At 49.6% G+C, this 258,756-nt stretch overlaps 14 protein-coding genes, 1 long non-coding RNA gene and 1 other non-coding gene across 25 annotated transcripts; 5 read left to right on the forward strand and 11 right to left on the reverse strand.

Annotated features, from left to right (window-relative positions):
• Positions 1-4,639: 4,639 nt before the first annotated feature.
• On the reverse strand, positions 4,640-15,434 carry LOC137150488 (solute carrier family 22 member 6-B-like). The gene is made up of 10 exons (XM_067544446.1): positions 15,033-15,434; positions 14,647-14,750; positions 14,110-14,264; positions 12,603-12,771; positions 11,464-11,587; positions 9,989-10,104; positions 9,382-9,596; positions 7,641-7,749; positions 7,135-7,338; positions 4,640-4,901 (listed from the first exon to the last, which is right to left on the reverse strand). The coding sequence occupies exons 1-10, from the start codon at positions 15,432-15,434 to the stop codon at positions 4,811-4,813; spliced, it is 1,689 nt and encodes a 562-aa protein (XP_067400547.1). The 3' UTR covers positions 4,640-4,810.
• A 4,449-nt stretch (positions 15,435-19,883) lies between these two features.
• On the reverse strand, positions 19,884-34,216 carry LOC137150215 (solute carrier family 22 member 6-A-like). Its single transcript, XM_067543986.1, has 10 exons — positions 33,391-34,216; positions 32,028-32,131; positions 31,364-31,518; positions 30,670-30,838; positions 30,029-30,152; positions 27,390-27,505; positions 26,081-26,295; positions 23,828-23,936; positions 22,773-22,976; positions 19,884-22,128 (listed from the first exon to the last, which is right to left on the reverse strand). The coding sequence occupies exons 1-10, from the start codon at positions 33,790-33,792 to the stop codon at positions 22,044-22,046; spliced, it is 1,683 nt and encodes a 560-aa protein (XP_067400087.1). The 5' UTR covers positions 33,793-34,216; the 3' UTR covers positions 19,884-22,043.
• Positions 34,217-39,503: 5,287 nt separating this feature from the next.
• Positions 39,504-53,689, reverse strand: LOC137150216 (solute carrier family 22 member 6-A-like). The gene is made up of 10 exons (XM_067543987.1): positions 52,832-53,689; positions 51,336-51,439; positions 49,676-49,830; positions 48,590-48,758; positions 46,147-46,270; positions 45,404-45,519; positions 44,063-44,277; positions 43,056-43,164; positions 41,724-41,927; positions 39,504-41,444 (listed from the first exon to the last, which is right to left on the reverse strand). The coding sequence occupies exons 1-10, from the start codon at positions 53,231-53,233 to the stop codon at positions 41,360-41,362; spliced, it is 1,683 nt and encodes a 560-aa protein (XP_067400088.1). The 5' UTR covers positions 53,234-53,689; the 3' UTR covers positions 39,504-41,359.
• A 5,151-nt stretch (positions 53,690-58,840) lies between these two features.
• LOC137150217 (solute carrier family 22 member 6-A-like) lies at positions 58,841-70,254 on the reverse strand. The gene is made up of 10 exons (XM_067543989.1): positions 69,004-70,254; positions 66,024-66,127; positions 65,215-65,369; positions 63,828-63,996; positions 63,267-63,390; positions 62,413-62,528; positions 61,759-61,973; positions 61,019-61,127; positions 60,524-60,727; positions 58,841-59,809 (listed from the first exon to the last, which is right to left on the reverse strand). Exons 1-10 carry the CDS (start codon positions 69,403-69,405, stop codon positions 59,725-59,727), a joined length of 1,683 nt encoding a protein of 560 aa, XP_067400090.1. The 5' UTR covers positions 69,406-70,254; the 3' UTR covers positions 58,841-59,724.
• Positions 70,255-75,911: 5,657 nt separating this feature from the next.
• Positions 75,912-85,353, forward strand: LGALS12 (galectin 12). 3 transcript variants are annotated; one of them, XM_067543990.1, is made up of 9 exons: positions 75,912-76,094; positions 77,870-77,958; positions 78,619-78,829; positions 79,693-79,812; positions 80,173-80,211; positions 81,834-81,860; positions 82,399-82,487; positions 82,991-83,153; positions 83,994-85,353. In XM_067543990.1, the coding sequence occupies exons 1-9, from the start codon at positions 76,041-76,043 to the stop codon at positions 84,138-84,140; spliced, it is 939 nt and encodes a 312-aa protein (XP_067400091.1). In that variant the 5' UTR covers positions 75,912-76,040; the 3' UTR covers positions 84,141-85,353. The 3 variants fall into 3 exon arrangements, with proteins under 3 accessions (XP_067400091.1, XP_067400092.1, XP_067400093.1); XM_067543991.1 differs by lacking the exon at positions 80,173-80,211; XM_067543992.1 differs by lacking the exon at positions 79,693-79,812.
• Positions 85,354-88,714: 3,361 nt separating this feature from the next.
• On the forward strand, positions 88,715-124,594 carry LOC137150223 (uncharacterized). Of its 2 annotated transcripts, none has more exons than XR_010918935.1 (3): positions 88,715-89,340; positions 91,930-92,216; positions 120,015-124,594. It is a non-coding gene; the product is annotated as an uncharacterized lncRNA (long non-coding RNA). The 2 variants fall into 2 exon arrangements; XR_010918936.1 differs by lacking the exon at positions 120,015-124,594 and adding an exon at positions 109,935-110,255.
• LOC137150444 (phospholipase A and acyltransferase 3-like) lies at positions 112,308-115,197 on the reverse strand. Its single transcript, XM_067544404.1, has 4 exons — positions 115,135-115,197; positions 113,989-114,091; positions 113,173-113,441; positions 112,308-112,406 (listed from the first exon to the last, which is right to left on the reverse strand). The coding sequence occupies exons 1-4, from the start codon at positions 115,195-115,197 to the stop codon at positions 112,308-112,310; spliced, it is 534 nt and encodes a 177-aa protein (XP_067400505.1).
• On the reverse strand, positions 118,963-125,481 carry LOC137150219 (phospholipase A and acyltransferase 2-like). Of its 3 annotated transcripts, none has more exons than XM_067543995.1 (4): positions 125,364-125,481; positions 121,611-121,713; positions 119,892-120,101; positions 118,963-119,267 (listed from the first exon to the last, which is right to left on the reverse strand). In XM_067543995.1, exons 1-4 carry the CDS (start codon positions 125,385-125,387, stop codon positions 119,251-119,253), a joined length of 354 nt encoding a protein of 117 aa, XP_067400096.1. In that variant the 5' UTR covers positions 125,388-125,481; the 3' UTR covers positions 118,963-119,250. The 3 variants fall into 3 exon arrangements, with proteins under 3 accessions (XP_067400096.1, XP_067400095.1, XP_067400094.1); XM_067543994.1 differs by having other exon boundaries at positions 119,883-120,101; XM_067543993.1 differs by having other exon boundaries at positions 119,833-120,101.
• A 7,151-nt stretch (positions 125,482-132,632) lies between these two features.
• LOC137150220 (phospholipase A and acyltransferase 3-like) lies at positions 132,633-137,239 on the reverse strand. The gene is made up of 4 exons (XM_067543996.1): positions 137,173-137,239; positions 134,902-135,004; positions 133,979-134,247; positions 132,633-132,876 (listed from the first exon to the last, which is right to left on the reverse strand). Exons 1-4 carry the CDS (start codon positions 137,185-137,187, stop codon positions 132,775-132,777), a joined length of 489 nt encoding a protein of 162 aa, XP_067400097.1. The 5' UTR covers positions 137,188-137,239; the 3' UTR covers positions 132,633-132,774.
• A 3,029-nt stretch (positions 137,240-140,268) lies between these two features.
• On the forward strand, positions 140,269-140,459 carry LOC137150550 (U2 spliceosomal RNA). Its single transcript, XR_010919022.1, has one exon. It is a non-coding gene; the product is annotated as a U2 spliceosomal RNA (small nuclear RNA).
• Positions 140,460-143,262: 2,803 nt separating this feature from the next.
• LOC137150225 (phospholipase A and acyltransferase 3-like) lies at positions 143,263-149,437 on the reverse strand. Of its 2 annotated transcripts, XM_067543998.1 has the most exons (6): positions 149,191-149,437; positions 148,559-148,684; positions 147,143-147,267; positions 145,467-145,569; positions 144,807-145,075; positions 143,263-144,122 (listed from the first exon to the last, which is right to left on the reverse strand). In XM_067543998.1, exons 2-6 carry the CDS (start codon positions 148,659-148,661, stop codon positions 144,021-144,023), a joined length of 702 nt encoding a protein of 233 aa, XP_067400099.1. In that variant the 5' UTR covers positions 148,662-148,684; positions 149,191-149,437; the 3' UTR covers positions 143,263-144,020. The 2 variants fall into 2 exon arrangements, with proteins under 2 accessions (XP_067400099.1, XP_067400100.1); XM_067543999.1 differs by lacking the exon at positions 147,143-147,267 and having other exon boundaries at positions 149,191-149,433.
• A 1,619-nt stretch (positions 149,438-151,056) lies between these two features.
• ATL3 (atlastin GTPase 3) lies at positions 151,057-173,439 on the reverse strand. The gene is made up of 13 exons (XM_067543997.1): positions 173,338-173,439; positions 165,704-165,921; positions 165,446-165,589; positions 164,744-164,848; positions 164,055-164,105; positions 162,267-162,323; positions 160,393-160,485; positions 159,553-159,691; positions 157,946-158,073; positions 156,611-156,667; positions 155,929-156,000; positions 154,507-154,938; positions 151,057-154,008 (listed from the first exon to the last, which is right to left on the reverse strand). The coding sequence occupies exons 2-13, from the start codon at positions 165,908-165,910 to the stop codon at positions 153,922-153,924; spliced, it is 1,572 nt and encodes a 523-aa protein (XP_067400098.1). The 5' UTR covers positions 165,911-165,921; positions 173,338-173,439; the 3' UTR covers positions 151,057-153,921.
• A 210-nt stretch (positions 173,440-173,649) lies between these two features.
• On the forward strand, positions 173,650-215,583 carry RTN3 (reticulon 3). Of its 3 annotated transcripts, XM_067544002.1 has the most exons (10): positions 178,479-178,849; positions 189,578-189,628; positions 196,104-196,109; positions 197,856-200,138; positions 209,030-209,237; positions 210,734-210,872; positions 211,347-211,416; positions 212,054-212,100; positions 212,483-212,541; positions 213,534-215,583. In XM_067544002.1, exons 1-10 carry the CDS (start codon positions 178,720-178,722, stop codon positions 213,577-213,579), a joined length of 3,039 nt encoding a protein of 1,012 aa, XP_067400103.1. In that variant the 5' UTR covers positions 178,479-178,719; the 3' UTR covers positions 213,580-215,583. The 3 variants fall into 3 exon arrangements, with proteins under 3 accessions (XP_067400102.1, XP_067400103.1, XP_067400101.1); XM_067544001.1 differs by lacking the exons at positions 178,479-178,849; positions 189,578-189,628; positions 196,104-196,109; positions 197,856-200,138 and adding an exon at positions 173,650-173,927; XM_067544000.1 differs by lacking the exons at positions 189,578-189,628; positions 196,104-196,109; positions 197,856-200,138 and having other exon boundaries at positions 178,496-178,849.
• Positions 215,584-220,085: 4,502 nt separating this feature from the next.
• On the reverse strand, positions 220,086-227,678 carry ZFTA (zinc finger translocation associated). Its single transcript, XM_067544003.1, has 5 exons — positions 227,477-227,678; positions 226,057-226,521; positions 224,784-225,179; positions 224,024-224,458; positions 220,086-223,027 (listed from the first exon to the last, which is right to left on the reverse strand). The coding sequence occupies exons 1-5, from the start codon at positions 227,541-227,543 to the stop codon at positions 222,486-222,488; spliced, it is 1,905 nt and encodes a 634-aa protein (XP_067400104.1). The 5' UTR covers positions 227,544-227,678; the 3' UTR covers positions 220,086-222,485.
• SPINDOC (spindlin interactor and repressor of chromatin binding) lies at positions 227,654-234,842 on the forward strand. The gene is made up of 8 exons (XM_067544006.1): positions 227,654-227,757; positions 230,992-231,178; positions 231,321-231,581; positions 231,845-231,958; positions 232,064-232,210; positions 232,372-232,491; positions 232,868-233,011; positions 233,270-234,842. Exons 2-8 carry the CDS (start codon positions 231,010-231,012, stop codon positions 233,713-233,715), a joined length of 1,401 nt encoding a protein of 466 aa, XP_067400107.1. The 5' UTR covers positions 227,654-227,757; positions 230,992-231,009; the 3' UTR covers positions 233,716-234,842.
• A 374-nt stretch (positions 234,843-235,216) lies between these two features.
• On the reverse strand, positions 235,217-245,344 carry LOC137150228 (dual specificity protein phosphatase 10-like). Of its 2 annotated transcripts, none has more exons than XM_067544004.1 (4): positions 245,254-245,344; positions 239,927-241,104; positions 237,993-238,325; positions 235,217-237,538 (listed from the first exon to the last, which is right to left on the reverse strand). In XM_067544004.1, the coding sequence occupies exons 2-4, from the start codon at positions 241,089-241,091 to the stop codon at positions 237,267-237,269; spliced, it is 1,770 nt and encodes a 589-aa protein (XP_067400105.1). In that variant the 5' UTR covers positions 241,092-241,104; positions 245,254-245,344; the 3' UTR covers positions 235,217-237,266. The 2 variants fall into 2 exon arrangements, with proteins under 2 accessions (XP_067400105.1, XP_067400106.1); XM_067544005.1 differs by lacking the exon at positions 245,254-245,344 and adding an exon at positions 241,840-241,875.
• Between the last annotated feature and the right edge of the window lie 13,412 nt (positions 245,345-258,756).

Genomic DNA, 258,756 nt, shown 5'->3' on the forward strand with positions numbered 1-258,756 from the left:
TGGAAACTCTGTGGGTGGGGGTGGGGGGGGGGGGAGTGGGTTTTTCTTTTTAGCCTTTGGAAACTGATTGGGTTAAATGAATGCTTGTGTGGGTTATGTAAGCTGTAATCATCTTACTTGGGTTAAAGTTCTACCCTTTAAGGATTAGCTTGAAGGGAAAGGGAGACAAAAATCTACTGATTCAGTAAATGTGGGACAAAGAGCAGTGTTAAGAAGGCATTAGGCCTTCAGTACACAAGGGCACCAAGCCTGCTTTGCACTGGTGGATTATTATTGGCATTACAGTAGCACCTAGAGATTCCAACTTAGACTATTGTTCCATTGTGTCAGGCTTTGCACAGACCCTAGCTGAGACCAGGGTCCCATTCTGCCAAGCACTGCACAGATCCCAACTTAGATAATGGCCCCCATTGTGCTGGGTGCTGCACAGACCCCAGCTGAGATCCAGGCCCACTGTGCTAGATGCTGTACAGATCCTGAATGAGAACAGGGCCTCATTGTGCTAGGTGCTGAAAAGATGACTCATGGGACCAACTCCCAAGCTGGAGTAAATCGGCACGGCCCCACTGAAGACAATGGCGTTACGCCAGTTTATGTCAGCTCTATATGCACTTCATTGAAGCTGGCTGGCGATGGAGGAAAGCTGGTGTCTACGTGGAGGCAAATTGCTGGATAAAGACAGGGTGGAAACAGCGCATAAATCCATAGGGGAGAAGGGAGGGCAAAGAGAATGGCTGTAGGGAAAGGTTAAGAAAGTGCCTGGAGTGCTGGCTTAGGGAAAGCAGACCAGGCTTCTATCCCTGGTCCTGATGAATGACTTTTGGCAATTCACTTCTTTTCATTTTCTGTTCAAACTGAGGCAGGGGCTGTCTCATTATGTGTCTGCTCTTACTTAGATTGGAAGCTCTTTGGAGCAGGAACCATCTATTTGTTCTGTGCTTGTCAAAGGCATAACACAACACATAACATAATAAATAATAATGTTGCAACCCTGATTTTGGTTGTGTCTTCTAGGCATTACTGTAACGCACCCAATACTTAAGAGTAATAAAAACAGTCATGGGTAACAACATCAGGTGAATGTAAAAGCCAGTCCAGCAAGTAGATATCCTTTGATGTGGTCAGCTATCTCCAAGAGATGTTGGTTTCTGGGACAAAATTCACCCAGAGCTATTGCCAGGGAGCTGGTGAGCTGTGAATGCAGTTTTTTCCCTTAAGCATGATTGTCTTACTCTTACCTTTTCCTCGTGTAATTATGATGAGTAGTACAGCAGTGCCAAAAGACCCCAACTGCGACCAGGGCCCCATGGTGCCAGGTGCTGCACAGACCCTGACCAAGAGTGAGACCCTGTTGCTACAGGCCAACTACACAGACCTCCATTGTGCTAGACCCTGACCAAGATCAGGACCCCCATTGTGCCAGTGTTGCACAGACCCTGACCAGGATCAGGGCCTTGTTACATCATATGCTGCACAAATCTCAGTTGACACCACCTGAGATCCAGGCCCTCTCATGCTGAATGCTGCACGGATCCTGACTGAGATCAAGATCCAATGTGCCAGGCCCACATAATAAGAGACAGTTCTTGGTCTGAAGAGCTTGCAATTTAAATAAACAAAGGAAGGTTTATTAGCCCTTTTTTACAGATGGGGAAACTGAGGTGCTAAGTCCCAGAGTTTTAAAGGTATCTAGGTGTTGCTCCATTCAGCGTTTCAAGTGACTTAAATGGTTTAGTCTCGTTTTCAAAAGTAAGTTAGGTGCTCAAGAGCCGAAGTCTCAGTGAAAGTCAAGGGTACTTGGGGCTTCTAAGTGTTTGAGTCACTTTTAAAAATGGGACAACTTCCTATCCAACTTAGGGGCTTTTGTTACCCTATATGACTTATCCAAGGTCACACAGGGCATCTTTGTGGGAGGAGGGAATTGAACCTCCAAAAGTCCCACTCCAGGGCCATAACTGAAACACCAGTCATTTTTCTTGCCTTGTAGTACTTTCTTTGGTGGAGGCAGCTGTTGTCTCTTTTCTTATGCTATGACTGTAAGTTCTCTGTGGCAAGGAATGTCCTCATTTATTCCACATTCCTAGTACAATGGGGCCCTGATCTCTGATTGAGGCCTCACGTTGTTATGATACTAATAGTGCAGTGGGATAAGTGCGTGGGATGCAATTGACGTGAGTAAAGTGGTTGGGAAGTTCCCCTGGTTAGGCCATAAACCAGGGATTTGGGAGTTGTGATTCAATTCCCTGTTTTTCCCCTAAAAGTCAAAATTTTCTCCTGGAACCACCCCCATTTCGGACCCGCTCTAGCAATGATGCCAGCACAGGTATTTTTTTAAAGGACATTTTTTTAGACGCAACATGGTCTAGTGACTAGGACATTCAACAAGTGAGTCAGGCCACCAGGGTGCTAGTCCCAGCTCTGCCATTGGCCTGCTGTGTGACCTTGGGTGAGCCATTTCCTCTTTCTGTACCTTGGTTTCTTCTCCCACCATTTGTTGGTTTAGATTGTGAGCTCCTTGGGGCAATGGCTGGCCCTAGCTCTGTGTATGTGCAGTGCCTAGCACAATGGGGCTCTTATTCTTGTTACGGCCTTTGAGTTCTCATGTAATATGAATAACTTTGTCTCATATATGACCCTAAAACAACATTGCCATGAAAAAGTCCTGGCTGGGGGCACTGAAAGCACGGCCACCTTGACTTTGAGTGACATCTGTATTTCAAGAGGGTGGGGCTTATTTGTGGGTGTGGTTTGACTGTGGACAGGGCTAAACACTACCTTTTTGAACCTGCATTTGTTCTGATCCTGCCTTCTCCTATGGGTCTGATGCAAATTGCTAGCCTAGGAAGCTTGAGTCTAGAATATGCATGAACTACTGTATGATAAACTCTCTCACTGCACAGCAGCATGGCACTGGACTATGACAATTGTTCTACCATCCCTAGCACTCCTTTGTGTAGAACCTCCTCTTACAGGTATGTTTTTATTCCTATTACAGTAGCAATTAGAAGTCATGATCCCACTGTGTAGGGTGCTGTCCCTGCCCTGAAGAGCTTGTAATCTAAATATACAAAGTGTGGGAGGGGAAACTGAGGCACGGAGTGGGTAAGTGACTTGCAAAATGTAGTGTCCAGGAATAGGGCAGTCTCCCTTTAATTAGTCTATGATCTCTCTAAAGGCTTTCACTGTGTTCTGTGTTTTCAACGCCATTCAGAGCAGTGGTACCTATGTAGCTAGGCTTCGAATGGCTGCATTTACTAAATAGTAGAGCTGGGTGAAAACTTTCTGTGGGAAATCGCCAATTTGTCAAAAATGAAACTTTTCACAGAAAGGTATCTGTTTTGACCAAACTTTTGCTGAGAGGGTTTCTCGGGTCCAGGATGGATTTTATGATCAAAATGAGAGAATGAGCGAGACCCAACCCAGAATAGCCTGGTGGCCAGGTGCTCACCTGTGATGAAGAGTCAGGTTCAAGTCCCTGCAGAGAGTAAGGAGCACTGACTCACTAGCCTGGTTGTTAGGATACTTGGTGTTGCCAGTTGTGTAGTGCTTGTCAGTTGTTGGCTGCGTGTGTGTGCCCCCCGTGTAGGTGGTGTCCCAGTTCTGCGCAGGTAACCAAAACGGCACTTCACGATCAAATGAATCAACACAACCACGGATCTGCTGAGCAACGAAGGCACCTGGCCAGGCTTATTGCACTTGAAGCACAATGAGAAGCGACCTATAGAATAGCTACCGGTACACTTCAAATACTAGTGCTCCATTACAATGGACTAGCACAATTAACGGCAGGACTCTCCGTTATCCCCTAGGCCGGACAACGTCATTCCCTCTGACACCCTCTTTTATAGACTGTTACAGACAAGTTTCGTTCTGCCCCTTTGACGCAGGTAGTTGCCACCCTCTTGACATAGTCTGATACCACCCCTTACCTTGCACTGGATGGTTTGGGTAAAACATCTCTATTTGTCATATTAAAAGACGTTTCTATCCATTAAAATGTCATTTTCGGGGGTCAGGTGGCCCTTGTTATCTCTTAGGTCCTAGTACCTTCTGTCTCTGATATATAGTTTTAGACTTTAGTAACATTTTGGAAATATATGTGTTTGCAGTATCAGCTTTCTTCTTGCCAGTTTCTGTGAGGTCGTAAGTTCACAGCCTGACTCCTGCTAACTTTGGTTTGGCCAATCTTTCAGCTTAGGCGTTATGCCTTGGCCTATTATGCTAGGTTTCAGGCCTCATGCTCTTATTTTCTACTACACTTGGTTGGGGTGTGGAAGAACAAGGTTTAGGTTGCTGCTTTGTCTGAGCTATTGGCTATTCTGAGGTAGAGTTCTCTGTTTTCATGAAACATTTTGAGAGGTCTCAGTTTTGCTCTGATGTGGAACAAAAATTATAAAACCTCTGAAATTACCGTGCTAAACAGAATTCTTGTTTTCTGGCTAGTCCTATTACACAGTTATTTAGGACTTGTGTGGTTTGTTCACACTGGTTTTGCTGTGGGAAGAGTAATAGACACAAATCCAATGTCAATGGTTGAGCCAGGAAGAGAATCCAGGTTGTCCGACTCCTAGCCCAAAGCTGTGTCCACTATCACACTGCCGCCTCATGTTAGCAGCCATGGCTTTTTTTGAAGGCACAGTTGGCTTTATTAGCTTTTCTGAAAGTGGGTACAAAAGACTGACATAACATCCCATGAATACCCCTTCTACAAAAGCAATCTCTGACCGTGAGCTGGTAAAACATGCAGGCATGTCTCATTTTTATTCTGACTAATTAGTATCAGGATGTAGAATCTGTTTAGTTTCTCTTCTTAAATGATTTCCTTGAGTGGTTCCAATCTGGAGACTTTCACTGGGATCTTGTCTTCCCATCCTACATCTCTACTCGTTCTGGACCTTCTCCTATAAGGGAATAAGAAGAGACCACATTATTATATAACAACGCTGCATATCTGTAGCTCTTTTCATCACAGCACGTTACAGCCCTTTATAAATAGAGATTAGCTAAGCCGCGCAATAGCTCTGTGAATTACACTATCCCCATTTTACCCTCCTTCCCCTCCCCACATAAGGCAGTGTGGACTCAGGTATGGGTTCTCAGCCTAGAGGCCGTGGCACTGTGGCACCCAAGAGAGTAAAGAACAGGTGTCAGGGTAAGATCACCTTCTTCTTCTCATGTAGGAGTCAGAGTCTTGGCTTGGGGAAGGGAATGATTGTCACATCCTATGAATATTTTTGAGATTTTGAAAAACGTTCCTGTCGCAAACTGGAATGAAGTCAAAATCTCAAAAATTGTCACGACTCAAGAACACAGAAAAAATTTCATTTTGAATCAATGAAAATGTTTCATTTCAATAATTTTTAAACATTTTGTTTTGTTTTTGATCAATTTATTTAATTGTTGTTACAATTAGCTTAAATTTCTGAGCAAAAAGTCATTTCAGACTAGAAAACCACCTTTTTTTTTGTTTTGAAAAAGTCAGGGCCCAGTTGCGCCGGGCGCCGCGCAGACTCCGTCACGGTCAGGGCCCCGTCGTGCAGGGCCCTGTTGCGCTGGGCGCCCCGTGGACCCCGGCGCAGCCAGGGCCCCGTCGCGCCGGCCACTGCGCAGACCCCGGCGCGGCCAGGGCCCTGTCAGGCCGGCCGCTGCGCAGAACCCGGCGTGGTCAGAGCCCCGTCGCGCTGGGCGCCCCGCAGACCCCAGCGCAGCCAGGGCCCCGTCGCAGACCCCGTCGAGGCCAGGGCCCCGTCGCAGACCCCGTTGCGGCCAGGGCCCCGTCGCGGATCCCATCGCGGCTAGGGCCCCGTCAGTCCGTGCGCCGCACAGACCCCGTCAAGGCCAGGGCCCCGTCACGACGGGAGCCTCGCAGACCCCCTCGTGGACCCCGTCGCGCCAGGCACCACGCAGATCCCGTTGCGGCCAGGGCCCCGTAAAAGACCCCGTCGCGGCCAGGGCCCCGTCGCGCCAGGAACCGCGCAGACCCCGTCGCGGCCAGGGCCCCATCGCGGATCCCGTCACGGCCAGGGCCCCATCGCAGGTGGCGTTGTGGCCAGGGTTCCGTCGCAGATCCCGTCGCGGCCAGGGCCCCGTCACAGACCCTGTCGTGGCCAGGGCCCCGTTGCGCCAGGTGCCGCGCAGACTCCGTTGCGGCCAGAGCACCGTCGCGCCGGGTGCTGCACAGACCCCGTCGCGGCCAGGGCCCCGTCGTGGATCCCGTCGTGGCCAGGGCCCCGTAAAAGACCCCGTTGAGGCCAGGGCCCCGTCGCGGATCCCATCGCGGCCAGGGCCCCGTTGCGCCAGGCACCGCGCAGACTCCGTCGAGGCCAGGGCCCTGTCGCAGACCCCGTTGCGGCCAGGGCCCCGTCGCGGATCCCATCGCTGCTAGGGCCCCGTCAGTCCGTGCGCCGCACAGACCCCGTCGCGGCCAGGGTCCCGTCACAGACCCCGTCGCGGCCAGGGCCCCGTTGCGCCAGGCACCGCGCAGACTCCGTCGCGGCCAGGGCCCCGTCGCAGATCCCGTCACGGCCAGAGCCCCGTCACAGACCCCGTCGCGGCCAGGGCCCCGTCGCACCAGGCGCCATGCAGACTCCGTCGAGGCCAGGGCCCCATCGCGACGGGAGCTGCGCAGACCCCCTCGCAGACCCAGTCACGCCCGGCGCCACACAGACCCTGTCACAGACCCCGTCGCGGCCAGGGCCCCGTCGCAGATCCCGTCACGGCCAGAGCCCCGTCACAGACCCCATCGCGGCCAGGGCCCTGTCACAGACCCTGTTGCGGCCAGGGCCCCGTCGCGCCGGGCGCCGCGCAGACTCCTTCGCGGCCAGGGCCCCGCCGTGCAGACTCCGTCGCAGACCCCGTCACAACCAGGGCCCCGTCGTGCCAGGCGCCGCGCAGACCCCATCGCGGCCAGGACCCCATCGCGCCTGTCGCTGCACAGACTCATACTAAGAGATAGACCCTGAAGTGCTTAGTATCTTACTAGGCAAGGGGTGGAAGGGGAAACACAGGCATCGAGAGAGCTCAAGCTGGTGGAGCTAGAAATAGAACCCAGATCTCTGAGCCCCCGCCCCTTGTTTTAGCCATTTGGCCATACTTCTCCACTAGCTGTCATTAATAGCCACAGAAATTACTCACTGCCTCTTGACGTCTTCTATGGTGTCTGGCAATGGCACGTTACGGGTCTCAGGCAGGAAGCACGTGGCAATGCCGGATACGATAGAGGCAGCTCCATAGATGATCAACGGCAGGGACGGCAAGTACTCGCTGGTCATTCTCACAAGTGGGGCCACGATGCCGCCTACCCGAGCCAGGGTGTTCACAAATCCCATCCCGGTCTGTCTGCCATGGTGGGGAGAGAAGAGTCAGGCTATCTATCTATCTAATCTAACTGCCTGCAGTATCCTCCTATCAGAAAGCAGTAGAACAAGGTATCCTGATTCATGCAGTCTGGCCTTATCCAGTACATTAGTTTGGCTTTGCATCTCCTAACAGCTGTAGGAAACCCAGTGGCTCAGCTGACCAGAGAACTTGTTGTCATTCTGTCATTGCCATCTTCTTGAGGTTAATTATGCAGGGTGCAAACTGCAACACAGCACAGCAGCCCAGGCAGGACTCCTGAAGGAGCGTTTGCTTCTACCTACCTAATCACCGTGGGGTAAAGCTCTCCCGTATAGAGGAAGGCACAGTTGAATGAGGCAGCCAGGCAGCCTTTTCCAAACACAGCTAACAGAGTGCGTAGGGTCTGCAGATCTAGGGGGAAGGAAATGATGACATCAGCAGATGCTGCTGGGGCTCAGCTCTTTGCACAATGTAGACGTACAAACACAGTCCTTAATCTCTGTCCCCCCCAGACTCTGTAAAAAGAGCTCAGGAATTACAACAGGTGGAATGTTTTTGGTCGAAAAGTAACTTCCAAGAGAAATGTCTTTTAATTGAAAATTCATTTTTATTTTGTTTTTTTTTTTAATGGCCAGACTACATCTCCCAGGATGCACCATGACCTCCCCTTGTCATTTATTATTTGTATTATCATAGTGCCTAGTAGCCCCAGTAATGGGCCAGGAAAGAGACAGTCCCTGTCCCAAAGAGCTGGCAATCTAAGTATAAGACAAGAGATAACAGATGGATAGACAGATAAGTACATAAGAACGGCCATATTGGGTCAGACCAATGGTGCATCTAGTCCAGTATCCTGTCTTCCAACAGTACATTAATGCCAGATATTTCAGAGGGAATGAACAGAACAGGGTAAATATCAAGTGATCCATCCCGTCGTCAACTTCTGGCAGATAGAGGCTTAGGACACCCAGAGCATGGGGTTGTGTTCCTGACTTCTGGGCTGATAGCCATTGGTGAACTTATCTAATTTTTTTAACCAAGTTATAGTTTTGGTCTTCATAATATCCCCTGGCAATGAGTTCCACAGGTTGACTGTGCATTGTGTGAAGTAGTACTTTCTTTTGTTTGTTTCAAATCTGCTGCCTATTGATTTCATTGGGTGGCCCTTGGTTTATGGTTGGGTATCACAAGGAAACAATGAGACACTACTGGTCAGCAGATAGGCTGTGACCTCAGCACACCAGCAGCCTACCTGTTGTCAAGCTTTTAGTAGGCCTCAGGGCAGAGGGAGTTTTAAGGAGGGTTTTGAAGGAGGATAGTATGTTAATTTTGCAGATCATAGAAGAATCATAGAAGATTAGGGTTGGAAAGGACCTCAGAAAGTCATCTAGTCTAACCCCTTGCTCAAAGCAGCTGTTTAGGGGAAACTTTTCCCAAGCATGAGGGGCTGCATGGGGGAAAACACAAAGGTGCTTGTTTGAAAATGTAACAAGTGGGTGACAGAGGCTGACGTCGTGGACTGATTGGAGGTGGAAGTCAATCTTTCAATACTGAGTTAGAGATGATAGGGCAGGAGGGGATAGGTCGTGAAGGGTCTTGAGAGTGAAGACAGGTAGCTTATATTTGATATGATAGAGAAGAGGAGATCAGTGCAGGGAGGCAAAGAGAAGGAAAGTGATGAGTCATGGCAGTTGCATGGCATTATGGGAGACGTAGCCCCGCTAAGGACCTCAGAATTTCCAAATTAAAATTTTGGGGGGAGGGGCTTTGGATATTCATTTTTTATTGAAAAATTGAAATTTTCTGTGTTGAGACTGGTGCTTTTCACATAAAATTTAATTTAGTCAAACCCCCAATTTTCTGTTGAAAAACAATTTAGATGAAAAAATTTCCAACCACCTTTAATATACAGACATCTCTTTTATAGAAAGCACTCTCATAACGTTACTCTTGCTGCATCTTGCATATATGCTAATTGCTTATATGCTAATACGTGCTGATTAAAATCAGATCATGCAAATCAATAATGCACCAGGATCTCACCTTGCGGCACAAATATATTGGACAGAATTGCAAGCCCTGCTAGAATAAGAGCAGATGCCTGGGTGACTCTCCGGCCAATGAAACTGATCATGAAGAAACCGATCAGTTTTGCAGGGATGTCGACAGCTCCATATATCACCTGAATGAGGTAGATGCTGACCCCAAAATTCTGCAGGTCCATGGCCAACCCATAATAGGCAAAGCTGGTGGAGAACCTGTCATTGACAGCACAAAAATGCATGGTACTGTAGAAATAGTCTGCAGGGTGCAGTATTGCCTGTTGCCACTGAGAGTGCTGTAATACTCTGCAGCCTGGTACTTGGGAGACCTGAGTTCACTTCTCTGCTCTGTCACAGACTCCCTTGTATGACCTTGGGCAAGTCACTTAGTGTATCTATGCTTCAGTTCCCCTTCTGTAAAAATGGGGGCAATAATCCTACCTTTGTTTAGATTGTAAACTCTTAAAGACCTGTCTCGTCTTACTGTACAGCACCGAACACAACAGTGTTCAGATCTCAGCTGATTGTACCATCAAAACAAAAGCCCCTGGTTTATTTTCTGCCCTCCACCATCCTTGCTCCCTCTTCATCTAAATGAACCCACCTACCAGACAAAGCACAGGCAGCAGGATATCCTGCGTATAGATGGTGTGCGCACCAGATCGACAGCTGTGTGGGTGGATTTGACTGAGGACATTTCTTTCTGCAGGCTGGCTCTCAAGACCTGTGGGGAAGAGAAGCAGGAGAGTTTGTCTTCCCCATACCCTTGGTTATTTAAAAAAAAAAATCCTTACATTTGTAACTTGAGGTGTTCTTGTTACTCATGTAAACCTTTGGGGTCTGAAGCTAGTGCAATAACTGACTGCTGCCATTGGTGGAGCTGCAGTCTGGAGGCAGTATCCCTGACTACCACTGGGGGATGCAGGTAGCAGAGGGAGGAGGCATAGAACAGGAAATGCAAGCGTTTCAACTCATAGGGCTGCAAGGAGCCCTGTGCTATTACTTGTTTTGGGCACTGTGCAAGGTACTGAATGCCTCCTATGGATTGGAAGAGCACCTGCTATGAGGTCTCTCAGCACTTTAGATTTCGGATGCTAGAATTCCCATTGCAACATCCTTCTTAGCAACCTACATTTCCACACAGCAATTCATGTGCTAGATTTATAAGAGGATCATCCTGTCATTAGACCTGGCTGTCTCTTTTACTGGAATCATTAAGGCCTGGATATGTTTGTATTTAGGTTCTTGATTGCTATTGTTTTACGACAGCTATAGCTGGACTTTGGGACTTGATTTTTGGGCGTGGGAAATAAAAGATTTATTACTCCCTTGGCAACAAATGTTTGTGTGTCCCTGTTTAGAGCTGGGAAAAATGTTTTGACTGAAACTTTTTTTTTCAGTGACAAATGCAGATTTGGTGACACCAAAACGATTTGCAAATTTGTGTAGATTTCACTGAATTTTCGGAAAATAAAAAAACCTCCCTCCCCCCCAAAAAACCCCCAAAACAACACCCCACCAAATTGAAACATTTTGTTTTGACTTTTTTAATTAATTTTTGGGGGGTTTATTTGAAACAAATTTTTGTTTTGAAATTTCCTTTAATTTTATATACTTTTTTGGAGGGTAAATGTTAAAAAATGCTCAAAATAAGACGTCATTTCACATTGAATGAAAATTTGGCCTGAACTAAATATTTTTCCAGCTTTCGATTTGCCCAAAATATTGAAAAAATTCATTTTCAATTTGACCTGAAACAATTTTTCTCACAAGTTTTTGGAATTGCCAGTGACTAAAAGAATGCATTATTTGCCCAGCTTTTTCCCTCTTTGTGTGTGTGTCCTTTCTGCGGAGGATGTGTGTGGGTTCCCTCTATAATGTGTGTATGTGTGTAAAAGAGAGAGTGTCCCCTTTCTGGAGTGTGTGTGTGTGTGTGTAAGTCCCCTCGTTGGAGAAGGGGTGTCTGAGTTCATTCTATGGTGTGTGAGTGTGTATGTCCTCTCTCTGGCAATCACAGGGTGAGAGGTGCCCACATAAACTCCATGTATTACAGCCTCCCATTTTAGCCCATTCAATTCCTCACCTCTACACTGAGTTTGTCCCCTTCTTCCTTTCGCCCATTTATTCGTGCCACTTTCTGCAACTCCTGTAATGCCTGGTTCAGTTTGCCGGCCATTGCAAGCCAGCGGGCCGACTCCGTGAACCACCTGTTTAGAAACAGAAGGGCACATAGTAGCCAGCTTCCCTGCCACCCTGATTTAGTGCAGGGCAGAACTCTAGGGTGATCCCATGTGGTGACACTGGGCAGTGCAGGGTGGAGAACCCAGGGAAACCCCAGGGCTGCGTGTGTCCAGCAGCTTAATAAAGAATTGCCTGTGTGTTCATTACAACAGGGTCTTTCCCACCGTGAGAAACACTAAACTATTGAAAAGACTCAGGACACCTGGGGCTCCCAACCTATGTATGACAGAGCAAGAGTATGTTGCAGTTCAGGTAGAGTGACCAGATATCCTGATATTAGAGGCTTTGGCTTATATACACACAACTATACTGTTCCCCCTGCTCCAGAAAAAAAAGTGTCCTGATTTTTCACATCATCTGGACACCCTAAGTTCAGGGCACATTTCGAAACCCCTCCGTCTCCATGTGCTTAGAAAATAGATGCAGTGTTTGGCTAAAGCAGCAAGTTGAGAAGCAGTATGGTCTAATCTCATGGATAGAGTACAGCGCTAGGAGGCAGGACATCTGGGTTCTATTCTTGGTCTTGTGGTTAGGACAATAGCCTGGGACTTGGGAAACCTGGGTTCATTTCCCTGCTCTACCACCGACACCCCATGTGACCTTGGGCAAGTCATTCCCTCATTCTGTGCATCAGAGCCTCAGTCTGTAAAATGTGAATAATAACCCTTCCCTTTTCTATTTAGTCTGTGAGCTCTTTGGGACAAGGACTGTCCCTCGGTGTGTGTCTAAGCCACACCCAGCACAATGGGGCCCTGACCTCAGCTGAGACCTTCAAATGCTACCATAGTATTAAAAATAACAATCAGGGCAGTCTTAGATTGTGGCCTCCATTGTTCTAGGTGCTGGACAGAAACACAGTGAGAGACAGTTCTGGTGTCCAAGAGCTCTCAGTGTAGATAGCTTTCAGAACCCCTGTCCCCCACAGGGGATAACAGGGATGTCATCACCCTGGCAGGATTTACAGGTGAGAAGGACACTTACCAGCCATAGAAGAAGAAGATGAAATAGGGCACCGAAACAGCCAGCTGCAGCCAGCGCCAATCCGGGATGGCATAGGCCACCCCAGCCAGAATGAACTGCCCGATGCTGTAGCTAAATCCTGTCACCATGCCAACTGCTGCCCGGAGTTTGGTGGGAGTCCACTCCATAGCTGGGTGAGGAGATAAAAGCAGGAGGAGAGTCAAAGTCCAGAGAACCTCAGTCCCAGCTTTCAAAGCCGCCAGGGCACCTAAATCCACCCCAAACAAGTGGCCAGATTTTTAAGTGGAACTTAAGCAGAACTGGGAGAATAATGGATTTTTTGTTTTGGTGGAAACTCCAAAAAAGAAAAGGGGGTGGGGAGAGGAACCGGAAAAAAACATTTATTTTGGGCCAACCAGAAAATACATAGTCTTAATTTTTGGCAAATTTTTGGCAAACCAAAGAGTTGAAAAAGGTTTCATTTTGGGTTTAATGAACTGTTTTGTTTTGATTGTCAGCATTTGTGTAATGTTTTGGAATTTAAAAAAATATAATCAAGGACATTTTGAAATGAAAAGTCATTTTGAACCAAAGAATTAAAACGTTTCCACTTTTTTTCATTTACTTTCAACGTGAATAATTTGGCAGAACCAACACAAATTTGTGAAATATTTTGGATGTTGTGAAATCTGCATGTTTTATGGAAAACAGTTTCAGCCAAAAAATATCACCCAACTCTAAACTGAATCTCTTTGCGAGAGGGAGTGTCTTTTAGTTTTACGTTTAAACAGACTCTAGCCCAATGGGATCGTAGTCTATGGCTGGGGCTCCTAGGCATGGCCACCATGCCGTTTAGATTGTAAGCTCTTTGAGGGGTGAATAGTGCCTCATCTAGCATCTCTGTCACATGCATTATTTTGTAATTCTCATTCTCCTCAACATCCCCTTTACCTTAACGTAGCAAGATTCTGTTATGCTGGGGGATTGGAGCTGGTGGACATAACTGCCACTTTTCATTCAGGATAGATGTAAGAAACAATCAAGCTCCTTTTATGGAACCAGATATCTGAAATGATAGGAGCCACCACCCAAAACACAAGCACATGGCAAGACTTGAGTAGATGCTGAATCATATGGTCCTCGGGGGTTCCCTGGACATTGATTTAGCAAACGCAAGGGCTGGAACATGGACTGGTGCAGTGTGTCTGTCTTTGTGTGTGAGAAAAGCAGCAATAACAGAAAAGGTACAAAGAAGCCCAAGACACAGCCAGAGAAGCCCTGGTAGTGTGACCCTGAGAAAACACTAAGAAAGAGAGCTTTTGGGGCGGAGTGCTGGCTGGAAAAAGGCTTGGTACAGTGAACAAAGAAATTGCCTCCAGCTGTTTCCTGTTGTGAATAGGGAAACAAGACTTTGTAATAAAACAGGATTGCACCAAAGAAATAGCTGGCTCCATCATCAATTTCTCCTCCTAATGGAAACATCGTGCAAGACCCCAAAGACTTGCTACTTGCTTGGGTCAGTACTTACAGAGGGACACACAATTGAGGTTGATCCCTGACAGAGCCATTCCAGCCAGGAAGCGGAAAATGCAGTACATAGTAAAGTTAGATGAGAAAGCAGCACACGAGCTGGTGACGGCCATTTGCAGACAGGACCAGATCAAAAGCGACTTCCGTCCAAACCTGTGTCAGAGAAAACCAAGATTAGCTGCTAACAGGCAGACTGGGCTAGTGGCTAGAGCATTGAGTTATCAATATGTGGGACCTGTATGACCCTCATCACTAAGGTAGGGCAGCGCTATAATCCCCATTGTATAGATGCGGAACCCAGATGTAGAGAGAGTAAGTGACTTGCACAAGGTCATACAGGAAGTCTGTGGCAGAGGAGGGGCTTGAACCCAGGTTTCCCCAAGTTCTAGGTAAGTGCCCTCATCACTGGGCAAACTTTCCTCTCTGATTACAAGTGCTGGTAAAGACAGCTGGAAGCTGTTAGAACTGGGCCACTACCCCTAGGTCATTCATCTCCTGCACACTACATAAGTGAAGTGACAGACAGATGTCTTACTTGTCAGAGAGACTTCCAAACACAACCGCTCCCACCAGGACTCCCGCCATATAGATCGACTGAGCCATCTGTTTCAGTGTCCGTGAGCGACACACCAGATCCCACTGCAAGTGGGAGAGAAAACACTATCTCAGTGAGAAATAGTGAGAATGGGGCCCCCAAACTCAGACAAGGTTTGTGAAGAGCCTAGCAAAATGTGACCCTGATCTTGCTCAGGGTCTGTGAAATACCCAGCATGATGAGGTTCGGATGTACTAGGCCAGATCCTTTTTGGCAGATATCAGTGTAGCTCTGTTGATTTCAATCAAACTATGCTGGTTTTCACCAGGTGGCAATCTGGCTCAGTCTAGTCACTAGCCAGTCATTGCCAGGACAATCTTTCTTACCTCAGTGCTGATGGTGGAGGTGAAAACACTCCTGTCATATATCCATCCATCCACACAGGGCTCTGTGTCCATCTCAGTTCCATTGGTTGTGGCATTTGGGTCCAGGAGGAACTGCCACTGGGTGGTGATGAATCGGAGACACTTTTCTGGCTGCTGGTTCACATCCATGGGGATGGAGATCCTGAGGAGCTCCTGGCAACTCAGGAGGTCTGTGAAGTTGTCATCACAAGTGTAGTTAGCAACAACGGCAATATGGCAGTGGTGCCCAGGCGTAGCAGCTGTAAAGTTCTGCAGGATGTTGTGGCTGGCCATCAGTAATATTGGCAGGACCAGTAACGTTACATGGATAATTTGGAAATGGCCCATGCTGCCGACCTGCTCTAAAAGTTCTGCAAAAGTCATGTTACCTGAGACCAGAAGACTCTGGCACCTTGAATGTGCTTGCTTTGCGAAATATACGCACACCTAAAACAACGTGCAGATCTAAACAGAGGAATGCAGCTGTTGTCTACTCACAGATGCACGCAGCTTTGTATTTGTTTGCTTAGACATCTGCCGCCAGACTTGTGAAATGCTGCAATTTATTCTGGAAAGACAAAAAGAGTTGCAATGCTCAAAGTGAATTCCTACAGCCAAGCGGCCGATTTGGCTGCATTAAGTATCTGCTGATTAAATAAGCAGCTAATCAGAATACTGATGCAATTAAACCAGATGCAAAAATTCTAAGTTGTTCCATGCACAACTAATCCACAGTCTCTTTTGGCTACTAGACAATTCCAAGTTGATTGTGAATCCCAGAAGCCAGATGGAATGCGTGGACTCAGAGCAGCCTGAAAGGCCTTAGCTTTAGGAGTGTGGGTCTCTGGAAGCAGAGGTGTTGCCTCAGCCGAGGGGCGGGGGTGACCGAACAAGAATGTGAACAAGGTTTCAACCGAAGAAATATTGCTCATTTATTCATTCATTAGAAAAGAACAAAGTACATAGACATAACTAATACAAACACAAAATCAGAAAAAGATACAAAGGCCTAGTACTCTACCATGCATGTATTCATTTCTTATGGTGCACAATTCTATTACCTATTTCCTTATGCTTACAGACAGATGGTCGCTTGTAAACGCCTTGTTACCTTATACAGACAGATGGTCATTTGTACAATTTCATTACTTATTGCCTCATGTTTACAGATAGATGGTCATTTGTAAACTGTGTTTACAGACAGATGGTTGCTTGCAAACTCTCTCTTATAGGACACAATTCTATTACTTACTATCTCGTGCTTACAGACAAATGATTGTTTGTAAAATCCTAGTTACTCTTCACAGACAGATAGACAGACAGATGTTCGTTTGTTATCTTAAAGCAAGTGTACTTTCATACATTACCAAAAACACTTCTCTCCTTAAGCCCCTTGGGCCGAGTCGACTCTGATAAGTGTTAGCCATCTCTTGGATGCTGCTGGTTCATAGAAGGGCTCAGTCCAGCTACCAAGGATCCCAGTGGGCTGCAGTCCAAAATGCAACTGACTTTCTGGGTTTAAGTACCCACAGACTGATCACCAAACTGATTAGCTTGATCAGTATGTATCCAACCAGTGAACAGTGTCACTTTTGCTATCAGTATGTAACCAACCAGTGAATAGTGTCACTTTTGCTATCAGTATGTGACCAACCAGTGAACATTTCTGCTGAGTCATCCTGACTTGTAGGCACTTTCAAGTGTTACTTAGCCGGGTGTAGTCAGCTCTGGTCAGCTTTTGTTTTTATGTCTGCCCTCTATTTGTGCTGTGCTAGCGCCCAGACAGCCCTTATCAGGTCCTTCCAGCCCTTTTCCCAAGCTATATACTTTACTATTGTATCTTAAAGCACAAAACCCATTAACTATTCTTTCTATATTCTACGGAATGGTTTGGTTTGGGAATGCTGTGTTGAGTTGAGCTCCCTGTCAAGAAGCAGACTGTTTGGGGTGCTGTTGTCCTTTCAGTTAATCTTCTGTTGGGATTGAGATGTTTAATTAAGCAAAGTTCCCCTTGGTTTGGAGGGCAAAAAGAAAACTCTTTTAAGAGAAATTTTGGAGTAAACATGTCAAGGGAGAGCCAGGTAAAATATGCCCTTAAGTCTGAGTTTTCCATCCCTCACATATTTTGCATTGTGGAGCAATCTTGTTGTGTAGATGGTCAACATTTTGGAATTCCACGTAGCTCAGCAGGAGTTTCCATGTATCCACAGTGCAGACGGACGGGATATAGAATTGAATGCAGCTGTCAATGAAAGACATGGGGCTATGCTGATTTACACCACCTACCCTATCTATACAAGTGTACATCTGGAGTCACTCCCCTTCAAGCATCTATTTTACAAAATCAGGGAGATTCAATGAGTCAGATCTTCAGCTAGTGTAAATTGACATACCTCCACTAACTTCAGTGCTGCTTTACACTAGCTGAGGATCTGACTCATATACATCTGTGTAAATCTGGAGTCACTGCACTTCCAGCCCCTATTTTACTAAATCAGGGAGAGCCAATGAGCCAGATCCTCAGCTAGTGTAAACTGGCACAAATCCACAATGGATCTGAGAATCTGACCTCATACAATTAAAATATAAACCTTGGTAAAATAGACTTACCTGCTTCCTATGTTGGCGCCAAGCAATGTCTTTAAAAGGCTACAGCTGCTTTTCTTTCTGAGTCAACAGATCATGCTCTCGCCATGCTCTGTCCAGAAATATAGCTGGACTAGTGGAGACCAGGCTCTGACATTAACACATTGAGGACAAAGGAGGTGAGACTTGCTCAACTTCTCTCATTAGAACTTGCAACCTCTTTGTCTTTGGTTCAATGACGGCATCAAAAGCTCAGCAGGCAAACCTTGAGGGCCCCTTTAATGACCCAGTTAGGAGAACCCCCACTTAGCAAATTAAGAAACAAGAGCTAACGTGATCCCACCATGTGGCCAGGACCTGGTGCGGAACATTGTGATTGCAGAATGTAAACACAGTGCCTTCCCTGCAGTGCCTGGTATGAGGATGCTTGCGGGTAGAACAAAAATTATGCCAGGAGAACAGATGTGGGATGAACCTTCTCGAGCCAGGGGCTTGTTTCTGAACAAGAAGAAATTAGAAACCTTCTAACAAGGCAAAACAGGCTTCAGGCAAGCTAACCTCGAGTCTTATCAGAACATTGTAATAATGCTTGGGATGGGCTCAGCTGGGTAGTGCACCGCCAAGGGATTCAAGAGAACTAGGTTCTGCCTCCAGCTCTGACCTATTGGGTGACTTTGGGCAAATCATTTAATCTTGCTGTGCCTCAGTTTCCCCATCTGTAAAAAGGGCACAATTATGCTGATCTTCCTATTAGATCTCCTTAACATTTTTCAGTCAATGGCTTTTTCTTCCTAATGGACGATAGCCTTTTTGACAAAATAGAAATTTTCACTAAACTTTTTCATTTTTTAAAGGAAAAAAATTCTATGTATTTATGGACAAGCTATGGAGAGATAAATAGATCTACATGAAAATAATGTTACAGTGTTAACGGGTTTGAAAGTAAGCTTAGTACATTTGCCCTCTTCCCCACTGCAAACTGAGAAGAATGAATGTGAACTCTGCTGGACAGGAAACAGACAAGATTTTCACACTGGAACAGGCAATTCTGGGCTGCTGACATGAAAATAATGAGGGGACAGGCTATGCTGGCAGTCTCTGTAGTGCTGCCAGCATGTGGGGGTCCTGCAGCGATCTGCTTGGCTCAGGTGAGCCACTGAGGCATCAGCTGGGCTGTCGGAGCTGGCTGCTTGCATAAACTGAACATTCCAGTGAAGAGCCAGATCTTCAGCTGCTGTAATTCAGAATCACTCCCTTAAAGTTGAGGAAACGATGCCAGTTTACACCAGCTGGGGATCTGGCCCCACTGCAGCTTGTATATCCCTAAACCACTTTGTCCCATTTCATTCTCCTTTTCTGTTCTTCCCATTGGGCCATATTCAGAGGTGCTGTGGAAGGTGCTGTAAGTTACACAGAGCTTAAAATTCTCTCCGAGTATTTCCTGGAGCCCTGGGCTGAAGGCTTCAGCCCCGTGGGAGACCCCGGAGTTGAGGCTTGAGACCCCGGGGTTGAGGCTTCTGCCCCGCAAACAGTGCCGGGGTTCTCACGGGTTTGAAAGTATTTACCGGAGTTCTGCACTGCATGGCTCTGGCTGAGTTTAAGCCCTGAAGTTACAAAAAATTAGTGTCTCTTCTTGATAGTGCAGAAGTTGCATCCAGTATATGTGACGTGATAAGGCACTGTCTGTTCTCATGGTTAGAGCAGGGAAGCTGGGGGTCAGGACTCCTGGTTTGTATTCCCTGCTCTAGATGGGAGTGTGGCGGCTGGTGGTTAGAGAGTGGGGGGTGGCCTGGGAGGAAGGACTCCTGGATTCTGTTCTAGGCTCTTGCTGGAGTTGTGAAGTATAAAGATTGGAGCAGCGTGTGTGCTGGGATTTAGGACTCCTCATTTCTATTCTCAGCTCTAGATGGGAGAGTGGAGTCTAGTGGTTAGTACAGGAGGCTAGGGTTATTTTCCCATTTCTGTCATGGATTCACCTTGAGATCTTGCAGTAAATAACTTTGTGCCTCATCCCTGAAAATAGGAGGATGATAATCCTGACCTGTTTGTGGAGTGCTTTGAGATCCTTTGATAAGGGGAGCTGTATCTTTGCAAGTTATCATTATTTTAATAGGAGGTTTTGCTTTACTCTTCTCTCCTGCAGTCCAAGTTGCAATGACCAAAACCAAGGTCCCTTTTCAGAATACAAGATTGGGCTTCTGAAATTGTGCAGCATTTTCACTGCAAGAAAATACATTAAACTGCCACATAAACTCCTTTATTTAGCTCAGTATTTTACAATAATATTCCTTTGTTACAATATACAGATCCTGTCCTGCATTTTTTAACCTTTTGTCAAAAATTTGCACTTTTCTCACATACAATCCTTTTTCCTTCATTTTTGGTTTAACATATAAGTTTATTTATGGGTTGGGGTAAGCCTAGTTGAAGCTGGTGGGTGTAACAACCATCTTTCATTCCGGATATGTGTAAAAAACAATGGAGCTCCTTTATGGAACCAGGAAGCCATGATCCAAAACGCAGGCATTATGATCAGCTTTGAGTAGGAGCTGAATCATGTGGCCCTAAGAGTTTCCCTGTGGACTGATACAGCAACACAAGACTAGGGCATTATTTGGTAGAGCTGTGTCTGCGTGTGAAAGAGAAGCAGCAGAAAGCCAAAGAAACAGCCACAGAAACTCTGATAGTCACTCTCAGAAAAAGTGGAGTGAGAGTTTTTGGGCCAAGTGCTGGCTGGAAAGACATATGGAACTGTGAGCAAATAAACTACCTTCAGGTGTTTGATTCCTGCTGTATTTTAGGAAACAGGGCTTACTACATACTTCATTAATAAGCAGGATTGCATAAAAGAAATATCTAACTTCATCAATTTCTTTTCCTAATGGAAACAACCAGCAGAACCCTCAAAATTGCCTAACAGCTTGGGTCACGAAAGGATAACAGTTTCATTATTAACAAGCAGCACAAAGTCTTGTAGAAAAGCCAATTTATGTTCACAGAATCCTAGAGGGGCCAGATCCACAACTGGTGTAAATCAGTACAGCTCCATTGGCTTCAACAGATCTATGTTGATTGGCACCAGCTAAGGATCTGGTCATAGAGGTTAGAGCTGGAACACACCTCACCCAGCTGTCTGAAGGTGCAAGATATGGGCATTTGCCAATTATTATTAATTATTATTTGTATTATGGTAGCACCTATTGAACAACTGAGACTGGAACTCCGTTGTGCCACGCAAGCATATAGAAAGAAAGAGTAACTTGATTGCTCTGTGCTTAAGTTTCCCTATTTGGAAAATGGAGATGATAATCCTTCCCTTGTCTGTTTAGACTGCAAGCTTTTTGGGGCATAGGCTCTCTCTCGTTAGCTGTTTATGCAGCACTTGGCACAATGGGGTCCTGTTCTCAGTGGGGGCCCCTAGACACAACTGAAATAGAAATAGTGATGGCAAAGCAAGGGTACCTTATGAAATAGAAGAAGGTAGTTACAATTGTGCAGAGTTGGAGAAATGAATGGTTAACAGAAAAAAGTGGGATGCAACCATTTAATAAGAATCTCACCAGTTAATCACTCTGCAGAAATATCTGCCCTGAGAAGTTTGAGATGTGCCTGTTTTTAACTCATGTGCATAGATTCTGTTTTCTGCTCCTATCATGAGGCAAAATGTTCACTATTCCTGGGTGCAAAGTATTGTCTGGTGGGTTAGAGCTGAGAGCCAGAACTCCTGGGTTCTCCTCTGGAAGGAGAGAGGGGTCCAGTGGCTAAAGGAGGGGGGGACTAGAATTCAGGACTCTTGGGAAATGAGGTCTAGTGGTTAGAGGTGGGGGAGGGCATGTAAAACTAGGACTCCTGGGTTCTTTTCCTAACTATGCCACAAGCTTTTTTGTGTGATGTAGAGCGGGTTGCTTTTCCTGTTTGTGCTTCAGGTTACAATTCTAACATCACTTCCCTAGCTTATGAAATAATGGGCTAGATCCTCAATGGTCTAGATGGTGTAAATCAGCAGAGATTCACTGACTTCAGCTGAGGCCTGGCTTTTAATCAATGAACAATGGAGCCTTTTCAAAGAGGCACTGTATAACAAAACCTCTTGATGTGCGTACTACACTCAGACAACTCTGTCTCTGAACATTAGACCAGATCACTAGCCTCTTCCCATATACATACAATTCAATGCAAGGTTTGACTACACAGGCAGTGCCAGACCATGACCCATATTTGCAAGGCTGCTGGGCAGAGTGTGTTGGATTCCTGATGTGAGTTATTTGGGGTGTTGAACTATAGGGAGATGCTATGCAGACCAGTTGGCACGTGTTCCTCCTGTGCTTTCTAGTCAGTCACTCTATATAAATGCTTCCAGCAGGAATAGAGCAATAAAAGCTAAAAATGTTTTTCATTTTTCTCTCCTTAGCTGATTTGTTTGGCTGAATCTGGCTTTGTGGCATTTAGAAGGACCTTCATTTGTAGCTCATCCTCAGTCATACGCCTTGATCTTAATAATAATAATAAAAAAAAGAAAATAAATAAATACAAGTGTTTGCAGAGTCATCAAGAGAAGTGATTAATTTAAAACAGATGCTCAAAGCTAAAGCAAATTTTTGTTTTTTTTAAAAACCTTCCAGGAGGTTTGTTTTTATTTATTTTTACAAAACCCAAAACTAAAAAGTTTAATTTTTTCCCAAGATTTTCAATGGTTTTATTTTTGACAAAACCCAAATATGTTCATTTCTCTTGAAATTTTCCACTTTTCTCTTTGGAACCCCAAAGTGAAATATTTTAATTTCTTTCTGTATAGTTCCATTTATTTTTGATGAAACGGGACTGAAAGAAATTCATTTTAATTTTTTTTTAACAAAACCAAATGATTTTTTTTTCATTTTCCTGGGATGTTTTGGTGAAACTAGAACCAATTTTTCCCCTTCCCCCTCCCTTCCTCCCACTTTCAGTGGCAAGAGAGAAACAGGGAGACACATTGACTAAATTGAAGGTGGACAAATGAGAAATGTTTATAAAAACGATGAATAATGTTGAGAACAGTGAAATATCTGTTTCTTTTTGGAACACAGATCGAAAACAACTTCAAGGTTTTCGAGCAATGTCTTTTTTATTCTGGTTAATTACACAGATGCCACTTACCGTCTTTCCACTTTGTCTATGGTCTCAAGTAGTGGCATGTGCCGTGTCTCGGGCAGTAGGCAAGTGGTGATGCCGGAGATGACAGGGGCAGCCCCATAGATAATCAGGGGCAGGGTCGGGAAGAATTCACCAGTCAGCTGAACAAGTGAAGCCATGATGCTGCCAACACGAGCCATGGTGCCTCCTAGTCCCATGCCAGTCTGCCTGCAACAGCCGTCAAAAATACCCATCTGAGCTTGGGATATTGGGCCAGAGCCCCAGCCGGTGTAAATGGGCCATAGCACCGAAGTCAATGGAGTGACACATTAGATTTGGACCTGAACCATTGACTCCAGAGGAACTATGGCCCATTTACATCAGCTGGGCATCTGACCCCATTGACTCTAATGCAACAATGCTGAGTTACATCTGCTGTGGATTTGAACCATTGATTCTAATGGAACTATGGCCAATTTACACCGGTTGGGAAGCTGGTCCCAGTTACTCCAGTGGAGCTACGGTCGATTTAAACCAGCTGGGAATCTGGCCTTATTGACTCCACTGGAGTAATGCTGATTTACACCAGCTGGAGATTTGGTCTCATTGACTCCAAGGAGCAATACCAATTTACTCAAGCTGCGGATCTGTCCCTTTAAGTGTGTATTTCCGAGGGGATTTCCCCCATAAGGAGAAGATTTGGTCTGAGCGTAGGACTCAGGAATGACTGAAGTGGAGGCTATAATGAAAATTCTGATTCACTTCTCACTTAAACTGGTGTAACTCTACTGACATAGCTAGATAAAAGAGTAAGGAAAACGAGAGAGCGAGAGGGAAAAGAGTATATATATGACAGATAGATCTCTATCTCTGAGGACTCAAGAGGCATGTAGGGCTTGTACGAGCCCATGCAGAGGGATAGATTTCACTCTGAGAGCACAAGTCAGCCCTGTGATGTCTGAGTTGACTCCACTTTACAAATCGCCACATGCATGAGTCCCATGGAGCACAGCCAAGGTTGCAGTTTGCTGACAGGGCTCCCTAGGCAGCAGTGGAGTCTGGTGCTGCCTTCTAGATACCTGATCACCGTTGGGAACAGCTCTCCGGAAAATATATAGGCGCAATTAAATGATGCAGCCAAAGATCCCTTTCCAATCACAGCGAAGACCATGCGCAGGGTCTGTAGTTCTGAAGAGAGGGAAAGATAGGGCATTTTGGCCCAAATCAGGAGTAACTTAGTTATTACATACAGTGTTGTAGCCATGTCAGTCCCAGGATATTAGAGAGACAAAGTGGGTGAGCTAATATATTTTATTGGACCAACTTCTGCTCATCTCTCTCACCAACAGAAGTTGGTCCAATGAAGTATATTGCCTCACCCAGACCTCATCTCTCAGTTATTACAGGAATTCTTATAACAGACCAGTGAGTCTCATGAGCAGTAATAAGGAGGTGAGATGACCTCTGCATATGGCATTGGTGGGGCCACCCTAAACAAGGTAGGGTGATCCAGTGGGCTTGGAGTCAGGACACCTGGATTCTGTTCTCAGCTCTGTTGTGTGACCTTATGCAAGTCACTTCACCTCTCTCAGTTTCTGTTTGCCCTCCCAACTTTTGTCTCACTGGGCTATTTAGATTGTAAGCTCTTTGTAAGTCCATGCCCCAATGTGTCTGTACAGCCCATACCACAAGAGGGCCCTGGTCTCATTTGGGGCCTCTAGGCATCACTGTAATACAAATAATTATCATAATAACACAAGCCTGGACCCGCAGCTGCTGAAGACCATGGAGCGAGGCTGATTGATGCCAGCTGAAAATCTGCTTCACTGTGTTCACTTCTAGTCCACACTTTAAAAAGCAGTTGGAAAATTGGAAAATTGGAAAGAGAATTGATTCGAAGTCTGGAAAACCTGTCTTATAGTGAGAGACTTAAGGAGCTCCAGCTATTTAGCTTATCCCAGTAAAAGTTCTTGGGTGACTTGATCATGGTCTATAAATACCTACACAGCAAGATGATTTCTGGTGCAGAGGGCTCTTCAATCTACCAGACAAGGTCAGAATGACATCCAGTGGCTGGAAGTTGATGCTAGACAAATTCCAACTCACATTTTTAACAGGGAGAGATTAATCACTGGAAGAACTGATCTAGGGATCTGGTGGATTCTCTATCACTTGGAATCTTTAAATTAAGAATGTTTAGCTTTCTAAAAGCAACTCCATAGCTCAACCATCAAATATGGGCTTGATGCAAGAATTACTAGTGGGGTTCTCTGGCCTGTGTTATGCAGGAGGTCAGACTAGATTATGATAATACTATTTAACTCTTACATAGTTCTTTGCATCAGTAAATCTCAAAGCTCTTTACAAAGGAGTTCAGTGTCATTACCTCCATTTTACAGATGGGGAAACTGAGGTACAGAGAGTGGTGGTGACTTGCTCAAGGTCACCCCATGCACCAGTGGCATAGCCATGAACAGAATCCAAGTCTTCAGAGTCCCAGTCTAGTGCTCTGTTCACTAGACCACACTGCCTTCCCATTTTGGCTTTCGATCTGTGGGTCAAATCCTCAGCTGGTATAAACTGGGAAGAACAGCAAATGCATAAACTCCTATGTGTTGTCCAGCCAACTAGAATGGACAAAGAACCACACTGTGTGGTGTGGGATATATTGCAGTTAAACTGTACTGATTTATATCAGCGAAGGATCCGGCCCATTGTTCCATCGTTAAGTAAATGCTCTGATGCTTGGACATTTTCATAGTTTCATGGAGTTTAAGGCCAGAAGGGACCATTAGATCATCTGGTCTGATCTCCTGTATGTCACAAGCCATTAAATTTCACTCCTTTACCATGCTATGTTGAACCCAACAATTTCAGTTAAATCAAAGCATTTTAGTCCTCAGGAAACTAAACTGTCATGTGCCCCAGGCCATGAACAAGAGAGACTGAGGGGCCACCAATGCCCAAAGCCCTTGAAATAATAGAGTATTGATTAGGCTGAGATAGGCCCAGATGATCCTAGTAGGTGACACCCCCCAACACACACTACACTGCAAAGGAAGGAGAAAAACTCTTAAGCCAATCCCTAAGCCAATGTGACCTGGGGGAAAATTCCTTCCTGACCACAAATCTGGTGATTAGTTGGACCCCCAATCATGTGATCAAGACACACCAACCAGACATCTAAGACGGGATTTTTGTACAATCTCACAGCACTGGTCCACCCTGTTTGTGCCCTATCTAGCTGTGGGAGATTTGTACAAGAGTCCCTTAAGAATCTGAACCCTTGATAATTCCTTATTCCATCCTGTAATGAGCAAATCCTCTCTCACCTGGCAGCACAAAGATATTAGCTAGGATGCACAGTCCAGCCAGGATCAAGGAAAAGGCCTGGGAGAAACGACGTCCAATGAAAGCGATGGTGAGGAATGAGATGAACTTGGCTGGGAAATCAACTGCTCCAAAGATCAGCTGGGTCAAGTAGATATTGACATTGAAGTTCTGCAGGTCCATGGCTAAGCCGTAATAGGCAAAGCTGGTGGAGAACCTGGAATGGATGGTGCAGGGCTAGAACCATGGATTAGAACTGGTCAGAAAATGGGGGGGTTCAGAAATTTTTTGATGAAAATGAAAAAATAATGTTATCTACATTTTCCACTGGAAATTTGTAGTGAAGATTTGAATGCCAAAATATTTTGGCCGAAACATTAAATATTTCTGTTCAGATATGCTGCTGTGATGTCTCATGGGAGCTGTAGTTTGGGTTTCTCATGCTTCCATTCTCTTCTATGGGCCAAACTCTCAGGTTGGACTACATCTCCTACGATGCACTATCATCCTCCCTTTTGAAAGGGGGAGGCAGTGCATCATGGAAGTCCCTGACTGTGGTGCATCATGGGAGATGTAGTCCAGCCAGGGAGCTGGGCCCATAGAGGACAACAGGGACACGAAGCACCCAAACTACAATCCTCATGAGGCACTGCAGTAGCATATCAGAATTTAAATACTGAAATATTTTGGGTTTTGAGTGTTTAGTTTTTTCAATGAAACACTGAAAATTTTTGCAAGAAGCAGACACTTTTTGCAAAAATATTTGTTTAATCAAAACTCCAATTTTCTGCTGAAAAACAGTTTTAATAGAAAATATTTGACCAGGCCTAATGTTAATACATATAGGTAAATCTTTACTGCTCCTTGTATTTGGTAGCACTTAGATAACTGCATTTCATCTATAGACCTTCTTATCTTCATTGTCCAGGTGGGGTTCAGAAGTGTTTTGTCTATGGATGCAGAGGGTGTATGGTTTAGAGCACCAGCCTGGAGGTCAGGACACTTTGGTTCCCTTCCCAGATCTGCCACTGACCTGCTGTGTGATCTTTGGTAAGTCTCTTCCCTGCTTTCATTCTCCTCTCACCACTTTGTCTATTTAAACGGTGAGCTCTTGAGGCAGCAATAGTCTCTCACTGTGTCTGTGCAGCACCTGGCACATTGGGAACCCTGAACTCAGTGGGGGTCTGTGGAGTGCCCAACATGGTGGGGGCCCCAGTCTTGGCTGGGTGCTGTGCTTATTTATACCAGCGGAAGAGCTGGCTCCTATGGCCTCAATATCTTTGCCTTAGCAAAATGAAAGAGCCCACTTGCCATATAAAGGAGACGCCACAGGAGATTTTGCACATGACAGGTGTCTGTACCAGGTCCATGATGGTATGCCTAGATTTGGCTGAGGACAGTTCCTTCTGCATATTGGATTTCAAGACCTAGATGGAGAAGAGAGTGTGCTGCAAATAGTACCCGTGAGAACAAAGCAAAGCCATTGTGTATGACGTTCCCAGCACTGCTCAAATAAGGCTGACCCAGACTGAAGATTTGGATTCCTCTAACTATAGAGCCAGATCCTCAGCTGGTGTAATTGGCATAACACCATTGTCTTCCTGGAGCTATGCCCATTTACACCAGCTGGCTATCTGGCCACACTAACTCTAATGGAGCAACAGTCAGTTTACACCATCTGGGGATCTGGCCCCATTGACTACAGTGGAGCAATGGCAGATTTACATCTATTGGGGATCAGGCCCTATTCATTCCAGTGGAGCAACCACAGATTTACACCAACTGGGGATCTGGCCCAGTAATTTCATGCCCACTTCCCTGCTGACAATTCTGCTGTCCACTGATTGATAGTTTAGGAACACAGGTACTCCCTGACTGAATCAGAGCAGTGGGTTCTTCCAGCCCGGTATCCAGTCTCTGACAATTGCCAGAACTAAGTGCTTCAGAGGAAGGTGAAAGAAACCTTGTAGTTATGGTATAACCTGTCCCCAGAGATACTGTCTTCCTAACCCTCACTAATTAGAGGTCAGTGTATGCCCTATAGCATTCAGATTGACAGGAAGGATGGTCTAGTGGTTTGGGTATTAGCCTAGAATTTAGATGACATGAGTTTAATTTCCTGCTGTACCACAGATTTCCTGTATGACCTGGGCAAGTCACTTAGCCTCTCCATGACTCGGTTCCCCATCTGTGCAATGGTTATAATAGTGCTCCCCTGCTTCATGGGAGAGCTGTGAGGATAAATACTTTAAAGACTGTGAGGTGCTCATGAGGTGATAGGTGTTTAATAGTTTATATCCCTTCCAAAACTCTTGCTTATTTTTATTTGCTTGATCCTTCCTTTTGATATTCTCTTTATCCATATACATGTCTGATCCTTTCCTGAATCCTGCTATATTTGTATCTTGTAGCAGTGAATTCCAAAGGAAATTATTTGGGGAAAAGTATTTGCCCTTATCAGTTTTAAATGTGCAGCCTTTCCATTTCAGCAACCAGTCTTGCCAACCCCATATCTTTGAAAATCATGGTTTACCCCCACCACAAAAAAATCCTGAGATTGGCTTAAAAATCACAAGATTTTAAATATATAATAAATGTTGGGTTATTTTTATTTGTTTTTATTTGTCCACAACTATGAGTACTAGAAAGCTCCTTTTTTAAAAATAAAAGCCAAGATTGTCACAGAATGACCTCTCTCCAGGAGCTCAGGGCATCAAATATCACAAGACCCACAATAAAATCACAAATGTTGACGACACTGCATCACCTTATTCTTCCATTCTGGGAACAAATGTTCCCAGTCTACCTTCTCCATCCCAGTCAATGTTCTGCATCTGTCTATCTGTCTGTCTGTCTATCATGTTCCTTCTTATTTTCCTCCTCTCCACACTAAATGATCCCAGTGAGAGCTGATTGAAACTTGGAACATCCATTCTGTGTGAAGTTCTGACATTCTGAAATTTCCTTTCATCCTGAATTGGATCAAAAAGTCAAAATTTCTACTGGAACAGAATTTTTAAAAAATCTATTAGGGAAATATAGAAACAATCTTATCAAAAGAAAACATATTCATAAAGTATTTGACTTCATCATTTTGACTTTTATATGTATTATATGAGGCAGACACCCAGCATGGAAAATTTTAGCTTGAACAGTTATTGTTTGGTAAAGTCATAGGCAGCTGAAAACAGGGTCTTATAATGGGAGTTGTCAGGCAACCTTAATAATAAATTGTGCTAGCAGCCCTACCTATATTATTATATTATATATTTATTTATTAGAAAAATGAAGTGCTTTGACCTTAAAAAACATTTTGATCATTTTTCTATGAAAATCTTGACACCATTAGTAGGTTCCCGTTAAAGGTTTCCATTTCATCAAATCAGCATTGTCTGATGGATTGCTGTTCTGTTAGAACATTTTCACCAGCTGTAGTCCCAATCTATTGCTATGAATCTGGCCAGGCTCGGATTCAATCTCTTGATCCATATCTTTGTCCATTCAATTTTTGCCACATCACTTTATGCAATGAGGTGACCAGAACAGCATATATTAGCTTCAAAATTCATGCTGCAACTTTGTAGAAGCCCATCACCATGTGTTGGACCCAGGGTCTGGATCAGTCTAGTTTGTGGTGGTATATCATTGGAACGCCTCTTCCAAGATGCCTTCCTGATCTGCATAAACTTTGCTTTTGTCCTCTTTTCAAGTAAGTTTCTAGCGATTATGTTTGCAAAGATCTTGAAAACATGACCTGGGTGCAAATGCCTGCCTGAATTCGTAGAGCGCCTGAAACGATAGCTTGGAGAGATGAGAACAATCGTTCTAAGGACTTATGGGCAGAGCTTATTTTGTGAAAAGGTCATGGACCTTTTTCTCTCCCATTTTAACCCCAGTTTGTATCACCTGGTTTGTCTATGGGACCACAAGGGCCTCTATGGATTCTTTACCTCAGTGCTGAGCTTGGCTCCTTCTTCCATTTTGCCATTGATCCTGGCAACCTTTCTCAGCCCTTTCACGGCCTGTTCTGGTTTTCCTGATATCGCCATCCAGCGGGCAGACTCTACAAACAACCTGCCAACAAGACGAAGCAAAGACAATAGCCTTGATTCTCAGTTACACTCTTCTCTCTTAGGGCTGGAAATAGAATCCAGGAATCCTGACTCCCAGCCCCCATGCCTGCTCTAACCCACTAGAGTCAACTCCCTTGGTTCTTGAAGGGAAGTGGTGTCTATCAGTTAGAGGAGACAAGAGGAAGTGGTACAGGACTCCTGGTTTCTATTCCCGGGTATGGAAAGGAAGTGGTATCTAGTTGTTACAGCAGGTGAGAGTAGCGGGGCTGGGTGTGAGGACTCTTGGTTTCTATTCATGGGTCTGGAAGGAGAGTGGGGGACTATATGGTTAGAATGATGGGACACAGGACTCCTGGGTTCTTTGGGAGCAAAGTGGTATCTAGTGGTTAGAGCAGGGTAGTAACTGGGAGTTAGCAAGACAACAAGGGGACTTAAATGGTCCAAGAGGTGCATTATGCACTTAGGAAGGGAGAAAAGAGCTACTGGAAATAACTCAAGCTATTGATGTATATACATACCAGGAGTAAAGAAAGAAGACAAAGAAAGGCAGGGAGATGGTAAGCTGTAGCCAGCGCCAGTCCTGGATAGCGTAGGCCACCCCAGCCAGAATGAATTGCCCAGTAGTGTAGGAGTATCCATTGATGGTGCCCACAACTGCCCGAACATTGGTTGGGATCCACTCCATGCCTTGGTAGAGGAAATACATGTATCTGACCTGCTGGGTCAGTATGTAGTGCAGGTCTCCTCCTCAGTCTGTGCCTAGTACGAGCTAACGAGGGAACATTAGCTCAGGCTATAGCAGTTTATACGTTTTAGCTCTGGAGGTGGCTGGTTCTGATTCCAGAGTCTCTCACACACAAACACACGTCAGGATTCCGGGGTTCCATTCCCAGCTCTGGATGGTTACAACAGGAGCTAGGCCAGGAGTCAGGACTCCTGGGTTCCATCACTGGGTCTAGTTAGGGGAACATGTTCTGTGGGTTAGAGTAGGTGGAGAGGGCTGAGTGTCAGGACTCCCAGCTCTGGGCAGGCTAACATGGTGCACACTCTTGTGTTGGGCCCACTACACAGGGTGAATGTTGTTCCATCCTGGTTCTGTCAGGGGGGCGTATGGTGTTCTCAGAGGCACCTTTATAAGATTGGCGGGAGAGGAACTTTCCTCTGCTCCTGAGTCTGTCATAGGACTCATTCAGACCTGAAGTGTCTACTTACATAGTGTTGCAGAAATGAGTGAGATTCCAGATATGGCCAGGCCGGTGAGGATGCGGAAGACGCAGTAGGTGATGAAGTTGGGGGAGAAAGCAGCACAGGTGCCTGTCACTGCCATTTGCAGGTAGCACCAGATCAGGAGGGCTTTCCGGCCATACCTTCAGCACAGAGAACTGAGTTAATAGGGGAGAGGATCAGGAAGCTGGTCCAGAGCAGGTAATTTGGAGGCTGGCATGATAGTACCACATGGCACCAATTACTCCTGCTCTGGTGATCTCAGCCACCCCTAAGCACTGTTTGCAGTGGACACTGCTTGAACCAAAATTCAGGGTTAGGAATGAATTTGAATGCATGACGTTATCCCAGTGCACTTCTGCCAATGCCTCTCAAGCCCAAACCACAGCCCCCTTGCTGTTCCAGCCATGGCTCCCCTCCCAACCTGATGCCTCTCAACCTGAACCATGTTCTCTCTGCCAATGCATATTGATTTTGACCTGTGGCATTCCCAGCAATCCCTCCCGAGGGCCCTTACACAGTCCTGACTAGCAGGTGATATATACATAAATAACCATTGTGACACATTTTTCAAGCTGGGGTTTGTGTGGCTCCAGCTCACACTAGCAGCATGACAGCGTGTGGAGCTAGTGTCACAGCATCACCATCTCACCTGTCCGTGAGGACTCCAAACACAGCTGACCCCACAAGCACGCCAGCCATGTAGAGCGACTGAGCAATCTGCCGGAGTGTCCTGGACTCACACACCAAATCCCACTGCACATGGGGAAGAAAACAGTGATCCAGTGACAGCAGGAAGATTTCAGGGTACACATTGTCTGAGCTGGAACTTTTTGGCAGTGCCCGGGGTGGTGGGAGGGGAGGTTGGGCATGCTGTAGTCTCGTCTGTAGAGAGGATACTTAGATCCGCAGGGTCTCAGTGTTTCACTCCAGGCAGACAGAGTTGGGAAGAGTTGGCTTTAACCCACTTTTGTGCTTCCATTCTGGACCCTGGTTAACCCCTGGTGTATGTGTAGAGCAGCCTTGGGGCTGATCCAACTCCCATTCTTCCTCCTGATGCCCTGGGAAGCAGAGCTTTGTGCAATCAGGCTATGCCTCCTAAGCTGGGAGTGGAGCATTTTTAGTGGCCTCCTGCACAGGGCTGGGTTGTCAAGGGCTATTAACACCCTCCACTTTGCACAGCCAGCACAGCTGAGAGGGGCCCAATTGACACTGAAAATCTGATCACTAGAAATGAGGGTCTAAAGTGGACACCCATAAGTAAAGCTGGCGTATGGCAAACCCATAGGATCAAGTGAGTGTATGGGGGAATGGGGAGATCTATCCTGGTCAGCCAGCAAAGCTATTATAGTCTGAACAGTGGGTGTGGTTTCCCCCTGTCCTGTACATTGTAGAGTTGCCACCCATCCAGGTTTTCCCAGGGTCATCCCTTTTTTGAGGTAGCCCTGGGAAATCTGTCAGAGTACTCGATGCATCCTGCCAGTTCTATGGGCTCACAATCATCTCAGATGTCCCCCCCTTTTTTTTGTACCTCAGAGGTGGCAATCCTACTACCTTGTGTGGTCAGTTATACCTGTGTCAAGGGGGAAAACAGTCTGCCAGATCACAACAGCAAGAGATTTGGTGGAGGGACTGTCTCTCTCTCTGTATGTATATATAGAGCCTAGTGCAACATGACAGTCTATCTATCAAGCTGTTATGTTGTATTACCTTAGAACATAAAGACCCCAACTGAGATCAATGTCCCATTGTGCCAGGGGCTGCCCAGACCCTGACCGGATCAGGGCCCCAGTGTGCTATACCCACATATTTAGAGAGAGTCCCTGCCCCAAAGAGCTTACTTTTCAAATAGACAAAGTGTGGGAGAGGAAACAGAGGGAACTGATTTGCCCACAGTAGATGAGCTGGGAATAAAACCTCAGTCGTCTCCTCGTTGCTCAGTCCCTAGGCACTGAGCCACACTGCCTCTGTAGGGCAGCACTGCCTGGGCTATAGCAGAGTCTGGTCTCTCTCACCTCAGTTATGATGGTGTAGGTGAACAAGCTCTTGTCATAGGTCCACCCATCCACACAGGGCTCTGTGTCCAGCTCTGTGGTGTTGGTGATTGTGGCATTTGGGTTTAGGAGCTGCCACTGGGTGGTGACAAACCGCTGGCACTTCTCTGGCCTCTGGCTTCTGTCCATGGGAATGGAGATCCGGAGAAGATCTTCAGCGGATAGGCTGGCAGTGACATTGGCATGATGTGTGTAGTTGGCTGTGATGCGCACTTGGCAGTGATGCTCTGGGATCCCAGCGGTGAAGTTCTGCAGGAGGTTATGGCTGGCCAGCATTAAGAGTGGGGTGGCCAAGAGTGCCACATTCATGACTTGGAAGCGTCCCATGCCTCCAATGCGGTCCAGAAGTTCGGCAAAACTCATGGCTCTCGAGTGGTGCTGGGTCGATCCAAAAAAAAAATCACAGTGATGGGTGAGAAGAATATACTCTCCCTTATGCTAGCAGAATGTTTCAGTAATTTTGCCAAAAAATAACTGCTAAGTAGTACTGAATCACACCGTAAAATGGAAGTGTGGCCACTTGGGATGCTTATACTGAACTTCTGGAAGGTTTGTGCTTTTCAGCAAATAGTCCCTTAATACCACAGGCTAACTCACTGAAGGTGTTAAGTTGGCTTAATAACTTTGCAGGTTGCCAGGTGCCTTAAGTGTCTGTTGTTTTTCCTTTTGTAGAAATTCCAGTTTAACTGGTCCCAGTTTGCAGTGGTAAACCATTCAGACCCAAGTCAATGAGAAGACACTTGTTCCAGGAACACTAGATAAGGATGGTTTTCTGCTGGGATTGATTCCCTACTCATCCCCCAGGTTATACACTCTTGCAGGCTGATTCATTGTTATATAAAGGCTTGATGTGCTCAGCCAGTTAAAGATTTACTTTGCTTATTTAAGTCAGATAGGAAGATGCTTGAGATGATATGGCACAAAGGTCAGTGCTGGCAAAGGGACAAGTCTGCAGAGCATAGCGAATAATAATGATGACCCCTGGTTAGTATATTAGTGTTCTAGGATGAGGGTAGCATGCAATCTACACTGAAATCTGACCTGGATTCTGTATCAGTTGGTGCTGATGTAAAGCTGGAATATTTGCTGGAGGGAGATTTTCAAAAGCGCTTTAAGGAAGCACCCAGGTCCTTTTGATTTTCAGTCCTTAGGGGAGGAAATATCTCTTCCACACAAGACGTAATTAGAGTGTGGAAGTCGGTGCCATAAGAAGCATTTGAAAGTTCCACCCTACCTCAAGTGTATGGGCCAGATCCCCACTGGTGTAAATTGACTTTGGTAGAGCTACATACATTTATGCCAGCTGGAGGTCTAATGCATCAGACTCACCCTCTGATCATTCTTGGCTTTGTTTTCTACAGTAACAGTTTCATGTTATTCACAGAATCATAAATTTTAAGGCCAGGAAGGCCCACTGTGATCATCCAGTCTGCCCTCCAGTATAACACAGGCCATAGAACTTGATTAGTTCCTGCTTGCACTAAAGTGTGTCTTTTAGAAAAACATCCAGGCATGATTTAAAATTGCCATTGATGGAGAATCCACCACAGCCCCTGGTAAGTTGTTCCAATGGTTAACTACTCTCACTGTTAAAAAAGACGTGCCTTATATGTAAACCAAAGTGCCTTATTTCTAATCTAAAGTCCATTGTGGATGGAACAGATGCATTGATTTCTGAGACTGAATCCCAGACGGTTTTTGGCCTGTAAAGCAGTTCTAGGTGATCTCTTGTTCAGTGAACACCACGTGTGTTTGGAGTCCATGTTTCATTGAAGATGGGCTGTGCCTTTCTCATGGTCCCCTAAATGAGCTGTCATTGTGAGAAAACAAGAATTGCCAGACTGGGTCAGACCTAGGGTCAGTTTAATCCGATATCCTGTCTGTGACAGTGGCCAGCACCGGATGTTTTGAAGGAAGATGTGAGAATGCCAGAGCAGTCAGATGTAGGATAATCTGACCCCATCAAAGTCTCCTCCTGATTTTGAATAGTTAAAGGTGGGCTTACACCCTGAAGCACGAGGTTTAATATTCCTTCCCTTAGCAATAATTATGGCAACTTTAGATACTCTTGATATACATATAAATGTTCAGTCCTTCTTTGAGCCTTGCTATGTTCTTGGCCTCCATGACTTCCTGTGCCATTGAGTTTTATGTGCTAATTATGCCAGGGCTTGCAAACAGCTAGTTCACACCCATACCCTCTCCTGACATGTCTCTGTAAGAAGGTACTATCATGTTCTCCAGAACCTCAGCTTGGATTAAAAAAATTAGTATATTTCCAGTAGTGCAGGTTGAGGACCAGAATTTTCATTCCATGGGAAATACTGATTTTTTTTAAAAAAAATCCACTTTGAATTGGAACAAAAAGGCAAAACTTTGAAATTTCCTGCAAAATAACAATTCAGAAACATTTCAGTTTGGAACCATCAGAATGTTTAGTTTTGATACGAATGTAGGTCATAGGACTGGAAGAAACCACCTGGGACATTGAGTACAGCCTCAGCTCTTGCAGGCAACCCAGTTATATAGTCCCGATCATAAATTTATCAAGCTCCATCTTAAAACTAGTTGGCTTGTTTGCCCCCCCTCCACTCCGCCCCTCTTCTGTTCGGCGGCTGTTCCAGAACCTCCCTCCTTCGATGTTTAGAAACCTTCTTCTCATTTCCAGCCTCAGCTTATTCCTGGCCAGTTTATCCCCATTTATTCTTATGCCAAAATTGACCTTTATCTTCAACAGCTCTTCTCCTTCCCTGGTGTTTACCTCCCCCCACCCCCAATGTATATAATGAGAGCAATCAGATCCCCTCTTACCTTTCATTTTTCTAGGCTAAATGCGCCCAGCTCCTTTAGTCTCTACTCATAAGATCGATTCTCCACTCTTCTGATCAACCTAGTAGACTTTCTGTGCAGCTGTTCCAGTTTGAAATCATCTTTCTTTAAAATCAGTATCAAAATGCTGCATTTTGATAGTGCTGAAGTGAAATGTTTTGACTTTACCATTTTGATTCATGTTGTTTTGATTTGTATATTATATTAAAATATTCAATATAATATACTTTATATAGTTATGATATTAAATACTTTTATATTAGATGTCTACATTGTAATATTTTAATATCATGTAAAAGTTTAAATGAAATTAATCAAAACCTTTTGATTTTTACCATTTGAAAATTTCATCGAAATCAACATGTTCCCACAAAACATTTAAATGTTGGAAAAACTGCATTTTTCAATGGAAAACTATTGTGTTAGTAATGTTTCCATCATCACTAGTCTCCAGCTGTTATGGTGTCAAAGAAAAACTCAAGTACGTGAGCCAAATGTAACCAACTCAAAGATGAGTTGCCAGAGAGCCTGGAACCACAGGTTTGAACTGCCCCCATTCATCTCAGCAATGGGTTAACTCAGATGCTTGGTGGATGATAATTTAAACGGTCTTTCAGACTCAACAGAAGGAGCAATCAAGCCCCTTTATGTGGTAAAAAAACAGCTGCAGGCAATGAGGCTTCCACCCAAGACACTAAACCACATGGCCAGGCCAGCATTAACCCAGGCAGATGAATAGGGCTCTCCCTGGTTGCAAACACAGGGCTAGGTTGTGCATGTTGGAGGTAGGAAGCCAAGAGAATTAGTTCTGAATGTGACCCAGGAAGGAAACAGAGAGACAAGGGAGGGCTTCTTGGGCACAGAGCTTGCTGGAGTGGCAGACACAGGGATTCCGGAGCAAGGAAACTGCCTGCTGCTGTTAGTGTTCAGGGAAACAGGACCTTGTGAATAAACAAGATTTCACCAAAGAATTGACTTGACTCATATCATCCATTCCTCAAACTAACAGAAACAACCCTGCAGGGCCCTGAATATTGGACTAACTGCTCGGGCCAAAAGAGCAACAACAAAGAAGGGGAGAGCAAGACTCTTGGCTCCCATAATCATTCAAACAAGCTGCACTTTACTACAGCTGAATGCAAGGTGACACATCTAGGAGCAAGGAAGGCAGGCTTCCCCTACAGAATGGGGCCCTGTGTCCAGGAAAGCAGTGGCAACTCTGAAAAGGAACTAGGGGTGGACAAAACAACTCAGCATGAGCGCCCAGTTCAATGCAAGTACAAAAATGGCTGTTGTGATCCTTGACTGTATAAATAGGGGAACATTGAAGAGGATCAAGGGGATGATTTTACCTCTGTATATGGAATTGGTGAGACGAATACTAGAATGGTGCCTCCAGTTCTGGGGGGTGCTTTTTAAAAAGGATGTTGAAAAATTGGAGAGGGTACAGAAACAAGCCAGAGAAATGATTCAAGGGCTCAAGAAAATGCCTGACAGTGAGAGACTTGAGAAGATTAGGCTGTTTAAATCAAGAGGTGAGTCAATTACAGTGTAAAGCACATTCATGGGGGGAAAACACCAGGGACTAAAGGGATGCTGGGGATGCCTTCCAGGTGGAGTTTAAACCTAGCAGAGAAAGGCAGAACAAGAACCAAAGGCTGGAAGCTGAAGCCAGACCAGTTCCAGGTAAAAATGAGACACCGGTGTTTCACAGTGAGGGTGCTTCACCATTCGAACAAACTCTTAAGGGATGGGGTGGATTTTCCAGCTCTTGAGTCTTCAAACCAAGGCTGGATGCCTTCCTATAAGTGCTGGGGTATCTGGGTGATGTTCTCTGACCTGTGATAGACAGGAGAGTGAGACAAGATGATCTGAGGGTCCCTTCTAGCCTTAAAAGGTATGAAACGATGAAAATGAGTTGTTGTCTGAGGAGCCTTACTTGGGTCTCCTGGTCTTGCTGCAGCAGTTGATCATTTGCTTGTTGTGTTGGATAAAGGTCAGATGCTGATGACTGGATCTGTTAGGCCTTTTACAGTCTTAGTCACAAGGCATTGTTAACTCAGTGGCTCACACTGGCAGCCACACGCCTCTCAACTCCCTATTGGGCCCAGAGGACATTTCTGGGAAAGCAGTCATCCATTCATGTGGAATGACATGGGGTTATTTTCTGTGGTCTGTGGGGGAAGGGGGGCTGTGAGTTGGGATTCCTGGCTTCTATTCCTGGCTCTGGAAGGGGAGCACGGTCTAGTGGCTTAGAGCAGGCAGCAGGACTCCTGGGTTCTAGCCCTCGCTCGGGAGGTTTGTGGGGTCTAGTGGGTTAGAGCAAGTAGGGCTGGGAATCAGGACTTGTGAGTTCTGTTCTTGGCTCTGGGAGGGGCGTAGGTGTCTAGTGGTTAGAGCATGGGGATTGGGAGTCAGGGCTACTGGGTTTTATTCTCAGATGTGGCTGGGGAGAAGGGTCCAATGAGTAGAGTGGGGGGGACTGGGAGTCAGGATTCTTGGGTTCTATTGCCAACTGTGGGAATAGAGTGAAGTGGGGTCTGGTGAGTTAGCACAGGGGAACTCAGAGTCACGACTCTTGGATTCTGTTTCCATCTCTACAAGAGGTTTATGATCTAGCAGTGGGAATGGGAGGGACTGAGTGTCTGGATTTCTGGGTTTTATTCCCTAGTTGCGGAGAGAATAGTGTAATCCAGAGATTAGATTAGGGCAGGAGATTGGAAACTGAGTCTCGAAAGTTTATGACTACAAATATTAAATTTGTTAGTCTTTAAAGTGTCACAGAACTCTCGTTGTCTTTACTGGGAGGAGTGTTATTTTGTGGTTAGAGTAGTAGTAGAGTATTGATAGCTGAGAGTCTTGGGTTCTGTTCCCAACTCTGCAGAGTGGGGTCTAGTGCTGAAAGTGAGGGGGGAACTGGGAGTCAGGACTCCGGGGTTTTATCTGTCTTTCCCACTGACTTTCCATCCATAACCTTGTGCATGTTGCTCTGTGCATTACTTTGTTATTTCATAACACAGGTACAATAATATTCATCTACCTCCCACACAGGTGATTTGTTAAGCAATATGCGAAAAGCCCTTTGAGAGCACAGAGAAGGGCAGAGGAATTATTGTCTGGGATTGCTGTGTTCCCTCCAGCATCCGACAGGTCAAAGATGTAACCAGAATCAGTGTTTGTATTTGAACTGTGAGCCAGGCTTCCAAAGAATGCAGAACGCTCCCTTCAAGAAGAACACAGCCAAATGCAACAGAAACTGTTTATTTGCAAGAGCATCTCACATAGGTATTTTCTTTGTACAGTGAATAGATGCTTTCGTCCGTGTTCCAGGTAGAGTTTAAACCATGCAGGGATCAGGATATTTCTGCAGAGGATCCGTATTTTGATCCCATTAACTCCGGATTTTTTTTTTTAATGTGAAAATGTGCATTTTATTAATACAAAGCAGGAGTATAAGGAGAAAGATTCTCAAATCCAACAGTCAGTTGAGTTAGGGTCTGTCAATGCTGCAGTCATAGGCTGTGATTATGACTCAAGCAGACTAATTTTAATCTAGCTACCTTGGGTCCCAGAACAGTGAAGTTGCAGCAGCGCACGCTTGAGCAGGGGTTAGCCCTGCAAATAATGACCCAGGGTTCCAGGCAGGCTTGTACAGTCGGTGCTGAAGTACTTCTCTCTCTGGTACCTGAGCTAGTGAGATTAAAGGTAGCTCAGGTATGTCTGCTCAGGTCCAGTTACACCCTCAGGACTCCTGGATTTAGTTACCAGTTCTGGGAGAGTCTAGACTCAAGATCCAAAGGGGGACTTGACGTCTATATGGATAACAGGAATATCAATACAAAGAACAGTTTTAGAAGGGATATGAAACCTCATGCTTCAAGCCTTAAATCAATCTGTGACTACTAGAGCTGTGTGAAATTTTTCAACTGAAACTGTTTTGCGTGAAGAATGCAGATTTGATGACACTGAAACAATTCATGATTTCATGCTGGTTTGGCTGACTTGTTCATTTCAGGGGGAAAAATCCCCCCAAAACTAAATGTTTTGATTTTTCAATTTGAAATAACTTTGTTTAGAAATTTCCTTCAATTGTTATGTTATAAAAATACTAAAAAGCTTAAAAGCAGTTTGCAATCAAAGCAAAATGTTTAGTTTGAAACAAATTTTTTACACTTTTTGATTTGCCAAAAATTTCCTTTTCAGCCAAAGCATTTTTTCCCCTTGATTTTTCAAAAGTGACAGTGAGCTGAAAAATCTGTTGTTTGCCCAGCTTTCATGCTTGTTTGAGATCAAGATAAGACTTGGTGGGGAGATTATCCCATATCTGCCCACTGCAGGGTTCTCACACCTTCCTCTGAGGCATCTATTGTTGACCGCTGTCAGAGAGACTACAGGATCTTGGCTGTGATCCAGTCCAGCAGCTCCTATATTCTTTCACCTTTTCTGTTCATATTCTTACAGAATTCCCTTTAGAATTGCCATCTGACTGTCCTGCAGTACTGGGCCAGTCCTCAACTACATGGATTAACACCTGCTGAGAATCTGGCCTGACAGTGTTTGCTGAGTTGTTGGGTAACATGTGTTGGAACCCAGCAGAGTGCTATACTGGATTTTGAACTGCATGGAGAAGCTATATAGAGTAATTGATTTGTGTCCCCCACCTTGTACGCCAGCAGTCTCTGTGGTACAAATTCCTACTGTTCTCAGAGAAAAAGTGCTATGATTTGGGGGTCAATATACTGTTCGAAGAAGCTGATTCCCTGCATTAATTTTCCTGCAAAATTCAACTCCTATGGAGTTGTTACCGATACTTGCCTAATACTTCTGGCATGATTAAAACAGTAAGAGAGATAGGGAGATGTCTTCAAATGTGCCTCAGACCCCTTTTCAGAAGTGATTTAGAGCCACATTTTCAAAAGTATTTAGGTGCCAAGAGATTCAGTGCCTAATGGAATTTTCAAAAGCACCCAGGTAGGTGCGGTGCCTAATTCTCATGGGATGGCTACATCATTGTTGAAAATCAAACATAAACTCTTGGGCACTTAGGCACTTTTCAAAATTTTACCCATAGGCTCTACAACGGTTGCTTGTTTTTCTTTCCTTAACTGGCTTCCTTGGCTGGGTCTGGCAGGGTGGATTTCAGAAGGATCTTCATTTGTTGTTCTTCATCGCTCAGATGCCTGGATCTTAATGAAAAAGAATATCAATAAATATTAACATTTATACAAGCATCAAGAGATATACTTGGCTTAAAACAGATGCTCAGAGCTAATGGGGCCATATTTCAGTTGGTGTAAATCAGCCATAGGTACATTGGAGTCAAGGTGATCTCTCTATCTATCTATCTATTATGCATATCATTTTTTCCTCGCTCTTTCTCTCTCAATGGATACTTGTCGATATCACAAAGCCCGCACATGGTGCATCATGGCTACAGTTCCTGCCCTCCAATAGATTCTACTAACCGTCTCTCCACTTCCTCTATGGTCTCAGGCAATGGGACGTTGAGCGTCTCTGGCAGGAAGGCAGCTGCAATGCCGGAGATGATTGGGGCAACTCCATAAATAATCAGTGGCAGGGAGGGAAAGTATTCCCCCAACATCTTTGCCAATGGGGCAGTGATGCTGCCCAGGCGCGCCATGGTGTTGCTCAAACCCATGCCGGTCTGCCTGTGAATTTGAAATCATAACAAACAGAGCTATTAGCATAAGCCAAAGTGATGAGAAAAATCTGGGCTAAGGAGCTCACAGGCAATGAGCCAAACAGTACCCCTCAGCCAGGCCATGTGGATTAATAGAGTGACTAGGGAGTCAGGACACCTGGGTTCTCTTCCTGACTCTGCCACTGACCCACTGTGTGACCTTGGGCATCACTTCCTCTCTCAGTGCATTTCTTTCCCCTCCCACCCTCAGACTGTTTTGTCTAATATGATTGTGAAAAGCAGAGACTGCTCTCCCTATATGTCTGCGCAGCACCTGGCACAATGGGGGCCCTGACCTCAGTTGGGGTCTGTGCAGCAGTTAGAGCCATGGGGCTCTGCTGTGGTCTCTAGGTGCTAACTTAACAAATGGGGACTTTCCCTGGGGGCAGGTTACCTCATAAGTGCAGAGTTTCTTGCAGCTGAGACTGGGCTAGCTAGATCTTTCATCTGATATGGCAGTTCCTATGTTCCTAGAAGGGCGATTTTGGGTGCCTAGATCGAGATGCCTGAAAGGGCCCTGATTTTTCAGATGGCACATCTTCAGCAATTGCAGAGAACCAGGCCCAGTTGGGGTGTCTTAACATGGGCATCCCCTAAAATTCAAGGCACCCAAAAATCATTCGTAGAGTTGGTTGGGAAATTGTTTTCCTGTCCTATGATAATTTTTGACATTTCAAATATTTTTCACATTCTGAATCAGGATGAAATGTTGAAATTTCAAAAAATGTTGTGGATACAATATAAAAAAATTTGGTTTGGGTCCATCACATCACTTCATTTTGATTTTGACCATTATGAATTAGTACAAGTATTTTAACTAGAATTAGTTTACATTATCCAAAACACAAAGTTGTTTCCCACCAGAAAAATGGAATTTTTAATTTTGAAAATATAATTTCTAATCTTTTTTTCCAACCAGTCCCTTCCCATGAAAAGGGCTGGCTTTGATGAATCAGCTTTTTCCAGCAGAAAAATAAATTTTGATAAAAAACTCCCAACCAATTCTAATCACTAGCCACTTGGCCCTGGTCTTTGACTGTTCCATTGGGCTCCAAAGTGACATTTGAGTTGCACTCTTCGAGTTTTTTCTACATACCTAATGACTGTGGGGTACAGCTCACTCGTGTAGAGGTAGACACAGTTAAAGGAGGCAGCAAGACAGCCTTTTCCAAAGACAGCCAGAACTGTGCGCAGGGTCTGCAGATCTGGGGAAAAGAACATAATGGAGGAGGGTTAAGTACCCAGAAAAAGGCTGAAATGCTCAAGAAGGGTCAGGAGCCAATGGGATGTATCCTCAGCTACTGTAAGTCAGCTGTAGTTCCACTGGTGCCGATGGAGCCAGATCCCCAGTTGGTGTAATTCAGTATAGCTGCCCTAGAGTCAATGGGGCCAGATCCCTAGCTTCTTCATTAAAGCCGAAAAGGGCAAGAAATCAGTGGTGTTGGGCTAATTTACACCATCTGAGGATCTGTGCCTCAGTTTGCCATCTAGAAAGAAGAATGATATTCCTTTCTGTGTCTTGTCTGTTTAGATTGTGAGCTCTTTGGGGCAGGGCCTGTCTCTCACTTTAGGTCTGTGCAGTGACCGGCACAATGTGGCCCTGATCTCATCTGGGGTCTGTGCAGCACCTAGCACAATGCTGGCCTGGTCTTGCTCGTGGTCTGTGCAGTGCCTAGCACAATAATCAAATACTAACAACCATCCACCCAGCTTTGCTTGTGAACCTGTGTCTCAGTCACCCTCACAGACCATGATCATCCACTTTGCAACGATCTTGCAAGAGGCCAGCCCGGTTCAGGCTGAATATGTCTCTAGGGGTTGCTTCATGGGGAAGTGCCATGGCAACTGGTGTCATAAACAAGTGTCACCTGCTTCAATCTCTGGTAGCAGCAAATGGTTCTGCACCCTGCAGTACATCAGCCACAGAACATAGCTATGACACTATTGGTGGACTTCAGCCCCATTAGCCCTTACAGACTAGTTCCCCTAGCTCTTCTCCCTCCCGTGAGCTGACCATATCAGCCAGGCTTCAGACCTTTGGTATGACAAAAGCTTGAACATTTCTGGATCTAACTCTGAAAATCCAGGACACCAAGTAACCACCTTGTGGGACAAAGATGTTGGCTAGGATAGAGAGTCCAGCCAGGATGAGGGTAAGGGCCTGTGTGAACCGGCGCCCGATGAAGCTGATTGTGAGCACTGAGATGAACTTGGCTGGGAAATCAACAGCTCCAAAGATCAGCTGGATCAAGTAGATATTGACACCGAAATTCTGCAAGTCCATGGCCAATCCATAATAGGCAAAGCTGGTGGAGAACCTGGGATGGAACAGACAGATAGTGTTGCACAGAGAGTCCTTACTACTGAGTTTATTTGTTACAAGCATGTTCCCTTTCAACAGTAGGCCCTGGGAACGTGTTTAATGACTGGAGTCAGGACTCCTGGGTTCTCTTCACTGCTTTGGGTGGCAGTGCAGTCTAGTGAGTAGACTGCACTGGGTTCTGTTCATGGCTGTGGGAGGGGTTATGGTCTAGTGAGTTAGATTGCAGAGCAGCTGGGAGCAAGGACTCTTGGGTAGTATTCTCAGTTCTGGAAGAGGAGTGGGGCCTAGAGGTTCGAGCAAGAGGGGACTTTGCTCTGTTGTTAGCTCTCAGAGGGGAGTGGGGTCCAATGGCTGGGACAGGACAGACTAAGAGCCAAGGACTCCTGGGTTCTTTTCCCAGCTCTGCACATGGAATGTGCCCTCGTAATTAGAATAGGTGACTAGTGCCTCGTGATGGTTTTCTCTTTAGCTGCAGCAGGCTGACTCCCACGTGGGATTTACTAAAGTTTAGCTAAAACATACTGAATTGTGAACTAGTGGGATATTCAATCGAGGTGACTGACTGTCATGCCAAAAGCCCTAGTTGTCACTGACATGCCATGGGTTGAAGTGGAGCATCAATGGGACTTAGTAGAGCTGAGCAAAATTTTTCATCTAAAACTTTTTTCAGCACAAAATGCAGATTCAGCAACACCAAAATGCTTAGGGAATTCATGTCCGTTTTGCTGAATTGTTTCAATTAAAAAAAAATGACTCAAAAACAAAACCAAAAAAATATAAAAGTTTTGAGTTTTTGGTTCAAAATGATTCTTTGTCTCAACATTTTCTTTAATTTTATTTTAAAAAACATCTTAAAATATTTGAAAACAAAGCAAAATGTTTCATTTGGTTTTCTCAACTTTTTGATTAGTCAAAAATTAAGGAAAAAAATCATTCCCTGTTCAACCCAAATTTTTTTTTTTTCTGATTTTTCGAAATTGCCAGCAGGTCAAAAAATCCATTATTTGCCCCGTTCTAATGCTTTAGACTGTCAGCAAATTGCAGTGCTTGGTTTATTGATGCAGGCTGCTTTTTATCATTGTTTCAGCTTCCTCTTTGTGCGATCACAAGAACCGACTCACCAGACAAAGCAGAGGCAGCAGGAGATCCGGCGCATGACAGGTGTCCGCACTAAGTCGACGATGGTATAACTGTTCTTTACACAGGCTATTTCTTTCTGCATGTTGGATCTCAAGACCTGGGGAGAGAAGAGAGTTATGGATAACAGGGCTTGGTGCATGCATGATAGGAAAGGCCTGGAAACAGAGTAGGGGAATGGGAGGAAATGAGTTTCTGGATCATCCAGTAGTGCCAAAATTCTTGTCTCAGAGCAGGCTTCAGTGCAGAGAAAATAATATGTACATCTAGGAATAGATGGATGGATGGATAGATGGAAGGGTGTGCAAGGGGATGGATGGATGGATGGATAGAGAGGTGTGGGGGGGATGACAGATAGATGGGTATGCACAGGGATGAACAGATCGATTATGTGTATGAATGTATGTTTATAAAAAGATAAGTGTTTATGTCTAGAGGTGGATACATAGATGGATGGATGGATAGTTATGTATGTATGGCTATAGGTAGATAGATCGATAGAAGATATCTTGTACATATGGGGATCCTACTGTATGAGAGACAAGTCAGACCATGGCAAGAACACCAATGCTCACGAAACACTACAGCCAAATGTACTGCTGGTGTACATCTGCAGAGTCCACACAACATGAGTGTAGCCATGCCAATTTATACCTGTTTGTCCCACATGCCTATAGACCCCTAGGAGTCTGTGGAAGCTCTCAGCCTCTCTGAGATCCAGTCTTACTTCTATGTTGAGTTTGTCTCCTTCTTCCTTCTTCCGGTTTATCTTGGCCACTCTCTTGAGCTCCTTCACTGCCTGGTCAGGTCTGCCGGCTATCACCAGCCAGCGGGCGGACTCCGCAAACCACCTGGGAAGCAGAAGATATGAAAAGACACCTGCACAGAACACATGCATTGCTCTCATTGAACCGGGATCAGCGCCACTGGGGCATGGTGCAGTGCTTCTACACTAGGGGTAGTGCCCAAAGCCAATGCTGGCATTGCAGAGTGCAGTGACAGAGGCAGCAGGGAGCATGTGGAATAGCCACAGTGGAACCTGTATCCTCTTCTCTGTCTCTTCCCCCTGCTACCTGCAGCCTTCTGGTGAAAGCCAGGTGTTACTACAACCTGAAGCTCCATTCTCACCAGGAGACTGTCCGGTGGCAGCAGGTGGCACTGCACCCTGCTATGCATCAGAAAGGAAAGCTGCTTAGGGTGATAGCAGAGACCTGGCTTCAATTCCCTGCTCCCCAGCAGACTTCCTGTGCGATAGTTTAGTCTGTCTTTGTGTCTGAATCCCCTCATCTGTAAAAGAGGATAATAGCACTGCTCTCCCTCAGAAAGGTGTTGTGGATACAACTGGTCAGGCCTTTCCTGATGAAATATTTTTCCATTGAAAAATGCTGATTTGTTCAAACTGAAACTGTTTGCAGGAAAAGGTTGGTTGCAATGAATCTCTTGATTTAACAAAAAATGGGAAAAGGATCAAAATTTGACCTTTGTCAAAATTAAAAGTTCAACAATTTTGTTTCCAAATTTTTGTTCATTTACAGGAAAAAGAAGAAGAGCAATAAACAATAAAAAAGCCCCAGATCAAAAAGAAAAGTTTCCAAATTATCAAAAGGAAACATTTTGATTGACCTGACCTGAATATTTTTTCAGATTATCAATTCACAAAAGTTTTCCTGTCTTTGACTTTTTGGCCAGATTCAGGATGGGAACATTTTTCAAAATCTCAAAAATTCTCATGTTTTTGCCACCCAGCTCTAACTGGGATGATAAATACATTAAACATTGTGATGTGCCTACATATGATGGTGATGGATGCCCGATAAATATTGAAGATGGGTAAATCCTTCACATTACCTAGCAGTGACATTATGGGTAGATTAGAGCCTTATTTGGTTTCATTTGAAATCTTTCAAAATATTTAAAATATTTTCCAACAAAATGAAAGTTTTCATTTTATTTCCATTTTGAAAGGGGTCTTTATATTTCCTCTCTTTTGTTTCCTTTTGCCTTCTTTTTTCCTCTGGAAAATAGGGGAAAGTGAAAAAAATAACCCCAAAAATTGAAATGAAAACTTTTTATAAAAAAAATTGACAAATTTAGAAAGAAATGGTTATTTTTCAGCAAAACACTCCCCAAAATCCTGAAAACTAAAATGAAATTTTTTCTTTCACTGAAAATTTTTGAAGAAAATAATTTTTTGGGGGGTGAGGGGAAGCCATTTTTCTTGGAAAATAAATTTAAGACCTAAAATCTTCAACCATCTCTATTTATCTATTATCCTCTTAGTCTCACCATTTCTCGGGTTTGCTGAAACAATTCCAGGTATGAAACTCCAAAGCTTTCACTGCTGTTTGTTCATTATTATTTATTATTTGGATTACCGTAATGCCCAGATGGCCCAATCATGAGGCAGGGCCCCATTGTGCCAGGTGCTGAACAAAAAGACAGTCACTGCCCCAAACATTTTATAATCTAAGGACAAGACAAGCAACAACAGGTGGATACAAACAGATAGGGGAGCACAAGGAAACAGTTAGACTATATTGGTCAGCATTATAGGCAATTGTCTCTGCACACCAGCAGCCTGACCGAGGTCAAGTTTTTTTGTAGGCCTCACAGCAAAGGAGAGTTTGAAGAAGGATTTGAAGAAGGACAATGAAGTAGTTTTGCAGATGTTTACAGGGGAGCTCCTCCCCAGTGCAAGGGGCAACATGGGAGAAAGCACAAAAGTGCTTGTTTGAAAATTTAGCAAGTGGGTGATGGAGGCAGGTATCATAGGCCAATCAGAGTTGGAAGTCCACATTGTGCTCGTGAATGACAAATGAGATATGTACAGTGGAATAGGCTATGAACAGCTTTGTGAAGATGAGTAGTTTATGTGTGATGTGATGAAGAATGGGGAGCCAGTGGAGGGCTGCAAAGAGAGAGGTGACATGGACAAAGCACTGAGATAGGGAAATGATCTTTGCAGGAATGTTTTGAATGGATGTAAGTGGAGCAAGACTGATTTGCCAGAAGAGAGTGATGCAGTAATTGAGATGCAAGACAATGATAACCCAAGATAAGAAATTTGTTTGTTCTATTTGCTTAAAGTTTGTCTCATTCCTGCATCCAGTGAGAAGAGCAGAATTGAAGGGGGGGAATAGGTCAGAAAGGATCAGGATGAGTTAACCTACCAGGAGGAGATGAAAAAGATGAAAAAGGGCAAAGACACCACAAGCTGCAGCCAGCGCCAGTTGGGGATGGCATAAGCCACCCCAGCCAGAAGAAACTGCCCGATGGTGTAGCAATATCCATACATAGTGCCCACAATGGCCCGTGTGCTGGTGGGTGTCCATTCCACAGCTGGGGAGAGACACACACAAAGGGAAAATAATCTCTCTGTCCTTAGGCTGATGCCCTCCAGTGGTGAGAGCAAGCAGGAGTGGAGGCAGCAGGAAGCATGTACAAACAGCTCTTTGAGGCTGAGATGAACCTGCATTTTCTGTGCCTCCTTCCCCTGCTACCTGCATCCCACCTAGCAGCAGCAGGCAGTACTGCACTCTGCTGGAGGCGCTCCATTCCTCCTCCCCATGGCAGCAGCCAGTCTGTGCCCTGCAGCAGCTCCAGCCCCCTGTTGGCAGCAAGCAGTACTGTACCCTGCAGGGCTACAGTAGCACCAGTCCCCCAGTGGCAGCAGGCGGTACTGCCCTCTGCAAAGTTGCAAACACTCCAGAAGACCCCCCAGTGGCAGCTCTAGCATCCCACAGTGGCACACTTATGCACCCTGAAGTACATCAGCCACAATACACAGCTATTATGTAATAGATTAGGCTGAGTTCCGTTAGCCTCTGATAACCAGCTGTCCCTGGGTCCTCCAGCTCCTGCACTCTGGCTCTACTGAAGCACATGGAGAGGGATTGTTGCAGAGAACTCAGTTCTCATTTAGGTACCACATTTTTAGAAGAGGACAGGGCCAGTTTTCGTAGTGCACAATACCCATTGAAGCACCTAAATAACGTGCTCAGGTCTTTGTCAACTGTAGCAATTAGTGTCCTAATGGGAACTGCTGAGTGCTTTGGTAAATCTAAGTTGGAATAGGAGCCAGGACCTTTGGAAATCTAGCTCCTGATTTTTGGTGCTGAGACCTTGGATATCCCACCAGTGCTGTGTGTGCTTCTGGTCTCTCTGTGCTCCCACCACAGAGTAATTCATCAGCTGCTGCGACAAGGCACCTCATTCTATCCCCAGTAACCAGCTTGTCAGGCCCCAGACACACTTACACAGAGAGACGCCGTTCAGCACGATGCCTGAGAAGGCCATTCCAGTCAGGAAGCGGAAGATGCAGTAGGCAGTGAAGGTGGGTGAGAAGGCAGAGCAGGTGCCCGTGACGGCCATCTGCAAGTAGCACCAAATCAAGAGTGACCTGCGGCCAAACCTGAGCCAAAAAGAACCAAGAGAACAGGTGAGGGAAACCCAGGAAATTGAGGCAAGTGTGTTCAGAGTAGGAGTTAACCCTGGTGCAAGGAACTCCTGCTGCCATTAGCTGGTATGGCTTCCTGGCTAGAGGAGTAGGCAGAGGCAGGAGGCCCCAGTTCTAATATCAGCTCTGTGGCATGTGACAAAAAGTTATTGATGGAAATACTTCATGACAGTCATGCTGTAGCTGCAAATGATGAGGCCTACAGGGCTAGATAACCCTACTTGGCAGCAGGGAGGTCCCCACAGATAAGGTGTACCTATCTTCTTGGCAGAGGTGGGTAGGCTCCTCACACTCCTGCTGCCCCTGAGCAAGTGAGTTTTGGACATAGTGCCCCATAGAAATGTGAGAGGACAATTAGGCCCAGCAGTGCTCTGATTCATAGATTACAAGGCCGGAAGGAACCACTATGTTCTTCTAGACTGACCTCTGTATAACGATGGCCCTGATTTAATTCCTAGGTGAACTACAGCAGATCTGTTAGAAAAATATCCAATCTTCATTTTAAAATCTCCAGTGATGGAGAATCCACCACAGCCCTTGGGCCATTGTTCCAATGATTAATTCCTTTAGCTGTTACAAATTTGCACTTTATTTCCAGTCTGAATTTGTCTAGCTTCAATTTCCAGCCACTGGATCTTGTTAGACCTTTGTCTGCTAGATTGAAGAGTTCTCTGTCATCGGATTTCTGTTCCCCTTGTAGGTACCTATATAGAGATCCCTGTGTTTTTCGCAAATGTGAAATAATATGAAATAAAACAAAAAAAACTCATCCTGCAGTGGCAGCTCCTGTCTGGTGGGGCTCGGCCTGGCTCCCCACTCTGAACAGGGTTGCGCCTGGCCAATCCTGTGCAGCACTGCGACCCCGTGTTCCAGGTCACAACACTCAGAGTGGAGAGCTGGGCCCAGTTCCACCGGACAGGAGCTGCTTCTGTGGGTAAGTGCAGGGCAGACTTGGTCTGCAACCGCCTCAGGGTGTCCTACACCTGTGGCAAGACTCGCCTTCCCCAGAGCCTCCTAACACCAGGTGGCAGGACTCAGCCCCCTTCCAGGGCCGCCTACCCCACTCCACGGACAGGACCTAATCCCTCTGTATGGATAAAATGAACAAAACAAAAACAACAAGAAATTCCCAAAACATAGAACAAATAATTATAAAAAGAATTCACAGGGCTCCATCTATAAACTGTGATCAAGTCATCCCTTAACCTTTGCTTTGTAGATTGAGCTACTGGAGTCTCTCAATGTAAGACACATTTTCCAAGCCTTTAATCATTCTCTGACTCCTTTCCAGCCTACCAACATCCTTCTGGAATTGTGGACACCAGAACTGGACACAGCATTCCAGTAGCAGTTACATCAGTGCCAAATACAGAAATAACATAACTTCTCTCCTTCTGCTTGAGATTTCTGATTCCCTCAGGGATTAGCCTTGCTCAGATTCATAATGACCTTGCCCTCACCTGTCTGACAGGCCTCCAAAGACGATGCCTCCCACCAGGATCCCAGCCATGTAGATCGACTGAGCCATCTGCTTCAGCCGCCGGGAGTCACACACCAGGTCCCACTGTAAGGGGAAGAGAAAACGAAGCTCGGTTCCAGGAGGAGACCTTCTGTTTAAGGTGCCAGACTGGGGCTCAGAAGAGCTGGGTTCAATTCCTGGCTCAGTCGGTGTCTTACACTGAGGTTTTCGAACCACTGATGGCATTTCAACAGCCAGTTCCCATTGTGATCAGTACAGTTACTTTTAATTTATTCGTTAAAAGTCCAACACAATTTACATTTAATGGGAAATGTAATCTGCAGGGCATCGCAGCCTTAACCTCTCTGAGCCTCAATGTCTATCGCCTGTAACATGAGGGAGAATCATCCTTCCTTTGTCTGTTTAGACTGTAAATGTTTTGGGTCTCTAGCTCTGTATCTGTGCAGCACCCAGCACAGTTGGGCCCCCGTCTCAGTTGTGGTCCATGCAGCACCCTGCACAATCTCAAATGGGGTCTGTGCAGTGACTGGCATGATAGGGCCCTGATTGGAGCTGATGTCCATGCAGTGCCCAGCACAAGGGTTCCCCAGTCTCAGCTTGGGTCTGTGCAGGATCCGGCATAGAGCATCCCTGAACTCAGCTGGGGTCTGTGCAGTGCCCACCACAATGGATCCTAGATGTTATGTAGGATAAAATGTAATGATCCCATATGAAGTAGATGGTCTTGAGAGGAGTGAGAGTTCAAGAGACCTGGATCTCTATTCCTGGTTCTGACACTGACTTGCTGTGACTTGGGGCAAGTCTAGCTGCCTCACTGTGCCTCAGTTTTCCCCCAGCCGTGAGATGGGCTGGTAAGGTTTAGTCACTATTTTAAAGCCCTTTGAGATCTAGGGGAGAGCATGGCTAACTCTTATCATGGTGCATGCTTCCTTTATTGTGGACTAGTGGATTATGTCCAGTTTAATTGAGAGGAAACTGACTGCAAAATGGACTGGGGAATTCCCACCCCAAGCAATGTAACCACAGCTTTCTCGTACTGATACACTGAAAGAATCCAGACTCTGTGATGTGTAAAGGACTGTGTCCTGCTTTCCTTTACACCTATGCAATGGCAGCCACTTGAAACTGCATGGATTGAAGTGACATTCTGGCCCCTCTGGCAACTAAGAACAGCACATGGCCCTGGATGAAATTCTGCACTGATTTAGGCTCCATGAAACCAATCTGATGTCAGTGGACATGCAGGGGATGTAGGTTGGTTCAAATTTTAAGGTCAGATACTCGGGAGAAGGGGGTTGATAGATTCTGTGATCTCCTGTGCACATAGGACAGTGAAACTTAGTTGCAAATATTCATGGAACAGGAATGATTCTGACAAAAATATTTTCAACTATCCACCCCATTTTCCTCCCCATGGTTTAAGCATCCTTTTCCAACCTAGTTACCCGCACTGCAGCAGCTCTTGCTCTCACGTACCTCTGTAACGATGGTGCTGGTGAAAATGCTCTTGTCGTACACCCACCCATCAGTGCAGGGTTCAGTCTCCATCTCGGTTATGTTTGTGACTGTGGCATTGGGGTCTAGGAGCTGCCACTGGGTAGTGATAAAACGGTGGCACTTCTTTGGCTGCTGGTTGCTGTCCATGGGGATGGAGACTCTGAGGAGGTCCCTGGCACCAAGCTTTCCGGTGAGGTTAGTGTAAGGAGTGTCGTTGATGTTGATATGGACATGGCAGTGGTGCTCAGAGGTGGCAGCAGTAAAGTTCTGCAAGAGGTTATGACTGGCCATCATGAAAACTGGGATCGCCAGTAGAATGATGTAGATGATTTGGAAGCGACCCATACCCCCGACATGGTCTAAGAGCTCAACAAAACTCATGGCACCAGGTTGGGAGATTCAGCACAAAACGTCTGGGTTAAGCAAAAATAAGAAACAATGGGACTCAAATAATCAACGTTACCTGAATAGGTCGATTACTTGTAAAATTAAACGTTGCAAGATCAAAATATCTACAAAGAAAGACGTTAATTTGCATCCAATTTGTGGTCCACTTCAGAAACTCAAAGATAGCCATAAAGTGCAGCACTTCTTAGAAAAAGTCAGGTGTTGGCAAATAGTGTCAGCAGATTCTTGAGGTTGTAGTCTCCAAAGAAGGCGCATTGAGTTATATTCTCCCTAATTGATGTCGCTTCCTCTTTGTTGCAAAAATTCCCATGCAATCATTCCTAGTTTGCTGTCAGCTGTGTGAAAATGCCACACATCTCTTCCATGAACTCTAGACATATAAGGGGATGGTTTTGTCAGGCTTGATTCCACATTGATCCTTGCATTTTACCCTCTGGAAAAGCAGGTGAGGTTTAGCTATTTCTCGGAGGGTTATATAAGATCTTAAGCAGGTCACTTGGTTAAAGTTTTACTTTGATTTGCATGGATTAAGTCAAAAAAAGAGAAAATCTGAAAGAAATGTGCTAGATACAGCACCAAATGCTTCAAGTGCAGAGGTGACAAACTCATTGACCCAAACTGATAATCCAGATTGCCTTTGGGTGAGTATATTATTCATGCCACAGGGCTAGAAATTAACTTTAACTAAGAAGGATCCAGATTTAGCTGTCACTATTCTTAAAATACCACCTGGATATACCCAGCTGAGACTGGGGCCCTATTGTGTCAGGGATTGTACAGCCACAACAGTTTACAGTCTAAATAGATGAGACAGACCAAAGGGAGAAATGTAATTAGTGCTGGTCTGAAAATTTTTAACAAAAGGGTTTTCCAGGAAACGTTTTGCAGGAAAGTGCCATTTTTGACAATTTCTTGACTCTAAAATCTTTTAAGAAAAAAGTTTTGAAGATGAAAAATTGGAGATGATAAATTTCAGTTTTTCAGTGTACAATGACTTTTTGTTTAGAAATGTGAGCTAATTGTAGTAAAAAAAAATGTTTTGAAAACTACAAAATGGCTGAAATAGAAACAAAATGGTTCAATTGACCAAACCAAATTTTCTTTCTTTTTTTTCTTCTTTTTTTTTTTTAATTTTGAAAATTTTGGAGATTTCAACTTTTCATTCTGATTCTAGGCTGGAATTTTGTTTGGAATCTCAAAGAATTTTCTCTGGATGGAAAACCTGCCCTGCACTATTTTTATCTTCCTTTTACACATGGGAAAACTGAGGCACAGGGCAAGACAAAATCACTTGCCCAAGTGTCTGCAACACAACTCGGGATAGAGCCTTGAATTTGTGAGTCCTTATCCCATGCATTAACTCTGAGGCCATTGCTCCTCCCAAGGCTTTTCTTGTTGTGGTGTGTTGTTTTAATGCCTGATGAATGGCTTGGTATGTCCGGTACTGCCAGAGTCAGCTGTGATCATCTTGATTGGCTTAGTGAAGGTGTCAGTTGCTTATTATATGCTGCCACTCATGCCTTGCAGCTGAAGTGCTAAGGGTCTCAATCAAGCAATTTTGGGGGGTTTAATGAAGGATAGTATCTGAGTAAAAAAGAAATGAGATATGATCCTAAGACTGTTCTATTATTGGTTATGGTTTGTTTTGTTTCCAGGTACCAATGACTGGCATAGATAGATAGATAGATAGATAGATATGGGGATAGATGGATGGACAGATATTTCTTTTAGGTCATGTCTTATCTTTTCTGAGGGAGGGAAAAGCTGAGGAGCTTAGCAAAAGTGGGGGAGTTCTGTTCTGGGGGGGCGAGCAGGGCAGTGAGAGCTCGCATAGCAGGTCTGTGCCCCGCCCCACCGCTCTGTGAGGGCCCCTGTGACCCAGGCAGGCTCAGAGGCAGCTCTGCTATCTGCACTGCAGAACCAGTGGTGGTTGCACCCTGTCAGGGGGAGGGAAGTAGGAGCAGAGGCTGCTGCAAGAGCAGCTACCCAATATCACCTCAGGGGCTGGCAGGAGGCTCAGTGTCTTCTATGTCCCCAAAGATTCTCCCCGCTGCCTGTGTACAGGGGCTGAGCCTGGATGCAGGATTCAGCTTGTGATGTGGGATGGAGCTGGAGGCCATGTGGTTGGGTGCAGCGTTGCCAGCTCTCAGAAACTGCTGGATTTCAGCAGGAGCTGGAGCCAGTCTCCAGATGACAGAGAAGGTGTCAGCTTGCTTGTGAATGTCACCCTTGCCAAGCCCCCTCTGATTGACTGCCTGCCCCACTGCCCAACCTTCCGGGGAAGAGCAGCCAATCACAGCTGCTGCAGGATGTGGGCTGGCCCCTCTCCACCTCCTTCCTCCCCCCAAACGAGGGCCCAGCCCTTCCCACCTCTCTCCTCCTGCAAACCAGGGTTTGGCCTCTTTCTCCATCCTCCTCCTCCTCCCCCCTTCGACCTCCCCACAAACCAGGGCTTGACCCCCACCTCCTTCCCTCCCTCCCCACTGCAAACCAGGGCCTGGCCCCTTTTTCCCTCCTCCTCCTCCCCCACTGCAGATGAGGACCTGTCCCCTCCTTTCCTCCTTCTCCCCCTTCTGCAAATCAGGGCCCATCCCCTCCTCACCCCACCCCCACAAACCAGGGTCTCGCCCCTCTCTCCCTCCTCCCCAAGTCCCTATTTCTACCACTCTCTCTCGTTTCTGGGTGTTTCCCCGGAAGTGCTGACCAATGCTGCGAGGCTTGCAGGAGGAGTGGTACAACTGATACCCTGGGGCTTGCAGGAGGAGTGGTTTAAGGTACAACTGATACCCTGGAGCCCACCTCATTGCTGAGGGCAGAGGCATTGGGATTGCTGGGAGTAACCAGTGTCCGGGGCTGGATTTCGCAGGGGAACGATTCAAATGGACCCGGAGACTGAGGTGCACCTATTCATACCCTGCAAAGTGATGTTAGGGCTGCATCACCTGAAGAACAATTTGTGAGGAATGGAGAACAATTGGAGGCTCTCCTGCCCCTCCCCCCTCCTTTCTCCTTCTAGCAACATCTGGCTTGGAAGGGGGTTGGGGTGGGGGGGAACCTCACTGCAGCTGCCCCCTTCTAGGCCTTGGGGAGTGGGGTGAAGAATCCCTACTTGGAGCTGCAGGAGCAGCAGAGATGGGCTGGGGTTTGGGTCAGTGCATAATTCATTGGCTGGGCTGGGGAAGAGGCAGATGTGGGACTCGGGGTACAGCTGAGAAGGAAACGGTTTTCCCCACCCCTCATGAGCTTTCACAATTTTGCCATTTTTTTCCTGTCCTGCATTGGGACGAAAAATCATAATGGCAGAAAAGTTTGCAGACCAATAATCCTAAAAAAAAATTCCAGCTGGGTGACTCAAAAAGTGCCTTCAATTTCCATCTTTTCCATCATTTCTTTTCAGTAGAAATAAACTAAACATTCAAAACAGCCATTTAGAAACTGAAAACAAAACATTTAATTTTGAAAAGGGGATATGTGGAAAAGTTTGGCATTCCTCCCTCCCTTTGCTCCCACCCATCTGTAAAACTAGGATAATGATCCTCTGTAAAGTGCTTTGAGAACTATGGATGAAAAGCCTAGGCAAGAACTAGGGATTACTAATAGTGGCCATCAAGTGAGTCTTTTTTTTTTTTTCTTCACACTGTCCTTTATTGGTTCGGAGGCATTTGCTGATTGTTAAATGGAAAAATCCCAATGTAATAATCTAACTGAAATCAATTTACAAAAGCTTAGTACACTTCTATATAACCAAACAACAACAATTTAACAGGCTCCCTTTCTCAGAGATCTTTATTTACAAATCAGATTCAAGTGTAGTTTTAAGGTATATTAAAACCAAAGACAATCACAGACTTCACTAAAGCTGATGGGTGTGCCAACCCTCCTGTTTCAGTCAGTTCCATGGAAGGACCAATTAAGCCTGTTTTACGTAGTAGAGAGCAAGCAACAAAGAATGAAGAGACCACCTCTGGGAGCTCAGAGCTAAGCCCTGCCTGCTGAGAGGTTTTCCTGGTTGCAGACACAGGGGCTAGGAAGGAAGTTGGTTTTGCAGCAGTGTGTACTGGAGGCAGAAAGCCAACCAGAAGCAGTTGGGGGAGTCTGAGAGGACACAGAGAGGCAGGGCTTCTTGAGTACAAAGCAGGCTGGTGGGGCAGACATGGGAATTTCTGAGCAGGAAAACTGCCAGCTGTTGTGAGTTTCTCTTGGAAACAGGACTGTGTGTGCATTCTTTGTGAATAAACTAGATTATATCATGAGCTCCCGGTGCGATGCTGGGCCTAAAGGGCCAATGGGATCTTGGTTGTTTAAACAGGGGAGTAGTGAGTAGGAGCAGGGAGATTTTACCTCTGTATACAGCATTGATGAGACCCACAGTGGAATACTGCATCCAATTCTAGTGCGCACATTCTTACAAGGACGTTGAAAAATTGGTGAGGGTGCAGCCAGGAGCCAGAGAAATTGTTGGAGGGCTGGAGAAAATGCCTGAGTGTGAGAGACCTGGAGAGCTCATTTTGTTTAGCTACTCAAAAAAAAAAAAAAAAAAGAGAGAGAGAGAGAGACTGAGAGGTGACTTGATAACAGTGTACAAGGATCTTCGTGGGGAGGAAACCCCAGATACTAAAGGGCTCTTTAACCTCATGGAGAGAGGCAGAACAAGAACCAATGGCTGGAAGTTAAAACCAGACACATTCCAATTAGAGGCAACAATGTTTCCTGCGGGTGATTAGCCATTGGGACAAACTCCCAAGGGCAGTGGTGGATTCTCCATCTCTTGATGTCTCCAAATCCAGACTGGCTGCCTTGCTGAAAGATGCATTAGTCAAACACAAGTTATTGGGCTCCATACAGGGAATTAGACTAGATGATATGACGGGCCCTTCTGGATTCAAACTCTGTGAATCTATGAAAAAATCCACCAGGAACATACCTGTCCATGTCATCGATTTCTCCTCCTGATGGAAACAACCATACAAGGCCCTGAATATTGGCAAACCACTTGGGCCAAAGGGACAGCACTAGAGAGAGAGCTTCACGTCCCAGCTATCCATCCATGGAGCTTTCTCACCACACAGCCTCACAATAAGGAAAGTGTTTGCAATTAACAGCTATGGGGCTTGAGCGTTATGGGTACCTAGAGACAAAGGGAATGGATCAGACATGGAGGAGGCAGCTGGAAGGAGCCAGCTGAACCACTGATGCCCAGTGTCATGTGGCCTAGTGGACTAAGCATTGGCCTGGGGCTTAGAAAACCTGACTCCTAATCCTGGCTCTGCTGCTGGGTGATCTTGGGCCAGTCATTTTCCCGCTCTGTGCCTCAGTTTCCCTACCTTTAAAACAGGGATAATGATACTCCCCTCTTTTGTCAAGCACTTTGAGATCTGCTAATAAAAAAGCACTATCTAAGTGCTACATATTATTATTATTACTGCTTGAGCTAGAAGGGCAGCTCAGCCAGCTGTTGCAGTTGCTAGGGCCAACCACTGGGGGCTCACATGCACCATTGCATGTATTTCCCCCCATATCTGTTGCATCTCACTGGACCAGCCCTTTTCTCAGAGGTTAAATAATCACAAGACATTGTGCTGTGAAATGACTGTGTGTTTATTACAGGGCCATGCCTGCTCCCCAATATACAAAGGCTTGTTTTCTTTAGTCCGTAGACTGGAACATAAGCTTTGGGCCAGATTCATCCCTGCTGTATTTCTAGTGGGGTCTGTAATTTTTATCCCCCTCTTGTGACAGGCAGGTGTAGTGTAGCCTCTGAGAACAGCAGGGAGCACTTGCAGAAAACTCTGTACTCTAGGCTATAGTATCCCACTGTAGCCTACATCTTCCATTCTATGCCTCCTCCCTCTTCTATCTGCAGCCCCCCAATAGCAGTCAGGGGCACTGCGCCATCAGGACATGCCCCAGTGTCAGCAAGCCGTGCTGCTATACATCAGCCACTTAACACAGTAACGATATCAGTGTCATAATCGGAGTTACATTTGCCCCTGATTCCATGCCCTGTGCAGCAGTTGTGTGGTTATTGGGCATCAAGGAGTGTATGGTTCAGAGTTTGTTTCTGCCTCCTTTCAAAGCAGCGAGGGAATGGGTTGCATGACAGAAAACTGATGATAAAGGGCGTGGAGATAAAGGAGATAAAGGGCATGGTTGTACTCCTTGGCATGCTTAGAGCTTTGGTTAGTTCTGTGGAGGGCTGCGTGTTCCTGAGAACTTTAAATCAGCCTGCACATTCCTTTCCCAGTAGGTTTCTTTCTTGCAACCCCTTCCCGCAAGCTGCGGTGCAGATTTAACCCCTTTCCCCCTGAATCCTTGTGTGCAAAATCTTGCCCTGTGTGTGGTTCTCGAAGGACAAGGTGTTAACTGTGAGAGTAGTGTGTAACTGGATGGATGAATATTTTGAATTGAGCTGCTGCCGCCCCTCCACCCCAGTGGATCCAGAAGGCATCTGGTTCCGAGGGCCATCAGCAGGTCTCTTTGAGCAGAACTTTCTCCTGGTTCTGAAGGAGAATATTCTCTTTAGTGTCTTCACCCTTCTTGTTTCGAGACCTTTGATAAAGGGTGGGGGGGAACACAGCAATGAAGCAGAGAGACAAAACAGGCATCAGTTATTTTCCAGCCAGTTTGAATACTAACATGAGGCTCAGACATTAGTCATCAGGGCTGAAATTCAGTAGAGGAACAATACAAGGATACTGTATCACTGAACAGCTCCATGATCTAGTGGTTGGTGCTGTGGAGCAGGACTCAGAAGATGCTGAGTTCTATTCCTAACTCTGCTATTGACCTCCTGTGACATTGGGCAAGTCTTATCTTGCTTCTGTTCCCTCCACTCATTGTTCATTCAGACTGTCAGATCTCTAGGACAAATCTGTCTCACTGTGTGTCTATGCAGTGCCCAGCACAGTGGGGGCCCTGGTCTGAGGTGGGGTCTGTGCAGTGCCTGGCACAATGGGGGCCTGGATAGCTTGCTCTCTCTCAACATACATGCTCACTCTCTTTTCGCTCACTGGAATCAGTCAATGGATAGAGGACATCAGGAAACCATTTGTACAGCACCTAGCACAAGAGGGTCCTGGGCCATGACTGGAGCACCTGGGTGCTAGTCATACAAATAATAACTCTCTGCCCAGTTGTGATTTGCCGTGCTGGCTGGATGGGGACAGGGATGATCCTAAGCACTAGCTGAGTGTTTTGGCCTTTGGAACCCAAGCCCTGTCAGAGTGAGACCAGAACGGAAGGGAGACCTCCCACGAGACCAACCTGTTCTCCACCTCCTCAATGGTGTCTGGCAGCGGTTGGTTGAGAGTCTCCGGGAGGAAGGTGGCTGCGATGCCGGAGATGATTGGGGCGGTGCCGTAGACGATTGGCGGCAGGAAGGAGAAGTATTCATCCAACATCTTGGCCAAGGGAGCCACAATACCTCCTACCCTGGCCATGGTGCTGCCAAAGCCCAGTCCGGTCTGCCTGGCATTGCAGGGAAATAAGAGGGAAGGATTAGCTCAGCACTGGGATGGCAGACCTGCTGGGAATGCTAAGCAGTGACTCAGCAGGACGTGCTCTCCGTTCACAACCAGTGCTGACCCCAATGACCCAGCATGGCAGTCGGGGGCGCTGTGCTGCAGGGGTCACTAGGGTGCTACTCTCCCCTCTCAGTCAGTCTGACTTCAATGCTGCAGTGCCATGGTAGGGGGCGCTGTGCTGCGGGGAGCAGGGTGCAGGGCTCAGTAGGGGTCAGCTGGAAATACAGCGTCTTACCTGATCGGTGTGGGGTAGAGCTCGGTTGTGTATAGAAACACACAGTTGAAGGTGGCCGAAAGACATCCCTTCCCAATCACAGCCAGTGACGTGCGCACTATCTGCAGCTCTGCAAAGAGGGGACAAGGAGAAACCAGGGCTAGAACCCTGCTCCAAACTCTGAGCTCTCCCTTGCCTACCCATTCTGCAGCCCAGCCCTGTGATCTCAACAGCATCTTTTCTCTGCCCTGTTTCTCCTAGCACATCCCAAACCCTGCTCTGTCTTCCTTCGGCACATCTCCAAGACCTGGCCTTTCCCCTCTCTCCCATGGGTAGGAATCTCCTTCATCTCTCATCTTGATTCTTTTATCCTCATCCCCTCTGACCTCACTCATGCCTACCTCAGGTCTACTCAGATAGATAGATAGATGGGTGTATATGGAGATAGATGGGCGGTTATGTATGTGGATGGAGGGATGGATGGCTGTGTACGTGGTGAATGGATAAATAGGCGGTTACCTATGTAGATGGATAGGCAGTTATGTATGTGGATGGAGGGATGGATGGCTGTGTACGTGGTGAATGGATAAATAGGCGGTTACCTATGTAGATGGATAGGCAGTTGTGTATGTGGATGGATAAATCGAGAGAGATGCATATTGAGGGAGTCAATTACTCTTTGTTTGAGTTAGTTTAGACTCATGGACATTTCTGGGTGGTTATGTGCTAACATTGTTGTATGTGGACTGGACCAAACCCACCTCTGGACACAAAGATGTTGATAATGATGACAAGCCCAGCCAGGAAGAGGGAGGCTGAGAGCGTGACCCTGCGCCCAATGTATGACATGGAGATGGTGACCACCACTTTGGCCGGGAAGTCGACAGCTCCAAAAATCAACTGGATCAGGTAGATGTTGACACCAAAGTTCTGCAGGTCCATGGCCAGCCCATAATAGGAGAAACTGGTAGAGAACCTGCCATTAACCATCGAGAGGGAGGCAAAGGAATGAGTGAGAGCCCTGTTGAGTGTGCAGCCCGGTGAGATTCAGCTTCAAGCCTAGTCACAACATAAGCCCAGTGTAGGTGGGACTTGAGTGCTGTCTAGGCCCTTGTGCCAGCCCTGTGAATAGGAACCTAAAATGCACCAACTTAGAGAGAAAACCCCGCAGACCTGATAAAAATATGACAGACTGGAATATGAGACAGCTAGATAGACACATTAGGTAGGCAGACAGATCTATGTATGTCTAGGGACGGATTGAAGCATGAATGAATAACCCTCAGGCAGACAGATGTCCAAAATCTGTGGGTTATCTATGCTGAGAAATGGACTAAGGTTATCGATACTGGATCTGCCAAACCTAATTTGGACCCAGATTTAGGATTGGGGCCGAAGGAAAGGAGCGCTCTTACCACACAACTGAGAGGCAGCAGAATATCCGGCATATGGCGGGTGTGCGCACCAGGTCCACAACAGTGTAAGAGGACTTCACCGTTGACAGTTCCTTCTGCATTTGGGATTTTAGGATCTAGTAGGAAACAAAAGGGTCCATCGGGAAGCACGTGACAGCCCCACAGGTTCAGCTGTGATGACCCAGGACCTGCCAATGGCTCCTTGCTCCAGCAAATAGTAGCTAGTCATTCCTTACTGAGGCAAACTTCCATGGATCTCAAGTTTTGGTTCAACAAGACCTACTTGTGATTGGATAGTGTCCATAGTGTATTGACCATACAGGCCTGCTGTTACTGATACTATTAATTACCAGCATTATGGTAGCACTGAGAGGCCACAACTGAGATCAGGGCTCAGTTACAAGGCTCTTCCTCTCCCCCTGCTATTCAAACCCTACCCTCTACCACCCACTCTGCCAGTGCCCCTCAATCCTGACCCACAGCCCCTGCCGCTATCCCAGCCCTGGGTCTCCTCTGAACCCAGACTGCCAGTCATGTGAAATGACATGCTGGTTTTATAACATGGACAAATATCCGCAGGGGATTACGTTAATTTCACTTTGGAGCAAGGGAGGAAGCCAGGGCTCTGGAACTAAATGTGCCAGTTCTGTGCTGAAATCAGGCCTTATTCAATCTCCTTTGCCTAGTGTTAGAAATCTAGTGGGACAGGCCCTAGTTCTATGTTCTCTGACAAATTAAAAGGTTAAATGGCCAGATCCTCAGCTGGTGTAAATGAATGACTCCAGTGGAGTTGTGTCCATTTAGACCATCTGAGGATCAAGCCCTTCTTTATAAACTCCATCGGGTCTCTTTACCTCTGTGGTAATCTTCTCCCCTTCTTCCCATTTCCCATTCACTCTGGCGACCCTTTGGAGCACCTTCACTGCTGTGTCAGCTTTACCTGACAGAACTAGCCAGCGGGCAGATTCTGCGAACCACCTGTTGAAAAAGGATAGTCAAATGTTTGTGCTGCAGAACCAAGGTCAATGATGTGATCCACAACTTGGATGGGGTCCTCAAAGCAGGATCAGCTGAAGTGTAATGCAGCACAGGACTATTATCCCTGTATTACAGATGGGGAAACTGAGGGACAGACAGGAGCAGGAACTTGCCCAAAGAGTCAGCAGTAGAGTTAGGAACAGAACCCAAGCGTCCTGTGCTCCATTCTCTTGTGCTGGGCATGGAAACCCAAATGCCTGCCTCCTATTTCCCTGTTGTAGCTCCACTTCTCTGAGAACTGAGAGTAGAACCCAGGAGTCCTGACTCCCAGCTCCCTGTTAGAACCACTAGACACCACCCCCACCCTGTCTGCTAACAGCCACAAGGAAGGAGGACAGCACTTGTGCCTAGAAGGAGAGATCTCCAGAGCCTCATACCAGGAATAGATGAGGAAGAGGAAGAAAGGCAAAGACACGGTCATCTGAAGCCAGCGCCAGTCTGGGATGCCATATGCCAAGCCCGCCAGCAAGATCTGGCCCAGGGTGTAGACAAATCCTGTGATGGCAATGGTGATGGTGCGGAACTGGGTGGGGATCCACTCCACAACTGCAAGGAAAGGAATCTTGTTTAATCTGCACATGGGCAGTGACCAGGATACTGCTGGCCCTGACTCTCTACAGACCCAATGGCACCAAGTGATACTGCACTCTGCCGGGCTGCAGCAGAGAAGAGGCAGCAGGGGAATGTGCAAACAGCCCTGTACTTTGAGCTGAAATGGCCACTCGGGGCAGCATCTCCTGCCATGAGGGGAGCGGCTCCATGGTGGCTTCGCTCAGCTCCCTCAATTCCTCCAGCTCCAGCCAGGACCAGGACTACGACTACTTGAGCGACTGGCGCGGCCGCTTCAAGAAGCTGGCTGACATGTACGGCGGGGATGAGGAGGACTAGGGGGAGCGACCAGGTGCCACTGCCTCTGCCTGCCTGCAGAACAGCTTCTGTCGGAAGTGCCTGCAGAACAGCTTCTGTCGGCAGGCCGGAGCCTGGGTGGCTGAACTCACTGACCTGACGCACTTGGGTCCCTTCACGTGAAATCTTAAAGCTTCCTGGAGAGGAGATCGCTTCCATTTGGGGCCCATCTTTGCAGGCCACCTTTGTGGCTAAGCCCCAGTTCCCTGGCGTGTGTGTGATGCTTCCTGGAGCTGAGGAGCCTAATGGGTGTCTCCAAACAGCCTTGTACCTGGGCATGACACTACAGTCAACTGCCTGAAAGCCTTACTACGCTGCTGGTGCCTTTGGATCTTAAGACACAGTTGCCTGCCAGGGCAAATAAAAACCTGTCCTATTCTAGATACAGCGTTAGGAATTCATAGCCTCAAAGGCTGGAGACCTCTGGCTCCTGCATTCCGGACTGTGGCTGGAAGGCATCCTTGCAGTGCACCAGAGGTCAGAGTGTGGGTGCAAGGTGCTGTACCTAACTTCAGACCCCCAGTGGAAGCCAGGGGGTATTGCAGCCTCCAGATCTGCAGTTCCCCCAGTGGCAGAAGGTGGTATTGCAACCTGCAGGGCAACAGCAGAGGTAGCAAGGAGAATGTGCAAACAGCCCAGTACCCTGAGCTGAAATAGCTTCATGGGAACCTGCATTCTATGCTCTGTGCTTTCGCTCTCTGCTACCTGCAGGCCCCTGTGTCATGCAGTTGTACAGAGCCACCAGGAGATCCCCAGTGGTAGCAGGTGGTACTGCACCTTGCAATACATCAGCCACAGTATCTGTTATGGGTTGAGGGGAGATGCTTAAGACCCAGTTGCTAAATAGGTATGGCTTACTCAGGCAGGCGATGCTGAGCCCGAAGCCAGAGAGTGCCATCCCACCCAGGAAGCGGAAGATGCAGTAAGAGATGTAATTGGGTGAGAAGGCTGTGCAGGTCCCCATCACGGCCAGCTGCAGAAAAGACCAGATCAGCATTGCCTTGCGTCCAAACCTATGGCAAAGGGGGACAGAGAGGAGAATCAGTAACAGGCATTGAGGTAGTGATACGGGCTCATCTGTGGGTACAGGGTCAAATTGGCTCTGATGTGACAGGAGAGGAGGTGATTCTAGGGGCTGATAGGACCATTGATTTCCAGGTGCATATCCAGCTAGAAAGGCATGGATGATTGACTGTGAACCAGATGGGGATAATGTGGAGTGATGTTTGACAGATTTTAAGGCTAGATGGGAGCATTAGATTGTCCAGTCTGACTTCCTGTATAACACAGATCTTTGAGCTATTACAGTAGGACATGGAGGTCCCAGCTGAAACTGGAGCTCCATCATGCCAGGCACTGCACAGACCCGCACTGAGAACACAGCTTGATCATGCCAGCCGCTGCACAGACCTTCACTGAGAACCCAGCTCCAACGCACCAGGCGCTGCTCAGCCCCTGACTTAGATCAGGGCACCCATTGTGCTGGACACTGCACAGAGCTGTAGTGACAGTCCATCCCCCAGAGAGCTTGCCCCAAACAGGCAGGGTGCCAGAAGGAAAGCCGGGGCAGAGAGAGAGGGAGGGACTTGCCTCAGGTCACACAGCAGATCAGGAAATAGAACCTGCGTCTCCTGAGTCCCAGCCCTGTGCTGCCCCTGTCAGCTTACCTGTCAGAAAGACCGCCTAGCACGAGCGCTCCCACCAACACGCCGGCCATGTAGATTGACTGAGCCACCTGCCGGAGCTTCCGGAAGTTACACACCAGGTCCCACTGCAGGTGGGGGAAGGGAGACAGAGAGCAAGTCAGTAATTTCTGCAGCAGCCCAGTGCCTGGTGGTCAGATGATGATCCTAAAGCACTGGAGCATTGCAACAAGTCACAGTTTGAGGGATGTGAGCTCTCAGTCTCCCTGGTTCAATGGTGTCCATGTACAACAGCGATTACTGTCATTGCACATGCTGTGGCTGTGTGACGAAGTCATTGGTGTTCTCCTCTCATTGGTGTAACTGGAATCACTGGGGTGATTCTCACCCATGCTCAGGCCCCTCTGTGCCTCTTTGGCAATGTAAAGGAGCCTTAAAGTGGGTGGTAATGGGCCCCTAGGAATCCCCACTGAGCTGGGTGCCTCCCTGGATGGTGTGGAGTTGAAATAAGGGCCCTGAACCCAGTCCCTGGTGCAGGGGGCAGGCAGGTGCCTGGCCAGAAAGCACAGCACTCTGGCTATTCTCTTCCTCTCAGGGACCATGGGGAGCAGCACATATGTTGGAGCAGCCCAGAGGTTCTCGACCCTGGCTGCCATCCCTGCCCTGACCATTCTCCCTCCCAAATGATACATTGCTGATGCTGATTTTGCAAAAGCAGTTAAAGTAACAAACACCATGGCAATAAGCATGCTAGAAACAAAGAGGGGTTTGTATGGTGATGGTGTGTCTGGGGATAGATATTACAGACCCATGGAATATCTTTCAGACTACTAGATCACCTTTATAAATACTGTTACCTGTATGGGCTAGGGTTTGTATTCTGGGTCCCTGGGTGAGTAACAGGCGTTTCTTAAAGGAAGTGACATGACGGGATGGGGTGCGGGGAAACAAGTCTGGAGAAGCCTCAGCACTTGGTGAAAATTGCATAGCCTGGTTTGAACTGGTTGAGGAAGGTGACCACACAAAGGACTAGAATGGTATTGAACAGCATGAACGGCATTCTCACCTGATCTGAGAACTGACATGATGCTGAGACCAAGAGGTACAGACCCTGTGGGAAGGGTTTGAAGTACAGTATTCCTACCCCATTGGGAAGATGGGTAACTGCCAGATGAGACAGGCACGTGTATAAACTGTTGATTGTTTTCAAGGTATGGTTTTCTGTAATGCTTTCATTCTGAATAAATTGTACTTTGCTTTTGGGTGGCTGGCTGGGCCCTGGTTAAGCCTGTCATTACCTTTGAGAGCAGAGCTACAGGTGCTAAACTCAAGTCAGGCCTGCAGGGCTAATCACAGTGAGGACCCGCAAATTTAAATCCCTGGTCTGGGGGGAGAGAGTTGTGGGACTCCATCCCAACAGAGGTGAGGACCGAAGGCATGAGAGCTTAGTAGGGGTACCCTGGAGGAGGCTAATTGATAATTATTCTGAGAATGGTCTTTCAACTAGGTGCGCACCCACTTTACAGTAAGTTCAGCAAAATCACATTTCCTTAATTTGCATGGCATGTAGGACAGTGTCAAAGCCTTACTAAAATCAAGACATATCACATCAACTGCTTCCCCCCCTCCACTAGCCAATAACACTGTCCAAAAAGGAAATTAACTTGGTTTGGTATGATTTGTTCTTGACAAATCCATGTTGGCTATTACTTATTACGCTATTATCATCTAGGTGCTTACAAACTGATTGTTTAATAATTTGTTCCTGTATCTTTTCAAGGATTGTAGTAGTCTGCCTGGTCTATGATTCCCTGTGTCCTCCTTGTCTCTCTTGGTAGAAATAGGTACATTTGACCTTCTCCGGTCCTGTGGGACTGTACCCGTCCTCCTTAAATTCTCAAAGATAAACACTAATGGTTCCAAGCTTGTTGCAAGTGGTTCGTTAGGTACCTCTAGGGTGAATTTCATCTGGCCCTGCTGACTTTAATACATCCAGCTTGTCTAAATATTCTTTAACCTGTTCTTTCCCTCTTCTGCCTTATGTTCCTTCCTCCTTGTGGTTAATGTTAAATCTGTTAAACATCTTGTTACAATTATCCTATTCAGTGAAGATTGAAGCAAAATAGGCATTAAACATCTCATCCTTCTTAATGTCACCCATTATTAGCGCTCCTTCCCTGCTAAGTAGAGGACTTCGTCTTTCCTTTGTTTTTCTCTTGCTCCTAATATATTTATAGAATCTTCACGTATTGCCTTTTATATCCCTTGCTAGAAGTAACTCATTTTGTGCCCTAGCCTTTCTTATTTTGTCCCTTCATTCTTTCACTATTCTTTTGTACTTACCCTTAGCTGTTAGTCCACGTTTCCACTTTTTGTAGGCTTCCTTTTTTATTTTCAGATCATTAAAGAGCTCCTAATGGAGCCATATTGTCCTCTTACCTTTCTTTCTATCTTTCTTGTGTATCAGGATGGGTTTGCTGTTGTGCCTTTAATATTGTCTGTTTAAAAAACTACCAGCCCTTCTGAACTCCCTTTTCCCTTAGATTTTCTTCCCAGGGAACCCCACCCACCTGTTTTCTGAGTTTGCTAAAATTGTCTTTTTCTGAACTCCATTGTCCTCACGCTGCTGCTCTCACTCCTTCCTTTCCTTAGAATCATGAAATCTGTCATTTCATGATCACTTTCATCCAAATTGCCTTCAGCTTCTCAACCAATTCCTCTGCCTCAGAATCAAGTCTAAAATAGCTGACGCTCCCCCTGACCCCCCACCATTGCTTCCTCACCTTTTGAAACAAGAAGTTGTCCCCAACACATTCCAATAACTTATTGAAGATGTGTTTTGCTGTATCTCTATCCCCATACAGACCCCTGTAGCTGTCTGTCCCATACACATCCCTTTGTCGACCTAGTTATTTAGGCGGTCCTCCTCTCTCTGATCCCAGAGCACCTCAACATTACTGGCACCTGTTCCACTTAGTCCCTAGCAGCGGAGAGTGTGCCTCACCTCGGCTATGATGGTGGAGGTGTATATGCTCCTGTCGTAGGTCCATCCCTCCAGGCAGGGCTCTGTGTCCAGCTGAGATCCATTGGGCTCAGTGGCATTAGGATCTAGGAGCTGCCACTGAGCGGTGACAAAGCGGCGGCACTTCTCCGGCTGCTGGTTCCTGTCCATGGGAATGGCAACCCGGAGCAGGTCCTGGGAGTCCAGGCGCAGGGTGGCATTAGGGTAATGAGTGTAGCTGGCATTGATATGGAGTTGGCAGTGGTGCCCGGGGATGGCTGCAGTGAAGTTCTGCAGGAGGTTGTGACTGGCCATCAGCAAGACAGGGATGGTAAGCAATGCTGTGTGGATAATTTGGAAACGTCCCATGCCGCCCACCTGGTGTAAGAATTCAGCAAATGTCATGGTCCCGCTGGGAGCACCTTGTCCTCAGAAATAATCTGAAACTACAAAAAATATTCCAAGATTCAAAATACTTCTAAAGCTGCGTGGATCTCAAACGAAAACAATGATTATGGCTGCTGCTGCTGCCTCCTCAGCGCTAACGTGTCCACTTCTGTAGCTGAATGTCAAGCTCTTAGATCTGGCGGTCCGGAGATCACTCCCCTCAAGGGGAATCTGTTGTACAACAGATTGGGGCTTTAGAAAGCTGACTGAAGAGTCCTTGGAGCCCTGGAGAGATTTGGCGTTTACCTAATACGCAGCTGCAGAGTTGCGCCCAGTGCTGAAATATCCACAGAAGAGCTGGCAAAAGAGCTTTTAGTTTGATTGAGGTGATTCTGCCACGGATTTGTACCTGTGGCTTGAGACTAGAGTCTCTGTCTGTAAATCTTCCAGGGAGCCCAGCAGAACTGGCGTCTCTTCTAGGGCAAACAAAACAGTGCATGTAAAAATTAACCATTAGTCACCTGCTTTGCAAATGCCACTAGGCACCTTTGCTAGGGGATGAAACCTTTCTAGATTCCTGTTTTCCTCCTTGCAGCAAAGAGATCCTGCTATAACAGTTCTTGAGAGGATTATATAAGCTTTAATCAGCTCATTTGGTTAAAGTTTTACTCTTGTTTTAAGGGATTCATTTAAATGAAAAGGGAAAAAATCTGAAAAAAATTAAAGGGGAAAATGGGGAAAAGTGCAGCAGAGGAAAGTGGACTGGATCTTGCTGGAGGATAGGTTCAGTTTAAGGCTTGGGGCTGAGAGTTATGACATCCCCACAGAGCAAAGTCAGGTGAAGCCAGCCTTCTGGAATCAAAGGGGACTGAGAAGTGAAATGCATCAGTGCTCTCTGCTGGAGGGAGTGTGTTGATAAATGTACAGGCTTTTTGCACCATCGGGCTTTAGCTGGCTGAGTAAAAGGTCTGTGATTTGTAGAGGTCAAAGTTCCTAGGTCTAGTCTCTCCCACTGGGAAGCATTGCAGGCGTTGTGCAGCACACTTGCCTGGCTTCAGCCATCAGAGAAATGGCTGCACGAGCACATTGACCTGGAAAAGCAGAGGAAAAATTAAACCTACGATGGCTCTTTGGTTAAGGGACTGGACTGGAATGCAGGTGACCTGAGATTAGGCCCTCCCTTCCAGTCATACCACATGCTGAATGGTCCCCGACTGAGATCTGGGCCCCCTTTTCATGCTGGGTGCTTCACGGACTCTGATTGACATTCAAAGTCATCAGTCCAACTACAGGGGCCAGCTTCAATGGTCACACTGAATAGCGTGTGGCCTGTGTTCAAGGCTGCTAACCTGGCTAGTCACTAGTTAAAAGGACCCTGTCCTCGCACAGAGAATGTGTTGGGGCCTTGGAATTAGCTTCAGTAATAGCTGGATTTGTCCCAGCCAGTGTTTGGTGCTTTGTAAGAAGGAAACAGACTCACCGATCTCCTTTATCTAGGGTCTCTGCCTACCGCAGCTGCAGTTTGTTTTCTTCCACCTCTCTGATCATTGATATTTATGTTATGGTCGCAACCCAGGTTTCAACAGAGATTGGGGTCTCTGCACAGACCCCAACTGAGATCAAGGTTCCAGTGTGCCAGGTTCTGCACGGATCTTGACTGAGGTCAGGGCACCGTCATGCCAGGCACTGCACAGATGCATGGTAAGAAACAGCCCTTGTGCTGAATATCTTACACTCCAGATAGACAAGGGAAGGATCATTTTCCCCATTTCACATGGAGCTGAAACTGAGGTCCAGAGTGATGCAGTGACTTGCCCAAGGTCACACAGGAAGTCTGTGGCAGAGCCAGGAATTGAACTCGGATTCCCTAAATCTCAGTGCAGGGTCATAACCCAGCTCAAAGAAAGCCAAGCTACCTGAACTTGCACACCCCACTCAGTTCTGTGCTGCATTATGGATGGGGCCAAAGGTCAGCTTCTCAACTGCAGCTCATGGCAAGGGGGATGCACAGGGGGAATTAGATTTGGGATAGAAGTCAGAGTGGAGCAGAGGCTATGGCATGAACCCACTGCCCCTCCCAAAAACTCTGTCCATGATGGTGTCAGCTCCAGCACACCCTATCCTGCTGCATGCTGTGAAGAAGCAGCAGATGTTCCCATGGCGGGGCCAGCAAAGCAGATTTGCCGATGGCTAAACCTAAAGTCACATGTTGGAAATTGCTGGCTTATTTGAAGCTTGGTACAAGCATTAGACAGCAAGAATGTTGCCAGCTCTGAGCTGATCTGCCAATTCTTTACTGCTGTGCAGAGCAAAAAGAACACTGCCTCTTTCTGTCGCAGGGAATAAAACCCAGGAGTCTTGACTCCCAGCACCCCCTGCTCTAATCCGCTAGGTTTGCAGAGAACAAAAATCAAGAGACCTGACTCCCAGTCCACTGATACGACCACTAGACCCGACTGTCTTCCCAGAGCTGAGATGAGAGCACAGCAGTCCTAGTGCTTAGATCCCACTGGGAGAAGGACCATAGTTACCTTTCCCTTGGTGTGACAACCAGACCACCAAGAAATACTCGCCCAGCCCATGCATCCACTGACAGGCTCTGGAAGGCTTAGCTGGTAAATTTGCTGAGTAGAAGCTAAGGTGATGTAGAGATCCATGCCACGTGGTCAGGCTTTCAGCACAGAGCCAGCTCACCAGTGCCCTATGGCAAATGCAAATTGACCACAGAGCCCCTGCCATGGGGGGAGGGGAATGAGGGGCTGAGAGGGCACACAGAGCCCCTGGCATGAGGAAAGAGTGCGGGGTAGGTGAGTCCCTGAACTAGAGGGGGATGGGAGGGAACCAGAGTGGGGATGGCACACAGAGAGCTGTGAGGGAAACGGAGGAGGGATGGAAGGAGCAGAATCTACAAAGTGTGCAACCTCTACTGTCTGATGTGGCAAAACCATCGCCCCGAACCCTGGTGGTTGCTGCATTGGCAAATGCTAGGCAAAGGAGGGCTGTCTTGTGGTTGAGGCACTAAGCTAAGACAGAGAAGATCTGGGTCCGATTCCCTGCTGTCTGTAGGACCTTGGGCAAGTAGCTTCTACTGGCTCTGTGCCTCCGTTTCCCCCATCTAATGTAGAATAACTCTGGTGTGATTCACAGGGGTGGTGGGTCTGTCCCAGGTATCAGCTGGAAAATCAACCTATAGCTACTCGTGAATTCAGTTCTGTGGTTCCCAGCTTAAGCACTGGTATGTTGGTCAAGATGGCATGTATCACCCAGTACAATGGATTTACCTAGTCTAGGCAAGTCCATGGTGAAAGACCTTGCTCTGGTGAAGCTCCCAGTCTAAATAGACAAAGGGTGGGTGAGGAGGAGATATGACTTGTCCAAGGAAACTTGTGGCAGAGGCAAGCCTCGTGCTCTTAGCACCGCAACCAGTCACTAGCCCATCACCTGCATGACTGCCTGACAACGCATGTGACCTTTTCCCTTCAACCTCATTTCTACACCGCTCCCCTGACTGCAGCCACCCTTTGGACCCAGCTGGAATTTGTTGGGTCGTCTTTTTTGAGCGGTGGTCAGGACCCTGGTGAAGCTTCGCTGACCAAGGTCGAGGACACGTGATGCACTGGAGTCACGGTGGGGTGTTTTTCCAGCTGGGTCAGGAAAGTTAGTGGGTCAGATGGAACTTGGCAGAGCTTTAAGCTAGTTTCTGGAGAGGACAGGTGGCCTCGTGGTTAAAGCCCTCCCCTAGGACTCTGCAGCTCTAGCCTCAATTCCCTCTTCTATTCCAGATATTTGAACAAGTCTCTTGTTGTTTCTTTCATATCTGTGCTATCATAGCACCTAGGAGCCCTAGTCTTGGAGCAGGACCCCATTGTGCTAGGCATTGTATAAATCCAGAACAAAAAGATGGCTCCTGCCCCAGAGAGCTGCAGAGCTAAGGATAAGACAAGAGACAACAGTTGGCTACAGACAGACGGGGGAGCAGAAGGAAACCATGAGACAATCCTGCTCAGCATGACCGGCCGTGAGCTCAGCCCACAAATGGCCTAACTGTTCTCAAGTTGTTTGTTGGCCTCATGGCAAAGGAACGTTTGAAGGTGGACGGTGAGGTGGCTTTGCGGACGTGCATGGGGAACTCCTCAAGCATGAGGGGCAGCAGGGAAGAAAGCACGAAGGGGCTTGTTTGACCATATAACAAGTGGGCAATGGAGGCCGGCATCATGGGCTGACTGGAGGTGGGAGTCATCACCTCACTAGCAACTGAGAGATGATAGGATGGGTGGGGATAGACCGTGAAGGACCTTGAAAGGGAAGAGAACTGGCTTAGGTGAAAGAGAAGAGGGAACCCGGGGAAGGCTGCAAAGAGAGGAGTGATGTGCTCAAAGCAATAGGCTAAGAAAATGATCTTCTGCTCTTTACATAACACGGAACAACCACATGGGCACAATGGGACCCAAATAACAATGTTTACTGAGGATACAAAATGTGCAAGGCCTAGTTACGTTTCCTGGTTGGGTTCTAAAACATAGAACATGGTGAGCACCACTACAGCACCAATTATTTAAAGAGATACTACCTAATTCCTATATGCTACATCACTTGTGCTCTGTGCCTCAGTTTCCTACTTTGTAAAAATGACAGTAATGAATGTCCCTGCCTCCAAGGGGTTTTGTGAACGGGCTGCTAAACAAATTTCCATCTGAACTTTTGTGTCACTGAATTGAGGCATTTCATGGCACACTTGGGTATGGTGGCCCCTATCGGGACCATGAAAAATTGAGGAGCAACAGCTGGGTCTGCAGGAGCAACATCTGGAGAACCAGTCAGTAGGGATATGGGCTTGGGGCAAATATGTCTCTTAGGGAATTACCCAAACAAGGAACCTTTGGGAAGATTGTGCTCATCCTAGCAAATGGGTTGCAAACTCAGTGTGGCAAATCAACAAACAAATTACCATCAAAGTCCAGCCCACATCCTACCAAGCTGCTTCTGGGACAAAAGCCACAGATAAGTTGCTGAGGCTGGTTTTTTCATCTGCTAATAGGATGGCTCCTTAACCTACAAGTGAACATTTCCAGGGTCAAAGATCCTGCACCGGCTCTGCTGCCAGTTAAACTAGATGTCTCCCGATTCTCCCTGAATTGGGATTAAATTTTCAGAAGACCGTTGCCTGGGTGGCTAAGGCCCTAGCCTAGAAGATCTGCGTGCTATTCCTGGCTTTGCCACTGATTCTCTATATAATCTTGGGCGAGTCATGCTGCCTCTCTGTGCTTCAGTTTCCCTTCCCCAATCCTGTTCTGGTTTCAAGGACTGTCTCACTCTTTGTGCAGCACTTGGCTCAGTGGGGTTCTGATCTCCTCCTACAGGGTGTATGCAGTGGCCCCAATCTCGGTTGTGTTCCTGTTATCAATAATTACAACTTTACTTTCGTGAGTAAAGTTATGTACAGGCTTAAACCTTTGCAGAATTGGACCCTGTTATGCTGTATCCCCCTTGGGTGGGTCTTAGCCACAAAATAACATGAAAACTTTTGGGACAACATTGCCATCTGGTGGAGGGAAGTTAAAGTTTTAAAACTTTGTTTATTGATATTTATTTCTCTTTACATTGTTGTTACTGATAAAAGAGCATGAATTTATGCAGCACTTAGCAAGCATGTTCCCTCCTCCAAAGAAACTACATGAGAGGCCAATCATGCAAGCTAGTCCTGACACATTATTATTAATCACTTATATTACTGAGTTATAGTGGCCCTCCAAAGCATTAGCCAAGATCATGATCCTGGCATATTAGGCAAGGCAGAGCCCCAGGGAGAGGCTGTTCCTGCCTTCAAAGAGCTCCCAGTCAAAAGAGACAAAGGAAGGATTAATATGTACCCATTTGACAGATGGGGAAACTGAGGTACTGAGCAATTAAGTGACTTGCCCAAGGTCACACACACAACATGGGACAGAGCTGGGAATTGAACCAGATATATTGCATCTCCAGCAAGGGCTCTAGCTGTAAAGCCAGCCAGACTCCCTTAAAATCAGTATGACTTCCTAGAGGAATGGGGATCCTAGACTAGGAGGAACTGGGTTCAAGTCCTACCTTATATCTCAAGTAAAATGAGTTTATCTGATCTCAGCTGAATTCTCCCCAGGAAAGATCTGTCTTCCCACCCCCTCTAAAATATTGCAAATGCAAAAAGAAGCTTGATCCCTAAAGGCTTAAAAACAATAAATAAACAGAAAGATTAAATCAGCCCAGCATTTATTACAGGTTTTTAAGAATCTCATTATTTCTTGGGGGGGCTGATTTATGAACTCATGGGGCTGGCAAATTGCTGACTTGTGATTTTTTTACATTCAGTTTTAAGAGTCAACAGCCCAAAGACTCAATAGGTCAGATGCTCAGCTGGTGTCCATGGCTGTAAGCCAATCAACACCAGCTGAAGATCTGGGCCAGCATTTCCCAGGTAATTGAGGAGGGCACTAGGACCCTGGCTGGATTGTGAAAGATAAAATCTGCCTGGGGGTGGATGGGAAGATGGTGTGGATTGCTCTTAAAAAAAATGTCTCTCCACCCACTGTGATTGCATCATGTGACTGCTCCAAGCTCTAGTAAAGTTCCCTGCCAGAAGCTGAAGATAACTCTTGTTGTTTTAGGATTTTCAAGCCATGGGTCCTACTTCTCTGGTAGATTTCATCCTCCAGCCCCCAGTTTTCCACCCGGTGAGTAATCTCTAGTCCAGAATAACCTGTGCCCAGAGGCAGCCAGTCTGCAATGAAATCAAAGATCAGTTCACTACTACTTCTGGCCTTGCCCAGTTTCCTGTGTTCCTCTCTAAAAGCTGAATCATGCTGTGTTAGGTGGGTGTGAATACAGTGGCAGGATATTGATATTGAACTGAAAAGAGTGGCTTCTGGCTTACAGGAGTGCATCTGAGAGCAGAATGTAGCTCCTGCACTCCCATTGTTATATTGTGGTAGCAGGTAGGCGCCCCATTCTTGGACCAGGACCCCATGTGCTAGGTGCTGTACAAATAGAGCAAAAAGGCAGTCCCTGCCCCAAAGAGCTTCCATGCTAACTTCACCCTCTTCCTCTTGTGGGCTAAATTGTGTTTTGTTTCCCCAAAAGAGGCCAGTGATCTCTGAATGTCTCAAACTTTGAGGGGCCTGACTTGAGGCCCCTAAAAAGGCTCTGATTGTTCAGAGTGTGGGTCCTTGCCATTTGCTTTAAAATAGGCCTTTGTGAGTCCCCCTGCCAGGTGTATCAAGTTGGGTGCTGTCAAATATCTGACAACTGACATCACTTCCTGGGAGGCTGGTTCCTTGTGTCTCTGGTGCAGGGTCAGGACTGTCTGACTTGATCTTAAATCCAGGGGGAGCCTGACTTTTAAAGGTTAAACCCCAAGCACTGCATGTGTGAATAGCTTCAATGGAATCTCATTTTAAGCTCCTCTATGCAGCTGTTTCTCTTCCTGGGATTTTGTTTGTTTGTTTTGTGGGAGGGAGGAGGGCTAACCAGATTATCACCAAACTTTTTGTCCGTGTAGCTGCTCTTGGCAGGAACTACTTCTTTCTCCTGATCCTTTCTGGGCTGATCATGTGAGAGTCTCTGTAAGGTGCAGAAACTTCATCTAAGACCAGACAGACCATTTCTAGTGTCCTGAAATCAAGTCAGTTCTTAGCTCAGGAGGCTGGGCTTGTGGCTTCAGTTTTGGTTCTGCTAAATCCAGATATCTGCTTTGCAAAACTGTACTGATTTTTCAGTTCCTGAATCAGTTGTACCCCTAACACTCTCAAAAGCTTAGTGGGGCTCAGAAAAAAATATTCTGGTTTCTAATCATCTCTGGTCAAGCTAACCAATCACCAATGGGGAAAAGGGCTGGAGCTAGGGGTCTGCATTATTGTAATACTCTTGTGTGTTTAATGAATCACACCTTCCTCTCCATGACTTTGATTTTGAATAGATTGTTTTCCCATCTACTTAGCCTGGGAATTTCAGATCACAACACTGACCACTAGCCTTTGAGCTAAAGCAATAACTAGTGTCTGACGCCCAGGGAAACTGAGGCACAGAAAGGGGGAGAAGTAGGAGTTTCTTGTGTCAGGTCACACAGTGAGTCAGTGGCAGAGCTAGAGAGAGAACTTGGGGGTCTTAACTCTCAGTTGTCCTAGCTAATCTATTCCTGTTTTTCTAACCCACACTAGACCCTGTTCCCCTCCCAAAGCTGGGCATGGAACCCAGGAGATCTGTATTCACAGCACCCCTGCTCTCGCTGCTCTCCTCTTCCCAAAGCTGGGAATTGAACCTCGGAGTCCTGACTCCCAGCCCCACCTGAGCACAGATGAGAGCCTCGCCTGCATTCAAACTCTAGATCCCGTTCTCCTCCCAGAGCTGAAGAGTGAACCCAAGAACCAGTGTTACCAGTCAGAGCTCCCAAACTCTCCCATTCCCGGCACCAATATGTGTCTCTCTCCTCCACCCCCTATGTCCGTTTCAGGTGCTCCCGTACATCACAACGATCTTCGGTGGCTTGACACACAGGAAGATGGTTCTGGTGCAGGGCGTGGTCCATGGAGAGGCTGAAAGGTAAAAGGCTATTTCACTGGGGATCAGGCTTCTCATCCTCCTCAAACCTCTTGACCCATGGCTTCTCCAGCCAGAAAATGCACCAATTCAATGTCTGCTGGGAGTTAATCTGTTAAACCCTCTGGCTTTACAGAGCTCGGTGAGCTGTAGCTAGCGATTTCTTTAATCAGGGAGTGTCGGGATCCTTCCAGTCCTTGACATGGCTGGGTCAGGAATTCCCTTGTGCTATGATGCCACTTGAGAGGCCTGATTCTTAGCTACCTTAAGGCCTTTCTCGCAGCATAAGTCGGTGGAAATGCTTCCTTGCTGCAAGGGAATCTCTGACTGGTGTAAGGCCAGAGGAACTATGGCCTAGTTGCGACAGCACTGGACTGTGATTTGGGAGACCTGAGTCATATTCCCACCTCGGCCATTGGCAGAGTGGATTATGCTACTAGGAATATCTACTTCCCATGAGCCAGGGGGGAGAGGAATGAATTAAAGCAGCCTGGAGGCAGCTCTGACTTACTCCTGGGGACAGAATGGACTCAGGCCCCAGGTTTGCAAATATCCCTGGACTCCAGCAGGGTCAGCCTTGTCACTGACCAGAGCTGGGGAGAGAACCCGGGAGTCCATGTCGTACTGGCCAGCCCTGCTCCCACCCTACGCTCTGCCCCCCAGGTTCCAGGTGGATTTCCAGTGTGGCTGCAGTCTGATGCCCCGGCCGGACATTGCCATGCACTTCAACCCCCGCTTCCGCTCCCAGCCCTACGTCATCTGCAACACCTTGCAGAATGGGCGCTGGCTGGAGGAGACCAAGTTCCCTCACTTGCCTCTCAAGAAGGGAGAGGCCTTCCAGCTGCTCTTCCTCTTTGGGGAGGACCAAGTGCAGGTGAGGAGTGGTGGGTGGAGCCCTAGCTCGTAGCTGGGTGTTGGGGCACTTGGGAGTGTCTGTGGCTGCTACATGTGTCCCTGCCCATGCCCAGTTGGGGGCTAGGGGGTCCCATGGCTAAAAGCCCTCCCTTCTGGTACATTAGGGTGCTGAGGGTTCCCATGGTTATGTGGCAGGCCTTTTCCCCCATCTCACCTTCAGTCGGCTGGTGGTAGCAGCTCCAGGGTGGTGCCTGGAGCTGCGGAGGGATGGCTGTCTCTGACCCCTGTTATCAGCACCTAGGGGCAGGAGTGTGCCCAATGCCTCCCTCCTCCAGGAATTCAGGTCCCAGTGGCCCTGTCCAGTGTGGCCCTGCAGCCTCTTAATGCCAGTGAGTACTTGGTGCGACGGGAGTCGGGGGGAACCGTCCCCAGGGAGTAGCTCTGATGCGGGGGGCTCCCAGGTGCAGAGCTGGCTCCTCTGCAGCAACCCTGACACAGGGAGGGTGCATGCACAGGACAGGCCTGCTCTCTGGCTGTTCTGTGCCCTGCCTGCCCATGCTGGCCTTGGCAGCTCCTGAATGGGGGAGAGATACAGAGGTGAGCCTGGCTCTCTGCTGGCTTAGCCCAGGTCCTGCGGGAACACTCCAGAATTATACTGGAATGACCAAGATCAGCATCAACCCAATAACTTAGGGGTGAGGAAAGAAAAGGGGCCAGATCTTCAGCTTGTATAAATAGATGTAGCTCTGGCTCCAAGGGAGCTGGTGGCTGATTTGGGTGCAACTGGCCCCCTCTGATACCCCAGTGACCATGGTTACCCTGGCTGGCTGCTGAGGTCTTGTCCATTCAGGGAGCTGAACTCTTCCTCCCCTCTCTCTCCAGGTGAGCGTGAATGGGCAGCACTTCCTCCAGTATCAGTACCGCCTGCCCCTGGCCCGAGTGGACACTTTGGGCGTGTTTGGTGACGTCATGGTGAAGAGCATCGCCTTCCTGCCCAGCAATGTAATCCCCTCTGTGGGGCAAACCAATGGGTTGCATGGCGATGGGGCACCATGCAGCAGGGGGAAGGGTGTTAGCAGGGTGGGAGCGGGGACACCACTTCTGGCATGGGGGGGAATGAGCCCCTGGTGTCGGGGGAATGAGGGTGCACATGGGGGCAGCTGGGGACACCCTGAGCACCTGGCATGAGCAAGGAGGTGGGAGTCCCTGAAAGAGAGGGGCATGGGAGGGTGATGGGGGAATGGAGGGACGCAAGGAGCCCTGGTGCAAGGAGCTCAGCCATCATGCTGTGAGGTGTGTGACCCTCTAGGTAGGTCTGGGCCCCGATCTCTAACTCTCTCTCTCTCTCTCCTGCATGGGCAGCCCTTTGACGCCAACCGAACCGAATACCCTGTTGCTCACGTGAGTCCAGCTGAATGTCTCTGCACCAACCCAATGGGCCGATGGGTGTTTCCTGGTAGCGCTCCCCCCATCGTTGGCACCAGCTCTGGAGCCTCCCTCCTACGAGACAGCTGTGGTCCGTTCGCAGGGGCAGCTGGCTGAGCTTTTCCAAAGTGCCTGGAGACTTTGGGGGGGTGCCTGGCTGTAGATGCCCCCAAAAGGGTCTGATTGTTGAGACTGCGCTGGTTGCTTTGAAAACCAGGTGCCTGGAGCAGTGGTGTACTGTGAGTCTCTGGGGGCCAATGAATCTATTTGTGCCTCCCCTCTCCTTCCCCTCCTCCCCCCCCCCCCCCCGTCGGCAGCAGCAGCACCCCACAGGGGTGTCTGCTGACCCATTTCCTGCTCTTCACCACTTCTCCCCCGCCCCCACTGTGCGGCCAGCGGGTGCAGCGGCAGTGGCTACCGAGGAGGCCATGCACCCAGGTGCCGGCCTGGAGAGGGGGGCGACAGCCAGGCCCTTGGAGGAGCCGCCCCCGCTGACATCCCCAGCAGCCGCCCTGCCCTGGTTCGCAGCTTTCTTGTTGCACCCAGCGCAGGGGCCGGGAGGACAGGAGGCAGAGGGGCTGTTTTTGGCAGTACACCTGGTCAGTGCAGCCACTGGGGATGTGAGCAGGGGGGCGGCTCCTCTGAGGAGGGCCCGGCTGGCACCCAACCCAGGCCGGCACCCAGGGCATGGCCCCCTCCTCCCCACCCTCCCTGGTACGCCACTGGCCTGCAGTTGGGCACCCCTTTTGGCCTTTAATTTAGGGGTCTGTCCCTGATAAATCCTAGTGCACACCTCATCGTAGCTCAGCAGAGGATTATCCACCCCACTGATGTCAGCTGAGTGAGGAAGCCAGTTTAGGGGCCCTTCAACCAGCCCTCTCCTGATCACACACATCTGGGCCTGTATCCTTGTTTCCATGACCCCCATGGAGCGTTGTAGAGGGGCAGAATAGCCAGAGCGTGGGCCTGCCTACCCCAACCACACCCCCAGTCTATCCATCCCTCTGCCAGCCAGCCCCATACACAATGGCAAAACCAATTCTAGGGTGGGGGTGACTTTAGTGTCTGCCCCTATACGTATTGTAGTAGTACATGGGAGCCTCAGTCACCAACTATGACCCCTTGTGCAAGGTGCTGTACAAACACATGGCAAAAAACATGTCTCAAAGAGCTTCCAATCTGTGGTCACTTTGCATCTCATAGCTGACAGAGTGGGGGAGGAGATGGTGTTAGCACAGAGGGAATGACATACCGTCCGGGGTCCTGCAGCAACCCATCTAGGGATCTGTGTTGGCCATGCCTGGTGCCACTCCCTGAATGCAGCCGATGCTGGAGCCTCCAATCTGGCCCAATGCCTTCAGCCCACTAACCCATCACTGCAGCAACGCAACAGTCTACCTGACTCTGAATTGTCCACGCAGCCCCAGGCAGATGGTGCTGAGCTACAAACCATTCCTGGGTGAGCGGGGGTGGGTGCATGGGTGTGTGTTGGTCTCTTCACCCCGTGCCGTGTGCATGGCTAGTGGAGAACTGTGCACTTGGGCATGCAACAGGATGTCTGTAGTTCTCATTTTTTTCTCCTCTCCTTCCTCCCTTAGCCAATGAAGCTAAACTACCCCAAGCTGGTGAGTAAAGCTGGTCTCTGTGATCTCTAACGGGCAGGTTCCTGCACCTGTGAGGCAGTGGCGTTTGATCTGATGGGGGTCGTTGAAATTTGGGAGGGGGGCTGCAGCTGCTAGCAAAAGGTGTGTGTGGGGTGGGATGGGGGGGGATGCTGTCTGGGGTGGGAGGCCCCTGAAGTGGGGACTTCTGCAGTGGATGCCAGTACTGCTGTGCTTTAACCATGGAGTGTTGTATTATGGGGGCTTGCTAGATTGGTCCCAGGGATAATTTGGGGTGCCCCAGGCCTGATCCCATGCGACTGAGGTTCCCACAAACTAGGGTGACCCTCTGGATCCTATTGGTCAGTGGGTCCAGTGGACCCCCCCCCCCCCCCCCACACACACTTCCCACCATCCCCTGGGTTCATAATGTCTACAAATCCATCTCCAGATCTACCCCCCCAACCCATGGCTTGTTACATAGGGTCCCGCTGGGGCTTGTATCCCTTCTCCCTGCTGAGGCTGAAGGCTAGTGACAGAACCTGCATTTCTCTTTCCACAGGCTGTGCCGTACTCCCACTCCCTCCCTCAGGGCCTTGCACCAAAAGGCACCATTACAGTGAGAGGGCTGGTTTGCCCAGTGCCAGAGAGGTAAGTATCTGTCCAAACCTCACTCCCATTTAACTGACATCTAGCCCCCAGCGCCATATCTGCTGCATGAGGCATGGATCACCAGGGACTATTCTGATAAGCCCGTCTGACCTCTGGCTTGTGCTATGCAGAGAAATCCACACAGGGATTCCTCAGGGAGCCCTGGAAGCTGTGCTGAGGCACAACCGTGAATTGCCATCCTAGGCGGGCCTGGAACCCATGACAAAGGCAGGGGCCCCCCTGCTTCAGAACTAAGCTCTTCATAGGCTGCAGCTCTTAGAGAAAACTAGTCACATTCCACCTTCCATAAATAAATAAACCTGTGCTCCTTCCAGCTGTGACACCCAGAGCAGAGATAATTCTCCCCAGCAGGGAGGTGCTGTGACAGACCCAGACACACCCTTCCAACTCCCTTCCTCCCCCCGCCCCCCCCCCCCCCCAAAAAAAAACAAAAAAACCCCAAACAAACCACTTCCCACGTCTGAGCTAAACCTGCTCCACAGATTCAGCCTCAGCCTGAGGGAAGACCAGTCCCATGTCCCCCTGAGACTCAGCGCCTGCTTCAGAGCCAGAGCCCTGGTGTGGAGCTCCTTCCCAGATGAGGCCACAGACCATGCAGAGAAAGTGGCAGCCTGCTTCCCTTTTCATCCTCAGCGCTTCTTTGAGGTAACACTCTGTTGGCACAGAAGGAGCAGGGTGGGTCTGTCTTACGAATGGGCTCAGGATGACTAAAGACATCCCTGTGTAGCTTGGAATGAGGCAGTGCAGTACTGCCTGCTGCCACTGGGGGGTGCTGTGGGCAAAGCCCTGGATGGCTGTAATCCTGCCTGGGGATCTCCTGGTGGTGCAGCTACTGGAGACTGCAGCACCCCCTGTTGGTCACTGGAGGCTGCATGGAGCCCAGGGAGGAGGCGCAGAGCAGGGGGCTGTTACTGCTCAGTGGACAAGGCTTCTATGCTCCCTGCAGCCCCACACTTGTTCTGGGGTAGCTGCCACCAGCATGCCCCGTATGGCTCATCAGTAGGACTGAAAGCCCCCTCTCCCCCCTCCCAGGCCCCTGCCCCTGAAAAATTTCAAGCAGGGTAGGTTGAACTTGGAGCCCAGAGCTTCAGGTGGGAACCTCCCTGAATTTCCTGCAACCGCTGGGCTGCCTCAGTCCTTCACAGACTGACAGCAGAGTCCCTTGATTGAAATCCCCCACCCTCCTCATCAATGTTATAGTTCCCTGACTCTTGTCCTCCCACCCTAGAGGCAGCTGCAGAACTGCATGGAGAAGGGAGGGAGTGGTGTGCATGCCTACCCCAGAGGTGGCTGCACCTTGGCAAGCCAACTGGGGCGGGGGTAAGAGGTTTGTAACATTGCTACAGAAATACAGGATCACATCCTCAGCTGGTGTGGTGATGTTTCCACTGACTCCAAGGGAGTGATGCTCATTAACACCAGTTGGGGATCTGGCCCAGAACTCCCAGCACATTCTCTACCAAACCTCTCCCAATCCTCTTCTAGCTGCTGCTTGTGTGTGAGGAGGGGAGTTTCAAACTGGCACTCAACGGGATCCCGCTGGGCCAGTATGACACACCTCGGCTCTCCTGGGGCCGGGTCACAGAGCTGTGGATAGAAGGTGACGTCACACTCTACAGTGTCCTCTCCTGACACCTTCACTGCCAAGAAACTTGTGGGCTCTGCTTAGGCTTCATGGGCTGGACTGGGCCCTGGGCATTTGAAGGAACTGTTGCAATGGGTGTTGGGGCTCCCTCAGTGAGATAATCCAGTTTCCCTTCTGGCTGCTTCTCCACTCACCTTAACCCCATCGACTGGGCTGGCTAGAAGTGATTGCAGTGAATGCTAGGGAGTGGGCCTTTCTTTGCACAGGGTGCCAGAAGCAGGTATGCATGTAGCTTTCCTAGAGGCATCCTCCAGTGCCCTGCTGGGGGGTGCAAAGTTCTGACAGGGCTCTTCTTTGCATGAAGTGACAGGTTCCAGCACTGGGCATGCACCGAGTGGTTCCAGTGGGATGATCTAGTGCTCTCCAGCTGCCATGTGGCTTGCTCTAAAGGGGTTGGCTGTGTCCCTGGGCACCAGAGGTCCCTTGGCATGTATATTTGTTCGAGTTTAGTTTGTTTGATATTTTAAAATGTAATAAAATCCCTTTTTCTGCCATGCTCTGACTTTGCTGAGCCACCAGCAGTGGGGAGGGATGCAGGGTGCTGGGAGTGGGGTGAGCAGCGGTCCCACATGTGAGAAGTTAAACTCTTTGGTGCCTTGAGCAGCTTGGCCTCTGAATCCCAGTTTTTGTGCTTGTAGCTTTAAGACACTTTTGTCCTTTTCTCACCCATACTATGGAGCTGGTGGCTCCTTGTGGCCCCCCTATGAGCCTTGGGGCAAGCAGAAACCAGCCATAGTGAAGACCTTACTGACCACATGCCCAGTCCACCCCCTTGCCTGTGTAACCAGCACCCACTCAGTGTAATGGTCTGTCTTCTGCTGGTGATGGTTGGGCCACAGACAAACCTTTTGCAGCCTCAGCTAACTCAGTTGGGTCTTACAGCTCAGGCAGCAGAGGCACCTGCTTTGAGATCCCTAGTTCAGTCCTTGCTGTTGCTGCCCTAACTCAGGTATGGCCTGTTGAGAGCTGGTGAGAACACAGCTTTTTCCATCCTGCGAAAAATCATCCAGAGTCGGGGCTGAAAGCCAAAACTTCCAAATATGTTGCAAAAACAATTATGGGGGGGGTGGAATTGGGTCCATGGAAACATTTTGTTTGTTTTTCCACTGTTTTCAATCTTGTATTTAAAAAAGGAAAAAAAAGCAAGTTTGTGAAACACAAGATCTAAAATTTGTTTGGAAAATGGGACATTTTTGGCAACTCGTAATGTTGGACTTTTAAAAAATCGGTTTAATCAAAATCCAGACAACTTCACTAACAGTTTGTTTACTCAAAATGGCATTTTCTGATGGAAAATGAACACTTTGACCAGTTCTTGTCCACTTCCACCAGCAGCTGTTCTCAGGACCTTGGTTTCCTTCAAGAGGGACTTAGAGGCCTTGGTGTTGCTATGGATCAGGCCTTCCTCTGCACTGGGGGATCTGGGCTTCCATATACCCTCCCTCTCCCTTAAGCACAGAGGCCTTGTATGCAGAGCTAATCCCCTGATTAGCTCTGGTTTGGTTTCTCGTAAGTGGTGGTGTTACAAATCCCCTGCTTTCCCAGGAAAGGCATTATTGGTGGCTTTGCATGAGGTTAGCTCTCAGAACCAGATGCTGAACATCTGGTCCCTTTAGAGCCAGGCTGCCTAAAGCAGAGTAAGTGCAGGGGAAAGTGGGGCACTCTTGGATCTGCTTTCCCCACTTATCTGCTGCATTCCTCTGCGGTTGTACCATCAGCAGCAAGCTCTACCTCCAGTTAAAAAAAATGGCTCTTTATTTGCTAATCACATAAAAAGGGGAAGAATCCCAAAGGGTTAAATGGACGCAGAATACAAACCAGTCAAGATGGAAATTCCTTGCACCTTCCTCTGAAGCAGCTGTGCCTGGCAGCTCTTGGAGACAGACTGTGGAGCTAGATGGTCCCACTGGCCTGAGCTCTGTGGCATCTCTTCCACCCCAGCTGCTGTAAATCTACAGTGGATCACCCAGCCACCTACAGGGGGGTCTAAGCAGCAAAACATACGGTAGAACGGAATGATGCAAGAGGCCACCAGCTGTGGGTGATGTGGGGCGTGCTTGTGTCAATGGGATAGTCATGTTGGCAGACCAGGTGCCAGCTTGTGCGAAGGTGCCCAGGCCTCAGTGGGACCCTGCCGAACACACGGCTGGAACCAGTCTGGCTCACCGATGCGCCAGTATTGTGAAAATAGGTATTCGAATGGTAAGACTGTTTAGACTTCAGTGAAGGCTTGTGAGTGGCTGCATGCAGTGATCTCACTCCTAAGCGCTGTATCTCACGTGGTAAGGTAATGTTTCACATTTGTGTTTCAAGCCTCTGTAAGTGTAAGTCACGAGACACAAGAGAGACGTTTGATTAACTAGTATGAAATGCCGATGTATATGCAAGGTGTTCTGTCCTGCCTGATAAGTAAGGCCCAACCAGGCTGGAGTGGAATATTAAAGAGGACAAAATACTTTATTTACTCTCCCTGCCCCTCCCCTCATGAAGATGAATCCTGCAAATGAGTTCCTCCCGTCAGCTGGGCTTGCAGCTCAAAGCAGAAGTGGGGAAGGGAATAAAAAACTCTATCAAGGAAGAACTGTATCTTCAAGCTGCTTGGACTCTGGGGGCAATTACTGGGCATAAGCAAAAGATGCCTAGTGGTTAGCCTGAGTTAGCCCCAAAGGACATGCAGAGCTTGCTTATCGTAGACACTTCCATAACGTTTTTTAAACTTAAGTTTGGAACTCATTTGTATCTCTGTTTACCTGCTTTAACTTTGTAAATAACTCATTTTATTTTCCCATCTAATAAATCTTTAGATAGTTTATTATAGGATTGGCTACAAGCGTTGTCTTTGGTGCAAGATCTACAGTGCAGTTGATCTGGGATAAATTACTGGTCCTGGGGACCTGATTATTGCTGTGATGCTTGATGTAAATGGCCATCTATCACAAAGGTAAGCTCACCTGGGTGGCAAAACAGATCGGAGAGCTCAAGGGGACTGTCTGTGACTCCATATTAGGCTGGTGTAGTGCCTGATGAGTGCACGCTTGATAAATGGTTGGTGAAATCTAAGTACAGAACTCGCTGCCAATTTGTGGTTGGTGCCCTAGTTCGTAGAAGCCTGTCCTGACACTGGTGGTCATGCTATTGAGGCACTGCAGGACAGCTTGACGGATCAAGATAACATTCTCTTTAAATGTGGCTGTAATAGGTTGCTGTGACAGGCTGGTCCCATCCATGCATACATGATCCAGTTGTAACCCTGATCCTTCTTAGGGACTGCAGCACGCCATGGCAACATGCTGGCTTTGTCTGTACATGCCTGATGAACCCCTCTTACAACCCTCATATTTTCAGTGGTATAACAGACTGGTCTCAGCCATGTAGGGTCAAACCATGTTATCACCCTGACTTTTATACAGGGCTGCAAAAGAGCACTATAATCTGGCCCCATCCACAACACCATGACCAAGCCATGCTGTAACAGGTATCCTTCAACGCCCATCTCCCCGACGAAGTGAGGCCTTGGAAGCCATCATAAAGCACAGCTCTGCATTAGGGCTTCTTGGTGCATGTGCAGCAGTGGAGGGTGAGGCAAGAGCTGCAATGGGCTATCTGTCCTCAATACTCTTTGGAAGCAGGAGATGCTCCAGTGCCCTTCTGCTACCACTAGCTGGAGTCTGTGGAACTCCTTTAGGTTATGTTGGTGAGGCATCCCCACCCCCTAAAATCAATGGAGTGACACTAGTTTTGCACCAGTGTATCCGAGGTCGGACTTGGGGCCCTTGCTAAACTTCATGGTTTCTCAGAATTTAAGGCCAGAAGGGCCCGTTAGATCATGTAATGTATCCCCAGGAGACTAAACTGCTGCATGCCCCAGGCAGAGAAAGGAGAGAGCAAGGGCCCACCAAGGCCCCTGCGATGACAGAGAATTGATGAGGTGAGAAGTGCCCAGCTGATTTTATCAGATGACCCATGCCCCAGAGGAAGGTGAAAACTCCCCAGAGTTCCTGCCCATCTGACCTGGGGAAAATTCGTTAGTGTAAGCAGCGATGATTAACATGCCTCCCTGAGGGGTGTTCTGCCACTGTCAGTGCGTGACTTATGTCCCTGTCTGGGATGGATGCTTGTGTGGCCATGGGCCAGCTCCTTGGCTGGTGTAAATTGGCACACACACCCCTCCCCCCCGACATAGATATTGAGTTACAGTGGCTGAGGAGCTGGTCCCCATACTTAGAACCAGATAAGCAAACCCTACACACCATCTTAACTAGAGGGGGAGGGGTGGCCTTGCTCTTTAGGCAATAGGCTGCGATTCAGGAAGCCTGTGTTCAATTCCCAGCTCTGCTGCAGACTTCCTGTGCAACCTTGGCCAAGTCACTGCTAACTCTCTTGCCTCCACTTCCCCCTCTGTAAAATGGCTGGGAAAAGAATCCTTCTCTTGTTTACGGGAGGGCAGGGATGTCTCTTGCTATGGGTCTGTGCAGTGCTGGTTGGAGGGGCTGATCTCAGTGGGGGGGGGGGTGATGACATAATGCAACTAATTGACAACAGGTGGAATCAGTTAGGAGGCCTGAGGTGATGGATGCAACTAGGGCTGAACAGAGGCCTCCTTGGTCCCCACCGTGGGCCATAGTTACATCAAGGGAAGCTATAAGGGGAGGGACACAAGTGGGGGTGAAGCGAGGCCTTGTCAGCAGCTCGGCGGGCGGCAGTTAAGCCGGCGATGGTTCCGTGAGGTGGCTGTGAGCCATTGGACGTGCCTGAGGGTGACGAGCCCTGACCAAGCGGGAAGAGTGAGTGTGATTGGTTGGGAGGAATCGGTGCCCCTGGCTGGAACGGAGATGGTGCTTCTTCCCCTGAGGCTGGAAGGGAGTGAAGACATCCTGCTACCTCAGAGCTGTTTGCTGAGCTTGCGCACCTGCCTCTCGCGTGCCTCGAAGGCTATCTTGGTGTCCAGGAGCTCACCGAGGGCTTTGCGCATCTCCTCCATCTCGTGCTCGGCCCGCTCGTAGTTCTGAGCCAGGTCCCTGTTCTCCCGCTGCAGCTCCTCCATGATCAGCTTGATGTCCTCGTTCTGGCGCCGGCAGTGGTTCTTCAGCTGCTCCGCCTCAGCCAGCAGGGTCTCCACTGTCTTCACCACTGACTCCGTCTGCTCCCTGGACATGGCTGGGGTGGGAAGGAAAGCCATTGTGTGAGGTAAGCAATGGCAGCCGGGGACGAATACCCAGTTCAGAGTCCATTTGGTTTCACTGTGGCTCAGGTAGGAAGCAACCGACCTTGGTGAAATCATGAGTTCCAGAGGATAACATGTAATGTTACAGCAGTTAATACTGGAGCTCCATGTACTCCTTAAGGGTGAAATTTTGCACTCATTAAAGCCCCCACTTAGCCATCAGCCCCACCATCTTGACCATCAACACCAAGGTTTGAACTGGAACGTCTATGGCTAAACACGTGTCTTTACAGTGTGTGCTGAAGAGAGAGACTCAAATGAAGAGTTACAACAGAACCGTAGCTGTTGTAGATCAGGGACAGGTATGGATTACCCTAAGTTCCAGCACAAATCTTATGTACTACTTAAGACTATGCCTTGTGCTGGCTCCTTTACACAGGGCTGAATGTCATGCAGTGGGAGCATATGGATCTGCAATAAGGGCTGGCTGAAAATTTGATTCATTATGGCCAGGAATCCCATGATGCTCTGTCTGCCCTCAGCAAGAGGGGAAACCATGGCGTATTGTGGGGACTATAGTCCAGCCAGAGAACCTGGCCTGTAGGGCAGAATGAGAGCATGCGGCACTAGGGTGCCATTTCCTAATGGAAACATTTCAGGTTTAACTTTATTTTTTTTGCTGTAAAGTTGAAGTCTTCAGGGCATGAGGGACTATTTTTCCTTTGCTTTGGGTTTTTCCAGTGAGGGAATCATTTTCCAATTAGAGACTGTAATAGTAACTGCTATTTCATTACATGGAGGCAGTGTGACCTAATGGATAGAGCACTGGAGTGGGGCCTGGGTTTATAGTTAAACATTAGATCAAAGTTGCTCAGGGCTGTGAAAAATTTCACATCCTGAATGTTGTAGTTAGATTGACCTAACCTCTGGTGTAGATGCAGCTAGGTTGACAAAAGAACTCTTTCATCGACCTAGCTAACTGGATTAACTATAGTGATGGGAAAATCCTCTTCCATTGTTGTAGGAAGTGTCTACACTACACCATAGCTATGCCCCTTGTGACGGGGCCAGCCCTGACGGCTATAGGAGGGTGCTGGAAGGCATATATATCAGCCCCAGGCTTAGCAAATCTTTGTTCCCTGGGTGATCCAGCTGCGGCCACTCCAGGACAATTAGGCCAATCAGGCCAGCTGCGGCCACTCCAGGACAATTAGGCCAATCAGGCCAGCTGCGGCCACTCCAGGACAATTAGGCCAATCAGGCCAGCTGGGGCCAATCAAGGAACTTGCCCCAGCAGTTAAAAGCCTCCCAGCCAGGCAGATGGGGCCAGCTGAGAGGGAGTGAAGCAGAGCTACTGCTAGGTGTGGAGTCAGTAGAGGAGCGGAGCTGCTGCAAGGTGTGGAGACCGGAGGAGAGCCTGAAGGAGAGTCACAAGCCGGGGGGGCTACAGAAGAGTGACCCAGGGAAGGTAGTAGCCCCTTGGACTAAGCTGTTTGAGGCTACTCCTCGCAGGGTCCCTGGGTCGGGACCCAGGGTAGAGGGCGGGACTGGCCCCCCCCGCTCCCACCCAGCCGCACCACTGGCATAGCCGTAAGGAGCGCAGACCCACGGGGCAAAACAGGCCCGCCTTGCCACACCCTGTAGTGGCTTTAATGTAGACATGCCCTGAGAATTCAGAAGATCTGGGTTCTATTCCTTACTCAGTCTCTGGCCTGCTTGATAACCTTCAGGAATTCCCCTCCCCTCTCTGTGCCTCAGTTTCTGTACAATGGGGATAATGATACTGATCTCCTTGGTAAAGCATTTTGAGATCTACTGATGAAAGGCACTAGATAAGAGTTGGTATTATTATTACATATGATCAAATAGTTAAAGTACATGAGTCCAGATTCTCCCTGGGTGTAAATCAGTGTAGCACTTTCTGCCAGCTGTTATCTGGCCCATTGTATAATAACAGTACCAGTGCTTATATGGACTGAAATAATAGTTACTATACAATTGATGCTGGGTGAAAGTTGTTCAAACAAAGTATTTTCCCATCACAAAATGTGATTTCATTAAAATAGGTTATTTTCTATTGGGGGAAGATATTAATTCCTCCCCCCCCCCTCCCAAAAAAAAAAAAAAAAAAAAAAGACTCGTAGGGGGGACAAAATCAAAATGTTTGGATTCAGTGTTCTGAAATAATGTTTTGAAACACAATTTTTAAATTAGAATTGCCATTTTGACTTAAAATGGCATGCCAAGTCAAAATGCAGTTCAAAACCAAGATTTTTTTGTTTTGAATCCAGCCATTTTGCAATGAAATACTTTTTTCTTTTCGGTTTTGAAACATGAAAACAAGAGCTGGTTGGAAAATGTTTGGTTTTCTCCTGCAGAAAATGTAGCCAAAAATGTCTTTTCCATGGAAAATTTCAAGATTCAGAAAAATTTCATCCAAACCCCAAATATTTCTTTTCTAAAATGTCACTAGAATACCTCATGTTCCCAGGATTTTACAGGCCAGATTACAACTCTCATGACACACCATGGTTTTCTTTTTTGATGAGCTGCCATGGTGCCTGATGGGAGTTGTAGTTCAGGCACTTCATGCTCCCATTCTCCTCTTCTAGGCTCTGTTCCCTGGTCAGACTATGTATCCCATGTTGCACCATGGTCTCCTCTCATGGTTTCCACTGGGCAATGGATGGTGTTGGGAACAGAAGATCTATCCCAGATACATGAAAGTGACACTTCTTCCAATCATCTGCTGCATCTCTGAGCAATCCTGCATTCCCAGAAAACCAGGCTTCATCAGGATAATGCTAAATCCTCTGCCTCCATTCCTGACCCTGCCAGAGAACCAAGAAGCAGCCTATTGGAAACAGGTCTCACCCCATGCCATAGGTCTACTAACATGGTAAGTGGACGTGGATTTGTGGCTGCTATGTTTTGTGCTAGTTTGATGGTCACCCTTTTGGCCAGCACCTCACGGATCAAATCAGGGGCGCCCAGAGCCAAAAGCATGAGCTGCTGCAGTTTGAGCTAAATAGTCAAGGCACCACAACTGGAGGCTGTAACAGCTCCGTGAATCAACACAGAGGGCTGACCCTGGCCCACACTTGCCAGTGGGTTACACCAGCTCCGTGTGTGACATCTTATGCACATGGTTTAATGCACTACCTCCATCTGAGCCATGTGATAGCTAGAACCCCGAGAGAGCTGATTCCATTCCAACTGTGCCAGTAGGGCACCCCTCCCTCCTCTTGCTGTTTGACACTTAGTCTGCATGTGGCTCTGCTTTTGAGCCTCTTCTTCCCCATCCAGCTCAATTGCTAAACCCCTGGAAGGTCACAGGACGTTCTCTGATGACCTTTAATAAGCACTGGAGCTGGACAGCGGCTCTTGTGTGCCAAGAGCACATTACGGCTAATGGGATTGGAATCTGTAGCTCCCCGCCCATGGCTGTTTCATGTGCTGCATAATAACATGAGGGCTCCATGTTTTTAAAACTGAACTGGATTTCTATTGATTAAGAGAACTATCTGCAACTGTAGCTAACTGACTTTCCAGTGCCTCCTCAAACGCTTCTCGCTCCATTCCTCCCTTCCTTCCTCCAAGTTCCATGCAGGTTGCTACACTGGCTTTAACACTGACTAATGCGGTGGGAGGGCTATGGGGACAGAAGGGTCCAAGCCTGAAAGCTGACTTAATCCAGGGCTGGGGATTCTGGGAAAGCAGGGAGCTGGCTTGGGGCTGGGGGGAGGGAATTGTGGTCAATAGAAACTAGGCAAAATTCTAGGATGTCATCACTCCCCAAAAAAGAAAAAATGTAGGAGTTGTCACAGAATTCTGCCTTAGAGATTTTGTTTGTTTGAAGCCTGACTATACCCCACCACCACCTGCTCTAGCCAATTAAACCCACTCCCTCCCAGAGTTGGGAACAGAATCCAGATGTCCTGACTCCCAGCCTCCCTGCTCTGATCCCACCAGCATTGGCAATAGACTTTTAATTAAATACAAGCACTGGCTTGTCTGATCCAGGGCTGTAAACTAGCAGCCTCTATAGCAGCACAGATCAATGCACTCCTGCAGTGTAGGGGTTATGCAGAGAACAGGCTCAGACCAAGAGATAGGCATGGGCTAGTGGAGACAGATCACAGAGACTAGACAATGTGGCTGTCTTACAATTGCAGTGCAGAAAAAGGCAGATGTACTGTCCCCTGTGACCTGCAGCCCAGGGCAGGGCCCGTGAACCTCTGAGTAACGGTTCCAGGAATGCTGTCACATAGTAGCCCTGTGGCGGTAGCCAGTTCCCCCCAGGCACCCAAGGGATGGACATTCACAGGCAGCCATGAGAGCAGACTTTGGCCCTGTAGGTAATCTGTAATAGATCATTAATGCACTGACCTCTCTTAGTCTCAAAGTACTGCAATAATGCCAGACCCATTCCCCTCCCAGAGCTAGGAATAAAACTCTGCACCCCTGATTCCCAGTCTCCTGTGCAGTACCCACTGGACCCCATTTCCTTGTAAGAGGTGGGACTAGGTTCTAGACTGGATTCCCAGAGCCCCTTGCTTTAACCCACTAGATCCCACTTCCCTCCCAGAGGCAGGGATAGACTCCAGTAGTCCTGGCTCCCAGCCCCCTGCTCAGTGCTTAATTTGTAATGAAAGAGGTGCTGGGGCTCAAGCAATATTTTTATATTGATAACTGATGCACCAAGCCCAGAGGTGCCAGAGCTATGAACTGCCAAACCTAGAGGTGCTGGGCCTCAGCCCTGGCAAGCCCTGGCACAAACTAAGCACTACCCCCTGCTGCTCTAACCACTAAACCCCACTCCCCTTTCAAAGCTGGTGTAGCAGCAGAAGATGCAGGGAACGGCTGCTAGGAAGTGTTGATGCTCTGTTAACTGAAGCTGTGTGTTTAAATGCATAATATCAGGTGCTCATTTGTGTGTGTGTGTGTGTGTGAGAGACAGACACTCCCACACTTTTGCCAGTAGCACATCAGTGCATTACATGGAGCCCGCGAGTGTGTTGTGTGTGAAGGGCTGTGTGTAATGTGTTGGGGTGTGTATGATGGGTGTGTGCAATGTGCTGGTGAGTTGTGCATTTGTGTGGGGAAAGGAGTGTGTGTATTTGCATGCTCTGTAGATTGTGGAAAGTATTGGGAGGGGGCAGTGTATTGTGTGGGGGCGGTGAGTGTATGCAGACAGGGTGTATGGTAGGTGAGCACACACAGACTGTGGAGTAGATGAGTGAGTACAGACAGGGTGTGTATATGTGGGGGGGAGGGAGCATCTGAAGACTGTGTATGTGTTGGGACCTAGGTGAGTATTTGCAGCCACAATGTGTATACTCTGTACTGTGTGTAGAGTCTCAGGGCTCCCAGGCAGGCCTTGTTCTCTGTAATCCCACTCCCCACCCCAGGCCCAGCCCAGGTCCCTATACAGGCAGTAATTTCTAAACCTTTGCAATAAAAATCCACCCCATTCTATTGCTGTAAATGCAGAAACATCCTCTCTGCCCAAGCCCAGCGGGGCTCAGGCAGTCTTTGGGGAGGCGGGGGAGAGGCAGGGCAGGGAGGCACTGGCATGAATACCCCTAACACTAGCAGTTCAAGGTCTGTGGAATGCCTACCCGCAACCCACCCCTGTCCCATAGGATCCCAGGGGAATACTGACTCACCAGCTGGACTGCTGGGCCTGCAGTAGCTGTTGAACTGGAAGAATTTTTCCAGCTTTCCTTATCGTCAGGCAGCTGGCGAGTGACTGGGTTGGTGCCGGGGTCAGGTCCTGCCCAGCGGGGTGCGGGGATGTGAAGCCGGGGCCCTTGACTGATCAGCTCATCAAAGCAGTTCCAGCCCCTGATTTGAGACCTGTGATGCAGAGAAGCTGAGTAGCAGCAGCAGATTGAGCAGGTGGATTAACACAGACTAAATCCATCCAGCTCGGAGGATTTACTCCATGGATTGCTATGCCCACTTGGGAGGGGAGGAGAGGGTGAGGGATACAAGAGTGTAATAGTGTTATATGTAATCCTGGACAAATGTCAGCGCATTCTTGCATGCTGGGAACTGGGTCGGTACTACTGGAGAGATGGGGAAACTGAGGTATGGAGTGGGGAAATTCTGTGATGTGGGGATCACCCTTCTGGTTGGCTGAGACTTGCTGTATTATTCCCTCTGATTACAATGCACATTTCAGGGATAGCTATGTTTAAGTGCAATTCAAAAACATCAATCTTGAAAAACTCTTTGAAGGGCGATTGCCCTGGGGTCATGGAGATGCCTTTTGCCACCCTGCACATGAAAATTCACCTGAGTTTTGCTGCGTTGGATCTAAGCTTAGAGAGCACAAATAGACGTATTATATGTTTAATAGGAGGCGGGGCAGGGGGGAGGGGAGTCTAGAGGTTAAAGCAAAGGTGGGCTGGGAGTCAGGACTCCTGGATTCCATTCCCAGTTCTAGGAGGAACAGGTCAGGGGGCATCAGGACTCCTGGGTTCTCTGCTCCTGGTTCTGCTACTAGCTTTCTGTCTGACTTCAGGCAAGCTACTTCACCAGTCGGTGTCTCAGTTTCCCCATATGTAAAATGGGGATAATAATCCTTGATCTATTTAGATTGTAACTTCACTGAGGCAAGGATTGTCTCTCATGGAGGGTCTGTGCAGCACCCAGTACAATGAGGCCCCAATCTCAGATGGGTTCTCTAGACGCTACCATAACAGTACTAATAATGCATATCTCATAATGTGCTCACCAGTCTTAGTTTGGGCCTATAGACATAACCATAATACTATTATTATTGACCACATCATAATGACGACCCTGTATCATTTGGGGTCTTTAGGTTTTACTGTAATACAAAGAAATTTGCTATGTTCATGTGGGAGCACACTGCCTCCTAGGCCTTATAGCACTAGTTGAACATGCAGGTCATGTGGGTTAGACTCTTATGTGCTAATTTCAGATTCCCTGCCTGGGGCTTGGAAATTTTAGGCATAAATTGCCCATAGTGAGTGGCTGCTAGCTTTGGGCGCTGACGCCTCCCACCACCACTAGTGGGAGCTATTGCTTTCAGACACTGTCAGTCTGCTGCAATACAAATGTAACAGATCTGGAATTCCTAGTTCTTAGGGAGTTTTTAAACACTTTCTGCTGTTTTCTGGGTCCTGGCGAGGTAAATTAGGTGTTTGAATTATTTCCAGATTGCTACAATCTTTTAAAGGATCTTGTAGTAAGAGGATTTTGGCACCTAACCAGTAACTCAGGCTGACGTGGAGCTTCCTGAGTTGCTGTTAAACAGCACCCAGGTTCCACTCCAGAGGCTGCTGCATCTCGGCCCTGGGTGAGCAATCCCCATATGAACAGCTGCTGCACCCTGTCCCAGAGGTGGCTGCATCCCAGCCCCAGGAAAGGGATTCCCTGTATAAACCAGCCTGCGTCCTAGCCCAGAGGCAGCCACATGCCAGTGCTGAATGAAATGATCCCTGTCTGCATGTCTCTAGTCAAACCTCCAAATCCCCTGCACCTCTGCCCAAAGCTGTTAACATTACATGTGCGAGGGTAGCAAGTAGGAGACCTCAGTTTTGAGATTGGGGCATTTGATAGTGGGTCTTAAGGGTACAAAGTAACTACAAGCCTCTGCTATCCAGGGGAGGGGGATATGACCCATCTCATGAGAGGCCTGGCAGGGGAAGGGTGGCAGGAGACAGGACATCAGGAATTACCCCTCTGTGGAGTTTCTACAGTCTGTCTGCAGCGTCCCAGTCTATGGGCTTGGGTGGCCCTGGCCCCAGAGCTGTATAATCAGCCTTTCCTAATCTTCCCTGCCTGACCTCTCTGCTGGTGTCCTCACAATCCCATTATCTCTAGCCATAAAAAGAGAATAATGAATGGTAGGTGACTGCAGCTGTGAAGGGTGACTATCCTTCTCCTGACACTGAGAATCTGTTCCTAGCACTTGGGCAAATGTGGAGTTCACTGTACGGGGGGAAATAAACGGTTTTGCTGCATTCATTAAAAATAAATGTCACATTTCCAGTTTATTTTCCCTGGCTAGGCAGCATCAGGACATGTTTCCCCCAATCTTCTAGCCAAAACTACAGCCCTAGAGGCCCTCCAAGGCCATTTATTGTGGCCAGTTCAATCCCTGGTCTTTCTAAAATGCTTGCGGATCACTTTACATTAGGGTTTGCTTTGCTCATTGCCTACAGTGTCTGGGTTGGGTCAGACCCTGGCACTAGAGCTGATGAGTGAATATTTCTATCACCCACTGAAAATTTAGACTTTTTTGTTTCAGGTCAATTTCAATAATTTCAAAATATTTAGTTTCCATTTCAGCCTTATTTGTTTTAGCCTATTTTCAATCTAGCTTATATTTCATAACAAGTCATTTTGAAATGTAGAACCAGAAATTTTTGTTCAGCAAATGTCAGAATGAAACATATCAGCAAATTAAAAACTTGGTGTTAACATTGTTTCAAGTCAGGAAATTCATCGAACCCAGTCGTGTTCTGTAAACAGTTTTGATTTTAACAAATTGGCTTTTATTTTTTTTACCCAAAAAACCCCATTTAATTGAAAACTTCCTGACCAGCTCCAATGGAGGTAAGGTATCCATGTCACTGCAGAGGTAGACTGGCCTTGTGGTTACAGCACGGGTGTGGGACTCGGGAGATCAAAGTTCAGTTCTTGAGTTTATCACAGATTCTTGAAATTGAGTGAGTAACTTAATCTCCGTGTGTTATTTTCCCCATCTGTAAAATGGAGATAATCATTCCTTTGTGTATTTAGGTGTGTCCTATATACCCGAACCCATCCAGAGCAGCATTATAGATGCACAGCTAGATCTCGTGTGTTTGTGTACAGCTAGCACATATGGTTATTTGGAACCCAGTGGCATCTGTGTAGTTTCCTCATATTCTTAATGTTGAGGGAAGAGCAAACACAACACAGACTGAATTCTTTGATCTGTTCAGCACCTCAGCTGACCAAAGTCTATTGATGATTAGCAGACGTGACCCCAAATATGATTTAATGACCATAATGTCATGCTCAGCATCACAACAGCTAACCCAAATCTTCACTGTCAGATTTTGGAACCTATCCCAGCTCTCGCGTGACTTCAGAAATCCTGTGCTTTAAAGGGACACGCAACTTAAAAAATTACTTCTGACCCAAAATTAGTTACCTTCTCTTGCTACAATATACAGCGGAAGTAAATTCTCCCTTAGAGATGTTGGAAAGATAAGAGACTAGCATGATGGCTCAATCAGAGGTGAGAATCAACCTCTTGATAGCAAATTAGAGATATGTTGGATGGGGACAGATGTGAAGAACCTTGAAGGCAAAGACAAGTATGTTTGATGGAATGGAGAGCCAGTAAAGGGAGGCACAGAAAGGGGAGGGCATGGCCAAAGTGGTGGGCTAGGAAAATGATCTTTGCAGCAGCATTCTGAATGGATATGAGCAAGACTAGTGTTGCAATCTTGATTATTTTTCAAGTACTGATACCCAGCCTCTGCCAGCGTGACCCCTTCCCGGCCAGTATAACCCTGCCCGTGCAGTGCGTGCAAGGTAACACTGTAGAGGACACCATTTTTTTTTTCTGTGTAAGCGTTGGAATGGCATTCCAGCCCCACTACACCACTGGGAGCAAGATTGAACTTGTCAAGGCCAGAGAAAAGGATGTTACAGTGACCAAGATGACAAGAGCCTGGACAAGAGTTTGTGTGGCTGGATAGGAAAGGCCGTATCTCAGTAGTTGTGCAGAAAGAGTTATCGACCAGATTGTCTTGTTAGCAACAAGATTTAGATACAGCCTGGATGTGAGAAGCTGGGGAGAGATCAGTGTCAAAGATGATGCCCAGATTAGAGGCCTGAATGACAGGCAAGATGGTGATCTTGTCCATAGTAATCAAGGTAGCAGGGAGGGCTGGGGGAGGAAGATTAGGAGCTCTCTTTTTGCCATGTTGAGCTTGAGCTGATGGCCAGGCATTCACAAGGGGATGCCAGGGAGACAGGCCAAGATTTTCCCTTTGGATAGAAAGAGATAGATCTGGAGCAGAGCAGCAGACCTGTGAGTGGTCAACAGACAGATGCCAGTTGAATTTGTGCTTGTGGATGAGATGACCCAGAAATAATGTGTAGAAGGGGACTAAGTAGGCCCTGGGGAACATTCACAGAGAGCCGGTAAGGCTGGGGTGAGGCAACTTACAATGCCCCCAGGTTTGTTAGTGAGGAACTGGTACCATTAGCTCACAGGCCCACGGTGGCAGGAGTGAGCTTTATAAGACTGTACGAGAAAAAGGGAGGAATACTCCTGTGTGAGATTTGCAGGAATGATACATCTTCGGCTGAGGTGAGGAAGTAGCCCGACACCCAGAGAGGAAGGAGATCCCTCCTGTCATCTATTGATGAACTGGAAGAAGTGACAGAATGAGCCCAACCTCATATGGATGGGTGACACCCACAATGCCAGTGAGGACAGAATGTTTGTTTTAGTCAAAATTCACTTCAGGTTTGGCTGTTGGAAAAATGAAATGTTGTTAGCTTTATTGTATGGCTAAAGGGCAACAGAACTGTACTGATTATGGCCTGAGTGAGGGGTCACCATAACCAGTATCTGAGTCATGGACCACTGTGTAGTGGTGCTTGGCTAGAAGAAGGGGAAAGGGTCTCTTAGCTTTCAAAGAGGAGTGAATCTCTGTTGTCATGGGCTCTGCTCAAAGGCCTATATGTTCCTAAACCCTCCCTGGTGCTATGGCAGAGCTGAAATCACTGTAGTTGAGTAGGATGGTCGAGCCTCAGAACCCAGATCTGACGTGGTAAGAGATAATGTAGAAAGGGTGAGGTGCCTCTACCTAAAACCCATAGAGCTGTCATCACGAGAGGTGCCCTGAAGCCCCAGATCTGGTGATGCAGTAAGGGGTGATGTGATGCAGTGGCTTGGCAAGAGGAGACAGTTCACAGATGGTATTGCGGCTAACAGTGGCGGTGCAGGGCTGGCATTGGGGCTAGTGGCAGCAGCATGGGTCTCTTTGCAGAAGCACTTTCCCCCTAGGGGCTGGAGATGGACCTGCCCAAATGCACACCTGGACTCTGGGGTTTCACTGACCATAACGAACGAGTGGGATGCACCAGAGGGGAAAAGCAGGGGGAGTTAGGTGTTGATGGAGCACTTGTTCACGTTGGCAGATGGGGAAACTCAGGCAAAGGACTACTGCCCAAGACACTGTCGGGATGGAGGTTGACTTTCTATTTGTATAAACATACAGCTGCTTTATTGTTGCTGTGTTTTCCCAAATTAGTGCTGGGCTCCTTTCCTCTTTGTGGAGAAGGTGGAAATTTTTGTAACATTTTTTATGAACAATATGCACAACGCTCTCCACCCACTTTGCATAACTATTGAGTGGGGGTAAGGGGAAGGGGAGAGAGGAGGGAGGCATGGCTTGGTGTCACCTACAGTGAACACTGTCTAGGTGGGGACTGTTAACAACTGGCTGGGATCAACACACGAGTGGTAGGCCCTGAAGAGCCAGTGAGAGCCTCAATGACAGAGACATGAGATCTTAACAGCTAGCAGCCATGGCAGAAGGAGATGTGGAAACAGCAGGGCTGCAACTGGGAACAAAGAGAGGAGGTGTCAATAATTGTGTTTTAAGGGTGCTGCCAGAGATAAACACACACACACACACACACATGCATACAGAGGGCTCTGGAATTCAGCGTGAGAGCGTGGCTGGATCTCAGGAGAGCCTGGGATTTGGGGCCAGGTGATTCTGCCAATTTGGCTGCTGTCTTAAGTGTGTCTTTCCAGGCTGACTGAAGGATCAGTGCTGATGCTGGATTCCAGGTGTCTAATAAATGCTCTCTTGCGCTGAAAAGGCTGCACTGTGTGGCTGCAGATTCTCACTGTTTGCATGGCTCCCTGCAGGGGAGAAGTCTTGAAACCTGAGTCTGAACTCCTTTGTACTTACTGGGAGATATGATGTGCCTGAAGCCAGAAGGCCCTGTCTCTGATTTGGAGAGCTACGGAACTCACCCTTGTGAAAGCCTAACTCTAGGGCTTGGCGGAGAACTATAGGTCCCCCCAAGACTGTGTGAAGGCCAGTGTAATAAACTCATGGAGCTCTGTGACAGCCTCAGTACAGCTTTCTTGATTCTGTACCCAGACTGGGTGCTTGTGAGAGGTAAAGTATTGTCTGTGAAGGACACTAGGCAGGTGTTTAGTTTTCTTAAATTTCGGGGGCGGATTTGAGCATGTGTGTTTTGTTAATTGCAAGAGGAGCTCCTAGTTATTTGAACTGGGCCCTTGTTGTTGCCAGTGACACTTGGCAGAAAAGGTACATTAGTATTCTCGACAAGTGCTTTGTCTTAAATGTAATTCAGAGTCAGTCCTTGCCTGGAGCTGGCACTTTGGCCTGGTCAGAAGGGGGGTGTGTGTGTGTGTGTGTGAGAGAGAGCAGTTCTGCTCGTGAAATCTCATTTAGCTTGTGTCTTGCACTGAAAACAGTCTGATAAAGAATGTGAGCCAAGTTAAACGCTCCTGACCAGAGCCAGTATGAACCTCACTCCCTCCATTTGCAGCAATTTTCCTGATTTCAGTGCCTGGTGATACAATAATACTCAACCAATCATCTACTCTGGGCCACTGACAGGTAACAATAAACAAGACTCCCATTAATGTGGTAATTCTTAGGTATAAGATTTATTTTGGTTTCCACTGCAAGGCTCTGAGCTGTATCTTTTGCATGTGCCAGTAAATTGTTTGAACAGAAAACGTCTTTTCTGAAGAAATTTGTTAACGATACTACCGGATTCCAGTAAAGATACGCAGAAGACCAATCACCACTGCACCTATAAAACCCATTTTTGCAGCAGCAGCAGCCTGGAAACAAAAAGAATCCGCAATTAGTTAGACACAATCCTGACACCTGAAGAATCTCCCAGAATGCAGCCTGCTCATTCAAAGCCTGTTTCTGGGCACTTTGTCTCAATAGGCTTCTCATGGGGCGGTGGGGGCAGGGGGAGGAAGCACACTGCAAATAAAGCATTTTAACCTTGAATGGCAATGTTGAAGATAAAAATCCTGGCTGGCTGAAGATAGTATTATGCAGGAGATGTTTAACGGCTGCCACTGAACTTTAGATCAATCACAGACCTTGTAAAAATCGCTGGGTTTACTAACTAGCTTTCATTTAGGCTAAATAGAAGGAGCAATTAAATGTGCCTCTAGGTAGTGATAGCTGAAACAAGAAGCTAGCTTCCAATTAGCCTTGGACCATAAGCTAAATGGCTGGAGGAGGACTGATTGCATACATAGGGTCTGGGCCATTAAGTGTGTGTGTGTGTGTGTGTGTGTGTGTGTGTGTGTGTGTGAGAGAAAGTCAAGGAAGCAGCGGGGAGCTTAACCCTAAAAGGAAATAGAGAGTCAGGGATTCTTGGGCACAGAGTTTGCTGGAAAGATAGGCTTGGATTTCTGAAAAAGGAAGCTGCCAGATGATCTTTGTTCCTAGCACGTTCAGGGAAACGGCTTTGTGTGCATCCTTTGTAAATAGAAATGGTTGCACCGCAGAATAGGACTAACTTGTGTTGTTGTTTTCTCCTCCTAATGGAATCAAGCCAGCAAGGCCCTGGATATTGCTAAACCACTCAGACTAAAATAGGGCAACAACTGAGGGCTGGAAAAATATCCACCAGTCAGTCTGTATATGTAGATGTCTGCTTTGGTCAGAGAAGTTCAGAGGGTATTTCTAGGTACAATCCTGACCGCCATTGTGTCTGTGTGCTTCATGCACATTAACATATTTATCTTCACAAACTCTGTGGAGGCAGGGCAGTGCCATAATCCCCATGGTGGAACTGGGGAAACTGAGGCTGAGTGAGACTCAATGACTTGCCCAAGGTCACAGAGGAAGTCGGGGGCAGGGCAGGGGTTAAGCCGGAGGGAAGTGAGGGAAAGTATTAAGACTGGTCCTAGTGGGTGAGGGATGGTACTAGAGGCTGCTGGAGGTAGCCATGGGCCATGTGTGATGTCACTGTGGAGTCTTGGGGGCTGGCAGAGGAGGGGCATGAGGGCTGATGCTGCAGAGGGGCGAGGGCTAGTGCTAGTGCTGGTCACAGGGTTTTTAATGCCTCTGACTCTCTTAATCCAGGCCTGGTAGGAATTTCAATAGGTAAAGAAACAATCTCGATGTTCACCTCCCCAGAAATCGGATACCTGCTAAAAATCCCTTACATCTTCAAAGGAGTCATGTGTTCCTGCTGCAGTCCCCTCCATGCTCCTCCCTCAGATCTGTTCTCCTTACTAGTCATCAGCACATGGACCCTCATACCCTACAGACACATGTGACCGTAACCCACACCTGGTCAGTTACGTACCTGGACCTGGTCGCATCTTGCTTTGTTGTAGCGCATCTTATTAGCAAAGTGTTCACAGTTCCGACTGAGGATTCTATATTTGATTTTATCCCCAACCTTTTGTTTCACCCGGTCTATGATTTTGTGCACGGGATACGCCTTCTGGCTCTTATCATGCTTGTTGTTGACCCTATACGTGTAGTTCCCCACCACATCTCGGAGGCGATCTATCTTCACCACTGCTGTGCCATTGATAGGGGCAACAGAGCTGGACATTCCATTCACATCTGGAGATCAGAAACAGAAAGACAGGTTGTAAATTCATTCATTGGGCCAGAGCCCACACCCACCGGCACTCACTAGATCGTAGTGCCATGCTAAATGGTGCTTATGGTTGCCATCAAGTTGGGTCTTAGACCCCAAAGAGTGTGACATTGGAGCCAATGGGGTGTCAAGCACCTTTCTTCTGATTTAACATAAGGAGCAGTGAAGCCTCTTAATGTGGTTCAAACCAGCTGCAGACAAGGGGACTTCCACCCAAGATGCTAAGCCATAGGACCAGGCCAGAACTAACTCAGGTAGATTAACAGGAGCTAGGCAATAATGTTGGAAGCAGAATGCCAAGAGAGAGTCATGAGTATGACACTGAGCAGAAGCAGAGAGAGAGGGCTTCTTAGGCACACAATCCAGTGAAAAGGCAGACTTGGGGAATTCTGAGCAAGGAAACTGCCAGCTGTTTCTTAGGTTCTACTGCATTCAAGGAAACAGGATTGTGTGTCCATTCCTTGTAAATAAACAAATTTGTACCAAAGAATACATCTGTCTGATATAAGCGATTCCTCACCTTAACAGAAACAACCCTGCAAGACCCCAAATATCAGCTAACAATGCACACTCATCAGTGGTACCAACTCTCTCAATTTCATTGACAGTCTCATATTTTATGTGCTTCTTAAATATCCAGCTTCTGGAGTCCTGTGATTACACAAGACTCTCAGCTTTCATATAGAAAGAAAATAAAGATTCTAATGCATATGTTTGCAGAGAAAAACACAGCCCTTCGAAGCTCAAACTCCTGAATGCAATTGAACAAATCTCCATGTTTATTATTTGAAAAAGAATCTTGTGATTTCTTGGAGCTTGGCGTATGATGTTTGAGTTCTTGGGACAAGCAAAACTGCTCATTGATGGCTGCATTATATCCCAGTGTAGCCCTAACAGGATAGCTAGGAGTAACCAAGAAGGATGTGGGCAAATTGGAGAGAGTCCAAAGGAGAATAACAAAGATGATCGGAGGTTTAGAAAATGTGACTCATGAGGAAAGATTGAGAGAACTGGACGTGTTTGGTGTAGAGAAGAGAAGGCAGAGAGAGGACATGAAGGGCACAGTGAAGAGGGGAGCAGCCCCCACTCCTGGGCCATAGGCAACTACTGCAAATTCACATGAATGTCCTTGCCAAGCTGCCATCTCTCCTTCCTGAGCGGGCCCAGAAGTGGAGGAGGTGCAGAAGGTTCCCAGCTTCTGGGAAGTGGGGAGACTGGTCTGAAGGATCCTGGAGTTCTGATCTGCTCACCCACCCCCACCACTTGCTGACCATTCAATTGCTGCTTCTTCCCCCACCTCTAAGAACCTGCGCCAGGTAAGAGAGACTGGCCAGGACCTCGCCCTCCCTCCTTTCCCCTCCAACAGAGAGACCTGGACGGGCTGGGGCTTCTCCTCACTCCCCTCCCACTAGAAAGAACACCAGGCCCCAGCTCCCCGCTCCCCAGAACCCTGGGACGTCATCTCCTCCCACTGCCTCCTCCATCTCTTCTGCTTCCCAGCCTGCTCTGGAGGGAGAGAAGGCAGCTTGGCCAAGACATACGTGTACCACGTGGCAACACAGACAGTGGAAACCCCAACCCTCTCCCCTCACATGCACCTCTTGGACCATGACCTCTGCTACTGAGCTAGAAACCTGGGCCCTCTCCTTAGGAAAATTCTGGTGGTGCGCTGGGGACATGGTAACAGTCTTCAAATATGTAAAGGGTTGTTCTAAAAAGGACGGGGATCAATTGTTCTCCATGTCCACTGAGGGCAGGACTAGAAGGAATCAGCTTAGTTTGCAGCAGGGGAAATTCAGGTTAGATGTTTGGCAAAGCTTTCTAACCCTAAGGCTTGTTAAACCCTGGAACAAGTTGCCTAGGAAGGCTGTGGAATCCCCATCGTCGGGGGTTTTTAGGAGCAGGCTGGATAAACACCTGCCAGGCATGGTCGAGGTTTACTTGGCCCTGCCTCAGCACAGGGGGCTGGACTTGATAACTTCTCAAGGTCCCCTACAGGTCTATGATGCTGTGATGTCACACAGCAAGCCACTGAGGTGCTGGATTGGGTTTCTAACACAGATCAAGTCTATACCATTTTGAAAGTGACACTGTCACCTTAAAAATGACTTTTCCACATGAAACTTTGCACTGCCTCTTTGGCCTAAGCTGTTCACCAATAGCCAGGGCCTTGCTGGCTTGATTTCATGAGGAGCATATATTGATAATAGGAGACAAGCCTATTCTTTGATGCAATCCTGTTTACTCACAAAGCATGTCCCCTCAAAACCAGTAGGAATAAATGACCGCTGTCTGTCTCCTTGTTCAGAAATCCAGGCCTGCCACTCCAGCCAGTCCTGTGTCCCAAGGAGCTCCCTCTTAGGTCCAGGCTACTAGTGCTTCTCTGGCTTTCTTTTGGCTTTCTGATTATTTTTTGCCTCTGCTGTGACACAGACAGCTGAACCAGCTAATACCCTAGCCCCTGTGTTTTCAGTCTGTCCCAGAGAAACTTCTCCTTATCCCTGAGTTTTCTTGCCCAGCCTTTCCCAAGAGGCCCAGAACCTTGGGCAGTGTTTTCTATTGTTTCAGCTATTACTATGTAAAGGAGCTTAATTGCTTCTACCATTTAGTCTGAAAGCAGGGTAGCTAGCAGGCCCATAAGCTTTAATGAATTCTCTGACTTCCTAGGGATCAAAGTATGCTTGATGGCAGCCTTTAACTCTTTCTCATCCACTTCTGCTAAAAGTAGAACTGTTCAAAAAATGGAATTTCTGTTCGACAGGAAATTCCAACATTAGTTTTCATCCTGAATCAGAACAAAAAGTCTAATTGTCTTAAACCAGCTTGTGCAACAAAAAATTCCCCAAATGTTTTTTATTCAATCAAATTGAAACAATTCTAACATCCCTGAATGGAAACATTTCACTTCAGCTCAGCTTTAATCTCTGTATCCACCTGCACTGCTGGGGGCCTTATGAGCGTTGTAGTTCCAGGTCTTTCATGGAAAGACCTGCTCCCTATGATGCGCCTTTTCTGCTCCCTATGATGACCTGCAGCAGCTCAGCCCTAACGGGGCACATTGTGCATCATGGAAGATGTGGCTCCGATGGGGAGCAGGGTGTATGGGGAAATGGAAAGCACAAGAGACCCAGAACTACAACACCCACAAGGCACCCTGGCAAATTAGAGGGAGGAAGATATTAAGGTTGGTCTGGAAAAAAATTGCTTTGTTTTGAATTTCCTGCTGGAAAATTCTGTCAAAAGCTATTTTTTCCCATGGCAAAACCCCAGTTTTGGATGGGAAAAGGCTTCGTTGTAAACGTTTCAACCAGCCCTAGTCACAAGTGACACTTAAAAATGACTAGAACTGAAAAAGACCGGAGAGAAAAGAAGTCTGTCATCTCGATCTGTCGCCTTTGTGCATTAAATGGCATGATTGCATGACCTGTTTCCCCATCGTAGTCAGTTTCCTGTTTGTGTAAGGTCTATCAAAGCAGAGGGGAGAGAAAATGTGTTTTAAAACACTTTTTATAAACAGGAAAAATGAGATTGTAAAACCACAAAAATGGCAGAGGGACTCAGGGAGCTGTTGTGGGAACACCAGGCTGGGAGATGAGCGATTGAAGCTAAAGGACAAAGTTGGCACAAGAATCATTGGGGATAAACTGGCCAGGAATCAGTTGAGGTTGGAAATGAGAAGAAGGTTGCTAATGTTACTATCAGAGGAGGAACGTTCTGGAGCAGCCTCCCCAAAGGAGGAGTTGGGGCAAACAACCCAGATAGTTTGAAGATGGAGCTGGATACGTTTCTGATCAGGATTCAATGCCGGAGTTGGCTGCACTAGTGCATTCAGTGACCCAGGAGGCCCTTTCAGTGCTGTGATCAAGAAGTGAGCTAAAGAATATAGGTCCATTAGTTCATAGGCGCTAGATCGCAATCTTGTAATAAATCTCTTTGCAGAACAGCCATTAGAGGGTGGCTCGAGCCACAGTGTGTGGGTTACAAGATGTAGGTGAATGACGGATTTTTTTATTAGCTAGCAATGCCGAAAATAAAATAAAATAAAATAAAGGGTTTTCGGGTCAACACAAAAATGAAGTTTTTCAAAATTTTTGGCAAATCAAAAGTTTGTGGGGGAAAAATGTATGTAGGGGCAAACTAGAAGTTTTGTTTCAAGCATCTCTACATGTTTTTTAAAATAAAATTAAATGAAATATTGAAGCTAAAAAATCAAAACATTTGGGGGAGGAGGGTTGGGGAATTTTTTTTTTAACCAAAACAATTTGGCGAAATTGACACACATTTGTCAAATGTTTCTGTCCTCAAATCTGCATTTTTTTCCACCAAAAAAAGTTTAGGATGAAAAATGTCCCCCAGCACTAGCTACAGGTACTTGTTCGCTTGGAGTCGAAAGCAGGAGCATTTGCCTCCACCTGGTCTGCATGTATCTCACCATCTCTCTGCTGTGTGCTTCACACAAAGCCACCCATCCTACCTGTTAAATGGCCAATTTTACCATTTCCCATAAAGATGCCCCAGTGCTGGTAAGCCACTCGGTCAATCTCAATCAGGTCTCCAGGCTTGGGTCTCTTCTGCGGGAGGAAAAATTATTGTCCAGTGAAAATGGCAGGGAGAGAGGGTAACTGCTGAGCAACCAGAGACAAAAGGAAAAGATGCCCTGGGCTTGGAGTAACTCAGAAACTACTGGTAGAGGACTTTCACTGGAGAAAGAAGTAGTCAACTGAGGCTGAAAATAAGGTTTATACCTATCAGAGTAGGGATGTGCTGGAGCAGCCACAGGGCCAGCTGTACAGGTGGGTGATGTGGGCAATCGCATAGGGCACCATGGTCGGGGAGGTGCCATGGTAAGGAGCAGGCTAGGTCTGGGGGGAGGCAACAGGGGCCAGGGGTGATGGAGGAGTGGCTGGGGACCTGGGTGGGCAGCAGGGGTCAGGAGTGTTACCCCCCCCCCGCTCCAAGGATCCATTATGCTAGAGTGCTCTCAGGAATTCCCTGAGGACACGGCACCTCCATCCAATAAGTGATTGACACAAGCAGTTCAAACACAACGCCTTTTATTAACACAAAAATCCCTATTGTAGTAAGCTAGAAGCACTCCGAATTGCAATTATGTACAATCCAAGGTGATGCTGAGTGGGCAAAACCCCTCTTCCGATGGCCAATCGTCTATGGGTCCTTGGGGAAATGATTTGAGACAGCAGTTCTTGCTAGCAGTTCTTAAGCAGCAGTGGTATTTCTCTGTGGTTTCCTTGCTCTGTTTGTCTTTATAGTTAGACTTTGTGCACCAGCATTGTGCTCAAGCACATCCTGCTATACTCACTGTCATGACCTGCTGCTTTACCACCGTTCGCAGTTTTCCCATGAACTTGCTATTTTTCTGCCCCAACTTTCTGTCTGTGTGAGCTGCCTGCTTTCAGTTAACAGTGATAAGGGTTTCAAAGTAGAGTAACTCATGTTTTCCGCTCTCAAGGGGCACCAAAATACAAATTTCTCAGGGTTCATTTTCCCTAAGATCAGCCCTGAGCAGCCTCCCAGTAGGACAAGTGGGGACACACAACCCACTTAGTTTGACGATGGAGGTGGAAGCGTTTCTAACTGGGATGATATGATGGGGTTGGCTGTGAGAGCAGGGATGGGACTCAGTGACCCAGGAGGTCCCACCTAGTCCTACATTCTGTGTTCCTTCATTAAATTAGTTTTCACTCATAAACTAGTAAACAGATTCCCTTGTACATACTCAGAAAAATCATTGTGTGATCAAAGGGCAGGCCTGGTCATTTGGGCAAGGATCTTCTATATTCATTGTGGCCTGGTCTATACTTATGGGGAAATTCAGCAGCAGTCGACAGGAGTTACGCAAGCTTCATAGATAAAGATTTTGTGCTAATTCCTCTGCGCAGAAGAAGCCCTGCCCTGAGCTGTCTCCTTTTCTTTTCTGTTGCTCCAGGTCCCTTTAATTTTCTTCATTTCTAATAGAAAGATTCCTGGTCTCCAGTCAATTTATGAAGCTGGTGTAATGGAATGCATACCTTAATAGAATCCTTATCTATGTGGCTATAATCCATAAAAGTGGGGCACACCAGAATAAAAGAATTAAGAGAAGCAGAGCCACACGCTCCTGACATTAGATCAATGACTGAACAATTAGCTGAGGAAAGGTGGTCTGAAAGAAAAGAATAAAACTTCTAGGAAAATAATATTCACCCAATATAACTCATATCCTGAACAATAATTTGTGCTGTTAAATATTTTTCTTTAATAAAAACTTAGTAACTAAATTAACCCTGCACCCTATAGTCTTTCAGTGCATCAGAACCTGTATTTAATCAGCTAAAGAAATTAATTGGATAGATTTTCCAAAGGGCCAGCGCACAGCAACTTCCATTTCCTGTTGGCTGTCTGGATGTTTTTGAAAATGTGGATCTTTCATGTAGGTGCCTAAATGGGAGCTGGTGTCTCTGGAAAACCTATCCCTTCCAGAGGTACAGTCCACAGTCTGCTTCCTTAGTAACAGAGCTGGTCAGGAACTTTTCAGTGCAACATTTTTCCATCAGCACATGGCAATTTGTCAAAATCAAAATGTTCTGTTCTAACGGTGAAAATAATTAAGTATTGGAACAACTTACCTAGGGTTGTGGTAGATTTTCCAAGACTGGCAATTTGGAACTCATGACTGGATATTTTTTCTAAAAGTTCTGCTCTAGGAATTATTTTGAGGGAGTTTGCTGGCCTGTATTATACAGGAGGTCAGACTAGGTTATCACAACGATCCCTTCTGGTCTTGGAATCTATGGTTCTACGAATCTATGAATAAAGGACAAGCCCAGTGCAAGTTATTCTGATATACAAGCATTTCAGTAAGTACTTACCCCGTCAAGTGGCATTTTCTTTCTGCTCCTGAAACAGAATGACTTATTTTCTCAGAGTTTTTGTTTTAAAAAAAATTAAGATTTCATTTTCAGTTTCTCTTTAACTAATTCAAACACTTCACCTACGTAAATCCTCAGATCCTGATAAAAGAAACATAGGTGGGGTAGGTTTATTGCCATAAGTATCAGCAATGAAGGAGAGGAAATGTGTAGGGTGCTGACTCATTCAAACACATCACCTATGTAAATCCTCAGATACTGATAAAAGAAACATAGGTGTGTCCATTAGATCTAAGTAGCATTAATGGACACTGGCTTCTTGTTCCTTGGGAACCTGTCTAGCTCATTGCTGGACAAGAAAAGCTAAAGTTAGACCAGAGGTGGGGTAGGTTCATAGCCATAAGTTTCTGCAATGAAGGAGAGGAAATGTTTAGGGTGCTGTAAGGGGAAATATCCGGAAATAATATAAATGGATTTTAAAACAGAAATGTTATAGTATTGCCACAACCCTACATGTTCAAACCCAGGAGTGCAGCTGCAAGAGATATTATGAGATTGGCTCAAAAGTAAGTTGCTTTTTTTAAATAATGCATTTTCGGATGAGCAGGGTGAGGCCTTACACCCAGCTCAATGACATTTCCTTATGCCGCAGCTGGTTATACAGGGATCTCTCAGCTGCCGTAGGATGCCACATGTCTGCTGTTTACTCAGGGATTGTTCACCTGGGGCTGAGATGCAGCTGTCTGTGGTTGGGCGCAGGTGCTATTTATCCAGCTAAAGCTGAGATGAAGACATCGCTGGGGTGAGGCATGGGGGCTTTGAATACAGGGATCCCTCAACCGGCACTGAGATGCAGCTGCTTCTGAAGTGAAACACTACAAGTGTTGGACAGCAATTTTACACACCGGCTAAAGAAGCAGAGTGAATTCTGCATCCATTTGTAACTAGAGGGAGGAATTTAGGGAGACAGAGTGAAATTACCCCCATTGGAATTTGACCAGGACATGAGGGTTAAAGCTCTACGGATTCTTTCAAAAAAGTGGCTTGGGATTTTTCATGAATATGATCTTGGTGTTTACAACTCATCAGAAAGGGAGCACCTCACTCTGAGCATCCCCTGTTAAATCAGTGCAGTTTTCCAGGAGATCATCCCTGAAAGCACTGAGCCAGTCCAACCCTGCATAGCTTGTGAGAGAAGATGGGGAACCAGGACACTAGGTGACCAAGTTACGAGCCCCATTACCGTATGTTTGCAGCTCAGACAGTAGGACACAGGGGTCTCAAGATGAGTTTACTAGGATACAATTGGGTGTCATCTATGGGGCAGCTTTGCTCATGAAATCTCATTTAGCTTTCGTCTTGCATTGAAAACAATCTGCTGATAAAGGATGAGAGCCGGGTTAATCGCCCCAAGCCAGCACTGGTACGAACCCCACTCCTTTCCTCTGCCGTTACTCCTTCCGATGCTTGCGTCTCTGAGCCATGGATCTGATCACAGCAGCTGCCACTCCCATCACCCCCACAGTGCCCATGGCTATGGCTTCCGTGACCTGCGGAACAGAACAAAGTGCCCATCGGACAAGGGGGTTCCCATGTGGGGTCAATTACAGGGTTGGGGCAAATGCGGTGGAAAAGAACATCAAGCCAGTCCATGAGACATCAAACAGCACCTGCTGCAAAAGCCTAATCCAGGGAAGCCACATACCACAGGGTAGGTCAAGATCTCCTGCCCTGGGGGCATGAATCAAATGCCCCCCCACAGGGCGCCCCTACAGTCTCCCTCCAGTAATGCAGAACTGCAGTACATAAAGCAAAGGAGGCAGCTGCAGCCAGCTGGCGCTGTGAAGAGGAGCCGAGGCAGGGGAACAGAAGCAGCGCTGAGATGCTCCGGTGTGGAATTGATTTGGGGGGAAGGAACGAGCTGGATTAATTTTGCAACGGGACCAATGCTGGGTTTGAAGGTGTTTGAACTGCACCTATTGCAATGGGGTCCTGGTCGGTGACTGGGGTTCCTAAGTGCTGCCACAAAACAAATAATAATTGAGCAGGGGCCAGTGGTCACTCGTGGTACTGCAGCCACTTCAGGAGATGTCCCGGGGCAGCAGGCGGTACTGCACCCTGCAGTACATCTGCCACACTGCAAAGCAGTGACATTACTGGGGGGAAGGGGTGGGGGCTGAGTCTCATTCACCCCTAAAGACCAACTGTCCCAAGAGGCTCAGACTCTCAGCTCTGGGGCTGCCAGGTTTGATCCATGGGTCACGGTCACCATACAAGCGTGAGGCCCCGTCCCTCTCCCTTTCCCCCTGCACCCACCTGGTCACTCATGGCCACACCATAGCGCAGCTCCATGACAAAGTGCTCACAGTTGTGGCTGGTCAGGTTGTAGGGCATCTCGCGCCCCACCAGCTCTTCGGCCCTCCGGATAATCTTGGAGACAGGCAGTGGGGGATGCGTCTCGTCGTGTTTGTTGTTCACTCGATAACGATCCTTGCGCACCACATCCTCCAGCCAGTCCTTCTTCACATAGGCTCTGTCAGACAGGGCAGCCAGGACGCTGGCCACGCCGTCCATGGGGTGCTCACCTTGGGGGGCAAGCAAGATGCATCGAGTTGGCACTGAGCTGGGTATGACACAGGGAGAGTCCATGGTGCCTGGGGGAAACTGCACCACCCCGGAGCCCTCTTTGCATCCCTGGAGGCTAGGAGCAATGGCCGATACATGGGCTTCCCCCACCCCACCTTCCAGTGGCGGCAAGAGCAGAGGCAGCAGGGAGCTTTGCTTACAGCCATTCTCTGCTCTTCTGCCTGCAGTCCCCTTCCTGGCGACAACCAGGGATAGGGCAGCTTCCAGAGGCTGGAGCACTGAGTTCCCCGATGGCAGTCGGCCTGGCCGGCCCCTACTGCACTCTTCAGAGCTGTAGTAGTTCCAGCTCCCGCCCTGTGGCAGCAGGCAGTACGTCATGCAGCTGGCCGCCATGGCACGGGAACCCCAAATCCAGCACAGAGCACTAGCTCCCTGCAGGTAGAAACCCCTCAGAGAGGTTCCCATGCAGCCGCACTCCCATGGCAGGGACCCACCTTCAGCCTCCTGCAGAACACACCTCCCCCTTTAGGGAGGAGGGGCACTTACAAGGAGGAGCCAAGTGGACGACTTTGCCATCGCCGACATAGATGGCCCAGTGCTGGTAGCATGAGCGGAAGATCTCAATCAGGTCGCCGGGTTTGAGTTCCACCTGGGAGAGGCGATACAAAGATCCGATTAGAGAGTCCTGGTGAATCGTGGCCCTTTGCAAAGGGCTCTCCAAGGGAGGAAGGTGCATCATCAAGAACACATGAACAATGAGGGCTGGAATGTGCTACCAATCTGGAGTGATGTCATGGGTTTCCAGTGGGATAAGAAGCCGACTCTTACTCCATTGCCATCAATCTCAAGTTATTCCAGTTTTAGACCAGGTTAAACAAAAGCAAGATCTAGCCCCCAGCCTCATTGACTTCAGTGGGATTACTCTACCTTGAACTAGTGTGCAAGAGATCAGAAGCTAGCCCTAGTCCTGTTAAATTCACTGGAGTTACTCTGGATTTACTCCAGGCATAACTGAGATCAGAATCTGGCCCTGACCCTATTGCAGTCAGTGGGTGACTCTGGACTTACCAGTGGTGCAAAAATCAGAATCCGGCCCTGGCTCCATTGCAGTCAATAGGATAACTATGGATTTAGTTCAGGAGAGCTGAGATCGGAATCTGGCCCTAACCCCAGTGATTTAAGTGAAGTCACTCCACATTTACACCAGTGTAATCTGATAGCAGTATCTGGCCCAAATCTCTCATTTCCGCATAGCTTCCATTCTCATCCCTGCAGATCTTGTTGCTGGCTTGTAACTGGGGTTTCCTGGTTGGGCTGGATAATATTTTGGGGGGTCATGAAGCGCACCATTCCTGCAGATGTTGTTAGGTGACATATTAAGGCAGCATCCCATGCTCTTTAATGTGGTGCTGTCAGGTTGGATTTGACTCCTGAAACGTAAAACCAAGGGAACCATAACCCTGTTTATTTATTTAATCCCAGTGGAGTGGGCGGTGGGGGGGCGGGAGGAGGGGAGGTTTAGCCAATGAATGCTCTCCCTGGTTGGCTTTTTGTGGTTCAAACATTGCAGAAGACCCTAGATGGCATGGAAACCAGAAAGAGAAACTGACTTCAGGGCTCACTGTTATCTGAATCATGAGCAAGTCATGAGTGAAAAAGCCATGGCGTGGCTGGGCGTGTGGCTGCACTTACGTGGACGGAGGGGATCTTCACCCTGATGCAGGAGGTGGAATTATTTCGCTTTTCATCATTCATCTTGGTTGAGTTGCGGGCTTCCTATTGGCATTGCTAAAACAAAGGCACATGCCACCTTGATAATAACCCCGAGGGCAGCAGAGGAAGGTGGGCCCAGCGGCTATGGTGCTGGACTGAGTCTCAGGACACCTGGGTTTATCCCTGGCTCTGCTGTGTGGCTTTGAGTGCTCTCCCTGCTTGTGTCTGCCTCTCCCCACACTCCCCCGCTAGACCACGCTGCCTCTCATAGAAAACCTGAGGCCAAAGCAATTTACCCAGCACTACAGCAGGAGAAGGGATCAAAGCTCAGGACACATAAATCCTGTGCTCTGCCTAGTGGCCCATCCTCCTCCTCAGATATACATCCCCCCCTCCTTGGATTGTCCACATGTCATGTACCTGTAGGAGGTGCTCACACCTTTCCTGTAATGGGTTAATGTAACACTGTCTGTTGGGGAGAGGAGTGTGAAGGACTTGTCATGACATCACAGGGAGTTTGCTCCATCTCTGGTTACCAGGTAACCACTGCCCACCCCTGTGGGGGTTTCCCCCAGGGGTCTGGTGTGTGAGCAGTTTATTCCGCACAGTGTTTACAAAGGTGCCTTAGATCTGTGTCAGAGTGATACCTAGCTCTTCTGTAGCACTTAGCATTCATAGATCTCAAAGCAGGTCAGCAGAATTTTACAAGCGGGGAAACTGAGGCACAGAGCGAGGAAGTGGCTTGCACAAGGTCACCCAACAGGTTAGTGGCACAGCCAGGAATCCTGGCCATCTGAGTCCCAGGCCACTGCACTATCCACTAAGCCACACTGCCTCCCTGCTTCCTTAGTTCTCTTCCTCTAGGGCAGTAAGCTATACCAGAATAAGGCACCTTTATACTGCTATAGCTGCATCCACACGAGAAGCTGTACCACTGTTGTTAAAAATATCACCCCCTCACAGACATAGTGATGCTGGGACGACATTTGGGAGGAGCGCAAGCCATAAATTGGGAGGTTCCAAGAGCATCAAGAAGTTGTTACATCCAAATCCCAAATCCTGGAATTGTTGTCTAATTTGAAAATCCTTGGAATTCTTGCATTCAATTTGGAAATCCTTTGAATCCTTCTGAGAATCTCAGGCCCCACCTAATCTGTAGTAAAGTTAACCCTGTATTAACTGGGTTATCCAGAGTACTATGGATAGAGCTTGCTCCACCCTTCCCTTACTCCTGTTTTAGTGAGTGGGTGTTTTCCTCCCCGTGCTGTTGTGAATGATGTAGTTACACAAAGCAGCCAGTTCCCAGCTTGCAGTTCTGCAAGCAGACTTATTTTTGGTATGCTGAGTGGTCCCTTTACAAAATAATCCTTCCTCTGTCTGTCTTGGGCATTTAGATGGTGAGGTTCTCAGCGCAAACTCTCCCTGCATCTGCATTGCCCCGCACAACAGGGACCCTGATCTTTGTTGGTATCTGTGTAGCACCCAGCACAATGGGGCTCCAGTCTCAGGCGGGGGATCCTGTAGCACCTGGCACAATGGGGGTCCTGATCTCAGCAGTGGGATGGGAGGGGGCATCTGTGCAACATCCACTGTGATGGGGGGCCCTGATCTTGATCAGGATCTGTGAGGTGCCTGGCACGATGGGGGCCCCAATCTCAGTTCCACGTGTCTGTGCTATGCATTGTGTCTGGTCATTCTCAACTCCCCCAGCTTCTGCATTGAGTGTCTGTGCCATGCATTGAGCCTGCCCGTTCTCAAGTCCCACCAGTATCTGCGCTGTGGGTCTGTGTCACAATGTTAAATATCATGACGTTATATTTATCTATTGCTTTATTTTGACTTGTCACGTAACAAGCGGTATCCATCAGAACCCCATAGGCCCAGGTCGGGGACCGGTTGGCTCAGGTGGGCAGGGAATGGGATGCGGCTTTGATGGAGCCCCAAGGCAGGGGGACTGTCTGACTTGAGGACCAGGGATTGGAATTGTTCCCTATCTGGTGCCTTCTGATGTAACTTGACCAACTGACACTTATGGGACAGAGTCTAACAAACCACATAATGTACAGGAGAGAATCAGCCCAGGGAACTGGCAGTGAGATACTGATCTGCCACTAGAGGTCAGATTCCAAAGTGGTCCCAGATTGGTGGAGCTGGATCAAGGCATGGGATATGGGGCCCTCCGCCTCTAGGGCACTGGTTCTGATCCAGCCCCAGGATGGAGGGAGACTGGCTGGCTCGCTCATCGGGGAGATTGGGACCTTTCCCCTCTAGGGGGCTGTGATGATTTCAGGAATCTGTCTGTACAGTTGAGGAATCCTGGGTGAGATTCTGAGCTCTCTGCACATAGCTTTACCAAGCGGCAAATTCCATTTGGAAGGTGCAGCCCCTTTGCCTTCCCTGTTGTCCTTTCACCTCCATGTTGGACAGAGATTCCAAGGGGTGGTGGTGTGTGGGAAAGGCCTAGCAAGGGTGGGTCATTGAATGGGGGAAGGGCTGCTATTCAGAAAGGAAGTGCTCTAAACAATAGGCTGGCTCCTCTCCCATCCTGGAAAACTGGTTTGTCAGGGGAGAGGTCACCTGGCAAGGGGGTCACCCGTTGAGGCTGACCAGGAAGTCACCTGACCAGGGACAGGAAGATTATAAAGAGCAGGAGCTGCACTGTTGTTTGCTTGCTCTTTGCCCATTTATTTTCCCCCAGCTTAAGAGGAGGGAAACTGCTGCAGGAGCCAGCTGAGGCAGGGGGCTCTGTCCTACCTGAATGCAGGTGGGGCCCCCAGACTCCCACGGCACGGGTGAGGTGAGCTAGAGAGGGGACGTGTGCAGGGGTTATTATTTTTGCGTGTCTCTCGTGTGACTAAGCAAGGAGCCTCAGAACTCTTTGCAAAGTGTCCATGTTACATGCTACACCTGCCATGTGCCCGTGAGAGAGTTCCTGGTCACCTGGAAGGCACACACCTTCGGTGGGAGTCTGGGAGAGGTGTGATTAAGCGACTGGAGTATCTTGGGGTCAGCAATGGAGCAGGGGGCCTACGGCAGGTGGGCTGAGGGGCTCTGTTTCTGTGAAGGGGTGACAGACTGAGGGTTGGGACCCAGGCAATGTGCTATAGAGGCCAAGGGATGAAACAACGCTCCAGCCTGCTGAGACCCAGGGAAGCTTAAAACAGCCAGGGGTCTAGAGGCTGGGATTCCCCTCAGGGCAGCCTGGTGAGTGGTGAGCTCCACTGGATCTATGACAGGGGCCCCAGCCACAATCCTGCCTCATCAAGGGGCCTGGCTGGTTTGCGGGACAGGGAATGTGGATGGGTCTTTCCCCTCTGGGATGCACCAGCTCCAGTTCAGCAGGAGGTTGGGAGACTGGCTTCCTGCCTCACCGTGGACCAGAGGCTGGAATGTATTTTTGTTCCGTATCTGATGCCTTGTGACTTGGCCAATTGGCATTTACTGTTCAGATTCTAACAAGCCACGTGCTTTCAGATAAGGGAACTGGGAGTGAGATCCTGACTTTACATGAGGGCTCGGGTTTCAGAGTGGCCCAGGATGTGGGTGGGGTGGGTCAAATGGGACATTCCCCTCTAGTGGGTGCTGGGTCCAATCTGGCTCCAAGACAGGGGACTGGCTAGCTCAGGGAATGGGATCCGGTGCCTTTCCTCTCTAGGGGTGCTAGTTCCAATCCAGCCTGAAGTTGGGTTGACTGGCTGGCTCAGGGGATTCAGGGACTGGGATATGGGATCTTTCCCTTCTCAGGTTACAGCAAAAGGCTTGAAAATGTGACCCCTAAAGGCCAAAAACCCAGAAGGCAAAGAAGAAATCAACATTTATTGTTTTTTTTAAATCTCATTATTCTTAAAACAGTATCATGATTTTTGAGCCGTTGGGGCTGGGAACACTCCAGGTGAGCCAGCAGGGCAGTGGCAGAGGACAGAACAGAACACAGGTCTCCTGATTCCCCTTTGCCGTGCCCTAACCACTGCACCACACTTCCTCCCAAGGCACATGCATTATTCATCTTCATTCTCTTTTCTTGCAACCACACTGTGGATAAGAGTTGCAGCCACCGCTATGCCCGCTAAGCCTAGTATGGCTGCTCCTCCAAGTTCAAACGCATCTGTGACCTGCAAAATAGAAGGGAGATTCAGGGAGGCATTCAGGGTGTGCAACCCTCGAGGGCACAAGAACCACACTGAGTGAGTTAAAGTCTGTTCTGAAGCCTCTGTAAACCCACAGGCAGAGCTGACAGCTCATAACATACACACCAATGTTTGGTAATTCCAGAATTTTTAAGGCCAGACAGGACCATTGTGCGCACCAATCTTACCTCCTGCATAACACAGGCCTGAGATGTCACCCATTGACTCCAGCATTCAGCCCATACACACCTTGTTACGCTCAGTTTCCCACTCTCAGAGCAATTGGTTCAGGCTCTCTGCAGACTCAGGCAGGCATTAATGCATCAGTTTCACCCAGTCCATATATTTAGGTTAACCATAATGCCTAAAGACTTCCTTTCTTTATAAAAGATGAGGTTCTGGCAAGCAAGATAGCAGGTGGAGAGAGGTGAGATTACGTTAGACCGCTGCATGCCAGCCCAGTCTGAGACCTGCATGATGCAAGAAGCCCACACTGTATGCGCATGTACACCCCATCCCTGAAGAGGCTGCATGCCAAACGGCTACACACCTGGTCACTCTTGGCCATGCCATAGCGCAGCCTGGTGACAAAATGCTCACAGTTCTTACTGGCGACATTGTACGGCATCATCTGCCCCACCAGGGACTCAGCCTCTAGGACGATCTTGGTCACAGGCTGTGGGCTATATGTCCTGTCGTACTTGTTGTTGACCCGGTACCTGTCGTTTCCAGCCACGACCCAAAGGCGGTCCTTCTTCACCAAAGCCCTGTCGGTTTGGAGCGACATGACGCTGGAGAAGCCGGCCTCTGCATACTCACCTTGGAAAGAAGAAGAGACACACATGGAACATAGATGTGTTAAGCTGAAAAAGGGGCTTCCAGCAGTGGGATCCTGGCTCCAAAGAACCAGAGGCCTGTCCTAGATTCACAGGGTATGTGCTATGCCCCAGCCTTTAGAAACTATCTTTAAGTACACCCAATATTAGCCAGCCCAAAGACCCGGCTTTTCATAAGGGCAAGATCCACCGCTCCCAACGCTGAGACTAGCCCTTCTGATTTCAGCCCTCCTGTTCTGTCCAGATGGACTCCACAGCGAGTCCAACTGAGATTCAGTTTAGAGGCTTCTGCTGCAGGGAGCCATGGAAACAGTGAGTATCCGCAGCCACAGGGTGCAGCCTTGTTAGAGCAAGGGAGCATTTGTTAGACACCTGGAATCCCTCAGCAACACGTCCCTAGATCAGCATGGAAAAGCCAAGCACAGATCAGAATCCAGATTGGCAGAAACAAAAGCCACAGCATGCCATGAGATCCACCTTACTTCTCTGTCCCTCTGCCCCCAAGTGTCTGCCAGCACCCTGAAGATACAGTCTCCTCTTGGCTTGTGTCTGGTCCCAGCCACAGCCACTGCTGTGTTCACAAGTTCATCCCACAAATTTGTGGCAGTTTCACTGAATTGTTAGTTTAAAAAACAAACAAATCCCCCCTGCAAAGAAATATTTCCATTTTTCAGTTCAAAATTACTTTTTCAAAATTTCCTTTCATCTTATTTTTAAACATTTAAAAATGGTCAAAATCAAAACCAAACCTTTCCAAACAAAACACTTTGTCCAACCTGAAATGTTTGGGGTTTTTTTAACTTTTCAATTTGCCAAAAATCTCAAAACGTTTAATTGTGGGGACAATACAAAATTATTTAAAATACTTCTTTCCCCCCAGAATTGCCAATTTAAAAATCAGTGACTTACACAGCATTAGCTTTGAGTACAGTGGAAATCCAGCCAACCCATAAAGGAGACTCCAAAATTTGAAGACCCAAAAGCATATAGAGCTAAAGAAATAAATTCAGTATCCTTATTCCATGCTCAACTCAAAAATAGCTGGGAAATTCCCATTTATCTACAGATTTTTTGGTTCAATTGCAATTTTGAAAAGTAAAGAAAAAGAAAAAAAGGTTGTTTCAGATTGGACCAAAAATGAAAATTTCTAGCAAATTAGAAAAAAAGTAATTCAGGCCACACAAAACATTTCATTTAATTTTGAATGTTTTAAAACATATTTAATTAAAATAAATAAATGAAAAGAAATTTTGAAATGAAAAGTTGTTTCAAACCAAAAAATCAAAATGGTGATTATTTTTGGAAAACTTTTTTCTAAATGAACTCGTCAGTGAAATCACCATGAATTCACAAAACATTTTGGCGTCTCCAAATCTGCATTTTTGGCTGAAAAAAGTTTGAGCTGAAAATTTGGCGCACCGCCCGCCCCAGCCTGTTCCCCCATCTGGAGCACCAGCAGAGTAAAGTCTACATATCCCGACACGTCTCTTACTTGGGGGGGCTAAGTGGATGACATACCCATGTCCCACGTAGATGACCCAGTGCTGGTAACCAAATCGGAATATCTCAATCAGGTCCCCACGTTTCGGTTCCCTCTATAGGAGCAAAATTTGATTATGCTGAACATTCAGGACTGGTCTATGCACCAGGTTGCAGATGTTTAGCTAAAGGTGTGATTTGAAACCAGCTTAGTTAAATCAACACAAAAAGCTCTATGAACACTCAATTCAAAGTTTACAGCAGGCTAATTTTGGTTTGGCTGAAGTTGATTAAGAACAGGTTTGAGCAAAACAACAACAAAAAATGCTTTCAAAATGAAATAACTCTCCATATAAAGGATTTGCATCAGTTTCACTAAACAGGCTCAATTAAACCAGTACAACTTGGTATATAGACAGGTTTGTGGGCAACCTTGCCCACAGGAAATTACACCATCTTAATTTACAATAACTTAATTTAAATCTGTTTAGTTAAATGGAAGGCAACCTATGTGTGGAAGCTCTGAATTTGGTTTAAAAGCAGCTTCTTTCAGTTTAATTTAATCTGGTTCCTAATTAGAGTTGGGGGAGGAGGTTTTCATGGAAAATTTCAGGTTTTTCAGCAGAAATTCAAATACTGAAAAAATTCAGATGAAAACAAAAAAGCATTGCCATGATGCCTCATGCTCCTATTCTCTTCTATAGTCCAACTTCCATCCCTGGTCAGACTACATCTCCCATAAGACACCATGGTCTTCCTTGTGAGCTGTTGTGATGCCTCATGGGAGTTGTATTTCAGGGACTTTGTGCTTCCATTCATCTTTATGGGCCAGGCTCCCTGGCTGGACTACATTTTCTATGATTCAACATGGTCTGCTCTTTGCTGAGCTGCCACAGTGCATCATGGGAGACACATGGCTATGGCACATAATGGCACATATGTAATCTGGCCAGGGTGCCCATCCCATAGAGGAGAAATTTGTCATGGGACAGCAGAACTACTAATACAATATGGTCTTTGGTCTCACTTTTGGATAGAGGAAGCAATGAATCATGGGAATCCCTGGCTGCAGTGCATCATGGGAGATAAAGTCCAGTGGGAAGCTCAGTCCTTAGAGAAAGGGAGCATGAGGCAATGGAACTATGAAGCATTGCAGCAGCATTTCCAAATAGAAATATTTTGGTTTTCAGACATTTGGTTTCTTGTTGAAAAATCAAAATTTTCCATGGGAAGCAGACACTTTTTGCAAAAATGTCATTTAGTTGAAAACCATTTCCACATTTGTGAGCACCTCACAATCTTTAATGTACTGTATTTATCCTCACAACTGTCCTGTGAAGCAAGGCAGTACTATTATCTCCATTGTACAGATGAGTTCCAGAAGGGTAGCCGTGTTAGTCTGTTTTTAGCAAAACAGCCAAAGTGGGTTTCTTCCCACGAAAGCTTATGCCCAAATAAATTTGTTACTCTTTAAGGTGCCACAGGACTCTTGCTATTGTGCAGATGGGGAAACTGAGGCACAGAGAGACTTAGTGACTTGACCAAGGTCACACAGGGAGCCTGTGGCAGAGCAGGGAGTTGAATTTGAATTTTCATCCAAAAATATTCAGGTTTTGGTTTTTCTGACCAAAACAACCAAAACAAAAACACCATCTGTTTTCAGGGGGATAAAAGTAAGTTTTCCACCAAAAATGTTTCAGATTTTAGAGAAAGAAAAAAAAATTTCTGTAGGGGAAAAAGCCCGCAACATGTTTTCCCCATCAGCTCCAGGCCCTATGAGTCACTGCCTGGTGGTTTTGATCTCTCTGTATGTGAGGAATTGAATGGAGGTGGTGCTCCCATGTGAGCGGGTGGGGAAAGGAACTCCAACTACAGCTAAGTGCACACGGGAGGCCAGGTTATTCTGCAGAACCCTAGAGGGAGCAGTTCTGTCCAATTCTACCACCTGTGGTCAAGAAAGAGAAATTCAAACTGACCCAGGTGCAGAGTAGGGCTCTAGGGGACCTGGGCTTGTTTAGCCTGGCCAGATGCAGACCGAGAGGGGATCTGGTTGCTCTCCATAAATACATCCGGGGGAGGGTAACTCAGGAAAGGAGAAGTGTTGAAGATAAAGGACAATGTCAGCACAAGAACCCCTGGGAATAAACTGGTCAGGAATCAATTTTAGCTGGAGATGACAAGACATTTCTGTCTATCAGAGGAGGGAGGTTCTGGAACAGCATCACTCATGGGGATAGAGGGGGGCAAATACCCTAGCTAGTTTGAAGATGCAGCTGGGTAAGTTTCTGACTGGGATTCTATGACAGAGCTGCCTGCACTAGCAAGGGACTGGACTCAATGACCCAAGAGGATCTCTTACAGCCGTGTCCCTCTGCTGCTGGGGAGAGCAAGACAGTCCAGCAACTCTAACCCTGGAGTGTAAGCCTGGCCTCCCTACACCCTACAATCTTACTGAGAAGCATGAGCCAAGCTGAGGGCAGCTGCTGCACTCCCATGGCTGTTTGCTTTGTATCACACTGTCACGAGCTGGCTGGCCCCAGCGAATGAAGCAAGTCCAGCACCCCTGGCTAGAACAGGTGCTCCCATTTAGCCAATTAAGATGGCAGGGCAGCACCTGGGGGCTATAAAGGATCAGGAAACGGGCCCCTGAGTTAGAATAAGCAGCTTCACTCAGGAACAGTGAGAACTATGAGAGATCTGGGGCTGGAGGTGTCCTGGGAGGCAGCAGTAGGTGGTTCCTGGGAGAAAACTGAAGGTAGGAGATCAGCAAGTGAGGTTTGCTGATTGGTGTCCTCAAGCCAGAGAGAGCCAGGGCTGGAGCAGCAGCAGCTGCACAGGGAATTGCCTGCTGGCTGAGAGGCGTGGAGGAGGCTGCTCTGTTGATATCTCTAGTGCTGGAGAGCTGGTCCCTGAAGAAAAGTGAGAGGGCCAGGGGGTGTGAGGGATGGTCCTAGCAGAGAGGCTGAAGGGGTTCCTGCTGGGTAGAGCAGGGTTGTATTCCAGTTGGAAGGGCTGGGGTGGTCATCCTGGTACAAGGACAGGAGAGGCCAACAGAGGCTGGGGCAGTGTGGGATGGGCTGTCCTGAGTTTTAATGAGTAGCTGCACTGGGGGGGGGAAATGGACTATGTGTCTGGGACTCTTTTTATGGACTATTTGAACTAGGCAGTTGTAATAAACTAGCCTCAAGGAGGGATTGTATTGGGACAAGAGAACCTGAAGTGAAGTTACTGAGTCACTGGAGGGGAAAACTGAGGTAAATATGCCTGTCATGGCATGGCCTGCCCCAAGGGGACCACTGCACTGCAGGCTGTTCTGATGTACCCACTACAGGAGATTTCACTGCCTACTCTTTAATTAGGGCTACACTGATAGTCAGCTGTACAGCTGGGAATAGGACTCAGGAGTCCTGGCTCCTAAAGACTAGATCCAACTCCCCTCCCAGAGCTGACAATAAAACCTGGGGGTCCTGGGTCCCACTCTCTCCTGCGCTAACCCCCTAAAACTCTCACTTCCTAGGGGTGGGAAATCATCCCAGGAGTCTTGACTTCTAGATCATGGTTGGTAAATCAAGATTCCCTGGCACAAAATCCCCACAACTGTTACAAGAGAAACAATATAACTAGAACAGATAGTTGCCCCACAGTTGTTGGGCAAACAGCTGCCAGGATTGGACATACCCTGAGCCCTCCTTTGGTTAAAAACCCCCAGAGCTATATCAGTTACTTGCTTTAGACCCTCTTGCAATACCTTGCCCCCAGTACTCACAGGGATGAGAAATGTCTTCTCCATGGGGCTGGAATCGGAGGTCCTTTGCTTTCTTGACTCCTTTGACTTTCAGCGCCCTTTTATCGGCTTGTAGTTTCGATTCTCCCACTGGACTTTTGTAAGGCAAGTGCCACATGGCTTGGATTCCAGCCCATGGGAGGGGCATATTTCTCTGTGCCGCTGACTCTGCCTGTGTCCACATTGGAGTTGTGCCCAAACTCACCTTTTGTCCACAATCAAGCCCCTGAAGCACGTGTTTGGGCAAGTAGATGTTGAACAAGCTAGCTCACGTGGGGGATATGGGTATGTGCTGGGGTCAGCGGTGGCCTGCCCTCTACCTGCCCCACTTTTCAATGTGGATGTGTTGGAGAGGTGGGTACCAGGTAACAAGTCTGAATAGTCCTCCACTGGCATTCCCACAATGCACTGTACCCATATCTTCCTGCCACTCAATCTGTAATGTTCCCACTCACCCCTATGTGTACTGCAAGTACTATGCTGCAGCATCCAAAGTTCAGTACTGCAGCTGAAAACAGCAACAGCTGAGTGAGTTGGCCTGTGAAGGATACTAGAATTGTAATCAACATGTGGGTGGAGAACAGCCCGCAGTAGGAGTTCATATGGAGTAGCAGGAACACCCACCTGTATGCTTACACTTCATAAGAACATTGGCCATACTGGATCCACCAATGGCCCATCTAGTCCAGTATCCTTTCTTTGACAATGGACAGTGCCAGATGCTTCAGAGGGAATGAACAGAGCAAGGCAATTGTCAAGTGATCCATCCCCTGTTGTCCAGTCCCAGCTTCTGGTGGCTGGGGGGTTTAAGGACCCCCCCAGAGCAGGGGGCTGTATCCCTGGCCATCTTGGCTAATTGCCATTAATGGGATCTATCCTCCATGAACTTATCTAATTCTCTTTTGAATCCAGTTACAGTTTTGATCTTCTCAACATCCCCTGGCAATGAATTCCACACTGTGTGTTACGTCAAAACGTGTTCCCCCTTTTTTTAAACTGCTGCCTATTGTCACTGGTGACCCTTAGTTGTAACGTTACCTGAAGGGGTAAATAACGCTTCCTAGTCACTTTCTCCATACCATATGTGATATTCTAGTCCTCGATGGGCACTGAGCCAAAGCACACCCAGCCTTTACCAAAGATTGGCTCTTTGGGGACCTGTGTGGCATGCTTGGAACTGAGCAGATGTGCCATTCTCAGGTTACCCTGTTCCAGACAAACAGGAGGAAGGCCATCAAGTGGCATGTTAGCAAGTGAGAGGGGCCTAGATCAGCACCTAAAAAGGCATCTGCAAGTAGTACAAGACTAAGCTTCACTGTTCAGTTGCAACCTGAATATATTTGCAGTGTGATCACAAGCTGCTACCCACACAGTTGTGCTTTCAAGTGTTGGGGTGGCAGGCAGGGGGATTGGTATTTGATGTCAAAATTCCCAGCTTTGATTCTCTTGCACCTTGTAGCCCCAAAGGTCGCTGGCACAATTCCCATTGGAGGATGTGATTATATATTGTTTTCATTGATTGGAAATCCCACAACTGGCATGTGTCAATACAAACCCCAGTCTGTTCACCCCATCTAACACAACAGCACCCAGGCTAAAGTGCATGGCCCAGGTGCATGTGAAATCAGAAACGAACAGTGCAGGGGAAAGGTCTGTTTGTAGGATACAGGAGGTTAATGAGGCAGTGATGAGGCTTACTTTTATTGACTAAAAGATTTTATTTTAATCAAAAGATAGGAAAGGTGGAAAAGAACCCCCCTTGCGCGAAAGGTATAAAATGCGCCAATTACAGGGGGTCTGTGAAACTTACAATCAACAACAGCTAACAAGTAACAATATCTGATTGACAAGTAACAAGTAGCAATTCACAAGTAGCAAACAACAGCGTTCAATTCACAAGTAACAAACTACAAAGAGATTATACTTACAAAGATTAAGCAAGGATACATTACATTGGCCAGTTTCAGTTCGCGTTTGCTTTAAATTCTGCAAGTGGGGGAGAGCTGCTGTGGGTGATCAGTTCACAGCGAAGCAAGCCAGGAAAGATGCGTCAGCCCACCAAACTGACACGCCCAGAAGATACACAGAGTGCCAGGTGGGGTTCAGTTTCTCTCCACCTTCTGCTACCTGGGTTTAAACTTTTATAGTTTCCCGCGGTCAGCAGGGCTAAGCTCCATTGGTGGCTATTTGCTGCATGACCTTTTAAGGTCATGGCTCAGTGTTTAGCCAACCAGGTGTTCATGATTTTCCCAGGCAGAGGCTGACCAGGTACGTGTGGGACGTGCGGTTGTACTGCTGAGTCAACCCTCCCCATGCTGCTTTTAGGGTGGCATAGATATAGTGGCGCGGCAAACGCCATGTTATAATTCTGTTCCCACATGCCCCTTGGCGGATGCCAGCGCCACTTAAACTAGGTCGCTGGACTTAGAATTTGGAGGTAGAAGGGCGACACCCTCATCCGACTGCAGAACCATTGTGACCATGTTTACATTAAAAACTTTGTGAATCAATATTTTCACTAACATTACACAAATAATAATAGCTGCTAAAAACAGAACAGACAATAACAATGATAATAACCAAGACATGGCGGATGGGATGCCCAAGAAATTACTGAGCTATCCCAACATTCCCCAAATACGTTGTTCATGTAGGTCTTTAACAATTTGATTAATATCATTGATAGCTTCAGTAACATTTTCAGAAACATTAGGGATAGAGGTACAACAGGTTCCCACGCGATTGGCCAGGATGGCACACAGACCTCCTTCCTTGGCTAACATAAGCGTTTTTGGATAACATATTTGCGCATTTGGGAGACTTGATTATTAAGAAGCCCCAATGCTTTAGCGGTGTCATTGCCCAATCTTTCAATGCCTTCAGTAAGGTCTTGGAGCTGATGGTACGTTAAGGCACTACCACATAAGAGGATGTTCTCCTTAATCATGTAACAAAATCGGTCCATGACTGCTTGACTCTATTATGTGGGTGCAATGGGAGACCATGTCGCCCAAGGTAAATCATGCCAGGGACAAGTTCAACAGAGCCAATGGTACAGCGGCCCTGAAAAGTGAGGGGTAATGTGCAGGCGTTGGGACTACAAATCCAAAAGTGTCCAGGCCATAAGGGGAAATGGGTTCTGGTTTGGAAATTAGGGATACCTGTGTTTAAGATGGGTTTAAGGCACCTAGGTTGTCTGAGTGTATCAGATACATTACAAATGTTAGTACAGGCAGCACTGACATTGAGGTGCTTTGTTCATAGAGATTTGCCCACCTCTTTAATTGCCCCCAACAAGTCTAAATAATAAGTAGAGAAGTTAAAGGTGGGTTCATTCATTACATTATTAGCAGGGGAATAACACAGTGAGGACAAATTAAACCCTCCCTCTTTGTTCAATACAATACATGACCCATTTCGATGTATTATTTTGTTGGGAGTGATAGTTCAAGTACAATTTTGCCGCCAGCCAATCATCTTTCAGATGGCGTTTGGGTCCGGAAGGTTTGGTGCCCCCTCAGAACACAGTTCTGCCTCAGGCAACTCAAAGGCAAGGGCATGGGTGGCCAATGCAGGTGATCGGGAAGCAAACCAGGCATACTGATTCCACTGGGACTCGTTGGGTTGGCTCAATGAGGGATTGAAGGGCAGTGGGACCAGTCCATATTTTTTGGAGTAGCTTGACCTCTACAGCCCGTGCCGCTTTTTGAAAGGCAGCAATAACCAGGTTGCCAGACGATGAAGAGTTAACTGAGAACCACCTAGGCATAACCAAACCTAAGAAAAAACAGACCTAAAAAACAGAACTGGACATAACATGTTAGTTGATTCTACTTAACCAGTAGCCAATGACTGATTCTACTTAACCAGTAGCCAATGACTGATTCAGTTTCTGAATATCATTCTTGGCTGTGCTGCACCACTTTGACCTGTTCATGCCCAGGGAACATACTAAATGCCCCCTGCGCACACAAAAAAATGATGCAGAATCATTTTTAGCAAAAACAGGCTTTTTCCTTGCATGGTTCACTATGGAGGTGGTGTTATACAATTTTTTCCCCTTTTTTTCCCCCCCTCTTCTTTTTAACAGTTGTAAGGGTTGGTTTACTAGTGACACATGCTTCACCATGTTACCTTTACGTTACCCTTTTACTGGGGCTAGGCTTTGGACCCCCATTCTTGCCCCCTCCAAAGAAACTTTTTTTTTTGTTGTTGAACCCTAACAGACTCATTTCACATGTGGCTCCAATACAGAGCCATTTCAGTCATGCCCAACCCAGTTTCAGCTGGCCACACCCAAGAGGAATTCTCCTTGCTTACAGCCATGGGTGGATCTTTCCCCGCCCTGTAAGGCAGGTAATTTGCATCCATATCCCCATTTGCCAGTTTACTGGTTTCCAGAAGTTTAACTGCTATCCCTTTCAAGTTTGGGCTAGGTTTTAAAGAGAGGTCCACCATTTTCCTTAGCATCTCATAAACAGGGTCCTGATGTTTCTTTATTGCCAATCTGTGACTCCTTATAGTATCAGATGTACCTGAGTTTAGTAAGAGATTATAAAATATATTCAAGGCATTCAGAGGTGAGAGTTTCCCTACCACCCCGTTTTCCCAAGAGATTAACAGCACATCTGTCCTGCTGTGTTGCTTTAGCTTTCTAAATTTCCCTTTGAAATGGAGCTTACAGAGCTAGCAGCCTGGAGACATTCAGGTCCCAAGTTCATTGTCTTCCCACCATAATGATTAACCACAGCTATTTGGTTACAGGGCAGTTCAAGCTCTTTAAATATTTTTATTCCATCTGAAACCTTTTTTAAGGTATCCAAACTGAACCCTTCTAAAACAAAGTTAGTGCATTCATTCACATTTGAAAAACTTCGGTAGTTAAAAACTAAACCACTTTTCTTCACATCTAAGCTGTTCCTTGCTACAGGCTGTGACTCATCCTGAGCTGACCTAATCAATTCACTTTCACACCCTTCAATTGCAGAAAACTGCTTGCAAGGGCTTATCAGGGGGTTTTATTCTTTTAGGAGCAGTTTTAGGCAACAAACCATTTTTCACAGAAATTCTACCCCTATTCTTTTCAGCTAGAGGCTGCTCCAAAGAAACATTTCCCTGAGCCCCAATAGACTCTTTGGGTTTCAGTCAAATCCAGGACCAAATTTGACACCACTGGTGTTTCCTCACTTTGCATAAGGTGAGAGGCACACCCTGTCTGCTCTTAGAGGGATGATTGGAGCTAAACTTTCCCTCTGCAGAAAAACTGCTTCTTTTAAATTTCCAATCATTTGAAATTTTCCTTTCATCCCAACCCACATGGCTGTTCACAAACTAACTTTCGGGGATTGGGGTGGCTTTCCCCATGGGCAAGTTATTGCCCCCAACAGACACAGGCTTAGGAACTTTTTTTTTTCTTTCTGTGTCTTAGTCGAATCCACAACCACTTCTGATATATTAACTGATAAATCCTCCACCAGCATGAGCTGAACAATGCTTTCTGCCTGCTTCACAGACAGTACACAGGGGGTCACCTCCCCCAAATCAGATAAACTGCTGCCTGTAACACTTACAGAATTTGGGATTTCTTCCCCTTTAACGGGGCTTAACTAGTTTGCCAAACTAGGACCTTTTTTAATGACATTGGTGTTAATTATTTGAGACATACAGGGTTCTGATCTTTCAGAAAAATGTTCCTTTTCCAGTTGGAGGATACACATGTCCTGCCAGGGGTATTCTGGAGGCGGCTCTGGTTTCTGTTGGTTCGAGGGTGGTATAACGCCATGTTATAATTCTGTTCCCACAGTGCAGAGAAGGGCTCCTAGTCTGATGAGGGGACTGGAGAACTGATCTTACTAGAGGAGATGGGCCAAGCTGGGCTTGTTTAGCCTAGCTGGGCAAAGGCTGAGAGAGGCTCTAGGTGCTCTCCATAAATACATCAGGGGCGTAACGCCAGTTCTGGAACCACCTTCCAGTAGGAGGGATGTTGGGGAAACAACTCAACTAGATGGAGCTGGATACACTTCTGACTGGGCTTCTAGGACTGAGTTGGCTGCACCAATAGAGACTGGACTCCATGACCCAGTGTAGTCTGAGCTATGAGTCGCGTATTAATTATATTGATCACTTACGAATTCCCAGTGATCACTTTGAGGTTGGACAGGTTGTGGTACCTGGATCAGGCCCCATGTTGTTAAATTACTGTTTAGATGGGAATCCTGCTGTGCACAGTTACAACACTCACTTTAGGAACCATTTTATATTTACAATAGTTTATTATACATTTAGCAAAGACACAAACACTCTAACCCAGCAAGATAGATGGAGTTAATTATAGAATGTACAACTGAACATCATACACTCACACCATCTCTTCAGAACAACCTGAAACGTTAGCCATTATCTTTTTCGTCACCATAATCTTCCTCCTAATCACCAGAGGTCATCATGCTGGCCCCTCCCAAGGGCTACATCTCCCTCTCCTCCTGCCCGCAGGGCAGGCTGGGATACAACTTTTATTATACGTTATGATGATGCCACTATGTCTAATGCATATTCAGTAGGGATTTGTCCCATATTCCTTATTTGTACTTCCTCACCCTACTAAGATGGGGGGTGCATTTCTCCTATAAGTTGATAAGTTGAGATCCTTAATGCACCATACAAGTCAATTTGTGGCCAGACCACTCTTGTGGTCAGATATCTGCAGATGTTCCCATCCTAAGGTATCCAGAAGCTGGTGTTAGCTCAGGTTCTTGTGGTTGGCTGGTGTTTGTTATGGACAAACACTCTACTCTCAGTGCCTCACAACAGAGGGGTGACTATCAGCCATTTATCTGTACCGAAGTTCATAGGCCTCGAGCCTTATGGTAACAGCTGAAGCCAATGTCTTACAGGATAGAGGCCTGTAGGTTCATTGCATTGCTGCTGAATAAAATAAAGTCTAGCTCTATGGGCTACAGCAAGCAGCCTCTTCCTGTCATAAGTCCCTAGGGATGGGCGACTGTGGGATACCCCTGGACCCACATCCCAGACTGATTGGCCTAAGTGACAAAATGACTCAATCACCAAACCAAGAAAGCAGCTCAGGTCCTCTGCTAGCTCTACAATCCACATGGCAGCATGGGTATTACTGTGATCTGAGTAACACTCCTCCCCTCTCCCCTCACCCCCCCGGCAATGCGTCTGGGTGAAATTGGCAGGGTCTGACCGACACAGAGCAACATATGATGCTAGATGTTTATTGTAGCTGAGATGGGTACGTCTAGTCACACATAACATGATGATATACAGCAGACAGAATGATGCTGACAAGTCCGGCCGCTTCCCACGAGGAGCCTGCTCCGAGGGCAACTGAAGCAGAGGCTTCAGGCCGGGGCCCAGAGGGGGGTCCATGCTATTGGTTCTGACGCCGGGACCTTGTGACCATGGTTCCAATGACCCCCAGAACAGCCAGGCCCAGTGCTGCAACCCCCACAGTCCTCACGGTGTCCCTGACCTGCAGGACAGATAGAGGAGCCGGTCAGCTAGCTGCTGGGGATTAGATCCATGCACACTGGATTTGCTGAACACTAGCTGTCCCTGTAACAGTCTGTGCAGATTACACCTTCCGTTCTGTGGCAGAAACCAGTGTGTGGAAGAAGCTGCAACCTGGGTGGTGGCCTTGAATAATCTAGCCCGGCTGAGGCAGTGGGTGCAGCCCCTGCTGAACACTCACCAGCTGCCACATGTGGGTTTTACACTCCTCTTTGTCTTAGCAGGCTTCAGTCACTGTCCCTTTCCTTGGTCTCTCTGGCACACTACCTGGGTGAACACAGTCAGATACCTCTCCACTGAAGTGGGACACGGGACCCCAGGTTCCTTAGGCCCACAGTGCTGACAACCCCCCAAGACAACCCAGTAGCTTATGGCCACCCTTTCCCAGAACTCCACTTGTGGGCAGGGCATGCTGTCTTATAATTTAACCCTTTGGGACATGTGACAGTGGAATCCACTAGATACAGACTTGCAAAAGAATTACTGCAACCATCCCTGTTTAGACAGCGCAAGAGATCTACAGATCCAGGTAGAACGGAACGTACACACCATTCCCTGCCTCAGTTTCCTCACCACTGGGGTATTCTTTGGGGTCAGAGTAGCTGTGCTGTGCGGTCCCATAATCCCAAGGAGGGGTGATAGAGAGGGCATCTTCAGCAGGAGCATATGCTGGTGAGGCCAGGACTAGAGGCAGTGACTGGGTGCTGCTTGAAAACAGGTGGGATCCAAAGGCTGGGACCATGCACCAGCCTGGTGCCCAGTCATCTCCTAGGGGGGGGCTAAGCCAGGGCTCTACCCTTACTGCACAGCACAATGCGCACATCCCTGCTATATGGATCACGGCAGCAGCTATACACAGAGATCAGAGCTCCATTGTGCCTGGTGCTGCTCAGACCTTGGGTGAGAGCTGGGCCCTGTTGGGCCAGCTGCCCCTCAGACTCTGACTGAGATTGGGCCCCATTGTGCCAAGCGCTGCCTGACCCTGACCAAGTAGGTGTGGCTTACAGCAAGCCCACCCTGCAGGAAGGCACTGACAAGCACGCGAGAGGGGCACCCGCACGCACCTGGTCGCACATGGGCTGGCCGTAGCGCAGCTGGGTGACGAAGTGCTCGCAGTTCTCGCTGGTGATGCTGTACGGCATCTGCTGGCCCACCCGAGACTTGGCCTCTGTGATGATCTTGCTGACAGGCAGTGGGGAGCACCTCCCGTCATACTTGTTGTTGACTCGGTACCTGTCGCCACCAGCAACATCCCGGAGACGCTCCTTCTTCACCACAGCTTGGTCAGTCAGCACGGACATGATGCTGGAGGAGCCAGCTCCTGCGTACTCACCTGGGGGTAGTAATTGTCCATCTGATCTGCTCCTCTGTACACTTCTAGCTATCCTCTATGTACACCCCCATCTAGCCATCCAAGTGTCGTATGTCCCTCCCTACCCACCCATCCATCCCCCTGCACAGCACTCTATCTAGCTAGTTCCCTTCTCCCGTGTCACAGGCCTGAAGAGCCCTAACAATGGGTCTTTGTCCCTGAAGGCAAGGGCAGGGACTGTGCCATGTACATATGGGTCAGAGCTGGGGCTGGGGGACATGACGGTGCCATCCAAACGTCACTCAGCCTTGGGCAGACAGAGGCACAGGCTGATGTTTTCATGATCAAACTAGTGATTTAAGGGGCATCTAAAAGCGTGGGGGTGTCTAGACTGAGACACCCCATCCATACCCTCATCCCAGTCTCCCCATGTCCCTGAACCTGCTGCCCAACTTGCTAGGGCTCAGAAACTCAGGCAGCCCCAGTAAATGGAGGCACCCCAACTGCTCATAATGAGCCCAGATTTCCTGTTGGATCGCAGTGAATGTACCCCCAGCCAGTATGGAGCTCCCTGCCCCTCCCCATCCTGAGATGCCCAGTACCTCTGCCCCAGCCAGTCCAATCCCCACCCCCAGTCTTAGCACCTCTCCCCACTCATTGAGGGCCATTCCTTACTGGGGGGTGCCAGGTGGATGACGTAACCGTTTCCTATATAGAGAGCCCAGTGCTGGTATCCAAAGCGAGAAATCTCTATGAGGTCCCCAGGGTTTGGTTCATCCTGTAGGAGCGAGAGCCAAGTGAAACTGAATGCTCAGAGGAAGCCCCAATAATACCTCCCAGACTGGCTCCCCCTGAATCCTCCAATTCCCCCCCCCCCCCCCGGTGCCCCACAAAACCCCCTCACTGCCTCCTCCTGCCCCCGGTTAATCCCCCCACACCCACTGCCTCCCTTTGTCCCGCTGTCAATCCCCCCCATGGCACCCATCCTGTTTAACCCCACCACCACCAGTTTCCCCAACCCCTGTTAACCTCCCACTGGCTCCCCTTGCTGCCGATAACTTCTAGTTTCCCGTAGCCACTGCTAAGCCTCCAGTTCCCCCCCCCCCACCACTTTGTTAAACCCCCCCTCACTGGTTCCCCTCTTCTCCCGGCCCATCTCTCCCTCCACCTCCCCCTGCACCTCACTAACCACCCTCCCCTGGCTCCCCCTACCAGCAGGAATGCTGCAGCAGGCAGCAGAGGACATGGGCACTGGGGAGAGCTGTCCAGCTGACACCAGCCCACGTCCCTGGAGCCCAGGGCCTGGTATCCTCTCTCTGTCCTCAGAAGGCACCTGGCATTGCTTTCCTACAGGAGTATTAGTTCCCCAGGCATCCCCAAAGACTCTGAGTCGCTGCCCGGTGGGAGGCTCCCAGTGATCAACTCCCCACAGCACCCACAGGAAACTGCACCCAGAGCAGCCAGCCCTGGCTGTGAGCCCAGAACACATTAAGAGGATGTGTGTACCACAGCCGGCAGCATTCCTCCCAGCCCGGGGAACTGAGACGCGCTCATTCGGCTGGAGCGAGCACACTACAAATAGCAATGTGGACACTGGCGCTCGAGCAGTGTCTCAGGCTAGCCACCTGTGTCCAAGCCTTCCTGACACCCTGGGTCCTTGTTTGGGTGCCTAGCCCAAGGCCCTGCCCCAGCTGCAATGTCCACACTGCTCGTTTTTGTAGTTTCTCAATCAGAAGTAGTGTGTGTCAGTCTCCCCACTCCCAGCCTCAGTGTAGACATCCCCTAGGGCAGCGGTTCCCAACCAGGGGTACACCTACCGCTGGGTGTACACAGAGGTCTTCTAGGGGGCACATCAACTCATCTAGATAATTGCCTGCTTTTACAACAGGCTACATAAAAAGCACTAGCGTACTCAGTACAAACTAAAATTTCATACAGACAATGACTTGTTTATACTGCTCTATAGACTATGTCAGTGTTTCTTAACCTGGGGTTCCTGACCCCAAAGGGAGTTGCAGGACAGGTTTAGGGGGATTGCAAGTGCAGGACCAGCGTTAGGGGCCGGCAAGCAGCGCAGTTACCCAGGATCCAACACCTAGGGTAACCAGACAGCAAGTGTGAAAAACTGGGACAGGGGGTGGGGGATAATAGGCACCTGTATAAGAAAAAGGCCCAAATAGAATCATAGAGTTGGAAGGGACCTCAGGAGGTCATCTAGTCAACCCCCTGCTCAAAGCAGGCCTAACCTCAGCTAAATCATCCCAGCCAGGGCTTTGTCAAGCCACAGCTTAAAAACCTCTAAAGATGGAGATTCCACCACCTCGCTAGGTAACCCATTCCAGTCCTTCACCACCCTCATAGTGAAAAACTTTTTCTTAATATCCAACCTAGACCTCCCCCACTGCAATTTGAGACCATTGCTCCTTGTTCTGTCATCTACTACCATTGAGAACAGCCTAGCTACATCCTCCCTGGAACCCCTTTCAGGTAGTTAAAGGCTGCTATCAAATCCCCTCTCATTCTTCTCTTTTGCAGACTAAACAAACCTAGTTCCCTCAGTCTGTCCTCATAAGTCTTGTGCTCCAGCCCCCTAATCATTTTTGTTGCCCTCTGCTGGACTCTCTCCAACTTGTCCACATCCTTTTTGTAGTGGGGGGCCCAAAACTGGAAACAAAAATAGCAACAAAAAAATAGCGGGACTGTTCCTATAAAATCGGGACATACGGTCACCCGACACCACGCATCCTGAAGCTGAGTTAAATGCTTCAGCCCTGGGCAGCGGGATTGTAGCCAAAGCCTGAGCCCCACCTCCTGGAGCTGAAATCAGACTCCTGACCTAAAAGGACTGGAGTACAGTAGTCTGGAAAAGTTGAGAACCACTGTCATAAGGGGCCCAGAGACTTGGAAGTGATTTGGCCCTGGCGCTTTCTGCACAAGGTTACTCACAAACAGCGGGGGCATCTTCACCGCGTCCCAAAAGCCGAGTGGGTTTCTCTGCTCCTTTCCTTTCCTCTCTGCCCTGTGATTTCACTTTTGGTTTTCTTTAGAGTCAAACCACCAGTGTGTGCTAGGCGGCGCCTAATCAGCAGCACAGTTCAGAGCAAAATAAAGGAAACAGACTTTGCTAGTTAAAAATAGGTGTGTCCCTAACTCATGTTAGCTGACACAAGGTAGTGATGACAAGGCAGTTTGTAGCTTTCTGTGTGTATCGGGCATGTGTTATCAATACACTTTTGTACGGGAGTGAGGCATGAACCTTATGTCGCATCAGGAAAAAAGGCCCAAAGCTTTCATGTGCGTTGTCTTTGTCGAATTTTTGGGATCTCCTGAAGGGACAGAGTCACCAATAAAGAGGTGCTCAAGCGAGCCAGCATACCCAAGTGTGCTGAAGGAATGATGGGCATATCCCAAAAGACACCTCTATGGCCCATTGGCATCTGGAAAAGACCTAAAGGGCGCCCAAAGTTGCATTTCAAGGATGTATCCAAGCGAGACCTCAAAGAAATGGACGTGGAGATGGAGAACTGGGAAGATCACTCTCAGGACCACAGCCTTTGGGAACAAGAGCTCAAGGAAGGTCTCCAAAACTACAAGAGGAAGCAGCCCAGCTTAGCAGAGGAGAAAAGAGCTCGCAGAAGGCAGAGCCCAGGGGGTCGAAACACCACCGTTAAATGTGACAAATGTGGCAGAGATTGTCTCTCTTGAGTGGGTCTCTTCAGCCACAGCCACGGCTGCACCTCTCAGGGGCACATACCTATGGTCTCTCGAGACTGAAGGATGCTTGCTACTTATAGCGTTCACATGAGCTAGCCTGTCAGGGTAAACCCTAGACTCCCCCCTAGCCTTTACCCCAACCTGCCAACTCCTGTGAAAACTACACGTGTTAACTTAGAGGAGTTAAGAACACATCTTGCTTCCCTAGGGAACAGCCACCATGTCTACACTAGGGGAAATCAATCATATGTTTACATTTAAATCCTGTGGTTAAATTTACACTTAACACCTCGTTAACCACAGCCACCTAAACCAATTGAAGTTTACCTGGGATGGGGATCCCGGGTAACCTAACCCTAGCTCCTATCCATAGGTACCCTAACCTAACCCTAGCTCCTACTCAAAGGTACCCTAACACTAGCTCCTACCCATAGGTACCTTACCCTAACCTTAGCTCCTACTCATAGGAACCCAGACCTCTCACTGCCAGTTATTTTCTCCAGCCCTTGAATCATTTCTCTGGCTTTTTTCTGCAGCCTCTCCAATTTTGCAATGTTCTTTTTAAAATATGCACACCAGGACTGAACACAGTCATCCTGGGTGAGTCTCACCAATGCCGTATTCAGAGATAAAACCACTTCCTTGCTCGCCCTCACTGCCCCCACTTACACACCCCTGGTACCAACATCCAACACAAATCGCAAACCTACCATCCAAATATTGTTAGTGGAAATTATTTACATCAGAAATACAGAATCCAGACAAAAATTACTTACACTGGAGAGAGGCATTTTTGTGCTTTATCTCATGGTAATGACCAGAGGGCCTGCCTTTGAGAAGGGCCCTCTTTGTGCTGACTGCTGCACAGGTCTTGACCGAGATCTGAGCCATATTGCGCCAGGCGTGCTGTGTTAGCTATTTGATTGTAAACTCTTCAGGGCAGGGACCAGCTGTGATGCTTCGGGGAATATGTATGTGCAGCTGAGGAATTCTGTCTGATGGGGGGCACTCTCTATCTGTATCTGCGCCAGGTTCTTGACTGTCTCTGTTGTCCTGTGACTGCCACAGGTGGCGAAGCCTGACAACAGAGTACCCACCATTGGCTGAAGTGCTGGACCTTTGAAACAGAACTGCTCTAAATCACAGGCTGGCTCTGACCCAGCTGAACTGTTTATCGGAGAGGTCACCTGGCCTGGTCTTGGATCACCCTGATGGAGGGACGGGTAGGATATAAAGAAGCTGAGCAAAGGAGCCTTTAGCCATTTTTGTCAGCTCAAGCACAGAGAAGCTGCTGCAGGAGTCTGATGAGGTGGAGGAATCCTGCCTATGTGAACTCAGCCATTCTCCAAAGAGCTCCCAAAGGACAGGGGAAGTACAATTATGGTGCCATGTTAGTCTGTATACAGCAAAAACAAGGAGAGTCCTGTAGCACTTTAAAGACTAACAAATTTAATTTCTGCAGGCATAAGCTTTCGTGGGCTGCAACCCACTTCATCAGATGTAAGGAATAGAAATCACATAGAAGGTGTATATATACATATCCAAGGGTAAGGCACAACAGTGGGGAAGGTAGATCTGAGCAAAGTCCATTCAGTTAGAGTAGTTGAGGCCTATTCACAACCATTGATTAGGAGGTGAGAATGTGTGAACAGTGACAATTACTTCTTGTAATGAGATAACCATTCCAAGTTCCTATTTAGACCCAGTTTGATTGCGTCAAGTTTGCAGATCAGTTCAAGCTCAGCAGTTTCTCTCTGAAGTCTGATTTTGAAGTTTTTTTGTAGAAGTATGGCAACTTTAAAGTCATTTACAAAGTGTCCTGGGAGATTGAAGTGCTCTCTGACTGGTTTATGGATGTTTTAAAAAATAGAACTGGACTGGCATGGAGAGTATCTGTAAGCGTCTGACGTACGCCTGCTGGTATGTGTGAGACAGTGAAGTAAGAGCAGAGAAGAGCACGGGGGCCATGGCATTGCGCTTGCGTACATTTTCTGCTACCGGTTTTGCTGCAAGAGTTAACAGTGACAGTTTGCGTCACAGGCAAGTGGGTGGTTTAATGCAAATGGAGAGCGGATGGCGGCTGCCAGAGAAAGCAGCAACATGAAGCAAACTAAGAGGCTGGAAGAATTCTCTGTCTTTGAGCAGAAGGATGTGTTGGGAGTTCTCGCTTTGAATTCTTAGGTTGGAATGGTTTAGGGGCAGTGCTCAGCGCTTAGTTTCATTGCGATCAAAGGCTCATTAATAATGTTTGGTGCGTGTCTGAGCTTCTCATGGTGTTATGAAAAGCTGTGGGAAAGGGAGGGCTCCGTAGCGTTGGCACAAGGGGGTATCGCTTCTCGGCCTTTTGGCTAAGATCAAGTGTAGTATCTGTTCTTATCAGTTTAATATCTGATACGTCCTCTATCTGAGGACTATATATTAAATGGATTTTTGGAACAGGGAGATGGAATAGGAGCTTGCTCCATCCACTCCACGCATCGACCTGGTATTGCAGTACCTCCAGGAACGGTGCACCTCCCCCCAGGGAGACTATTGTGGTGAAAAAAATAGATGAGCTTATCAAGGAAGTGTGACTTTCTACTCTTTTGTTTTGTCTTTACAGTTCTCTTGTTGTGATTCTATTTAAAAGGTTGTGTGAGTGTGTGTATTGTGTTAAAAGGTAAGCTTGTTACTAGATAATTGGTTAAAAAGGTGAGATTTCACTTTGTGCTGATTGCTTTCAACAGGGTGAGTAATGAGGCTTGGGTGGGGTGGGTCTGAGGCTTTTGGGCTGAGGGGGAGGGCAGAACACTGCTTTGATCAGCTCTTGCTTGTTGAACTTGATTAGCTGATGATGTTATTGTTGCTGCCAATTAGCTTGATTAGCTGATGATGTTGTTGTTGTTGGTGAGAATGTGTGAACAGTGACAATTACTTCTTGTAATGAGATTGTTACCCAAATAACAAATGTCACAGGATCTTTTTAGGGGATAAGGCAACAAGCCATGTTTATTGTGAACACAGAAACTTGGGAAATAGTATCAAAGAAAAGAAAAGAAAAGTATCAACCCTGCAACAACATCAATATTGTGCTTTACTTAGTGAAATAGCATTAATAATAATGTAAACACTAGGAAAACAGTGTTAACATTATATCAATACTACAATTACAGAGACATGTTTCAATTGATGCTTTCATTCACACTCACACACACTGACAGGCACACACAGACAGGGAGACAGACAAACACACATAGGGATCTTCCAGATGTCATAGTTACCAGCTTCTTGGTGCTCATGGTAGTCACTGGCCAGGTGACTAGAGCATTTGGATGAGGAGCAAGGTTCTGCCGATGCACATCGGTACTCCTGGCTGATGTGATGTTGTAGACCCGAACCTCCAGCCTTTATCTTCTTGTCCCATTTTATAGGGAAAGGACCCCATGTCAGTCTATGGGTTTTGCATTGTCATGCTGCAACTGCATTCTTGGTGTGATTCTCAATCACCCACATTCTTCCAAGCCTGATCAGATTTTGTCCTTTGACATGTGCTGGATCCAAAGTTATCAGGGTTGGTTCCTCTTTGGCCATTTGATCATCTTTGCTCTTTTCTTCTTCCCTCAAGCGTTTTAGGTGAGGCTGGTGTTTTCTTCATGTCTGTTTCGATATCCCTGACTCAGACCAATTGTTCAATCACTCTTCCTGTCTAAACCCAACTCAATTGCTCAGCCATTCACACTTCAATCACTCAGGACCAACTCCTAGCTGAAGAACTTACATATTATTTTTAAAGCAAACCTTCTTTCATTTTTGACAGTGTCTTTTACAATTGAAAGTAGATATATTACATTGCACAGTGTGGCTTTTTATACTTACAAATATATTGAAAGTGAGTAAAATTAACAGATAAGATGGTTTGAAAACAAATAGACTTATAGAAAGTAAGTGAACATTTAAAAGGGTAAAACAATAAGTTAGCTGAGGTTTTAGCTTTTGATTAAAGTTACAGTGTGTCAGGCTGAAGTGTCTTTGGTAGGAAGGGCGGGGGGTGTTTGTGGCTCTTTCATATATTTTTCAAAAACAAGATTGGGCCAACAAGATAACCATTCCAGGTCCCTATTTAGACCCAGTTTGATAGTGTCAAGTTTGCAGATGAGTTCCAGCTCTGCAGTTTCTCTTTGAAGTCTGTTTTTGAAGGGTTTTTTTTGTAGAAATATGGCAACTTTCAAGTCAGTTACAGTGTGTCCTGAGAGACTGAAGTTCTCTCCGACTGGCTTATGGATGCTATTATTTTTTATGTCTGATTTGTGTCCATTTATTCTTTTGCGTAGTGACAGTCCGGTTTGGCCAATGTACATGGCAGAGGGGCATTGCCGGCACATGATGGCATATATTACATTAGTAGATGTGCAGGTGAATGAGCTCCTGATGGTGTGGCTGATGCAGTTAGGCCCTGTGATGGTGTCACTAGAGTCGATGTGCGGGCAGAGTTGTCAATGGGGTTTGTTGCAGGGGTAGGTTCCTGGGTTAGTGTTCTTGTTGTATGGTGTAGGATTGCTGGTATTTGCTTCAGACTGGGGGGCTGTCTGTAAGCAAGGATAGGCCTGCCTCCCATGGCTTGAGCGAGTGAGGGATCATCTGCTAGTACAGGTTGTAGATCCTTAATGATGTGTTGGAGAGATTTTAGCTGGGGGCTGTAGGTGATGGCCAGTGGTGTTCTGTTGTTTTCTTCATTGGGTCTGTCCTGTAGTAGGTGACTTCTGGACTCTCATTGTTCATGCAGTGTCTGTGTGTGTTGTATGCTACACTCAGCACGTGCCGTGTGACAGAGTAGAACTGAAACCACAATGCTCCGCGGGTGCTGGGAGAAGGTGGGTTTACACTACCCACAAGTCTGAGGCGGCAGCTGATTCCAGGGGCTGGGCTGTGGGCTGAGTGGTTGCAGTCAGCAGCAGGGGATACTAGACAGAGGATCTGCACCACATGAGTGTGTGCAGGGACCCCACGACTGGGACAGTGTCTGGCTTCTCTTCAGACTCCATAGGCTTAAACACCTGGGGATCCACGGCAATCTGGTGAACAGCCAAGAAGGGGTGCTCAACTACAGCTGTGACAGTGGAATAACGGGGCCCTGATCTCAACTGGGGTCTGGGCAGTGCCTGGAGCAAAGGGGCCATAATACTCATGGGGGCTTCTAGATATCAGGGGTGCAACCTGAACCACTGAGGCTGCAGGCAGTGTAATTCCGGGACTCTGGTTGACCTGAGACATTTCATGGTTGTGGGGCCACCAGCAGGGCTGCCCTGTGGCTGTGCTGGGGTGACAAGGGATGACGTTTTCAAAAGCACCTAAATCCCATTGACTTTCAACAGGACCTAGGCTCATAATTCACTGAGGTGCTTTTGAAAATTTGACTCTAGGTTATTTAGGTCAGATAGTCCAAAAACCAGATCCCTCTCCAGGCCCTCCCTCAGGGCTCAGCCCCGGCACCTGGACCCAAGATCTCTCCCTTCCAAACCCCAGGGCTCAGTCCCTCTGTCCAGACCTGGGATTCCCTCGTCACCCTCCCCACACCAGCTTGGCCCTGGCCTCTGTCCCTGGACCCAGAATTCCTTTGCCACCCCCCTCCTTCCGCCCTGGGGCTCGGTACATCATGTAGGCTCACAAAGAAGTGACCAACATCTTTCAAGAGTTCTGTCCCCAGCAGCTCCCACTGTGACCCAACGGGACAGAGATTAGCCCCCTACTAAGAGACTAATGGGAGAACCCCCCCCTTAGTGCCCCTGCCCAGCAAATCCATCCCTCTGCACACACAGGCCTCCCAGGGTGGCAAGACCCCAGTATAGGCCAGCTCCCCCACCTTGGTTGAATCCACCACACCCACACACAGGCCACGACCTGGGTGACTTTGTACCAATCTCCTGGTTTTATTCTTGTGCTGGTGCCAGTGGGGGGGCTGGGGAGGGTGTTTGCCCCAGAGTGGGACACAGCAAAGCATACGAAGCTTCCAGCGCACCCCCCAAATGGCTGCAAAGTCTCTTCTACTTGGATCAAAAAAACCCCCAAACAGCTCCCACCCACTCCCGATCCCCTCAAGTCTGTTACTGGTTCTGGCGTCTTCTTCTTCGGACTGCCACCCCAAGGATGCTCAGAGCAGCCAGCCCCAGCCCAGCAACGCTCACCCCCACCAGGACGTCCCGCACCTGCAGGACAAGAGAGGAAGGGGATCAGGAAGAGGGGACAGACAGGCTGAGGAAGCCATTGGCCTGTTACCAGTGCAGCGCATGGCAATGGGACCTAGTGGCTAGAGCACAGGACTGGGAATCAGGACATCAGGGTTCTATTTCCAGCTCTGTTGGGTGAGTCAGTTCTTCACCTCTGTGCCTCAGTTTCCACATCAGTAAAATGGGGCGCTGACACTGACCTATTCTGAAAAGCACAGTGAGATCTGCAGATGAAAAGCACCCAGGAAGAGCGAGGGATGATGAGTGCTGAGTAGCAGGGGTCAGTAGAGCCGTCTAGACCAATTACACCAAGTTATACTGGATGCCGAATTGCCCCAGTGCACAGCAAGGGACCAGTCTCTGCTCTATGCACCATGGGATCCTGATCCCTCACTCTCAAATGCCCCCCATCCTGGGGCCGTCTGCCTCTTTCCCCCCAGTTAGGGTCATTACCCCTTTTTTATAAATGGGGAAACAGGCAGAGAGAGGGGGAAATGACAGGCCCAGGGACACTTCAGGAGTCAGTGAGTGAGTTGAGGTTAGCATCCGAAAGGTCGGACTCACAGGTCTTCCTGCTCTAACCCACTAGCCCCCACCCCCCTCCCACAGCTGGGGAGAGAGCCCAGGCATCCTTCCGGGGTGACTGGGAGCTGGCCCCCGCACCTGGTCGCTCCTGGCCACGCCATATCTCAGCTCAGTAACGAAGTGCTCGCAGTTCTCGCTGGTGACTTTGTAGGGCATCTCCTGGCCCACCAGCTGCTCGGCACTCCGCACAATCTTCCCTGCCGGCAGCGGGGGGAGCTTTCTGTCATGCTTGTTGTTGACCCGGTAGCGGTGCCTCCCCACCACATCCTGGAGACGCTCCTTCTTCACCAGGGCCTTGTTAGTCAGCGTAGACATCAGGCTGGCAAAGCCCGCCCCAGGCATCTCACCTTGGGATGAGAAACACACTGTGAAGAGTAGCTGGGAACAGAACCCAAGAATGCTGATTCTCAGCTCCCTGCTCTAACCACTAGACTCCCCTCCAAGAACTGAGGATAAAGCCCAGGTGTCCAGATTCTCCCCCATCCCCCACTGTAACCACTAGACCCCATTCCCTTCCCAGAGCTGAGGATAAAGCGTAGGTATCCTGACTCCCATTCCCCCCTTCTCTAACCACTATAACCCACTCCCCCCAAATTATATTCCTGTCTCAAGTCACCCTGCTCCATAGTTTGGGGCAGCAGAAGTGCTACTGGAGCAGAGTGGTAGTATTTTTCGCTGGTGTAAACGGTGGCGTCAGGGGCTGCACAATACTGAAATCAGGCCCCTCCAATGCCTTACTTGGGGGGGCCAGGTGAATGACATAGCCGTCTCCCACGTAGATGGCCCAGTGCTGGTATCCAAAGCGGAAGATCTCAATCAAGTCCCCCAGCTCCAGCTCCGACTGCAGGGGGGAAGTGGAGGAGAGATGTTACGGTCAGGCCCGGCACAGGTGCAAAATGTGGAGTGATGTCCTGCATGATTCATATAGGGGTTCACAGCCTCACAGCGCAAAGGATGGTGGGTGCAAGGCCAGACTGTGTTGAAACTGCAGCAAACAATGTGCCATTCAGTGCAAAAAGCAACTCCGCCATATGGGCCTGCTGAGGGCAGAGGGAAATTAGAACATGGGGCTTCCTGACACTGTAAAGGGAAATCACCCAATTCTCATCCACTATTCTGGGTTCTCTTTAGAGCGGTGTGGCTTAACGGATAGAGCACTGGACTGGGATCAGGAGACCTTCATTCTATTCCCAGTTTTGCTGCTGGCCTGCTGGGTGACTGTGGTCAAGGCACTTCCCTGCTCTGTGTCGCAGTTTCCCCATCTGTATAATGGGGTTGATGATATTGACCTCCTTTGTAAAGCACTTTGGGAGCTAGGGATGAAATGCGCTGTGAGAAAGCTAGGTGTATTATATTATTATTACATCAGCCTCATTGGGGGGAAATATTATGCCTTATCTCCTTTTCCAACATGTTGGAACAAAGCTGCCAGGCTGGAGTGGCCGAGGTTTCCAGCCCATGGAGCCTGGGTCCCCAGCCAGGGCCTCCCAGCAGTGGGAGAGAGAGACAATGGACTAAAGTGCTGAGGCTGGAGAAATGCCAGAAAGCCGAGGAAAAAGGGAGAAAAATGCACAATTGCAGCAAAATGGGAGCCAGTGGGCCACGGGCTGCATGACACGTGGCAAGGCCATTCCTGACCCAGCTTGAATTGCAGGGTGGGGGTGGACCAAGTCAGCAACTGATCTAATCTTTCTCAATTGTGCATTTTTCCTGTTGCAAGTTTGGATGCGTTCCAGGCTCAGGGAGCCACTAGACACTTTCCAGGGGAGGCTGGATGGTCTTGTGAGTAGTGAGCTAGCTACGACTCAAGACACCTGATTTCTCACCCCAGCTTTGCCATGAACAGGTCTCTGACTTTGTTTCCCATCCTTTCTGTTTTGATTGTAAACTCTTTGGGGCAGAGGATGTCCCTCAGTGGGAGGTCTGTGTAGAGCCTGGGACAATGGGGGTCCTAATCTCAGTCCTGAATGAGATCGGAGCCCCAGTTGTGCCAGGTACAGCACAAACCCCCAGCTGAGATCAGGGCCCCCATTGAGGGCTGGGTGGCACGCAGACCACAGCAGAGAGCAGGGTTCTGTTGTGCTGGGTGCCATACAGACCCTGAACTGAGGTGCAGGGTGGAGAGGGGAAGGTACAGGGAAAGTGGCAGAAGGACCCCTCTTGCCATTGATTTTACAGGGCGGGCACCCAGATGCTATAGTGATGGGTGGCAGGATAAAACCCTAAGCTCAGTAGACAACTAGGGCCCAATTAATTATGAATTATGAGTAGGACTGATTATTTCTACTGTGGCAGCAGCCAGGATCTCCAGGGACAGAGCCGGACCCAGGGTGCCGGGCGCTGCACTGACAGAGTGAGAGCATGGCGGGCACTGCACATTCTTGCTTGGGCCCCATTTGCCCTACAATGCTCACAATGGCAGGGAATGTTTTCAAGGAGCCGCGGGCCTCTGTTTTCAGGCTTCTTCTCATCTTGTCATCTCCAGGCCTTACGGTCTCGAAGGCAGACTCTGCAGAGCCACAGCTTACTGCAGATGCATCTACAGGGACAAAGAGGTGGGTGCTGAGGCCGGGCTGTGGCCCATGGGTGTAGTGAGCTGGGTTGGGGCTCAGCTTGCTTCCTAGCTCCAATGGGCAAGCGCATCACAATGGGGTCACCTTGGTGGCAGGTCAGGGGGCTGAATAGTTCACATGGGCTGCTCCCTGCCCCAGATCTCACTGCTATAAGAGAAGAGACGCAGGGAGAAGCTAAGTCCAGGAACCTCGAGCCCATGGGGAATAAGCAGGGCAGATTCGGGGAAGTCTGGTATTCAGTGCCCCAGGCAGAAGGGTTAGGACAGTCCAGCCAGATCCCCAGTCATCCAAGGGGATCACCCTCTGGTAATGGGAGCTGGAATGAAATTAACATGGGAGGACCTGTACCCTCCCTCTTTTAGTTGGTTGTGGCAGCTGATCCCTGACATGCTGGGATATAGCCTCATCTTGGATGACGGGAGTCTCTCCCATGGTCTACACTGTACATACATAGTCTGATTCTCAGCTGTGGGGAGGGATGTGGGGACACAGAAAAGGCTTTAAGTACCCTCTGTATTCCCCATAGTCTTACCCCCCACTTCCTAGTGTAAGGTAGAGCAGCCTCAAGGCTGCTGTAATATACACCTGGCTTCCTAGAACCTGGAGAATAGCCACACACTCAGTCTAGCCCAGTGTTTCTCAAACGGTGTTCCGCGGAACCCTAGGCTGTGTTGAAGGGTTCCGCGAAGAAGCGGAACCGCGCCGCCAAAAGTTACAAAAATCGGGTGCCGCCGAAAACGGCTGAGAGCGCACCGCCGAATCAAGTCTACACTGCGCCGCCGAAAAGGGGAAGATTTTCTCCACTTTTCGGCGTAGGGTATGGCATGGGCGCACAAGGGTTCCGGGGGTATGGCATGGGTGCACAAGGGTTCCGGGGGGGAAATAAAATTGAGAAACAGTGGTCTAGCCCTATGCCGGGGGGCAGGAGTTGGGCCAGAGTCCAGACAGCAGTCACATGCTAACCAGGAGGGTGTTTCTTGAGGGTGTTAATTTCCACTCCCCGCACTTTACACTGCCAGAACAGTCGCTGGGAGCCATCTGAGACCTCATTGTGCAACTCCTTGAGCCCCTATGGGAGACTCTTGGCTAGTTTGCCCACAAACGCCCCCCTTGCTTTGTGCCTCACATCACCAGTCACGCAAGGGTGTAACACACACACATCCAGCAGCACTGCACACTTGGATTGCACAAGTGATTGAGTGTGGAATTAGGCTACACCAACACACACATCCCTTTGCACCTCCCAGTGCTACTTACCCAAGGGTGCTGGTGTGACATACACTCCCGGCAGCGCTTCATGCTCACTTTGCCCCAGTGTGCGTGGGGGACTGGAGGGGATCTGCCTCTCTATCGATTCCATGAGCCCCAGATGCTTTCCCTTGCCTGGTGTGAAAGAGGAGAGAAAACTGCCCTAATAACCAACCGCCAGCCCAGCCATTAGCTCAGCTCTGGCACTACCACCCAGAGAGGTAACTATTTCCAGACTACAGCCACTGTCCCCAGCCCATTCCCAGCAAGAATGGAGGATTCCCAGCTCGAGCACCTGTTGCAGGGGAGGGAAATTCCCCAGACAGTGCGATCACAAATGGGTCAGGGGCTGGGAGGAGAGGTGCTGGAGGATGCTGGGAGCCCAGGGGGGATTGGATCCCAGGGTGGGGGGTGCAGGGCATTTGGAGCCCAGGAGAGAGCAAGTCCTAGAGGCAGGGGGATGCTGGCAGGCAGGGGGAGCAGATCCAAGGGACAGGGTAGCACTGGGAGCCGCGGGGCGGGGGGGCCGCTGGAAGCCTGCGGGGAAGGGGCGGCGGGAGCAGGTCCCAGGCGGCGGGAGCTGACACCGGGGCGGGGAAGGAAAGGGGCACAGACACATTTTGAGGCAAGCCCCGACAAACCTGTGCTCCGGGGCGGGCGGCAGAGGGACGCGAGGCCGGAGCGCTGGTGTCGCCTCTCCGCCGGTGACGCGTCATGAGCGGCGGGGGCGCTGGGGGGAGGCGGGCGGCAGCAGGGGTCGGGCAGGGCTGGAACCTGTCACCAGCTCCGCGCTTGATGCCAAAGCGGCTCCGCCCAGCCCGGCGCTGGGCCCAGCTGATCGGCAGCAGGGCCTTGCCCGAGGATGGATGCCCGCGCGGGGGCGGGGCTAGTGCGGGGGTGGGCGGGGACTCGGCGGCAGGAACGTCGCCTCGCCCCGCCCCCTCTGGCGACGCGTGAGTCAGCCGCCAGGCCTGGGGCCCAGCCGAGGCGAAGTGGGCGAGGCCCAGGCCTGGGTCAGACCCGCTGCTCTCGTGATCCCTGCAGCTGAGCTGACTCTGGGGCGCCGCCACCGCAGCGCTGCAAAGGACAGGGGAATCAGGAGCAAAGGCTAGCGACCCCCCCCACCCCTCCCCCGCGATCCTGTGTGGGGGCTTAGCGGTGAGGAACATGCGCCACCCACTTGGAGCCAGCCGTCAACGGGTCCCCAAGCAGGGGGACAGGCCCAGGCAGTGATGAGCCATCCGGAAATGTACCCAGATTGGGGCTGGGGGGTGCAGAATAATTGCGACCACCTGACATCCCAGGTTGCAGAAGGACAGGAGGTTTTGTGTCAGGACCCGGTGTGCAGTTCCCGGCTTTGCCACAGCCTCCCTGCCTGGCCTTGGGCAAGTCACTTCTGGTCCTCAGTTTCCCCAGCTGTATAACAGGGAGAATAACCCCTCCTTTGTCTAGTTGGCCTGTGAGCTCTTCGGGCAGGGACGCTCTGTCACTGTCTGTGCAGCGCCCAACACAACGGGAGCCCTCACCTCAGTTGGGGTCTGTGCAGTCAGGGCCGGCCTTAGGGAAAATGGCACCCTGGGCAAACGCTAGGGGGAACTCGGCCCCCACCGTACCCAGCCCCGAGTGGACTGTGCACCCAGCCTGCGCAGTGCACGACCAGCCCCTTTCAATGCTTTGAGCATATGTCGTCTGCTGCCCGTTGGCTTGTGTCTGAGGTTGGGGGGGCTGCCCAGCCCTGAAGGGAATGGTGCGACCATAGGGGAACATGGGACAGTGACCCTGCCGGAACTGCCCAGACCCCCTTGTAGGCTGCGGAATCCACCTTCCTTATGTCTCCCCCCACCCCCGCTCCCAATCACTACATCTTCTCCTACCCCCTTCTCCTGGCACAGGCCATGGAGCCACCTCCCACACCATCTCCACAGCTGCCCCCCCCCCCCCCCACACCAACGTGGAAGCCCCTGCCATCCCTGCATACACCCCCTGACCACCTAGCAGGAGAGCAGGTGTTTGGGGGGGGGGGGGGCTCGGACTGGCCTGCTGGCTCATCAGGGGCTAGCCCTGCTGCCTGCACCTCTGCACCAGGCTGGCAGCTCTGGGTGGTATGGCACCCCTGCCCCCCCCCCCCCCAGCTAGCCAAGGGCTCCAGCCCCAGACTTGCCCACCCTCACCCTGGCTCCAACAGCCCAGGAGCACTAGCTTATGGCACTTAGATAGCACACCCGACCATGGCACCCACCCGTAAGATGGACCCTGTGTGCAAGGCCTCGCACGCTAGGGCCCTGATCTTAGTTAGGATCTGGGCAGCACCTGCTCCCTTTGAAGGCCTGGAAGCTACTGCCCTAGTCAGCTGGCAGCAGACCCTGTCCCCCCTGAGTGAGCCCACGGGCTCTCCTCCTTCTGTGGATTCAGGGGGCCAATACCCTCACTCAACCCCAGCCCCCACTGCCAGGGTATGAGTCTACTCCTGTCCCACCCCCCCCAGGGGAGGTGTCATTCTATGACAGTTGGGAGGGCTGGGAGCCCGGGAGGGCCTAGAGGGAGCTGGGAACCCCCCATGGAAGCGGTCATAGTGATAGGGGGACAGGACTGGGGCTATTGGGAGGAGCTGGTCACAGGGGAAGCTGGGGACTCTAGGGAGGGATTCACAAGAGACAGGGAGCCCTTGTAGGGGCAAGTCAGGTGCATCTCACACTCTCCGCATGGGACTGGAGTCAGGCTGCCCCTGCCCCCCAATTTGTCATTGGTTATGACCGTGGGCAGGAACCTGAGGAGACCCAGGGAATGTGGAAATAGGCCAGGAGAGGGGGAAAGCAGGGATGTGGGGCCCTGTACAATAGAGGCAGACTGAGGGGGACGATGGGAGAAATGTACAGGGCCTAAAACAATAGAGTCTAGGCCATGAGTGGGGCTCCTGGCTGTGCTGCAATTCAGAGAGCAACAAGAGGAGTTAGCGCTGAGCAGAGCCAACTGAACAGGTTGCCCCTCAGATGACGCCTCTTGAACAAAATCAAACCATTAACTGCTTGTAATGCCCATCCCTAGAGCATCTCTAGCCCTTTTCATCCATAGATCTCACAGCCCTTTACTCAGGTCAGTCTCATTACCCCATTTCACAGACGGGGAAAGGGGGAAGACAGTGACTTAACCTAGCTCACGCAGCAAGCCAGTGGCAAAACCTGGAATAGAAAGCAGAATCCCGAATCCCAGTCCAGTGCTCTAGTCACTAGGCCACACTACCTCCCCTGTGCTTCAGTATCCCCATCTGTAAAATGGGGCTAGGGCATTCTACCTCCCAGGATGCCAATAGGATAAAATCTGCTGTTTAGGAGGTACTCAGCTGCTACTGGCTGGATAGATGCAAGCATGAGCCTGACAGAATGGCCTCAACACTCTACACACCTGCTGAAGGAAGTATCAGAGCTGGTCATGTGGTGACCTAACGGGGTGAATAGAAATCACTTGAAAGACACTGCAGTGCAATGACGTTAAGGGGCCTGGCTTTATTGGTACCATCTCAGAGCAGACTGGATTTTCTTTTAACATCTGGAGAAGTCACCCCCACGTGAGGAGTTTGAAGCCACTGGCTGGAACTAGCCTGAGGCACCAGGAGGGGCTGGAGAGGAAGGAGGTGGCAGACAAGTTTGAAATGGACAACACTAACTTGATCATAGAGACCTCCAGGGCTGGGGGATTTCAAAGGCAGCTATGGCCATTCTACATCCCCACAAGCGGATGCCTGTAATGCCAATCCAGGCCCACTGAAGAAGGCAGGACACTGGTGAGAATTTTGATGAGTCAAGGAAATCTCCAGAAGATCAAGGCTACCTGGGGCAGGCAACGAGCTAGCCAGACTGGGGGCCATTCAGCCTCTCAGGTAACGGTTGTAACCTCTCCTCCCCCCCCAAAACGAGGTGCTGCAATCATGAAATGGAATGAGCTTTATTCTTGTGCTTTACATGAGCAGGAATGTGCGAATGCTTCAGGCTTGGGGTGGGTAGAAGGGCTGGAGTCAGACGGGGCAGGGAAGGGGTGGCATCTGATCCCCTGGTTCAAATGACAGCTCTTGGGCGCTGCCCGAATGACCCCGGCCAGACAGCAGGGGAGAGGGGAGGCTGCGACCCACTTGTCTGATGAATGGGGTCAAACATCCCCGCCGGGAAAATGAACAATCAAACAGGAGACTGAAGCTTTTGCAGTGTGATGCCCCAATGACAAAAGCTCCCTACGCAAAAGCGCTAAGGTGATTGGCCACTCAGCAAAGGGAGCTCCTGCATGGCGCTAAGTGGGGCATCCACCCCCACGTGGGCACGACTGCATATTAACTGATCCCCCATGCAGGACCAAACCACAGTACACGACAGCTGGTTAAGACTGGGTTGTCAGCACAAAGGAGCCCCTGGGCACACTTCCCGCAAGCAGAGCCCTGTTGTGTCCCAAAGCAGAAAGCGGGGGGAAGGGGGACTGTTAACACTGGGAGAAGGCATGGCTGGAAACTAAATTGGTCACGTTGGTCCATGCCAGAGACAGGCCAGGAGTCTCTGTCAACGCAGGCAGGGGCCCCAGGGTGGGTCGCGCTTTGCAGCGTTGCCAATGCCTAAGGAAAGCGCCAGAATCACACCATGGGGCTTGCTAGTCCGTGGCCACCGTTAGCTGGGGTGGGCAGCAGGCTGTGGCTGAAGGCTCCTTCTGGCAGGGGAAGAGTGGGGGTCTCTGTGTATTTTTGGTACCATCCCCACCCCACCCTAAGGCAGCAGTTGGTCTAGAGAGGTTCCCCTCTGCTCCATGAGACGCAGCGGCATGGTTCAGTTCTACCAAGGCACAAGGGGCAGCGAGGGGCAAATGAGGAACAGTGACGGTTACTCTGCTCAGGCCTTGAGGACCCATCCTTTCCGCTAGGTGGGAGGGAAGACACCAAAGCGTCTGCCCCTCCCTGGTCAGAGCAGGAAGGGAGGGGAGAGCGTGGGATTGTACAGCAGCATTTGCCCTCGCTCCCTGCTGGAGGGGAGACAATCCCCTGTGATGATAAGTAACCATTAAGGAGCCGGGATTTAGACGTGGTCTCCAGTCCAGGGGCCGCCCCCCCTGGGGCAGGAATGTGAGTCCGGTGGGGGCAGTATGCCCCATCCCGGTGACAAGGCACTGCCTGGCACAGGTAGGACGTTAAAGCTGCAGTTGGTCTCTTTTTTTTTTTTTAAAGTGCAAAAAAAAAAGGGGGGGGAGCGAAGGAAAGATGAAGGAGAAAAGAAACAGGAGGAATGAGAGAAGAGAGGAGTCTAGATCTGCAGGCCTGGAGCCGCTCCCAGCCAATGGCAGCTGCAGCAGGAGCACAGGACTTTGCGAAGCCCCAGCTCGGCCTCGGCATGAAGGTTTCACTGCGTTTTCTTGTCAGGCGGAGGCCTTGCACCTGATGTGTCAGCTACGGCGGGCCGGGTGGTGTTGCCCATGCGGGAAGTGGCCTGGAGAAAAGGTGCAGGAGAGAGGTTGGTTGATGGGGGTGGTTGAAACGTCCCAATATGTCCCACAGAGCCTTGGCTAAAGGGAGAAATGGCTGCTGCACATGTGACCCAAATTCCTGTTCCACCTGGGCTGCGAGAGGTCAGAGGGGAAGGGTGGCCACGTTCCCAGTGCTGGAAAGATCTCCGCAAGGATCTCCAGCTCCGGCCCAGCCCCGCCAGGGTGGCAGCACTACTGCACCAGCAGTACCTCAGCCTCACCTTCTCAGGGGGACTGAGCCTTAGTAGCCTCTAAGGACTAGCCAGTTCCCTGACTCACCAATTCCACCTTCCCTTTAAACAGCCACTTCCCCCTCTTCCACACACACCACACCATCCATGCCAACGGGGCCTAGTCCGCCTCATCCCAGGTATCCTCCGCCGCAACCTGCACCCCCCATCTCTAGTGTCCCCCACACCAACATAGCCTACTCGGTGCCACCCGCCCCCAGTGCTACCCACCTGCTCCAAGACGAAGTCGGCGGTGGTGTCGATGACTACACCCAGGTCCCGGTACTGGCCTGAGTAGCGGATGTAGCCCCAGGTCAGCAGGGCGATCAGCAGCAGCCCCACCACACAATTGCAGAGCTGGGCAGCCACATCCAGCCCCATGAAGCCAGTAAGGCCTGAGCCCATGTAGAGGGCCACGATGGCGCTGAAGATGACGGCCGGTGTGCGGAAGGTGCTGAAGATGTTCTTGCTCTTGTTGTGCTTGGCGAAGTGCTCAAAGAGGTCGGTCATCTCCTTCTCCAGCTCCGCCTCGTAGCGCTGGCTGAACTCCTTCCCCCCCATCTTCTTGATCTTCTGGAAGTGCTCCAGGGCCGATGCCCGGTGCTGCTGGTGCTTCTCCTCCAGGATCTCTGGGGAGACATAGGGCTTATCGCCCCCGCATGTCTGGGGGGAAGGGAGCATCATATGAGAGGTTGCCTCTCTGTTCCCAAATGCAACCTAAGGGAATTCAGAATACTCCTGACTGGGGTTTGCCTCCTCCCAACCTTAGCTCACAAGCAACTGCAGGGACCAGTGGGCTGGAGTCAGGACAACTGGGTTCTATCCCCAGCTCTACAATGGCAGTGGGGTCTTGTGTAGAGCAAGGGGCCTGGGAGTCAGGTCTCCAGGGTTCTCTTCCCAGCCTCCAACATGTTTACAGGCCTTGCTGATAAAAAGCAGAATGGAGCAACCCGCCACGGGGGTCAGGTGGGACCTGACATCCAGCAAGAGGGGGAAGCAGAATCATAGAATATTAGAGTTGGAAGGGACCTCAGGACGTCATCTAGTCCAACCCCCTGCTCAAAGCAGGACTAACTTCAGCTATATCATCCCAGCCAGGGCTTTGTCAAGCCTCAGCTTAAAAACCTCTAAAGATGGAGATTCCACCACCTCTCTAAGTAACCCATTCCAGTGCTTCACCACCCTCCTAGTGAAAAACTTTTTCCTAATGTCCAACCTAGACCTCCCCCCCTGCAACTTGAGACCGTTGCTCCTTGTTCTGTCATCTGCCACCACTGAGAACAGCCTAGCCCCATCCTCCCTGGAACCCCCTTTCAGGTAGTTAAAGGCCGCTATCAAATCCCCCCTCATTCTTCTCTTTTGCAGACTAAACAAGCTCAGTTCCCTTAGCCTCTCCTCATAAGTCCTGTGCTCCAGCCCCCTAATCATTTTGGTTGCCCTCCGCTGTACTCGCTCCAACTTGTCCACATCCTTTTTGTAGTGGGGGGCCCAAAACTGGACACAATATTCTAAATGCGGCCTCACCAATGCCGAATAGAGGGGAATAATCACTTCCCGTGACCTGCTGGCAATGCCCCTCCTAATGCATGGCTTGACCATGTGGACACTGGTCTTGGCTGCTCAACAAACACCAGGCCCCACGACCTCACGCACCTGCTCCATCTTGTTGTAATACATGTCCTTGGCAGAGGCCACGGCTGCTAAGTTATTGGCTTCCGCGGTGGCCTGCAGAGAGAGGACGAAAGCAAGCCGCTGATCATCACTACCACGAGCATCACTGCAGCCCTGCTGGGTGCAGTACTGCCTGCTGCCTCTGGGGGTGCTGAAGCTGGTACAGATCTGCAGGGTGCATTATCGCCTGCTGCCTCTGGGAGGCATTGGGGCTGGTACAGACCTGCTGGGTGCAATGCCAGCTGCAGTCACTAGGAAGATGAATTGCATTAGCAGCCATGCTTAACCCTTTCCCCCCTGGTCTCCACCAAGAGCACCCTCTGGCACCCAGGGGTAGTTTTGACCCACAGCATGGGCTGATAAGCAGGATCCATCTTCCAGCTGAGAACTGGCACCAGGGGAAACCAGGGCTGGATTTACCCTGCCTGCTCTGGGAAAGGCGCCTCTGGGCCAGGAATGTACACACCCTTTAAGGGAATCACTTCCGGCCCTCTAGAGGGATGCAGGCGCTGGAGCCTTCTGAGACAGGGGAAGGCAGCTGATCTTCAGGGCATGCTGCTCAGCTCGTTGCAGGGAAGCACTCACTGTAGTAAGAAGAGGCTTCAGGGTCCCCTCACTGGCCCCTTCCCCCTTGTGCTAGCTAGCCCCAACCAACCAAACTGACCTGGAGCATGGATTTGGGGTGAGGCAGGTCCTCTCCTTGATAGATCTTGATGTAAGCCTGGCAGGGGATAGAGTGACAGCAGTGAAAGCAAGGTACAGAGCTAGGAGATCTGAGCTATGGGTCTGACTAAGTTACTTATATGGCCCCCATCACAATCTTTAACGTATTAATTCCCACTACACCTCCATGAGGCAGAGCAGTGCTATTATCCTCATTTTACAGATGGGGAAAACAATGCAGAGAGGCTAAGTGACTTGCCCAAAATCACCTGGGAAATTTGTAGTGGAGCAGAGCTTTGAACACAGGTATCCCCAATCCTAGGTAAGTGCTCCAACCACTGGGTAATTCTGCCTCATATACCTCACAACAGGAAATCACAGGCCAGTGCCTGTTCATCTCTTAGTCACTGCCCCAGGAACCTTAATCACAGGACCAGGGCCAACCCGCATCAGACCACTGGCCCATCCAAACTAGGATCCTGTCTCTAATAGGGGCAGCACCAGAAGCTTGCCAGGATCCATGCAGTGATGGGGTAACTTGTCCCCAGGAGAACTTTCCCCTGACTTCCATTGCTAGAGGGCCACTTGTCTTGAATTAGGAAAGGTTTGTAACCAGAACTGGTGCAGATTTTGCAACAAAATAGTCTTCCATTAAAAAAAGCAGTTTTGTCAAAATCAAAAACACTTTGCAGGAGGGCAGTGATTTCAACAGAGTTTGACAGGAAGAAGTCAAAACTAACCATTTCACTGCTCATTTCGTTGCAATGGAATAAATACATTTCCTTTCTATTTGACCATTTTGTTTTGACTTTTATATTAAGTCAAATTTTAATATTGAATTTTTATACATTACATGTTTTAATTTAATGTAACGTATATTATAGGTAATATATAATCACATTATATTGAAATATGTAATGGATATTTATATATTTTAATATAATGTAAAAGATATATTATAAATAATATACAACGCTAAGTACAATAAGTATAAGATATATCATATTAAAATATTAATTGTAAAAGTCTAAATGAAAAGAATCAAAATGCTCACATAAAAAGGAAACATTTTACCTTATCAAAAAGCTTCCATGGTCCCAAATCAAAATGTGTCAGAATTTTCATTTTGCTGGAAATTTTGGCTTTTTGTTCCAATTTGCAGAAAAAACAAAATTCCAAAATGTTGGAATTCCCTGCAGAATGGGAATCCTGCTTCCCACAAGTTGTTGGCAAAGCCTGCGGGCCAGAGGCTTTAGTGTTGCTGCCACCTGCTGGCTCGGGAAAGGCAATGCTTCAGAGCAGCTATATTTTCACAATCATCCTGGATTGTGCTCACCTTGAAATACTCCAGCAGGCCCCGGCAGGTGACCTTGGAACCATTGATCTCCTTCTCCAACAGCTGTCGAGGGTCTAGCACAAAGGGGATGAGCTGCTGGAGTTGCTCCTTGAACTCAGCAGCAATGTCTGCGTTTGGGCGGGAAGGAATGAGACATGTCAAGAAACCGACATATATATACTTGTATCAGAGCATCAGGATGCTTGGATTTCTCCTCTGACGCCCCTGTGAGATAGCCCCACTTCCCAGATGGGGGAACTAAGGTGCACAGAGGGGATGTGAGTCACCCCAAGATCACACAAACTTTGTGGCAGAGCTGGGACTCGAACCCCAGTCTCCTAGGCTGGGGGCTTGCTCCAGCAGAGTGCTGAACCATGCCCAACCACTAACACACAGGACAGAAATTAAAACACCCCATCAATTAATGGGAACTCTGGGGGACTGAAACCTAGTCTGAGTTCAGATCTCTCTGAGGTAATTATTTGGCCTCCAACATTAATACCTGAGCACCTCCCAATCGGTGATTTATCCTCACAACACTGCTGTGAGAAAGGGCAACACTATTATTCCTATTGTACAGATGAAGAAACTGAGGCTCAGAGCAATTAAATACTTACTCAAGGTCATGTAGGGAACCTGTGACAGCAGGGTCTTGAGCCCAGCCTGCATCGCCCACTTGTTACATTTTCAGAAAAGTCTGCTTGTGCTTTCTCCCTGTAAACACCCTCAAAACTACCTCATTATCCTCCTTTAAATCCCTCCTCAGAAAACTGTCCTCTGATGTGAGGCCTACAAAAACCTTGGTAATGGCTAGGCCACAGCTGCAGTAAGATCACTGTCCATTATGCTGCCTGGGGCTGTTTCATGGTTTCCTTGTGCTCCCCCATCTGTCTGTATCCAGCAATTGTCTCTGATCTTATCCTTAGATTGTAAGATATTTGGAGCAGGGACCAGCTTTTTGTTCTGTTTGCACAGCGCCTGGCACCATGACTACAGCTCCTAGGTGCTACCACAATTCAATGTAATAGTTACTTATAACTAGAGCTGGGCAAAATTTTCTGACCTGACTTTTTTCAGTGAAAAAAGCAGATTTGAGACGCAGAAACATTTGATGAATTTGTGTCAATTTTCACAAATCATTTAAGACAAAAAAACAAAATAAATTTTGTTTCAAAATTACTTTTAGTTTTATATTTAACATTTTTAAGAAGAGGAAAAAAAGCACAAAAATCAAAATGATCGACCCAAAATAATATTCTTTTCCTGTTTTTTCAGAACAGCCAATGAAAAATCCATTATTTGCACATCTCTACTTGTAACCAGAGCAGAGCACATTTTTTTCTGGCAGACAGGAAAATTTTATGAGGATGAGGCCTCTTTAAAAACCAGTCTCCAAGGGATTATAACTAAGCAAACGCAGATTCCCCAGAGCCCTGACCCTACAGATCCTGGAGGCTGGGCTCCAGCTCTCAGTGGCTGTGGCCTAAGTCACATCAACACCTCCAGTGCCTCGGTTAGGAACAGGCTACCCTGGGTCCATGCAAGGAGCACTGCGTTATCCATTCTGGATTGCAATGGGAGCAGAGGCACTTCTGCACACAGCCTACCTTTCAGCCGCCCATCAAAGCCGGGGCTAGTGGCCACCTTGAGTCCTGGGTGCGGTAGGAGGAAGCAGTTGACGTTGGTGAAACAGGAATGGATGTGTCTGCGGACATTCTGGATCTCCTCGTGCTGATGGGTCTTCACCTATCGGCAGACCGACATCTCCTGCATGCCATCAGTCATCCCAGCTAGCCACACCCTTGTGCTAGGGGAAGGAGTCCTCCCACCCTGTTGCCAGCGAGGGCTGCCCGGGGGCCAGACCCAAAGATCCTGCTTTGCCTCAAGGGACAGCCTGGATCAATGCCAAGGCGGAGGTGTGCAGGAGAACATCCCCTCTGATGCAGCCACTAATAATAGCTTCCCAAGGGGGTGCTGCTGAATCTCTCTGCTGTGAAGATGGAAGCCTGAGGGATGAGGGCTCAGTCCACACAGCAGGAACAAAGGGCTAAGGCTGGCACAGATTTATACTGTGCCCCCTCCCCCCCAGTGCAACTCTGCTGGTGTCAGCTCTCTGCCATTCTGCAGGGCCCACAAGCAAGATGCTAAGGCCTGAAAGTCAAAGGATAAAGCAGGAGCAGCATCTGGAAGGATGGAGATTCAGGAACAACACAGTCAAGGGCCCCAGGAGGGCATGATTTCAGACAGGCCCATGGAACAAGCCTGTCTCAGGGCTGCAGGCCAGGCCACACCTGCTAGAGGGCAGGTGAGTTACACCACACGCTTCAAGTTCTGGGCTGCAAATGACCCTCAGCTGAGCGATGCCCCAAGTGTGCTCACCACTCAGACCAAACATCAAGCCCCGTTACGGATTTGCAGCCTGTGTGGCTGTCCCGGCCAGCCCTTACCTCCAGCCGCTTTTCCAGGAAATTCATTCCCCCCTCCTGGCCATAGGGGTACTCGTAAGGGAAGCTCCAGTCCCGAACCAGGAACATCAGGGTCTGAGAGAGATGGGAAGGCAGGTCATGATGGGTTAGCCATAGGCTATGGGGATGCGCTTGTTCTGTGCCACCAGGCTGGGACTGTATTGGTAGCAGAGATAGCACAGGGTAACAGCACGGGCTGCCTACTCCTGGTCCCCCTGTAGGGGGCAGAACTGATTCAGCAGGGATGGACACATAGATTGCCCACCAGGCTTTGCTCCAAAGAAGGGTGGAGTCCACAGAGTTGGGGAGAATGGGATTCATTGTGTGCTTATTGGCTGGGAAGCCTAAGTCACAGATCCAGCTTCACCATCCCTGCCGCAGCATTGTCCCCACTAAGGGGAGAAGAGTTCCAGAGGGGTAGCAGTGTTAGTCTGTATACAGCAAAAACAACGAGTCCTGTGGCACTTTAAAGACTAACCCATTTAATTTCAGCAGGCATAAGCTTTCGTGAGCCTCAGCTCACTTCCTCAGATGCAGGAGGTAGAAATGATACAGCAAATAGGTAACATAGAGGAGGCATTACCTATTTGCTGTATCATTTCTACCTCCTGCATCTGAGGAAGTGAGCTGAGATTCACGAAAGCTTATGCCTGCTGAAATGAAATTTGTTAGTCTTTAAAGTGCCACAGGACTCTTTTTTTTTTTTTTTTTTTAAGGGGAGAAGGGAATTCAACCTCCATGCTCCATCAGCTTTTTGTGATGGGAAGTGGGCTGAGACCAGTCAAATTAATTTCATAGACATCTGTTAGAGGGGACTGGAGCCATTTTGGCTCTGAGGCTGGTTAGCGCCACCAACCCCTCTATAACAGGGTGCCTAGAGCACAGGGCCTAGAGCCAGCCAGCCCTGTTCACTAATCAGATATAGCTGAGAAGGGAAGAGGTGTTCCCTACAGAGAGCTGCAGGAAAGGGGGCACAGCCAGAAGCTAGAACAGAGAAAAGGCAAGTCCGGCATTGTATTTTCTCCAGCTTCTCAGCTTGAGACTGGGGTGAAGGCGGCTTTGCACCAGATGCAGAAAGCCCTGTGAATTTCTGCAGCCTGGGAGAGCAGGAATGTGACATTCCATGGGGGAGAAGAGACCACAGAGAACTACAGATGAGAGAGCCTCAGATAAGAGGAAATAGGCCCAGCTGAAGTCTAGATGAAAGAGCCTTTATTTTGAGTTTATTTGGACTTAAAGTCCAATTCCAGCAGGGGAATTTTAGACCCTTAAGGGGCCCGGAGAGAAGGGGAAACTGAGGCAGGGTGGTGCAGTGCCATACCCAGGCCGCAAGGGGGTGCAGTGATGGCCCGAACGGTTACACATTTGCACTGAGTGAGGACCACAGTGAAACATGAGGACAGTTCGTGATCTTCTACTGGCCAATCCCCACTGCCTTAGCTGCCCTGCAGACACCTTCGTGTCTGCTAAAGTAGGCAGAGTAACGCTCATTGACCACCGTGCCACTCCAGAGCCCACAGTCTGTTGCTGCAGCTATTCAGAGAGCAGAGACTCATGCTTAAATCCAGAGGTCAAGCGTTCGAATCCCACAACCAACAGCTCCATAACACAACAAGCAGGCTAACACAGTCACAGGCCAATCCAGTTACCCAGAATGCAGCAGGACAACAATAAAAAACCTCTGCCCAAGGAGTGAAACCTCTGGATACCTGCACTCCTGGCCTAACCCAGGTCCTCCCCTCCCCCCAGGCCTGTATAGCAAGGAGCTCCCCAACCCGGCCCGTGTGCTCATTGCCCCCTGAACCTTGAGGCATGCTGAGCTGGTGCATGGGGACAGGCTGGGATGCAGGGCATACCTGGAATGGCTTGAGGAAGATCTCATCCATGGCTAGGCGCCCATACTCTGTGAAGAGCTGAGGAAGCAGAGAGATCAGTGGTTAAGTGAAAAGACAAGGGCTGTCACAGCTGGAGTGGGCAGGGAAGGAGATCACTGGGGGCCCATCAGAGATACAAAGCCACATGCACACACTCACCATGGGTCATCATCTCAGAACAGCCACCATGAGCCAGCACAGATTTAGAGATTTTCCGGCCAGAAGAAACCATTAGATCAGTGGTTCCCAATCTTTCTGAGTGAAAGTCCCCCTAGTTAACACTAGGTAAAACACGTGCCCACCCATCTCCCCCACCCCCCGACCCGTCCCCATACCAGCCATAAACACACATAACTCCCATAAATACATATAATGATAACAACAACACTAAATTACTCCAGTCTGGCTGGCATGAACCTTGGGGCTGTTTCTCCCTGGAGGGGTTACTTGGGGGGAGGGGGGGGCTGTTGTGTTCAGCAGGCGTGCAGCTTGTGGGGCTGCTTCGCTTCTCCTGCAGGCACAGGGTTCGGGGGAGCAGCTGCACTCAGGAGGCGCGGGGCCAGAGGGGTGCTCTGGCGTGAGGGGCTTGGGCTGCTGCTCCCTGGGGGGAGGAAGTGGGGGGCTGTTCCTTCGCTCCAGCAGCGTGGAGCTCAGGGCTGTGGCTCCCGGGGGGAGGGGAGGGGAGGAGGGTTTGCTTCTCTGCTGCAGCTTGGCACCCCACGGGCATGGGGTTCATGGCAGGCCGGCACAGAGATCGGAGCAGCTCAACCGGACCTCAATATTACAGGAGCTTCACAGACCCCCTGTAATCTTTGGCGCCCCTGAAAGGCAGTCGTGGACCCCATGTTGGGAACCACTGCATTAGATGATCTAGTCTGATCTTCTGTATAACACCGGTCAGATAATGTCACCCAGTCCCTGCATCACTGAGCCCAGTAACTTGGATTTGGCTAAAGCATCTTCCAGAAAGGCCTCCAGTCTGGATTTGGAGACATCACCACTTCCTCTGAGAGTTTGTTCCAAAGGACAATCACCCCCACTGTGAAACATTGGTGCCTTATTTCTAATGTGAATGTGTCTGGCTTTATATTCCAGCCCTTGATTCTCATTCCGCCTTTCCCTACCAGGTTAAAGAGCTGTTTAGTACCTGGGATTGTCTCCCCGTGAAGTTACTTGTACACCGTGATCAAGTCATCTCTTGATCTTCTTTTTGAGAACCTAAACAGATTGAGCTCCTTAGGTCTCTCACTGTCAGGCATTTTCTCCAGCCGTCGGATCACTTCTCTGGCCCTTTTCTGCACCCGCTCCCATTTTTCAACGTGCTTGTTAGAAAGTGCACATCAGAACTGGATGCACTATTCCAGTACAGGTCTAACCAGCAACGTATTCAGAGGTAAAACCCCCTCCCTGCTCCGACAATCTACTCCTCTTTTGGCCACAGCATCCAGTAGCTGGAAGGACCATCTTACCCTGCTGACCCAGCCAGCCAGCTCGGAGCTGCCATTACCTTCTTGGAGCTCCAGATGGAGATGCAGCCAGTGCCAGTCACCATGTACCCAGCAGCTCCAGGCCAGGTAAGAGCCCTTCCTCGCCTATACCCCAGCCAGACCTACCAAAGCCACTCGGGTGCTGCAGCTCCAGAAGGCATTCAAAGAGCTATTTCTGGGCCGCCCCAGCTGTCTGAGGAAGCTCCCCTTGCCTTCAGTTCTGGGTTTAACCTCCCCGCCACATCCTCATGTTACAAGGCTCCCCCGGCCCGCCCTCTGTTACCTGCAGCTGCTGCAGGTCATCCTCCTGGATGTTCTGGGACAGGTTATAGATCTGCAAGAAAAGACGGTGCTGTTAACATCAAGCACCCTCCAGGGAAGCTGCAGGGCTGATTCAAACCTCCCCTGCCATCACCTCCCAGGCAATCAGATGGGGATGGTGCCACCAAGCTCCCCAGTCACAGTGCTGGTATCCTGGCATCGTGTCCACATCTCTCCCCTTCCCAGCCACCTCCATGTCACTTTCTTTGGCTTTTTCTTGTAAGCAGGCCCCCCCCCCCCCCAAGGCTATTCCCGCATCTCCCAGCCAAGCACTTTGTGTCTGGTTAAAGCTCATGGCTCCCAAACTCCCACACTGAAATCTCAGCCAGTTCCCAGTGGGGCTCACCCACCCGCAGTGAGGTCTGTGGGATGGTGGGAGGCCACCCCCTCTATCCATAGTGGGAGCAGAGATCTCCCAGCCACAAGCCATGCTCGGAGGCCCCCACGGCACTGCTTAAGATTCAAAGACATGAGGTGGCCATCTGTGCAGTTCTCCTATGGGCTGGAGAGATGGCAGGCCTTGGGCCACAGTGCCCTGCCCTGATGACCCCAAGACACACTCCCTACCAGCAGGGCCACACACCAGGCACCTCCAGGCTAGGGATGGTTTCCCTTGTCTAATCCTAGGGCACTGCCCTCTGCCTGGCCCACCTGGATGGAGCTAGTCATGGTGCTGAGCGCAAAGATGGTGGCGCAGTCCTTGACGGTCGACTGGCTGTCGAAGGCACCCTGAGTGTCCATCAGAACCACTGCCACCTGGGGAAGAGGGCACAGATCGGGGTGTAAGTGGGTGGGCTAGATGGGATTAGAGAACGCGCATCGACACCTCCCCACGCTGGACCCCAGGGAGTCCCCAGCTACAGCTCGTTATGTGGGGATAATGCTCCCCTCCCAAGTGGGGAGACCACATCCAAGCAAGGATGTGTTGAGCATCATCAGCATGGCCTGCCCGTTCCACAGGGGACAGGTCACCAGGCTGACCAGCAAGAGAGAGGGGATCACTCAGACTAACACCCCCAAGAGCCACTAATGCTAGCCTTCCCCCTCACGTGGCACATGGATCCGCTCGCTGACCCCATGCCATCCTGGCCCAGGACGCACCCTCCTGCCGATTCCATGGGGTAGCTGCACTCAGCAGGCAGAGGAAATGTCTGGCTACAGATCAGAGGCTGGCTGACCCCCAAGATCTGTGCACCCTCTTACATAATGCTGCAAGCCTGGGGGGGCAGCCCCATCTGTGCATCATACTCACAAAGGTGCAGGACCCCCGCGCGCACACTCCCCACACCCATACCTCCACTCAACCAGACATCCCCTCACCCACCATTCCCCTGCCCCATTCCCCACTCTTACCTTTTTCCTATCTGGCTTTTCCACGGTGAACACCTCACTCCAGATCTGGATCCCAGTGGTCTCGGGGTCTGAGCCCCCACGCCACGAAAACCCCATCAGGGGCTCGTCCTCTTGCCCCAGCCAGTTGGACATGCTGCCTTCCTTCTGTGGAACAAGCCAGAGGGGGAATTCTCAGCCGAGAGCCTGTGGGAAGGGGGCAATGCCTCACCCATGTGTACGTGTAATGCAGCAGCAGGGCATTATGGGAAGGGGGCTTACCTGAGTGTACATGTAACGCAGCATGAAGTCTAGGAGGAAAGATTTCCCCTTCCGGAAGGCCCCAGCTACTGACACTACCACCACGTCCATGTCCCGGATGGATTCCTGCAGCAGCACCTGGCTCAGCGCCTTCTCATCCAGCTCGAAGGAGTGGGCTTCTTTGTGCACCAAGACGATCTGCACTGGCCCAGGCTTCCCTCGCCCCATGGCGTCCCCACCTGTGGGCACATACACCGCTTGGGAAATGCCCGAGGGGAGGTGTGGTTTGGGAAGACTCTTCCGGGCAGGGGTTTTGATTATCCCACAGCTGGCTGCTTTGGGGTTTTTTTTTGCAACTTTCTCTGAAGCATTTCATGCTGACCAGAGATGTGATACCAGCTACTGGGCCCATGGAGCTGATTCATTATGGCTGTTCCTATATTCCTCTTTGTACAGAGGAGGTACCACAGCCCTGAGCTGACCTACACACTAGAAATCCCCCAAGCACAGCGGTGGGATTAGAGTATAAAGCTGCTTGTTTTCCTTTTGCGAACACAACCCTGCAGGGCTTAGTTCCACCCTTCTGGGGGAAGATTCCCTTGTGAATCTCACCCATTCTCGAGGCCTGGGAGAGTCTGAAGAGATGCTGCAGGGCCCCCCTCTCCTAAACTGGGGCCTGTACCTTCCACATCAAGCTGACCAGGGAAAGTGGAGCTGGCCAGCTACATGCAACTTGAGCTCAATCCTGCTGCCTGGAAGAGGGGAGGGTGTCGCTCAGCAACTTGCTGAGCTGGACACCAAAACCCAAGTCCAGCAGGATCTGGGTGAGCGCAGGGATAGCATATAAAGCCCCAAGGGCCAGGGCTCCCATTGCAAGCCTGGTGGGCCCCACCCCACCCCCACATGCTAGGAGCTCCTGAGGGCTGAGGTTACAACACTCCATGTCACCACTGCACAGGAGATTACAACCCCCTTCAGTCTTCACGGCAACCCACACAACACCACGGGGCAGGACACAGCCAAGGGAGGGATGTCCCAAGTCTGTCCCGGCTTGTGAGAGTGAGCTCGGATCCGCTCCTTTCTCAGGACAGGGAAGCTGTGGAACCAGAAATATTTGGAGAGCAGGTGAGGCCGGGTTATTTTCACTGCAGTCTTTATCGAGTAGCACCCTGTTGCCAGTCATACCCATGAACCCACTAGGGCTACAAGGGCAGGGGAAATTCAGGGAGTGGCCTGACCACCAGTCAGGGCCTTGAATACACACCCCTACAGCCCAAGGGCCATGTGCCAGTCTGGGAGACCTTTTGTCAGAGTGCTTGGCTCTCTTGCTGGGGCTGTACCCTGTCCTCAGCGTCTGTCTTCACTGCCGGGCTCTTTACCTGGGTGTTGACCCACCCCCCTGCCATCCACACACAAAACACTCTCCACCGAGTTTAGCAGCCTGGCTGGGGGGGTGGGTTAGAGTTCAGGTTCTGCTTTCACTCAGGCTTGTAACCTGCCCACTTTGCAGTGAGGATGCAGGCAAAAATCACTCTGAGTGCTGACAGTCCTCCCATGCCATCTCACCACCCCCCCAGTGGCCCCAGCCAGCCGACAAGTTCTCCCACAGTTCACTGGGAAAGAATCAGAGCAGCTCATCATACCGCAGCACAAAGAACCGTGGGATATGCCCCCAGAACTCCCAGCCCTACACGCAAGTGAGTGCAGCAGTGAGCACAGACTAACACAGATATGGTGCTGCAGTGTGTCTGCTCACACCCGAGCTAGGCCAACACGGGTGCCGATCATCCAGGCCAAGTGCAGTGAACAGATCCCCTGACCCTGGGTTGAAGCTGGGCTAGCAGTTAAGGCCCAGGTGGCTCAGGAGGTCTGGTTTCTATTCCTGGCTCTGCAGCTGACTCCCCATGGGACCTGGGGCAAGTCACTTCCTCCCTCTGTGCCTCCAATTCCCCACTTGCAAAACGGGCTTAATAATGAACCAACACTGGGACAAGATGGGAAGAGAGTTGATTTTAGGCAGGCTTTGTACCACAGCGGCTGTCTGATGGCCTTAAGAGGATCTCTGAGCTAGAACCACAGGGAGGCACTTATTTTAGCACGGCCTCGTGCAGCAAATTCTAGAGCGAGGGATTTTAGCCACGACTGATGAGAATCTCGCTAATCTGCTGCGGCTGCACTAGCTTGTCTCTCTCACCAACAGAAGTTGGTCCAATCAAAGAAATTACCTCACCCACATAGTCTCTCTCATATCCTGGAATCAATATGGCTACAACACCATTATTTCCCATGCAGGTACTTTTAGACTGTGATTACGTCACCGCTTAATCTTCTCTTTAAGATAAACAGATTGAGCTCCTAGAGTCTATCACTGTAACCACATTTTTCCGATCTTTTAATCATTCTCGTGGCTCTTCACTGAACCAATTTTGTCAACAACCTTCTTGAATTACGGGCACCAGAACTGGACACAGCATTGCAGCAGCGGTCGCACCAGTGCCAAATACAGACATAAGGGAATCTCCCTTCTCCTATACGAGATTCCTCTGTTTTAATGTCCAAGATTCTCACTAGCCTTTTTGGCCACAGCATCGCACTGGAAGCTTCGGTTCAGATGATTATCCACAGGTTAGGATTGGATTGTAAAGATATCTGCAGGGCAAGAGTCCTGGAGGAAGGAAGTGGGGAGTCTGGGACTCTGGTGCATGTCCCTGGATAAAACTTTCCACTTTCCTTGGCTCTTCATCATCAAAGCACTTTGCAGGCATCCATCCCTCCCAACCCCCATTCCTGAGCTGACGGAGGCGGGGAAAGGGAGGGGAATGGCTTGCCCTAAGGCAGAAGCACCCAGCTGCTTTGATCACAACGTTGCTTATTAGTTCCATAATTTAGAAAAGGGAGCTTTGATCAGCAGCTAGTCCAGTTCAGGATCTCAGCACAGGAACAGAGGCAGTGTGGAAATACTAGTTAACAAGAGGGGTTTCCATGCAGGGGATGGTCCCTTCTCTCCCACAAGCTCCATCCTCAACTGCTTTTTAATCACTGCTTTCCCCTCCCACTCTATTCTATTTTGTACAGGTTCTTACCCTGCCCTATGAATTAAGCCACACGTGACTGATATCTGTCACATGTGGTTTGTCCTCTCCCTGGGGGCAGGAGGAATTGTGCAGTGGAGCGGTTTGTTTGGGTAGGGTTGTGTTTATTAATGGCACACACTGTGGTTTTGTGCCCTTCCCCTGAGGACAGATGGGAGAGGATCCACAAGGGATCATCTGGGAACCAGCTGGAACCCTCTAACCTGAAATCTTGCTAGCAGAAAGGACTGGTTCTGCCCAGATCAAGTCTTTCCTAGACCAGCTGGTGCCTCAATGGTTAAGGTCAGTGAAGGACCAAGACATCATGCACAGATGTCTGGGGAAGCCAAATCCTGACACTCTGGGCGGCTAACCCTAAAGCTGCTGGATTCCAGGCCGGGCTCTTCTCAAGGACGGTGGTGACTGGGAAATAGTCACAAACCAGATTTCGGAGATGATGCCTCAACAGGTCCTTGCTCCTCCTTTGAATTCAATAGATCCTGAACGGTCAGGCAAGCATCACTTCCAAGCTCTTGTGAGCAGGGTCCATCTCTGGCTGTGTCTCTCTGTGCAGTGCCTAGCCCTACGGGGCCCCCCCAATCTTGGTCAGGGGGTGTCCATGCTGCACCTGCCCAGCGGGGTCCCCTGCATGATAGGACCCCCCAATCTCAGTTGGGGAGGAGGTTGTACAGTGTCCAGCCCAATGCGGACCTTCCAATCTCAGCTGCAGCCTCTAGGCGCTACTAGAACGCTACTAATAATGCACACACCAAAATGGGACCCCAATCTCAGGCCAGACATCTGCTGCAATGCACATAGTAAACAACCAGAGGGGTAGCCGTGTTAGTCTGTATACAGTCATGCATCTGACGAAGTGGGTTGCAGCCCACGGAAGCTTATGCCCGCAGAAATTTGTTAGTCTTTAAGGTGCTACAGGACTCTCATTGGTTTTTTTATAGTTAACAATACACTCCTTTTTATCTACAATATCTTTTTATCTGCGCACTTAGTGCAATAAATGAGCAATTAGCATCCCTTTTATGACACCAATTTTTAACACACAAGAGCTCCAGGCACCTGAGTTTACCTGTGATTCAGGCAGCAGGCAAAGTGTGTCCAGAGATCCCAGAGCCACTCACAGGAGTAGATTCGGCATGACTGACAATCTCCAGTGGGCATGCAGCCCAGAACTGAGGGGCACTGACTGAGCTCTGCCTGCGGGGAGCCCAGCACTGGGACAGAAGACAGCTGCGTGTCAGGATTGGGAGGTATCAGCAGAGCTGTGTGTGGGGAGCCCAGAGCTGCAGGTCAGGATTATGGGATATTGGCAGAGCTGGGTGGGGCAGGGGGCTGTGGGTCCATATTGAGGGGCACTAGCATCACTGGGGGAAGAGAAAGCTTATCCTCGCCCTGCATTATGCCTCACTCTCTCAAGTGCCACCCTCTCATCTCCCTGTGTGGTTAACAAATAATGCCAACACAATGTAAACACAAGCAAATGTTTCAAACTGGAGCTCTAGGAGGCTTTGCCCAGGGTCAGCAACTGAGCAGTGATGAGGAAAAAACAAGAATGGCCCTTCTGAGGCTCAGCAAAGTCCTGACATCCCAAGGCTGGCACCATCAGTCAGTATTGCAGGCAACAAGCCTGGAATCAAACTTCCAGAGTTGCAGGGGCAAATGTCACAGGGGCAAGAAGCGACAGGGCCACAGGGCTAAGAGGATTCATGATGGTCACATGGCCAGAGTCAGGACCCCATGAGCAGAGGGACAAAAATTGAGGCGTGTCAACAGCGTAACATGCTCAGGTTATACATGCTGGTTATACAGGGACCCAGTTGTTCAGTCAGCAGGGGGCAGCTCGAGCCCCAGAGAGCAATTCAAGGTGTTAGCAGGACAGTCTGGTTGCAAACCAGTGTAATGCGTATGCAAGAAAAGGGATTCGCAACACAACGCATTGGCCCTGCTAACCATTTGCAACACAGTAAAAACCCACAAAGCCACCCCTTATCCTCCTTCAAACTCTCCTTTGCCATGACACCGACAAAATACCTGACAACCGTTATGTTGGGGGGCTGAGACAACAGTCTATCATGCTGACTTGGATTATCTCATTGATTCTCTGTGCTCCCCTGTCTGTTTGCATTCACCTGTTGTTTCCTCTTCTACTTAGATTAGGAAGTCTTTGGGGCAGATATCAGCTTTTTGTTCTGCTTTTACACCATACCTAGCACAATGGGGTCCTGGTTTTGACTGGGACTCCTAATATGACCACAGTACAAATAACTCACCACCAAGCATTCACAACACACTGTGTTGGCGATGCACAGCATTCATGACACTTTAACACAACGCATTTGCAACACCATCTGATGGGGTCGCACAGCAACCTCACCCAGTGTATCTGCAGCACAGTACAAAAGGTTTGCAACCCAGTTAACATTTGCCATGCCACACCTTGGCCCCGCAAAGCAACACAACAGTTGCACAATGCAACATACAACATCATTTTCCTACTCAGCACATTCGCCAGACCACACATTTGCAATGCAAGGGGGTCAAAATGCAACCCAACACAAGTCAGTTGGAAGTTAACCAGGGCAGGGAAACTGCTGTATACAGAGGGATTTGTCCGAGGCTTCTGCAAATGTTTCATCTAAGAAGAAATTCACTCAAAATCAGTCACAAAAGCCCTGCCTGCACTCATGACTAAGTGTTAAACTATGGCCCGTGTCCCCTCCTCCCATCTCCTCTTGAAATATGAACTTCCGTGAAAGGGAAAAGGGAGCACCACACACACACCCAAGTATTTATATGTAGTTTCCACTGTCTAAAACACAGAGCTACTCAGCCTGCACACCCTACCCTGCTCCAGTCAGGAAATCCAGCAGGCCTGCTTCGCATTAACGAAGCAGGAGATCGCAGAAGGGCTCCTTGCGCCATCCAGCACAATTTACCAGTTCCTAATGCAGTGCTAGGAAAACTACCCATTGTTTCATAAGCAGCTAATCATGCCTCACCTCAGCTGCTCTTCAAGACAGCATAAGCGTTGTCACCCATGACAGAGAGGTGTATGTAGGGACAGACAGCCCTGGAGATGGAACTAGCTATGATGTAAACTATCACCTCACAGGGGGACTGGCTACCCAGTCCCTGCCTGCATAATACTTGCCTCTGCCACCATCTCGTAGAGAGATCTGTCTACGGTACATACACAGCCCTGTGAGACGGGGCAGTGCTATTATTTCCATTTTACAGATAAGGATACTGAGGCACGGAGCAGCTAAGTGACTTGCTCCACCCAGGGAGACTGTAGCAGAGCAGGGACTTGAACCCATGTCTCCCTAGCCCCATACCCTCCGAACTGTCCTTCCCTCTATATTCTTTTTTCCTCACTGGATTAGGCTGTAGGGCCCATCTAGCCTCCAGAAGCTGATTCAGCAAAAGGTGCAGGAAGACTCAGGAGTTATGGGGTAACTTGATCCGCAGATGGTTAGTGGGCATGAAGCAGCATAATTAGAGCCTTGTATTCAAATATTTGTTCCATCCTAACACAACGGTGGAAGAAAGCACTTTCAGTACCATCACAGTCCTTGCCAAGTCTCTGTATGGATTTCTCCCATCGATGCTATGCAAACCACTCTCAGCATGACTTACACAGCCATCATCAGCCACAGGTCATGCTCCTTGGGCAAATGAGGGTCAAACTTTATAACCTCACATGGCATCCTCCTCATCCCCCGCTAATCCCATTACGCTTCTGCCTCCTGGGGCTGGGGGCACTGAGGCAGGATCTTTCCCTACAGTTTATGGGATGTGGTGGGAAATAGACTGCAGGGAACAATCCTGCCTTATTGGGGTGGGGGAAGGGAGCGGTATTCTCCCCATTTCACAGATGGGAAAACTGAGGCACAGATCGAAGATGTGTTTTGCCTACAGTCACCCAGCAGGGCAGTGACAGAGCTGGGGAAACGAACCCAGGTGTTCTGATTCCCAAGCCCGTGGTGCATCCAACGGACCACACGAACCAAGTGGCACTCTGTGCTCCATTGCAGAATCAGGCCCCCAGTTACAGACACACCTAGATCTCAAAGTGCTCCAAGGGCTCTGGCTGCACGGATCTAAAGAGGGTCTTTCATCCAGGGACGGGGCACAGAGCTCTAGGCAACTCACCTGTACCCACATCCCGCTGCGGGCCGGTGGGGGGGGGCTCTATAGCAACACGCACGTTCCCTCTGCACACCGGGCTGCCTGCCCCATTGCCCCCCCCAGTGTTAGTTACTTCAGCACCCTATGGCCTCCTCTCCACACACACGGGATCTCATCGCCCCCCTTTTCTCTCTGGGGACCTACCGCCTCTCCCGGCACGGGCCACGTGGCCTCACGTTTCTGTCTCGGGAATCCCCTTTCTGGGATCCCGTCTCTCTGGGGACCCCATGCCCATAGGAATCCCCATCTCCGCATGGGACCCCATAGCCCCGCCCGCCTTCTCCACAGGGGATCGCCGCACCACAGGAGACCCGATAATCCCCCTCACCACAGGGGGCCCCGGGCTACCCGGGCGGGGGGGGGAGGGGGAGCCATTACCGGCCGCCTCCAGCTTGACACCGTTCGCTGCTGCTGCTGCCGCCACCGCGCAGGGATCAACATGGAGCGGACAGAGCGCCTCCTCCCTCCTCTGTCCCCCCCGGCCAGGATGAGATGGGCGCGGCCACCGCCTGGCGGGAGGGCAGGGCTGTCCCGAGGGGCATGCCGGGAGATGTAGTCCCTTTGAATGCTCCCCGGTACATTTCAATAAACTGTGGCGCCCATAGACTACAAGTCCTAGCAACCACCGCGGCTTGCTCCCTCACTAGATGGGGGAGATACATAGTGGGAAACGCAGGCCAGCAGCAGACCCAGCCCTCGCCTGGGGAAGCCCAGGAATCCGTGGGCTGTGATTCCCGGCAGTCTCCTCGGTAGAGTAACTCCTTCACACCCGAGCGTCGCGCGCTGTGGATATGGCCTGCTCTGAGCCCCATGCCACCCAACGCATCCTCAAAGCAGGGGCCAGGCTGACACCCAGGCTTCCAGGAGCATGAGAGGGTGCAAGGCAGGGGCACAGACTGGCTACAAAGCACTGGTGGGAGTTTTGCATGAAGGGCTGTCAGTGAAAGAAGCATCATCCGCGAAGACAGGTGAGCCAAGCTCTGCCCTGCCGCCCCTGCATGGCCCATCCCTGGGCACCACCTTTGCCCTGCAGTCCATGCATGGCCCACCCCTGCAACCTGTGCACTATCTTTGCTCTGCAGCCCCTCCCTGGCTTTTCTCCTCTAACTGGGCTTTGCATCTTCCCTGTAGCCAGTGCATTGCCCTTGCCTTGCAGTTATACATGGCTCCTTCCCTTAGCTCATGCATTGCAGCTCCCTTGCAACTGTTCTAAACAGCTCCTTCAAATGCTGTAGTTAACCTTGCCTCCCAGCTTCTGGGAAAGAGTCTGCTTCCCAAGCGTTGAGATTTGGACTGACTGCAGTAGCGAAAGAGCTCGGTGGGCTGGTTGCAGAAGAGGAGTCATGCACAGCTGGAGAGAAGGGCCTCTACACATTTACATTTACTGTTGTTATTATTCATGTATTCTAGTAGTACCCAGAGGCCCCAGTATAGATCAGGCCTTCACCACCTCAGTTAGGATGTTCACCACCAGTTCCACAAGACATACTGCATTTTGACCAACAGGAGGAATTGTCCTTGCAACCCCCAGAGCCAAAACCATCAGACCTACTGCTGTTATTGAAGGAGGTGAGGAGAGGGAAATGGGCAACATGCAGAGCTCTTTGTATGTGGGAATGAGGGCCAAAGAGCCCTTAGCATAGGGGGGAGAATGAGGGACACTGGTATGCAGGCAGGGGAGAATGGAGGACACACAGTCCCTGGCATGTGAGGAACTGGGGCCATACAGTCCCTGATACTGGTATGATGGGATGGGAAGGGGGAGACAGAGCATGACGGAGAGGATGGGCAGGTTGCAAAGATTCCTTGAAATAGAGAGGAATGGGAAGATGGCACATAGGCTGCTTGTGGAGGAGAAGGGAGGGATGCAAGAAGCCCCTGGTGTGTGCAGTGAGCTCAGCTGACAGAACCAGGGCCCCCACATGGAGGGGAAGGGTACACTTTACCAGTGCCCGGCCCAGGCTGCAATCCCATGGGTATGTGTGTGGGAGGGGGCCCATGTTACAAGTTTGTACTGGGCCCAAAAGAATTATGCTTGGGCTGTGCACAGAACCTACCATGGGACCCCCTTGTGTATACACTTTTATGTTACAGATGGCAAGGTCAAAGAAATAAGCCTGGCTCTTGGAGCAGAAGGTGCAAAGGTTTGGAATGGCCCTTAGTTCCTGGGAGAGTCCATTCCACAGCTGGCACCAGCCCCTGAGAAAGCTCCATCTGATATACAGACAAGCTTTACCCTGGTTTCAGAGAGCTCCACTGTGCTAGCAAGGCCAGGTTGTTAACTACAGTCTTTATCTATATAGGCACTTTGAGATGCCCTGGGCCTAGGCCAGGGAACACCCTTGAAGATAAGCCCAAGATCTTTAATTTGGTTTGGTATATGGAAAGCCACAGTAGAGGGTGTAAAACACCTGAGAGCTTTAAGAGTGCCACATTTCCTGCAGACTGAGCATAGAGGGGATGCATAAAACGTGCCAAACCAGTGGGTCCTGATCGGCACAGGATAATTTATGTCTCTGATCTGCCCTCTCATGGCTCCTGGGTCATTGAGTACAGTCCTCTGTTAGTGCAGGCAACCCTGTCTTATAATCAGAACATCTGCATGCAAGGTAAGATGAGTCCTATGAGGTCTCACCAGAGTTAGTGTGTTTCTCAAAGCCCTAGCTTTGGGAGTCCTATGATTGTGAGTGCTATATTTAATGTGATTAAAAAACAGCCCTTAAAGTTGTGCAGAAAGTGTGACACCTGAAGATTAAAGAGAAACAAACCCAAATTCATTATTTAAAAAAAAACTCCTGATTTTTAAACTGATCTCTTGATCTTTTTTATTTTTATTTTATTTTTTTAGGGCCCAGTGCATGATTTCTGAATGCTTCTCTCTAGTTAAGAAACAGGAAGCCTGGGTTCTATTCCCAACTTCGCCTCTACTTTGGTGGGTGATCTTCGGCAAGCCATGCAAGTAATTTTCTTGTGCCTCAATTTCCCTATCTGTAAAATGGGGATAATGATACTGACCTTTGTAAAACACTGAGATCTACTGATGAAAAGTGCTATAGAAGAGCTAAGTATTATCATCATCTAAAGCAGCGGTTCTCAACCTTTTTTTCCCGAGTACCACTTGGGTCAGGTACAGTCAGGTCAAGTACCACTTGACCTGACTACCTGACCTGAGTACCACTCGGGGAAAAAAAGGGAGGGGGACTTTCGGTGGCGGCGGGGAGGGACTTTTGGTGGCGGCGGGGTTACATGGGGGGAACGATGCCCTCCGCCAAAATCCTGCCGCCGTTTGCCCCTTTTCGGCGGCAGGGTTTCGTGGTGGCGGCGGGGGGGGACTTTCGGCAGCGGATTTGGCGGTGCGGTACGGCTCGCATACCACCCAGCCTTCTTCGAAGTACCACCGGTTGAGAACCGCTGATCTAAAGGTATTAATCTGGCTCCCATCACTATAGTATTTGAGCACCTCATAATCTATAAAGGATTTATCCTCAGAACCCCCCTCTGAGATAGGGCAGTTTATCCCCTTTTTACAGACAAACTGAGACACAGACAAAGTGACTTGCCCAGGGTCACACCGCAATTCTGTGTCAGAATGGGGAATTTCACATGGATCTCTCAAGCTGAAAGCTAATGTCCTCACCACTGCACCATCTTTTCTCATGTTTGGGTGGAAGGGGTGGCAATTCTGCTGTTTGCAAGAGGACTATGAATTTGAAATAGATGGAAAATATTTGTGCAACTTTTATGAAACTTTCATGTCCTTAAACAGCAATTTTGTTTTCATTCTTGAATTAAAGATTTTAACTGACTTATTACAAAATGCCTAAAAGATTCTCAGGTGAAAATATTAATTCCCAAGCAATTTTACTCATGGTATCTGTGCTGTCAGCAGGGCTTGTTCAGCTTCAGTCAGTGCTGACTCCAGTTTCCCAGTGCAGCACTGTGCTGCAGGATGAATGACTCAGTAGGGGGCACTCTTTCCTCACACTCTCTGCTGGCCTCATGCCCCAGGGCAGTACTGATGCATTGTGCTGCAGGGAGGGGACTCAGTAGGGAGCGCTGTTCCCTAAATGCAGTGCAGGAAGAAGAGGTTGAGGAGCCTACAGGTCTTATTATACTCTCCTCCTAGAGCTGGGAATAGAACCCAGGAATCCTGAGTCTGTTTCTACCTGCTCTAAACCACTGAACACTACTCCCTTCCTAGAGCTGGAAATATAACTCAACATTTCTGATTATTCCCAAGCCCACTAGAAGCCACTCCCTTCTCTGATGCTACCTCTTAGGAAATGCTGCAGCAGACTGATGTGGTATTTCTCTCTGGAAACCAAGATTCCCTCTAGTAGGCACTCAGGAAGAGAAACAGCCCTGATGGAAATAGACTTGAAAGCAAATATTCATTTAGGTTGTGCTGATAGGACAAAAATCCCAGAGTGGAGGAAGTTAAGACTGCCACATGTTCAAAAACCTGAAATGCAGTCTCTCCCTCTTTGCCCCTTGTCCTTTGGGACATGCAGTGATTCAGTTCCTTAACCAGAGAATGGAAAAGTAAAATCACTGTGATAAGGAAACAAAAGACATTATCTTAACCAGACCAATAAGCAGCAAAGTGCAGGTAGCTCCAGCCAGATGCAAAGCAATCAATCCTCACAGCTAATGTAGGCACCCAGCCTGGAATTATCACTGCAATGGGGCAACCATGCAGGGTTGTTGGCACTCTTGGAGCCCAAGATCCCAGCTTCTGGAGTCATATGATGGCAGCAAAAGTTCAATTTCCATTTATAAAACAAAGGCAGTTTCTAGCTCCTGTGGTTGTGGAGAAAAGTTTGAAAAGATGATCCCTGTGTAACTAATGCGGTGGCATCTGCCTGCATCTGCAGAGAGCCTCAGACAATAACTTAAGAGGATAAAGGGGCCCTGAGCATGACCAACACAGCTATGCCTGCCTGACAATCGCTTGGAGGGAGGCCACCACATGCATCTCAATGGGGGTGTTAAGTTCCAGCCCCATTGCTCTGGGGAGAGGCTCTGTTTGAAAGGAAATGTAATTAAATGCCTTTTGAGAGAGAAGGGAAGGGTGAAAAGAAAATTGAAAGAGGGAATGGGAAAATAAAGAAAATGAAAGTGACAAAAGGGGGAATGAAAGAAACAAGAGGGGGAAAAGAGAGAAACTGTGAAAGAGTGGGGAGAAATTAATGGGACGGGAGAATTTTTCTTTCATTTAACTTAAACCAAAGAATCAATCATTCAGAGGTGCATGCGCCCTCCCGCCTCGACTCCTCGGGACGTCACCCGCCCTAGTCTGGTAGGTTTTCTGGTGCCCAGAGCGCAAAGTATGGTTTCAAGCTCAGTAGTCAGTGAAACCCGTTGCGCATGCTTAGAAGGGTAAGGCGCTCCACCCTTGCCCACAATTGGCACATGCGTAATGAGCAGCTCCCAACCCTCAATGCTCAGGACAGGAGGTGCCGCAACCGCGCAATGAATACCTCTCGTCCGTTGGCGCCTGCGCGGTGCGAGTCCTACTGAGTTCCAGCAGCGCATGCCCACTGCCCAACCGTCCGGCTAGCTAGAAGCGCTTGCGTAGTGCACGCCTTCCTCGGAGAGCCCCCCCAACGGCGCACGCGCAGAGTGACTGAGTGAGTCGCCCGTCCCCCAGTCTGTCTAGGACCGAGCTCCGCGCCGCGCGCTTGTGTGTCAGTCCAGTCGGTGCCTGAACGCCCTGAGGGACGGACACTCGGTGCTGAGGCTCCTGCTGCTGTCGCGGAGATGGCCGACCCCGCCACTCAGTCGCCGTATATCTCCTCCTCCGCCGGAGGGGGCCCCTCCGAGCCGGGAGCCGCCCCGATACCCGCGGGCGGCCGCGACTGTAAGGGGAGCAGCTCCCAGTCCTGCGCTGGTAAGAGCCCAGGGGGAGGGTGACGGAACAGCCGGCGAGGGCGCTGCGGGGACGGCTGGACACGGGGGGAGGTGGAACAGCCTGCTGAGTGGCTGGGGCGGGGGGTGAGTGGTGGGCACAGCCGGACTGGGGGGCGGGGAATGTGGGCACAGCTGCGGGGAGGGGGAGCCTGCGGACGGGCGGGCGGAGAGGTGTGGAGGAGGGAACAGCCGGGGGGAGGGGCGAGAGGGGGAGCAGCTGGGGGTCGGAGGGACTCTGGCATTAGGGCTGCTGGGGGCAGTTTAGGATTGGGCGAGTAAGTGGGTGGTCGGGTTTCAGGGGGCTGAGATTTAGGGGTAAGGGGGACTCGGGCAAGGGGTTGGATCGGGGTGAGGGGCCATGGGGAGAGCTGGGGGAAGCTTTGGCACAGGGTGTAGGATTTGGGGGAAGGGAGGAGGTTTAGTGTCAATCCGGGCTATTTAGGGATTTTTCAGGGGCCTAAGACTAGGTTGGGGAAGGGGGTGGATTAGGGTAATAGTGGGAGTTAAGGCATGATTTGGGGACAGTGGGGAGAGAATTGTGGGGGGATTTGGATTGGGGCTGGGCAGATAGTGTGGAATTTGGGAGGTTAAGGGTGTGATTTTAGGGCAGGATGAGGTTTTGGTGGATGGAAGGGGATTGAGGCAGGAGACTCAGATTGGGGTGTTGGGGATTGTGGGTTCTCTGTTTTGCAATTTCTAGTTTCATTTTGACAGTGACCACTCTGGCAGCAATGCAGTGCCAGAGACAACAGGGACTGGGATCAGGGAGCAGCATCTGAACTGAAGGGAGGGGTTCCTTTTGCCTTTGATGGTGTTCACCCCTCTCCCAGAAACTACTGAACCTCCCAAACCAGGGATGATTCTTACCATTCATGTCTCTTAAGGACACTTCTGCAGAGCAACACATTTCTGTCTTCGGAGTGCACCAAAACAGCAGGCAGAGTGTCTTGGGATGTGGGGAGAAGGACACAATACCCAGACCCCCCGGATCACCCCTGTGCAACGGGAGGGATGCTGATGATGCAAGATGTATACACACACCCATTCTCCTGCACTGTTTAGTTCCAGACATGGACAATGGGGAAATACCTTAATTCTTAGAAAAATCCCTTTCTCTGTCTCAAATATTTCTCAGGGCAGGAAATGAGTGGTGGGGGACTGGATAGAAGCTTGCAGTGATGTCTGTTTTTGAGGGGGCGGTAACAGTTGCAAATGTTCCCTTTTGTTATGTTTCAGCTCAGTAAATGGAGGGAGAGCATATCAAACAAAGCAGTGTGTCGTTAAATCCCCCCTTCATTTGAGGGGAGCTGTCCAAAATAGGAAGAGGCTGTTCTTCAGTTCCCTTTGTATCCCTGTCAGCATCTGTGTTGGGAGCTGGCACTAGCTTCCCTTGCAAAGATCTGCAGTGCAGATGCCTTCTTGGAGGGAGGGGGGAAAAGATGGGCAGGTGACAGCTCTTAAAGGGGCAGAGCCTCTTATAACAGCCGTAACAATAATAGACACAATTTCATCTTTTGCCACAAACATCCAGAGCAAAATGATTGGTTAGCTTTAAAAATTCATGGTATGGGTCTTCCTTTTTAACTTGCTTGCCATATTCCTTGTCTCCTGTGTGGGAATATACCAGCCTGGCATGTTTTTCTCACTAAATAAAATTCATTTGGTTGAGAAGCTGTTTTTCCTGGGTGGCTGTAGACGCTGATCACCTCAGTGTCTGAGCTGTACAGCAGCTTTTCCACTTGTCCTTGTAAAGCGCCAACACCCTATTGAAATGCCAAACAAGTCAAATACAAAAGGAGATGAAATGACTTTCCCACTTATGAGCAGGGCAGGTCTGTAGGGTCAAGGGCAAGCAACGGAATATAAGGCAGCATGCTTTATAATTGCGTGATGTGGGGCTGAAAGGTGAACGTATGCCTTTTTGGTACCTTGCGACAAGCTGCTTTTCCACTCCCTCCTCCCAGATGTTTTATGCTTTGCCTGAACTGGGATGGGAAGGGAGGTTATTACTCAGCAGTTTAGTGCTTTGATTTTATGAGCATAGGTTAATCCATCACCAGGTCTGCTCTGAAATGCAGCCCTTTCACCCATTATTTGAGGGCTGTTTATTCTCTGATTGTTTGTGAATCACCTCCTCTGTCCTAGAAATAAACCTTTGTCCTCAAATCCTTCAGATAAGCTAGTACTCTATAAATGCTGAGCTATCTCAATGGCCATAGGTACCATGGTTTAACAGATAGCTATAATCAGGAGACAGAGTGGCTTCAGAGTCACATTACTTCAGGAATCAAGTGTGGACTGTCTCTCCCAAGAAGATTAATTATGCACAGTCTCTGCCTTAAAATCAGATTAAAGCATATGCAGGACAATATACCAAAATGGTGTGGTATAACTCTCATGAATCATCCTTGTATTTGGTTATTGGAAGGGCAGTGTTGCCTAGTGATTAGAACATGGAACTGGGGTGGGTGTCAGAAATCCTGGGTTCTTATCCTGGGTGTAACTTGCTTTGTGACCTTGGGCAAATCGGTTGCCCTCTCTTCAGTTCAGTTTACCCATCTGTACCCAAGGGGTTAAGCTAATTCAATGCTTGTTAATGTATCAATACTAAAAGCACAGGTCGCCTACCAGCTGCAATTTAAAAAGTCTTGGTTAAATCTATCTGGCTTTTTTTCCACTTCCCAAAATCAAATGTTTATTACAGGCATTTGTATATCTTATCACAATTGTATTATCTGGATTCTTGTTTGCACTGCGTTGTTTTAAAAAAAAAAAAAAATCCCACTGCAAATAACATTTAAAAAAAAAAACTTTGTGTGATGTTAGTCCATGTTTTGGACTATCTCCTTCATTTGAAACAGCAACACTTCTGTAAATTTAAAACCATCTGTTGGCCCAGTGAGTTGTTAGTGCCTGAATTTCAGAGATTCCATACAGTCATAGTTCCAGTTGAGAGCTGTTAGTCCTTAGCACTTCTGAAAAGTCAAACTCTGTGTGCATGCTTAGTAAGATAGCATAACACTATGAATATTATACAGTAACTCTTTAAATATATAGACTTCTGCTAACTTAATGATAGAAAGAAGTTAATTAAGATTTTATTACTGGTTACAAAGCACTCATGCATCTCTTGTCAGTAGGGTTGTCTTACACTGATAACAATTTTTTTTTTAAGTGCTCTTAGTTAACACTGCAGAATGCCTTGTACTTTCTGGCCTGGCCTGATCCCTGTCACTCAGCCTGTAAGATAACTTTAATACACTATTTTAAATGATGCAGCATGAAATGAATTACAAGGCTACCCTGCCCTCACGTTTAGCATTTCATTTCAAGATTCAGTATTGTTCACACTAAAAATTGTTACCCGCATTTCTCCCCACCACTACCTTTCCCCATGTAGCCTGAAGAAGATACCAGAGAGCATTCAGTGCTCCAGAGATCCTGATACATAGTTTTAAGTTAGTGTTGGATTTCTGTTGAGAGCTATTCAGAAGCAATGTAGTTTGATTAGTGCATTGAATTGGGACTTGGGAATCCTGGGTTTTATTCCGAGCTCTGCCAGCTACCTGCTGTGATCTTGAGCAAAGTACCTTTCACTCTGTGCCTCAGTTTCCCCCTCACATTTTGTCTATCTCGATGTAGCTCTCTGAGGCAAAGATTGTTTTTTGTTTTTTTAAATATGTAGCACAACATGGGACCGTGATCTCTTCTGGAGTCTCTCCACTACTGGAATACAAATCATAACCCTATTAAGGCAAATCACTGTCCCTGTTTATAGATATTTTACTTTTTGCCATTAGGCAATCATCTGTAATTCTATGGGAGATAGAGGTTTGTCTAGTCACTGGTGCAGGGGCTTAGGTGTAGAAAATCCTTGTTTCCGAGCTATGTCACTGAGTCACTATGACAAGACACTTCACCTTGCTGTGTCTTAATTTCCCCCATTGTATTTTTGTGTCTTCCTTAGAGGACGGTTTTGAACCTTAATGCAAAAAGCATTATGAATCCTTGCTTGAAAGGTGCTATAAAGCTGCAGAACATTTACTGCAAATGTTAATAGTTTCTTTTTCCATTGATCAGATTTCCTAGGGGAGAATGTGGGAAAACAATCCTGAGATTGAGAAATGTGCACTTTGACCATAGATTTCTCAGCAACTTTTAACTCTTGTTACTGTACTTAATTATGGAACAGTTGACAGAAGATGGAGTGGGAGCAGGATTTTTTTGCTTTCTTTATCATACCAAACTGGCTGCAGGGCAGCTATGTATCATCAGGGTGCTGTCACGGGGATTGTTTGGAAAGAAACTTACATAGCTTGCAGTTGGCATTACTGCTTGTTGCATCATTGAAGTGTTTCAGAGCCTGGCAGTGTCTTGAATAGACATGTTGCACTACAATCATATTGTAATTGCAATATTACCAATGTAGAAACACTGGAGGAGCATTTGTGATGCTGCTACATGCGTCTGCAGCCATTCAGTGCCGGCTACAGGCTTCTTGTATTGCCCCTGAACCTTCATTTTCCCTTTAACAATGGGAAAAACACATCCTCTGTCCATATGAGACTAACAGCTGGCTGCACTGTTACCGGACAGACACACAAATCGGTCCTGTTTTGCAGCTAGAAAAATCAAAATGATGCATGATCCTCATAAGGAGAAAGCATCTGGCTTTACTCCAGGATGTTTTTGTGGTGTGGGCTGGGAATCGGTCTATTCTGTCATGTGAAAAATTTATAAATGTCCTCAAGCCAGTTTGTTGGCTTCAAGAAGTGGAAATCCCAGTGATATGAAGCTAGATGGAAGGGTAAGTCGATAGAGTACCTGAAATGAGAGGATACAAAAACACAATTGTTTAAGAACAGCCTCACTACTTCATTTGTGAACTGAAATAATTTTTCATTAACTCTTTTACAGATGACCCTTGTAAGGTAGGAATGGCTGAGGCTTGGTGGCTCTGAAACACTACACAATGTAGAGGGTGATGACAGAAGTCTTGAACTTTATTCCTTTGGCATTAAATCCACATGGCATGGTAGTAATGCTGTTGTATGAAAGATCTAGATTTGATTTTTGACAGCTTGGGAAGATAGGCAGGAGCACTTTGCTTAGTGCTCTCTAGATATTCATGAAATGGTGTAAAGGGGATCTGAAGAGAGTCCCAACCAGTCGCTGATCTCAAAATTGGCAGTTGTAATGATCCAGGCCCCCCTTAGAACTCTATCAGAGAGAAGAAGGATGCTGGTACTGATTTTGGTTGGTAAAACAAGTCAATCCTGTTTAATATTTTCCATTGGGAGGTGCATGGGAGGTCAGGTATTAAGAAACACTGAAACTCTTATTTATGGCAATGCTGCTGTAAGAAAACTCTGCCGCTATCAAACACCATGGTTCCACTAAGTGGTAAGGACAAATGTATCAAAACAGTTCATCCACATGTTGGTACTTAGTGCTGGATTCTGCAGCCACTCTTTCACAACTGCTGTTGACTATGGAAGTTCTTCATTTGTCCCAGCAACAAAAGCAGGCCCTTAATTAATGGAAAATCCCAAGGATGGCTTACAACAAAAGTGATCCAGCCTCCATGGTTAAGGTTGTAACCAGCGTTTTGGTCTATCAAGCATAGTGTTTTTGAAGTTTATACCACAGGATTGATTCCAAGAGCTGGTTAGGGTGGATAAAATTGCTACATCAATAACTGGACGTTGCATAGGCAGTTGGAGTAGAAATCTCCACTTGATTTGATAGAAAACATCAGGTTTAAAAAAAAAGCTTGGATGCCTGAAAACAAGCCTATTTATCTGTATTTGAATTTGTATGGGGAAGGTGGAGTAGGTTCTTTAAGCATTATCCTTCTGTTAAAATGCACTTTAGATGAGATTCAGAAGCTAGTCTCTTGAGTGAGTAACAAGCATATTCTATAATCTTGAAAGCTTCTCTGAACCTCAGATAGCTTTATTTTAAATAGTTGGTAGTGTGTGTATCTGACTAAAAACTAAAAGGAAGGCTTCAGAGGTGTAGCTACTGTTAGTGTTCCTCTTCCATTTCTTGATTGTGGTTTGAACATTGAGGAGCATCAATATATGTGGAGTTAATGTCAAGTGTGTAGCTGTCACCTCTAATCTATAGTTATTAATACTGCAGGGCTTTGTAGCTCTTCATAAAAATATGCTTAATTTCAATTATTTTTACACACACAAAGTTCAGTATCTGATGGGACACAATGGAGCAGATGCAGTTGTGACAAATACCAATTCTGTGACCTGGAAATGAACTTCTAACATATCTCAGATCAAGTTTAACTAACTTTATTTAATCAAATGCCTCACAAGTGTGAGGTCAGTGATGAGGCTGTCAGCAGACATGTCTGTTGTTCTGACATTCATTCTTGTGTAGGATGTCCTAATTTCGCTTTGATAGCACAGAACGGCAAAGTCGATAGCCTGCCTTCTTGTGTTGTGTGTACAGTGTATTCAGAACCAAAGAAATGCCAGACAGAATTTCCAACTCCATGTCTGTATTGATGGGGGGGAATGCTGGCACAAGCAGTGTGCTGGTGATGGGTTGCTGTCATAACTGGCAGCTCTGTGATCAATGATTAATTCAAAGGAGTACTAGCTAAAATATTCTCACACTAGCTAACAAAGGCTACTAAGTTTGAAATTTCTTAGAAGTGTTCATCTGCCCCCTTCAGTCTCTGCAGATGGTCTTTTCATCTCAGCCAGCAGATCAATGATAGGATAGTCTTTTGGAGTGGGTTCGACAGCACTAGAGAAATGTGCGCTGCTGCTGTCTATGCTGTACTTTCTCTATGATAAATACATAGGACATCTGCAATTGAATCTCGAAGCATGTACAATATCAGCAAGTATGTGTGTGATGAATTAAGTTCTGAAGCTACAGAGTGTAACTTATTTTTAAATAATAAAACCTGCCTGATGTGACATCCAAAGCTGCATGTTATGAATCAGAAGGCCTTTACAACTCAGCTCGCCAAAATGGCTTTATCTAATCTATAAGCTGCCCCTTTGTTTACAGAACCCAACAGGCTGTTGCCTAGCTAGGAGTTTTAAAGTAATTGGTTTGGTTTTGTAGCAGCTTAAGATCGCAGGCTTATCAGCGTCCACTTAAAAATTACCGGCTTGATGATGGAGAGGAAATGAAGTAGTAATATTACACATAGAACAATAAAGTAATGCCAGAGCTAATAAGAAAAGTAAATTGTCTTTCAAACCAGAAAGTAAGATCTTTGAGTTTGGTTTAGTGAGGCCAAAAGATAACACACCAGATCATAAATTCTTGATGGAAAACCGTAGCACCATTTTTGACTAGATAGATAATGATCACACTGCATAGTTACGTTGTGCTGTACTGTGTTTATACAATAAACACCTGTATGTCTATAATATAATGCATTCCTGTTAGATAAAAGGCAGCATCTGGCCCCTATGAACTCAGAACTGTACAGGCTGTAAAGCTTAGCGCTCAGCACTGATATCCAAAGATCTGAAAGCACTTTACAATGAGTTTAAGTACTATGGATGAGGGAACTGAGTCACATAGATTGTGACTTGCTCTGGTGGCCTATAACAAGTTGCGGAGAAGCAGGATGAGTTCTTGGGTCTCCTTATGTGACAGTACTTTATTTTATTGGACCCTGCTAAGTCTCAGTATAACCATATCATTCATGGCTAATTTGCTATGCTCCACCTGTTAGAGATTTCTTTATGTATTTTAAGAATACTGCTATATTTCCAATGTTAAAACACTAGGTCTAAATCTATAGGCCTCTCATAATACCCATGGAACACATGGTCTGTAGGTCACTTAATCTCTCTGAATGTGAGTGTAACTCCCAGCATTACGTGCTCTCTAAACCAGATTTGTCACTATGCCAGCAGCCTGCCCTTATGGCCTCCATACTTAATCCACTTGGTTAGATTGTCTTCATAAGTGTCCTGCTGAAGAGAGCTCTCTTTCTTCTTTCCATTCAATCACAGCTCCTAAACAAGAAACTTTGGCCTCAGCACAAATCATTCTCCAGCCCATCATTAGAGGGGAGCAAATGTCGTTGTGTTGAGCTTTATCTTCCTAGACAGCGTTTAATAGTTGTTACGCTAACACTGTGCCTAAAACTTTCACTCAATTAGACCTAAAACATTGGTGGAGTGGCTTTCTAGGTGGAGTAGAGAAAGCACTAACTAAACTGGAGCATCTCTGGTTAAAATTGTTTGTTACTCCTGACATAAAAGCAAGGCAGGAGGGGGCAGGAAGGAAATAGAAGAAGCACTAGGCCAATGTTCTCACAGGTAACCAGTGATTTTGAGTGACTCAGCTTTTCTTGGGTGGCCACCTTGAGACACCATTAAAGTACTTTGATCTGAAGAGGGTGGGTGCTCCTCACTTAATGAATGAGGCCCCATAAAGTGTGGCAAGCTGGTCGACCAAAAACTGAGATGCCCACAATCGCTAGTGACTTGAAAAATCTTAGACCTTAGTAAAGGGCTTGTTCAGAGATCAATATACTAAGGTATATCTCTTTTGGGTGGAACTAATTGTTTTGGGATGCCTTCTGGTATTTTTGAGTGGTAATACAGCCAGGTGGAAAATACCTGCAGTCCTTTGAAACTATAAAATCCTGTAGCTATTGACTGAAATGCAGGGTCTGTCATAAAACAACCTGAGTTTCAAAGCATTAAAAATGTCAGGCTTGCAGTTGGTTTCAGAGAACTCTTTACAAGCTTCTTAGAAAGTCTGAGAAATCAGAATAAATACTTAAGGGCTAATCCTATGGTTAAAGACATTAAATAGCTCCATTGGTAGAGCATCTGGGGTTTGAAAAGCATAATGAATCCAGGCACAGGGTTCAAGGACGAAAAAATCTTCCTAATTCCTCCATTGGATCTCTGTTCAGCTACACAGAGGTAGGAATGAAGAATGCAATATGAAGCCATACAGTATACTTTTGTCTATAGGAGACCCCATGCAGACCCCTCATACCACTCATGACTGATTATCTGTGCTTTGTATAAACAAAAATGACTGTTCATAGTTGTTAAATAATTCTTATGTTAAAATCTCCTGTTAAGAAGGGGGCTTTTGAGTGGAGGAAAAATGAGAGAGCTGGCAATTTAGACTAGACTCTCTTCCCATTGTGTAGACCCAGTGAAATGCTTGGCAAAACGTTTGTAACCTGTTTCCTGAAATTCCAGAACTTGCTGTCCTTTTTCCACAGGATTATAGCCAAAGGTAAATGAGTCACTGCAGATATCTGAGGAGTTGGATAAACTGGTTCTGAGCAACCAACCAACCAAACAAAAAACACCCAAAAAGAGGAACATGGTCTAGTGCTTCAAGCAAGAGACTGGGAATAAGAACTTCAGGGTTCTGTTCTGATCTGTGCTACCGCCTTGTTATTGGACCTCAGAATTAAAGCTTTAGAGGTGGGAAACTGAGCCAATAGCATTTGCTGGAAGTCACACAGGAAGTTGATCATAACAAGTATTAAAGTTGGTTCCTAGTCCTATGCTCAGTCTACTAGACCATGCTGCCTCTAGTACATGATGTATGTTGTGCTTGAAATGTGAAAAATAAGCTTTTGAAATTACATATGCAGAGACTGATGAATTCATCCTTTATATGGTAAGATCAGTTTACATTTCAAAGGCCACATTTTCACATCGATGTGAGAGACAAAAATCCCACAGAGCTGGCTGTCTTTTTTAAAATAGTCCAACAACTAACTTTCTTCTGTTGCAGGTGGTAATAAGAATTAATCCCCTTGTTTCTAGACGGTCTTATTTAGCTATCTCCTAAAATAAGAACAGGTGCATTGTGGGACAGTGGTGTAATGGTGGATGTTTGGTTTGGAGATGAAGTGCACACATTAAATGCAGTAACAGAACTTCTGCATTTCATTTCTAGGAAGCACAGAATTAAAATGTATCTTTTGCTTTTCTTCGTATAACTTGTCTCTGATTTTAATGAAGGCTGTTTTAGATACCTGTTAGGAGATGCTATGAGAATAAAGGGCCTTCTCTAAAGAAACTGGTCTATATAGTTGCCAGAGGTGATTCTGTCTTTGAATTTGGATATTTAGAATGGAGCTATAGTTCACTTCCCATGCAGCCTCCATTTGAGTAAACTTAATTTGTATTGTAGTGGGGTAGTGGAGATGTGTGATGTATAGCCAAGACAAATGGGAATCAATCTTTTAACCAGGGAAAAATCTTTCAGTAACTCCACATATGTGTTCAAGCTTTTTTGCATTAGTGTCACTTGCATTAATAGTCTATTGTAGCAGCACTGAAAACTCATTTTATTAAATAGGTATAGCTGATGCTGTTACCACCACTTCAGAAGACATTCACTTAGTACTGAAGACATTTGCAAAACCCTACAGAAAACTTAATGAATTCACTCAAGCACTGACTGTCCCCCATTTCCCTCATAAAGCAATGATGGAATAGTATACTCTGGCGACAGGGTATGCTTTCTAAGCAGGTGTGATGAAACTGACTGTTTGGCTTAATATTCATAGGTGCTTTGTTTAAAAAAAAAAAAAAAAAAAAAAAAGAGCCGTTGCAGCAAGGTGAGTGAATGGATCAAGAAGCTCTTCCCCCCGAGTGGCCCTTCTGCAGCTGTTGAGGTTCACTGCAAAGCAGTGTGTAATAATTGTCAAATGCTCATCGTGTATATTTTCTTTCAGATTCCTTTGTTTCTTCCTCTCAGCCTGTCTCTCTCTTTACGACTTCACAAGGCAAGTCTGTCATTTTCTTGTACACTTATAAAAGAAAAATGTTGAGAAAGAGGCTGTAACTGGGACATAAGGCTTTTTCTTGTCCACAATTATCCCTTAAAAATCTGAAAGTCACTTCAAAACAGTTCACCGGGTGAACCACTGTTGGCTAATGATCTGGTACAGCCACGCTACTTCCTTATCATGACCTGGTTGCTAGTGGACAATATGTTCTTCTTGGTTGTTGCTGTAAGAAAGATAAAGACCTGCTCTTCCCTCCTCATACAGCAGTTAGCTAGTGCTATCAACAGCAAATGGCAGAAGGTATCTTAAGACCTGTGAGCTAAGGAGCATGTGCAGGATTTCCTAGTGCACATAACAATCCCTAAGAAATAGAGGTTTGGGAGAACAGGACGGGTTTGCTGCTGTTTGTGAGGAAAGCACCTGTGAAACGACTGATAGTCTTGTGTCTTGCTGACTTCTTGGTAGGTTAGTACCACAATCCAGGGATGCTGGAGGGAGCCAGTCAGCTGACATGTAAGACTGGTTGCCCACAGTATGTTGTGGCTTTTCTTTTCATCCAGCTGCTGATTGAGAATTGGCATTGTAGTACTGCACATTTTTTGGGTGCAGTCCTGTCAGGCAATGCAGAGGAAGTTGGAGGGGAACACAGTGTACTTTACTTGTCCTACTATAAGCCCCTCTTCATTTTGTGGGGAGGCAGCATGGTCTAGAAGTTAGAGAAGGCAACTGGGAGCCAAGTCTTCTGGGTTCTACCCGTAGCTCTGCTATTGACTTGCCATATGGGCCTTGGGCAAGTCTCTTCCCCTCATTTCTCAGTGTCTGGAATGGGGATAATATTAATCAGAAAGCATTTTACAAAGATGATAAGCTCTATCTGTATTAGTGCAAAGTGTATGTTACTTGTACGACAACCTGCTCAGTAGAAAAACTGTTTAAAAAAATCCCGATAAGATCCCTTCAGCCCACAGCTCAGATAGGTAGTGGTTCCTTTTTGAATAATTGTGCTTATGCTTGGGTAGGAGGATAGAGTTTCTAAGAGCCTGTCTGTGCTGGAATTTGGGTCCTCTTGATTAATTTGGCTGCTGACAGTGGGCCCCACCTGAACTGGTACTGGGAAAACAGCTTGGCTACTAGTTTATGCAGTGTCTTTTCCGCATTGACCTAACAGCTGTAGAGAGAAAATAGTGAGCCCTTCCCTGTGTCTTCCATAGTGGCTACAGTAGCTTGCTGTTGGTATGAAATTCTGACCCACCATGTAGTGATGCATCTAACAGTAAGTACAGAAATGCAAATGAATCAGTGCTTTAGCTTATGCTGTGGATTCCCTGGAGGAAAAACGGTGTAGTACAGGCAGTGGCAGGAGTGGGGAATGCTGTGTTCTCTCACCATTTCACATCTCATCCCATGTCTTGTCATGAATGCAAATGATACCGTCCTTTACCTGTAATGCAACCAAATTTACTTTCTAAACCACATAGTTGATAGGATGCTGAAGTGCAGTAGCTGACAGAATAGAAATGACTAGACAACAGATACCTTAACATGCTGCCTTTTTCTAATCTGAAGTGGGGAGATAAACTACTGGCCCATAGTTTGTTAGTATAAGGAGGGATTCAAGATAGGAAAACTGCTTGAGGTCTGAAATGACTTCAGTTTCCATTCTTTAGAGAAGCAAAGCCATTCACTAAACCAAAGGCTTGGTCAACACACAGATTTTGTATCAGTATAATTACTTTGTTTAGGGGGTGTGGTTTTTTTTTTAACTGATACAGTTGTACCGATAGGATTCATGGTATTGACATAGTTATACTAGTATAAAGATGCCTTATACCAGTAAAGCTTATTTCCCTTCCTGTATGGAAATAGGTATACCAGAATGAAGCACCTTTATACTGATATAAATGAATCCGCACTGGGGCCAGAGGGGGGATGTTGTAATGCTCTAAGTACACCACATAGTTCAAGTGGTACATGTTTTTCATAAAGACAAGGCCTAAGGTAGTTATAGGCAAATTCCACTAGATCCAATCCCTTAGCAGTACAATTTCTCAAAAACAAAATGGGGCAAAAGAGTCTGTAATCTAGGAAAGTTCTCCTATGTACATTTGACTTGCATCCACCCATTCTAATTTTTCAGCACAGACCTTTTGAAATTTAGAAAACTTCAGATGCTAGAAACACCAGAAGTATTCAGAAGAGGCATGAGTGCATAAAGTGAGCCAGCTCAGCCTTTGTGCCAGCCAGTCATTGGAGGTGCTGTTCATTTAATTTGATAAACAAAAGGTTGGGTCTATTGGAGACACCAGAGTTACTAGTTTAACCCTGATTTCATGTGCACAGTTAAATTTGAATATTTGTGATGCCTGCTTATAAAAGACAGTCAGAACTCTAGGATGGAATGAAAGATCGTTATGCCTTTGCTAAAGAGAAGGTTAGGAAACGTCAAAGTTGGTCATCCTTCAAAAAGGGCTAAAGAAAATAGCTAATTCCCAACATACATGAATAAGATACTCTTTAAAAAAAAAAAAAAAAGCCTGCTATGCAGTATCAGAAATACAAATTCTTTATTTGGCTGTCTAACCAATTCACCCAGCTGGCACAGTACGCTCTAGGTATCTGGAATAGGAAGTTGGAATACTGACGAACTTTGAGGCAAGCGGTGGGAACAAAGTTGTTAGCCAGTTACAGCCTTTTAAAAAACATTTTTCTTTCCACTCTGTCCCCGTTACTGAAGTCCTTTGTGGCCTAGCTTGACTGCAAAGTGTCTGCTGGCTAACTTCCTATCTTGGTGCTGTGGCTGTCAGGTGCTGATACTGCTTTGCACGTTTTTAGCTTCATTCTTAATGTCTGTTGTATTTGCTTGGGTTAAAAATAACACAAATTAGTTCAATGGCAAAAAAGCCTGAGAATTTTTTTCAAGACTTCACTTGGTCTGTGTGTTTTGTGTGCGCACATGTGCTATTAAAGATACTGAATCAAGTGCCTATCACCCTATTAAAGTGATAACTGTATAGTGTTTGCAACACCACTTTGTTATTAACTTGCTGCAGATCTCTGATGTAAACCCATGTTTTTCCATCGGTTAACATACTGTTTGACTTTAAAGTAGCAAATTCTGCGTGTGAGTTTATGAAAACAAACTAAGCAAGTGGTATAGGCAGCAAGATACAGAACACTTTGGAAGGAGAACCAACTCTCAAATCTGAAAGAAAAATGATCTCAGCACTGAATTCTATGGTGTAGAAGAGTGCATAGCAAGTTGGTTTAACTTAAACTGGTGCTTGATTTGACCTGTAAGTTGAGCAAAGCTCCTACAGATATCTCCTGTTCTAAGGATAACCTCTGTAGGATTTCTTAAAATGACTTTGAATCCAAAGAGAAAGGATGGTCCAATTAGGGATCTTGTCTGGGACTCAGGAAACTAACATTTAATTTCCTGCTCTACCACAGATTTCCTGTGTGACTATGGGCAAGTCACTTAGGTCTGGGCTACACTAGAAAGCTAAGTTAACCTAGCTACTTCTCCCAGGGATGTGAAAAATTGATACATAGTTAATCTGACCTAAGCCCCAATGTTGACAATGCTAAATCAAAGAGGAATTCTTCCATCAACCAAGATACCCTCTTTCAGAGAGGGGAATTTACTACAGAGATGGAAGAACCTCTTCCATCACTGTAGTTATGGGTCTACACTACAGCACTGTAACTGTGTGGTCTGTAGCTTTTCTAGTGTAGACATACCCTTAATCTCTCTAGGCTTCAGTTTCCCATCTGTATAATGAAGATAAAAACAGTTCCCCTACCTCAAAATGGGATGGGAAAATAAATATAATCACAGTTGTGAAGTGCTCATACTAAAGTGATTGGCAGGGTGCAATTTAGTACCCGAGATCTGTTTTTTGACTGTGTAAGTGAGGAAGCCTGTTGTGGGATTCTTACATCTTCCTCTGAAACATCTGGACACTTGAAGGTGGGATACTGATCTAGATGGACCCCAGACCTGGTCCATTCTGGCAATCCTATAACTGTAATAACACAGGAGTTGCATAACTGATCAGATCATTATTCCGTATAATCCAGTATTCCCCAAGTATGTGCTGGCCATTGCATATAAACAGATGCTAACAATTTTTCATATTTCCATAGAGAAGCAAGATAGAGAAGACTTGATCCTCCATTTTAAAATACAAAAGTAAAAGGAAACGTTTTTTTAAAAAAAGCCAGCTTTTCATGCCACTTTCATACATCAAAATTAACGGGGACAGAGCTTCATTTGGGCTTAATGCAAACTGGATGAGATTCTCTGGCTTGCAAAATACAGGAGGCCACACTAGATATTCTAATGTTCCCTTTTGGCCTTATTCTGGTAATTTTTTCCTTCGATCTCTTATCCCTCAAGCTATAGGAAACACCTGGGCATTTTCCCCTTAGAAACGAAAATATCAGTCTCTCCAAGTTGCCTGACTTTAATATGGATTTCGTAGTGTGATACTAGTATTTTTCTTTATGCATACTCTGAATTGGAGAATACAAGTCAACCACATATTGGAGGCCTGTGTTTCAGATGAACCTTGTAACTGTAGAGCTTTGTTTTTAGGGAAATGCATCTTTATAGATCTGTTAGAGCAGTGGTTTTCAGGGGTCCGCAGACTGCCTAAGATTTCCAAAGGGGTCTGCCCCTCCAATTGAATTTTTTTTAGGGGTCTGCAAATGAAAGGAAGTGGCAAACCATTGAATTAGAATGTACTAAATCTATCTAATAGCTCAAGTTATTGCCTTGGGAAGGACTACATTCCATTCCCATACCTCCTGAAGTAGTTGCATCTTGGCCAAGGCTTTCAATTGCAAGGGTGATGCATCCTTAACTTGATAGTTGAATTCTGTCATCCACCTTCTTTACCTTGTTACTTGAAGTCCTAACAATTTTTTGTGTCCCCACATGGGAAAATGCAGAGACAGAGCTTTATTTTGCTTTATAAGGTGGTTGTGGATTCAGCTGGTAAGAACTTGTTACTCAAAAGTATGAGAAACATGCTGTATATTTTGCCAGTGTTCTCCAGCAGAGCAGGGCCATTAGAGATATACAAAGGGTTTTGTCATCCTACATTAGCAAACTTAGGAATTCCTTTTATTTAAACCATCATTTTTCTACAAGACGAGCACAGTTTTCCTCCAAATGACTCCAGAAAATACCTGGATGTTGCTTTGTGTAGTAGTGGTCACTCTTCTAGCTTGCATAGCACATTTTACTACTCTAAGGTAACAGCTTCCTAGAACTGAAAAGACTTTTCATGAATGTTGGTACGAAGTTTATAGTGCTTCTGAGGAAAATGCCTACTGAGGGTCTGCCAGCTGAAATGTTAGGAAGATAATTTCAAGATTGGGATCTTAACACTTTAGGTGTTTCTCAGGTGTTGAGGAGTCTTGGGGCCCCTTCTGCAAACAGGTAGAATTTATGAACACTTAAGGAAAATTCACAGTCACTGTCACCCTTATTTGGACTTCAAGAGCATTGGGCCCTGAAAATCAGGCACACAAGAAAATAGTTTCTATTCCTTGTCCTCTATTGGTGTGAGCTTGGTTTAGATAGAACCGCCATGTACAAACAACTTAAGCATCAGGGCTGCTACTCTTAAATCCTCTCATGCTCTGTCCAACCTCCTTCTCCTTGTTCAGACTTGGGATACCTTGAACATGCACAAGCGCCACATTGCATCTATGGCATCCAGTTTGTCCATAGAAGCGCAGGGTTGTAAGGGACCTCTAGAGGTTACCCAGTTCAGCCCCCTGTGCTAAGGGAGGACCAAGTAAACCTAGACCATCACTGACAGGTGTTTGTCTAACCCACTGGTTCTCAATCTATTTACCATTGTGGGCCACATAAGCAGCTCTCTGTGTGTTATGTGGGCCGCATCCACACAATATATATACTTCCTGCATGGCCTTGAGGATATCACATGGGCCGCAACTGTGCGCTGATTGGACTGCAAGTGAACTGCAGATTGAGAACCATTGGTCTCACCTGTTCTTACAACCCTCCATTGATTGGGATCCCAAAACCTCACTTTGAAATCATGGGAAGCCATGCTTCCTATTGGCCATTTAAAGAGGGCTAAAAGTTAACTTTCCATACAAAAGAGTTTTTAGGATGCTAGCAATGTTTTCATATAATTGTAGCAAGCCTTGTCAATATCTGCTATTGCACAGAGCCTACACAGCCAGCAGGTTGTATCTAAATACATTACTTCATTGGTGATCATGCTGGCAATTTGAACCCTGTATTGGAGACTAACTTTCATGTGTGGAGCTGTATATTGCTTAAAGTGTGATTGTGGAGCAGCATAAAGCATGTTTGCCGCAGATTTGACATTCATAACATCCTGATAGATGTTCCTGGACAAGCTAGAAATATATGTAGTGTGCTTTTAAAAAAAAAAAAAAAAAAATCTACATTTTGCATCTTTCATCAGAGAGGGAAGTGGGTATAAGTGACACAATTTCCCAAACTCAACAGATCATATAACAGATAAGTAGAAATGGATGTTATCTAGGTATAAGCTAAACTATTAAAATAAATTGGCCATTTATTTTTCATAACCCCTTCTTTGAAGTGTTGTGTTGGCAAGCTTGCTGTGGCAGTGTTTGGAAGGTAGTCAATATCATTACAGATGTCTTCCTAGCACAGGGGTGGCTAACCAGTCAGAGACTAAGAGCCACAAAGAGCCACATTTACCTTTTCAGTTTTCCCTGCTATCTTACCCTCCCCCGAAAAGCTTGTCAATTTCAAACAGCAAAGAGCTGCATGCAAAGAGCCAGAGCTGCATTTGTATGACCAAAGAGCCGCATGCGGCTCGTGAGCCGCGGGTTGGCCACCCTTGTCCTAGCATGTAAGTTAAGACAAATATCAAGGGCTTGTTCCTTGCTACATTTGTGTTCAGTATGAAACAGTAACATGTTTTAGTGTAAATAACTTCATCCGGAAGTAGATAGCATTCAGTGTGAGATCCTAATTGTTCTGCATTGAGCAGCTTTCTTCTATAATGTGCTTTTCAAAGCTTGTCTTAGCATACAGCGCACATTTTCCCAGGCATTTACTCTGATTCATCTAGCATGAAGTTGTTTAGAGGCTGATCAACATGACTGAATCACTAAGGAACTGCAGCCATATAGACACAAATCATGCCAGAGGCTTTCTCTCTCCCACCTGCAAAGAGATTGGCCCCACCTCTGCTCCTTTCACAATTGTAATTCCATTTGGAGGGAGTGTTTCCCAAATGACTCTACACTGCATGTAGTCCTGACTAGTTCCCTTGGCAGTGCAATCCTAGGGCCAACAGAGAAACTGCTCTGAGTGCATCTGCAATAACACTGGGTGAAGCTTTTATCACAGCACATCAAAGTTCAAGGAGATTTGAGTGGTGATGGTGGGACATGCAAGCCCTCTAAACACCTGCACTCCAGACTGGGAGTGCTCTGGATGAGAGCATCAGGCCTTCTGATGGTATAATCAGACTGCCTTTCTAGACACTATTGGGATGGGACTGCCATCGCAGCTCTGCAGATGTGTTGCCACTAACATTCTTGCCCTCTGCTGCAAGAAATGGTAGGAACCCCACTCCCATGCTTGAGAGGAAGGAGCAAGGGAGTACTGGTGGTCTTCCATTCCACATAGAAAGCAAACTAGAACACACTCATTCCATATATTGAAGTGAGCAGTAGGCAGTAGCTGCAACATTGACACTGGTGATGCTTTCAGGTTTTTTCAGGAGTCACTTTAATTTGGGTGATGGTGAATTTAGGCTGCTGTATTGGAACTGTACTTTTTTTGTTTAGCAATCCCATCAGTGCCTTCAGCAGCACACAGCAAAAAGTTCAAACACTTAATTTGTATTGCTTTTGTTAACCCTCTCTGCATGTCTAAGTTCTTCCACAGCTACTTTGTATACTTAATTTTGCAGGCCTTAACACACCCTTCAAGTGCTATGAAATCACAGCTATAAACCGGGCTGCTTGGAAAGTGTTGGTGTAGATTGCAACCTTTTGTGTAAAGTGGCTTTCCTGTCCTGCAGCTGACAGTTCCATGCATGTTTGCCAAGGCTGGTGTCTTGGGTTTTGTATTTTTTTCCTTTCGATCCCAAGAGAGCATGTTGCCTGCTTGACTGTTAACTTGTAACTGCACTCTGTGAATCTCTCCCTCTCTGAAATCTTGGCCTCGGGGGGACAGCTTCTCTTCTCTCTGATAAGACAGCTTCAGGGATTCTGACATCTGAAAATCAACCCCCTGGCTTAACAGCTTGGGCAGACAGCAGCAGAGAAATAGACAGCAAGCCCCCTCCCTCAAAGAAGGTGAAAGAACTGGTGGTTGCTGTAGACAACAAAAGAATGGATAGCTTCCGTGGACCAAGTGCAGATTCTGGAATAGAGGCAACATCCATTGGGTCCCCTGGGTCAGAAGGCTCCCCGTTCTCTGTTGGAGCAGAGCCTCATTCCTACAGCCCAGTGATTTCAACTAGTTCTCCCGAACAAACACATGTGAGGGGCACCAGTATCAGCCTGTCAGAAGATGGTAAGGCTGAACAAAGCAGATGTAAGGACCAAGATTTTATGGATCAAAACAAGAGAACCACTATAGGCAGTGACTCCAGATTTACTTTCCTGACTGACCAGAAGCAAGACACTGAGCCGCCTCTGATCAAAAAAGTCTGTTTGCATTCTTCCACTCCATCTGGTGGGGAGACCTCTATGGAAAAAGACTCTCCTGAATCCCCGTTTGAGGTGATTATTGACAAAGCAGCATTTGATAAAGAGTACAAGGATTCATTAATTAGTAACTCCAGCGATCTCAGTAGCAACTGGGTGATGCACAGTGAGAGAGAGCTGCTTACAGATATCCCAGAAGACAGCGTCTGTGAGTTCCAAGTGAAAACTCGCAGCGGGAGCAGCATTCCAGCAGGACCTGGGCTGTCACGCCAGTCTTCAGGTACAACAGCTGCATTGGAAGAAGTGTCCAAATGTGTACGTGAGATGCACAGCTTCACAAATGAGCTGTTGAACTGGGACTTGATTCCTAAAGTAGAGCATGCTGACAAGGTCGCTGAAACCTCAGGCTCAGACCTACCTGAAATGCCCTCCAAAAATGCTGGCGGCACTCCTACACAGCCAGCAGGCTACAGGACAGAAGCATGCAAAGCACTCTCCCCTCATCCTGTCACTGTCAGCATCCAGCAGAAAGACAGAACATATACAGAGCTAGCAGCACATCATTTTGAGAAGCATGTTCCTCTGGACCAAGAAGCTGTTAAACTGAAGAATGCTTCATCTGCTGCAGTGGAACTGAAGGCTGATAGGAGCTGGCCAAGTTCTGGCCTAGCTGAAATCACAGATGCGGACAGCTCTGGTGAATCTGATGACACAGTGATAGAGGACGTGCCTATAGACCTGGCCTTTGAAAATGAGAAGCTTGTCCTTCACTCCACAGGCAGCGGCATGGCACCAGTAGAGAAGCTGACCTTGGCTCCAGTTGCTGCTGGCAAAACAAGAGACTGGATAATTGCAGATAATGAAGAGGCATCTAACAAGCTGCACAAACACAGCAGAGAGATTCATTTGCCCTCTAAGACACCAGAAGACAATCAGGGATTCATTGATGACTTTGAAACTATACATGCTCATCCAGACATTGTTGGAGGGAGTCCAGTTGCTGAAGCAAAACATCCCAGATCATCCACTCTGGACTTGACATCTATAAACATGCAGCAGTCAGGCGGCTGTGATTCAGGTTTCTTTGTGAAGCCACTCAAGGCTGGTGAAATTCCCAGCATTTCTCCAATGGAAATTCCACTGAAGGATCTTAGAAATGTGCCAAACGAGAGAGTCCCCCTGTCTCTGCCCCTGGGTAACTTGAAGGAACAAGAGCGTCCAGATGCCTTAAGCGGGGAGAACTTAGTGGATTTCATGCGGGAGTGCTTGAAATCCAAGGGTGGTGACTCTCTGGAGGACCTCACAGAAACCACCTCAGAGGCTGAAACTGCAGCTCTAAAAACCACTCCTCCAGGAATGGCTGTTCATAAAGATGAGGCAAATAAGTCAGAGGTGAAGGGGGATGGTGACTATGCTGTGCGAAGCATAACAGATGACAAGGGCAACCTCCAGAAACCTTTGTTCTCTCAAAGATCCCCCACAGTAGCTCAAGACTTTGAGCAGGAGCAGCTGACAATTAAGGCCCTTAAAGAATTAGGTGGAAAACTGGATGAGAAGCAGACTCCAACACAAAGCAAAACCTCCTCACCAGCAGGGGGAAGACTAGCACAGGACCATGACACCTCAACACCTGCCCAGAAATCTGCCTTGGAGAAGAGACCTCTCTGCATCCAGCAACAAACGGACATGAAGCCTGCCCCTGCTCACATTAGTACTGATGGTGAAATCCCCAGAGAAGCTGTCTGGGATAGTGTGGCTGAATCTCCAGTAGAACATGCCCTAGTGAGGCTGCTGACTGGGTTTTCAGGTAAACATTTTATATTGGAAATACAATACCAGTCTTTTGTCCTTATTTGCTTGTCAGACACACACCTTGTTAATATCCTTAGAAATCTACATTTACAAAGAAAACCAGCTAAGTTGCATTGTGGGTGCAAGGCCACATCTTGGTTTCTGGGTAGTTCTAATCATCTTTTCCTCCTTCCTTGAGAACTTTTCTTCATTAATGTCCACATACTTCCATTCTCCAAACAGGGCTGCTTGCTTGCTGAAGTCTGTCTTGTTGTTTTAAATGATTGGAAAACATGCCTTATAGTAACAGACTCAAGCAGCTCAATCTGTTTTAATTTAACAAAGCAGTCTACACAGGGAACAGAAATTTGATGATAGAGGACCCTTCAGTCAAGCAGACTAAGATATGACCACATCTAATGCCTGGAAGCTGATGCTATACAAATTCAGCCTGGAAATAAGGTGCAAATTGTGAACAGTAAGGAATTAACTATTAGAACAATTTACCATTTCTCCATCACTGGCAATTTTTATATCCACATTGGATGTTTTTCTAAAAGATTTGAACTCAGAGCAAATAGGATTAATTCAGGACAGTCCTATGGGCCTGTGTTATACAGGAGGTCAGACTAGATCACAGTGCTCCATTCTGTATTTATAATCTGAAACTACTGCTACCCATTTCTGTCATTTCTGAATTCCTTCCATGTAAAATCACCTGTAGCAACATCCCTTGTGGATTGCATGGAGTCTCAGGGTCAGACCTCTGCTTGGAGAATAATTTAGGGCATGGGGAGTTAGGAATAAAAGAACCCCTGATGTCCATTCCACTAACACTTCTCTGTTAATCCAGATGACACACAAATCAGCTGGCCAGCTAGAATAGCAAATACTCAGGGCCACAAACAGTTCTTTTAATAATTTAAAGCCCCTGAGGCTTTTGCATCATGTGGTTCATTTTAAAAATGACTGCAAACACAAGCACTGATTATTTTGTAAGAGGTTATTGTGAAAATTTCTTTGCAGAAAATAAAGGTTTGGCTTGGCTGGGCAGGGAAGTGTATACTGGAAAGAGGCCTGAATAGAAACTCTGTTCACACTTCCAATGTGCTTATGCTGAGAAGATGAATTTCAGTCTGGTTTCAAAGCTCCCTATCTAGTGTATGGACATAAAATAACAAGGGTATTGGGAAGAAATCCATGCACTGATTATAGCTGGGTTCAGTTAGGGTCCATTCAAGTGAACGGAATGGCATTGGTGACACAAGTAACGTTTCAGTTAATGCGTGGGGCCAGAGTCTGTTCTGAACAGTTGTTGAACTGCACTGAATGTAATAGGTCGGTCTTTGGGGCTTCAGTGTGACCAGCCCTTATTTTGGTGATCAGAGGCTTGCTGAATGCAAGGAACAATTAAATGCTGGCAAGCTGAGAGCATGGTGGTTGAGTCGGTTGGAGGTGGGGCCCAGGATGTGCAATCTTCTTTGAGAGTCATATTTACAGAATTTCAAGATATCACATGTCCTCCTTTCAGATTCAATGGAAACAACCCTGGGAGAGGATACTATGAGTTGGGAAAGAGTGTAAACACCAAGGACAGTGCAGTTATTTGGAAGATAACTGGGAGAAATGGGGTGATCTGTAGGTTCCAAAGGAAGCCACATTGCTTGGACTGGGCATTGGACAATACATTATAAGGAGCAGTTCTACATCCTGCACTGACGGAGATGAGATGAGACCTGATGACATGACATCCCTTCCATATCCATATCCAGTTCCTGTGAATCTCTTAAATCTCCCATACAGTCCCCAAAGGGGCATACTTCCTATAGGGTTCCTGTTCTAAAGGAACTGGAGATACTCCCAATGCAGATATGTTTGTACAAGAATACCTTTCAGTGTGGTTTTAAATGACCTGAGTGATTTGCATCCCATCATTGATCTTACATTAAAAAATGCAAGGTCAGGAACCCCGCAGCTCTATAGGGAAGTGACAAAAGCGTAAGTAAAAGATTAAAGCCAAGTAGAAGTTGAGTTTAGCTTGAGAAACCTCACCCGAGGCATAGGCAGCAAGCAAAAAGATGCTTTTGTGTCAGTACTAGACCACACTTAACCCACAGGCATTGCTTTAATCAGAAAGTTAAACAGAAATTAAAAGGTACAGTGCCAAAAGTGAAGTCCTTGCAAGCTGCATGGAAACTTTTTAAAGACACTGTAATAGAGGCTCAGTTTAAATGTATACCCCAAGTTAAAAAACACAGTGAGAAGACCAAAAAAGTGCCATCGTGCTAAACAACAAAGTAAAAAAAGTAGTTACAGGCAAAAAGGCATCCTTTAAATCCTATTGAGGAAAATAGGAGCATAAACTCTGGCAAGTGTAAAAATATAATTAGGAAGGCCAAAAAAGAATTTGAAGAACAACTAGCCAAAGACTCAAAAAATAACAAGTTTAAGTACATCAGAAGCAGGAAGTCAGCTAAACAACCAGTGCGACCACTGGACAATCAAGATACTAAAGGAGCACTTAAGGAAGATAAGGCTATTGTGGAGAAACTAAATGAATTATTTGTATTGGTCTTCACGGCTAAGGATGTGAGGGAGATTCCCAAATCTGAGCCATTTTTTTTAGGTGACTCATCTGAAGAACTGTCCCAGATTGAAGTGTCATGAGAGAGGTTTTGGAACAAATCAATAAAGTAAACAGTAATAAGTCATGAGAATCAGATGGTATTCACCCAAAAGTTCTAAAGGAACTCAGATGTGAAATTGCAGAGCTACTGACTATGGTATGTAACCTATCACTTAAATCATCTGTACCAGATGACTGGAGGATAGCTAATGTGACACCAATTTTTAAAAAAGGTTCCAGAGGCGATCCCGGCAATTACAGGCTGGTAAGTCTAATTTCAGTACCAGGCAAAGTGGTTGAAATTATAATAAAGAACAGAATTATCAGACACATAGATGAACACAATTTATTGGAGAAGAGTCCATATGGTTTTTGTAAAAGGAAATCATGCCTCACCAATATACTAGAATTCTTTGAGGGGGGTCAACAAACGTGGATAATGGTGAACCAGTGGATATAGTGTTCTTAGATTTTCAGAAAGCCTTTGACAAGGTTCACCAAAAGGCTCTTAAGCAAAGTAAATAGTCATGGGATAAGAGGGAAGGTCCTCTCCTGGATCAGTAACTGGTTAAACGATAGGAAACAAAGAGTAAAAAACAAAGGGTCTGTACTGGGACCAGTGCTGTTCAACATATTCATAAATGATCTGGAAAAGGGGACAAAAAATGAGGTGGCAAAATTTGTAGATGATACAAAAGTACTCAAGATAATTATGTTCAAAGCAGACTGTGAAGAGTTACAAAGGGATCTCAGAAAACTGGGCGACAAAATGGCAGATGAAATTCAATGCTGATAAATGCAAAGTAATGCACATTGGAAAACATAATCCCAACTATACATATAAAATGATGGGATTTAAATTAGCAGTTATTACCAAAAAAGGAGTCTGATGATTGTGGATAGTTCTCTGAAAATGTCCACTCAATGTTCAGTGGCAGTCAAAAATAACTAATAGAATGTTAAAAACAACAAGAGTCCTGTAGCACTTTAAAGACTAACAAATTTCTGTGGGCATAAGCTTTCACCGGCTTCAACCCACTTGATCAGATGCATGAAATGGAAATCACAGATAGGAGGTATATATATACATCCAAGGGTAAGAAACATAACAATAGGGAGGGCAAGTGCTAACAAAGTCAGTTCAATTAGGGTAGATGAGACCTATTCACAACCATTGATTAGAAGGTGAGAATGTGTGAAAAGTGACAATTACTTCTTGTAATGAGATAACCATTCCAAGTCCCTATTCAGACCCCGTTTGATTGTGTCAAGTTTGTATATGAGTTCCAGCTCTGCAGTTTCTCGCTGAAGTCTGTTTTTTAAGTTTTTTTTGTTGAAGTATGGCAACTTTCAAATCAGCTACAGAGTGTCCTGGGAGATTGAAGTGCTCTCCTGCTGGCTTATGGATGTTACCATTTTTTATGTCTGATTTATGTCCATTTATTCTTTTGCATAGTGACAGTCCAGTTTGGCCAATGTACATGGCAGAGGGGCATTGCCGGCACATGATGGCATATATTACATTAGTAGATGTGCAGGTGAATGAGCTCCTGATGGTGTGGCTGATGCGGTTAGGACCTATGATGGTGTCACTAGATTCAATGTGCAGGCAGAGTTGTCAACGGGGTTTGTTGCAGCGATAGATACCTGGGTTAGTGTTCTTGTTGTATGGTGTACGGTTGCTGGTGAGTATTTGCTTCAGGTTGGGGGGCTGTCTGTAAGCAAGGATAGGCCTGTCTCCCATGGCTTGAGCGAGCGAGGGATCATCTTCTGGGATAGGTTGTAGATCCTTAATGATGTGTTGGAGAGATTTTAGCTGGGGACTGTAGGTGATGGTCAGTGGTGTTTTGTTGTTTTCTTTGTTGGGTCTGTCCTGTAGTAGGTAACTTCTGGGTACCTGTCTGGCTCTGTCAATTTGTTTCTTCACCACCCCAGATGGGTATTGTAGTTTTAAGAATGTTTTATGGAGATCCTGTAGGTGTTTGTCTCTGTCTGAGGGATTGGAGCAAATCCGGTTCTATCTTAGGGCTTGGCTGTAGACAGTGGATCGTGCAATGTGTCCAGGGTGGAAGCTGGAGGCATAAAGGTATGTATTGCGGTCAGTTGGTTTTCGGTATAGGGTGGTATTAATGTGGCCGTTCCTTATTTGTATTGTAGTGTCCAGGAAGTGGATTTCTTGTGTGGACTGGTCAAGGCTGAGGTTGATGGTGGGGTGAAAATTATTGATATCCCAGTGTAATTCTTTGAGGATAGAAGAATAGAATGTTAGGAATCATTAGGAAAGGGATAGATAAGACACAAAACATCATATTGCCTCTTTATAAATCCATACTGCACCTACATCTTGAATACTGCGTGCAGATCTGGTCGCCATCTCAAAAAAGATATATTGGAATTGGAAAAGGTACAGAAAAGGGCAACAAAAATGATTAGGGGTACGCAACGCAAGAACTAGGGGTCACCAAATTAAATCAATAGGCAGCAGGTTTAAAACCAACAAAAGAAAGTATTTCTTCACACAACGCACAGTCAACGTGTAGAACTCCTTGCCAGAGGATGTTGTGAAGATCAAGACTATAATAGGGTTAAAAAAAGAACTAGATGAGTTCCTGGTGGATAGGTCCATCGATGGCTATTAGCCAGGATGGGCAGGGGTGCAAAACCATGTTCTGATGTGTCTCTAGCTTCTGTTTGCCAGAAGCTGGGGATGGGGAACACGGGATGGATCACTTGATGATTACCTGTTCTGTTCATTCCCTCTGAAGCGCCTGGCATTGGCACTGTCAGAAGACAGGATACTGGACTAGATGGGCCATTCGTCTGACCCAGTATAGCCGTTCTTGTGTTCTTAATCAAGTGCAGCCAGCCTTCATAGAAGTGAGAGGTATGAGGCAGTGTGTTCAGGTATAAGGGATCCAGGCACCTGATATGGCTGTTGTGCTGAGAGCTCTGGATACTGGGCTAAAAGCAGGTGAAAGACACAGGCATTCTAATTCCAGAATAGGAAAGACAGCCTAGGAATCTCCAACCAAAATCCTCTGTGGTGAGAATGTGATCTAAGGCAGTTACATCCCCTTGGTGTATTTCTTCATGCCTGTTCTATGGCAGGCTGGTCTGTTCTCCTTTGTTTTGGTGTGGTCTAATACAGTGCAGACCAACTGGTTCTTGGCTTTCACTCTCTCCAGCAATTTTGCTAGCAGAAGAGATTCCCTTCTGCATTGTTACATATGAGATTGACAGCCAGGCATCTCTTAATGGAAAAACTATTTTTCTGCAGGTCAGAAGAGAGCAACCCATTTGAAAAGGGCTTTTTATAAATTTATCTTTGGCCAGCTGCCAGGCTTCTTCGTAGCTCAGAGAAAGTGCTTCTCCTGTCTCTCACAGTAACAGCCTTGTGCAGTTTTGTAAATGCCTCCTCTGTCCTCTTCTGAGGTCGCTGGACCTGGTTGGGGACGAATTGTAAAGAACGCAGCAGACTCCATTAACCTATTTCAGTTCCTGGGCAGTGATGGAGTTTGATCTGAGTGGAGAGGGCTTTGTTTTGAACCAAAGGGGGTTGAAGCATCTGCCTTTACAATCTGAGCAGTTGGTGATCACGGTACATCTAGCGTCCTCTCTGCACACAAAAGGAATGCAGGCTCCTAATATGGCTCCTCCCTTCCAGCCCACCGCTTTCATATTTTGCTTGGCTACAAGAATTCAATCCAGAATACTGTATACACATGAAGGGACAGCTGATTCCAGCCTATGATCCTCCAATTGGCAGGAGGCTGGGAACTGTAAACAGGAGGCAAAAACAGAGCAATCAAATGGAATCAAAGTCTGTTAGAGATTCTGGAGTGTTTCCTTAACCTCTGCTCTGAGTTATTGCACATCCTCTATTCATTGTAATTCATCCATCAGCCCTGGCTTTTTTCCTTAATGCTTGCACAAGGTAAAAATAAAATCGCTAATTCTCCAGCAGCCTGTAATCTGCCTTCAGCAGCATTATGATTCAAACCTAGAGAATTTAGATTGTTCCCACTTCCCTGCAATTAGTGAAAACCAATTATGCCAAGCTGCTAGTGCAGAAACTGCCTGGGAGAGGAATTTGAGAAAATGGGCAATCTGCATGCTCTTCCAAAACAACCAGAGGGCTAGATATCTGCTTCAGTTTCAGTCTGAAGAGGAGTCTTAAAAAACACCCACACCACGCTGCCAGGTCTGTTTTAAACAAGCTATCACACTAGCGGGGTTCATCTGTTTGGGTATTCTAAAAAAGCCTTCCCTCTCAAAGTTTGGGCTTCACCAGACCCTTAAATATACCTAAAGCAACCAAGAAAAATGTTGGGGTAAGCCCTGGAAATTCCACCTTTTCTTTTTGTTCTGCCTGGAGTAGACTTGAATGGCTTTCTTGCAGCGTTTGAGCTGAAAGCATGGATTAGTGCCAGTGTACTGGGCGTGGTGCTGGCTGGCTGCCCGATTCTTTTCTCCTCCTCCCCCCACTCTGCGGCGGTCCCGTCCCCCGTCGTCGTCCGTACCCCCACCTCCCCCCACCACCAGCGCTGGTCACTAGTAGAATAAACAGTAGGGGACAGCTGCAAACCCTTCTTCAGTTTATTAGTGTTTGTTCAGTCCACACACTGCCATTAATGACAATAGTGCCCTCTTGTAGCCGAAGCAGGATACTGCAGGCAAAGCAATACCCAAAGCTTGCACCTCCTACCAAGAGACATTATTTGTGAGGGCTGGAAAAACAGAGCCCTTCAAACTGGACTTCGAAGGGATCTGCCTTTGTTCTGAACTGAGATTAAACCCCAGGCATGGACCGGTTCCCTAACTGCAATTTTAAACAGTTGTTAAGCTAACTTCTTTATTTGTAGAGTAGAGCTTTAGAGAGCAATTTGTAGTGCGGAAGTTAGTCCAAAGATAGTTGCAGATGATGCTGTTGCATTGTAACTAGGACGCATCACCCATGTTATCAGCACTTCCATACCATAGCAGTGGGTGCTGTGTAAACACCACAGATTAAGCAGTAGATTTGGTGAGGGGTAGGGGATGATGCTTCAGACACCAGTTTGTGGCATCTGGGTACTATGGGAAGGCCGAGGTGTGATTTTTAACCTGGCATATCAGCTCTGAGACTTCCTATAGTGGGTGGGGAAAGACAAATGTTACTCATCTTCAGACCCCCTCGGGTAAACATACAATGGGTTGCACTGAAAATGCGACATGGGGGCAGGGAGAGCTGTAATGAGTGGACTGTGATGACTTCATCATAGCTAACAGGCATTTTGAAGCTACTGTTGTTTCCAGTCTCTCTGGAACTCACTCACTCAGTTCTGCCATGTGTCGCTTTTGCTAAGACTTGTTCAGCACTAAACAGGCTCCTTTCATTTTAGTCAGTGTCCTTGACAGCTAGCCTTCCACTCATTACTGTGACTCCTCTGATGTGACCTTGCTCTTTAAACCTTCAGCAAAACCATAATGCTCTGTTGCTATATCCCAACCATTCCTACGCCTTCAGGGGCAAAGGGCTGAGTTCTTGGCATATTCAGGCTTCAAAGGAAGAAACTGCGCTGTGATGGAAAGGTGAGGCCCTTACTAAACACAAATCTGCAATGATAAATTAAATGCTCTCCAGGAAAACTCATATGCTGTGTTTAAATACTTGATTTTAAGCTGTCACTGACTGACAAGCAGGTATATCCCTGCTCAGACTGTGTCTGACAGCTTGCTTTGGACAGTCCAACTTCTTTGAGAAGGGAACATCACTTTAGCAGGAGCAGAGGATGGGAGGTTCCCAACTGTGCTGCTAATATTGCAGAGTGACTTCACACAAACTGCTTAACATCTCTGCGTCCCCGTGTGTAAAGCTGGGCTCATACCTGGCTATCTCCAGTAGGGCTGAGTGTTTGAAAGATAAGAGAATTCTGCCTTGGGTTTGTTTACACTTGTCTGGCTTTGAGTCCACTTTCTGTGTGCTGTGAGAGAAGTTGTATGGAGACCTTGATTATCTGGTGCTAAAGAAACACTAGTTAGGAAGGATTTTCCCTTTGGTTTCATGAAAGTAGTACACACCTGCTTAATGTTGTGTATCTGCAAATGCATTCTTGACTGCTTGAGTCTCCGGATCTGTTTATAGTGCAAGGGAACCGATGCCATAGGCCAATAAAGCTAATTCTCTGAGTGAGGATTACTTAACAAGGGCCTGTACTGGAACCCCCACTGTCCAGCACTCTCCACTGCTTGGTTACCCCCACCTCCATAACTTCCCCTTGTTTTGTCACTTTCCTTGGCAGTGCACGATCTGATCTTCTGGCGGGATGTGAAGAAGACAGGCTTTGTCTTTGGCACATCATTGATCATGCTGCTCTCTCTGGCCGCCTTCAGCGTCATCAGCGTGGTTTCTTACCTCATCCTGGCGCTGCTGTCAGTCACCATCAGCTTTAGAGTCTACAAGTCTGTCATCCAAGCCATACAGAAGTCTGAAGAGGGACATCCATTTAAGTGAGCCAATCCTTTGTTCTTAGAGATGTGGCCATTCTAGTCATGTAACTAATTAGAATGACATGCCCTAAGATCACCTGCATATGGTAGCACAGGTATAGTGGAAGTAGGAGCAAGATGGGTCACAAAATACCATGTTCCTTTCTGCTCTTCTGGCTATCTGTATTCTGTGCCAGGAGAGAAACTGCCCTGCAGTTCATGAGCTAGATACTATTCCACCATGAGCATTGCACAGAATGGAGTGGCTTTGTGATACTATCTGTGCCCCTGCTGCAGTAAGGGCTTCTAAAAGTATCCTGATTGTTATACACATAGCGAGCTTTGAGGGGCAACAAAATTACTTAAATGTAAACTCATTGGGGCAGGGACTGCCTCATAATGTGTCCTGATCCTGACTTGTAGTCCCTGGTCGCTACCATAATCAGGCAAATGGTTTAGGACTTGTCTAAATATGAAAGTTAATCTGAATGAAAGTAGGATGTGAATCTGAAGCAAATAAATTACTCCTAATTTAGAATTTTGGAAGTGGATTAGGATAATTTGGAATAAAGTACTCGTATTCCAGAATGAGAGCATCCATGCAGGTAATCAGCTAATCAGGAGTAGCTCCCCATGTAGAGAAGCCCTTACTTTGCCAGTGTTTGCAGCAGAGACGATTCCTAAAGTAATTGGTGGCACCTGTGACTTTAAAACTTGAACACTACTGATGTCAATACTGTCCATCTTATATCATGGTGGTACTTAGATGTTCCAGCCAGGTTGGGCCCTGTTGTGCTAAGTGCTATACAAACATTAAATGACTGCCCTGCCCCAGAGTTCATAGCCTGTGATTTCTCTCAAAAACACCTCTCAACATCAAGATTCATCTCAAGGCCACAGTGAAAGGGTCTGGGCATAAACAATGGGAATGTCAGCATCCTCCAGTGAAGAGCTGATCGGATCAGAGCCACATGATTCTGGAGAAAGATGCCATACTGAGATGTTCTTCCACACTAATCCTGCTGATGCGGCAGGCGCTTTCAGAGCAAGTGTGAATGTGTTTGAAGATTTCTCCTTCCCTCAGCTATCACTCAGGATGGTGCTGTCCGGGTTCCTCACTACTGCCCTATCTCACCCTATCTGCTTGTTGTAGTAAGTGTAACATATTTGAACTTCAGGGGTCAAATCCCAAAGAACTTTCCCTCTCCTGGTCATGGTGCCTGCTCAGTGTTGTTCTCCACTCCTACTGAAAGGCATTGGAAGGAGCCGGTCCATTGGTGCTTCTTGCCTTATTAGACCTCTCTAAGTAACCGTCTCCCGGGATGCAGATCATCTGTGGGGTTTGAACTTGGGACATCCTGAATCTAAAAGGATGAGGCTCTGCTGTCTGAATTAAAGGATTCATTAGATCATAAGCAATCGCACACTCCTCCAGCCACTGTGGGGAGGGGGCATGAGGCATACCGTTAGCATAGGGCTGACATCTCTCATTGGATGCATCTCTCTTGTTCTTCCAGAGCCTACTTAGACCTCGAGATCACGCTGTCTTCAGAGGCCTTCCACAACTACGTGAATGCTGCAATGGTGCATGTCAACCGAGCTCTCAAACTCATCATCCGCCTCTTCCTGGTGGAGGATCTGGTGGATTCCCTGAAGGTTGGTGTTAGCGACTCTTCAGGAGGGAAGCCTGGCTTTGCTGACACCTGCCTTGGGGAATCTTCCTTGGAGAAGGAGCTTTCCTTAGGGCTCAGCAGCCCAAGCTAAATTCTGGGTTGCTCTGAAGTGGGAAAATAGTCCCACAAACAAATGAACCAGAGATCAATGGGACAGTCCATTGCCTGAGGAAGGCAGTTGATGAAATAACATTATGAATTTGTATTACCTTGCCAAGGAACCCCAGTCATGGACCAGGCTTTGGCCAGGTGCTGTCCACAGAACAGACATTCCCTGCCTCATAGAGTTTAGAAGCTAAGAGTTGCTGTTCCCTTACTAATAAAACCAAACTGTGTACCACAGTGCTCAGGTCAGCTTACAGTGACTGACGGGCGCTCTAACGTGGCACCAGTCAAGTCAGACTGCTGAGCAGCATGGCTGCGCCCCATTAACAGAACTGCTCTGTTCCCTTTGCAGCTGGCAGTTGTTATGTGGCTGATGACTTACGTCGGGGCTGTGTTCAATGGGATCACCCTCCTCATTCTTGGTAAGAGAGTGGCCAGAGTTCATGAAGGCAATGGGCCTCTGTTCAGAGGGGCCTTTCCTGATCTATCTAGCAACTCATCCATTGCCTAGTCAGTCAGGGGCTCATCCAGTGTAGCAGCTTCTAGTTTGTCCATCCCTAACCAATGAACCTCTGTTTAATCCTTTAGTTCTCTTATGGGCAGAGACTGGCAATTAGGAGACCTAGGTTCTCCTCTGCCATGGGGGTGCTGAGCACCCCTCAGCATTTAATAGTGGGTGTTAAGGAGCTGGAAGGATGGCCCAGTGGTTAGGACACTAGCTTGGGACCTAGGAGACCTAGATTCACTTCCCTGCTCTGCCACAGATACCCTGTGTGACCTTGGGCAAATGTTACCCATTTGTAAAATGGGGATAACAGCACTGCTCTGCTGGCAGGATAAATCCATTAGAGACTGCGAGGTGCTGAAGTAAGGAGGAGCATGTAAATACCATCGATAGAACCCTGCCATGACACTGACTGTATTGCAATAATCCTCTGAAAGCAGCAGTGCTTCTGCACCTTACACAAGACAGTACAGTTCCGTGGGGCAGCCACAGTACCAAGAGCGATTGTCTTTCCCTGTCCACCTTGTGACCAGAGACCTGTCTGTCTCTTGCAGGGGAACTGCTGATTTTTGGTGTTCCAGTTGTCTATGAGAAATACAAGGTGAGTCATTGCAATCACCCAGTGCAGACATCATTTAGCGGTTTGTTTATCTAGCAGGTGCTGAGGCACTGGATCCTCCTCCAAACAGCTGTAAAAACCCTGCAGTGGACTTTGTCAGAACTGCATCTGATGCATGTGAATTTAAGGCAGTAGCTTCCTAAGAGGAGAAATGCAGCTATATCAGGAGCCTCCCTGATCCTAGCTGGAGTTTGCCTGTGGTAGCTACATTACAGAGGTCCGGTCAGATTGATCATTATGGCCCCATCTGGCCTTAAAAGATGAACTGAGACAGCCATGCAGAGAACTCTGAAGGGAAGCACTACTGCTCTCTGTTGGATACACATCCCCTTCCAGCTAGCCTAACCCATTGGTTCTTCCTTAGACGCAGATTGATCACTACGTTGGAATCGCCCGGGACCAGACTAAGTCGATTATTGCAAAGTGAGTCCCCCTGTCAAAATAGCACCGGCCCTGTCACCTGAGAGCAAGGAATCCCATGCAGAGGACTCATCCTCTCATGAGGGAACCTAGTTGTGGAAGGATTGGACCTTCTGTCTGTACAGCAGCTAGCATAGTGGGTGCAGCAATACAGGCCCCATCTGAACTGGACTTAGCTGATGTGAATGAGGCTTGACTTGAGTGGCATTGCTAGTAGGGATTGGGGTGCATGTGATCTGCTGACTTCATATGGATCATGCAAGTTCATTGTCTCTTAAAACTGCTCTTGGCACGTAAGGCTTCCTTGGAGGCAAGTAGGTGCAAAGGGCTAGTGTGCTAGATGCTGGGGCTCAAGAGCTGGGTTCAGATTCAGTCTGGAAGTGAAGGTTTGGCCTCGCAGCTAATCCCTATTGAGCTCTGATTCCGGCTGCAGAAGAGAAGTGTCTCTGTGGGGTGTGTTGGTGGTTGGCACGGCAGTTACAGCTACTGGGACTGTTTCTAGCTACCACTGTAGGTGCCTGACTGCCATTGACTTGTGGGGGGAGTTGGACACACTGAAAATCCCTCCCTTAGTTGCATTTCAGTAGCACCCAGTGTAAGGCCCCTTTGTGCTAGTCCATGTGGATGCACATTTGACGGTCCCTGCCCCAAGAGCTTGCAGTCTAGTCTGATTCCTCCATGGCTTCCATGTGCACCAAATTCCTCCAGAAGCCTTCGAGCAAAGAGCGTTTGGGGCACGAGATGCTCTTCAGCACAGGTACTGAACAGAAAGGAGAGAGCCACATGGATTGCCCTCAGTAAATTGATGCAATGATATCCCAGTCATGTCCACAGGGACAGAATCTGCTACCTGAACCAAAGCCTCAGGTCCAGTTGCTTGTAGCATCATAAACATCTTGTATGGTCCGACCACTAGACTAAGTCTTTAATCAATGAGCATCCAGCTGACCTCTTGGCCCTCAAAACTCACCCTCTCCCCAATTCTTTTTCTGTAGGATCCAAGCAAAACTTCCTGGAGTGGTGAAGAAAAAGTCGGAATAAGCTGGAGGGTGGGCAACCCCAGGATCCAGCCATTACTAAACTCCATGTGATAGTTATAACCATTGTTACTTGTACCTATGAAGGAACATGCTGAGTCAGCTTGAGCCGGCATTCCAAACGTTTCTTCTTATTATTTGGTATTTGCTTTTCTAAGCCTAAAACACTGGGCTCAGAACATGCACCAGACTAAAGGAGACCTGGCGTCAAAGCCATTAGAGGAGGCCTCAGCACACCACAACGATTGTAGGGGTCTTGTCCCCGATCGCAGAGAACCAAATGCTGCTCTGAACGCTGGCTCCTTTTTGGTTCCCAGCCTCCCATTAGGGCAGGGTGGCTCTCTGCTCGACCAAATGCTTTCCTGTCTGCCAAGGCAAATCGCTGCAAGGAGACATGCCTTTCTCCCTCTTCTTGGCTTCCCACGCTTCCACAGAGCCACGCTCTGCGTTCCCTGCCCTCGGCTCCCAAAGTGTTCTCACTTGTGGGCTCTCCCAGTTGCCTCCTTGAGGGGCAGGGACTCATACTGAAAGGGGTGAGCTGGGAAGGCCAGGAAACTGTCCCCTCAACCTTGCTGATCGAAAGGGGGGTTTCTACCCCCACGTGACATCAGTTCTGTGCTTTAGTCTGGTTCATCCCTCTCCTCTCCAGTTCCTACAACGTGCTCCCCACCCCTTTCCAAGGTTGTACCTTTTATTTCGTACTATGAGATGAAAATGTCTGCATCTGCTGTACACTGCTGTAAACTTGTGTAGAGGAAAAATGACATCCATCCCTCCTCCCCCATGAACACTGCATGTGACTCCTTTGCTGTCGTAACCCCGATCTCAGCCCCTGGAGGGCGGGTGACCACTGAGAGCTGAACTACTGAGACAGAACCACATGCTGCCTTGCCCACTTGCCATCCTGGCAGCAGGGAGCAAAGGCCCCTTTGACTCTCTCCAGCAGAGATGAGGTTCAGAGAAATGGTACTTAAAACCCTAGCTTGCAGAATAGCCTTAGAACGGCGTGTTCCGCAATTTGTATTTTTTGTACAGTCTTAACTCGCTGAATTTTATCTGAAGGTAGCTTTGAGTTTCCTCTTGTGGAAGGAGTCCGTCTTTACCCAGTCTGCTCTTCCCCAATGAAAGGTGGCTGCGCTCAAAGATTTAGACCGAAGCCCACCTCTGTTGCTTTTTCCAAGGAGAAGGAGGGTGCAGTGCTAGCTGGAGTGGAAGGGAAATGCCCAATGGATGAATGAGCTGTTCAGCATTTTGTTTCAAGGGGGTGAGGAGAAGATTTTTACCTCCCTTGTGTCACTTTAGTTTGGCAGGGAGAAGGAAGGCTTTGGCAGCTGTGGAGAAGATCAGGCTTCTTTTTAGCTCAGCATCTGCTAAGGGAGGCAATTCTGAGCCCAGCTAAGCTCAGTATTAAAAAAAAGACAACTCTGCTTTTGAACCGAGCCCTGCTGATAAAGCATAGATGCAGTTAGTCTATTCCAGGGAATATGCCCCAGGCCTGACAAGCCATCGCTGATATGTAGCACTTACAGCTGGCAGGGCAGACATGCCACCTTCTCTTCCTCCCAAGCCAGGCTGGGGGAAGGAGTGCAGTGAGTTCAGTGCTGCTTTTGCTCCTGCCCTGGTCTGTTCTCAGCAGCACCCCATAAAACCACATTCTCTGCTTTCCCCAGAGGAAACTGCACTGATCATCATACCCCGACTTACTTCCATCCCCCCCCCAGGACCTCTTCTGCACTGGAAGCCGGTAGCCCAGCTCTTACGTCTGTTCTGTTACTGCTGTTGTGAGATACGTTGAACAGATCTTTGTGCCAGGCAATTTGTTTTTTTTTAAAAGGAGAACATGTAGACAAAAAAACCTACTAATGAAGCTCTGTGTGTGTGTGTGTGTGTGTGTGTGCGTCTGCGTGCGTGCAGCCTAAATTACAGTAGTGCCCCGGGAGCTGATCAACCCGGTTCTTGTCAAACTGCAACTGATGTGGTATTAATAAAAAGAACAGAATGGACAGGTCCCCACTGGCTTCCTTTCCTGTGTATCAGTCGTCCCAGGAGGCTGTTATGGGGTAGATGGTGGGTGGAGATGAAGTTAGCCTCAGCACCTGGGATATGCGAGCCATCTGCCTTCCCCATAGATCCGCTGTCCTCAGGGAGAGCAGGGATCAGAGTGTTGTTTGCTGGGGAGTCATTCAGGCTCTCTTCCCCATCTCTGTTGAAGTCAGGGTCTTGGGCCTTCTCTTCAAGGCACTTAGTGGCCCAGCCTATCTTAAAAGCTCTGGGCTGAGGATCATGACAGAACTTCACTCCTCAGGCCCGATGGGACATTCTATCATCCAGGTAAAGCTCCTCTGTGCAGGAGACAGCTTTATCAGTGGTCGGTCTGAGACTGCCCTATGGAAAGATGGCAACATGGACAGATCACCCAGGGCAGTAGTTGTATGGTATTTTAACGTTGCCGTTGAGCTATGAACACCTACCTCCCTCATCCACCAGTTTCACTGAATATGTTTCTACTCCTGTTTGGTTAGCTCAGGGCACCAACGTAAATCAGTTTAGGAGGAATCCAAATGAATCTAAGACACTTGAATCAGTTTTTAAGAGTGTCTGCATGAGGTGGCATAGCACTGAATGTTTAAATCTGTTTCTACACACATTTAGTTAAACTGGTTTAGTAGGAAGCGAAACTATTTTTAAGGCAGGTAAAGTGACTTCAAGAGTGTTGACGCCAGGCCAGTTGTTAAATCAATGCACAAATCTCTGTAGTTGAGCCATTTAGTTATTCTTGAACACTCCTTTTCACTAAAGAGAATTATAATTGACTCCAACTCCCAAAGCAAGCATCTTGCAGACAGGTGGTGGAGAAGCACTGGCAGTAGCTTTTGTTTTTTTAAGGAGATAACCCCCTGAATTAATGTACTTCAAAACTGCATCATTTGAAAAGATTTATTTAACATGTTTACAAAACATATGCATATAAAAAAAACATACTGATGCAAAACACCTTTTCACAAGGACCACGTACAAATATTCCAATACTGTCACTAAAGTGTAACATAGGCATATAAATATAATTCATAGTAACATTTACATGGTAGCTACAAGGAGCAAGTCACTCTCTGGAGGGAAGGAAGGGGTGGCGTATAAAAAAGTTTGTCGAAACCACTGAGGCTTCAGGTAGGTCTTAACTGAGATGATTGTAGCTTCTAGTCAAGATGGGCGCAGCTATGTCTATAATAGAAATGACACCAACCCGCCACTTCTGGCTTTTGCAATGTCCTTCTTGGTAGGGGAAACTGAGGTTTGAATCAAGCTGCTATTCTCCCTAAATTTGGAAAACCTGAGGGCTCACAGCTGGGCTACCTACCCTCCTTTGTTGGCATCATGCTGGCAAGTAGAACCGCTCTTGTGCCTGTGGACCGACCATCTTAGTTGGTACCTACACTGTTTTAAAAATGCTCGTTTGTAGGGGTACAGAAACCTAAACTTATGACGGCTGCCAATCACTGCAGACTTCACAGGAGAGTCTGAAACCTGCTTTGCTGGACTTGTTCGCTGCATGTGGCAAATGGATCAGATGGTGACATGCCTGAACTTTGCATATCTTTGTATGTTAAGAACCCACCTTCCCTGCTCTCCAGAGCAGGGTATTTACAGGGCTGGAATGGAAGAATGGAAGCCCAAGAAGATGGCTCTGAATGCCATCTGTGCAACATCTCAGGAACTGCGAACTCACAGCATCCCTCCTTGGGCAACCACTTCCAACATATCAGGCCTAGGCACCAGAGCTCCTGAAGTGCTGGAACTAGCGCTAAAACCAAGGTAAGAATCTACAAGCACACTGCCTCAAGTGCAGGCAGCTTCTGCATCCAGAGGAGAGCCAGTGGCTCTTGTGAAATAGCAGCTCCATGCCGTGGGGAAGGGACTTGGTGTCATTTGGGGCGTTACCTACAATGGCCTGGAATGTTCTTGTGGGATCCTTAACTTGGGCCATGATTTCCAACCTCCTGGCGAGGCGGCTGTGCCGGGTAAGGGATTCTTGGGCTTTACCTCTACCTTTGGGGCCAAGAGCTACTTGACCTCCATTCGTGGCTGTGGGAGGCCCACAACAATGTTCCCTAGAGCTGCTGGTGTCCACGTGTGCACAGGGGAGCACAGCCTCCCCCCCTCCCCCAAGTGTGGCTGGGAAGCATAAATGCACAAAGGCAGCTCTTGAACAGCAGCTACCTGGGAGGAACCTCTTGCTAACCATGCCAGCTGCCAGCTTCAGAGGAAAGAGCCAGTCACTAGAATGCCAGGAGCTCAGTGTCTCATGCAAAGGCACCAGGCGTATTTCTACCAGCAGCCCGATGCCCAGCTGTTAGTATCTGAGGCAGGAACACCAGGGCTGGCTGAAGCCTAAAGCTAGCCTTGAAAGGGAGGTTTGGCTGGGAGGAGGAAGACCTGCCCCTTCTCCCAGCTCGGCTGCGCGTGCTGGCACAGGTGGCTTTGGGCTGAGTAGCGCTCACCTGTAGAGAATGGGGCACCACCCTGTCACTGGAGCTGGTGTCTACTCTGAGCTGTCTGATGACACCTTGTTTCTACCCCTGGTTCACTTTCCTACCAGCCCTGCTAACGTAACTCTGCTATAACAGCTAAGCACCTTTGGGTTTTAGACTATGCAGTATGGATCAGAGCCAGAGGCCTAGTGAGCCTGGTGCCCCCACTATCAGGCCAGTATCTTCCCGAGGTCAGAGCAGTGGACCCCTCCAAGCTGCTCCCAGGTCAGACCAATTGCCCCACCTACCCTCAACTTCCCATCCAGCCCTACATCCCATCAGCTGCAACCGTGACCTTTCAGCTGAGGTTCTGATGTGGCTCCTACTCACCACCATCTGTGAGCCCCTCAACATCTTTAATGCAGTTATCCTCACAGAGCAGGGCTATTAGTCCCCTTGTATGGTGGGGGAAACTGAGGCATAGAACCTGAGTGACTTGCCCAAGGAGACACAGGAACTTTATGGGGGTGCAGGGAATTGGAGCCAGGTCTCCCAGGTCAGGTCAGCATCCTAACCTCTGGGGCAGCCTCCCCTGCAGCATTATCGCCCTGCTGGCTGGGGTGTGCTGTTCCTTGGGGGAGATGTTGGGCCTCATGCAGCTGCTCCTAGGAGTGCTGGTGCCTTAAAGGGGGCTGCCCCCTCCCCCCCAGGCACTGCTTAAAAACCACCCCTTTGGGGCATGGGCAAGCATGAGCAGAGCTGCCAAAGTGTAAGGCCAGCGCTGTCTGAGCTGGAGAGCAGCCAAGGAGGCCCACTCCTACCCCAGCTTCGTGTGATAAACTGGGTGGGGAGGGGGGGTGCTGAAGGATTTCCATCCAGGAATGGTTAAAAGGCCATGAGCAAAGCTGCACGGCCTGATGCCTTGGAGGAGAGGTGAGAGGCAAAGCAAAAAGGAGCTTGTGGTGGAGTGCCAGGGCTAAGTAAATCCCTTCCCCTCTCCCCCCCTGTGCTAGGGAGGGTGGGTGCGCTAGCGTGGAGCGGCAGCAGGCTCAGCAGGAGGGTGCGAGGATGGGTGCTCACAAGTGCATTTGTCTCCATTGGTCTCCCAGCCCCAGGAGCTCAAGGCTGGGCCATCGTCCAGCAAACCAGAGTCTAGTACAGGGAAAGCCCCATTTGTGCCTCAGTTTCCCCCTTGTAAAGTGGTAGCCACTTAACACTGCCCCCCAAAAACAGCAGGCAGGGGCCCGCTTGCTAGCGGCTGGTTCAGAGCAGGCCCCTGCTGTGCGCATTATATCACAGCATCACTGTCTCTGCCACCCACAGGAGCAGCCTCCACAGGCAGGGGAGGGGGTGGCAGCCTTGCCCTGGCTCTTTTCTGCCAGCAGGGTCCAGCTGCTCCAGCCTGCAAGATGCTTTCATGCTGCATGACCACATCGGGCCAGCTGTCCCTTCTCCTCCCTGCCCCAGCTCAGCCCCACAGGCCTCTCTAAGCCAGCGTCCCCTCCCCCTCGGCATTACAAGGAGAGGCCATCTAGCCCAGTATCCAATTTCCAGTCCACCTTGGAGACAATGGCACTGCCATGCAAGAAGGCCCCGGGCACCTATATTAATTCCCCCCCCCCCCCGCCCCATCATGAGGGAGATGGGGACCAGTGCAGAGCAAGGAACAAGGGGGTGGGATCACTGCCCCCCAACAGCTCATGCTGACCTTGCGTGGAGGAGGGATATGGGGCTATTAGCCGCAAAAGGGACAGCTTAGCTGGGATCCTTGCACAGCCTGCTAGCTCGCTGGGAAAATGAGCCCTCCTTGCCCAGATGGCAGCGGGAGGTGGGCACCCGGGCCAGAGCAGGCACTGGCAGCGCTCAGCTGCGTGGAAGCCAGCAGGGGTTGTGCTACTTCACAGCCGCGGCTCTGCTCCCCTCCATCAACCCTTCAGTTGGGCATGCCCTGAGCCATGTGGTTGCAAAGGGTTAAGCCTGATACTGGGAAACCTACATCCCCTGTGGACCATCACGTGAAGCAACCCCCTCTCCCCCCCAGTGCAAGGCAGCCTAGCCTCAGTGGGGCAGTCTGACAGTTACGGCTTTCCCCCGTCCCCCCAGAAAATCTAGCATGGGGGAAAAGTCCTTCCTGACCCCAAATATGGCGCTCAGCTAGAGCCCACGCGCCTGGGCAGGACCCCCCCAGCCAGCCCGCTGGGAAAGCAGTCGTCATAGTAACCCCGAGACGTAGAGGTCAGATGGAAGCATCCTGCTCATCTAGTCTGACCTGCAGGTTGCAGGCCACAGCACCTCCCCTGCCGCGATGGGGCTGGCTCCAAGCAGTGGGTGTGGCTGGCGAATGCTGGTGCGTGTGTAACATACCTGCCCCCTAGCGGCTGGGGAAACAACTGAGTGAAGCGGCCCTTGGCATGGCCTGGCAATGCATCCAGCTGCTCCTCCCCCCCGACAGCCACGGCCCATCCTTCTCCTCACACCCCCCCCCATTCCTGCCAGCATCAGACTCAGAATGCATCCAGCAGCAGCAGGGCAGAGAGCCACGTGCTGGGTGCTTGGCCCCGGGGCGGGGGATGAGTCAGCCTTACCCGGCTGGTTGGGACGTGATTAAAAGCTTCGGTTCCCCTTGCAGAGCTGGGTTGGGGCCTGTGGCCAGGCAGAGCACCATGGGGTGGGCCTGATGACGAAGGAACCAGGAACCACACACACCTGGAGCTTGCAACCCCTCCCCATATGCACAGAGGGCAAAGGACTCCATCAGCTCCCATATCTCTGGGGAAGTAGCCTGGAGAGACATCCCCTCCCCACTGCACTGAATGGGTCTAGCGGTTAGAGCAGGGACCTGGGCTGTGGGAGATGGGGCAGAGCAGGGAGCTGACCCCACAAGCTCGCTGGGGCCCTTGAGCAAGTTGCTAAGTTGCTCTGTGCCTCAGTTTCCTCCTCTGTAGCCTGCTGGGGATGATAACAGAGGGTGGGGCTCTCACCACTACCCACACACTTTGAGTGGCAGCTCTACCTGCCAATAGCCACAGTCTGATGGTGACTCAGCGGTATCTTAACCTCTGCTAGGGGCAGTTTCACAGCAGCATGGGGTGGGGGAAGGACTCCACTGAGCTCCTGGGCAGCCCCAGGCAGTGCACAAGGTCTGTAGCAGGGGGCTAGGCCAGTCCAGCTCGCTCAGACCCTTGCTAGGAGCAGGCACGCCCTGCCTGCAGCGCTCGCCACCCAAGCTGGCCCCTGCAGCTGCAGTCAGCGCTGGCCCCGGCTCTGCAGCTGGCTCCATTCAGCCTTTGTCAGCCCAGCAGAAGCGCATGAATTTCCATCCCTCCTGGCTCAAGCCAGAGACCCCACCTCCCCCCATTTACACCAGTTCAAGGTGAGTGCAAACCGCTGGGCGTTCCGGTTGGGTGACCGTCCATGCGCCCTTGGCGCCGGTATAAATAGCACAGGTGCGATGGGAGCCAAGGCCTTGCACAACTTGTGTGAGCAGCGCTATGTGGCAGTAGGTGTGAGAGCAGGTTACTTACCGGGGCAGCCTGATGCTGGCGTGGGAGGGTCACTTTAACTTCAGCCCAAGGAAGTTTCTTAGGAGGTTGCACATAGATGAGGCGCTGAGACACCAGCGGCTAATTAAGCTAATACAAGTGATTGCAAAGGCCAGTCTCGATGCTCCCGGCATTTTCCCTGGAGCCGAGCATGCGGGAGGGGAAGGTCAGTGAGCATCTGTGATTACATCCAATTAGCTCCCAGGGACACGGATTCCAGCCTGTAGCTGTGCCAGGAAGAGGCTGCCTGGATGAAAATCTGCTGCACTGGCGGGGGGGGTGAGGAAGCGATCATCAGCCCTGTTCTGAGGCCAAATGTGAGCTGGGGGAGGCTGGGAGTTGAAAGCAGCAGCCCTGGAGCATTGGCCTTTCAAAGCAGCTGCCCTGGGGGCCGGGAAGAGTCCCAGGAGGGGATTGGAACTGGCCCTTTAAATAGGGCAGCTGCCCCCTTGCTCAATATTGTCTGCCCAGGGCAGGGAGACGATTCAACCGCAGCCCACCACCCTCTTGCACAACTGCCAACTGCACCAGCTTGCTGAGAGCTTGGTTCCTGCCCCAGTTGTCCCCATCCCCCACAACCCCATTTTGGTGCCACCCCCAACTTGGATTGGGTAGGAGGGGGTGTTAAAAGCTACAGGGGGGGGGAGTCGGAGTGAGGCCCCTTCCCCCACCCCCAAGCTTGGGCTAAGTATCCGTGCATGAGGATCAGATGCATCAGCGTGGGGAATGGGGGCAGGGGAAGGTGCTGTGTAGTTCAAGGGGCAAAGTCTGTAGCATGGGAGGGGGTGCAGAACCCCCTATCCTGCTCCCAAATGAGCCCCCCAAGCAAGGGGTGTCTGTCCACAGCCAGGACCCCCCATCCCTGCTCCAGAGAGTCGAGATGGAGTTCTGTCCATCAGCTACACTGTGCTGGTGGGTGGGGCACAGGCCAACTCAGCCTCCTCCCCAGCAGCAGGTGTGGCCTGGAGAAAGGGGCAGGGCTTAACCTCCAACTCCTCCCCCTGGGCAGGCTCATAGCGCAGGGCGGTCTCATTGTAGGCCTCCAGAATGGTCTGCCGCTCCTCTGGAGTGAAGTCCAAGGAGAAGGGGTGCACCTGCAGGATGTGGCGCTTGATGGTGCTCACCTTGAGGGTGGCCAGCGCCCCCCCACACACCATGCACACCAGCCCGCGCCGCCCGCCGTCGTAGTCCATCAGGTACTCCACCCGCCAGTGCAGCTGGTAGTTCCGCCGCTGCTCCCGCCGTGGAGCAGGAGGTGCTGGGCCTGGCTGGGGGCCAGCTGTGGGCTCAGGGGGGCTGTGCGGGGTGGATGGAGGCGTCCCCACCACCAGCACGCTCTCATCCTCCTCTTCCTCCTCCTCCTCCCCACCCTCTGCAGGCATCTGCACGTCCTCATCCAGCTCCTCAGGGCTTGAGAGCTGCAAAGGATTCTGGGACTCCCCTGGAAAGGTAACAGTGAGATCAAGTCAAGCCAGTTACTGTCCTTGCCCCCCCAGTCCCCTCCACATACACTGTCCAGTCTCAGGCCACATTCCCACAGTCCTGGGCATGATGGAATTGCTGACCCTGGGGCTCCACAGGAGAGCTCCAGCTCCCTGCCCCCATGGCTCAGATCACAGCACTGCTCGGGGATTGGCACATCCCATCTCCCTCCCCATGGAAGGGGGTAATGAGCCCAGCTGCAGAGTGTGTGTGTAGGTGGGGGATGTCTCTAGAGCACTGCATCTGATCCAGGCTGGCTATGAGGAGAAAGGGACATTCATGGCATGGATGGTGCTGCTCTGATCCAGCCCAGATGCAAGGGGACTCGGGGTTTCTCGGGCACTGGTTCCAATCCAGATTGACTGGGGAGGGCCTCTTTGGTGCTACTTCTGATCCAGTCTTTTTAGGAGCTGGTTTGGGAGAAGCCAGTGCTCACATGGGTCCTGGAGTGGGATAGGCACACAAGCATCTCTACTGGTGACTGGGAGTGGCTGCCTGCAGCCACTGTGGGGGGACTCATGGAGCTGCTGCCAGGTGCAATGCCACCCACTGCCACTGGTGGGGTTCTGGCCCTTGCAGCACATGCACAGCAGGTAGCAGGAGGAGGCACCAGGGCAGTTACAGCTCAGAGTACAGGCCTTCTGCACGTGGGTCCTGCTGCCTCGACTCCCTGCAACCCTGGCCTTTGCTTTGGGCACTGGGCATCTTCTGGGGGGGGGCAGGCAGAGCCCCCAGCAGCCCTGCCCCCCTCTAACCGTGTCCCTGGCTACTCTTTAGACACAGCCAGACACCACTGGATCCTCTTGGCCTGTGCCCCCCAACCCCATGAGACATTAGCATCAGCTCCCCCTACCCCTCTTGCCCCAGGCTGGATGGCAGGACTTGCCCCAGGGCTTCTCAAGTATCCCTGGGAAGACCAGCGGCTGGATGGCCCCAACCCCTCCCCCGCACTCACCTGAGGCCTGGTCTGGCAGGGGTGCCCCCATCTCCACCAGCTGGGCGACCTTGCGGTTCCACTCCTCCACAATCAGGGCTTTGACCTGGTGGCTGAGCAGGGTGGAGTCTGGGTGCCGCTGGCGGATGTGCCGTTTGATGGTGCTCATCTTGAGCGTGGCCAGCGCCCCCCCACACACCATGCACACCAGCCCGCGCCGCCCGCCGTGGTAGTCCATTAGGTACTCCAGCCGCCAGTGCTCCTGGAAGTGGCGCCGATGGTCCTTACCCCGCAGCGGCCCCCCCACGCCCTCCGCATCCAGCTCCCACGGCACCACAGGCTCCTCCTTGGCCCAGCTGCCCGGGGAGCTGCTCTCCTCTGGCTCTGGGGCAGCCGTCACCAGGCCCGGCTCCGGGGCCTCAGCACCAAGGTCCTCAGAGGAGGGCGTGTCGGGTTCTGGGGAGAGATGGCAGGCAGGACAGAGATGTTGGGGGGTGTTCACATGTGGGTGCCCCATGGGCACAGACAAATTGCCCCACAGACAGACTGCTCCCCACGCACAGCCCCACCCCTCCACAGGCTAGGACGGCCCCCCCATGACATATGCTCAGCCCACCCCCTCAGAGGAGACACGGGAGCGGGCATGTTCTCCTCACCCAGAGGCTGATCCATCCCCCACCCATCCCACACACACTGGGGTTCTCCACCCACCCCCGGCCCGGTCTCCCAGCCCCCCATCCACAGAGAGGTCCCTCCACCCTGGTCTCCCCAACCCCCTCACCTGTGGGGAGCTCACCCTGCGGTGCCCAGCCCTTGCCGGCGGCCAGCACCAGGGCCCGAGAGTTCCAGGCCTCCAGGATGGCGCCCTTCTCGGCGGGGCTGAAGGCGAGTGAGGCAGGGTGGGCCTGCAGCACGTGGCGCTTGATGTCGTCCAGGTTGAGGCTGGGCAGCCCCCGCCCACACATCATGCAGCGCAGCCGGTTGCCCTGGGCATCATAATCCATGAGGAACTCTGCCTGGAACCAGCTCTGCAGGGACTCGCGTACGTAGCGCTCCAGGCGGCGGGTGCTGGGCGATGCCTTCCTCCCCCCGGCTGCCAGTCGCCGGGCAGCCCCCCGTGAGGATGGGCATGGGGCACGACGCCGACGCCGGAACCCGCCTGACGTCAACAGTGTCCCTGGAGGAGACAGACAGGTCAGTGCCCTGCACCCCCCAACCCCAGTCCCTGGGCGAGACGGGCATGGGGGACAGACTTCCTGTCCCCTGCCAAGACTGCCTGCCCCTGGGGGAGATACCCCTAACTCTGATGCCAGCCACCTTTCCTTCCCAACCCTGAACTCCAGCTCCCTTGGGAGAGAAGGGATGATATCCCCCTGCATATCCTCCCCCTCCTCCCAGCCCCCCTGAGAAATGGGCTGGTCGGCCCCCACTTCCTCATCCCCTGCCATGCCCTCACCCTCCCATTAACCCTGCATCATGTTCTTCCCAGATGCTAACTGCCCCCCATAACAAATGGCCTGTGTGGGGAGGGCTAGGCATCATGTGTGCTTGCACCAGGGCAGAGTGGAGCCCCCTTACAGGGGAAGGGCCTTAGCTGTCTAACGAGAAGGGCATCGGAGGTGGGAAGTGTCAGGTCCCAGGTGCTAGTGGGGATTTGAGAAGAGGGACCCCCCAGGGTGTGAGAGTGGCAGGCTCTCACTGAGAGCCAGGTGTCCCCAGACACTTGAGCAGGGGTGTCTGGAGTGGGGGTGCATGCCTGGGGAACAGGAAGGAAAGGCAGGGGATGCCTGGGAAAGGTACCCAGGGAATTGGAGCGCTGGGGACCAGGGGTTGGGGAGTGTGTCAGGGTATTCAGGAGGGGGGTTGGTGCTCAGGGGAGGGGGCTGCCCAGAGGCAGCATGTTGGGTGCCCAGGACAGGGGAGGGGTGGTGGTGGTGCCCAGGCGCAGGGGAATGGGTGTTCAGAGATGGGGAATGTGCAGGAACAGTGAGGAGGGCTGCACAGGGGGGGTCCTTGGGAACAGGGGTGCCTGGGGCGTAGGGCTGGTGCTCTACCTTGTGCTCCCTGAAGACTGTCGGGTGCCTGGGCAGGGTCCCCGTGCCCCCCAGGCTCCCCTTCCAGCCCGAGGTGGGCATCCCAGCTCTGGATGATGACCTGCTTCTCGCGGGGCCCCCAGTCCCCAGAGTAGGGGTGCTTCTGGCGGATGTGACGCTTGATGGTGCTGAGCTTGAGGGTGGCCAGGGCACTGCCGCACACCATGCAGATCATGCCGTGCCGTGCCGGGTTGAAGTCCATCAGGTACTCAGCTCGCCAGTGTTCGTGATAATAGCGTCGATGGTCCCGCCCAGGGATCCGGCTCTTCCCAGGCCGAGATGCCCGCTCCTCACAGTGATCAGAGTACTTCCGCCCCCCTGGTGCCATCAGGGGGTGCTCCTGGGGGGGGCCCCATGACAGGGACCTCCCTAGCATCAGCTCTGGGGCTTCAGTGCTGCTGGAGTTGTCCTGGCTTGGGGATTCTCCTGGTGAAACAAACCACATGGATGGGCAGAGTTGTGTGAAAATGTAGCCTGGCACCTGCACAAGAGTGTGTGTGTGTGGGAGGATGGGCTGCAGGTCAGGACGGAGGGGGCATCAGCAGATGTGTGGGAGAGCCCTGGGCTGGGCTGGCAGGGGGCTGCGGGCCAGGATTGAGGGGCCTTGGCAGAGCTGTGTACAGTGTACCCTGTGTGGAGCATTGTCCTTTGATGTCCTCGGAAGAGAAGGGGCTCTTTAAAAGACCTAGAGGGAGGGGAGAGGGATGATCGCCTGCACTTTCATGCCCCTACCCAAAAGAGAGAAGCCTGGTGACCAGAGGGCTCCATACCCTTTAAGACCCCAGCAAAGGGCACCCTTTAAGAAGTGGGGGTTAACTCAGAGAGGCAAGGGCATGAGGTTATTGCCCCTTTAAGTCCCCAGCAAAAAAATCTGAGAGCTCCCTCCCCTTTAAAAGCCTTAGCCTAGAGCCACCCTTAAGGGCCCAGGATAAAAGGAAGGGGGCAGCTTGCCCCTTTAAGAGGCCTTGGGGGAGAGAAGCGGGGGGGGGGGGAATAAGACTCCTGACCAATAAGATGGAGTGGGGGGTCTTAAAGGGGCAGTGGGAGTGGACACAGCAGGGGAGGGGAGACCTGCCCTATAAGACATAGACTCTTTGCTTTAAAGGAAGGGGCGTCTTAAAGGGGCAGAGAGGGAGAAGATCCAGCCCTTATAAGAGGGGGGGGGCCCTGCTGCTTTAAAGGAGGGGGAGGAGTCTTAAAGGGGCAGGGGCGGTCTGCTCTTTTAAAGGGACGTGGGCTCGGGTGGGGGGAGGTCTGAGGCTTCAAAGGGCCAGAGGAGGGAGTCTTAAAGGGGCCGTCACCACCACCCCCGCCCGGGGTCCCCTGGGCGCCGGCTCAGCCCAAGCCGGCAGGTGGCGCCGGCCGCCCCCTTTGTTCTCACCTGCCTCCGGGTCCAGGGGCTCCCGTTTGACGGGGCGGCGGGGGGGAGAGGAGGGAGGCGGCTCCATCCCTCTGTCCGTCCGTCCGTCAGCACCCGCCCCCCTCCGACCGCCTGTCCATCCGCGCCGGGGCCGCGGGGCAGGGTCGGGGCTGCCGCAGAGCCCTGCCCGCGCGGGAAATGGGCTCCCGGGCTCCGTGCGGCGGCGGCGGCCGAGCCAGGCTGCTTCGGCCGGGGTGGGGATTCCTGCCTGGGGCCCCTGGGGCTCCTTTAAGGGCTCCTGGGTAAATTTAAAGGGGCCGCGCTCTATTTCTGCAGCGTGGGGGGAAGGCGATGAGGGGGGGCCCGGTCTTACCCTGCCCCCCCGACTCTGTGTCCCCCGCCTTGAAGGGGGGAGCAGGGATATAAGGGGCTGGGCTATATGGGGGGAGCTGCGATATAGGGCTGGGATGTAAGGGGGGCTCGGATATTAGCTGCCCCACTTCTCACCTCCCCCCGCCACTCATCCCCCTTGACTCTGAGTCCCCAGCCCAGGAGGGAGTGGGGGAGCCGGGCTATAAAGGGGTGTTTGCGATACACTGAGCTGCCCCAGCTCTCGCTGCTCCCCAGCGATGCACCGCCCAGTTCCAAGACCGAGCGCTGCATCCCCAGCAGCCCCCACCCCGCTACCCTGATCGGGGGTGAGGGTTGGGAGCGACTATACCCCATGCAACGCAAGCCTCCTCCTCCCCGCAGTGAGGGGACAGATTCCTGTGCCTAGGCAAAACCTCTGCACCCCCACCCTCCCGTTGTCACCCAGTCCACCGGCAGCCCCAGGGCCATCCCTACACTGTATCCCATCGCTTCAACCCCCGTCCCCTACAGAATCCCCCATATGTGTGCTAGGGGTTGGGACTCTGCCCCATAGAATCGCTTCCCTTTTAATTTCCTTTCCCCCTCCTTGTTCCTGAGAGGCAGGATTCAGCCCGTGTAGAATCCCCCTTCCCTGTGCTCGGGTAGCAAAGCCCAGCCCATGTAGAATCGCCCCCCCTCCCCCCCGTGCCCAAGGGATGGGGCTCAGCCCCTGTAAAATACCCAACTCATAGAATTCCCTCTCCTTTTTCCGAGGGGGCGGGGCTTAGCCGCTATACTATCCGCTCCCCTATAGACTCCCTGGGGCGGGACTCAACCCCTAGAATTCCTTCCCTCTCTCTAGGGCGGGGCTCACCCCCTTCCCTTTCCTGTCCCAGTGGCTGGGCCTCTGCCCCTATAGAATGCCCCCTATAGAATCCAGTCCCCATCCCCTTCAGCCCCTCTACAATCCCCTCCCACATTCTGCAATCCCCCTCTTGGCAGCTAGGTGGCGCCTGGACCAGCCCCTCCCCCTGGCCTGCCTGCGCCTTCCTGCCTCCATGCGCTGATTGGCCGTTGCTGAAGGAGGCGGAGCTTAGAACCGTTGACTTCTCACGATTGGCTGTGCGCAACGGAGGGAGCCCCAAGCTAGGGGAGCCGGGACAATGAGACCATAGAGAGGGAAGTGGGGGGGCTGGATGGGAGGTGGGTGGTGCCTCTCCCTCCGCGAAACTCTATGGTGCCGGGCCCGGGAGCAGCAGCGCGAGCCGGTGAATGGGGAGGGGTCGCCAGGGTGGATCCAGTAGCAAGGGGAGGGGCTGGGATCCAGCGGGGGGGCTGGGATCTAATGGAGTGCGCGTGGCGCTAGGGGCTGGGATCTCATGGGCATGCTGTGGGGCTGGGACATAGTGGGGGCTGGGATCCAGTGGGAGTGCAGGTCACACTGCTGGGGGGAAGGAGAGGCTCGGATCCAGTGGGGGTGCGGGTCGCCCCGGGGAGGGGGACAGGGCTGGGAACCAACAGAAGGCATGGGTCACACTGCGGGGGGAGGGGCTGGGATCCAGTGCGGTTGTGGGTCACATGGGGGGAGGGGCTGGGACCCAGTGGGATGCGGGTCATACTGGGGGGGGGGGAAGGAGGGTCTGTAATCCAGTAGGGGTGTGGGTCACATTGGGGGGGATGAGGGCTGGGATCAGGATCCATTGGGGCGAGGGGGCTGGGATCCAGTATGGGAGGGGTTGCATAGCAGTAGGGTTTATCCTGGGGTCAGTGTGGTTGCCCTGTGGGAGGAGGATTGGGGGGCAGAACAGACTTATGAGAAGAATGTGGTCCAGCCAGGGACTAGGTTATGCTGGAGGGGAGCGTGGATTACAGAAGGAGGCTGGAGTGCAGAATGGGGGGTCATTGGGCATGGATTGGGGGCAGGAGGCCAGACCCGTATAAGGATCGTGGGGTCTATATTCCTGCAGGGTTAGGTGCAGCTTTCTCTGCTGTTCTGAAGGCCCCTTTTCCATAGCAAAGGATGGATGTGTGGTTATTAAACAGCCCCTGTGACCCACCCTCCAAGGTGGCTGCATCTTGGCACCCCTGAATTGGTTATCAATCTCTCTGGGGTCTTTTGCGGTCTGGGGTGTCCATCTTGGAATCTTTCGGCCTGGGGGTCAGGACTCCTGGATTCCCTCGATGGCTCTGGGAGAGGAGGCACTACCTGAATCACCCTGTAGCTGGTGCCTTAAAGCCCTGACACAGGCTCCAGTGGGAGTGTCTGCCCCCTCCCTTCTTCCTGATGCCCAATGGCCCTGCAGCCATCTGGATCCCATGGGAGGAGAGAAGGGACCCATGGCCATGGGGCAGCCAGCAGAAGACTAGGAAGGGACAACTGAGTAGTCAGGCTCCCAGGGGAGTCTGGGAAGAAGGAGATACAGGGAATGATCCCAGGGTCAAGGTGGGGGGCACACTTGGGAAGGGAGGGCTCCAACCTTCATTGAGAACCTCAGCTCCTGGAGGAGGGGGGAACTCCCAAGGTCAAGGGGAATTGAAAAGTTGGGGGGTATGTGACTCCCAGGGGGGCTGGGAAGAAGAGGAGCTTTCCAGGGTCAGTGGGGAAAGAGGGTAGGAAGGAAGGGTGCGGGGCTCAGTGAGCAGAAATGAGGGGGCTGAGCAGGGGCTTACTGTGATGGGGGAGCCGAAGGACGTTTCCCAGGGTAGAAAGGGACTGGATGAGAGAGGCCAGACACGGGGGTCCTCTGGGGGGTTTCCTGCCATGTGGGCCTGACTGGGGGTGTCCATGAGCCTCACTCTAGACCATAGCCAGGACTCTGCCTCCCCCAGGAGAGCACAAAGGGGCTGTTGCAACTTGCTAGGCCTGGGAGGTCGGGCTGGAGATAAGGAGGGGGTGGGAGGCGACCTTGAGCTGGGAGGAGGGAGGCTGTAAAGGAGAGGGCAGTAAAGGAGGGGCAGCTCTGCCCAGGGCCAACCAGTGCCTGAGGGAGGGATCAGGGCTCCTGGGTTCTCTCCCTAGGTCTGGGAGGGGAGTGGGGTCTAGTGGTTAGAGCAGTGTGGGGCAGGGCCAGGGCTCCTGGGTTCCCAGAGTGAGGGATAGTAGCATACGGCCAGGTTGGCTCCTGTGAAAGGGCTGGGAGTCTCTGAGTGCCTCTGACTAAGCCCCATCCCCCCATTGTGCCTAGCTCTGCCCAGGCCCAGCCATGGAGGTGAAGGCAGAGGTGCCCCGGCTGGAGTTCATTGCCGTGTCGCTGAAGTGTGAGGCAGAGGAACCAGTGCCAATTGCAGCCTGCGCCCGGCTCTGTGCCCCCCTGGCTGACCTGGCCCCTGGGGTCAAGCTGGAGGAGGGTGACAAGGAGCCCCTAGACACAGGTACGGACTGTCCAGCCAGGACTCTAGGTTCTATCCCCTGCTCTGGGAGGGGAGTGGAGTCTAGTGGTTAGAGCAGAGGGGGCTGGAAGCCAAGGACTCCTCGTTTCTAGCCCCCCTGAGCCTATTTTATCTTCCTGGCTAGGGGGAGCACCAGCAGAGGCAGGGCCTGGTAGGGCCTGGCAGCAGGAGTACCTAGTGGGAGACTGCCCGGGGCGCGGCGGGGCCGTGTGCATGGTCTGTGGCACCTTCCTGGGCACCTGTGGGCCAGGCGCTGCCCGTGAGCACGTTCTGCAGCACCACGCCCACTCGCTGAGCCTTAGCCTGGAGGAGAAGCGCAACATTCTGGAGGCCTGGAGCCAGGGAGGCAATCTGCCCAAGGGGGCACCCCCACCCTGCACCCCAGGTAGGTCCCCCAGCCCCTCTGGCATCAGGGGAGCCCAATGAGCTGTGGCTCGGGGGCAAGGGGCACCAGCCAAGGTGGGGAGGAGAGGAGGCCAGGGCTGGGGTAGCAGGCGGCGGCAGGTCAGAATTGAGGGACACCAGGAGAGCTGTGGCATGGGGAGGGAGCCTATGGCTGGGATAGCAGTGGGGCTGTGGGTTGGGCTTGAAGGGCACTGGCAGAGCTGGGGGTGATGCAGCCCTCCCAGAGTCTCAATCCCCCTCTAGGTCAGTGCCACGGGGCCAGGGAACCAGCCGAGATCGAGGTTCTCATTGACTCAGAGGAGCAGACGGTGACCCGGAAACGTGGGCAGCCCAGAGGGCGCCCTGCCCCCCGCCCAGGTGAGTGCCAGGCCTGGGCGGGTGCAGGAACCATACCCAGCCATGTGGGTGTCCATCCCCTTTGTTCCGGGGCTGCCCTTCGTGACACCAGGCGTCTCATTGCAGATGCTAGGACCCTGGAGTCTGGGCAGCGCCCGCGGGGCCAGAGGAGACGACAGAGCGTGGGGCCTTTGGAGGGTGTGGCGCTACCAGCCAGGGAGCGGAGGAGCAGGCAGCTCAGTGAGGGACGGGACAGGGGCACCGTGAGTCCAGGTGAGTGGCAGGGGGGCAGAGGGAGCAGGATTCCTGGGTTCAATTCCCTGGTCGGGGAGGGAAATGGGGTCTTGTGGGTTAGAGCGGTGGAGCTGGGAGCCAGGACTCTTGGTTCCTTCACAGACGCTACCCCACCCTTACAGCTGTGTCTCCCCCCACAGGGACAGTGTCCCCCTCGGAGGAGGCTGCCCCCAGCTCGGCACCCCCTGAAATCCGCCTGTTCACTGACGGTTCCTTCCCAGCCGGATTCACGCTCAGGCTGTACTGCAGACCCCAGCCAGGTGAGGGCACTGTAGGAAAGAGGGTGTTCCCTGCAGCCACCCCCGTTTCCCACAGAGCAGAGCTGAAGGCATGGCCCCTGCCATTGTCCTGTCCCTCCAGGATCCCAGCTGCATCCCAGCCCGCACAGAGCACCCTCCGGGATCTCAGCTAGCTCCAAGCCCCCCATGCTGCCCCTTGCTGGTTTCCTTTGGGCGGGGGCCAGCTGAGTTCCCACCCACTGGGTGACCCCATCCTGACCGGGGGGGAGACAAGGGGCAGGCATTTCCTTCCCAATCTATATGTCTTGGAGGAGCTGGGGAGGACTCCCTGGGTGGGTGCTGAAGGGAGAGGCGGCACAGCGATCCCCAGCTCGCTGACCCTTCTTTCTGCTTGCAGCCTCTGGAGGGAGAGAAATAAGGAAGAATCCAAGCATCCGGGAACAGAAGAGCCCAGGGGATGGGGGCAAAACCCAGGCACTGGGGAAGAGACAGAAGCAGCTGGGGAAAGCAGGGACCGTGAGACGGGGCTCAGGGAGTCCAGGTGAGTGCGGCAAAGTGGCTTAGTGGGGAGGGTCCCTAATGGTCCACTAAGGTCCACCCCAGAGGCAGCTGCATCTTAGCGCTGGACAGGGGATCCCTGTATTAACAGCCCTCATATACTCCACCCCAGAGGCAGCTGCATCTCAGTGCTTGGTGAAGGCTGCATGTATAAACAGCTCCCCCACGCTCTTCCCCAGAGTTGGCTGCATCTCAGTGCTGAGTGCTGGTTCTCAGCATTAACCCTTTGCCCTCTCTGCAGTTGGCAACTGCCCCGTCTCTGCACTGCCCAGCCAGGATCTGGACCCAGGTGTCCACCGCCTCCGTCGCAAGGGCTACTCCCACCACGGCATCACCCAGCGCCTGAGCCTGAGCCCCAGCACCGTCCGCTGCACCCTGCAGAGCTGGCGGGCGCAGGGCAAGGCCCCTCCAGCACCCTCCCCGCCCCAGGCCAAGCCCTTTGACCCGGCATGGCGCGCTGACTTCCTGATGGACTACGATGCCGGTGCTGGCACCATGGTGTGCATGGTCTGCGAGTACTCCCTGGTGCCTGTTCGCCTGGGCACCGTCATGCGCCACATCCGCCAGTGCCATGCCGAGACCCTGCACCTGCCTCGGGGGGTGCGCCGGGCCATCCGTGAGGTGTGGGAGACGCGGGGACCCGCCCCTGCTCCACCCCAGCACGGGGCGCTGCAGGGGAAGGAGTGAGACTGAAGGGGGAATAGGGACCCACCTCCGCTCCACCCCAGCACGGGGCGCTGCAAGGGAAGGAGTGAGGCTGAAGGGAGACTAGGGACCCAGGGACCCGCCAGCATGGGGTGCTGTAGGGGAAGGAGTGAGGCTGAAGGGGGAAAAAGGATCCAGGGACCTGCCCCTGCTCCACCCCAGCACAGGGCGCCGCAGAGGTGGCTACCCACGTACTGTGGGGGGTGACCTGTGGGGGCTAGGAGCATCTCGGGGGATGAGGTAGGATGCTCCCAATTGACCCATACAGGGACACTGAGACACACCCCTAACGTTCCCCACTATAGGTGTCTCCAGCCCTATAGAAATGGCCTTTGATCTCTGCCTTCTTTGTCCAGCACTCCCCCTCCATGGCAGGAGGGGATCCAGCACCTCGTTGCCCCTGGCAGGGTTCCCCTCCATACACCTGTCCTTGTGCCCCCTGCCAGTGGGGACAGGGGTGCTGGGGTGCAGTGCCAGCTGGCCCTCCCTAAACTGCATTATCACCCCAGCTGCAGGGGGCAGCAAACCCCCATCACTCCTCCCCCCCCCCCCCCATGCCTAGGCAGTGATGGAATGAATTTCCTCTGCAGTTACCCAAAGCATCCACACGAGGGCATCCCCACAGAATGTAAATAGAGCCAGAAGCAATAAATTATTTTTGATGAAGTTGAGTGGCATTTAATTCTTGGGGTGCCCTGACCCCCAGCACCCTGCGCTCGGCTCCTGGAGCAGGGAGGAGAGGAGCCCACATCCCCCTGTGCAGTCCTGGCTGTTGTGGATTGTTTGCTGCCCCCCTGGGGGAGCTGGATGCTGGCCCGGCTCGTGCATCGTCCCAGCAGCTGTGAATTTCCAGCCATGCCATCACCGGCAAGGATCGGGGCTGGAACAGGAGAGTGGTGGGCAGAGGCTGCCTGGGGTGTGGCGAGGTGGTGGGGGCAGGACTCGGGAGTTTACAAGGGCACTAGGTTGGGGTCAGTCGTCTTGTTTAGGGGCCGCTTGGCTGTGTGGGGAGGGAGCCGCTCGGCCTGTGCGCTGTCTCCTCTAGGCCGGAGCCCAGCTTGGGACTCCCACTGCAAAAGGAGGGGGCCCGTCTTGCTCACGGCCATTTAGCAGCAGAGCCACAGGCCCCCAGCTGATTTTCAGTGCAGCCCCGCTCAGTGCAGGTCCTTCGGTGCGGGGGGCTGGCCCCTTGTTTGAAGAAGTGTTGGGGGGTGGCTCCCATCCCTCCAGGCTAGGTCATGCTGCAGGAAGGCTGTGACCAGGGGCTCAGGCTGGGGCAACGCTCCTAACAAGCACCCCAACCCATGTGTGGGTCCACTGACCCCCCCCTCCCTGATTCTCCCCCCATGCCTGTCCCCCAGTCCCAGATGTCCTGTGAGGGCCTCTTCTGCTGTCCATTCCACGTCCCCCTTCTTCCCTGCCCCCTTCCCAGCTCTCCCCATCCTCTCCCAGGTTCACCCCATGCAGGGAGCACATTGCAGCCTTGTTACAAAAAAGAATCCACGTTTAATAAATAATTCCTGGCCTCAATAAATAACGAAGAAAAATTCCAAAGAGAAACAGCAGAGTGCCCTCTCCCCCAAGTTCCTATACCTGGGGTGGGAGAGCCTCTTTAAATACAAAGCTCTGAGATCCACGGGGGAAAAGGGGGCCCTGATATGAGCCCCCCCAGAGGAGGAGAGGTCAGGGATTGTTGCAAGCTCACTAGCGTCGGCCGTGCAGTGCTCCCAGCCAGCGCCTAGTGCAGGTTGGGAGTGGGGCTGCATGGCTGGCTCTGGGGCAGTGGGGGGAGGGGGTGTGGTCATGTCAGGATGTGATTTTGTGAATGGGGAGTGGTGTCTGCATGGGGACTTGTGAATGCAGGTGTAAGGGAGCAGGGCAGGTGAGTGCATGGGGGGGGCTTTGGTGAGTGTGTTTTTGCACATGCGTGGCTGCCCGCAGGTGCACGTGTGTAACCCATTCCTGCGTCGGGTGGGGCTCTGCCTTCCTCAAGTGGGGGCTGAGCCCTCTCTGGCCGCTGCTGAAGCCTTAGCTAACAGCTGGGCCTTACCGCTGAGTGGGCAGAAAGGCTCCAGCTTTAAGAGACAGATCCCCACCGCTGTGGTTGCAGCCCACCCGGCTGTCGGCATCCCTGGGAACTCGTGCGTGAGGGCTCAAGTGGGCACATGTGCATGGCTAGGTGTGGGGGGGACTGTGTGTGCAGGGCTGGGTGGGGGGGGCGTGCCCGGTGCATGGGCCGCCTGTGTGCACAGCTGCCCTAGTGGGAGTGTGGATGAGCGTGCCAACAGGGGGCGCTGTGAGCAGTGCTTCTTTCTGTTTGGGGAGGGGAGCGGGTCCCCGTGTGCTGTCATCCCCCCAACAGAAACTGGCCCCATCCCTTAATTTTTGGTTCCCACACTCCAAACCCCCCTCTCCACCTATTTCTGCACCCTCCATGGTGAGAGGGGAGCCAAACAGCACTGGAAAGAAGGGGAGGGGCTGGAAGACATGAAAATGGGGGAAGAGAAATCCCCCCTCCCCCAGATTTGGGGGGGCATTAACCTGTAGAGCCTCCCATGTTTGGGGGGGAGGAGGGAGAAGAAAGGGTTAAATAAGATAAACAAACACCGCCCCTATAATTATTACCAGCCCCCCACAAATCTCACCTTCCCACCCCAGGGCATCTTAAAGAGACAGTAATCAGCAGCCTCATGAAACAGACCAACATAGTACAAAAGCAAAGGAGGATCCCCCACTTTGGAGCCCCTCCCACCTCAAGTCTTTAAAAATAAATATCCCCTAATGGAAGACTATTCTGATTTACTAAGTTGTATTGCCCTGGTGGGGGTCTCTCTCCGACACGGGGGGCTGGGGTGGGGAGGAGACCCCATCCAATGTACCCTCTTCCCCCCCATACACACAGAAAAGGTGCTACTGTCGCTTTAAGACATCAGTATAACAGGTTGACGGTCAGGTATGGAGCAGCAGAGTCCAAAGACTATAGGGTGGGAGGGGTTATGGGCCCCCCCCCCCACTCCATCCAGGCTCCTGTTGGCTCCTGTGAATCAGTCTGAAAGACAGTCTGTGATCGATCGTCCTGAGTTTTCAAAATAATCGGCTCGTTTGGGCCGGACCTGGCCTGCATCGCCCCCAAATCCCTGGAGGGCCCCCCTTCTCCGCAGCGGATGCAGAGCGGAGCGGCAAAGAGTGCGCCAGGCCATGGGGAACCCCCAGAATGTACACGCACACCCCAATAAATAAAAGCAGGCAACAGCCCTCCCCAGCACACGCACACGCAGAGATTAGTCGTGGGGTGAAACCTGTCCCCGCTCCTCAGCCCGCTAGCAATGGGACCTAGTGGCATGTGGGGCAGGATGGGCACCAGTGACCTGGTATTTAGCTGGGCAGCCGTGGCTGGGCCCCTCAGGCCTGGCCTGTTGGAAGCCCTTGTCCATCTCTGCTCCAGTCTGTCTGTCCTATTATTGCACACGCTTCCCTCCCCACCCCTCCCCGCCCCGCCCTGAGATGGGTGGCCTGGCCCAGCCCAGACCTCCTCACACCTCGGTCTCCACCCCAGTGAGCTTGAGTTTGGGGGTGAGGATGCGGGGCGTGACCCCCGCGTTGAGATCCGTCTCGAACTCCAGCAGCTGCCCCATGAAGTTGAGGTTGGGCGAGATGATGGGGCGTTTGCCTTTGACGTACTTGTAGGCGTCGCTCATAGTCATCAGCGTGTGCTTCATCAGGTAGGCGATGACGATGGTAGCCGAGCGCGAAACGCCCGCCTGGCAGTGGATCAGCACGCCCTTCCCCCGCTGGTGTGCCTCCTCTGGGGGATGAGAGAATGGGGGTGTCAGCGCAAGGGAGGGGGCACCAGCACCTCTTACCCCTCCAGCCCTGCTACCCAGCCCTGCACCAAAGCCCCTGTACCCCCAGCCCTGCTACCCAGCCCTGCACCAAAGCCCCTGTACCCCCAGCCCTGCTACCCAGCACCCTGCACTCCCCACTTCCCCCTGCACCCCCAGCTTTGCTACCCAGCCCTCTGCACCCCCACTTCCCTGTGTACCCCCAGCCCTGCTACCCAGTCTCCCACATTCCTCCAGTCCTGCTACCCCGCCTCCCATGTGCTGGCCCATGTCCTCAGGATGGGGGTGGGGGCAGAGTTCAGGAGGGGGTGTAACCCCTGTCTCCAAGCCCCCTCTACTTCTGGGGATGACACCCCAGCCTGGCCCCATCCTGCTTCCCAGAGCAGCCCTGTCACGTCCCCACTGTGCCCCCCATACCGATGAACTCGAAGGCCTCCTCGAAGTACTGGCGCAGGTCCTGGCGGCTGTTGTCGGTGGCGGGCAGGCGCTTGTAGCGCAGGTGCGCGCTCTGGGCGTGGTAGAGGGGCAGGTGGGTGGTGACGTTCAGCACGTGGCCCACGTTGAGGCTCAGCATCTGCTCCAGGTCCTGCGCATCGCGCTCGTTGCCCAGGAACAGGAAGGGCAGGATGGGGCTCAGCTCAGCACTCTCCAGGTCGGGGGTGAGGGGTGGCCCCCCGGGGTCCCCATCCAGGCCTTCCAGGACCCCCCCAGCTTCCTCCAGTGGCTCTGATGGCGGCACTGCCACGCTCCCTGCAGGCAATGGCTCAGCGTCATGGGGGGCACTTGGACCCCAAACTCAGACCTGCCCCTGGCCTGAACCCCCCAAATTCAGTCCCACCTCCAGCCTGAACCCCACACACTCAGACCCTGAGAACCCCCAGCCTGTGAACCCCCCCCCAAACTCAGGAGCCCCAAATTCAGATGGGTCCAAATTCAGAGCCCCCCAGCTTGTGAATCCCTGCACTCAGGAGCCCGCTGGCCTGATGCACCAAATCCAGACTCCCTCCGCCTGACTCTCCCAGTCGGACCCCCCCACGCTCAGACTTCCCTGAACGCCACCATCCCTTGAGAGCCCCTGAAACTCAGACCCCTGCGCTGCCCTGAGCCTTCACCCCAGACCCTCACGCTCAGACCCGCCCAACCGGCGACCCCCCCCCACCACCACCGAGTTTCTAAATCACCAGACTCCAGCCCTGCCCCCTAACTGAGACACGCCCCTCTCCCCAACTCAAATCACGGCCCTGGAACCTTCGACCCTGACCTTGGACACCCCAGCCCTGGACCATCACCTCACCCGACAATGCACCCCAATCCCTGACCTTTGACCCCAAAGACCCCTAACAGGCCCTGAACTACCCCACCCCAAACTAACTCCCAATCTCTGACCTTCTCCCCCTACCCTTCACCCCAATTCCAAGCTGCACAAGGGGGCTAGGGAAAATTGTGCCATTTCCCTGGTCTGTTGACCCCCCTTTTCCCCCTGCAGGGCCAGTGCCTTGATGCCCACCCCGACTCTGCAGCCTTCTAGGGCTGCTGGGATGGGGGCTACAGCCAGCACCGTAAGGCCAGCGGGATAAAATGTGGTGGAGTCTTTCTGTGGGACAGAACTGGGGTGGAGGGAGGGGAGAGGCTTGAGGCGGGGAGGGGGAGGGGGATCTTTAGGGGTAGGGGCAGGAATGGGGATATCTGGGGGGAGGCAGGGCCAATGGAACTAGGGGTGCTGGGGAGTGATAGCACCCCCTGGTTGGAAGTAATCACAGCAACCCAATGCCTGGCTCCCATGGGGCGGGGGCGGGGGGCGGGGAGCTGTGGTGTTACAGTTTTGTCCAATGGCTTTCAGTGCCCCTGCAAGGCATGGGGGAGGGGAGGGAAGTGATGTCATGTCACCAGCTGGGCTGGGATCAATCCAGCTCAACAAGCTCAGAGCAGGTGGGAGCCTAGGCCAGCTGCACTGACCCCTCCCCACCCCTTCACTCCACCATCTGCTCCCGATGGAGCCTGCTGGGATGAGGTCAGAGAGTCCTGTGCTGGGGGTGCACTGGGTAGGGGCAGGAGGGCACTGCAAGGGGCTGGCGGTCAAGGCTGGGAGGGTGCAGTGGGAGAGGTGAGTCCTGGGGATGGGGGGTGCACTACAAGGGGGCTTGGTTGTGCGGGGGAGAATCTCTCCCCAGCCGCAGGAATCTCTGTGATCAGCCCTGCCCGGTCTCGGTCAGGACAGGCCTGCTTGCGAGGACGGCTTCTCTCTTCTCCCCTCTGTGCACCCACCCCCTGCAACCTGCCAGAGGGTGGGGCACCCTGTCCACCGCCGCCTCCCGCCCCATTGGCAGCACCATCACCCCCTGCCCACCTACCTCTCCTGCCCTGCACCTCCGTATTGAGCGAGTCCAGCACCAAGTGGAGGTTCTGGGCAGGCAGGGTTTTGGGGGGCTCGGGAGGGGCTGGGGGGGTGGGGGTCTCCCCCACTGTGGCACAGCAGCCGTTCTGCTGCTGCTCCTTGGGCCAGAGGCGCTGCAGGGAGTCGTGAGTGTCCTTGGCGACCATGAAGTCCAGCACAGCCAGCTTGCCCTGCTGGAGGCGCCGCCTGCCGGCTGCGTCGGACACACTGAAGTGCATTGCGCCCTGCAGCTGGCTCTTGGTGTACTGCACCAGGTTGCGGCAATCCAGGATCAGGGGCGCCCCCTGCTGCTGGGGGCGGGAGCGGCTCATCTTCTTGGCCAGCTCCTCGGGCCAGATGGTGCGCACGCTGTAGTCGTCCTCGTCGTAGCTGGAGGAGGGCGAGCCCCGGGCTGGGGGGTCGTAGGCCACGATGGGGTCGCTGCTGCAGAAGCTGCAGGAGGAGCTGACTGACTTGACCGAGGGGTTGCATGCCAGGCAGGCCAGGGACTTGAGGGCTGACGGGGTGCAGGGCAAGCAGCCCACCTTCTTGACCGAGGGCGGGGAGCAGCTGAGGGAGGCCAGGCTGGAGCGGCACGACAGGCACCCCAGGGAACGCAGCCCCGGCTTGGGGCTCGCGTCGTCACAGCGCATCAGGCGCCAGCAGCCCCGGCAGCCGCCTTTCAAGGGATGCATGGTGCCTGGGCTGGGGCTGGAGAGGCGGGAGGAAGTGGGCGACGGGGTGTCCCCCCCGGCCGGCCGGGAGTTTTCCTTAAAGCAGCGCTTCTTGAGCTTGGCTTGAGACAGCAGCACCTTGAGCTCCGGTCCCCGGCAGGTCTTGGTGCTGCCTTGCTGGAGGTCGAGCTGCAGGGAGAGGTTGCGCTCCCGTGCCCGGCTCTGCCCGGCCCCCACCGTCAGCTTGATGTCGATGGTATGGGAGTGGGGGGGCGGGAGGCAGGCCTGGGGCTCCTGGTAGGGTGGGGCAGCCCCGGTTTGGTCCTTAGGGGGCGGGTGGCTCGGGGGTCTCTGCGCCCGGGGAGGCAGGAGCTGCTTGTCGGCAGGGAAGCTGTGGTTGAGGCGCAATGCCAAGGTCTTGGGGCGCTGGAGGACGGAGAGGCGGTCTTCCAGGGGTGATGGAGGCATTGGGAAGGGTGACCTGCAGAGAGGGGGGAGAGAGGGTCAGGGGTGTGTGGGATACTAATGGGGCACAGAGGGGTGATCCCCACATCAGAAATCCTCCCCCACGCCAGCCAATCTGTGCCTCCATGCGTACTTCCCCCCTACTATGGGCACCTGGGTTGTGACCCAGCAAACTCATTTCATGCCTCCCCCCAAAAGCTTTTTAACCCTTCAGGCTCTGGATTTGATATTTCAGATGAGGTCCTGGCCTGGCGCAGTCACGGTCAGAGGTGGAACCCCAGATCTCGGCTCCCTATTGTCTTTGCTATTAAACAGTCCCCCCCAGAGGCGGCTACATCTCAGTGCTTGGAGAGGGACCCCTGTATAAACCATAGCAATTGGGGGGAGGCAGAGCGGCTGGCTTGCGGGGTGCTCTGGGCAGGCCCTCCCGATCCAAGCTCCTGGGTTGCACATTTCCCCCTGCCCCCATTTTGGTGCCTTATCAGTTCCAAGCAGCCCCTGCTCCCCCGAGGCTGAGTCAGGTTCAAAGAGGCCAATTCGTCTCCGTTCTCTGCATTAGCAGAGATTAAAATCCCCCCACCCATGAGCCTTAGGGGGCTCAGGCTACCAGCAGCCCCACGTGGCCAAGGTGCAGCACTCTGGGGGGAGCGGGGGGCAGCATATCCCACTGCAGCCATAGAGGGATCTTGTGGGAAATTACTCTCGGTGCCCCCTGTCCCCCAACTTAACCTACCCCCATCCTCCCACATACCTCCCCTTCACGCACACCCTCGCACATCAGCCCTCCATCCCCCCTCCGTGCCCTCACACAGCCCCTGCCCCCATATCTACTCTTTGCCCTCCCATCATGCTCCTCTCTGCCTCCCTTCCATTCTGACCAGTCCCCCCCACACCTGGGATGGTCTTGGCTGTCCCCACAACCCCCCACCTTGTGTCAGGATTCCCCCCTGCCTCTGTTCCTGGGCTCCACACCTGGCCAGTCCCAGAGCACCCCCCCCCCAGTGCTCCCCCAGGATCAGCCCCTTTCCAGCAGCTCTGCTCTGCAGCGGGGTGAGGCACTGGCTATTCCCATCAGCACCTCTGGCAGCAGGGGAAATGTGAGGGGCAGGACGGTGGGAGCCAGCGGGCTTTCCCCTCACTTGAGAGGAGTGTCTGTGCTCGTGTAGCCCGGTGTGCTCCCCCCACAGATCTGGGGCTGACGAGGTCTGCAGGGCCTGGGCTGAGCTACTCTTAAAGACACCCATATGCACCCATGCAAGGGGAAAGCCATGCACATGCACAGCTGTGCATAAACATATGGGCTAACATGCTCCAGCACACACAGGCACAGATACACGCTCACACAAGCTCTCCAGACACACACACGTGCGCACAGATGCATGCTCATGTAGGTACTCATGCATATGTGTATGCACACTCATCTCCGTGCATGCACGCACCTATGTAGAGTCAAGCTCATATGCACCCCAGCACCTGCCCCCATGCACACTCACATGTGTACTCATGGATATATGCATGCTCACATTAGTGCATGCTCACACCAGGGCACACTTACATCAGAGCACACTCACACCGGTGCACGCTCACCCCAGTGCACGCCCATGCACACACCAGTGCACGCCCATGCAGGTGTAAGCTCACCCCAGTGCATGCCCACATGCTCTGCCCTTTAGCGGGTGAGACCGGTCCCTGGGGCAGCATGTTAAATCCCTCCATGAAAAGAAAAATCCCAGCACCTCTAAAAATACCCAGCTGAGCTCAGGGCTGGCAGCACTCGACAGGGGCTCGTGCGTTCTCAGGTTACCACCCTGGGGTGAGCTCACCAGCTGGCCCCAGAAGTGCTGTGCTGGGTAGAGCAGGGTGGGAGAGCCGGGGACTTTTTATGCAGCTGTCCCTATCTCTGTCAGCAGGGGGCCCCCCAGCTTTCAGGGACAGGAGGTGTATCCTTGGCCACCCCACCTCCCAGGAGGTGTATCCTTGGCCACCCCACCTCCCCGTATGTGGCACCCACTGCCGGCCAATGTCAGTAAAGATTCCCAGTGGATTCTGACTGGCTGGGGGGAGGGCTGGTCTTCCACCTGGGAAGATTCCGATTGGCGAGGGTACAGACTGCTTTTCTTGCTGGAGGGGCAGGAGTGGAAGGGACAGGGGTGATCATGCTCGGCTGCTCCTGCCCCTATGCCCCCCCCTTTCCTGCTACAGGCTCCTCCTGTCCCTAGACCCCCCACTAGCTCCTGTGCCCATGCCACTCCTCCTGCCCCCATACTCCCAGCCCTGCCCTCCTTCCCCGTCGCCCTGCACCCCCTATCATAAAACCACAGCCCCTATCCCATAGGGCTGGTGTACCCTCTCCCACATTTTGCCCCATTCTAATCTGAGAAATAATCCCCGTACTGGGAGCAAGTGGCCCTTTGGAGGGCAGCTGCCTGTCTCTCTTGGAGAGGTTGGGGTAATTAACTGGACCATGAGGTGGTTGTGAGTCTGCGCATGTCAGGACATGGATGTGTGTGTGTGTACATATGCTGTGTGAGTTCCATGGGCACATTATGGTGTGGGGGTGTGTGCACACTGGGATATGTACATGTGCAAACTTTTGTATGTTGCGTGTGCACTTTTGTGTGTGCTGTGGTGTAAGCGTGCACCAGTGTGTGTGTGCATCTGTGTGCAAGCTTTGGCATGCTGTGCTTTGCAAATCTGTCTGTGCACTTTGCGGTGAACGTGCATTCTGGTGGGTGTGTGCACGTTGCAACTTTTGGCATGTTGTGGTGTGTGTGTTGTGGCAAGCGTGTTGTGGTGGGTGAGGGTGTGTGTGTGTGTGCAAGCTTTGCATGTTGTGTGTGGATTTGTGTCTTCATTTGTGCAAGCTCTGCATGTTATGGTGGGTGTATATTTATGTAGATCTGTGCATGAAGGTGTGCATTTGTGTATATGAGTCACAGCATAGGTGAGTGCAATCACGTGTGTTCCTCTAGCAGTCATTTCCACACTCGGGCACACGCATGTGTGGGGTGTACAGCCAGGAGCTCATTGGCCAGCCCCAGTTGTGCCCCCAGTAACTTCCCTCCTGAGCCCCTGAATATGGTATCACAACCCAAAAATAACCCCTTGTGTCACTGCAGCACTGAGTGCAGAGTGGGCACAAGGTCCTGCAGGCCTCCCAGCTCCCTGTAAGGTCACAGCCAGCCAGGCTGGCAATACCCCCACTCCTGCCCTGGGGCTGAGCTGTGAACCCAGCTACCACCTGCAGCTGCCATTCAGCCCCCTCCAAGGCCTGACCTCACCCTTGTCCTGCACCCCCAGCCTAGCATCGCCCCCTGTCCTCCCAGCCTCGCATCGCTCCCCATCTCCCCCCATCCGCCATGCCCCCCAACCTGGCATTGCCCCCATCCAGCCCTGCAATCTTGCATTGCCTCTTGGTCCCCTCCAGCCTGGCATTGCCCGCGCCAGGCTCCCCAACTTGGCATCATCTTCCAGCCTAGCATCTCCTACCATCCCCTCCTGTCCTGGCACCGCGGTCCCCATCCCCCCCCCCCCCACACACACACACACACGCAGGCAGCCTGGCGTTCCTTCCCGGGAGCGGGACCCGTCTATCACCGATCAGCGCGGCTCCAGCCTTCCCCTCCCACGCGCCCCACAGCTCTGCCGTAACGAGCCGCGCTCCCAGCCACCACAAACACAGCTGCGCGTCTCCCCGCTTCCCGCACCCCCCGAGCCGACAGCAGGGCGACTGCCCCCGACCGGCCCCCTGCCCCAGCTTCCTTACGTAGCGCCCGGCGCCCCCGATACTCCAGCTGTTTTGCAATACACCCCCCAAGCTGCTGCCAGGCTAGGAACCCCTGCGCTGGGGAGGGGGGTCACCACTTTCGGGGTGTCTCTTCATCCTGTGTGTACACACACACTCACACACACACAAATCTTTGCCCCAACCTCCAAATCTTTGCACCCTTGACCACAAAGCAGCGCGCGCCCTTTCCCCAGATGTTCGCACCCCAGCACCCTTGAGCCAGCCAGATGTTGGCAGCCCGTTGCCCAGAAGGTTCCCCCAAGTTCCCCCCCAGGGGAGAGGCAGCCCCCTTACCAAGCCCCCCAGCACCACTGAGTGCCGACCACAGCCCCCTGTCCCCAGGGGCGAGGGGTACAGGACACCCAGACACCCCCTTACCTGCATCAGATCCCTACGCTGTGGCTCGTGCCCATGTGGGCTGAGGTTAGGAGGTCCTTGGAAGCCCGACCCTGGATCCCCCCAATGCCCAGGCAGGTTCCACCCCCCAGGTTGTCTATTTATTCCCCCCACCCCCACCACGATCTGGGGCTGAAGCTTTGCTTTGATGGGAGGGGGAAGCAGGGAGAGGAGGAGGGGGCGGAGCTTAGGGGGGGTGACATCATCTCTAGCCAATGAGAGAGCGCCCGGATCTCCGGGATGGTTCGGCGCAGGGGAGCACGTGACCCAAGCTGAATTCATTGTGAAAGGACGGAGACTCCGTTTGGATGTGGCTGGGTGTTTGTCTGTGTGTCTGTCCACCGGGGAGGGCGCCGGAGAAATACACAGACCGATCTATCTAACCCCATAGCGCCTTGGATCCATCCGTCCATCCACCCACCCCCACAGACAGCGACCGATCTACCTCACTCGTCCGTAGTTCCCCTAGGTCCATCCAAGTCTGTCTATTTATCCATTCATCCCCATGCACATCCATCTAACCACATCTCCCTCACATCCATCTGTCCCCATACACGTCCCGTTATCCAGCTGTCCATCCATTCTTACACACCTCCAGCCAGCTCTCCAACCACCTCCCTACATGTCCAACTGTCCATTCCCACACATCCATCCATGTATCCCTGTCCATCCAGCTGCCCGCCCCCATCCCTCCACCTGCCCTTTGCCTTACTGCAGTGCTTCCCATCCCAGCACATCTTGTTTCAATTGTATAGCTATCACTCTTTCTCCCCCACTCTGATTTACAGCTGGGGAAACTGAGGCAGTATGGGAGGGAAGGGCCTTGTCCTCAGTGTTAGGCTGGGCATCTGCAGCAGAGCTGGGAAGAGAACTCAGGAGTCCTGTGCTCTAAACACTGCATTACAAAGTGGGGGGCGGGGGGGGGAGGGCGGCAGTGCGGCTTAAATGAATTTTGCAAAGCGCTTTGAGATCCTGGGAGGGGAGTTACTAAATTAGCATAATGTCTGTGTCTCCATCCCTCCAGTGCTAGGAGCCGTCTATCTGTCCAGCCCCTCTACTCAGTAGTGCAGCAGGAGGTGCTGTGTTTATATCTGGGGTTCCCAAGGATGGTAGGAACCAGGTGAGCAAGAAATTAAACAGAACAGTTCCATGTCCCCAAACCCACCCAGGTATGGACGGGACTCCTGTATCGAACCCTTTGCAGCCTTTGGTTCAAAGCACATCTCCCTTGCCACCCTACCCTGCTGAGTGGGAAAGTGGGTAACAGTGGTCCAAGTGTGCAAGCCCCAGCATGTGTCACACAATGCTCACATGTCCCCCTGACCTGGTGCCATCTGCCAGGAGAGCTCGCTGTGCTTTGCTCACATCTAAACCTGGTATGTGAGAGCATGTTTCTGTGTGTGTGGACAGGCAGAGGTGTAGGGGGAGAGGGCAGTGAATCCAGGCACAGGAATGGGGGAAGCTGTGTGTTTGGTCAAGTGGTGGTATTTAATGTTCCCATGGTGAGAAGTGCAGAGAAATGTGAAGAGGGTATGTGTGCATGTATTGCCATGTATCAACAGACATGTATACGCACAGGGAATTAATTTGTCTTCCTGCATGCATATGTGTGCATGGGGTCATGCATGTGTGCACGGAATGTGTATGTGCATATTTGTTTGCAGGTGTTAAGCATGTAAGAGTGCACATGTGTAAATGAGTTTACACATGATTGATGATACATCCTGTTCATTTTGCACACCCAACAGATCCCAATCCCTGCAAGCCACACTACCTCTCACACCTACACTATACAGGATCCCCTGCCCTGCTCCTGAGCTTTGCCTTTGTTTCTCAGTGTCTTTGCCTTGAAGGCTGTGGGTTCCCTCCCACCGACATCTCAGGGGGGACTTAGGCACAGGAGTGGCCAGTGACCGCATGGCTCCTTACTCACTGGGTGATGCACACACACGGGTAGGGACACGCCCAGCCTGGAACTGGCTCAGCAAGAAACTTCTTGAGCCAGAGACAACAGCTCCAGGTTCCTGCCCATTTGTAGGTGAGGTCATGGAGGGTGGGGGCAACTCAGCCACCACAACATCAGGGGGTGAGATCACCATGTGGTGTGAATCAGCGTCGTTCTACTGGAGTCACTGGGTCCAGATCTGCAGCTGGTGCAAATTGACCACAACTCCGCTGGAGTCAATGGGAGCTAGAGCCCCAGGTGGTGTTCCTTTATTGCCTTCTGATTTACACCAGTGTGTGTGCGTGCGTGCGTGCGTGCATGTGTATTAGCGAGAACCCCTTTCTGGACTCATCCAATGAATCCATAGGTTCGACCTGCTGCCTGCCATGCTGATCTCTCTGGGGCAGCACCCAGCACAGACCCAGAGCTGCCCCCATACTGAACCCAACAGCCTGGCCTACCTGGACTTGCCCCGTGGACAGAGCTGGCATGTGGCAGCATTTGCAGGCTCTGGCTCTTTGAATCCCTCTTTCAGGAACAGTCATGCTGCAGCAGTGCTTGTAGCCTCTTTCCCACTGGTGTGGAAGCCCCTCACCCTCCCATGGGGCCTTTCCAAAACTATGAGTCACCAAGGTTTGGCACGATCCAGTCCATGCCCATGAGCTAAGGGGGCTTTCCTAGTTCTAGCTCCTAGGGGATTTCAAGGAGGAAAGCACTGAGCCAGTCACGTATACGTCCCCTGGGATGCCTAGCTGGGTTCAACGGTCCACATGTGCCAGGATCAAAACTTGTGCCTAGGCACAAATCTGGAAGTGCTGCAAGGACTCCAGAGTCATGTCCCTGGGTGGAAGGAGAGCAGAATACAGTCTGCTGCTTGGATGGATAGGGTAAAGGGATGAAATCCCTGCCACTGATCTTATCCCACCCAGCAGCAAACAAAACACAACCCTCAGCTGGGCTAGAAAGCATGGAGGAAGCGTGTGTGGGGAGAGCAGACATGAAGGTCTTTGTGCAGGGTGGGTGCATGTAATCCTGGGGTGGGTATTCAGGTGGAATACTCAGTGCATGTGTGAATACGTGTGACTGCTTGTGTGTGCAGGGGGTATGTTTGTGTGCAGGGTGTGTGTGGGAGGTTGCATATGTGTGTGTGCAGGAGGAATGTGGGCATGCCCAGTGCAGTATGTGTGTGTCCATGCAGTGGGTGTGTGTGTGGGATGCATAGAATCATAGCAATGTCAGGCTGGAAGGGACCTCAAGCGGTCAACTAATCCAGCCCCCTGCACTGAGGCAGGACCAATAAACCTCCACTGTCCCTGACAGGTGTTTATCCAGTCTGTTCATAAAACCTTCCAAGAACGGGGATTCCACAACTTCCCCTGCAAGCCTTTTCCACAGTTAACTATCCTTCGAGTCAGAAAGATTTCCCTAATATGTGTGTATCTTTGTGTAGGGGATGTGTGCATTTAAGCATGAGGGGGTGTGGTCCTGGTCTTGTGTATGTGTACAAGGCGAGTGTGCATGTTAACGTGTGTGTGTGTGTGTGCGCGCGCACACGCAATCAGACACAGTCTTGCCCTGGGCCAGACTGATCCTCCAACCCAGTGCTAGGGCTGTGTGGTTGAGTGTCTGGGGCTCCAGCAGTGTGCGTGTGCGCAGTGGGGGTGCTTCCTAGAGACGCAGACCAGACCCACTGTGCACTACCCAGCTAGGCTCATCCATAGAGATCCCCCCCCCCACCCTTGGGGTCCCAGGAATGATGTCATCAGTAGCCAGTCAAAATGGGCTGCTCACGCCCTGAGTTGTAAATCTCTTTCATAATTTTTTCAGCGGGGTTGAGGGGAGGGGGGTTCTCTTGGGACTGTTCCATTGTCACAGCTAAACAGGAGGGGCAGAGGGGAGAATGGGACTAACCATTATAACATGTCTGGGGTCTCTGTCTCTCTTTCTATCAAATCAACAATCCTGCCCTTGGGGAGCCAGGATTCCTGGTTCTATCATCAGCTCTGGGAGGGGAGTCTAGTGATTAGAGTGGGGGGAATGGGGGAGTCAGGACTCCTGGGTTCTGTCTCCAGCTCTGGAAGGGGGTAGAGTGAAGTGGATTAGAGCAGGGGGCTGGGAGTCAGGACTGTTGGATTTCTGTTCCCTTCCCAGCGCTGAGCGGGGAGTGCAGTCTAAGTAGGTTAGAGCGCGGGAGGCTGAGAGTCAGGACTCCTGAGTTCTATCCCAAGTTTTGGGAGCTGGGGCTGGGATCTAGAGGATTAGAGCAGGGGGCCTGGGAGCCAGGACTCCTGTGTTCTAGTCCTGATGCTGGAGCAGAGTAAGATACAGACACAGCCCCCCCTGCTCTAACCATGAGACCCCACTTCCCTCACAGAGCTGAAAAAAGAACCCAGGAGTCCTCACTCTCAGACCCCCTCCCTCCCTGCTTATTTTCTCAAATGCCCTGTGTAACTTGCTTTTAAGCTCTGCTTTGTTATTGGTGCCAGCAGCACAAGCTTATTTCTAATGATCCAACAGTTATCTCGCACTGTAAACAGCTTGTGCTACCACTGACTTGGGGGTGGGGAGTAGGATCTGGGGCCTTTTCCTTCTAGGGGTTGCTGGCTCTGATCCAGCCTTAGGACAGGGGGACTAGCTGGCTCAGGGGGCAGGGAATGGACAGTGCGGGGGACAAAGGACTGTGCAGAGTTTTCTGGGAGCCCCTGGGAATGCTGATTAGGATGCTGCAGGCCATGTGCTATTTTGGGGAATCCTGGAGGAGAGGATGGGGGACGGCTCAGCCCTGCAGGTATCGGAGCCCCCAAGCATGGCGGGAGATTGCTGAGACAGGCGACTTGCCCCACCCACGCACCAGCAGGTCGATCTCTGACGCCACAGATCTCCCAGCAGCCAGAACAGGCCCAGCAGAGAAATCGATACTGTCCCCTGTGCTAGACCGCGAGCATGAGCACTGTTCCCCCCCCCCCACGTGACAACACCCCCCCGCAGCTCCATCACAGAGGCCTCCCAGCCTCTGGTGTTTTACTCTCTCACACCCTCCCCTCTTGGTCAGCCCTTCCATTGGGCCGAGCCTGCCCCTGCCCTGGTGCAAAGAAACAGCTAGATTGGTGTCCCGTCTGCCCCCCGGTCAGGCCTATGGGCCCATCTAGCCTGGAACAGACCACTGGCCCACCTAGGTTCCCCCATCCCCCATAATGCACCTGTTGACAGGCCAGTGCTGCAGGTGTGCTGGTGGAATGACTCAGCTGGCACCCGTAAACATGGGAGGTCTGGGGGGATAGCAGGATGGGTGCCTGCAGCAGGGGGAGGGAGGGGGGCGGGGAGATGGCATTTCAGGTGGGTGCTAACAGCCCTTCCTTACCTTGCATCTTTGCTTCTCAAGCACATGGGCAGGGCATGTGCACACAGGGTGGGCAGGAGGGTGACAGTAGCTGGCGTTTGCACTGCAAGAAAGAGGGTGCTTGCAGCTGGATAGCTCCCCCCACGCTTGCCTTGATTCAGGTGCTGCCATGCAGCTGGGACACAGCGCTACTGCCACCCTCCTCTCTAATGGGTATGGACAGGCACCGTGTGGGTGGCGATCAGCTGACCTTCCCCCTGAGGACCCATCGGCACCACTCCCTGCGAAGGCCCATTAGCCATGGGATGCACCAGCTGCAGGATTTAAAGCAGGCAGCACAGCAGGGAATTGGGATTCAGATTAACAATACAAAAGGAAGCATTTAGATGCAGCCACCTCTGGGGCAGAGCTCAGGGCTGTTGATACAGGGACACCTTGCCTGGTGCTGAGATGCAGCCACCTCTGGGGTGGATCACAGGGGCTGTTTAAAACCTAAGGATACACAGGAAGAATCGAGGAGAAGGGGTGGAAATGGAAAAATGCAGCTGGAGGTAGGCCAGGACAAAGGGCTTAACCCCTGCCATGCCGTAACCTTATTGAGAACCCTATTCGTTTTACTAGGACATACACACCTGTCCCCAGAGGCCATCTGCCCAAAGCTCCCCCTGAGCATGGCAGGATTAACTATTTGCAGATGTCATTACCCAGAATACTTTGCAGGAGACGATTCTGGCAGCCTGGTGTCCCTGGCCCAAATCCCACTCCCCTTGCTGTGCTGTGCCTTTCCAGAGGTGGCTGCATTTCAGCCATGCCATAGGTATGGATCTAAGGGGGCAAGACTATACCTGCATAGTGCATAATTTATCACCCTAGGCCTGCTGTCATGCATGTGAAGAGCACCATGTGTATTACTCTCTCCATGCATGTTGCTGTGGCTACTAGCAAGCTCGTATACGTTAGTATCCCCCATGCACATGGTCATACATGCATTCCATATATGTGGTCATGCATGTTAGGAGCCATGCACATTAGCACATGGTCATGATGTTAGCAGCTCTATGCATGCGAGTCTCCCATACATGTTATACTTAAGGGTTGTCATGCATATTAACATCTTCTATGTGTGTTAGTTCCCATGCATATTGTCACATGTATTAGCATCTTCCCTTCATAATAGCATCTTTCGTGTATGCGGTCACACGTATTAGCACCCGCCATGCATGTTAGCATAATCCATGTTTGTTGTCATGCATATTAGCATCCTCCATGTGTATCGATTCCCATGCATTTTGTCATATATGTTAGCGACCTCATGTATGTGCTCATGTCTCTTACACATCCCCAGTATATGTTGGCCTCCTCCATGCATATTAGGCCACAGGCATGTTGTCACATATACCAGAATGTCCTGCTCTTCCTATACATGGTCTCACCCATCACCACCCTCTGGCAGGTGGCCCCAGTCCCATCCTTCAGTGGTTCCCAAGCGTGTGTGGCGCTCCACAGTGGATATGACCTGGGAGGGGTATCGAAGGGGAGATTGTACTGGGGGGACTACAAGTGGAAGGGAGAAATTGCTCTGGGAGAGGAGCACACTGCAGGTCCTTGCTGTAGGGGTCTTGGGGCAGGGGTCAGAGTTCCCTGCACTGTGTGTGTGTGATTGCATGGGGAAGGGACTGCGGGGTGGGGGGAGGATGTATTGCAGATCCCTGTTCTAGAGGTTTGGGGATGGAAGGCTGGGGAGGGGGGGGGACAGGAATTGCACTGGGAAGAAGGAGCACTGCTGGTCCCTAATTAAGGGGGGCAGGGAAGTCTGCAGGTCAGTGGAAGTGGATCAGGGCCCCCTGCCTTGCAGGTTCTGGGATCAAGGGGGTTGCAAAACCGAGTGGGAGACAGGGCGTTCTCAGGGGTGGGTGAGAGGGAGCACCTCTTACTCAAGCCAAGAAGGCAGGCTGCTGGCCTCCTATCCTCTCCCTTCAACCCCCAGTGCATTCTTGGGCACGGGCTGCCAGGGACGTCACACGCTCCTGGTGGTGCCCTTGTGCATTGCATGACCTCAGTGCCCTCATGCATCACATGGCTCCAACATCTTCATGTATTGTGTAGATGCAATTCAGTGAATCAGTGCGTCCAATCACCTCTCCCGTAGCTTGTGCCCTGTAGCCCCTGTGGACAAGGAGTCTGGGACTCCTGGCCCTGCTTCTGGTAGCAGTGCACGGGAAAGGGTAAGAGATTGAAAACCATAGTTGTTGCTTGATTTCTGGGTGTTTAGTAATTTGAATGGGGTTATAGGCTCGCTAATTGATCAGAAGATAACGAGGTTCTCGTCCCAGAATCAGGCTCCAGAAGAGTTTTATAGGGACCCTCAGGGTGCCCGACAGGAATACTCACACCGATAACCAAATCTGTATAATTTTATAAGCTTTTATTAAGAAAACATAAACTGATAGACAAAGACCAATTAAAAGAAAATGAATAATCAAATGGATAATGGATAGGATTACAGTCGTATTCTAAAGACACATGTGATATATATATTTATCCGGTATGCTTTGGATTAATATACTCACACCCTTCCCTGATGACCTGATTGAGAGAGCTGTCCGGTTCCTCAACTCTTGAGCAGAGGGGTGGAGAGCTAGGCAATGCTCGAGAGCCGAGAGCTATAAGGCTAAGACTAGCACTACAAATAATACTCAGTATAAACGAAGAACAAAAGATCTTAACACACTCACTAAAAGAAGTTTCAAGAAGGAGTAGCTGACGATCACCCCAAGTAACATGGTTTGCCCCTTCTTATACCCTGACCAATGGGGTCCTCCTTCTAAGTCCAAACTTGGATTCTTCACCCCCAAATTATTAGGATACGCTTATTCTATAGGCTGGCAGGTTCGTGTGTATTAATGACATATCCTTATCCTTTCCAGATGGTTCCACAAGGTTCGCTTATTTCACCTTTGTTATTTCTGGCCCTTTTGTGGATTTTGTGGTGTATCTGTGAAGTTTACTCGGGGCATAAACTGAGACAGCCCTCCCCTGTCTTCATGCCTCCTGACTTATCCAGGATAAAGGTTATACCCATATATGTCTTAGCCTTTAACTCATCATTATTTATCTGGGCCAAAGGTCCGGAACATATGTATGCTAAGTGCCTTAGCTTTCATACAGGATGTGGCCTGTAAGGGACTTTGCATTACAGCTATAATATTTTAATATGAATTTATGATTCTATTATAATAAAACAACAATACTTAAATCTATAAGGAAAGGTATATATACATATGCAAGCAAGCAGGCCAGTCCTATAGGCTACATAGTTCCCTCACCCAGCTATGCCAGCCCACCTCTCGTCCCAGCTCTGTCAATGCCCCTAAATCCCAGCCCCTCTCAGCTGTGGCTTCCTGGGAGGAGGTTGTTGGGTGCATGTCCTTGAGTCTATCTGTGTCTGCGTCTCCTGGGGGAAGGATTTTTGGGGGGGCAGGCTGTTATTCTGTCTGTGGTGGATGGGCTAGTGCATCTCTGTGTCCCATTCCAGGGCCAGTGGAATTTTCTGCAGTGGGGGCAGACCCTCTCCCAGGCAGTAATTCATGGCCTGTTCCTACCCCTCCCCCATTCTTGACTAGTTTTGCCCCCTGCAATGGGGGGGTGCCCCCTGCTGGCTAAGAGCTGGCACTGCATCCCCTCTGCTGGGGCTGCCTTTCCAAGGAGAAGGGGACTCCCCTTCACAGATGACTCCTAACATCCTGCTGGTTCTGGGACCCAGTGGGCAGGGAGATTATGGGAGTTTGGCCTCTTTTTATCTTGCTATACTGCCAGGCTGGTGTGAATCCCCCACAATGCAATGGAGTGTGGGCGCATCCCTGGGGGTGCCTCCACCCATAATGCAACAGGGCCTGGAAACAGCCTTGGGAAGGTGCCTCTGCCCATAATGCACTGTGGCTAATGAATATGCCTCTGCCCATAATTCAATGGGGCCTGTGTGTGGCCCTGGTATGGCTCTACCCATAATACAATGGGGCCTGGGAGCATCCCCACAGAGGAGGGGTGCCCCTTCCCACAGTGCAGCAGGATGTGGGGCATGATGAGGCCCCTTTGGGGCAAAGCACTTAGTGCTGCATGGGGGGGCTCAGTAGCAGCCCTTGGGAAGCCTGAGGTTTTGATGTGGTGGGGTCAGGATGCCTCCCCCCTCCCCGGGTAAAGCTCCCAGAGTTCCATGGAGGTGGGTGAGAAAATCCTGCTGGGGGGACAGGAGGAACACAAGCCTGCCTTGGGGTATCCTCTGTTCCCCCAACATTGATTTGCTCTGGTTCTCCACTGGGAGCAGGGCTCCCCCATGTAGTCCCTGCAGAGCCTCCACTGGGAGCAGGGCTCCCCCCCTCCATCCATGCTGCCCAGGACCCCCTCTGCAGGGAGCAGAGCTGAGTCCCAGCACTCCCAACCCAGGCACTCAGTCCAGCAGCCAGGGTTGCTGGGTGGTGGTGGGGACAGTGAAGGGTTAATAGCAGAGCAGCTCTCTCACTTCACCAGGAGACTGTCTATGCCCCCCCACAAGCACCTCCCTCCTGCCCCCCATGAGGCTTTCTAGGTAGGAACTGGTGCTCTAAGGCGGAGCTGCTGCGTGGGAGGGTCATGATCCACAGCCCCCTGCCAGAGCTGGGAAGAGGACCCAGGTGCCCCTTCTGCCTACACTGCCCTTCACCCTACACCCCCAGCCAGGACCCCGTTCTGTGTCCCAGCCTCCACCTCCTTCCCATGTCAAACGTTGGAATGATTTGGGATGTAGATCCTGGCTGATCTGGTCCCCACCCAGCCTGCTGCAGGCTGCTTTCCGCTGCCCCCTACTCTCCCCCCAGCCTGCAGGCTGCCTTCCGCTGCCCCCACCAGCCTGTGGGTGCTTTTTGCTTCCCCTAAGGCTATGGGCTGACTTCTGCTGTCCCCCAGGCACACTCCAGCCTGCAGACTGCCCTCTGCTGCCCCCCATGCTCTCCCCAGCATGCAGGTTGTCTTCCACTGTCCCTACCAGCCCTTCTGATGTCCCCCCACATCATGTGGGCTGCTTTCTGCTGCCCCCCAGCCTTCAGGCTGCCTTCTGTTGCACCCCTAGCGTGTGGTCTGCCTCCCACCCATTATCCTCCTCTCCCATTCCAATCCAGCCTTGCTGGGCCCAACCTGGCCATCAGACATGCTGTTTTTTGCAACACCTGAGTGGGTTTTTATTTCAATCCTCTGGTCTCTGGTATGGAAATCTCCCCTGCTTCCCCAATCAGCCATGGTTCTGCTACTAAGCACCTGTGCTACCGTAATGCCACACAGACCCCCCCACCCCAAGTCCGGGGCCCCATTGTGCCAGTGCCAGGCCCTGCAGTCCCCCTGCTCAAACTCACGAGAGCCCACGCCCCTCTCAGAGTCCGGGAGCGCTGAATCCCAGGTCAGTGTCGGAGCCACTAGCGCACGCTGCTGCGTCCCCTTCTCCAGGCACTGCCATGGACCCAGGGCACCAATGTGCCTCTTTCACGGGAACCAGTGCCTTTTTCTCCCCTAACCTATCCCCTGCACTCCACCCTCCAGTTGCTAGTAAGAGCTGCCATTGCCAATTGACTGATTAGAGGCTGCCTGGGAAACTGTGCCCCCAGCTTTTTGAGACACCCGACCCCTCCCATGTGAGCAGGGATGACAGGAGGTCACATGGTCCATGCCCTGTAGCAGCCACGGGGCATAGATCAGGGCAGGGTGGCGTCTCCGGATGGGGACAATTCTCTCTGCAGCCCTGTCATAAATCACTCACACCAGTCACTCCTGAGCCCTGCCCCTCATTCCTGAGCAAGCCCCAACATGTCCAGTGGGCATTGAGCCAGCGTGCACTGCCAGCCACTGGTTGGCCACCCTGCAATTGATCCCCCAGTAGACAGGGGTTGGTGCCTTTGTGACCTGCATTTCCCCAGTTCTGTTAAAATTTTGCTGGTGTTTCTCTTGGATAGTAACACTGCCCCTTGCTGGCAGGGCTGAGTGGCATGGTCTCCTGTCCCCGTATTGCATATTCCTGCTGCTTTGGGACTTGCAGAGCAATGGGGGGTAGGTAATTTTCTACACCACCCCATGCACCTGGCTGTGTGCTATCGGGCACTCCTTGTCCCTGGCACCAGCCCCAGGACTTAGGAGTTTGGGAGTGGAGCAGAAAGCCAACGTAACCCCCTTTTAAGTAGGTCAGTCCGGCTCAATGAGCCCTATCTGCAATTAAACATAGGCTGCTGGGAACCAGGACTCTTGTGTCTGAGCCCTGTCTGTACCTGTGTCCCTTTGCCTCTAGGCTTGCAAACCACAGCTATGGGGAATAGTGTGGCCCAGTGGGTAGGGCACTGGGCTGGGACTCAGGGTGCTTGGGATCTGTCCTCAGCTCTGCCACTGACCTTGGGCAAGGCCCTTCCCCACTCTGGGCCTACATATCTCCTCCCAACTTTTGTCTGTTTAGATTTGAAACTCTTTAGTGCACAAGATGCCTTTACTATGGGGCTGTGATTTCAGTTAGAGTCTGTTCAGCACGTGGCATAATGGGGTCCTGATCTCAGTCCGGATGATCCTGGGATACACAGAACAACAAATTGAATAGTTCCCCATTCTGTGTGATTCTGGACTGACATTCAGGTGTGGCATGAAGCTTGTTCATGCCTGGGTCCCTCAACTGGCAGGTTGAAAACTTTGCTTGGTGTGTTCCCCATTAAATCTGGGTAGGGTTCCACAGGGAGCTGGCCCCCCTCACAGCAATCCCTCATTGATGATTATGTGCTGTGTGCCGAGGTGCTAAGCAAAGAGGCAGTGTGTAGCTCTGCTGCAGTGTGGAATGTGATGGACATGTTTTGAACACAACAGTTTTGATAATCTTCCTGATGCTGCACCCCATTAGGGGCCTGACTTGCTTCCTTTTTAGCTCCCTACGCCCTAGCTCTGTGATTGGAATCTCTACCCTCTTCACACGGTATTTAGTTCTAGGGGGAGACCAAGAGAACCACAAATTTTGGAATGATCCACAAATGCAAGCATCAGCCAGTCCAGGTTGGTTGTGCTAATGTTGGCCACGTGGTATATGAGGATCCACTAGTGTGTGCATGGGTGAAGGGGTGGTGCATGAGTGTGTGCACGCAGGTGTAGGTGTGTGCATGGGAAGTCATGTGGTTCTGTTTGCATGTCAAGATGCACAGACGTGTGCAGGCACCTGTGACTCAGAGTAAGAATGCCTGAGTGTGTGCACATGGCCGTGCAAGAAGCTGTGTGTGCATGCAGATGTGCATGTGCACAGATGTGCATGTGTGTGCATGCAGCTGTGGGTGTGTGCATGTGCAGGTGTGCAGTTTATGTGTGTGTGTGCATGAAGCTATGGGAGTTTACATGTGTGTGCCTGCACCTGTGGGCATGTACATATGTGTACATGCACCAGAAAGGGTGTGCATGTTTGTACAGGCAGCAGTGAGCATTTGTGGGCATGCAGCTGTTTGCATGTGTGCATGTGCCTGTACGCAGCCAGGCACACGTGTGTGTGAATGGATGCAGTTGTGGCCCCACGTGTGCATGTGGCTGTGTGTGTGTGCGCATGTGGCTGTGTGTGTATGTGCATGCAGCTGTGGCCACGTGCAGGCCATGCAAGGGCATGTGTGTGTGTGTGCGCGAGTTGACTATGCTCCCCCGCTGTAACAGATCCCTGGTGCTGGCACACTCCAGCTCTGGCTAACTCGGGCGCTGGAAGTCCTCTACAGCAGCCTGCTCCCTCGCAGCTCGAGGACGCTGCAGTTGAGTCCCGAGCGCCCCCATGCGCCAGCTGCATCTCGAGTGCATCAGCCTTTGCTCAGGGCCGCGAGCTGCGGGCCCACCTAGCTGCAGCTCTACCTCTGACCAGCAGGGGTCGCTGCTGGCGCACATCAGCCCCAGGCGGTAGCTCTGGTACCAGCCCATGCGTGTAGCTGGGAAATGAGACTCCAGCAGCTGGGAGAGGGCGGGGTCTGCTCTGCTCATATGGGAAAAATAACGAGCCGAAACGACGCTGTCCATGCGGCCAGTGATCGTCGTCACCGACCGTGCGCCTGGGGGCAGAGGGGGTGGGTTAGCACCAGCAGCCCCCCATGCACGGAGGACACTGTTTCTGGGAGGGGAAGGGGACGCTGTGTTCCCCCCAAAGGTGATTGTAGGTGGGAGAGGGAAGAGACGCAGG

The sequence above is a fragment of the Emydura macquarii genome, unplaced genomic scaffold (assembly GCF_026122565.2).
Source record: "Emydura macquarii macquarii isolate MOO-44397 ecotype Brisbane River unplaced genomic scaffold, CSIRO-AGI_Emac_v2 contig_968, whole genome shotgun sequence".
Lineage (NCBI taxonomy): Eukaryota > Metazoa > Chordata > Testudines > Chelidae > Emydura > Emydura macquarii.

Excerpts from the sequence above, each read along its gene's own strand:
- LOC137150444 (XM_067544404.1), bottom strand. The coding sequence starts at position 115,197 with ATGAATGATGAAAAGCGAAATAATTCCACCTCCTGCATCAGGGTGAAG. Across the intron at positions 113,442-113,988 it reads CGTCCACTTGGCTCCTCCTT|GTGAGCACCCCATGGACGGC; the intron begins GTAAGTGCCCCT and ends TTGCCCCCCAAG. Across the intron at positions 112,407-113,172 it reads GTGTGGCCATGAGTGACCAG|GTCACGGAAGCCATAGCCAT; the intron begins GTGGGTGCAGGG and ends TCTGTTCCGCAG.
- LOC137150217 (XM_067543989.1), bottom strand. The coding sequence starts at position 69,405 with ATGACATTTGCTGAATTCTTACACCAGGTGGGCGGCATGGGACGTTTC. Across the intron at positions 65,370-66,023 it reads CTAGGCGGTCTTTCTGACAG|GTTTGGACGCAAGGCAATGC; the intron begins GTAAGCTGACAG and ends CCTTTGCCATAG. Across the intron at positions 60,728-61,018 it reads CTCTACCCCACACCGATCAG|GCAGACCGGACTGGGCTTTG; the intron begins GTAAGACGCTGT and ends CTGCAATGCCAG.
- LGALS12 (XM_067543990.1), top strand. The coding sequence starts at position 76,041 with ATGGGTCCTACTTCTCTGGTAGATTTCATCCTCCAGCCCCCAGTTTTC. Across the intron at positions 77,959-78,618 it reads GTCCATGGAGAGGCTGAAAG|GTTCCAGGTGGATTTCCAGT; the intron begins GTAAAAGGCTAT and ends TCTGCCCCCCAG. Across the intron at positions 83,154-83,993 it reads ATCCTCAGCGCTTCTTTGAG|CTGCTGCTTGTGTGTGAGGA; the intron begins GTAACACTCTGT and ends ATCCTCTTCTAG.
- SPINDOC (XM_067544006.1), top strand. The coding sequence starts at position 231,010 with ATGGAGGTGAAGGCAGAGGTGCCCCGGCTGGAGTTCATTGCCGTGTCG. Across the intron at positions 232,211-232,371 it reads CAGGGGCACCGTGAGTCCAG|GGACAGTGTCCCCCTCGGAG; the intron begins GTGAGTGGCAGG and ends CTCCCCCCACAG. Across the intron at positions 233,012-233,269 it reads ACGGGGCTCAGGGAGTCCAG|TTGGCAACTGCCCCGTCTCT; the intron begins GTGAGTGCGGCA and ends CCCTCTCTGCAG.
- RTN3 (XM_067544002.1), top strand. The coding sequence starts at position 178,720 with ATGGCCGACCCCGCCACTCAGTCGCCGTATATCTCCTCCTCCGCCGGA. Across the intron at positions 178,850-189,577 it reads CAGCTCCCAGTCCTGCGCTG|ATTCCTTTGTTTCTTCCTCT; the intron begins GTAAGAGCCCAG and ends ATTTTCTTTCAG. Across the intron at positions 212,101-212,482 it reads TTGTCTATGAGAAATACAAG|ACGCAGATTGATCACTACGT; the intron begins GTGAGTCATTGC and ends GTTCTTCCTTAG.
- ATL3 (XM_067543997.1), bottom strand. The coding sequence starts at position 165,910 with ATGGGGCGAGGGAAGCCTGGGCCAGTGCAGATCGTCTTGGTGCACAAA. Across the intron at positions 156,668-157,945 it reads GCCTGCTGGAGTATTTCAAG|GCTTACATCAAGATCTATCA; the intron begins GTGAGCACAATC and ends ATCCCCTGCCAG. Across the intron at positions 154,939-155,928 it reads ATTACAACAAGATGGAGCAG|ACATGCGGGGGCGATAAGCC; the intron begins GTGCGTGAGGTC and ends CCTTCCCCCCAG.
- LOC137150488 (XM_067544446.1), bottom strand. The coding sequence starts at position 15,434 with ATGACTTTTGCAGAACTTTTAGAGCAGGTCGGCAGCATGGGCCATTTC. Across the intron at positions 12,772-14,109 it reads CCTCAATTGTGTGTCCCTCT|CTATGGAGTGGACTCCCACC; the intron begins GTAAGTACTGAC and ends CTCCTCACCCAG. Across the intron at positions 7,339-7,640 it reads CTTTACCCCACGGTGATTAG|ACAGACCGGGATGGGATTTG; the intron begins GTAGGTAGAAGC and ends CCACCATGGCAG.
- LOC137150228 (XM_067544004.1), bottom strand. The coding sequence starts at position 241,091 with ATGCCTCCATCACCCCTGGAAGACCGCCTCTCCGTCCTCCAGCGCCCC. Across the intron at positions 238,326-239,926 it reads GGAGGTGCAGGGCAGGAGAG|GGAGCGTGGCAGTGCCGCCA; the intron begins GTAGGTGGGCAG and ends CATTGCCTGCAG. Across the intron at positions 237,539-237,992 it reads GGAGGCCTTCGAGTTCATCG|AGGAGGCACACCAGCGGGGG; the intron begins GTATGGGGGGCA and ends CTCATCCCCCAG.
- LOC137150220 (XM_067543996.1), bottom strand. Across the intron at positions 134,248-134,901 it reads CATCCACCTGGCACCCCCCA|GTGAGTACGCAGGAGCTGGC; the intron begins GTAAGGAATGGC and ends TACTACCCCCAG. Across the intron at positions 132,877-133,978 it reads GCCAGCCCATGTGCGACCAG|GTCAGGGACACCGTGAGGAC; the intron begins GTGCGTGCGGGT and ends TCTGTCCTGCAG.
- LOC137150225 (XM_067543998.1), bottom strand. The coding sequence starts at position 148,661 with ATGGAATCGATAGAGAGGCAGATCCCCTCCAGTCCCCCACGCACACTG. Across the intron at positions 147,268-148,558 it reads TGTCACACCAGCACCCTTGG|ATGCATCTGCAGTAAGCTGT; the intron begins GTAAGTAGCACT and ends TTGTCCCTGTAG. Across the intron at positions 144,123-144,806 it reads GCGTGGCCAGGAGCGACCAG|GTGCGGGACGTCCTGGTGGG; the intron begins GTGCGGGGGCCA and ends CTTGTCCTGCAG.
- LOC137150216 (XM_067543987.1), bottom strand. The coding sequence starts at position 53,233 with ATGAGTTTTGTTGAGCTCTTAGACCATGTCGGGGGTATGGGTCGCTTC. Across the intron at positions 43,165-44,062 it reads CAACATCTTTGTCCCACAAG|ATCTGCAGACCCTGCGCACA; the intron begins GTGGTTACTTGG and ends TCTTTTCCCCAG. Across the intron at positions 41,928-43,055 it reads CTGTACCCCACAGTCATTAG|GCAGACCGGCATGGGTTTGA; the intron begins GTATGTAGAAAA and ends TCAAATTCACAG.
- ZFTA (XM_067544003.1), bottom strand. The coding sequence starts at position 227,543 with ATGGAGCCGCCTCCCTCCTCTCCCCCCCGCCGCCCCGTCAAACGGGAG. Across the intron at positions 225,180-226,056 it reads CAGTCTTCAGGGAGCACAAG|GGACACTGTTGACGTCAGGC; the intron begins GTAGAGCACCAG and ends TGTCTCCTCCAG. Across the intron at positions 223,028-224,023 it reads CCTGCCAGACCAGGCCTCAG|GGGAGTCCCAGAATCCTTTG; the intron begins GTGAGTGCGGGG and ends TTACCTTTCCAG.
- LOC137150219 (XM_067543993.1), bottom strand. The coding sequence starts at position 125,387 with ATGGAGAAGACATTTCTCATCCCT. Across the intron at positions 121,714-125,363 it reads AGAAGACATTTCTCATCCCT|AGGGAACCGAAACGTGGGGA; the intron begins GTGAGTACTGGG and ends TTGCTCCTATAG. Across the intron at positions 119,268-119,832 it reads GCATGGCCAAGAGTGACCAG|GTCACAGATGCGTTTGAACT; the intron begins GTGTGTAGCCGT and ends TCTATTTTGCAG.
- LOC137150215 (XM_067543986.1), bottom strand. The coding sequence starts at position 33,792 with ATGAGTTTTGCCGAACTTCTGGACCGCATTGGAGGCATGGGACGCTTC. Across the intron at positions 32,132-33,390 it reads CCTACACCATCATAACTGAG|TGGGATTTGGTGTGTGAGTC; the intron begins GTGAGAGAGACC and ends CCCCATGTGCAG. Across the intron at positions 30,153-30,669 it reads GTCTTCTTTCTTTACTCCTG|GTTGTTTGTAGAGTCTGCCC; the intron begins GTATGTATATAC and ends TCTTGTTGGCAG.